We start from the raw sequence: 280444 nt of genomic DNA, 5'->3' as shown, positions 1-280444 counted from the left end.
TCAATTTTAGTTCTTACATTAAGTGAGTTGGGAGCCATGAGAGGAAGGATAATGACTTTGCCCCTAAACTGGTCCCTCTTTCATCTTTCAACCTGGTGATAGTTCCACCCTGCCTGAAGCCCTGTCTTTATCACCTCGTGAGTCTCACCTCCATCTGCCACCCCCTTCCACCTCCAGCTCCATCTCTTTTTCACCTCCCCACCTTTGTCTCATTTGGTGTTTCTAAGAAAGGTGGTTGTTGTTCAGTTGCTCAGTTGTGTCTGACTCTTTGTGACCCCATGAACTGCAGCACACCAGGCTTCCCTGTCCTTCACCATCTCCCAGAGTTTGCTCAAACTAGTGTCCATCGAGTCGGTGATGCCACCCAACCATCTCATCCTCTGTCGTCCCCTTCTCCTCCTGCCCTCAGTCTTTCCCAGCACCAGGGTCTTTTCCAATGAGTCTGCTCTTTGCATCAGGTGGCCAAAGTACTGGGGCTTCAGCTTCAGCATGAGTCCTTCCAATGAATATTCAGGGTTGATTTCCTTTAGGATTGACTGGTTTGATCTCCTTGCTGTCTAAGGAAAGGCAGGACACAACAAAGGAACACAAATACACAATCCCAATAGCACTCTAACATGTTAGAAGCAGCTAGTTAGGAAAGTATAAGAAACAGACTCATAGACATAGAAACAAACTTATGGAGGGAGTTTTCTGGAGGTCCAGTGCTTAAGACTCAGTGCTTTTACTGCTGTGCCCCAGATTCAGTCCTGGGTTGGGGAAATGAGATTCCACGAGCCATATGGTGCAGCCAATTAAAAAAAAATGGAGAGAAACAAATTTATGGTTACCAAAGGGAAATAGGGGTGAATGAATTAGGACTTTGAGTTTAGAAGACATATACCACACACACACACACACACACACTACATGCAAAGTAGATAAATAAGAAGGACTTACTATATAATACATGGAACTATATTCAATGCCATGTAATAACCTGTAATGGAAAAGAATCACTTTTCTGTCCATCTGAACTAATGCATGCATGCTCAGTCACTCAGTCATGTCCAACTCTTTGCAACCCCAAGGACTATATAGCCTGCGAGGCTCCTCTGTCCATGGGGTTTTCCAGGCAAGAATACTGGATTGGGTTGCCATTTTAAAATCAACTTCAATTTTAAAAAAAGACTGTCACTTTCAGAGGTTTATGGGGAATTAATTCACTATTTAAAAAAGTAATCTCTAAAGGGAAAGAATCAAGCACTTTTACATGAAAAGTGTAACCAAATGGAATTTAAGAGGAAGCATCTTCAGGGGAAGAAGTTTAGCTAATAAAGGAGGACAAAATGCAAAGAGGAAGATATCACTACTTTGCAACCTCCAACAAGTTTGTCATCAATTGCTGCTAACTTCATGGAAGGAGAGACAAGGAGTGTGAGCCTGATGCTGAAGGAACCAACAACACTCACTGTCAGGTCAAAGGCATTAAACCCTAGTCTAATCCTGGTTCTGGAAACAACTGCCAATTTGCATGAAAGATGAAGGGCAAAGGACCATGCCGGCGTGCACCATGAGGATGGGATCAGCACCACCTGGACCGTGGGAAATAGCCTGAGTTGTGCAACTGATTCATTTGTAATGGAGAAAATGGATGGAGGGGGAACCCATGAATTAAAAGAGACTTAGAAGACATATCATTTTCTTTTTTTGCGTGGGCAAGACTAAACCACAGTATCTAGAGATTCAAACTTGCATGATAAACTACTCAGAAATACCAGGCAGTGATTGTTACACAAGTCACAACAGTGGTTGCTTTTCAGAGTGAAGAAGCACTGTGACTGAGACACAGCCTGTTGGAAGGGCGTCTGGGGTTGCTGGTGGTATGCCCTTTGTGGACCTGGGTGGGGGTTAGAATGATGTCTGTCTTCCAGCTGAGTTTCCCAGATTCAGTGCTATCGACATTCAGGTCAGATAACCTTTGGTTGTATTGGATTGTCATGTACATCATAAGATGTTTAGCAGCATCCCTGGGCTCCACCCAGTAGAGGCCAAGAACAGCCCTCCCCCACTCCATCCTGACAGTCAGCAAGGGCTCCACTTAATGCTGAATGTTCCCCAGGGGGCATAATCACTCCTGGTTGAGAACTGTCGCTCAGGAGTGTCTTAAGTTATGCATCTATTTTGTATGCTTTCTTGGATCTGACTCTGTGTGTGCATGCATTTTATTTACTTTTTGCTTTTTATATTGGAGTATAGTTGATTTAGGGCTTCCCTAGTGGCTCAGATGGTAAAGACTTCGTCTGCAATGCAGGAGACTCAGGTTCAGTCCCTGAGTCGGGAAGATCCCCCAGAGAAGGAAATGGTTAACCACTCCAGTATTCTTGCCAGGAGAACTCCATGGACAGAGGAGCCTGGCAGTTCATGGGGTTACGAAGAGACATCACTGAGCGACTTTGAGAGAGAGAGCGCTACAGTTGATTTATAATGTGTTAGTTTCAGGTGTATAGCAGAATGATTCAGTTATACATGTATCTATTCTTTTTCAGATTCTTTTCCTGTACAGGTCATTACAGAATACTGAGGAGAGCTTCCTGTGCTATATAGTAGGTCCTTGTTGATCTGTTACTGTAGCCCACCAGGCTCCTCTGTCCACGGAATTTTTCCAGGCAAGAATATTAGAGCAGGTTGCCATATCCTACTCCAGAGGCTCTTCCTGTCCCAGGGATTGAACCTGAGTCACCTGCGTCTCCTGCATTGGCAGGTGGATTCTTTACCACTAGCGCCACCTGGGAAGCCCCATTTTATATACTGTAGTATGTGTATGTTAATCCTAAAATCCTAATTTATCCCTCCCCCCTTACCCCTCCCCCATAACCTTTCCCATTTGGTAATCATAGATTTGTTTTTGAAGTCTGTCAGTCTGTTTCTGTTTTGTAATATCTATCTATCTATCTGTCTATCTATCTATCTATCTATCTATCTATTCCAGTATAGTTTTTATGGGGGAAACAATAGTATTCTATGGCTTATCTGGAAGAAGAAAAAAGACAATGGAAACAGCCCAGGAATTTTGCAAAAAGTGGAGTATTAGATGTTAAAATATATTCTAAAGATACTGTAGTTAAAACAGAGTGGCACTGGGACAGACGGATGAATCTCTGAAATAAAGTAACCTACCTCCAATGGGCCCCATTTTAGCAGATTAAGTCTGAGCTGCTTCAGACATACCCTTCTGCCTGTCCGTCCAGCTCCCCTCCCACCAACATCATGACTTGGCCAAATTTCATCATATCACCCTTTGCATGTGCAGTTTCTCCTAGCTAGAGCACCTTTCCTTAAGTGTCATCCTTGCAGGCTGCCTACCCAGACACTCTAGGTCAATGATGTGCCCCCCTTTCTGTTCCCATAGACTCCAGCTCCCACCCCTCTAGCCCCTTCAGCATAAACCATAACTTGAAAGTCTATCTCCTCCTCTCAGGTTTGAGGCCCAGGATGGCAAGGACTATGTTCCCCTCAAGGACTTGCACAGTGCCTGGAACACTGTAGGTGCTCAATAAATGCTAAATTAATTGAGGAAAAGATCTGTAGGGTCACTTTAGATCATACTACATTCCAACTGGGTTACAGAGTTCAATGTAATGTGAAATCATTCTCTGAACAAACATTTATAAACTTTTTATTGAAGTATAGTTGATTTACAATTTTGTGTTAATTTCTGCTCTACAGCAAAATGACTCAGTTGTACGTATATATATATGCATTCTTTTTCATATTCTTTTCCATTATGGATGATCATAGGGTATTGAATATAGTGGGGGCTTCCCAGGTGGCGCTAGTGATAAGGACCCTGCCTGCTAACGTAGGAGACGCGGGTTCAATCCCTGAGTCGGGAAGATCCCCTGGAAGCGGGCATGGCAACCCACTCCAGTATTCTTGCCTGGAGAACCCCATGGACAGAGAAACCTGGAGGGCTATAGTTCATGGAGTCGCAAAAGAGTCCGACACTCAGTTGGACTGAAGTGACTTAGCACATTGAATATAGCTCCCTGTGCTATACAGTAGGATGTTGTTATCTTATTCTCTATATAATATTTCTCCCAACCCCTCCTTAGCAACCAACATCTGTTCTCTATGCCTGTGAGTCTTCAATCAACATTTATTAAGCGCCTACTGTGTGCTCGGGGCACTGGATAAAGCAGTAACCAAAATCAATCAATTCCCTGTCCTTATTGGGAGACAGATGGCAAACAAGTAAACAAATAAATAATATATGTATTTTTTCCAGATAGTGAAAGTAGCTATCCAGTCCATAACTGGAGAAGGTCCACGTTAGGTCTTTAGAGGACAGAAACACACAGTTTGAGCCCCCAAAGGTAGGAGAAGGTGGCCAAGTGAACAGGTGCAGGGAAGAACACCTCAGGAAGATGGAAGAGCATGCACAAAGACCCTGAGGTCGGAAAGATCCAGGGTGCGGATCCCTCACCCAGACACTGGGCAAGGAGCATCAGTCCTTCCAGCTTCCACCTAAGGGATCTTCCATATATACAAGTCCCACCGGGTAACTCTCCTACTTAGTCTTCCCATCGCTCCCCGTCCCCGGTGGATCGGATCCAAGCTCTTTCGCCCTGAGCCAGGCAGCACTTAGCTGCCGAGCCCCAACCCTGGACAGAACGCCCTCAAAGACCGTCACTCCAGGCTCCGCCCCTAGCCCCGCCCCCAAACCCTCGGCGCGGGCCAGCGCGGCCCACCCCGCCTCACCATTGGACAGCCCGGAGAGCATAGGACTCTGGTTGGCTGACCTGGTTGTCAGTTAGGGTCCAGGCCTTGAAAACCCGTCCCCGAACTTCGAGGGGGCGGGCTCGGGTGCGGGCGCGGCTGGGGCTGCGGCTTCAGGTAAAGCACCAGCTTTCTGGGCACTGATGGGGAATCTGGGGGGCGGGGATCAGGGGTACGCACCGGGACGGGGTGCTGAGCTTTCAGCCCCTCCGCGGGCTCAGCGCGCAGCGACGGGGAGGGCGCAGTGTTCTCTGCCTGGGACCCCTCCACTCCCACACTGGGAGCCCCAGGTGGGGAAGCGAGCAGAGTTGGGGCCCTCTGGATTCTTGAGGTCTCCTTTCTCCCTCCCTTCAGGAGCGAAGTGGGGCGGGGGGGTCGTTCGCCCCCTGTGCTCCCACGACTTCGGGATCCTTTCCCGGAGTCGCTCCGGGACAGCTTGGGGACCCGAGTCCATCCCCTCGCTCTGGACCTGAGTGTGTGTAGGGTGATTCGGAAACTGTGTTGGGGGGAGGGACGGATGGCCCCCGGGGCCGGCAGACAATGGGCAGCGGATGGAACCGCCCGGCAGCGTTTCCTGCAGGAAACTGCTCTGTCTCTGTGAGGCCGTCCTGAGGCGACATGGGGGTGACAGGGTGCTGACCTCAGTACCTCCCCCCTCGCACTATCATCAGCCTCCACTCCCACTTCAGGGGTCTGAGAGTCCCGCCTCAACATTAGGGGAGGTGCCTCCACCCAGAGCCTCAATCTGGGAAGACGTCCCCCTCTCCAAGACCGGGATCTGAACTGCCTTCCGCATTCCCCTACCCCTCAGGTTTTGCGATCGCAGCTCTGAGTCCCAAAATAATCCCTGGGGCGGGAGTGGGGGCGTGTGGCGTCGACTCTGAAGGCCTAATGAGGGGTCTCAGGCAGAGGATGTGGATCTAGCCGTGACAGCTCCTCGGGCAGGGAGCGGAGGACAGGGGAGAACAGTTGCACGCCCCCCGCCCCCGCTCTGGCGAGGGTACAACCCCTGGAGTCACCAGACTTTGGCCCTGCTCTTCCCATTAGGGACACACGCAGGAGACAGGCGGGAATGCAAGCTGGGAGGGCCGACCTCCTCTGGCTCTGTGCCCCTCCTGGTGAGTGGAGGGCTGTTTACAGAAAGCCATCAAGTGGAGTGGGCAATGCAGTGGGCGTGTGTGTTAGGTGGCTTCAGTCGTGTCTGACTCTTTGCCACCCTATGGACTGTAGCCCGCCAGGATCCTCTAGCAAGGGGATTCTCCAGGCAAGAATGCCACCCAGGTGGCAAAGCTGCTGGGTTCAAAAAGCTGCTTCTGTCCATGTACGACCTTGGCTGGGTCACTTCATCTCTGAGTCTCAGTTTCTCCATCTGCACAATGGGGAAGAGGGGAAAAGAATAATGCTAAGAATATCTACTTCAAAGGGCCTAGGAGGTTTTTTTTTTTTTTTTTTTTTTACTAAGTTAACACCCAAAAATTGCTTAGAATCGAGGCTACCCCTGTAGCAAATGCAAAGGATTTTGTTATATTGCTATTCACTCTTCCTGGGGCTGCTGATGCTGCTGCTTAGTCAGTTCAGTCGTGTCCGACTCAGTGCGACCCCATGGACTGTAACCCAGCAGGCTCCTTTGTCCACGGGCATTCTCCAGGAAAGAATACTGGAAAGGGCTGCCATGCCCTTCTCCAGGAGATATTCCCGACCCAGGGATCAAACCCAAGTCTTCTGCATTGCAGGTGGATTCTTTACCATCTGAGCCATCAGGAAAGCCCCTTCTTGGGGCATCCACCCATTTTTCAGGCCAACTTCTGGGTCTGGCTACTCCAGCTGGTTTGGGTCTTAGGAATGACCCAGAGCTGTTTTTTTGTTTGTTTGTTTTAATTCCCAGGGTCTCGGGTTTGGGTGTGGCCAGATCCCTGAAGGAAGGGGCTGATCCCACTGAGGTAGTTGGCCAGCTGTGTGTGAGGCTGGCCCAGACCTCTAAGCCCCAGTCCAGGTTTTTTCCATGACCCAGCTCTTCCCAGAGAGCTTCCTGAAAACAAGTCCTGAGAGGCACTGACTGTCCTCTGTGCTGCCCCGCTGGCCGGCCCCTTATAGCCAGTGTGAGGGACGGGAAACAGCTGCTTCAGGACGGTAAGTTCCCCACCACTCCCTCCTCCCTTGGGGAGTGAGGGTGGGGGAGATGTCAGGAACCCAGGTTGGACAGAGGTGGCGAGTGGGCCCGTCTCCCCAGTCGTGGAGCAAAATGAGTCAGGTGGTCCAACGGATGGCTGGTGGGTGTTAGGTATGCAGGTGGTCATCAGGAGTGCAGGAGACCTGAAGAGATGATGGGGAAATTTGCCAGGTGGTTAGTGCAGATGGGCAGTAGGTCAGGAAGAGTACAGATTGGGGCTTCCTGGCACCTGCTGGTGGAGGGCTGGGCAGACAAGAGTTCCCCAGAGGATGAGCAGAACCCAGTCTGAGGACATTTCCTATAGGTAATAGACTTAATGCTTTATGTCTTAGCTTCCCCATCTGGAAAAAGGGGAACCATCCTACCTTGCAGGTTTATACTGGGGGAGGTACATTAAATGAGACCAGGCACAGAGTCGGCACTCAATCCAAGCTGTTTACACGTCTCTGAGGGTTTTTCATGTGGGTTCTTCAAAGGCCCATCTTTCCTGCTCTGTGCTTTCTGAAACAAAGCACAGTAACTTTGATTGTGGACTCAATAACAAAGTTCTGGAAAAATCCCTGTTAAATATCACATTATTAGATGTGACCCAATCTTCAGTTTCTTTTTTGTATTTACTTATTTTTATTTGTTTGTTTTTGGCTGCGCTGGGTCTTTGTTGTTGCGGCTTTCTCTAGTTGTGGCAAACCCAGGCTGCTCTTCATTGCATCGCTGCAGTGCCCAGGCTTCCCATTGTGGTCGCTTCTCTTATTGTGGAGTGTGGGCTGTAGGCGTGTGGGCTTCAGTAGTTGCGGCACACAGGGCTTAGTTGCTCCACTGCATGTGGGATCTTTCCGGACCAGGGATCGAACTCATGTCCCCTGCATTGGCAGGTGGATTTTTAACCACTGGATCACCAGGGAAGCCCCTCCCTCAGTTTCTTAGAGCCTCCATCACATCACCTGAAGAGTCTCTCTCCCTTTAGCCCCAAACATAGCCACAGCTCTCACAATCTGGGTGCTTGTGGTTCCACTACAATTTCTCTCCAACTAAGGGCAGAGCCCTGTGGCACCCCAGTAGAGACATCACAAGGAGACGTTGCATCCTTGGTGCCTCTGATCCACAGCTCTTCATCATTCCTAAAGGATCTCACAAGTGACCCTGATGTAAATTTGGATATACAATTATATTTTGTTTGCACTCTAAGGAAAAAAAAAAGTAAGAATTCTGTTTTCTGTTTGTTTCTTTTCAGTATGCAGAATCTGACCAGATGAGTTTTTAATGAGCCCACGAAGGGCTTCCAACTCTTGACTTCCTCCTCTGAATGTTCACATTCCACCCCTTTGAGCGTCAGTTTCTAATTTCTTCCAGAGACTGACAGAAACCTCCTCAGGTCTGGAAAGCCCCGCCCCCAGATGCTCTGGTTCCCTTGTCACCATCCCCTCTTCTTTTGATGCCCTTCCCGCTGCCCAGCAGGCTAAGGAGGCCTGGCACTGGAGGGCCCCCACAGTCATTCATTCCAAACTTTCAAGGCCACTTGAGGGAGGAGGGAGGAGGGAGGAGAGGACCTGTGTGTGTGTGGTGGGGAGAGGGGGGAGGTTGGGGGATGGAGAGGAGCGCTTGGGTCTGTTTACTCATGCAGAGTCCAGATAGACCCCAGAGGCGCAGCCAGAGGGGCAAGTCCAGCCCTACCCACCCTCACCCCTCTGGGGGCCTTTTTCAGGGTGTGAAAAAGGTGGCAGCTACTCCGGGAAACATGGCCAAGTTTGCCCTGAATCAGAACCTGCCGGGTAAGTGTGCAAAATGGCATTTGTGTGTGTAGAGATCCACACCTGGCGCCCAGGTTCCCACACAGCCCTGCAGTTCCCTCCTCTGCAGAGTGGTCAGAGGGCCCTTTATAAAGGTGGATAATGTCCTGACCCTGCTTAAAATTTGCCTCTGGTGCCCTATTACAGGTGGAATAAAACTCCAGCTCCTCACGGTGGCCCAGAAGGTTCCTCACAGTCTGGCCCAAGTCCACCTCTTCTAGTCCTCTCCCACCTCCCTTCTTTCACTCTGCTCTGCACATCCTCACCTCCATCCCACTTTTACTCAGGTCTACCCTGCTCATTCCACCCCAGAGCCTTTGCACGCGCTGTTTTCTTTCAGGAACCTTCCGTCCCAGCTGCTTTCTCCTTCTCATTCAGGGCTCAACTTCTGAGTTCCGTCCGCAGGAAATCTGCTGGGACAGCCAGAGCCAAAGCCTGTCAGTTACTCTCTGTTTCATCTCGGAATTTTTATTTTTGCCCTAAGGACCTTTTTTGAACGTTTGCGTTTAATTATCTGTCTACTACAAGTGGGCAAGAATGCTTTTCTTGTTCATTGCTATGTCCTCAGTACCTAAAAGAGTGTTTGGTACACAGTAGGTGCTCAACACGTGAATGCACAACTTTTGGGGGTGCAGATAGGTGTTTAAACCTCTGTGTGCAACCGCAGGTGTGCAGGGTTTAGAGCAGGTGGCATCGTGAAAGCATGTCGTGGGGCGGTGGGGAGGTGCTCCTTTTGTTAGTCTCTCTGCGTCTCCCAGGCCTGACGTCACTCCATGCCCATGTCATGTCCGCAGACCTGGGCGGCCCTCGCCTGTGCCCCAGCGCGACTGGGGGCGCCCGCAGCCCGAGCTCGCCCTACTCAGTGGAGACCCCCTACGGCTTCCACCTGGACTTGGACTTCCTCAAGTATGTGGAGGAGCTGGAGCGTGGCCCCGCCGCCCGCCGCGCTGCGGGGCCCCAGCCCGCGCGCCGTCCCCGCGCGCCCCGGGCCGGCCTCGCAGGCGCGCGCAGCCCAGGCGCCTGGACCTCCAACGAGTCCCTGGCTAGTGACGACGGCGCAGCGCCGGGCGCACTCTCCCCCGGTGCGCCGTCCGCGCTGATGCTGCCGCCGCTCTCCCCGCGCGCACCCGTGCGCAACCCGCGCGTCGAGCGCACGCTCCTGGAGACCAGCCGGCGGTTGGAGCTAGCGCAAGCGCAAGAGGGCGCGCCCAGCCCGGCCCGCGCGGCCCCGCGCAGCCCGCGCGGGTCTGGCCACAGCAGCCCCGCCCCCAACCCGGCCCTGGCCTCGCCGGGCCCCGCGCAACTGCAGCTGGTGCGCGAGCAGATGGCCGCGGCGCTGCGGCGCCTGCGCGAGCTCGAGGAACAAGCGCGCGCGCTGCCCGAACTGCAAGAGCAGGTGCGCGCGCTGCGCGCCGAGAAGGCGCGGTTGCTGGCTGCGCGCCGGCAGCCGGAGTCCGACGGGGAGGCCGAGGCGCGCCCAGACAAGCTTGCTCAGCTGCGGCGGCTCACCGAGCGCCTGGCCACTTCTGAGCGCGGCGTTCGCGCCAGGGTCAGCCCCGGGGCTGACGGCTCGGACGGGTCGGCTTCTAGCCACAGCGAGGGTGCGCCGCCGGTCCTCGACCGGGCGCCCCAGACACGGGAGGCAGGCACCCAGATCGTGCCGGAGACCCAAAAGGTGGGAGTCCAGGCGGTGCCGGAGACACAGGAGACCGGCGTGGGGGCAACTCCTGAGACCCTCGAGGCGGAGGCGTGGGTGACGGAGGCTCTGCTGGGGCTGCCCGCGGCCGCCGAGCGCGAGCTGGAGCTGCTTCGCGCCAGCCTGGAGCATCAGCGCGGGGTGAGCGAGCTCCTGCGGGGCCGGCTGTGCGAGCTGGAGGAAGCCCGCGAGGCTGCTGAGGAGGCCGAGGCCGAGGCCGTGGCGTCCCGGCCCCAGCCGTGCGAGGCTACCACCCAGACCCCATGGGATTATGTGGAGAAGACCACGCAGACCGATGCTCCACTGGAGGCCCTGGCCCCGATGCCGGAGAACCCGCCCGGATCCACGGATGGGGATAGGGCCGTGGCACCCGCGGGTGAGTCCCCATCCCTCGCTGAGCCCTGGCTTGCTGGCCGCTGAATTCGAACTCAGTGCCCTCATCTGATCTCCGCCAGGCACCCTCAAATCCATCATGAAGAGGAAAGGTGGTACACCTGGTGGCCAAACCAGCCCCGGACCAAAGAGCCTGCAGTTTGTTGGGGTCCTCAATGGAGAGTGAGCACTTTTCCCTTCCCCATGGCAGCATCTGCTGGGACATAGACTGGAGTTTTGAATCCCAGCTCTACCCCTCGCTTGCAGCGTGGTCTTGGCAGGCCTCAGTGTCCACATCTGTAAAATGGGGGCAGCCACTTCCCACCTCGCAGGACACCAGACTGAGCCCACAGGGGAGGCTCAGCATCAGCCTCCCACTCTGCCCCCAGGTACGAGAGCTCATCCAGCGAGGGCGACAGCGAGGATGGCGCTGCCGAGCCCACGAGGAGCAGTTCCTCGGGCTCAGGCGACGACAGCGGCGCGGCATCCGACTCCGAGACCCCTGGCGCTCCCAGCGGCAAGGAGGACCGGGACACCGAGCCGGAGGCAGAGCCGGAGGCAGAGCAGGAACCTCAGCCGGGTGCCCAGGGGAGGTGAGCCGCGCGGGGGACACGGAATGGGGACGGCTGCTCTTTCCTCGTCTTCCCACTCTCCATCCCGACTCCTCCTGGAGCCTCTCCGTCTCCTAGGTGCGAGCTGAGCCCACGTTTGAGGGAAGCGTGTGCAGCGCTGCAGCGGCAGCTGAGCCGGCCCCGCGGGGTCCCCCGCGACAGTGTGAGTGAATAGAGAGCCCTTCAGAGTCAGAGGCCCGCCGGGGACCCCGTCTGACGCCCGCCTAGGGAAGAGCATCGCCTTGTTTAGAGTTAAGGGGGCCCCAAGTTCTGTCACCTCGCGCCAGGGCCCTCCATGGATACCAAAGTCTCCAAAGGGATCTCCGCCCCAGAACTGGGCTGATCTCTCTGATTTCCCCAGAAGGGTCCACCCCAAGCCCCAGCCCCATCCCGGACTCCCCCAAAACAAGCGCTCACCGTCTTCCTCCACTCCTGCTTCTCCCGAAGGCTCTTCTCGGGAAGAGGAGCATCCTTGCCCACTGGGGGCGTGTACCCACACTGACGCTACTCCATCCTCCAAAGGGGTGCTGCCCAACGAGTCCACGCCCCCCCCCCCCTCAAATACGGAGGGACCACCCTCCCCTGCCTGGCCTCCACACCTGCCCTGGACCCTCGCTGATGTCTCTCCCCTATCCTGGCAGGGTGCGGCGCGCCTGGTGGCGCAGGAGTGGTTTCGGGTGTCGAGCCAGCGGCGCTCTCAGGCGGAGCCCGTGGCCGGGGTGCTGGGCGCGGTGGCGCGCCTGGGGCGGGAGCTGCTGGAGCACGTGGTGAACCTGGCGGATGGCAACGGAAACACAGCCCTGCACTACAGCGTGTCCCATGGGAACCTGGCCATCGCGAGCTTGCTGCTGGATACGGGTCAGCATTGAGGAGGGGTGGGGAGGGCACTAGGGAATAGGGACCCATGGAAGGGGGAATCTGGGTAGTGCTGGGCTGGCACTACCATCCTGCACCTGCCAAGGATGCAGAGAAGGACTGGCATTCTCGCCTAAACTCTCACCTCCCATCATCTCAGATCACTGTCTCCTGTTGTCCGACTCCCACAATCCTTGGGCCTCATGGGACCATTAGCCATTGCTCCCATCCAGTTTCAGGGCACTGTCTCCTTGCTCACCCTCTGGCCTGTTATTAACTCCTCCTTCATGTACTCTTTCAGACTCCTCCTGCTGCCCTTCCCTCACTTCATCCTGCTTGCTTATCAGACTTCATTGAGGCACACAGTAGACCCTCTGGTGTTTGTTGAATGAATGAGCTTTCATGAATGGGAGCTCTGGGTGGGTGTGTGTAGGGAGTGGAGAGAATGATCAGTTTTACTTGATAAGTATCAAACAAAATTTCCCACAGAGGTAAGGGCCATGACAAGATAAAATCAGGGGAGGGAATCAAGAAATAGGGTAATCCTTTAGCTTAGGATCCTTCCTTAGCAAGGCCTCAGAGAAGGGAAAAGCAGGGGAGGATAGGTGGGGCGCCTGGCGGGCTGCAGCCCCGCCACTGTGGTTACTTTGAGCCCCTTCTGCACCTAACATCCTCCACCAGGGTCACAGAAGCTTGTGGGAGGAATGGACACCTAGACAGTAGGCCACACAACTGGGGGATGCCCTTAGTCCTGACTGAACCACCCCACCTTTTAAAAAATTTTATTTGCTTGTACCAGGTCTTGATTATCTCATGCAGGATCTTTGTTGTGGAATGCAAAATCTTAGTTGTAGCATGTGGGATCTAGTTCCCTGAATAGGGATGGAACCTCAGGCCCCCTGCATTGGCAGCACAGAATCTTAACCACTGTACCACCAAGGAAGCCCAGTGACTTAACCTTTTTACTTCTCAGCCCACTGTCTCACATCTCCTCTGACTAGGACATCTACTCCAATACCCTGATCCCTTCCTTTCCCCAAACCTCTCCCACCATTCATCTCCCCAAAGTGCACCTAGCCTTGAGCTTTCAGAATGGTGGGGTACACAAGCATTAAACACCCTGGGGAATGAGATCCAGAGGTAGGTGCTATTATGTGTGGGAGGGGGCCAAGATGGCAACAGAATTGACTCCAGAGGAAACGGAGCTGACATTTGTGTTCACCTGTCAAGGACAGGCAGCAACAACCAAGCTGTTTCCCAGGGCTGCTGTGACAACCAACCACAAAGTGCCACAACATGGGAGGTTTGGAACAAATTCATCGTGTTGCAGTTCAGGAAGCCATTAAGTTCACAGGACTGGTTCATTCTTAGGAGGTCCGAGTGACTGTTGTGTGCCTTTCTCCTAGTTTCTGATGGCAGCTTATCTCTGCCTTCAGCATCACATGGAGATCTCTGTGTCTGTTTCTTCTGAGGATACCAGTCATATGGAATTGTTCAGTTGCTCAGTTGTGTGATTCTTTGTGACCCCATGGATGGCAGCGTGCCAGGCTCCTCTGCCCTCCTCTATCTCCTGGAGTTTGCTCAAATTCATGTCTATAAGTGATGGGGCCAAATTCCTTTTGATCTGTTCTGGCTGCTGCGTGGAAACTGGAGTAAACTTGGGACACCACGGGGGCCCAGCTGACAGTTCTCTGGGGGAGCAACAATGGTGGCTTTGTGGGCAGTAGTCCTTTTATTGATGCTTTCCAACTAGTGTTGAAGCCTCTTGAGAGTCCCTTGGACTGCAAGGAGATCGAGTCAATCCTAAGGGAAATCAACCTTGAGTATTTATTGGAAGGACTAATACTGAAGCTGAAGCTCCAGTATTCTGGCCACCTGATGCGAAGAGCCGACTCATTGGAAAAGACCCTGACGCTGGGAAAGATTGAAGGTGGAAGAGGGCAACAGAGGATGAGATGGTTGGATGGCATCACCGATTCAATGGACATGAACTTGAGCAAACTCCAGAAAACAGTGGACAGGGAGGCATGGCATGCTGCAGTCAGACACGACTGAGTGAACAATGGGAGAGATTGCTCTAGGTACTGGGGGATACAGTGGTAGACAGAACCAAGTCTCCAAACCAGTTTGTAATAGGGAGGTGAGGAAACCCTTCAGTGAGATCGAAACACAACTCTGAAGGTAAGAGAAGGGCCACATGGCTCTTGGAGAGGGAAAAGCCTTGTAAGGCAGAGGAACAGTAAAATCATGCATGACCTTCAGTGACCAAGCTGGCTAAACAGATGGTGAACTTGATGCTTGGAGGGAAGTGAGTGGACCAAGAAGTGTCAGCTTCTTGAACTGAGCCCTCTTCTCTCTCCCAGGGGTCTGCAAGATTGACCACCAGAATCGAGCTGGCTACTCCGCCCCCATGTTGGCGGCACTCACCTCTGTGGGGCGAGAGGAGGACATGGCTGTGGTCCAGAGACTCTTCCACATGGGCAACGTTAACGCCAAGGCCAGCCAGGTGCATAGATGCCTCCTCCCTGGCTGAGTCCAGGGGGCACTTTCACTTTCCAAGCCAAGTGTCTGGGACCCTCCTCCCTTTTCTGCAGAGCCCACACCAGCCCTGTCCCCTTCTTTCCCTCTCCCCAGACGGGACAGACAGCCCTCATGCTGGCCATCAGCCACGGCCGTCAGGACATGGTAGCTGCCCTGCTGGCGTGCGGGGCGGACGTGAATGTGCAAGATGCAGACGGGGCCACGGCGCTCATGTGCGCCAGCGAGTATGGGCGCCTGGACACTGTGCGGTTGCTTCTGGCCCAGCCGGGCTGCGACCCTGCCCTCCTGGACAACGTGAGCCACCGGGGGGCTGGTGTGGGGTAGCGGTGCCTCGATTCAGGGACCTGACTGTCTCCATGATCCCTCAGGAGGGCACCAGTGCCCTGGCCATTGCCCTGGAGGCTGAGCAGGACGAGGTGGCCGCTCTGCTGCACTCCCACCTGAGCTCAGGCCAGCCTGGCCCGCAGGTGAGTGTGACCCCATCCTGCAATAAGGGAGTTTCCCAGCTGCACAGCTCAAGGAGATCAAGCGTGCCCCCAGGAAAGTGGATCTCTGTGCACCCGCCAGGGGAGCACCGGGTGGTGGGAACTGGGTCTGACGGTCAACCTTCAGAACACCCCAAGGGTTAGACACACTTTCACATGTAAAGTGAAGGTCATGAGGCTGAAGCCTCCAGGGGGGCTTGCCCTAAGGTCAGACAAGAGCTGTTAGACCTAGCTCAGACTATCATGTCTGTGGACTCCCATTACAGGCCCAGAGCAAAGGAATAAAAGCATCCTTTGGATTTAGTCCTCTTGCCTGGAGATCCGATAGACCAAAAAAAAGCCTGGCAGGCTACAGTCAATGGGGTTGCAGAGAGCTGAAGATGACTGAGGGAGCAAGCGACTAACACTTTCGCTTTGGAGTTAGGGAGCAGGGCAAGAGGATTCAGTCTGTCCCCGAGGGGGAGGGGCTTATACGCAACAGTTTCCTAATTAAACTTGCCCTGCCAGCCTCCCCTTCCTGCACTCTCTGGTACACGTGTGGGAAAAGAACCACAGAGGTCAAGTGCCTCTTCCAGGTCAGATGGGACAGAGGCTGGATTCAAATCCTGGCAGCCTGGCTCTGCTGTGCAAGGTGGAGACCTCCAGTGGCTTAAGCATCTCTGAATGTTAAGGGGGGCTGAAACCGAGTGTCCTGTCTGCAGGAGACTGACAGGACCCCCCCCCCCCCACCTCTCTCACCAGCTATCCCCCGATTCATCCACGGCCACGCCTGGTGAAGGAGGCTGCGGTGACAGTGGAGAGGACCCTCTGCCCCTGTGACTGGCCTAGCACACTGGACCCAGATGAGGGGTGGGGGGGTCCTGATCCCTGGGCAGAGGTCTGTGGCCAGAGGCTCAGCTTGAACTGCGAAGGGTGAGGATGCAACTGAGGGAGTGACACAGCCCCTAGTCTATCCACTCTTCCAGCCTTCTTCCCTAATAAAACCTTCCTAACTCATCTTGTCCTGTTTTGGAAGTGTACATAGACACATGGTTCTCCCTCCTCACAAAGAAAATGCCTTGTTGGGGAACACCCCCTACTTTCAGAGTACAGTGGGTCAGTGACCACCTGGGGGCCCCACAGAAGAATTTTGGAAATCTAATGACAACCCAGACAAAACCTCAAGTTTACATACGATGTAAACGCTTTATTAACAGCAGATAATCCTGGTGGGCCACGGCATCAACCCAGACATCCAGCACCCTGTAAACAAACCCAAGCGTTGAGATGCTGACAGGTGTCCCCACCCCAAACAGGCAAACTCCCTCCCCCATCTTGCTAACTTCAGCAGACCCCGACTAAGAACCCTTGATCCACGGTCTTCACGAAATCTCCCTACCCCCAGGCAAGGGTCTAACAAGGAGATGCCCTATTTCCCACTCCCTCTGTGCACTCACCAGTCACAAGTTCAGCGCAGCCTCCGAGCCTCTCGCTCTGACTCCAACAGGGTGAGCACGTCGCCCTCGCGCACGGGGCCTTTCACGTTTCGGATGATGGAGCGGCTCGTGTCGTCCATGAATTCTACGCGCACCTACGGGGCCCACAGGAGGGACGGGAAGTCAGAGTCGGTTGAGAATAGGGTCCGTGGGATAAGCGGCTGATGTCGATCTAGAGAACATTTCTGCCTAGAGACACTTAAAAGCGGCTGAGGCTGGGAAGGCATGAGTGGGATAGGAGACAAGCCGGAGAGGGGCCGAGGCGTGGAGAACAAAGCTCTCGAACGCCAGAAGATGCCACCAGGGGAGACAACGGGGGGTTGTGAGGGCATGGAGCCACAGTGGTCGTTGGCACAGCCTGAACCAGAACAACGAACTATGTCAGAACTCGGGGAATGAGATCGACAGAGCCCAGATGCGGTGGGCAGGGCCTTGGCTAAAGTTCCAACCCTCGACCCTCTGTAAGCTCTGGGAAATAGGGAACGTATTGGTTCCCAGATACCAGGGAACAAGTCCCAGCGCACAGAAATTATCTTCGAGATTCAGACTTTAGAAGCACCGCCGCAAACATCCCCCGCTCCCCGCCTCCCCGGCTCACCTGCGTGCACTGTCCCTGCGAACCGGTCCTGCCCAACACCTTGGTGACCTGGGGAAAGAAATTGGGATCAGATCTAGCCCACCCGGTTCCCTTACTCCCTCGTCCCTCATCTGGGTCCTCAAAACCATGCCTCAGCCTCACCCTGGCAAGCTTGATGGGCTGCACACGGCTCGTGTCCATGATGGCGGCGCGGCGGCGGTCGGGCGGAGAGGAGTCACGTGTTTCGGAGAGACTATTTATATGACTCCCTAGTCCCGCCCATTCCAGCTCTCGCGAGACCCTACGCCATGTTCCCAGCAGTCCCTGCAGTAGAAACGTCACCGGCGCCCTTCAGCGCCGGTGAAAAGATGGCGTCCGCTACCCGTTTCATCCAGCGGCTGCGGAACTGGGCATCCGGGGTGCGCGGGGCGGGGCGGGAAGGGACTGTGGATGCTGGAGGCCCTGTGCGCCCTGATCCGCTCCCACTACTCACCTCCTTCTTGCATCTCTGGGGCTGAGGCCATTAGTGCCGAGATTCCCCTAAGCAGGGAATTCTCCTCAGCCCGGAACCCCGAACTCATGACCCCTTCAACCCAGGACACCTTCCCCAGCCCTTGGCTGTGGTACCACTCAGGCATGGGGTCTCCCTAGGCCCGTACCTACTTAGCTTTGGGATCTTGTTCCAGCCCTCAGCTCCGCTGTTCACCTCCAGGGCCCGTATCCTGTCTTCAAAGACCCATCTCTCACCTTTCTCTTAATTTGTCCTGTGCGGGACTGTCCGTTAGCTGGTTTTCTCTTTGGGGATGCCCTGGGAACTGACCTCCATCCTTTCTCCCACAGCGAGACTTGCAGGCGAAACTGCAGCTGCGCTACCAGGAGATCTCCAAACGGTGAGCAAACCCCGCTCGCTGCCCAAACTCCAATCCTGCCCTCCGTCTATCAGAAAAAAAAACAAAACCCCTGTTCTTTTAGACCCCGAAACGCTGGGTCGAAATCCTGCCTTAGCTGGCTGCGAAGACAAAGGTCTGCGTTTCATCTTGCTGCACTGTCAGACATTGTGGTTCTTCTGGAACAACCAGATGGGGCGTGAATTCTGAGTGGGAATTTTCCGTGATTTGCAGCCTGCAGTGTGGTCCTGACAGTATTATCATCCCCAAGCTTTGTATGAAAATGTTTGAGACTCAGAGAAACTAAATCATTTGCTTAAAATTACTCAGAAGCCAGAAATTGACAGCCGGGATTTGAACACAGAAGCGTCTTTGGTTTCTAACTTGAGTCGGAAAATTAGTTGACATTTACAAGCCCGGGCTCTGTCCTCAGCCCTTGGGAATCACAGGGGAAGAGAAAAGTTCTCATTCCTTTCTTGGAGCTTATATCCGAGGGAGGAGGTAGAGACATAACATTCAGTTCAGTTCAGTTCAGTCGTGTCCAACTCTTTGCGACCCCATGAATCGCAGCATGCCAGGCCTCCCTGTCCATCACCAACTCCTGGAGTCTACCCAAACCCATGTCCATCGAGTCGGTGATGCCATCCAGCCGTCTCATCCTCTGTTGTCCCCTTCTCCTCCTGCCCCCAATCCTTCCCAGCATTAGGGTCTTTTCCAATGAGTCAGCTCTTCGCATGAGGTGGCCAAAGTATTGGAGTTTCAGCTTCAACATCAGTCCTTCCAATGAACACCCAGGACTGATCTCCTTTAGGATGGACTGGTTGGATCTCCTTGCAGTCCAAGGGACTCTGAAGAGTCTTCTCCAGCACTACAGTTCAAAAGCATCAATTCTTCGGCGCTCAGCTTTCTTCATCGTCCAACTCTCACATCCTTACATGACTACTGGAAAAACCATAGCCTTGACTAGACGGACCTTTGTTGGCAAAGTAATGTCTCTGCTTCTAAATATGCTTTCTAGGTTGGTCATAACTTTCCTTCCAAGGAGTAAGCGTCTTTTAATTTCATGGCTGCAGTCACGATCTGCAGTGATCTTGGAGCCCCCCAAAATAAAGTCTGACACTGTTTCCCCTGTTTCCCCATCTATTTCCCATGAAGTGATGGGACCAGATGCCATGATCTTAGTTTTCTGAATGTTGAGCTTTAAGCCAGGGAAATAAACACAGCAAGTAAAAGACACTGTCTTAGAATGCTCTGAAGAGAAAACAAAATGAACCAGATGGCGAGTGGCTACCTCAGGTTAAGTGATCAGGAAAGGTCTCAGGGATTGGCTTTGAAGTCAGCTGAAATGCCAAAGGATAATGATTAAAGCAACATTCCGGACAGAGGGAGCAGTAAGTGCCAAGGCTGTGCAGCCTGACAGAGCCAGACATAGGAGGAAGACTAGTGTGGCTGAAACACTTTGAAGAATGGGGAATAGTGGTATATATGTGTGTGTGTGTATGCTACAGGCAAAGGTAAGGCAGCCAGGGACTATTAGCAGGAAAGGAAGAACAATAGCATTAAAATAACCAAATCTATGTGAATATCTCTATGTTGTGACTGATTCCAGATATCAGAAGTTTTAAAGTACTTTTGCATCCTATGTAGTTGGTGGCTCAGTCGAGCAAACAGTTTTGTAAAATTTTCAACTTTTTTTAAGGACAGTGGCGCCCCCTGGTGATTCCTCTGGGCCTTTTCAGTTGGTCTCGGTTCTTCTTACTCTTTCTGTACTTGTTTTCTGGGGCTTCCCCGGTGGCACAACGGTAAAGAATCTGCCTGCCAGTGCAGAAGATGTAGGAGACTCAGGTTCAATTCTTGGGTCAGGAAGGTCCCCGGAGAAGGAAATGGTAACCTGCTCTAATATTCTTATCTGGAAAATTCCGTGGACAGAGGAGCCTGGTGGGCTGCAGTCCATGGGGTCCTGAAGAGTCAGACATGACTGAGCACACTGCTCCTGCTGGTTTTCTATAGATCCATGCCCAGCAGAGGGTCTTCTTTGCACTCTAGGGATTAGGCAGACTCTAACTTTAACACAGGATGTTGTTTCTTTTTTTTTTCTTTTAAATATTTATTTGGCTGCACCGGGTCTTTGTTGCGGCATGCAGGATCTTTGGTTGCAGAGTGTGGGATCTAGTTCTCGATCAGGGATTGAACCTGGGCCCCTGCATTGGGAGCAAGGCGTCTTAGCCACTGGACCACCAAGGAAGTCCTATAACATTAAGTTTTTAAACTTTGTTTTTTCTGTATTTTTTTCCCATAAAAATACATAACTATCATACATACATAACTATCACTTGTTTTAAGAAAAACTTAAATACTGGGGTTTTCAGAAAAAAGTTGGTAAAACCCCAGTGAATGAAAACCTGATCCTTTTATGATTTTTCTTTCTTTTCTGCCCTCCCTCTCGGCAACAGTTTCTAGGAAAGCTCATCTTTTGTTAGTGACTTTTGTTTTCTTGTTAACGTCTTTTGTTAGTGAGGTTAGCGATTCCTTTTCAGGCCTTAAACTTTGTATATTTCTTTAACCCAAATGAGGAAAGAGCTCTGTTCACCCTTCCTCAGGGCAGCAGCCACGAGGTGGCAGCAGAAACCTCAGGACAAATTGCTCTGAGTAATAAGCCCTGATCTCCTGGGCTTCCCTGGTGGCTCAGATGTTAAAGAATCTGCCTGCCATTCAGGAGACCCAGGTTTGGTTTTACCCACTTCAGTGTTTTGCCTGGAGAATTCCTTTCACTTCTGTAGAGTTCTTCAGAGAGCTTCTGAAAGAACTGGAAGCCCAGAGGTTCTACAGGCTGGCCCTTGGGGACCAGGCCCCTCAGAATGAGCTGAGTCTGGGGCTGTTGCCCTAGTGTTGGTTTGCTGACCATGCCTACTTGATAGGTAGCGGGCAGAGTCTTTTCATTTGCTGAGAACCTGCAGGTGGAAACGAGGCCTGCTGCCAAGCTCTGGCCAAGCTCAGGGGTGGGACACAGGCCTCCTCCATAAAAGGCTTCTCTATGCCTTCCACTTCTGGGGCAGATGTGGGACCGATGGTGGGGCAGACCCACGCCTCGCCTCCCAGCACCTTCACATCCAGTGCCGGGGCTTCCACAGCTTCTGGGTCCTGGTCCTTCCCCAGGCCTGTGCCACCAGCAGTGTATCAAGGGATGCCCCTGGCCCCCAGCACATCCCAGTGGCTGCCCATGCCAGGCCTTGTGACTGAGGTGATGGGCCCATGCTGCAACCCAGCCATGTGGAGAGAACAATTGTCACTTTGCTTCAGTGCCCATGTTTTTTCTTTTCAGAACTCAGCCTCCTCCCAAGCTCCCCGTGGGCCCCAGCCACAAACTCTCCAACAATTACTACTGTACTCGCGATGGCCGCCGGGAAGCCATGCCGCCCTCGATTGTCATGTCTTCACAGAAGGTGCTGGTGGCAGGCAAGCCCACAGAGAGGTGAGGAATCCTCAGTGCCCCTCCTGAGACCAGCCCTCTATCCTGCTTGTGCTTTTCAAGGTCCCAAGTCTGTCTAGCGTCAGCTGTGGCAGGAAATGTCCTACCGGGGGCCTTTCATCTGAGGAGCAAATGAATCCGCACCCAGCCTAGGGTGGGTTTCCTGCAAAGCAGAGGAAGCTTCATGGGGCCTTCAAGGACTTTGGAATAAGCCCAGGCATTGTTGTTTTTGTAATTTTATCTCCTTTTAGAGAGAATTCTGTAAACCTCAGGCCTCTCAAAACCCACTTTGGTCCTTGGCCTCAGGCAGTGTCTCTTAATTAAATAGGAGGAGTAGTGGTGTTTACTTCAGAGATTTCTGCTAGGACTGGATCCCACAGACCGGGTGGCTTATAAACAACAGAAAACTGGTTCTCATGGTTCTGGAAGCTAGAAAGTCCAAGTAAAAGGTCCCTGCAGCTTCAGTGTCTGGTGAGGACGCTTTCCTGGGTTCTAGATGGTATCTTTTTGCCATGTCCTCACATGGGGGAAGGGGTGAGGGGTCTGAAGTGTCTCTTATAAGGGCTCCACCTTCACAAGCTAGTCATCTGCCAAAGGCTCCACCTCCTAATGCCATCATACTGGGGTATAGGATTTCAACGTATGGATTTGTGTGGAAACAAACATTCTGTCTATAGCAGAGTTGTTATGAGGCTTAATTCACGTAATGAACTATTTGTAAGCTCTTAGAATGGAGTCAGTGGCACATCTGCCTCTTAATAATTCCACCAGTTAGACAGTGATGACCTCTGTTGGAGAAAAACAGGCCAGGTGCTCTGCGTAGGTCACACAGATTGTGGGCGGCAGAAGCGCAATTTCACAGCATTTTGTCCAGTCCCTCCCAGTGGTATCTGGGCTCTACAGCTGATTCACCTTGTGGTCCTGGACCAGTCTTTTGGCCTTCTTGAGCCTCAGCTGCTGCTTTTGTCAGATGGGGTTGGTGGACTGGCAGTGTGATGAGATTGGTAGGGTGATGCGGCCGGGCCTGCCAAGTGGGTTAGAACTCAGTGAATGAATGGCCCGTTTTGCGATCTTCAGATTCACCAGAGCCCAGGCCCAGACTGTGACAGGCTGCCCCACTCCCCCTCACCTCTTCCCCTGCCCCCAGGATGTGTGCATTTCCCAGGGAGGCTGCTTTCTACCTCTTCCACTTCCTTCAGGTGGAGGAAGGGAGGAGGGGAGGCCCTGGAGCCCCTGCTGATGGGTGGGCCCGCCTGCCAGCTGCTTCTGTCTTGCTTGCAGTGTGTGCAAACCCCAGGGGCTGAGTGGGGTGGGGGCAGGGTGGGTCCCTGCCTTGGGTCTGCTGGCACAGTGTCTCCTTAGGCCTTACCCTGGTCCAAAAGGTCTTATTTTTGATCACGTATTAACTCAGCTCGATTAGACTGTGGCTGGCCCTCGTCTCATTAGCGCTTCTTGCATATAGTGCCTGCCATGTAGCAGGTGCTCAGAATCCAAGGGAAGGAGTTGTTGGGGCCATGGGTCATCTGATTGCTTGGCCCTTCTGGAGCCAGTGTCCTGCCCTGGGGGGCCAGTGGGAACGGGTGCTGGAGGAAGAGTCCAGCATTTCACACTATTTCTGAGACCAGGAGCCAGGACAGGCTTACTGCTTGGGGGCAGAAAGTGGTCAGCTGACCCTTTGGGGGACCCCACTGGAGAGGCCTGTGCATTCTGAAACACCCTGCAATCTGGCCTCCACATCTCCGGTTTCAGCAGATATGTTGCTGCCTGGGCAGGGAGTGCTCCCTCAGCTTCCTCCCCACTGCTCTCTGGACATCTGGGGCTGACTCAAGTCTCTCTTCATTTTCCAGCTCAGCTGTAGCAGCCTCTGAGAAGAAGGCTGTGTCGCCGGCTCCTCCCATAAAGAGGTGGGAGCTGTCCCAGGATGAGCCTTACCTGTGACTTTGGCTGGGGGCGCCAGGCTGAGCCCTCAGGGCCACCGGAGTGCTTCTTCCTCCTTGGACTCCTTGATTCCGTCCGGGCAGAACGTGACCTAATTTATAAAAACTATATATTGTACTCCCAAGAATTGCTTCTGTTTTTATTTTTGAAAGGACATACAGGCTTACTTAGACTTCAGGGTGAAGTTGGTGCCAAATCTCTTTTTTTTTTTCTTTTCTGGCCACACCACACATCTTGTGGAATCTTAGTTTCCCTGACTAGAGGTTGCACCCAGACCCCAGCAGTGAAAACGCCAGGTTCTAACCACTGGACTGCCAGGGCATTCCTGGTGCGGTATCCTGAATCTCTGAACCCTGTGAGCATGCCGGGACAGAGCAGGAGAGTGGCTCTGGATTTCTAGGGTGACGTGCTGTCACTGGGCACAGAGATGTCACCGTCCCTTCCTTGAGGGCCTGGCTCCACCCCTCAGAGCAGTGGAATGGGTTCCAGGGTGTTGTAGGGGGCACTGACTATAAAGAATGGTGTGTGGGGGGCACAAAACCTGCTCACTTCCCTCTCCCGAGAGGTGACTCCCCCCAACCCCCTCCAGCCATCGCTAGTGTGGATGTCCACCAGAACCCTCCCACCGCGGCCCCCACCGTCCTAGACCAGCAGGGACCCCGGGGGACGGTGAGGTGGCTCACGAAGTTTCACCCAGGGCCCTTGTGGAAAGGCCTCACTGAGCCAGAAACCACTGCGCAGGCCTGGGGGTGCGGGGCGGAGTCAGCTCAGCAAAGGAAAGGGCTACTTCTCACAGGAATGACCAGGGGGTGAAAGCCGAAAAGGAAGTGACTTTCATCTGGTCACAGGCGCGAAGGGGGACCACACAGTGCCCTCCAGAGTGGCAGGGTGGTGACTGCCATGGAAGAACCCCCAAAACCTGTCAGGAGGTGAAGTCCCGCTGTGTGCCAGGAGAGTGCTGTGGCTGCCTTGCCCTCTGGAAGCTTGGAGCAAGAAGGGAAAAGGTCACAGTCAGAGGAGAAGGTATAAATGCTCCAAGAGTGAGTGGTACAAATGCTAAATGATTATCAGGAGGAGAAAACCCCTGGGAAGGCTTCCTGGAAGAGGTGGGATTCTGGTTGGAGCAAAGGGTGAAATTGAATAGAAAGATCAGGAGGGAGAAGACTGGGCAGAGTGTGCAGAGGTAATGAGGAGGTAACACCAGAGAGCTTCTAATGACCCTGGTGAGATGTGCTGTTGAAGGTTTCTGAATAAAGCTAATGACCCAGCCTCCTGCCAAGTGAGGTTGCAGTAAAAAGATGGTTATCAATGCGGATGATGAATCTATTGGCACCATGATCTTGAACTTCTCAGAATTGTGAGAAAACAAATTGTTGTTTGTAAGCCAAGAAGGAAAAACAACAACAAAAAAACCCGTGTTATAACCTAGACTTGAAATTTGGCAAGGGAATGCAGTAGGGAAGAGGTCTGAAATCTCGAGCTCATCCTGTGTGCCAGATATGTGTTGTGTGTGCAGGTCAGGAAGCAACAGAACTGGACATGGAACAACAGATTGGTTCCAAATTGGGAAAGGAGTACGTTAAGGCTGTATATTGACACTCTGCTTATTTAACTTATATGCAGAGTACATCATGAGAAACGCTGGGCTGGATGAAGCCCAAGCTGGAATCAAGATTGCTGGGAGAAATATCAATAACCTCAGATATGCAGGTGACACCACCCTTGTGGTAGAAAGTGAAGAGGAACTAAAGAGCCTCTTGATGAAAGTGAAAGAGGAGTGTGAAAAAGTTGGCTTAAAGCTCAACATTCAGAAAACTAAGATCATGGCATCCGGTCCCATCACTTCATGGCAAATAGATGGAGAAACAGTGGAAACAGTGGCAGACTTTATTTTTGGGGGCTCCAAAATCACTGCAGATGGTGACTGCAGCCATGAAATAAAAAGTCGTTTACTCCTTGGAAGGAAAGTTATGACCAACCTAGACAGCACATTAAAAAGCAGAGACATTACTTTGCCAACAAAGGTCCATCCAGTCAAGGCTATGGGTTTTTTCCATGCAAGAATACTGGAGTGGGTTGCTGTTCTCATCTCTAGGGGATCTACCCAACCCAGAGGGAGGTGGGTCCTTTACCACTAGCGCCACCTGGAGCCCCTGTGAGGTCATAGTGAAAGGACAGGTGTGGCGAGACCCAGAACTCTCAGGCTCCCTGGGAGCTGACCCTGAACCCAGCTGCTGAGGAGTCTGCCTCTAACACATTGTCAGCTGGGTAACCCACAGCTTCTTCAGCACTTCTCCCTGGATCCCAGATGCCAACCTCACCAGGATGCCAAGCCCCACAGGTGGTGCTGCGGGACACTTCCTTCTCCCCTCCCTCAGGCAGCCGTGTTTGCTGCCCTTCCCATCTGCCTTTGCATCACTGCATCTTTGTCTCTTACCCAATTTCTCCTGGGAATTGGAGATTATTCTGAACACACACACACACACACACACTCACATGGCTATAATCTCCAACTTTTTTTTTATAAGTCACCATTTTATATGACACATTAATTTTAATTTTTGTTTGTCCTGGGTCTTTGTTGCTAGGAGGGCTTCTCTCCAGTTGGGGGAGCAATCGCTCCTCTTGTGGAGCAAGGGCTCTAGAGCACAGGCTCAGTAGTTGTGGCGCATGGGATCTTCTCAGATCAGGGATGGAATCTGTGTCTCCTGAATTGGTAGGTGGATTCTTTACCATTAAGCCACCAGGAAAGCCCATCGCCAACGTTTTCAATGGTAAGCATGTCATCAACCTGCAGGTAGAGTCCGCGCTGTGAAAATCTGGACGCATTCGTGTTGCTTCACAGGAAACGTGCACAGCTGAGGACAGCGACTTGTCTGGGGGCCTGCTGTGCAGTAGTGCTGCTTCTCCTGAGGACAGAGCTGCGGATAAAACCTTTTATTGTCAAGAAGAAAACACAGCAGCTGGGGAGAAAACCTGTAAGTTTGTATTTTGTATGCCTAAGGGGTGTGCCTGAGAAGAGAAAGCCGAGGCTACTGTCGCTTGTTTTGCTTCCGAAGTAAAAGTATAAGACCCGCCCTGTGAAGTCTATGAGGATTAGGAGGTAGTGAGAACATCCTGGGGCTAGGGACAGAGGACCCAGGATGAACGTCAAGAACTGACATTTCGTTGATTTATCAGGCTCTGTTCCAGGCGTTGGGGATACAAGGAGCAACACAGCATTCCTGCCAAAGTACTTTAGTAAATATATAATAAGCTCGGGCGCATTAAAGAAGCAGAAGCAGGAAGGGGATGAGGCATTCCTAAAATAATTAGGCAGAACATTTGGTGCATGTAGAACGTTAAATATCGTAAGATGACAATACTTGTCAGTACCAGTTCATTTTATCTCCAGAGGTTTCTAATTTCAAATAGGACCCATACCTTTCAATATGCCTGTCACTGGGAAAAGAAGGGAAGACCCTGAAATCGGGGGCCCCCGGGTATTCAGACACTTACGGTACTCAAAGCCCGGGGCTGCCGCGGGATCTCTGGCCGTGGCCCCGCCCCCGGTGTGGGCCCCGCCCCCCGGGTATGTGCGCAGGCGTGCGCGAGAATAAGAGAGAGGCCGGGAGTGCGCGTGGACCCAGCCGGCGCGGGGCGGGGGTGGTACGATGAACGGTTGGGTGGCCGGGAGTCTAGCGCGGCGTGCTGCGGTCCTAGGCCTGGGGCTGCGGGTACTGCTCGGCTTCGGGCTGTGCCTGGAGACCGCCTCGACTCCGATCCAGACCTGGTCCTCGACCCAGGCCCCAGGTGAGTGAACTTGCTGCCCGCGAGCCTAATACCCCTGCAGTCTAGCTCCGCCCTCGCCCGCCAGCAGCGCCTCACCATTGGCTACGCCGCAAGTCTGTCCAGGACACTCCCCCGCACATGGTTCTAGGGGCGCCTAGCCCCTGAAAGAGCCTTCCCCAGGGGTGGACCCTGCGCCTGGGTTGCTGTGCCTGCCTTTAACTGCCCTGCTTCGGCCCTCTCACACCCGGCACCTGCTCTGCTTTGTCGTGCCCCATTGTCACCTCCAAGCTGCCCTTCACCCCAGCACAGGCAGGAAAGTTCTTTAGAGACTCTGGTTGTCCGACCTCCAGCCTTAACGCGGCTGGTCATCTGGAGCCTGCTGCCCATCTCCCGCCCTCTCAACCTCTGCACCTTCTTTCTCTGGCCTTAGAGAAAGAAAGATCTCCTCCCCTGGCACCCCAGGCCCTAGGACACGTTTGCCCGGGCCTCAGTAATGGTGGCCCTCTCAGAGGTTCCCAGAGGCGGTGGGGCAGGTTAGAATGACCTCTCTGTGCACACAGGTGCCCCTGACTTTCAGCTGTAGACTCAGATTCACACACCCGCGGGTCCTGTCTTATCTGGTTCCCCTTCTCACTCCTGCCTTTTCAAGCTAAGTGTTCCTCCTTCCTTCAGGGATCAAGACATTACCCAAGCTCAGGCTCTTTACACCCAAGCAGTCGCTTCCCTTCAGCACCCTGAGGTAGGGACTCCTAGCGTGGCCCCTTTCCCAGGTGGGGAAACAGGTTGGGAGGGGCAGTCACTGATCTCTCCAAAGGCCCGGTTGGCTCTGCTCTGCTGCCCACTCTATAGGACACACACACACACTCCCTGACTCCAGGGAGGGAGGTCAGAGGTTGCTATGGAGAGGGACAAGACTTGGGGAGGGAGCTGTAGGCTTTCGGATCCCCACGGCAGGGAAGGAAGTGGGTTCTAGGCCATTCCACAGAGCGCAGGGACTGTGGGGCCCACAGGTACATTGGCCTGGAGGCCAGCTGGCAGACCAGCTGGCTGTGGAGGATGGGGGCCTGGAGTGGAGCTTTACTCAGCCTTGCCCCTGTGAGCAGAGGTGGAAGGGGCAAGAGGACCAGAATCAAATGGAACGGAGCTAGGCTGGGGCCAAGCCAGGTATTTGCCACCCGCCCTGCTGCACCCAGGAGGAAGCCATAAGGGCCACTCCCTTCCTCGGTCCCTCAGACTCCAGTCTGCTGGCCCAGCTTCTAGGCCCTTCTGTGTCCCTCCTGCTCAGGATCCCGGAAGGCTTATATCTCAGCTGGACTCAGCCCAGACCGTTGTGTGAGCTGTGTCCATTTATCATCAGGCACGACCCTGGGTTTACAAGTCAAAAGGTCATGGCCTTGACCATCGCTAAGTGTCCACTTTACGTAGGTACCAGTTCAAGGGCCATTGTTCTAAGACGCTGGGCTTCAGGGGTCTCTGAGAGGGACCTGAGACCCCTCCCAGGAAATAAGCTGGAGACGTGAAGTCTGAGGAGGAAATCATGGAAGTGCAGAGAGGAGGGAGGAGAGGGAGTACTGGGCCTGGGAACGGCATGGGCAAGAGCTCTGAGGTGGAAATGGGCCAGGCCTCTTGCTGCAGCAGCATGGTGGCCAGGCCAGAGGGAGCTTAATGAAGAGGAGGAACGTGCGAGGAGGCAAGGTCCAGGAAGGGTTCAGGGCTGGTTAGGACTTGCCGGCCACACACAGGATGTAAGCTGTGAGAGGGTCAAGGGACCAAGGGATGGTTTTGAGCAAAGGGGAAGCACGGAGGGTTGCCTAATGGTGTGACTCTGAGAGGTCTCTGGTATCTGAGGGAGATGGGGTTGGGGAACCAGGGGAAGAGGTGGCACAGTCAGGATGGAGAAAGTGATCAGAAGTTCTGGGAGGAATTCAGTGGGTGGGTCAACAAGTCATGGTGACCAAGCAGGTCCTTTATCCAAGGCCTCAGTTTCCCCTTTGCTAAGTTGCTGTTGTTGAGTCACTCAGTCTTGTCCGACTCTTTGCAGCCTCATGGACTGCAGCATGCCAGGCTTCTCTGTTCATCATCTCTTGGAGTTTGCTCAAACTTGTGTCCATTGAATCAATGATGCCATTCAACCATCTCATCCTCTGTCATCTCCTTCTCCTCCTGCCCTCAGTCTTTCCCAGTATTAGGGTCTTTTCCATTGAGTTGGCTCTTCACATCAGGTGGCCAAAGGATTGAAGCTTCAGCTTCAGCATCAGTCCTTCCAATGAATATTCATGGTTGATTTCCTTTAGGATTGACTGGTTTGATCTCCTTGCTGCCCAAAGGACTCTCAAGATTCTTCTCCTTTGCTAAGGATAGCTGGGACATAACAGGCCCTGTTGACCCTGATGGTGGGCCTGAGCCAGGCTAGGTTCAGAGATGGCCCCTCCCCTAGTCTGTTTAACCACAAGCTTGGGGAGACCCTTGGGGAGACCATCTGGCCATTTGGAGCCTGGTAAAGACCCCAGGATCAGTGAGACCTGGGTCTGAACCCTGACTCTGCCACTAGCTTGTAGCCTCGGGCCTTTCCTCTCCTATGTGTCTCTGTAGAATGGGCATGGCTGTAGAATCTGACCAGTAGGGCTCTTGGTGAGGCTGTGAACTTCTGGGCTCCAAGCCCCCCACACAGTGCATCCTTAGCAAAGGTGGTGGCCACCAGTGTAGTTCCTGGGACCCGGCTTTCTCCTGGTGGTCGCAGCTTGTGACACTGTCCTCCTAGCTGAGGGTCCAGACCTCCCTCTTGTGTGCATCCCTCAGGCCCTAGCACAGGCTCGTGCCCGCCCACCAACTTCCAGTGCCGGAGCGATGGCCGCTGCGTGCCCCTTATCTGGCGTTGCGATGTTGACCAGGACTGCCTTGATGGCAGTGATGAAGAAGAGTGTGGTGAGTGGCCATGCCCTGGGGGTGGGGCTTTTCAGGGCCATGGGAGGAGGTGCTTGTGGAAGGGGTGTGGGTTTCAGGCCGGGAACTCTGGGGTGGGCAGGGCCTCGAGGGCAGGCTGGATCTTTGGGTTAAAAGATGGGTTTGCAGGGCAGCAAGTTAGTGGGGCCTTGGTTGGAAGGTGGTGCTAATAGAAGTAGGGGGCAGAGCCCTTGGGATGGGTGGACCTTATAGGGTCAGTCATTCTCAGGAAGGTGGGGCTCGCAGCTGGGTGGGTGGTGGGCAGTACCCGTGCTCACTTGGGTGGGTGTTTGGAACCTGACTCACCCTGTATCCCCAGGTACTGAGGTAGCCACTAGCAGCCACTCTCCTTGTGACGTCATGGGTGACTGCCCTGACCGCAGCAAGAATCTTCTCAACTGCGGGCCCCAGCCCTGCCCTGAAGGCGAGCTGTGCTGCACGCTGGACGGTCTGTGTATCCCAAGCACGTGGCTCTGTGATGGTCACCGGGACTGTTCCGACTACAGCGACGAGCTTGGCTGCGGTGTGTGCCTGTGGGGGCAGGGAGGCTTGGCCGGGACACCTGACACCTTCCAGCGTGTGACGAGGCTGTGAGCGTGCACATGTGTGTCTGCCCGAGCCCGCGTCCCCACGGGAATGCGGGAGGGCACTCGGGCTGCAGTGCTCACCAGCCTTGCTCACTCAGTCTGGGGCCGGAGGGTGAGCCCCAGGGTCCCCCACCCCGGGGCACCGGGACACCCGTTCATCCCTCCAGCCCCAGGGCTCCCTCCCCAGCTGCTGAATGCCTGGACTTGTTGCAGGAACCAAGACCCACCAGGAGGGGAGCGCCACGTCCATGGGGACGCCTGTGACCCTGGAGAGTGTCACTTATCCCAGGAATGCCACAGTCACCGCCGTCGAGGACCAGGACTCCGTTCAGTCTGGAAACCGAAGTGCCTATGGGATTATCGCAGCTGTAGGTAATATGAACCGCTCCGGCCCCCACGCCCATGCCCGCACCTGGAAGCTGCCCTGGAGAGCAGATATGCCACACACTCCCCTTTCCGGTGTGCTAGGAGCTGGGGGGGTGTGGGGGCCGCCGCCGCCCCTCACCCACGCCCCTCTCTCTTTCCCCGCAGCGGTGCTCAGTGTCAGTCTGGCTGCTGGCATCCTCTTCGTGTTGTCACGGCTCTGTGCCCAGGGATGCCTGGCCCCGCTGCGGCTGCTGGTGTCCGTGAAGCGGTCACTGCAGCCAGAGAGGAAGACCTCGGTGCTCTGAGCCGGCGCTCTCACCCCCATATCACACGTCCCCCGAGTGTGGCAGGTAGAGGAGACCCACACGTGGCTGCTACCACATCAGCCCCCAGACCTGGCTGCTTCTGTCCTCACAGCGCCAAGCACCCGTGCTCCTGCATATGTGACCCTGGAGGCTGGGGTTGCCCGGACCCTCCCCTGGACACGAGGAGCCTGGATGGGGAACATGCCGCAGCCGGAGCTGAGGGGCTGGCCCCGGATCACTCCTGGGGCAGCCCCCTTACTCAGATACTGTTGCTACCTCTGTTTGAGAGTGGTGATTAAAGCTAGTTCACATCCTCTGCCTGCCTTTGGGCCTCTGTCTCCCTCTGCCTGGGTGGCCTGGGGGCTCTGTGCAGCCCCTTCTCTGTGGGGGAGTGCCTGCCTATAGAGGGTGGGAATCAGGGACCCAGCCCTGGCAACCCACTTGGCCACTCTGCCTCCTGGAATCAGAACAGGGGACGGGTGGGGCTGGGAACAGTTTGCATTCCCAGAGAGGAGCAGATCTTGGGCAGTGCCTCCTGGAGTGCTGGCTGGGAGGGCCTCCATCCATTTTGGTTTCCTCTCTTTGAGACAGAAGCTGGATGTCCCCCACTTGGTCTCCACCTTGTTTAAAAATGTAGGTTTTATTATTATTCAGGCATGCTGAGGCCTGAAAAGACTGATACTGAAGCTAAAGCTTCAATCTTTTGGCCACCTGGCACGAAGAGCCAACTCACTGGAAAAGACACTGATGCTGGGAAAGACTGAGGGCAAAAGGAGAAGGAGGCAGCAGAGGATGAGATGGTCAGATAGCATCAGCGACTCAGTGGACATGAATTTGAGCAAGCTCTGAGAGATAGTGGAGGACAGGGAAGCCGTCACAGAGTTGGACACGACTGAGCACCTGAATGACAGGCGCAGCTGGGGTGTCGGCACTGACTTATAAATGTCTCAGCCTGTCAACAGCGAGGCTATCTGAGAACAGCACCTAGGGCACCCTCTGGGTCCCTGTTACAGCAAGACCCCGACAGATGCTCCCCAACCAGAGCCAGTGTGGTGGCTGGACCAGTGCAGGACACACTTCAGCAAAAACCATCTGGCTGCACTGTGCATGATGCAGAACTTCCCCGACAAGGAATCGAACACATGACCCCTGGACTAGAAGCGCAGAATCTTAACTACTGGACCACTGGGGAAGTCCTGGCCATCAAGGAACTTTGAGGGACTAGATTTGTCCTGCAGGTCCTGGAGGGTACACAGCAGGCCCCCCACTGAGAGAGATCAATGTGGAGAGGACTTCCCTGGTGGTCCAGTGGCTAGGAATCTGCCTGCCAGTATAGGGGACATGGGTTCGATCCAGGCTCTGGCAAGATTCCACATGCTTTGGTACAACTAAGCCCGGGCACTACAACTACTGAGCCCGTGTCCTAGAGCCTGTGCTCCACAACAAGATAAGCCACCGCAATGAGAAGCCCTCACATAGCAACTAGAGAGTAGCTCCCACTTGCTGCAACTAGAGAAAGCTGGCGTGCAGCAGTGAAGACACAAAGCAGCCAAATTAAATTAATGGAAGCACTGAAGCTGAAGCTCTAATCCTTTGGCCACCTGATGTGAAGAGCTGACTCACTGGAAAAGACCCTAATGCTAGGAAAGATTGAGGGCAGGAGGAGAAGGGGATGACAGAGGGCAAGATGGTTGGATGGCATCACCGACTCAATGGACACAAGTTTGAGCAAACTCTGGGAGATGATGAAGGACAGGGAAGCCTGGTGTGCTGCAGTCCGTGGGATTGCAAAGGGTTGGACACAACTGAGCAACTGAACAACAGCAACAAATAAAAAAAAATTTTTTAGAAAGATCCTTGGGGGAGAGAGAGAGGGAAAGCAGACCTAAGGCTCTGCCTTTATTAGGGTCTGAGGGTCAGGAGTCTCAAGTTCACTCTTGATTAGAACACAAGAGCTGGAATTAGCGTCCCAGAAGGAAATCAGGTGCTAACTGGTCACCTAAGTTATCAGTTACCCAGGTTCCCCAGGGTTTCTAGAATGGGCACCTTCATGGCTGCAGGTAGGTTGTATTGCTAGTAGCTGTGTTGTGCAGCTGGTGATGCGTTTGTTCACAATGTTCACGATGGACGTCAGCAATCAAAAGCTTAATGTCAGGGACCTCCAGTGGTTAAGACTCCAGGCTTCCAATGCAGGGGCATGGGTTCGATCCTTGGTCGGGGAACTAAGATCCTGCATGCTGAGTGGCGTGGCCAAAAGAGAAAAGCTTACCGTCAGGCAGTCACACTGCACTGGCCCTAGGGGTGAGCAGGGCAGGGGGATGGTGGCTCTGGGTTGGTTGGTATGCACATGAGAGGCACAAGTCACTGGTGACTTGTTAGTTATCTCCAATAACTCGCTTACTCCTTGAGGGACAGTCCGTTCCTGGGCAGTGAGGCCCCAGCTGCCAGGGTGTTGAGACTATAGAAAGGGGGAATTCCCTGACAGTCCAGTGGTTACAACTCTGAGCTTTCGTTGCCGGGGCTGTGGTTTCAAACCCTAGTCAGGGAACTAATCCCGCAGGCTGTGTGGTGCAGCCAAAAAAACAAAGAATACAGAAAGTGTGGTTAATATACCCTAGCTGCGGGGTGATGAGGACAGACTTCATCTGGTCCTCATTTTCATCTCCTAATGGGGTGGCCGGGGCCCTGGTAGCCTGGGGAATCACCCAGGTACCCACACAGTGTCTTGGGGCTCGGACATCCAGCAGGTGGAGAGCTGGCCCCTGATGACAAGTTGCTGGGAGAGCACAATTTCCTGGGAGTGTGAAAGTTCAGCTTTGGGACCCTGCTCCCATAGGAGATGGGTTGTTTTTGTTTGGTTTTGTCTGTGGGCAAAGGTTGGGGGATCTTAGTTCCCTGACCAGGGATTGAACCTGTGCCCTTAGCAGTGAAAGTGTGGAGTCTTAACCCCTAGACCACTGGGCAGTTGCCCATGGGATTTGAAGTCTGGGCTTCAGGCAGCATGTTGGGGGCTCAAGTTCTCTGTCGGGCAGCTGTGGGGGCTTGGTAGGTGGGCTGCAGCCAGGATAGGGGGCCTTGACCAACAGTGGAGCAGAGGGTGCCCAGCCTCCTGGGGTACAAGGCCTTCCCTTGGTGCCCGCTGGGCACCCCCAGCCCCCAAGCTGGGCCCAAGTTTCATGCTGCCGAAATGGAACACTGATGGGCTTCTGGTTGTCAGGAAGGAGTCATGCCAGAGAGTAGAATTTTCTTTTTTTTGAAGATTTTTTTTTTCCAACCTTCATTTTTGTTCAGGTGTGGCCAGCCAGAGTGGGCCATGGAGGCAGGTCAGGGGATGCAAGGCTGGTGTCAGCTGATGAAGTCTAAGGTCTGGATCTTCCTCGGGTGTCAGCTGGGTTTTCAGTGATCAGTGACACAAACCAGTCTGTACCCACTGGCCCCAAACTCCCAATGGTATATTCTCTCACCTGGCTGGTGTCTCTTTATTTTCCCATGAATGGTGGCTGCTGGCATCTCGGGGCTGGAGTGGCTGGATGTCACTGTGTCACTGGACAGCATCAATGTCATGTCTGGTGCACACATGGGTGGGGGTGCCTGGGACGGCTGGGCCTCTCCCTCTGCGTGGCTTCTCCAGTTGGCCCTTCTATGTGGTCACCCAAGGGGGATGACCGAAGTCCTTTTCTGACAACTCAGGGTTCCCCCAAAGTAGAGAGCCAAAGCCCCCAGACCTTCTAACACTCAGACCTAGACCTGGGCCAGCATCACTTCCTCCGTGTTCTGCTGATTCAGTGGAGTTTCAGGTCAGCCTAGATGTGTGTTGGGGGCAGAGGTGGAGACCCCACAAGGGCATGAACGCCAGGGAGGCTTGGTTCATCAGGGCCACCAAAGGAACAGAGGGCCGGGAATGGGCAGGCTGCGGTGGGTGACTCCTGGCCACCGGAGCCTGCTGAGTGACTGTGGGCAAGTGGCTTTGCTGTCCAAGGGCCAGCTTTGTCATTGGGACACTGGGGCAGCCGTGGTTACAAACACCTGTCTCGCATGAGCAGGCCGGGATTTCAGCAGCCTTTGTTCTCTTGAGCAGGGTCACGATGTGCTGGGCAACAAGCCCAGCGAGTCACTTTCAGGATATTCCAGGGAGGGTCCAGGTTGAAAAGGAAGGAGGGATGTTGAGGGCAGGCCCACAAGGAGGGAAACATGGTCAGTGGGCCTGGGTCCTGGCACTTGGGGAATTCTGATGGGCCTAAGAAGCGAAGGGATGGAGTGGGATGGAGGCTGCAGTGGTAGAGATAGAGAGGGGGTCCAGGGTGTGTGTGCGCATCTGTATATTTCTTTTCTTCGTTGAGGGAAACTCACAGAGCGTTAAATTAGCCATTAGCTATTTTAAAGTCTGGGCTTCTCTGGTGGCTCAGTGATAAAAGAATCTGTCTTGTCAATTCAGGAGACCCAGGTTTGACCCCTGGAGAAGGAAATGGCAACCCCCTCCACTGTTCTTGCCTGGGAAATTCCATGGACAGAGGATCCTGGCGGGCTACAGTGCATAGGGTCACAAAGAGTCAGACACAGCTTAGTGACTAGACAACAATTTTAAAGTCTACCATGCATTTAGTACACTTGCAGTGTTGTGTGACCCTCAGCTCTATCTAGCTGCGAAACATTTTTATCTCCCAAAAGGGAAACTCCCTCCCCATTTGGGGTCATTCCTTCCCCCATCCCCTAAGCCTAGGTACTCTAGAGCCCCCGCTCCACAATTAAGAGCCTTCTTGCTGCAACTAAGACTGATGCAATTAAAAAAAAAAAAAAAAAAGATATTTGTTGGGGACTTCCCTGGTGGTCCACTGGTAAGGATTCCATGCTTCCACTGCAGGGGGCTGGGGTAGGATCCTTGGTTGGGGAACTAAGATCCCAAAAGCCAAGCCCCCCCCCCCCCAAAAAAAAAGATAGCTGAATGGTATTACACAAGGTATTAGGCACTGTTCTAGGTGCACAGAATATAGCAATAAAGGAAAAGTGGGGAGGGTGTTTCTGATGATAATGGAGGGGGGACACTGTTACGGTGAATGGGCACTAAAGTGGGAGCCTGGAGGCGGTCATATTGGTCCAGGAAGGGCATCGTGGCGCTGGTGCAGGGTGGGACCATGCAGGTGGTGAGAAGTGATCGGATTCTCTATTTGTTTTGAGGGGAAAGTCGCTCTCCTGTGGCCGTGAGAAAGAGGAAGCAAGAGCGCCTCCAAGGTACCTGGGGTGAACTGCGGAAGGATGGAGCCCGCCATGCTGGGGAGGAAGAGGGGGAAGCGGGGGAGGAGGGAGGGGGACCCCTGGGAGTAGAGCTCTGGACCTGCAGGGCCACCACGTGGAGCGATCAGGAAGGCGCTCGGACTGTGGGTTGGAGAGATAAGTTTATTTGTCTCAGTGGGTGTCCCTGGATTGGAGAGGAGGAGGGAGTGTCCCCATAACTAGCAGTTTCTGGGGATGAGGAAGAATCAGGAAAGAAGGAGCGACGGTAGGAATGGGAAGAGGACGGAGTGAATCAAATAAAAGAGCACCATCTGGGTCCCAGGCTGCCACGCTTCCTGTAAAACCGGGAGAGAGGGAGATCTGGGGTTTAATACCGTGGAGGTCATTGGTGAAGGCAAAAGCAGTTCCACAGGTTGAAGATAAAGTAGGAAGGAGAAAGGGTGTGTGGGTGAGTTTTACTACAGTTTTTCTTGGGGTGAGGCAGAGTGGAGGCTGAGACTAGGGCAGAGGCTAGACAGGGGGGGCGCTCAGTCTTTTTTTTTTTTTTTGCCTTAAAGTGGAAGATGTCCAGGAGAACGGCTCTAATTGGGGGAGGGGAGCAAAAACAGAAGATAAGTGATGGTGGGGGTTACCGCAGAATTGGAACCCCGGTAAATTGCTGGTGGCAGTGTGAAGTGATGCAGCCACTGGGGAAGAGAGTTGGCGCTTTCTCAAAACTTAAACATGGAATTACCACATCACCAGAAATTCCCCTCCTAGGAATGTATCCCAAGTAACTGAAAACAGGTATTTAGGCAAATACGTGTACCTGCTTGTTCCTAGCAACGTTATTCACATTACTTAAAAGACGGGGACAATCCATGTGTCCCGCCGTGGATGAATGGACACATAGAATGTGGTCTGACCAGAATGGAATACTATCCAGTCATGACAACAAAGGAAGTTCTGACACATACTACAATGTGACTGAACCCTGAACACATACACAGAGCAAAAGGAACTAGAGGCAAAAAGTCAGGGTGTATGAGTCCATTAAGCCTGCGAAATGTCCAGAGTAGGTAAATGCACACAGACTGAAAGTAGATCAGGGGTTGCCAGGGGCTGGTGGGGAGCAGGTGAGGGGAAACAACTGCTTCCTAAGTAAGTGGTGGGATCCCCTGGTGGTTCGGTGGGTTAAGAGTCTGCCTCACAATGCAAAGGCCACCGGTTCAATCACTGCTCCGGGAAGATCCCACATGCTATACGGACAACTAAGCCTGTGCACCACAACGACTGAAGCCCGTGAGCCTACAGCCTGTGCTTCAAAGCAAGAGAAGCCACCTCAATGAGAAGCCCTTGCACCACAACGAAGAGTAGCCCCTGCTTGAGACAACTAGAGAAAACCCTCGAGCAGCAAGAAGACCCACCACAGTCAAAAAATAAATAAATAAAACTTTAAAATAAATAAGTGGTGGTAAAAAATATGTGAAAAACTTTGTACTTAGATCAGTTTTAGGTTCACAGGAAAATGAGGAAGGTAGGTACAGATACTTCCCCTATATTCCATGCCCCCACACATGCATAGCCTCCCCCATTATGAGTACCAGAGTGGTACCTTTCTTACAATCCATAAACCTACAGTGACATGTCATTATCACCCAAAATCTGTCGTTTGCCTTCGAGTTCATTCTTGGTTCTGTACATTCTATGGGTGTGGACAAATGTATAATGACATATAGGTCCATATAGTCGAAGCTATGGTATTTCCAGTAGTCATGTATGGGTGTAAGAGTTGAACCATAAAGAAGGCTGAGCACCAAAGGATTGACACTTTCGAACTGTGGCGCTGAAGAAGACTCTTGAGAGTCCCTGGGACAGCAAGGAGATCAAAGCAGTCAATCCTAAAGGAAATCAACCCTGAATATTCACTGGAAGGACTGATGCTGAAGCTGAAGTTCCAATACTTTGGCCACCTGATGCGAAGAGCCGACTCATTGGAAAAGACCCTGATATTGGGAAAGACTGAGGGCAGGAGGAGAAGGGGGTGACAGAGGATGAGATGGCTGGATGGCATCACCAACACAATGGACATGATTTTACGCAAACTCTGGGAAACAGTGAAGGACAGGGAAGCCTGGCGTGCTGCAGTCCATGGGTGGCAAAGACAAAACTTAGAGACTAAACAATAATGATGTGTATCCACCATTACAGCATCATACAGGGTATTTTCACTGCCCTAAAAATCCTCTGTGCTCCACCTATTCGTCTCTCCCTGCCCTCTGATTCCTGGAAACCACTGATCTTGTTACTGTCTCCATAGTTCTGCCTTTCCTCAAAATGCCATAGGGATCGAATCATGCAGTATGTAGCCTTTTCAGGTTGGCTTATTTCACTTAGTCATATGCATTTAAGTTTCCTCCATGTCTTTTCATGGCCCCGTAGCTCATTTCTTTTTAGCTCTGAATAACATTTTATTGTTTGGATGTACTACAGTTTATCCACTCACCTGCTGAAAGGTGTCTTGGTTGTGTCCAACTCTTGATAATTATGAATAAGGCTTATATAAATGGCTGTGTGCAGGTTTTAGTGTGTGCATAAGTTTTCAGCTGTGCTGGGTAAGTACCAAAGGAGTGCTATTGCTGGATCATATGGTAAGAGTATGTTTAGTTTTGTAAGAAATTGCCAAATTGCCTTCCAGAGTGACTGGACCATTTTGCATTCCACCAGCAATGAGCCAGAATTCCTGTTGCTCCAATCCCTCACCAGCATTGGTGTGGTCTGTTTTCTGGATTTTGGCCATTCTCATAGGTGTGTACTGGTTTCTTGTTGTCTTAATTTGCAATTCCCTGGTGATATATGTGGAGCATCTTTTTATGTGCTCATTTGCACTATGAACATGTTTGGAAGTCTGTGTTGGTGATAGCCGCACAGTTTTATGAATATACTAAATGCACTGAAGTTTCTCTTATTTTTAATAATTATTTATATTTTTTGGACGGGCATGGCTTTTCCCTAGTTGTGATGCACAGGGGCTACTTTCTAATTGTGGTGCTCTGGCTTCTTGCTGTGGTGGCTTCTCTTGTTGCAGAGCACCGGCTCTAGGGTGTGGGCTTCAGTAGTTGCAGCACGTGGGCCCGATAGTCGTGGCTCCTGGGCTCTAAGGCACAAGCTCAGTAGTTGTAGTCGGGCTTAGCTGCTCTGAGGCACATGGGATCTTCCCAGACCAGGGATCGAAACTGTGTCTCCTGCATTGGCAGGTGAATTCTTTACCTCTGAGCCACAAAGGAAGCCCCTGAAGTTTATTTTAAATGGTCAATTTTATGTTATGTCAATTTCATCTCAATAATAAAACAACAAGGTGAAAAATGAATCAGCATACTTGTATGCTGGTGGGAATAATCTAATGGAGAAGGAGGACTGATGGGGTGACTCCTTAAAGAGTCGGGTGGGAGCTGGTGGAGGTGGCCTGGATTTGTTGGATCAGGGCAAACTGTTTCCTCATAGAAGCAGGAAGGGGGGCTGGGCTGGTGCATGGTTCTGGATGCAGGTCGGCAGGCTGGCGGGGCGGGAGGTGGCGGCGATAGAAGTTTTTTCCCTACTGGTTTTTGTTTTCTCAGTGATGCTGTCTGTTCTGCCACAATGGTCGGTAAACAGGGGAATGATGTTGGTATAAAGAGGAAATGGCCGTGCATTCTAAGCTTGTTTTTTCAGCCCCTTGACGAACGCAGGAAGTCACCAGTAGGTGGCGCTCTCTGCGTGCGATTGACGTCCATCCAGCCATGCATTTCTTTTTGCCCACGTGCTTATTTTTCCGCTTCTAACCCGCGGGGCGTTTGTTCATTTGCCTTTGCCTGCATCCTTCCTCACTCTATTTTCCATCAAGCCACATTCACCTTTGGGTTTTTATCTTTATTAAAAATTCTTTTTTGTTGTTGATTTGGTTTTTCACCTTTGTATTTTTTCATTGTAGATTGTACGTAACACGAAATTTACCGTTTTAACCAGTGTAAATTCACAGTTCAGTGGCACTGAGTACATTCATCTTCTGCAACCATCACTATCATCCATCTCCAGAACTCCTTTCATCTTGCAAAACTGAAACTCTGTCCTCATTAAATACTAACTCCCCATTCCCCCTTCCCCAGCCCCTGGTAACCGTTTGTCTAACTTTCTGTCTGTATGAATTTGACTACTCTGGGGACCTCACTTTAATGGAGTCATACAGTGTTTATCCTTTTGTGACTGGTTCTTTCATTCAGCATAATGTCTTCAGGGTTCATCCATGTTGCAGCATATGTCAGAATTCCTGAATCACCTTATTTTATTTATAACTTATTTAACTTTTATTCATATTTATTTATTTGCCCCCTACAGTGGAAGCACAGTCTTAAACACAGGACCGCCAGAGAAGCCCTCTGAATTTTTTAAAAAGACGAGTTCCTATATTTCTTGATGCCTATTTGAAATGTAACAGTTAAAAATTCAACTTTTAAACTCTACTGGTGTTCCCCTTAATTTCCTTTCTGCTCTTGTTAGGGCTCTGTCTTCAGGCTTGCCAGGATGTTGAGCTGGCACCGCCCCCCCCACCCCCCACCCCTGCTTCCTGCATCAGTCCTAACCCTCTCAGGTCCCCAGATCCTGGAACACACACATGCTGCTGGGGCAAAAATAAGCATCTATGTTAGAAGCAAGTCTGTTTGCTGACAGAGATCAATTAGCCTTGGATTTCTGAGGCTGACTCCTCCATGTTCTTCTGGCCAAGTTGTCCTTGGCCATGATGTAATTTTCCTCCCCACACTGTGAGATTTGAATAGCAGTATTTTTAAAACGTTTTTATTGAAGTACAGTTGATTTACAATTTTGTGTTAGTTTCAGGGGTACAGCCAAGTGGTTCTTTTTGCCTTTTTTTTTTTTTCTCCAGATTCTTTTGGCTTAGTGGTTAAAAACCTTCCTGCCAATGTAGGAGCTGCAGGAGACTCTGGTTCAATCCCTGGGTGGGGAAGATTCCCCTGGAGAAGGAAATGGCAACCCACTCCAGTATTCTTGCCTGGGGAATCCCACGGACAGAGGAGCCTGGCGGGCTACAGTCCATGAGGTTGCAAAGAGTTGGACTTGGTTGCAAGACTTGGACAAGACTGAGTCACTGAACATGCATGCACACAATTACAAGGTATTGAGTATATTTCCCTTTGCTATACAGTAGGTCCTTGTTAGTTACCTATTTTATATATATGTATATGTTAATCCCAAATTCCTAATTTATCTCTTCTCCCTCCCTTTCTTCTTTGGTAACCATAAATTTGTTTTCTGTGTCTGTGAAGTCTATTTCTGTTTTGAAATAAGTCCATTTGTATCATTTTTTTTTTAGATTCCACATATAAATGATATCATGTGATATTTGGCTTTCTCTTTCTGATTTACTTTGCTTAGTGTGATAATCCCTAGGTCTATCCACGTTGCTGCAAATGACATTATTTCATTCTTTTTTAAAATAACTCAGTAATATTCCATTGTACTTATAATTTGTATGTATCACATCTTTTTTACCGATTCGTCTGTCAATGGACATTTAGGTTGCTTCCATATCTGTGGGTAGTATTTTATCTAAGATTTTTGCTTCTATGGACATCAATGAAAATTGGTGTGAATTTTCCTACCTTGCTCCATATTCTTATCTCTCTTCATTGAGGTGAAATTCACATGAACAAAATCAACCTTTTGAAAGCAAACAATTCAGGGACTAATTTAGGCCACTTTCAATGTTGAGCAACCATCACCTCTGTCTCGTTCCAAAACATTTCCGTTGTCCCAAAAGGAAACCCCTGTACTCATTAAACAGATGTCCCATTCCTTCTCCTCCCCTCCCCCTAGTAACCACCAATTTGCTTTGTCTCTGTAGATTTACCTATTCTGGATATTTCATATAAACAGAATTATACAATATGTAACCTTTTAAGTCTGGCTTCTTTCACTTACATACTGGGTTTTTGAGCTTCGTCCATGTTGTAGCCCTATTTGGTTATGGTTTGTAGTCTTTATCATCCTCTTAAAAGAAGTTGGGTATTCTACCCTACCTCTACTTTAAAATATTTTTTTATTTATTTAGTCTGGGCTGGGTCTCTGTTGCCGCACAAGCTTTCCCTAGTTGTGTTGAGTGAGGGGTATTCTCTAGTTGCGGCTCCCGGGCTTCTGTCTGCAGTGTCTTCTCTTGTTGCGGAACACGGACTCTAGCGCACTGGCTCAGCAGGTGTGGTGCCCGGGCTTTGTTGCTCCATGGCATCTGGGAACTTCCCAGACCAGGGATCGAACCCCTGTCCCCTGATGGCCAGGTAGATTCTTATCCACTCGACCACCAGGGAAGTCCTGCACCCCACTTTCTTCTTTTTTTAAAAAATCTTGGTATCAATTTGAATAAGATGGGAATTATGTGCTACTTGTAATGGTGATAAAACTTGATTGTAAAATCCTCTAGGTTTTGTGCTTTAAGGAGAGGTAGGTTTTTGTTTTCTACCATTATTCCAAGTTCATTAACATTTATGAGTCTAGTTAAGTGTACTGATTCTTCATGATACAATTTTTGCATTTTATATTTCCCCATGAATGAATTCATTTCATCTTGATTTTCAAATTTATCAGCATATAGTTTATATAGTTTTTAAAAATTGCCTTCACCCATTTTGCCTGTCCCATTCCCTCCCCTGTCTCTGGTACCTACCAATCTGTTCTTTGTATCTATGAGGTTGTTTTTGTTTGTTTGTTTTGTTTTGTTTTTTAAGATTCCACATATAAATGAGATCATACATTTGTCTTTCTCTCTCTGACTTATTTCATTTAGCATAATGCCTTTAAGATCCATCCATGTGGTTGCAAATGGCAGGATTTCCTTTTTGTGGCTGAATAATATTACATTGTATATATACCACATCTTCTTTATCCATTCATCTGTCAGTGGACACTTAAGATTGTTTCCATATGTTGGCTATTGTAAATAGTGTTGCTGTGAAAATGGGGGGCGATGCATTTATCTTTTTAAGACAGTGATTTTGTTTCCTTCAGATAAAAACCCATAAGTGGAGTTGCTAGATCAGATGATAATTGTATTTTGGTCACCTGATGTGAACAGCCTATTCATCAGAGAAGTCCCTGATGTTGGAAAAGATTGAGGGAAGAAGGAGAAGAGGGTGTCAGAGGATGAGATGGCTGGATGGCATCACCAATGCAATGGACATGAACTTGGGCAAACTTCAGGAGATGGTGAGGGACAGGGAGGCCTGGGGGTCACAAAGAGTCGGACACAACTGAGTGACTGAACAGCAGCAACAAATGGTATTGTATTTTTAAATTGGGGGAGAATCTCTGTAATGTTTTCCATCGTGGCTGCATCGATTATATTCCCACCACCAGTGCACTATGGTTCCCTTTTTCTCTACATCCTCACCAACATTTGTTATGTCTTGTCTTTTTGATACATAATTAGTCTTTCCGTATATATTTTAAAAACTCTCCTCATTTCCTTCTTGTTCATTCTCTTCAGGGGTTTATCTTATTAATGTTCCCAAAGAGTCAGAATTTTTATTCTTGCCATGTTTTGTTCCTTTGCCCTCTGTTTGGTTGATTTCTTTAATCTGTGTTAGTTCCTTATTTTCTCGTGTCATTCGGTTTTCTCAACTGTGCACTTCCCCATCTGGTGCCAGGTCACCTGTCTGGCTGAGTGCAGCCTCCCTCCCTGGCCAGGTGCTTGTTGTCCAGTCAGGAGGTCCTGGTCAAGCGGATGGGCTCTCAGTCCTGAATTGTGAATCTTGGGTCTGTACAGGTGAGGCCAAGTGGGGCCAGGCTTTGCAGGGCCAAGTGTGGGGGGAGGGAGGCTGGGGGCTTGAAGGCATAGGCAGTGGATGTCGCATCCCCCCCAGTTGAAGAGGAGGTGGGGCCAATCCAAGAAGTCTTCCTGGAGGAGTAACTCAGTTGGGAGGCTGAGTGGATGTGGGTCTTGAATGGTGAGCTTTCAGCACCTTGGAGAAGACTCGTGGGCCTTCCATATAGGCCCCCTATAAAGATGCACACACACATTCTCTGTAGAATAAAACATATTCTCTGTGGGGAAAGCACGCAACAAGCATTCGATAATATGCACAAGCCCACAGGACCCATGAGAATACACACGGAGGAACAAACATGAGCAAGTGCAGGATGTAAGCGGCAGTGAATGAAGATTACCAGAATTCCTAACTCATCCTGAGGGACTGGTGGGCCAAGGGCACCTGGCACTAGATGGACAGGAGAGCTTCAGGTCAGGCAAGATCCAGGAGTGCTGTATCATATCAGAGGTAGGCGAACAGAGGAAAGACCTGATGCCCTAATCTTGTTTCTCTCTGGGAGGGAGGCTGGAATTCTACCATCCCCTTTCAGGAAGCAGAGGTGCTCACTGCCTGGGTTGAGGTGGGTGAGGCAGAAGGTACTGGTGGGGTCTGCATGTCCAAGAGAAAGGGGAAGCCTACAGACACAGGAAGGAGGACTGGCTGGAGGCAGGGGAAAGCACTAGAAGCAGGATTCCTTGTTAGGGGACGGGCGGGGGGAGGGTGTCTGCATCTGTCTGCATCTGTCTGCATCTCCAGAAGCCCTGGATCCCTGTTTGCCAGCTGGCCCTGGGGGGTCCAGACTGGTCCTTCCCCTTTGTTGCTGCAGCTGCAACTCTGCTCCCATTCCTCAGTTTCCCCTTGGATGTCCCTGAATTCCCCTTAGTGGTCTAAGGGCTTTCTTCGGAGGCTCTTAGAGACCTCAGCTCCACCCAGCAGGCTCCACACAGTCTTGCCTTCCACTGATGAGCCACAACCTCTCCTGGGACACAGGAGGCCTGATTGAGTCCCCTGTTTGGGACATCATGGATTCACCTAGGACATGATAAGAGTGTGTGTCCAAAGAGAGCGGACTTCTGTTGATCAGGACGCAAAGTTACTCAAGACATAGAGCCTGAGGAATTCTTCCAGATTAGATGAAATTGAAAAAGATAATTGATGAGACAAAGGACAACTAAATGCATCATGTGACCCTGGGTTGCATCCTATATAGCATATGAGGGGGACAACTGGAAAACTCTGATGGTCTGTAGTTTGGATAATACTGTTGTATCAGTTGGACTTCCCTGGTGGCTCAGCAGTAAAGAATCCTCCTGCCAATGGAGAAGACGCAGGAGAGGCGGGTTTGGTCCCTGAATTAGGAAGATCCCCTGGAGCAGGAAATGGCAACCAACTCCAAGAGGAAAGTCAACTGAAGTCCTTTGCTCATCTTTAAAATGTTTGGTTATTGTTGAGTTGTGAGTGTTCTTTATACATGCTATGTACTAGACTCTTTTCAGGTATATGATTTGTGAATATTTTCTCCCATCCTGCTGGTTGTCTTTTTGCATGTCCCTTTTAAGTTGTATTTATTAACAATAGAATGAGTATCTGTCCGTACACCCCACCACTTCAAAAGCTACAACAGTGTTAGTCATTTAAATCTACCTGAATCCCATCCCCCTGCCTCCCAAGATCAAAAGCAACATGAATTTTCTGAATTTTGTGTTTGTTTTCTATTTATTACAGAAATAATTCTACTAACAGATGTCCACGCCTAAACCATACATCATTTTGTTTGCGTTGTTTCTGAACTTTATAGATCCTGAGTGGTTGTGCCAATTTATAACCCCCATGTGAGGTTATTTAAATAATTTTTTTAATTTTTAAAAATTAATTAATTTTTATTTTTGGCTGCGCTGGGTCTTTGTTGCTGCACGTGGACTTTCTGTAGTTGTGGCGAGCAGGGGCTACTCCTTCCTGAGGTGCCCGGGCTTCCCACTGCCGTGGCTTCTCTTGTTGCAGAGCACAGGCTCTAGGCGCTCCAGCTCAGAGCTTGTGGTGTGTGGGCTTAGCGGCCCTGCAGCATGTGTGATCTTTCCTGGACCCGGGATCAAACCCATGCCCCTGGCATTGGCAGGAAGATTTGTATCCAGTAGACCACCAGAGAAGGCCCTATATGTGAGGTTATTGATTCCCATCTTCTCCAACATTTGCTTTGGCCCATTTATTTTTGACAACTGAATGGGCCTGAAATTGTATCTCACCGTCTTGCTTTGCATTTCCCTGATTAACACTGGGATTTGAGTATGTCTTCACGTGCTTATTGGCTGTAAGTATCGCAACCCACTCCAGTATTCTTGCCTGGGAAATCCCATGGACAGATGAGCCTTGCGGGCTATAGTCCATGGGGTCACAAAGAGTTGGGCACGACTTAACGACTAGACAACAACAGCAAGATCTCTTCTGTAAATGCCCATTGTAGTTTTTGCTTCTGTTTTTTTTTTTTAGGTCACTTGTCCTTTTCTGACTGAGCTGTAGCTGTAGGAAAAACTGGATGTATCTTTGGGGATAAAGAGGTAAGGCATTTGCCCTTCTGTTAATTGCCAAAACCCCCAGGGTGTGTGTGGGTGGGGCATGGTCCAGGTCAGATCCTTTTTCCCTGCAAATCTCACCCACAGAGGGTGCCGTCACTGTTTTAGCTGGGACAGCAAGGAGAACCGGTATTCATCGTTGGTTTAATTTGCGCTTTGCTCAGATCAAGGGAGCCTGCACATCTTTTTGTCTCTTCCCAGGTTGTTCACATTTCTCCCGTGTGGACCACTGTGCATCTTTTCATCCCTCTGTCCTCCCCTCAGGACCTGATTCTTTCTCATCACATTTCCTCATTCACATTTCTGCGTGACAACCCTTCACAGCTCGTTATTCTTTTCCTTTTTCCCTGTTTCTCCTCTCCTCTCCTCTCCTGTTCTTCCCTCTAGGTCATCCATCTTCAGAGGCAGCATCCACCAAGCCCCTAGTCTTCTCTCCCTCCTCTTCTCTCTGTTCTCTCCAATGCCTCCTTTTCTCCTACCTCCCACACCGTCCCTTCTCTTTTCCTCTTTGTTCCTTCCCATGCCATCTCAGCTGTTCTTACTATTTTCCCTTCTCATCTTTCCAGTCCCTCTTTCTGGCATCTCTAACACCTGCCTCTTTTTTTTTTTTTTTTTTACTTTATTGATGTATAGTTGATTTACAAAGTTGTGTTAATTTCTGTTATATAGTAAGGTAATTTAGATATGTATATTTTTTCATATTCTTTTCCATTATGGTTTATCACAGGACATTAAATATAGTTCCCTGTGCTATACAGTAAGACCTTACTGTTGATCCATCCTCTATATAATAGTTTGCATCTACCAATCCCAAACTCCCAATATGTCCCTCCCCTGCCACCTTGAGTCTATTTGTTTCATAAACAGAAGTTCATTTAGGTCATATTTTAGATTCCACTTGTAAGTGACTCAGACAGTAAAGAATCTGCCTGCAATGCAGGAGACCCAAGCTGATCCCTGGGTCAGTCAGGAAGATCCCCTAGAGAAGGGAATGGCTACCCACTCCAGTATTCTTGCCTGGAGAATTCCAAGGACAGGGGAGCCTGGTGGGCTACAGTCCATGAGGTTGCAAAGAGTCAGACATGACTGAGTGGCTAACACTTTCACTTTTGTACTTTAGGTCTATCTAGATAACCTCTAGGTCTACCCAGGTTCCTACAAATGGCATTATCTCATTCCTTTTTATGGGTAATATTCCATTGTGTATATATACATCTTTTCTATCCATTTATCTGTGGACGGACACTCAGGTTGTTTCCATATCTTGCTACTGTAAACAGTACTGCTATAAACAGGGGCGCACGGATCTTTTTGAATTACTTTTGCCTAGATATATGCCCAGGATTGGGGTTGCTGGATCACATGACTCTCTTTTCTCTGCCCTCCTCTCCCCCGTCCTTGTCTCTCAGTGGACACAGAGCAGCAGCCTTTCTCCTCTTTGCCATCTCTTCCTACTCCCATCCTCTGCTTTGCTGAGAAGCACAGAAGGCAAGATCGGTTCCCCTACCCTTTTTCTTCTCCAACCCCTTCTCTGGTGTTCCCAGAAGGCAGCACTTTCTGGTCCTGCATGGAACCTTGTGGCTGTGATTTCTGGGGCACCAGGGTGGGGGTACCCTCCTGCATAGCTCGTAAGGAGATGCTGAATTCTCCCAGGTGGACCCTTGAGAAGGAAGCCTGCAGGAAGTCCCCCTCCCGCCCCCCCCACTATTTCACTGTCTCCAGGGAGGTCCTGGGGACCTGGAGGATGGCCTTGAGAGGGAGCTGCAGAACAGGCGTGAGTCTCCCCTCTGCCCATCTGCTCTGTCACCTTGGGCAAAGGACTCCACCTGTCTGAGCTCAGTACCTGCTCATCTGTATTCAGGGTCTGTGAGGAGCTAATGCAGGGCTGCCCTGGTGTGGGAGGAGATGGCTTGGCTCAGGCGCTGGCTGGGAGTCGGGGACTCACCCAAGGGGGTCCCTACGCACTGCTTGCAGTCTGGGTCCCCAAGGGGTGAGCATCTGTCTTGGGGTGGCATTGAAGGTCCCACTGGTGGGGTACGCAAGTCCGGGCTGCCTTGGGGCCTCTGGGGATGGATGAGGAGCTGTAAGGGGGACACAAGCTCTCAGGCAGAGAAGCTGGTTCCAGTCAATGTTTATTGGACCCCTTTCGGCCCGGGGCTCTTCACAGTTGCCAGGCTGCAGCCTGCAGGTGGCGCTGGCGGGCTGCAGCGTCCGTGTAGCGGCTCGCCGCCCCTCCTCCCTTCCCGCAGCTCCGTTGGTTGCTCAGAGAAGGCGGGAGGGTGGGTTGAAGGAAGGGGCTGGAGACTGATCATCAGCCCCACCCACCTGGGGCCCTCCCCGTCTCCACAAAGTCTGCCCGAGATCCCCCAGTCCAGCTGCCCCACAGATCGGAGCTGCCCGGCGCTGGGGCAGCCCCCTCGCGGCCAGTCCTCTGGCCGGCTACGTGTCTGGTGTGTGCCCGTTGGCCATGCGACCGGCTGCCCGGCTCCGAGGGCCGTCAGTGGGGGCTGCTCCGGGCCGCGGTGCCGCCCCGTTCTTCATCTGAGGACACTCCTCGGCCGCCTCCCCATCGCTGGAGTCTAACTCCTCCACGTCACTGCGAACATCCTTCTCCATCTGGGGAAGAGGAGGCAGGGAACTGGCTTGGCTGGGGCCCCAGGAAGGCATGCCGCTAGCCAGCACCACCCCGACCCTACCTGGTCTTTCATTCCTCTTTAAAAATTAATTAATTAATTAACTTTTTTTTGGCCCCAAGCACCGCACAGGGGATCTTAGTTCCCCCGACCAGAGGTTGAACCTGTGCCCCCTGCATTGGCAGCATGGAGTCTTAACCACCAGACTCCCTACCTGGCCTTTCTTTATGAAGCTGTAGATCATGCGGAGGATGAGGCAAGACCAGAACACATGCAGTAACTGTAGAACCACCAGAAGTATGTTCAAGAAGTAGTAGCCGAAGAAGGGGCCCAGGTTGGCAATGGACTCATAGTACGTGGTATAGAGGATCCTACGGGGTGGGTGGGAGGGAGAGGCAGGCCTTTACTGGCTGCTGTAGCACCCAGTCCTGGGAATCTCCTAACGTGCATGACCTTCCTTGCTCTAGAACCTTCTATGGCTCCCCATTACCCTTCTCCCACCAAAGAATAATGCCTGTGCTCTTCAGTTGGGCAGTTTAGTCATCCCCTCACCTGATTATATTAAACTCACAGAATGCACAAGCTGGCTGACTGGCTAGCCACAAGCATGAACCCCAAGGGGGCGCTTAGTGTCCCAGTAGCTGTCCTGGGTGGTCCTTTCACACCTTCTCAGGCTCCCGTCATTTCCCCCGCTGCCACCTCCACCCAGATCAGCTGTAGGGTCATCAGTGACCTGCCTTGATCAGAGAGCAGAGGCACCTGGCTGGCCCTGCCACCTGCTCTTTCCCCTTGAGCCTTCAGGGACCCACACTCCCAGGTCCCCACTTCATGACTGCTCCCTCTCCATCTCCTCTGCAGGCTCCCCTGACCTGCAACCCCAGAATTGGGCCTCTCTGTCAACACCTGGTCTCCGGTGACCCCATCCAGTCTCGTGGATGGAAACACTGAACATTTACCCCTCTCCCCAGGATCCCAGGCTAGTGTCCACCGCTTCCTCCACTTTTCGGTGGCTGTGGTGGTGACTGGGGGTGTTGCCAGCCCCTTAAACCCAGCACAGTCACAGCTAAGCTCCTGTTCTTCAAGCAGCAACTCTGACCCCATTCCCGTCTCATAACCCTTGAGTCATCTCCTTGAGCCCACACACTTCTCTCACCTGCCCTGGTCCTGCCCCATCATTGGCTACCTGGACCAGTGCTGTCATCTGGGCCTGGCCCTCAGCTTCAGCCCCAGCCTCCTACCAGCTATTCCCCCTGCAGCCGCCAGAGGGAGCATGTGAGAACTCACATCTGGTCCCTCCAGTCCTCTACTCAGGGCTCCCACCTGCCTCGGGATAAAGACCCAATTTCTCCCCAAAGCCCTGCATACTCTGTCCATCATGCTCTGCCTTCACTTCCTCCCTCTCTCCCTCTGCTTCCGCCACAGGGGTCTTCTATCTATTCTTCCAACATGCTGCACACGGTCCTGCCTCTATGAATGCTGTCAGTGAGGCCTTCTCCGACCACCTTAATTCCAACTCTCCACGCAGTTCCTATGCTCTTCCTGACTTTTCTTCTCTTTAGCACAATCACTGCTGCACATATTCTATAGCCGACTTGTTTGCCTATTATACTTCTGCATCCACCAGTGTCAGCTCCACAGGACCTTCCCACTGTTCCCTCTGCTGGTGTGAAAGAGGAGGGAGGTGGGAGGCTCAGCAAATTCCCAGGCAAAGACCTGACCAAATGGGGACCCGACCCGGTCTCCCAGTCCATGTTCCAGGCACCCGGGGCTGATGATGACTAAGCCCAATGCTCTGTTTGCCTACCTCTGGGCCTTTGCATAGGCTGTGTCCTGTGTTGGAAACCCCTTTCCCTGCCTCCTCCTAGAAGCCTCCAGGCCAACAACCCCAGTTCCCTGGATTGGGGAACCCAAGAACCGACGGTGAGGCAGACCCGTATCTCAGCCACCTCCACCCCCCACCCCCCACCGCGGAAGGGCTGACTCACTGGGTGGGGAAGAGCACAAGGCGAGTGTAGAAAAAAACCAGCGAGAAGATGATGAACAGAGTGTCGCACAGGCGCCGCCAGTGTGTGTAGTTGAACAATTTACTGGCCTGGGGAGGGCGGCAGAGAGAAATAGACGTGGGAAGGGCAGGGCCAAGAAATGGCGGGGCCTCCTCCCAGGGAAAAAGTGCCCCGGGGCTGGGCCAGGTGAGTTGGGGCAGGGTTTCATCTCTAGGAACTGCCTAGACAGGTGAAGTATGATCTGCAGGGGTGACGGGGTGGGGGCCTGACCTCTCTGGAGACTGCCAGGGAGTGGTGCCTCAGCTCCCTGAAGGCAGACATGGGGTGGGGCCCTCAGCTCCCTGCAGACAGTGGCTGGGACCTCAACCCCAGGGGCACGTGGGAGGGTGGGGGGTGGGTGGAAGCCAGAAGGGGTCAGGCTGGGCCCAGCCCACCTCCAGCAGGTAATCGGAGGAGTCATGCAGCAGCAGCACCAGGGAGCCGATGCGCATCAGATTCAAGCTATAGGAGAAGCTGATCAGGATGATGGTCACGAAGTGATGGATCACCTGCTCCTTGAAGTCCTGTGTGAGAGAGACGGTCACCGCCGGGATGACGCTGGGTGGCTGGAGCAGGCCCTCCCAGGGGGGTTGCTTGGAGGATGGGTACCATGCCACCTCCCTGAGGCGTCAAGGTTCTTGGAGTGTGGGATAAGGCCCCACCTGGAACTGGGTCATAATCATCCCAGGGCATCACTTCCCCATCCAGACTCTTGGCCTGACCTCACCTTGCGCTTGGTGTCAAAGGGCAGTGTCATCAGCAGAGAGATGTAGAAACTCAGCTCCAAGAGGTACCAGTGGTACAGGCCTGGCTTCATGGGCTGTGGCAGGGGTGCAAGGTTAGCTGTGGGGAGTGGAGGCGCCCACAGGGCATGGGGTATGGGGCAGGGCCCTCCCCATTTGCTCAAACCCCCCACACATGACTCCCAATGAGTGAGGAAGGCATGAGCTCCCTGTCCGTAGAGGTAACCAAGGCAGTGGTTTTGTGGTTTCCTGCTCCAAGTGTCCTGACTCCTGGCCCCTCTCTATTCCACAAGGGAGCCAAAAACTAGAGTGGGACTCAGAGGAGAATGATGGTAGGATGTCCAGCTTTGGCTCTCCTGCCTGTGACCACAGGAACTCTGACCATGCTGATCTTCCCACCAGCCTCCAAACACCCCCTGGCGCTCACCTGATGCGGGTAATTTTCCCAGCACGTGACCGGCGTCCACAGCCACGACTCCTGCAGGGACGGGGGGAGTCTGAGGATGTCCAAAGGTTAGCACCCAAAACTCCCACCCCAGGCCTGGGTCCTCCTCCCGGGCTCCTGGGTTCTCAACGTGCTGCTCACACTCAGGCTGGCTGTTTTGGGTCAACTACAGCTCTGCCCTCACTGTCGGGGGTGCGCAGGAGTGTGTGTGTGCTAAGTCACTTCAGTTGTGTCTAACCCTTTGTGACCCCATGGACTGTAACCCACCAGGCCCCTCTGTCCATGGCATTCTCCAGGCAAGAATACTGGAGTGGGTTGCCGTGCCCTCCTCCAGGGGATCTTCCTGGCCCAGGGATTGGACCCGCATCTCTTATGTCTCCTGCATTGGCAAGTAGGTTCTTACCATTGGTGCCACCTGGAAGGCCCTCTCACTGTACACCAGAGGTTTGTTATTCAGAATCCCCAGCCCCGACACACAGTAGGTCCTCAACAGGCCACCCATCAAGTGAACATTCACCATCACCTTGCCACATTCCTTCCGCCCTCCCTGTGCCTTTGCATGTTTCCCCATCTGCCCGAGCCCCACACACCCCTCCCCAATCCAATCTGGGCCCAGCACATAGTAGGCGCTTATGGGATACACGGCAGGTAAGCCATCAGGTACACTCACGTGATAAAGAACCATGGTTCCACTGATGAAGGAGCACAGATAGAAGGCAAACCTCCAGCTGCAGGTGGGGAGGGAACCCATGAAGCAGCTACCAAAGGAGCAGATCCCCCCTCACTGCACCCCCAGACACCCCCTCACCAGCCCCACCCTGGGCTTACCTGGCCTCACAGAACTTCTTGGTCAGGCAGGGCCGGTCCTGATTCCGGCGTCTCCGGAACCAGCACTGAGTCTGCCGCAGTGTGAGGCCACACTGGGTGGCCAGGAGGTTCATCTGGGACTGGAGAGCGGGTGATGAGGGCCAGGGTCACAGAGGTGGCCTCCCACCACTGTCCCAGGACAGTCAGAACCCAGCTCTGCATACCCCGTCTCCACGCCGTGGTCCTAAACCTCACCTGTGGGGTGGTCTACCTATGTTGATAGGGGAATAGGGGATTTCACAGGATGCTGTGTGCATACTCAGTCACTTCAGTCATGTCCGACTCTTTTGGGATTCTCCAGGCAGGAATACTGGAGTGGGTTGCCATTTCCTCCTCCAGGGAATCTTCCCAAACCCAGGGATTGAACCCAAGTCTCCTGCATTGGCAGGTGGATTTGTTACTGCTGGGCCATGGGGAAGTCCATAGGGTGGAACCCCCCAAAACAGGCCTTATAAAAACCCAGCCCTGGGACTTCCCTAGTGGTCTAACAGTTAAAAATCCGTCGGCCAACACAGGGAACACAGGTTCAGTCCCTGGTCCAGGAAGATTCCACATGCCTCAGGGCCACCAGACCCATTTGCCAAAAGCCCGAGTGCCCTAAAGCCCGTGTGCCCTAAAGCCCGTGCTCCACCATGAGAGAAGCCAAAACAACGAGATGCCTGCACACTGCAACTAGAGAGCAGCCCTCCCTCCACTCACCACAAGCAGAGAAAGCCTGTGCATAGCAACAAAAGAACCAGCGCAGCCAAGAATAAGAATAAAAACCAAAACCCAGTCCTGCTCACAGGCTGATGGGCCTTGGGATTCAGGGGTTGGGGGTGGGGGTTTTCTTGCACTCCTTCCAGAGCTACCCCCAGGGCACCCAAGCAGGCTGACGGGGATGGAGGAGAGGGTCAGGGATCTCACCTCTGTGGGTTTCCGCCCTTTCATTAAGAAGTACTTCTCCAGCGTGGCATTGGGCTTCGCTGGCCTCCTGGTCTGGTTCCGCACGCCCAGCCACCGGCTCAGGGGCAGGCCAACGAATCTGGGTGTGGAAGGAGACAAAGCTTGTCAGTCCAGGTGGGGAAATGGGGGTAATTGGGGCCAGGCTGCAGTTTGGGAGCCTGCAGTGGGTGGCCTGGCTGTTGCAATGGGTACAACCTAAGAAAGGCAGGTGGGGGGCTTCCTTGGTGGTCCAGTGGTTAGGACTCCACCTTCCAATGGTGGGGGCATAGGTTTGATCTCTGGTATGGGTACTAAGGTCTTACATGCCTCAGAGTATGGCCAAAAATTTTTTTTAAAAGGCAGTTGGATTGGTCTCCAGGATGTGAGATGATCAACTCTGGTGGTACCCAGGCACCTTTGGATGTGAGAGTTGGACTGTAAAGAAGGCTGAGCGTTGAAGAATTGATGCTTTGGAATCGCGGTGCTTGAGAAGATTCTTGAGAGTCCCATGGACAGCAAGGAGATCAAACCAGTCAATCCTAAAGGAATTCAATCCTGAATATTCATTGAAAGGACTGATGCTGAAGCTCCAATAGTTTGGCCACCTGATGTGAAGAGTTGAATCAATGGAAAAGACCCTGATGCGGGGAAAGATTGAAGGCAGAAGGAGAAGGGGGATGCAGAGGATGAGATGGATGGATGGCATCATCGACTCAATGGACATGAGTCTGAGCAAATTCCGGGACATAGTGAAGGACAGGGAAGCCTGGCATGCTGCAGTCCATGGGGTGGCAGAGTTGGATATGGCTTAGGGACTGAACAGCAGGCACCTTCACGCCATCCCAAGGCAGGGATGAGCAGCCCCTCACTGCCTGAGTTCTGATATGCGCTCCCCCCCACCGCCTGGCTGTGGGTCCCCCATAGGCAGGAGCAGGTCTGCTCCTTCTCAGGCCTCCTCCCTCCCAGCATCCCCTCCTCCCTCGTGGACATTTGGAGGAGCTGGGACCCTGGTGAGGCAATCACCACAGTGCCCACAAGGGGGCCTTCAAGACCAGGGTCAGGACCAAAGGGCATGTACACCATATCAATACCACCTTTCATTGGGGGAAACAGGTTTAGGGCAGCTCAACAAGGGACTCATTCCAGACTCACTCCTGCTGGGAGGCAGGGAGGGAGGAGGCAGGAATGCGACATGACTGCCATGGTTTTTTTTTGGCTGTGCCTCAGGTCATGCTGGATCCTAGTTCCCCAACAAGGGACGGAACCCCGGCCCTCTGCAGCTGAACCGTGGGCTCCTAAGCACTGGACCACTAGAGAGGTCCCATGACTGCCCTTTATTGAAAACTTACGATCTGCCAAAGCATGTGTCTAAGTCCACCTGTGTGCTGGCTCACTTAACCCTATTACTATTGTTCCCATTGTCCTGATAGGCAAACTGAGGCTGAGAAAGGCCAGAGGTCCACCCCAGGTGACGCAGCAAGTGAAAGGCAGGCCCAGGATCCACTTTCCCTTAATGGGGAAAACCTCTGCCTGTGTTTGACCCCAGAAAAGCTACTTCCAACCCCATTGCCCTTTAGAAAAGCAAGGGATATCTTTGGGAGGAGTTAACATGCCCATCTCAGCTGGAGCCCTTGGCTAAATAGGTGAGAAAACAGACCCAGCCTTCAAGGCCTGGCTGAATTGGGCCTCCCAAAATCCCTCAGGCAAAGGGGGATGACCTTATCCTAGATGACCTACCTGCTGTGTGACCTCAGGCAGGTCACTTAACCTCTCTGTGCCTCCATTTCCTCTTCTGTAAAATGGGGATAATAACAGTACCACTTCATCGGGTGGCCATGAGGGCTGAATTGCTCAGAGCAATTCACGCAAATTGCTCAGAGCAGGGGTGTCTGGTAAATATAATGTCAAAGAATGGGCCCTGGCTTCCCCATATCCTGTGTCCCGGCAGCCCTGACTCCAGGAAGCTCCTTGTGAGTGGGACAGGCAAGGTGTAGAAAGCCCAGGGGGTTGCAAAGAAGGCTGGGGACCTGGGACTGCCCTGGCAGTCCAGTGGCCGAGACTCCATGCTCCCAATGCAGGGGGCCCAGGTTCAATCCCTGGTCAGGGGACTAGATCCCACATGCCACAGCTAAAAGGTCCTGCATGCTGGAACTAAAGATACCACATCCCACAGCGAAGATCATAAATATTTTTTAGAAAAAGGTGGGGGATCTGAAATCACACGTGAGCTATGGAGGAAGGGGAGCGGGAGGGGCCCCTGGGCACCGAGGGGGAAACTGAGGGGGGCAAACCTTGTGGGGCTGGGCCGTGGGGGCCGGGCAGAGGTGGGAGCTGCGACCACAGCGCAAGTCAGGTAGTGGAGCGTGGCCCAGAGGGAAGGGACCCAGGAGACGGACAGCCAGGGAAAGAGGAAGAACTGCAGTCTGGGGCAGTGAATGGATTGCATGAGAAATAACTGAAAATCCATGGGTCTGAGAAACCAGGAGGGCACCAAGAACCTGGGCATTCGGCATACACTCAGGGACCAGGGGCCCGGCTGCAGGAGGTGAATGGAGGAGGGTCCCAAAGTGGGGGCTGGAGTACCTTAGCCCTTCCTTTGGCTACAAAGGAGATCAAAGGGAAGGTGTTGGAAGGAACAAGGAGGGAAGGGTGGTGGTGGGGGAGCGGGCGCTGGGGAGGCAGGAGAGGTACCCAAACAGGAAGGAAGGACGAGGGAGTGGGGGGTGGGAGTTCCTTCACTTACTGAATGGCCTCTGCAGACCCATCCCAGGTCAGGAAAGCAAGCAAGAGCATCCCCCCGCCATGGTCCCCACTTGTTTTCCGAGATGCTGGCATTCCCAGAAACCTGCAGCCCATGTCCTGGGCCTCTGAGACCCTCAGAATATGGGTGGCAGTAGCTGGGGTGGGGGGCAGGATGGAGCCAGAAGAGCACTTTGACTCAGAGCCAGGCTCCCTCCAGGGACACGTGACGATGCGATCCTGCAGATGGGAGAGCGCAGGGTGGGCGTCGCAGTCACTTACCTCTCGAAGGTGAAGCGAACGACCACCAGGGCCAGCGCCAGGGGCACAGCCATCAGCGTGTCCCGGGGGTGGGGGAAGACCAGGCCATCGCGGTCCTCCAGTTGAGCCCATGAGACGTTCGGGGGGAGCCAGAACCTCTCGTGCCACAGCCAGTCATTCAGGCTGGACCACATCCTGCGGACACAGGGTCCAGTAAGTGGACAGCTCGGCACACGGGACACGTTGAGTGGGAGGACCGGGCAACCTGGAGTTTGTTAGAGCCAGTGTGAAGGATAGACTTGGGCTATGTGTCCTCAGGCAAATGACCTGACCTCTCTGAATCTCAAGTTCATATGTAAAACTGGGAAGGCAATACCCACCTCGCAGCCCAGCTTCATCAGGTGCACAAAGTGCTTAGCCCGGTGACTGCTGACCCTTAAATGCAGCTCGTCATGGTAGTTATTATGCTGTACTTTATAGACATGAGAAAGGCAGCCAGGAGGGAGGGACTGATTAGGGTGATGACCTTGAGCTCTCGAGCAGCCGGGAAGGTTTTCTGTCATTGCAGGGAGGTTCCTCTGAAACAGCCCAAAGATGAAAGATTTAAGGAATCCACAATTCCCTCCCTGGCCATCCTTCCACGCATGGACTCTCCTTGAGTTGTGAATGTCAGCTGTCTCACTCACTTTCTCTTGGCCACGGCTGGGCAAGATTGCCTACAGTCTGACCGAGCTTGCTGCCAGATAATGGAACAATGGTCAGGGTGGGCCAGCTTTCCACCAAGAGCTGCTGGGGAGCTGCTGTGGGGCCCAGCTGTCCTGAGGAGCCCAAATAGCTTCTCTGGTTCCCAAGATTTAAAACAAGTGTCCAATCCCCATACTGGTCCCCACTTGAGAAGTCTGTTCATCCATCCATCCATCCATTCATCAGACCACCCATCCATCTACTCATCTGTTCAGTCCACCTATTCAACTATTCATCCATCCAGCCATATCATTTGCTTGCCCACCTGTACTTGTATGAGTTCATCCATCCATCCATTCACCCATCTACTTGTCCACCATCCCATCCATCCATCCACCTGTCCACACATCCATACCCACCTGTCTATCTACCTGTCTGTTCATCCGTCTACCCACCCACTGTCCATCTACTCATCTATCCATCCCTCCACCCACCTATTCATCTGTTCAGCTAGCCAGCCATGTGCCTGCCCACCTTTACATCTTTGCATCCAGCTATCTACCCATCCATCAACTCATCTATCATCTGTTCATCCACCCACCTGTTCACTCATCCATCCATTCATCCACCCATCTGTCTACCTACCTATCCACCCATCCATCCATGAGATGTTCTCTGAGTGGCTTATACATGCCAGAGCCTGAGGCTGGATGCTGGAGACACAGCAGGGAACAAAGCAGACACATTCCTGTCCCCATGAAGCTCACAGCCCAGCAGGGGGAAGCAGCCGGCCCCCAAGTAAATAGATTCATATATAAATGAGACAACACGTCGTGATGGGGCCTGGTAGAAACACGGTGACGTGATTTATCATGGAAAGTCTCTAAGGAAACACCATCTGAACTGAGACCTAGAGATGAGGAAGCCTTGGGAATGTGCAGAAGTGGGTAGTAGTGGTGGGAGGGGGCTGGGAGGGACTTTCCAGAGTGGCAGGTGCAAAGGCCCTGAGGCAGGACTGAGCAACACTGAGCAAGGGAGGACCAGCAAGGATTCCTTTGTGGCTGGAGCAGAGTGGGCAAGGGGAGAGAGTGGGAGGAGGTGAGGGCAGGAAGGGGGTGGGGGCAGGTCACGCAAGGTCTGCAGACTGTGAGGAGGAATCAGATGATTTCCTCCAACATCTTACAGAAAAGTCAAATTTACAGTGAGTGTCTATATACCCACCACTAGGCTCCACCATTCGTGTTTTGCTCTGTTGCTTTATAACACATCTGTCCATGCATCCACCCATCCCTCTATCCACCCACCAGTGCATTTCTGGGTGGACTTCAAAAAACAGCTGGGGGACCACAGCGTTGCTTCTTCCTCAGCCCAGGAGAACTTTTATCACCCCAAAGTCTATGACAGCAGAGAACCAACAAAAGAATCAGCTCCTCTTAATGTTGTTTTAATCTTAAGACAACATTCCCTGGTGGCTCAGATGTTAAAGAATCTGCCTGCAATGCAGGAGACCCAGGTTCAGACTATAGTGCTAGTGGTAAAGAATCCACCTACCAATACAGAAGATGCAAGAAACTTGGGTTCCATCCCTGAGCTGGGACGACCCCTTGGAGGAGGAAATGGCAACCCACTCCATATTTTTGCCTGGTAAATCCCATGAACAGAGGAACTGGCAGGCTTTGGGGTCCATGGGGTCACAGAAATTTGGACATGACTGAGCGACAAACACCTTACTTTTTTCAAGATTAAATAATATGATTTTTTAAAAAAGACTTATTCTCAAGATTTTATCTGCTGCTTCAGAGATTGTGATTTACCCTCCAATTTAATACATATTCTACTTTTATTACTACAATTTCTACAATGTTATTTTATATATGCACATACATATACGGGTGTATTTAAGACTTAGAGTTTATTTGGCTGGGACAACTAAGCTGGGAATCAGAATTTTTTTCTCAATTTGTTCTTTAAGTACCCCTTAGTAACTCATCTTTCCTATCTTGTTTCAGTAAGTGTTTTAGCTTTTAAAAAGTTATTATATTTAGAAATCTATTTATGGAATTTTCTCTTCCATTGCACTTATCTACATTTCCATCTTTACACCATTACCACGTCTTGATTTGCTGTCTTTTTATCTTACCTTTTAATGCTTTGGCATTTCTTTTCTAAATGTACTTTTATAACTATTTGTTAAATTGTAAAATCCTGTGATATTAGTATAAAATTGGTATACTATTAATAATAAAGTAATTTGCATTAAAAGCAAACAGAAAACCACAAAATAAGCAGCTTAGGGGGAGGAATAAATTAAGAGTTTGGGGTTAAAATGTACATACTACTATATATAAAAGTGATAACCAACAAGGACCTATTGAATAGCACAGGGAACTCTACTCAATTTCTTGTAGTAACCTGTAGTGGAAAAGAATCTAAAAAAGAATCGAGTGCATAACTGTGCTGTGTGTCTGAAACTAACACAACACTGAAGATCAACCACGTGCCCTGAGTCTTTGCGACCACGTGGACGGTAGCCTACCAGGCTCCCCCGCCCGGGGAATTTTCCAGTCAAGAATATTGGAGTGGGTTGCCATTTCCTCCTCCAGGGGATCCTTCCAGCTCAGGGACTGAACCCAAGTTTCTTGCATCTCCTGCACTGGCAGGTGGATTCTTTGCCATCACCACTAGTGCCATGCTTCAATAAATATTTTAAAAAACTAGCTGACGTCAAGTCACATCACCCTTAAATATTTCAGCATGCAGATCATTAACTAGAGTTCAATATTGACTTATGTGTTTTTTTTTCTTTGAAGGTAAAATTTACTAGAGCACAATGCATCAGCACTAAGTTCACAATTGCTGAGTTTTGACCAATACACGCACCTATGGAAACCAACCTCCAGCCACAAACATTCCCCTCCCTCCATCAGGTTCTCTCTCTCCCTCAGCCCCTTCTCAGTCAACCTCCATCTCCACCGGCCAAAGGGAACCTCTGCTCCAGTTTTTTCCCGCCCCCCACTGGGGGTTACTTTTGTCTGTTCCAGAGCTTCATATAAATGGAATCACAAACCCCATCTCTGTGTCGCCCTTCTTTCACTTGTGTCTGGCTTATTTCACTTGTATAATATTTTCAAGATTTACCTCTGTTGTTGCAAGTTCAGTAGCTTCAATTCTCAAATTGCTGGTACTAAATGAACAGTGAAAGTTGCTCACTCGTGTCCGACTCTTTGTGACCCCATGGACTGTTAGCCTGTCAGGCTCTTCGATCCATGGGATTCTCCAGGCAAGAATACTGGAGTGGGTTGCCATTCCCTTCTCCCAACCCAGGGATTGAACCCAGGGATCCCACATTGCAGGCACATTCTTTACCATCTGAGCTACCAGGGAAGCCCCACTAAATGAATATACCGCAGTTGGTTGTCATTCACTTGTTTTTTTAACTTTTACTTATTATTGATTAAATGTATTTGTTATATTTATTTTTTTGGCTACACTGGGTCTTTGTTGCTGCATGCGGGCTTTTCTCTAGTTGTGGCGACCCGGGGCTACTCTCTAACTGCAGTACACAGGCTTCTTATTGCAGTGGCTTCTCTTGTTGAGGAGCACGGGCTCTAGGGCCCGTGGGCTTCAGTAGATGTGGCCCATGGACTTAGTTGCTCCGAAGTATGTGGGATCCTCCCAGATCAGGGATCGAATCAACCACTGGACCACCAAGCAAGTCTATCATTCACTTGTTGGTGGGCATCTGAGATGCATTCAGTTTGGGGTAGTTAAAAGCAAAACTGTTCAGAACATTCACGTCCCAGTCTTGTGTGAATCGACGTCTTCCTGTCTCCTGGGTCTGTCTAGAGGAGTGGAATTACCTGGTCATACTTGGGCTTCGCTAGTGGTTCAGACTGTAAAGAATCTGCCTGCAATGCAGGAGATCTGGGTTTGAGCCCTGGGTCAGGAGGATCCCCTGGAAAAATGAATGGCAACCCACTCCAGTATTCTTGCCTGAATCCATGAGGTCGCAAAGTATCGGACAGGACAGAGTGACTGACACTTTCACTTTTCTACTTTCGCTGCATATTTTCCTTGATGAGCAACTACCAAACTGCATTCTGGAATGGCTGTACCATTTTCCACTTGATCTTGTGAAGTCTGGGAGTTTTATGGCCCTCAGTTTTATTTTGCGTGGGATGGCAAGGGCGGAGTGGGGGTGGGGGGGTGTGGATTCCCAGACAGGAAGTGGCTTTGGAGGCCAGAATAGGGGCCCACCCAGGAGAAGCTACTACATCCCCCGCCGCCCCAAGACCCACCAACTAGCAACCTTAATTCCACCTGCAAGCTCGGTCTCCCTTTGCCACAAGGGGTAGCATGTACCCCCAGGTTCCGGGATTAGGATGCAGATGTCGTTAAGGGGGGCATTATTTCTCCCCCCTCACATTGCCAGGTAAGAGGGGTTACTCTTAGGAGCAGGCAGGGATCAGAGGGGCCAAGAGAGGTTGCTGGGGGTTGGAATGTCCTGTCTCTTGATGCATGTGGTATTCTGGCTGAGAAAATGCAGTGAGCTGCGCTTTCATGCTGTGCGTCCCTCCTCTGTGCAGATTAAAATATCTGCCTTCAAAAACATCTAGGACCCATTGTTTTGGCTTCTCTTGTTATGGAGCATGGGCTTCAGTCATGGTGGGGCACCTGCCCAGTTGCCCTCTGGCACATGTAATCTCCCTGGATCAGGGGTTGAACTCGTGTCCCCTGCATTGGCAGGTGGATTCTTAAACCACTAGACCAGCAGGGAAACCCTGGTTTTAACTAGCAGTAATTTTTCGAAGTTCCGACTACCTGGTCTTTGTTGCAGACACTCCTATATATCCTGATTCCTGCCTCATCTCTTCAGAGCACTCCCTCAGAGCTATCTGAGAGGCTCTCTCTGGGCTTGAAGTCCTCAGAATGTCCACAGGGTAAAACATAATTTCCACTTTTAGGTTGTGCATTTTTTTTTTTTTCAGTAGACAGTGGATTTGGGAGGCAGGAGTTGGGTTTGGTGACAAGGGGGAGGGGCATGCCTTGGATGTCCCCAAGGCCACGGATTTGGCTGGAGCTCCTCCGGGGTTGGGGCAGGTAATGGATGAAATCCCCCAGGGAGGAAGTGTACATGAGCAGTCAGCCCAAAGACCATGGCAGAGGGCGTTCAAGTTCAGGCATCGGTGAAGTGATGAGCAGCAGCCACCGCCGCTGTACACTCTGGGGTGGGAGGGACACCAAGAGGCCCCAGCCTGACGGATGGGCCAAAGTGTCCAAAAAAAAAAAAAGGGAACAAAGAGTGCTGCTCACCATCCAGTTATACGAAGGGTTAAACCGCAACCTACAGGCAGGGCGCCCACAGGGGAATTCAGGATAGAAGAAAAACAGGATGAGGCATTCTGTGCTTTGGATAAAAAGGGTCCCTGGATAGTTCAGACTCATAGCCAGAAGAATTTCAATGACCTCAGATTCTTGCATCTTCCCAAACACAGAAAAGCACGGAAATGATTATCTTATCTGTTCTTTGTCACAGGCAGTCATATTTTCCCAAGGTGTGTGCTGGACTGCATGTATTTCTTACCTCCCAAAATTCATGTATATTCTGGCTCCTCCCTACCTCTTTTCGAGCTGTTTACTCCGAGCTACCAAGTGGCTGTCTCCAGAGCTGTTGTCCTCAGTGAAGACCCTGAGGTGGCGCGGTGGTAAAGAACCCCCTTGGCAATGCAGGAGACACAAGAGACACAGGTTTGATCCCTGGGTTGGGACGATCCCCTCGAAGAGGCAACCTACACCCCTATTCCTGGAAAATCCCTTGGACAGAGGAACCTGGCGGGCTACAGTCCATGGGGTTGCAAAGAGTCAGACATGACTGAGCGCACATATAAAGACTCTGAATAAAAAGTAAACTCACAGCTCTCCTATTGTGCAATTTTCCTTAAGACAGGTGTGTGACAGTGGTTAGTTTAGACCCACAAAGTTCAGGAGACCCAGACAGAACAGACGGATGGATGGGAGGATGGAGGGACTTCCGCCCAAGTGGTTGATGTCTATTAAAAAAGATAAATTAGGAGTTTGTGATTAACATATAACATATAACACTACTTCCCTGGTGGCCCAGACAGTAAAGAATCCACCTGCAATGCAGGAGACCGGGTTTGATCCCTGGATCAGAAAGATGCCCTGGAGAATGGCTACCCACTCCAGCATTCTTGCCTGGAGAATCCCATGGGCAGAGGAGCCTAGTGGGCTACAGTCCATGAGGTTGCAGAGAGTCAGACATGACTGAGCAACTATACACACAAATATGAAATTGATAAACAAGAAGGACCAGTTGTATACCACAAGGAATTGTATCAATATCTTGTAATAACCCAGAATGGAAAAGAATCTAAAAAAGAATATATATATATATATAAAAGAATTTAAGGAATTCTGAAAAAGTATTTATATATACATATATATGCATATTATATGTATATATATATATATATATATATATATATATATATATATATATATATATATTGCTTCCTGGGTAGCTCAGCTGGTAAAGAACCCATCTACAATGCAGGAGACCCCAGTTTGATTCCTGGGTCTGAAAGATCGCCCTGGAGAAGGGATAGGCTGCCCACTCCAGTATTCTTGGGCTTCCTTGGTGGCTCAGATGGTAAACGATCTCCCTGCAATGCAGGAGACTGGGTTTGATCCCTGGGTTGGAAGATCCCCTGGAGGAGGGCATGGCAACCCACTCCAGTATTCTTGCCTGGAGAATCCCACGGACAGAGGAGCCTGGAGGGCTATAGCCCATAGAGTCACAAAGAGTTGGACATGACTGAGCAACTAACCATATATATAAACTGAATCACTGTCCTATACACCTGAAACTAACACAACATTGTAAATTAACTACACTTCAATTTTAAAAAATGGTTAAAAAAAACACATTAAAAAAAAAAAACACATAAACAAACTCACTAACAGGAAAATTTGGCTTGATCCCATGCACCCACAGGGGCATGAGTGCACACGCCCAGCCTGGAATTTCTGGCCCCACCCCCACACAACCTCCCAGCAAGAGCTACATTCACGACAGGGTATCTATAGCCTTCTCAAGGGCCCTCCCACCTATCTGAACACCCCTCAGTACAGATGTAAGTGGGCTGGGCAGCCTGGGAAGGTCCACAGCCAGCTAGAGCTGGAGCCAGAACTCAGAAGTCCAGGCCCCCAGCCACATGTTCTTCCCCCACCCAAGATCTGAGTCCCTGCACCCATGGTGCTTGCATGTCATGATGAGCTTTGGGGACAAGTGAAAATGCACAAGAGCAATGGCATCCCATAATCCCAGGGCTCTGCCAACGTCCCCAGCTCAAAGCCCACTTTCACTGCCTGATATACTCTGCTCCCAGCACACACCCCAGCTTTTACGAATGCTGTCCTCTGCCTAGAATGACCATCTAATACTTATTGTCCCATGCTGAGTAATGAGAACACAAAATGGTGATGAAAACTAGTAAGGTCTCAGCCCTCACAGGCTAACGTACCTCTCCTATCTGTCTGGCAAACTCCTACACATCCTTCAAAACCCAGTTCAATTGCCACTTCCTCCTGGAGGCACCTCTCAATTGTCCCCACCTCAGATCCAGTTAAAGCACCCTCTGCCAGCCCTGCCTCATTCACTATGATGTTGGAAGCTGGCTAGACAGCCATTTTTCAGAGGGGGGTTGGAGAAGGAAGGAAGCATGACCAACCTCAAAGCCTAGTCTTCTCAGCTGAAGCAGGCATAGCCTTGTCTGGTCCCCAAGTCTGAAGGGGGAACAGAAATGCACTTTCCAAATCTCAGACCCTTCCAAAGGGGGCTGCCGACTGCAGAAGACTCACCCTTGGACCTCCTCAGTCAGTCAGTTCAGTTGCTTAGTCATGTCCAGCTCTTTGTGACCCCATGGACTGCAGCACGCTAGGCTTCCCTGTCCATCACCAACTCCCAGAGTTTACCCAAACTCATGTCCAGTGAGTTGGTGATGCCACCCAATCATCTCATCCACTGTCGTCCCCTTCTCCTGCCTTCAATCTTTTCCAGCATCAGAGTCTTTTCCAGTGAGTCAGTTCTTCACATCAGATTGCCAAAGTATAGGAGCTTCAGCATCAGTCCTTCCAATGAATATCCAGGATTGATTTCCATTAGGATTGACTGGTTTGATCTCCTTGCAGTCCAGGGACTCTCAAGAGTCTTCTCCAACACCACAGTTCAAAAGCATCAATTCTTCGGTGCTCAGCTTTCTTTGTGGTTCAATTCTTACATCCATACGCGACTACTGGAAAAACCCTTTCTCTAAACTGTGTCTGTCTATTCACTCACCCCCTTCACTCTCTTGATAAAGAAGAGACACTGAACTCTGAGAAGTCACCCACCTCCTTGCTCTGTGGTCAAGCAGGCCAGTGAGCCTGCATGTGGAACACATGGGCAGTGTCTGACATGAAGAAGGGGCTCAGGTATGGCTGTAACTAGGCATCAATGGCCTGCAAGACTCAAACATTTTTTCCACTCCCTCCTCCAACAGATGCCCTCCTCTGCAGGGGCAGGCGGGAACGAGGCTCTGGGTGGTACTCCTCCTCAACTTTCATTTTTTTCTCCTTTGGACTCCAGTTCCTCTGCTTGTTCCCTGTGGACCCTCTGCCTCTCTGGGCCTCAAGGTGCCCCATCTGAAAAATGGGTACAGCCAGATCTTCTGCTTTGCTGCACCACTGTACAGGTTCAGGAAGTTGGGTGGCTTGTAAGTGCTCCACGCTGGTCTTGCAATGGATTTGATTCCTCCAATTTACCTGCCATTGACCTCACTCACTACTTGTGTTTCAGTTGCCCCATCTGTAAAATGGCAATAACAATGCCCCCCCCCCAATGGGGGAGGGGTTGGGAATGATGCCTGGGATGGAGTGAGCTAAGTAAAAATGTAGTTATGTAGTTACTGTTAGCAGCTGGGTGGGGGAAAGCAGTCTGGGAAGGAGGGCACTGATCTGCGCAGGTTCTGAGCGGTTCTCCCAGGGACATCCTCCCATCCATGATCCTCCCCCGCCTGCCTCTGCAGCCTTCCCTTAAAGCTGTAGCCAATGAGTGAGCTCAGGATGGCTGCTGAGGGGTCATCTGGAGAATCACCAAGTGGGCAGCTGGTCAGGCCTAACCAGCCTGAGGTTTTATCCTCATCTCCCCTCCCACGCTCGGGTTCCTCCCCCTCCTCCCCAAGCTGGTCTCCCGGTCTGGACTGCTTCTCAAAGGCACTTTGGCCCCACTCCCAGCCCTGCCCCTGCCACCTGGGAGCCAGACTCTGATAATCCTTCTTAGTGCCTAAAAATATCCCCAGGTTGGGGGGGGCAAGTGGAAGAGAGTGATCAGGGCTTTGTGCTGACATGGGGAGGGGGAGGATGAGCAGAGCACCCCTGAACTCCCCCTCCCCAAAGGCCCTGGCACCACCCAGCAGAGCAGAGCTGTGCACACACATTTTATTTTAAATCTAGCTGGAAGTGCAGGGCTTGCCTGGGCTGTGCAGGGAAGAACAGACACACACACACATACTCACTCTCTGCCCCCACAGCCTTGCCTGCTTGGGGTCACCTGACTCCTTCGGCTAGAGGCCCAGGCAGGGAGCACGTGATGGGCTAAGAGGGGGTTATTTGTAGATAACACAGCCACCCCTGCACCCAGCCCCGGCTCCTCCACTCTGGCCTCTCTGAGCAGGGTCCCTGCAGAGTGCTCACGACCAGAGATGTAGCCAGGCCAGAAGATACCACCTTCAAGGACCCTAAGGGGGGCCCCAAGTCCAGGGCTCTGCCTCTCCCCTCCATGCTCTGGCCTTGTTGGTACACCCCCTCCCCCAACTCAATTCACTGCAATGGCTGCTTGGTGGGCTTCCAATTCACCAATCAACTGGTGATTGGTGAATGATTCACCAATCATTCCTCCTCCAGGGCCTGCATGTGCTGTGTCCAAAACTCACCAAGCTCGCTCCCATCTCAGGACCTCTGCATGTGCTATGACCAACTCACAAAGCTCATTTCTGCCTCAGGGCCTTTGCATATGCTTGCCCAACTCACCAAGTTCATTCCTGCCTCAGGACCTTTGCACATGCTGTTCTCCCAGGCAACCCTGGTCTATCTCTGTCTCACCATTCACATCTTGGTTCACTGTTACCTCCTTAGAGAATTCTTCTCAGATCACTACCGAAGAAGCCATCATATTATTCCATCTCCTTACCCAATTTTGTTTTTTTTTGTCATCCCAATTGAACTGTTTTCTTTCTTTCTTTTTTTTCAATGTTTACAATTATCTATTTCTTTACTTACTTTTGGCCATGCTGAGTCTCTGTTGCAGTTTGCAGGCTTCAGTAGTTACCCCATGGCACGTGGGATTTTCCTGGCCCAGGTATAGAACCCTGGTCCCTTGCATTGGAAGCACAGTCTTAGCCCATGTCCCCTGGAATCCCCAGCCCATTGGCCACCCCTCATCACCACAGCCTGCTTCTCCAGGTTCCCCGGCTGCACCTTCTCAGAATCACCCCTTGGCAACGCAACCCCCTACCACCGCCCCCTCCGCCTAATAAAGCAACCATCAGTGAGGGCTAGAGGGTTGATCTGCAGGTGCCTGAGGGCTGACTGTGGGACATCCACCCTCCTGGAATCTGTTCCCTCCCTCCTACAGCCTCAGGAATATCCCAGGTGCTACAGCCCCCAAGGGCGCCGCCCAGTGGCCCAAAGTCTTTACACAGGTGGTGTCTTTTTCCTAAAGTGCCCGCACCCCCTTCACTGGGCTCATTTGTACTAGTCTTTAAGACCTGGGTCAGATTGAATTCCCTACTTAAGAGGCCTTCTCTATCCTTCCCACCCTAAGGAGGCAGAGCTCCTTCCCTAGTCCCGCCCACCCCACCAGGGCCTTTCTTCAAAGCTTCTGTTCAGCCCTGGCTGGCTCCACTGAGCTTAGAGAGCCGAGCCTTCCCACCAGAGAGTGAGGGTCAGACCAGGAAGAGACCTGTGGGGTCTCCAGCATCGCCCAGTGTACGGGTGTGCTGGGGAGTTGGTTAGGGGAGTTTCAAGAAGGACCAAGGGAAGAGAGATCAGGTCTCTGGAAGTTTTAGTGGGCAGGTGAGCAGATCCAGCCCCAGAGGCAAGGCGGGCAGCAGGATCTGACTGTTACCTGCACAGGACTCAGACAGATCAAGCAAACGGATGGGCTTGTAAGGGGAGTGCTTGCTGAGTGCGTGCTCAGTCGTGTCCAACTCTTTGTGACCCCAGACTGTAGCCCTCCAGGCTCCTCTGTCCATGGGATTCTCCAGACAAGAATACTGGAGCAGGTTGCCATTTCCCTTTCCAGGGGATCTTCCCCACCCAGGGGTTGAACCTGCATCTCCTATGTCTCCTGCTCATGCAATTAGTTAAAAACAAAAACACACAACTCTGGGACTTCCTTGGAGGTCCAGACTCTGTGCTTCCATTGCAGAGAGCATTGATCCCTGGTCAGGGAACTAAGATCCCACATGCTATGTGACATAGCCAAAATTTTTTTAAAAAACCAAAAACATGACTACTGAGGGACATGCAAAAACTATGCATGATTAAAGTGTGTGATTCAAGGCATTTGACATATATATGTACTGACTGATGGAACCCATCACCTAGATCAAGATATCCATCACTATAGGCTTCCCAGGTGACTTAGTGGGAAAAAATCCACCTGTCAATGCAGAAGCTGTGGGCCCGATCCCTGGGTCAGGAAGATCCCCTGGAGGAGGAAATGGCAACCCACTCTAGTACGCTTTCCTGGAAATTTTCATAGCCAGAGGAGCCTGGTGGGCTACAGTCCATGGGATAGCAAAGAGCACACACACATATCCATCACTCCCCACATTTTTTTTGTGTCCCTTGGAGTTCCTACCTCTCTCCCTTCCAGTGAGAACTGGAAGCAACCTGGATGTCTAGTGCTGGGGATCAGAAATTTCCATCAGAAATTCAGGATTCAATACTATGAAATCTTACATAAGCATTTAAAAGGAGGAGGAAGATATGGTACAGACCAACCTGGAGGGCATGATGCCCAATGAAATAAGCCAATCTCAGAAAGACAGACAGTATCTGATTCCACTTATAGGAGGTCCTTAGTTAGAGGAGTCAGGTTTATAGAGACAGGAAGTAGAATGATGGGTGCCAGGGGCCGGAGTAGCTAGATGGGGAGTTAAGTGTTCAGTGGGAACAGTTTCTGTTTGGAAAATGAAAAAGTCACAGAGATGGGTTACATGACAATGTGAATACTGTACAAAATGGTCCAGATGATAATTTTTTTGCTATATGTGGTTTACCACAATTAAAATAATTTTTAATTAAGAAAATTATCAAATTGGGATGAAGAGAGGAGGAAAAGCTATGCTCATGGACTTGGTAGGATCACTGAGTTGAAAAAATGAAAGCAAAATACAGAGACACTACTGGACTGATATGTAATTCATGTAATGGAAAACAACCAAAAGAGTTTTGTCCTTGGTATTTATAACAGTGGAGTTAGCTGCATCAGACCAGCCCTCTCAGAGATAATAATGATAAACTCTGGGCTATATACTAAAAAACTGTTATACCTTGAAGCTTTGGTGTTACCACATTCTATATCCATTAGCCACATGTGCTCATTTAACTTCCAATTAATTAAAATTAAAATCTAAAATTCAGTTCCTCAGTTGTATTGTGAACATTTCTATACTTAATAGCCACATGTGGCTTGTGGCTACCATATTGGGCAGTGTAGGTATGGAACATTTCCATCATTGCAGAAAATTCTACTGGGCAGTAGGGCTCTAGAGAGTGAGTCTCTACCTACACTAAGGGAATGGCACGGGGTGAGTCTTCCATTTTTCACTGGAAATAGAAACTGGATTGAAAAATGATAAGACAGAATCCAAAGGGACCATAACAGTTCAACAATGGGGCAGAACATACAGGAAAGAAAAAAGCCAAAAAACAACAACAAAAAATTAGGTCCAAATTCTATCCAAAATTGCTGTGCAAGTCTCTTGCTAACCCTTGAACCATGTGCAGGGCAGACTCCAACCAGCCTGGCTAAAGCTAAAGGAAAATAAGATATAACCCTCCTCCCACCCCAGGGGAAAGAGACTTTGGATCTTGAGTTCAGACAGTTTAATTGCCTGTGAAAATTTTAAAAAGGGATGTGGGAAAGAATCAATGTTCTTCGGAGGAACACAGCAGAATACAGAGTGTCTACAACTTATCTTTCATAATGTCCAGAATACAACCCAAAATTATTTGACATGTGAAGAAACAGGAACACATGACCTATGCTCAAGAAAGAAGGAAATCACTGAAGACTGACCTTGAGGTGACCCAGATGTTGGAATGAGCAGATAAGGACTTTGAAGCAGCTATTATAAATATATTCAGGGATGTGAAGGAAAAAGGAAATGAGATGTGAAGGGATGTGAAGGGATGTGAAGGAAAAGCACCTCCTAGTGAATGAACAACAACAACAACAAAAAACCTCAGTAGGGAAGCAGAAATTATTTTTAAAAAATGCACCAACTGGAGATTCTAAAACTGAAAAATACAATATTTTGAATAAAAAGATTGACTGTGGACTCAGCCATAAAAAGAATGAAATTTTGCCATTTGCAAGAACATGGATGGACTTGGAGGGTATTATGCTTAGTGAAATAAGTCAGACAGAGAAAGACAAATACTGTATGATATCACTTATATGTGAAATCTAAAAAATAAAACAAGTTAGTGAATATAGCATGAACGAAACAGACCGACAAACTAGTGGTTACTGGTAGGAAGAGAGAAGGCAGAGGGGCAAGAGAAGGGTAGGAAATCAAGAGGTACAAGCTACTATATATAAAATAAATAAGCTACAAGGACATATTGTACAACACAGGGAACACAGTAAATATTTTATGATAACAACAAATGGAATACAGCCTTTATAAATTGTGAATCACTATACTGTGATTCATATAATATTGAAACATATAATATTGTACATCAACTATACCTTAAAAAATAAATAAATACAATATACATTGTACAAGAAGAAAAAGAAAGCATTATTTATCCAGAAAAAAAGCCAAAAAAAGTTTTTTGGTGTTTTTCCCCCCCAACCCCCAACTGTCGGCTTAATAGCAGATTGGAAATGGTAGAAAAGACAGCTGACTAATTTGGAGACTGATAATAGCAAATACTGAACAGAAGAAGAGAGAAGAAAAAACTAAAGACTGAATAAAAATGTGTATCTAGAAATGGACAGCGGTGGCTGCTTAATATTGTGAATGTACTTAATGCTACCTAGTCGTGCAATTAAAAATGGTTAAAACGGTAAAATGTTTAGCGTGCATGTATTTTACCACAATTTAAAAAAATATACAGAGTCTCAGTGACCTTGGGAGAACATCGAAAGATCCAACACAAGTGCAGTTGGAGTGCTCTAAAGGATATAGTCCACACTCCGGACAGATATTCTATCAGGAAGGTGGGGGAGCGGGGAAGCTGGTCCACTTATTTTGTGAGTCACTGATTTTTACAAGAAGTGTATTTCAAGGTGACTTAAATTTTTTTTTTAATTGCACAATACACCTAACACAAAATGTGCCATCCTAAATGCAGTTACTGTTCTCCTGTCACGGATGAACTGACTTATCTACCCAGGGCCACATAGCTGGTAACTGACCAGGCTGCATGTGAGCTCAGCTGCGTACCACCCGGTGTTCTAGATGGACATGCGCTCACGGAACCTCAGCCTCTGCATTCGTGGCAAACAGGACCTGCTGCCTTTATGCCTACGCTTCACCCCATGTACTCCGGGCTTTGCCTGGGTCATCAGTGACTACCCCCTGGCCCACGCCAGCCCCAGAGGTCAGTTTTCTTTCTGTAGATTCCTGACCTTCTGGTGGTGTGTGTTCTTGTTGTTCAGCTGTTAAGTCAGGTCCAGCCCTCTGAGACCCCATGGACTGCAGCACGCCAGGCTTCTCTGTCCTCCACTATCTCCTGGAGTTTGCTCAAATTCATGTCCATTGAGCCAGTGATGCTGTCTAACCATCTCATCCTCTGTCGTCCCTTTCTCCTGCTGCCCTCAATTTTTCCCAGCATCAGGGTCTTTTCCAATGAGTTGGCTCTTTGCATGAGGTGGCCGAAGTATTGGAGCTTCAGCTTCAGTCCTTCCAGTGAATACTCTGGACTGATTTCCTTTAGGATTAACTGGTTTGATCTCCTTGCTGTTCAAGGGACTCTCAAGAGTCTTCTCCAGCACCACAATTTGAAAGCATCAATTCTTCCTAGTGGTCTATCTGCCCCCTTTGTCTGTCTCTCTTTCCAAGAAACATGGCATCCTGGCTAATCTAATCCAAGCTGTTTTCTTCTCCTTTGACCCTAAATAAGGCCAGTCCTGAACCCTCTCACACCAGCTTTTCTCCCTGGGAAATCTCACCCCCATTATCTGTGAGCCTGTGCTTTGGTTTTCCAGATTCCCGCAGTTTCCAGGTTTCTCTCCCAATGCCAAAATGGTTAACGCAACAGTGCCTGGCTATGCCTTGCCCAGATGTAGATACAAGTCACCCTGACTCAAGTCACCCTGCACCACAAGTGTGCTTCTTGGTCAACATCCCACCATGTACCCAGTCTTTGGGGACAAGAATCTGAGAGTCATCTCAGACCCTTCCTCATCACCCCCCCCCCCCCCCACCCCCAGACACTCAGCTACTCCCCAGGTCCTGCAACTGCGTCTGTCTCTCCCGTAACAATCAAGCGAGTTCCTTCTCCGCTCAATCCCCACTACCGAGGACCCATCTCTGATTTCAATTCTCGTGGTTACCTCCACCTTGATCTCTCTGCCTCTGGTATTGCTTTTTTTTTTTTTTTAATGTTATCAATATTTATTTTTATTTATTTATTTGGTTGCACCAGGTCTCAGTTGCCACATGAGGGATCCAGTTCCCTGACCAGGGATCGAACCCTGACCCCCCTTCATTGGGAGCTCAGAATCGTAGTCACTGGACCACCAGGGAAGTCCCCTGCCCCAGGCTGCCTCCCCCATCCACGTTTCCCTCCCTGAAAGAGAAAAGCCATTACTGGAGAGGATGTGGAGAAAATGGAACCCTTGTACACTGTTGGTAGGAATGTAAATTGGTGCGGCCACTATGGAGAACAGTATGGAGGTTCCTTAGAAAATGTAAAATAGAGCTACCATATGATCCAGCAATCCCACTCCTGGGCATGTGCTCAGAAAATATGAAATCTTTAATTTGAAAAGATACACACACCCCAGTGTTCACAGCAGCACCATTTGCAAACAAGACATGGAAGCAACCTAAAAGTTCATCAGTAGAGGAGTGGATAAAGATGAAGTGGTACATATCAACAATGGACTATTACTCAGCCATAAAGAGAATGAAATAATGCCATTTGCAGTCCCATGGAGGGACCTTAGATATCATATTAAATTAAGACAGTCAAAGAAAAATACCATGTATCACTTACATGTGGACTCTAAAACAAGTATACAAATGAACTTATTCACAAAACAGAAACAGACTCCCAGACATAGAAAACAAATTTACAGTTCCCAAAGGGAAAAAGGGTGAGGGGATGAATCGATGAAGAGTTTGAGATTAGCAGATTCAAACTACTATATACAGATAAACAACAAGGACCGACTGTCTAGCACAGGGAACTGTATTCAATATCATGTAATAAATTATAATGGGAAAGGAAAAAAGACAGCCAGTGTCAGCATCATAAACAGACAGTGGCCATAAAACAAACACAATGTAAGCAGGATGACATTTGGTGCTGGCAGGTACTGAACTCTAGGAGCCTGCCAGCCCAGGTCTGAGCCCTCCCGGTTCAAGCATTCACGTGGAAGTTGGCAAGTGTCCCCTGGGCCTTAAAGACACAGCAGCAGCAACAGAAGCCTTGGGCCTCGATGTCCCCAGAAGCGGGGTGATTCTCCTGTGAATAGTCCTGGCACGCGTGGGCTGTCCTTGGGACCTCAGATGACCTGCATCAGGCGAAGCGCCCCAGAGATTAAAAAATTACAGAAATTAGATGGTATATGGGCTTCCCTGGTAGTTTGGTAGTTCAGACAGTGAAGAAATCCACCGGCAATGCGGGAGACCCACGTTCAATCCCTGGGTTGGGAAGATCCCCTGGAGAAGGAAATGGCCACCCACTCCAGTATTCTGGTCTGGAGAATCCCAAGGACAGAGGACCCTGGCAGTGTATTTGAATTGAACCCTTCTCAATTAGTAGATGTTGTTTCTAAAGCATTCAACAACAGGGAACAGAAGCAAGAAGTGAAACGGAAGCCTGCTTTTCTGGTAACAGCAAGTAACCTAAAGGAGGGCTTCCCGGGTAGCTCAGCGGTAAAGAATCCACCTGCCAATGCAGGCAACCCAGGTTTGATCCCTGGGTCAGGAAGATCCCCTGCAGGAGGAAATGGATACCCACTCCAGTATTCTTGCCTGGAGAATCCCATGGACAGAGGAGCCTGGAGGGCCACAGTCCATGGGGTCCCAGAGAGTTGGACACGACTGAGCATGCATGCATGAACACAGGCCTGCAGACCTGTCAGGGTCCCAGGGGAACCAAGGGTTGAGACAGAGGCAAACTGTGAGTGCGGAGAGAAAAACCAGCCTGGGCAGATCCACTCTTGCCAGGTGGCCCCAGGCTAGCAGTGCCTTCACTGATGCAGTCATCACCCCACTGCCTACCTATCCGCCCACCCAGGTAAGGGTGGGGAGCCAAGCATGGCTTGTGTGAGAAGACTCACCCTCTGGGTGGGTGGAGGTTCCAAAGCCAAGGGAAGGGTCCCCAGGGAGAGTCTGTGTGTGGGCCCTTTAAGACCCAGGCGTGTTTCTGCAACAAGAGTACTTCCTCTTCCCCACCCACCCCACAGCGGTCCCAAAGAGGCTCACTCTACAAGCCCTCCCGCACACTGGAGACTGGGGCTGCTGGGGGTGGGAGGCCAACCTTCCCTTCATGCCTGGGGTTGATCACCAAGGTCTATATGATCTGGCCCTGCCCTGGCCCCCTCTACCCTGCCGACCTCCTGCAGCCATGAGACTCCATGGTTCTCAGCCTGGAGTCCATGGCCATGATTCCTGAGGTCTGCTCAAATCTCAGAAACATGGCTGTAATGCAGTGTGTGTGTGCCAAGTCGCTCGATCGTATCTGACTCTTTGCGACCCCATGGACTGTAGCCCACCAGGCTCCTCTGTCCATTGGATTCTCCAGGCAAGAATACTGGAGTGGGTTGCCATGCGCTCCTAAAGAGTTCACCTGCCAATGCAGGAGACACGGGTTCGATCCCTGGTCCAGGAAGATCCCACATGCCGCGGAACAATTAGGCCTGTGCTCCACAACCACCGAGCCTGTGCTCTAGAGCCCCTGAGCCACAACCACTGAAGCCCGAGGGACCTTGAGCCCACGTTCCCCATCAAGGGGAGCCACCTCAATAAGAAGGCTGCGCACTGCAAGAAGAGTAGTCTCCGCTTGCTGCAGCTAGAGAAAAGCCTGTCCAACAGTGAAGACTCAGCACAGCCAGAAATAAATAAAATGATAACAACAACAACAACTAAGGACCGCCCTGAATGAAAGCCGTGGCTGCAAATATCACGTGAATTTGGTTGTGTAGAAAAGGTAACAGTTTCAACATTCAGAGTCACTACTTCTCCAGTGAGAACTACATCAGAGGAAGCAGGTACCTGAGTATAGCCTGCTATCTCCTTCAAGAATAGCCTTAAAATCTATAGTCCAGGGACTTCCCTGACAGTCCAGTGGTTAAGAACGTTGCCTTCCAATGCAGGGGTTGTGGGTTTCACCCTGGGTCAGGAAGCTAAGATCCCACCTGCCTCAAGGCCAAAAAAGCAAAATATAAAACAGGAACAGTATTGTAATAAATTCAATAAAGATTTTTAAAATGGTCCACCTCAAAATGAAATAAAACTCTAAAGATGACATACTGATCACATACATCCTAAAGGGTCATGACATTTGTCCTGAAGAATGGGTTATGAAAAAAATTTTTATCCTAAAATGAAAGATTCAAAACCTACAAAGAGGGGGGGAAATACACACACACACACACACACACACACACATATTACCTTTAAGAGAGACTTGGGCTACCAGAAGTAAAGTAGCCCCCCTCCCCTCATTCTTCACACATTTCTGAAAAATTCTAGGAATACACAGGAAAGTCCGAAGTGTCCCACCCCAGGGTCTAATTTGCCCCCAACTCCTTCCACTCTCTGGTCAGGCTCCCAGGAAGCTGTGGCTGGCGTCAGTGCCCAGTGTTTCTGTCATCTCCATTTTGCAGCTGGGGAAACCGAGGCACAGGGGAGGGGAGGGGTAGGAAGTGGAGAATTGGGATTCATTGAAATCTAAGCCTGTCTTCAGGGACTTCCCTGGTGGGTCAGTGGTTAAAAATTTGCCTTGCAATGCAACTGCAGATCTGTCCAGGCAGGCTTTTTTTCTCCAAAGTTCGCGATTTGCCTCTGTCTCAACCTTTGGCTCCTCTGGGACCCTGACAGGTCTGCAGGCCTGTGTTCATGCATGCATGCTCAGTCGTGTCCAACTCTTTGTGACCTCAGGGTTCGATCCCTGGTCAGGGAACTAAGGGCCCACATGCAGAGGGCAACTAAGTCCATGCACCACAACCACCGAGTCTCTGAAACTGGAGGGGTTTGGTGCACACTCGGCTGAATGGTGAGGGTGGGAAGCGTCAACAGGCGCAGCTGACCAGGTCCTTGTTCACAGGGGGTATGGGGCAGGACGCCAAATCATTTCTCCTACACCAGGAAAGGGAGTGACTGTGGGCTGGTGGAGGGGCCATCCTCAAAGTATACCTGCTTGGGTTTTTGCTGCTCGTCCTCAAGGCTCAGCAGGCCCCTGCCTGCCATCTCCTGTCACCTCCCGGTGAACATGCTGCCCCAACACCCAGCTCTGGGCTCTGTGTCCTCCTCCTCTTCCTCCCTGGCCCCCTTTCTCAGCCTCCATTAGCACCCTCCCCCTTGTTCCTTCCTTCCACTCCCTCCAGCCCTTCCAGGAAGCCTCCCAGGTCAGCAGAGCCCCCAGCAAGTGCAGAAGGAAGGGGAGAAGCTTTGTTGTTGTTCAGTCGCTCAGTTCTATCCGACTTTGCAACCCCATGGACTGCAGCATGCCAGGCTTCCCTGTGCCTCACTATCTTCCGGAGTGTGTTCAAACTCATGTCCATCGAGTCGGTGATGCCATCCAACCATCTCATCCTCTGTCGCCCCCTTCTCCTCTTGCCTTCAATCTTTCCCAGCATCAGCTTTGCCCACCAGGAAAGGGCTGGCCCTCTCTTCCTTCCTCCTGCCAGCCTCCTCTGCCTTTGGGGCACACTGTCCACTCCACAAAGGGAACAACACACCAAAGAAACTGCACAGCAGTGGGGCCCAGTAACCTCACTCCCCCTTGAGCAGGGACCCACCCAGGGTCTGCAACTGTTGGGCTGAGGGGCCCTAAGGACCCTCAGTCTTTTCATCTGACACTCTCCCCCCTGGCTCATGCTGCTCCAGCCACATGGGCCTCTTTGCTAAACCTCTTAACATGCCGGGCTGGGTCCTGCCTCAGAATCTTTGCACATGCTGGACCCTCTGCCCAAAATGCCCTTCCTCCAGATGTCTGCCTGGCTGGCTCCTTCTCATCCTTCAGGTTTCTCTTGCCCCCTTCCCAGAACATCAGCTCCACCAATGAGGTGGTGGTGGGGGTGTGTGGCAAAGAAGCTTCCTTTTATTCACTGTTAGTCCCCACTGCCTCCCAGCATGCATACTTCATCAACACTTACTGAATGAATCAATGACAGGCGGGGCGGGTGGGAACTGGGGACCAGCGCAAGGTAGAAAGGGATCCCGAGGGGCGGCTGGCAGGGGCTTAACCCCCTCCCCAGACATACTCATGGCCTGGAAACCATATTTGGGAATTTGGTTTGGGAAGCCTAGGAGGATGTGGGGAGAGGGGTGAGCTCCTGCTCTTCAGGGTAGAGACCTGGTGTGACAGAATCATGTTGACAAAGGTGTGCGTGCGTGTTACGCTGCTTCAGTCGCGTCCAACTCTTTCGACACTATGGGCCGTAGCCTGCCAGGCTCCTCTGTCCATGGGGATTCCCCAGGCAAGAATACTGGAGTGGGTTGCCAATCCCTTCTCTAGGGGATCTTCCCGACCCAGGGATCAAACCCTCACCTCCTGTGTCTCCTGCTTTGCAGGCGGATTCTTTACCGCTGAGCCACTGGGGAAGCCCAACTTCAAGTCTATCCAGGGTCCAGGCTCACTTCTCACTCATCCACACCTCCACCTGGTCCAGCCTCATCATGGTCTGGACCAGTGCAGTCTCTCTCATGCTGATTTCCTGACTCCTTGCCCCCAGCTTCTCCCATTTACCCAAGGTGACTCCCCTCCACATCTCTGTTCACTGGTCTCTCCCTTGAACTCTATTCTTTTAATTAAAAATTTGTATTTATTTACTTATTTTTGGCTGCGCTGGGTCTCTGCTGCTGTGCACAGGCTTCCTCTAGTTGTGGCATGTGGAGTTCTCATTGCAGCGGCTCCTCTTGTTGCGGACTTTATGGCACGCAGGCTTCAGTGGTCACAGCTCTAGAGTACGGGCTCCACTGTTGTGGTACATGGGGCTAGTTGCCCCACAGCGCATGGACTCCTCCCAGAACAGACATCGGGCCCACATCCCCCGAATTGGCAGGCAGACTCTTAACGACTGGACCTCCAAGAAAGTCCTGCCCATGAACTCTTGATAATCTTCAGCAACCAGGCCAGTGGTCACCTCCAACAAGAAGCCTGACTCCTGACCCCTCTCGAGGCTGAGTCAGGTCACTTCTCTGGGCTCCTCCCTCCTCCTCCCCCCTACCCCTCCAGGCATCCACTCTGCCTTGCCAGGTGGTTGTTATTACCAGATAGGCATTGCGCTCACCTCTGAGGTGACGACTGCTATTATTCCCAATTTTACAGGTGAAGAAATTGAACCAGAGGTGAAGTCACTAGCCTGAGAGCACTGCATTCAAACTGGCAGGATGAGCTCAGAGGCAGCTTCCAGCAGCCAGAGAGGGGACAGCCTGCAGTGCCCAGATAAGAGAGGAGCGTGCCCCCCAGCACCTGTCTTCCTGTGGGCATCCCAGGGGTGGTGGGAGGACTGGCCCGCTCCCCACAGCCAACTCCAATCATGACAGCAGTTCCTGTGCCCAGCGAGCACTTTGTGCTGGGCGCTGGGCCAACCAAACACTTTACATGCCTGACTCACTTGATCTGCCGACGCCTGTGGGTTCTGGAGGTGGATGCACTTATGAGTTCTTCCCATTTCTCAGAGCAAGAAATGGAGGCTCACCGGGCCCTGAACTCCCACCAGAGCTACAGCCCCTCCCCCTCACCCGAGGCATAAGGCTGCCCTTGGGATTGGCCAAACCCCTTTTTATTTCCTAGCTGAGGCTGCCTTTGATTGGAACATCATCCCCAGATACAGGTACCATGGACCCATTTTATAGATGGGCAAACTGAAGCCCAGAAAACTTTCTCTGGGGACTCAAGACCAGTGCAATGACCAAGGCTCCCTCCCAGCTGGAAATAGGTGAGCAGGGAGGCCGGGCAAGGAAGGTTCCAACTGCCTCCTCCCTGCAGCCTGGCTGGGGCCTCAGGGACCCAGGTATGCTCAGTGAGCTTCCGGGAACTCCCATCACCGCCAAGTTTATTCATAGCAGCTGCTCCTGGAAGGGGCTTCCCATGTGGCTCAGTGGTAAAGAATCCACCTGCCAATGCAGGACAATCCCTGGGTCGGGAAGATTCCATGGAGAAGGGAATGGCAACCCACTCCAGCATTCTTGCCTGGAAAATTCCATGAACAGAGGAACCTGGCAAGCTATGGTCCGTGGGGTGGCAGAGTCAGACACAACTGAGCACACATACATACAAGCTCCTGGAAGGGGGCTGAGTTGAGGCTGGGGACTCTGGGGGCTTCAAAGACACCGCTACACTCCAGAATTTCTATTTCAAGTGGCCCCATACAACAGATCCAGGCTGCCCCCTTGCACTCAGTCACCTTGGACCTGGCCTGGGTTCCCAGTGGTGTCTTCAGGACGTCCCCCCTCAAGTGGCATCTCAGGTTTTGCAAATCAGTCTGAGTCACAACAGCCTCACACCCCCTGACCTGTTTCTCCCTCGGTTTCCCCATCCTTCCACACTCCCAGCTGCCCACACCAGAAATCTCTTCCATGCACCTGTCTTCCCGCCCCACTTCTGAGCAGGCAGGGAATGCAGGCGAAGTCCCTCTGCCAAAGAAGAACCCCAAACCGCCCACTTTCCATCGCCCCCTTCCTGTCGGGTCCAAACCCACAGTCTCCTCCTCCCATCTCTTTTTGGGGAGCAGAGTAGCTGCTGGATCTTTGTAAGACACAGCTGGACCCGGTCACTCACTTTGTCCTAAGCCTCCGTGGTCCCCACAGACCTGAGAACGGAATCCACACACTGCTCAGTTATCTTCTTGGCCCGAGGCCAAGGTCTTCGCACCTCGATACCCGGCTCATCGAACTTGAGCCACGCTCGCCTCTTTTCAGCTCTGCAGACAAGCCAGTTTGGGCCCTGACTCATAATCTTTTGCTGTTTTCTGGGCCTAAAAACCCCTCGCTGGCTGATTCTCTCAGGCCTGGCTGACACCTTTTCCGAGAATTCCTCCGCGACCCTAGCCCATCTCCCAGAGGTGTGGCCTTCTGCGCACTGTGCATGGGCTGACATGATCCGTGTCTGTTTACGCGGGTCCTAGCAGTCTACGCGGCCGGGTTGCAGGCTCTGAGGTTAGGGCCCCGGCTGCATCCCCAGCAGGTACAGATTCTCTGGTGACCGACTGACAGACCCCCGCATCGCGCTCCTCGCGTTCATACATTCCGGACTCCCCACGATCCCCCCCCACCCCCGCCCCCGTCGTGTTAGGCTCGTCCCCACTCTCGCCCACCCGTTACGCAGCCGCCGCGTCCTCCTGCGCTCGCTGCGCCCCGGCTCTCGGGGGAGCGGGGCTCTCTCAGGGAGGCGGCCGGGGCCTGGGACCAGACGGGAAGCCCCGGGAGGCCGTCCCGGGCGAGGATGGGGGACAGCGGCTGTGTCTGAGGACCGCCGCGGACGCCATGGCCGTGGAGGCGGGGCCGGAGCTCGCTGCTAGGGTGGCGTTCCCGGCCGCGTTAGGATAGCTGGGGTCTCACTTACCTGGGGGGCGCAGGCGGCCGGGAGCACCAGGGGCCGGCAGTGGGGTGGGTGGCTGACAGCTCGCCTGCCGCAGATGCGGAGGAGGAGACGCGCGCAGCCGGCACCAGGCACCCGGACTCTGCTCCAGGCGCCGCCTCTGCGGGGGGCCGGGAAGCAGGCTTTGGGGGCAGCGCGGGCCGGGATCGGGGGGCGGGGCCTGGAGGGCGGGGCCGGGGCGGGGCCGGGCAGAAGCCTTCAAGGCTCGGGGTCCTAGCGGCGCTCGGGCCCCTCTTGCGACAAGGCCGCTTCCTAGACCCCCGCCCCGCATAAGGGACCCCGCCTCCAACCCCGCCCCGCGCCACGGGGCCCCGCCTCCAGTCCTGCCCGGCCCCGCCCCGCGGCGCTGTTTAGCCTGAACCCCGCCACGGGTTTCTTCGCTGTGCGGTAGCTCTTTCCTTTGAACCTACCTCCATCTGCTGTGCGCTCAGTCCGGCCCGCATTTCTCTTCCGTTCTCTGCAAGTCCTCTCCAGCGCCCTCCCGGGTCCTCTTTGCTGGCCTGGCTCTGACCCATCCGTGTATCTGCCGACACACTATCGCTCCTGGACCCGCCTGAGTGCACCGCTGGGTGCTGTGCAGAAGGCCCCCGACTCACCACCTCAGGCCTCGGAGGTCACCCCAGTGCCCCCAAGGTCTGGTGACCTGTCCCACCTCTCAGGCCGAGCTGGTCCAGTTTTTGGTTCATGGGACCAACTGCGGAGTTGGGAAGCCAAGGAACCCCCCTGCGGGCTGGGAGGCGTATAGGGCAGGTGGGCGAGTTTGTGGTTCAGTGGGGTGCAGAGATAGGCGGCGGAGCTGTGAAGATAAAGGCGGGGAGGTAGAACGGTGTTGGTGGTGGCGAAACCCCAGTTTCCCTCTTGTAGGGAGGAAGAAGGTGACCCCCTTCCCCCACCCCCCCGGCGCACAGGGGCTGGGAGCCAGGGCAAGCCGTGAATGCTGGGAATCCCGCGTCGCGCAGAGGTCGTTTGTAAGCACCTGGGCAGCATCTAAGAGACTTGCAGTCCAGCTGTCGCCAGTTGAAGGGAAGAGGGTTCCAGAACCACCGGCCAACCCCACAACGTCTAGGCAGGTGGCTCACCTTTGAACAATAAGTCTCTCCCTGTAGCAGACCCTGGGCGAGGTGGGTGAACCCCAGGTTATTTTGGCTGTGGGGCCCTAGGCAAGTTGCTTCACATCTTCTGAGATTGATTTCCACACACACAAAGGGGGAGGACAGCAGAGCCAACTGTAGCAAGTGTGGTTGAAGCTGTCCCACTCCATCCAGCTTGCCCGCATTTGCACCTTCTGTTCCCTCTGCTGCGCTGTCCCTTCTCTTCCCAAATGTGTGCATCCTTCTTCAGCTCTCAGTCTGGTCCTCAGAGCCCCCCTGCCCCCTCTGCCCCACCATCCACATTCACCCTTTTATTCTCTCCTCTTCCTCCAAGAGCTCCTTTGTTGTTTAGCTGCTCAGTCTTGTCCAACTCTTTTGTGACCCCATGAACTGTATGTAGCCCACCAGGCTCCTCTGTCCATGGGATGTTCCAGGCAAGAAAACTGAAGTGGGTTCCCATTTCCTTCTCTAAGGGATCTTCCCCACCCAGGGGTCAAACCCGTGTCTCCTGCATTGGCAGGCAGATTCTTTACTGCTGAGCTTCCAGGGAAGTCCAAGAGCTCCTTTGCACACAAGGAAAAGTCAAACAATAAAGACTCTTTTCTCAGCATCGTGAAAATTTTATTGTGCAGTCACTCAGTCATGTCCACGGTACCTTGCACCTGGGGGTGTGCAGAACATGAGAGCCATTTGGATTAATAGTGACACCAGAGACCTGGTAGGATGGGGGCAGTCCAGGCCCCAGAGGAGGAGCAGCAGGTTCCTAGAGGTGTAAAGGGTAGGTCCTCAAAAGAGGATTTGGGTGGGCTGGGGTCAGGGAGAGATTTCAGGTGGGAGGTACTTTCTGGGCAGAGGTGGGGAGGCTGGAGGAAGGGCTTCGCCTGGCAAAAAGAGATGCAGGCTGGAACTTCTGCACACAGGCCACTTCTCCACTACTCCCTGCCCTTCTGTGCCCAACCACTCCCCACTCCAGCTAGGAGCATGGACTGTTCCGGGCAGGCTTCCTGGAAGAGGTGACATCCGTAACCAGGGGGATTCAGCTGAATTAGGGTCCGATGGTGAGTGAGGAGAGGACAGGGCTGGACCAGTCACTAAAGGCCCTCCAGGGTTCTCTGGGGAGAGACACAGTCAGATTTGAAGTTAGACACAATCAGATTTAAAATGAGACAGAAGCAGGAGCAGCTGGGGTCTGATCTGGGAGTTGTAGACAGGCATGAAGAGAAGAACTCCAGAGGGATTTAGCAGTAAAATCTCCAGGGTATGGGGGAATCAGAGGAGGCCAGGTCCTGGGTGGTGAGAGTAGGCGGATGGAGTCATTTCTAAGTTGGTGGGTCCAATGTAGGGTGTCTGGGTGGTGGGAAGGGGGACCCTAGGGAGACTTGGGGAGCTCCTTGCCTCCTTCCTTCCACACTTTCACACCCTCTGTACTTGAGGGTGGGACAGGAAGGTAGGATTGGGGAGGCTCATAAGCCCTGATCCAGGTAATAAACTGAGGGCTTCTTTGTCCCTTCTGTGCCCCCACCCCCCAGTCCGATGGCTGGTCCCAGTGGCCTTTTCCAGACCCTGGGGTCATCATGGCCAGGTCTGGAGGCTGGACTCTAAATCCTGGACAATGAGCCCTGTGCTAGACAGAATATAAGGATGCCCGCACATGCTAACCCTAGGAACCTGTGAATATGTGACCTTACAAGGCAAAAGGGACTTTGCATGGCTGATTAAGTTAAGGATCTGGAGATGGGGGGATTATCCAACATCATCACAGGGTCCTCATTAGTATTCATTTTTTTGGCTGTACTGTGTGGCCTGTGGTGGTTATGGTTAGTCACTCAGTCGTGTCCGACTCTTTGCAACCCCAAGGACTGCAGCCCGCCAGGCATCTCTGTCCATGGGGATTCTCCAGGCAACAATACTGGGGTGGGTTGCCATGCCCTTCACCACTGTATGGCATATTGGATCTTATTTCCCCGAGCATGGATCAAACCTGCACCACCTACAGTGGAATCTCAGAGTCCCGAACACTGAAGAACCAACAGGGAATACCCACAAGGGTCCTTATAAGAGAGAGAGAGGAGAGTCAGAGAGAAAGAAATGGGAAGATGCTAACCTGTTGATTTTGAAGGTGGAGGATTAGCAGCCTCTAGAATTGGAAAAGGCCAGGAAACACATTTTCCCCTAGAACTTCCAAAAGGAATCCAGCCTTACTGACCCCTTGATTTTAGCCCAGTGAGACCCGTTTTTGGCTCCTACTTCCAGAACAGTCAGATAGTAAATGTGAATTGTTTTAAGCCACCAGATTTCTGATGATTTGTCTCTGTAGCAATAGGAGACTCAGACAGAGCCCCAACCTCCCATCCGGAGTCCTGCTTGCACTGTCAGACCCCCCTCTGATCCTGACACGATTTCAAAATCAGCACCCACAGCCCAGCCAGGGTCTGAGGACCCACCCAGGTCAGACCCACACCCCCTGCTATGTGCCCCCATCACCCATTCTTTTGGACTCTGTGCCCACTCTGGTGGTCTCAGGGGCTGCTGCTTCCTGGCCTGGTGGGGCAGGGACTGAAGTCCTAGGTGTCCGTCTGTCTGTCACTGCCTCTCTGTGCCCTGGAGGGTTCAGCTCATGACTCTTACTCCAGTCCCTCACACTGGACAGGTATCTGGTGTCCCAGGCCCTTGGCTGACTGTCCTCCCTGGCCCAGCCTTTGCCCATCAGGGTCTTCCCCTCACTGAGGGGCTTCTCTTTCTGATGACAGAGGCCCTCGGTTCAGACAGATCTGAGCCCACGTTCATGCTGTGTGACCTTAGGTGTATGACACGGCCTCTCTGAGTCCCGTGGAATCCTCTTCTATGGGATGGAAGATAATCAGGCTAGGTGGGGGGGGGGATCCTTAGAGGGACCACTCTCCCTGTGTGACCCCCCATTCCAAATGACTTGAGTCAAGGCTGGGGGAGGAGATAGGGTGGAGAGGATGGGAGAGAGGAGAGGACTTTGCACTGGCTCTTCCTCTGCTGAAATATTCTTCCTGCTTGTCCATGGGGTCTCCTTGGTTCCTTTTTTTCTTTTTAAGTTATTGGTGATTTCATTTATGTATTTACTTTTTTTGGCTATTGAGGGCAGGAGGAGAAGGGGGTGACAGAGGATGAGATGGTTGGATGGCATCACCGACTCAATGGACATGAGTTTGAGCAAATTCCAGGAGATGGTGAAGGACAGGGAAGCCTGGAGTGCTGCAGTCCATGGGGTTGCAAAGCTGGACATGACTGAGATACTGAACAACAAAATTTCGGCTGTGCTGGGTCTTTTCTAGTTGAGGGGAGTGAGGGCGAGGGCACGCGGGCCTCCGGAGTTGCTCTGCAAGGGGCTCAGCAGTTGCAGTTCCCCTGGCTCTGGAGCATAGGCTCAACAGTTGTTGCACGCAGCCTCAGTTGCATGTAGGATCCTCCCCCGAACCAGGGATCAAACTCGTGTCCCCTGCATTGGCAGGTGGATTCTTTACCACTGAGCCACCAGGGAAGCCCCCCCACACTTGATTCTTTAATCAAAGCCACCTTCTGCCACCTAGAACGGGGCCTGGCATACAGCAGTGCCTCATAAATGTTCATTAAGGGCAGACGGGATGAGGAGGGGCCAGACGAGAAATGGATTTTGTCCAGGAAAGACTTAGAAAGAGGGCTTGCTGGGTGTGTCTGGGTGTCTCTGTGTCCATCTGCATTTCTGTGTGTTTCTTTGTGTGTCTGGAATTGTGTCTGTCTGCCTGTCTGCGTGCATCTCTGGTTATTTGTCTGGGTGTGTCTCTAGGTGTGTGTGTGTCCGTCCGTGTGTCACTCTGTCTGTGGAGGTATCTGTGCATGTGTGCCTGAGTGTGGACAGACTGAAGCCTTGCTTTCCCCTGCTCAGGGGCTCTGGATCTCACGTTCTCCCCTGCCCCTCCACCAGAGCAGTGTCCAGCTCCTCTCTTATCCCGCTGCTTCCCCTCCTCCTCTCCCCACCCCAGCACCCTCCGGGCTCTGTACCTGTGTCCTCACCTGAGGACAAGGTAGGTACTCAGAGAGGGTTAATTGCTCAGTTGTGTCCAACTCTCTGTGAGCCCATGGACTGTAGCCTGCCAGGCTTCTCTGTCCATGTGATTTTCCAGGCAAGACTACTGGAGTGGGTTCCCATTTCCTTCTCCAGGGGATCTTCCCAACCCAGGGACGGAACCCAGGTCTTCCATATTGCAGGCAGGCAAGATAAAGATACTGTCTGAGCCACCAGGAAAGCCCCAGGTGCTCAGAGTACCTGGCTTCTCTCCGGCACCAGTCTGGCCCTTTCAGCTCCCAGGGCCCCACGCTCACTGGTTTGAGTTGCATGACCAGGTTGGTGCCAGGTGTGCCGAGAGCCTTACAGAGATGAGCCTGCGCGGTCCTGTCTATGAAGCAAGTGCATTGAAAGTTCCCATTTTGTTGCAGCAAGGGGGAACCCTTCCAAGGCCCAAAAGATGTTTTGCAAGACTGAAGACCCTTTTGACTTTACTTCCTCTCTGCCTCTCCCTCTGTATTCTGCCTCTTGACTTCAATTTCTCATTGCAGAGGTAGAACCCGTGCCACCTGCAATAGAAGCTCAGAGTCTTAATCTTTGGTCTGCCACAGAAGTCCCTGAATCTTCTTCTCTTTTTTTTTTTAGTGTAATACTTTTAAGAGTGCTTTTATATCAGTACAAAAATAAATCTCTTATTTTTTTTTTTTTTGGAAAGGAGGAGTGTTCTGGTTTATTATTATTATTATTTTGGCGATAGCTTTAGAGATATAATTTATGCACTATCCAGTTCCTCAATTTATAGTGTTCAAGTCAAGGGTTTTTAATAAAGCCACAGAGTTGGGCAGCTTTTGCCACTGTGTTCTTTAAAATATATATATATATATATATATATATATGTTTACTTGGCTGCACTGAATCTTAGTAAGGCATGTGGGATCTAGTTCCCTGGCCAGGGATTGAACTCAGCACCCCCATCCCCCACTCGTCCCAGCTACTAGACCACCAGGCAAGTCCCTTCCACAGTGTTCTTTTTGAGGAAACCAGTTCCCTATCCATGGGCAAGAAGGGTGCTTCTAATTTGAGCAGTGGTATAATGAGTAACCTGGTGCAGGGCTGAGGTTGAGTCAGGGTTAAATAGATCACCGCAAATTCCTAGAAGTAAAATTGCTAGTCAGGGCATGTGTGAGGATAGAATTTTGATAGCCATTGCCACAAGGTTCCCTGACCTCCACCATGGCAGCACTATCAGACTTTTCTAATCTGAGAGGTTAAAAAACCTTGTACTTATTTGCATCATTTTGGGTGAGGCTGAGCATTTTCTCCATTTTTAAAAGGTGGATCTTGCCCCCTCCCCTGCAAAGAAAGGGAACTTCCTGGCGGTTCTGTAATTAGGACACCCGCTCTCACCACCAAGGGCCTAGTTTAATCCCTGGTCAGGGGAATTAAAGTCCCACCAGCCCCACTTCTGAGGACCACCACCCTCCAATAAAAAAAGGTGGATTTCTATGTTCTTTTCCTGGAAAATTTTTCTTGTTTTAATTTTTTTTTGTTTGTTTTAAAGTTATAGAGGCTTTAAAAAATTTATGGTAAGATACTAGAAACTTTTTTAAATATTAAGGAGATTAACTATTCTTTGATAAGAGCTGCCATGTCCACACCCCCATCATAGCTTTAAAAATTCATTTTACCAAAGTATAGGTGATTTATGATGTGTTAATTTCAGCTGTACAGTAGTGATTCATCCTTTCATTCATATATATATATATATATATTCTTTTCCAATATAGTTTATCATAGGATAATAATATCAACCCTGAATATTCATTGGAAGGTCTGATGCTGAAGCTGAAGCTCCAATACTTTGGTCCCCTGATGTGAAGAGCTGACTGATTAGAAAAGACCCTGATGCAGGGAAAGATTGAGGGCAGGAGGAGGAGAAGGGGGTGTCAGAGGATGAGATGGTTGGATGGCATCACTGACTCAATGGACATGAGTTTGAGCAAACTCCAGGAGATAGTGGAGGACAGAGAAGCCTGGCGTGCTGCAGTCCTTGGGGTCATGAGGAGTTGGACACGACTGAGCGACTGAACAACAGGATGTTGAATACGGGTTCCTGTGCTACACGCAGGACTTTGTTGCTTATCCATCCTATATTTAATAGTTTGCATCTGCAAATCCCAAATTCCCACTCAACTCCTCCTCTACCCCACCCCCCTTGGCAACCACAAGGCTGTTCTCTATGTCTGTGAATCTGTTTTTTGTTTCATAGATAAGTTCATGTCATAATTTAGATTCCATAAATATAAGTGAAATCATATGGTATCTGTTGGGCTTCCCAGGTGGCTCAGTGGTAAAGAATCCACCTGCCAATGCAGGAGACCCAAGAGATACGGGTTCCCTGGGTTTGGGTCACAAAGACTTAGGGACTCAACAACAACACTGATTTGTCCGTGTCAGTTCTTAGCTGTGGCACACCAGATCTTCGTCCTGCAGAGTCTTAGCCACCTGAGCACCGGGAAGTCCCTCATCCGTCTTTTTGGATGCAGTTTTGGGAAGATCCCTAGAGCTGTCATCTCTGCCAGGAGGGTAGTTTTGAAATGTGGAGAAACATCAGAATTGTCACAATATGACAGCTGTTTACTACTAAATTGACAATGGAGGAAATAATTTGATACCCAAACCTCCAGGTTTTTGTTTTTTGTTTTTTTTTTCCCAGAAATGAGCTACACCCATGGAACATGACTTTCTCTGGGGAGCGTGGGGAGGGCAGAGGAATCAGTCCTCTGGTTGCAGGATATTATAAACAATCCACAAAGCAATGCTAGCACAATGCAATTCCACTGCAAAATGATATGAAAAGTCTTGCACCCTGGTGAGATTCCGCGCAGTAGAAGGAAGAGACTGTGGATGGAGAACAACAACGCTGATAAGTCATTGCCAAAGAAAGCCTTGCTGGTCAATCCAAGAAAGAACGGAGAAGGGGGGCCACTGGCAAAGGAAGGACTGGCTGCTCCAGGGAGAATGACTCAAAACACCGGAAGACAGACCCAGAGACCTGTGTGTAGTTTTTCTGAGGATGCAGTAACAAAGTATCACTAACTGGATGGCTTAAAGTCAGAAACTTGTTTTCTTCCAGTTGTGAAAGTTCAAAGTCCAGAATCAAGATGGTGGCAAGGCCATGCTACCTCCAAGGGCTCTAGGAAAGAATGTTTTTCCTGCCTCTTTCTAGCTTCTGGTGGCTGCAGACAGACCTAGGCTTGCAGGAGCATCCCTCCAGTTTCTGCCTGTCCTTACTTCTCTGTGTGTTTGTTTCTCTGTGTCCAGATTTCTCTTGTTTCTTTCTTTATTTGGCTGCATCAGATCTTTTTTGCAGCAGGTGGGCTCTCTAGTTGTGGCTCTTGGGCTGAGTTGTGCTGTGTTGTGTGGAATCTTAGTTCCCCAACCAGGGATCAATCCTGCAAATCCCCTGCATTGCAAGGCAGATTCTTAACTACTGGGCCACCAGAGAAGTCCATAAATTTCCCTTGTAAGGACACTGGTCATTGGATTTAGGGCCCATTCAACTCTTGTGTGGGAAATCCCATGGACAGAAGAGCCAGGCGGGCTACAGTCCACGGGGCTGCAAAGAGTCAGATATGACTGAGCAACTAGATACACACTACTCCAGGGTGACCTCATCTTACCTTGATGACATCTGCAAAGACTATTTCTGAATCAGGTTATATTGGCAGTAATGGAGGTTAGGGTTTCAGCCTATCTTTTGCTGGGGACACAATTCAATTCACAATAGCCAGCCCCCCCAGGTATTGTTTTGTTTTGTTATCCTTGTGTATGTCTATTTTCCCCCAAAATGACTTTTTCCAGAATGCTATTAACATATTACATTGTTGTCGTTCAGTCACTAAGCCGTGTTTGGCTCTTTGTGACCCCATGAGCTACAGCACACCAGGCTCCTCTGTCTTCTAATATTTCCTGGAGTTTGCTCAGATTCATTGAATTGGTGATGTTATCTAACCATCTCATCCTCTGCCTCCCCCTCTCCTTTTGCCTTCAATTTTTTATAGCATCAGGGTCTTTTCCAATGAATTGACTTTTCGAGTCAGGTGACCCAAGTATTGGAGCTTCAGCTTCAGCATCAGTTCTTCCAATGAATATTTAAGGCTGATTTCCCTTAGGATTGACTGGTTTGATCTCCTTTGCGGTCCAAGGGACTCTCAGGAGTCTTCTCCAGCACAACAATTCAAAAGCACCAACTCTTCAGAGCTCAGCCTTCTTTATGGTCCAACTCTCACATTCTTACATGACTAGTGGAATATTACATAGTGCGTGTGTTAGTTGCTGGGTCATGTCTGACTCTTTGCGACCCTATTGACTTTGGCCCACCAGGTCCCTCTGTCTGTGGAATTCTCCAGGCAAGAATACTGGAGAGGGTAGCCGTTCCTTTCTCCAGGGGATCTTTCCAACCCAGGGATCGAACCTGAGTTTCCTGCATTGTGGGCAGATTCTTTGCCATCTGAGCCACCAGGAATATTACACATAAACTATTAAATACGAATTTGTGAGCGAAATTTGTTGTTGTTCAGTCACTCAGTCACGTCTGACTCTTTGAGACCCCATGAAGTGCAGCACAGCAGGCTACCCTGTCCTTTACTATCTCCCAGAGTTTGCGAAAACTCATGTCCATTGAGTCGGTGATGCCATCCAACTGTCTCATCCTTTGTCGTCCCCTTCTCCTCTTGCCCTCAATCTTTCCCAGCATCAGGGTCTTTTCCAATGAGTCGGCTCTTTGCATCAGAGGCCAAAGGATTGGAGCTCCAGCTTCAGCTTCAGCATCAGTTCTTCCAATGAATATTCAGGGTTGATTTCCTTTAGGACTGACTGGTTTGATCTCCTTGCTGTCCAAGGGAGGATGCTTATGAAGGGAATGCTCCTTGCCAAAAGTCCAATGAATGTGTTTCAAGAATTAGTTGTAGTTTCAATTATAACCCACATCTTGTTCAGATGAATTCCTTGTCACAATTTGGACACTTTTTCAGAAAGTTACAGTTCCTTCCAATCAGCCCTTTTATTTCCGCCCTCTGGGGTTTTGGGGCCACTGTTAATTGGAGGGGCTTTTCTCTGGGACCTGTGATCCGAAGCTAATAAGAAGGCCCCCTGGTAATTCCAGGTCACTGCAGTGGGTGGGTGTGGGGGTGTGTGGGTGAGAATGGGATGTCCAGGACGTGGGTAGGAGGTCAGGATAACCTCCCCAAGGAGTGAATATCCCTCAGCTGAGGATTACGGTGGGCAGGGATGCAGGGGGCTGGGCCACAGGGGATTCCACTGAAACAAAAGCCCAGTGTGACCCAAGGGGGCTGCTGGAGGGGGCCTTGTCCTCTCAAGCCTGGGAGCCCTGGGGCTCAGACTCGGTGGAGCCACAACCAGTTTTTATAGGAGAGCATCAAGCTCTGATTAGCAATCTGGAGGGTCATGGGGCTCAGCGTGGGCGGTGCACCGGGAGAGCAGAGTGAAAGAGGCTTGTTTTCTGAGATGAGGGTGTCTGGAGACTCGAGGAAGGAGACGGGGGTGGGAGGGAGGTCACAGGGCAGGCCTTGACTGTGCATCTAGCTCAGCATCCCTCTCTGGCCAGGCGGCCACGTGGGTGTCCCTGAGTGGGTGGGGGGCGGTGGTGGTGGTGGGCACAGGGCCTGGGCAGGTTGGGAGGGAAGAGGCCAGATTGGATGGGAGAAGCCAGGCATGCGCTGGAGATTCAGTGTCTGAGCTGGAGGTGCAGGGTCCCTGGTGTCAGCCCAGGGGAGAGGCATGGGGTGGTAGGAGGTCATGGTGGCCAGCCTCTCTGAGGGGAGTGGGCAAGAGGAGGAGGATTCCCTCCCCCTCCCCGACCCCACCAAAGCTGCAAGGGGCCAGCTCAGCAAGCAGGCAGGGGAGGCTCACTCAGCCGCTTTGCTGAACTGTTGAGGCTGAAGGTCAAGAGTTGAAAGATCAATTCCAACCTTGAGCTTGACCTCCAGACCTTGCTGGGGCATGAGGAAAGAGAGGAGTGGGGAGGGGGAAATGGCCTTCACTGACCGTTTCTCAAAGGCAGGGCCTGCCCTCCGTTTCTCATCTATTAAAAATAACATCAACCAGAAACCCTTATGGGACATTAAGTGACAAACAGTATTTTAAATGCATTTATCAGATCCCTCAACAGCCCTGTGAGGTGGGTACTCTTACGCTTTTGCAAGTGAGGCGGCTGAGAAACAGAGAGGTTAGGGCACTGGCCCAAAGTCACACAGCCTGTGAATGGCTGAGCTGGGGCTGGAACCTGGGCAGTGTGTTCCTGCTCAGCCGGCAGTAAGCCAGTGACCATCCCTGTGCAAAGCTAGTGGCTCTGAGTGGAGCCTGCCTGGTATATAACCCAGTGGGAGATGGGCTGAGAGGTAGCAGATAGCAGGAGACAGGCTTGGCTGAGTCTCCCAGGGGTCTTCTGGGGAGCCAGACTGGGAATGTGACCTGATGGGTGGGGGACTGACCTAAATTTACCTCCCTGGAAACTTCCCCACCTCACCCCACTTCCCCTTTTGCTACCACTGGGGGAGGGGTGGTCTTTGTGCAAAGCCGGGGAATTTCTCAGTATCCTCCACCCCAACCCTGGAGTGTCCCAGAGGGGTGGGGCTTCCTTGGAGAAAAAGATTCTGAGGATTGGGTCTAGGCTTTCACATAGTACTCAATGCCTTCTGTTGTATTTTACAGACTCTGTGTGTGTGTGTGTGTGTGTGTGTGTGTGTGTGCGCGCGCGCGCGCTCGCGCCTTGACTAGAAGAAAAATAATCTCTGGGAGAATTCCCTGGTAGTCCAGTGGTTAGGACTCCAAGCTTCCACTGCAGTGGGCACAGGTTAGACTCCTGGGCAGGAGAGTAGAATCCTGCAAGCCAAGGCCAAAAAAAAAAAAAAAATCTTCTCTGGTCCAAAAGCCAGCTGGCCCCAGTTATGAGAGCTGGGGGAGGCTTCCGGAGCAAGGGCATCCTGGAGGGCAAGAGTGTGTCGGGGCAGTCAGGCAGAGGACAGTGGGTACAAAGACCCAGAGGTCTGAACCGTATGTTCTGTGTGGCTCGTTAACTTCATGGTGCAAGGAGCAGAGAGGCCAGGTGGATAGGACACTGCCAAAGAAGCAGTACTGGTGCCAAGAAAGTCCTTGAAGTCTTGGATCTAACCTTGGGGGAGGGCAATAGGGAGCCATGGTGGAGTTCAAAGCAGGGAGCGACATGGTCTCATAAATGTGTCCGAGGAACTTCCCTGGCTGCTGTCTGGAGGACAGGCTAGGGAGAAGGGAAAAGTGGGGCAGTCACCCAGTGCACAGTTGTTAAGGCCTGCAAAGGGCAGAGGAGTGGAAGGACGAGGGAAGATATTCAACTTTTAGAATCTTTTATTTCAATATAGCACATGTGCCAAAAAAAAAAAAAAATGCACAGGTCACAAAGGTATGTTGCAAAGTTTTCACACCGTGAACAAGCTTGTATAGCACCCTGATGGATCGAGGACAGAATGTCACCAATCCTCAGATGTCTTCACCGTACCTTCTTCTGTCAGTCCCCCCGTTGCACACACCGCTCCCCTTCAGGGTAACCCCTAACCTGACTTTGAGTAGTATAGCACCACTTTGCCTGTCATTCAGACTTTATATAAACGGAAGCAGACAGGTTGTTCTGCCTTCTTTCAGGCAGCGTTGGATTGGCAAGTTTTCTCCCCCTTGTTCTGGGTCATAACCCTTGTTCATTGTCATTGTTGTAGAGTTCCTAACTGACTGCTAACTTTTGCGGCTGAATACTTCTTGGGGTATCCCGTGCACTGTAGGATGCTGAAGAGCATCTCTGGCTTCTACCCATGAAATGATGGTAGCACATGTCCCAAGCTCTGACAGCCAAAAATGTCCCTGAAAGTGAAAGTTAGTGGCTCAGTCATGTCCAACTCTTTGCGACCCTATGGACTATAGCCCACCAGGCTCCTCTGTCCATGGAATTCTCCAGGCCAGAATACTGGAGTGGGTAGCTGTTCTCTTCTCCAGGGGATCTTCCCGACCCAGGGACCGAACCCAGGTCTCTCGCATTGCAGTCGGATTCTTTACTGTCTGAGTCACCAAGGAAGCTAAAAAATGTCCCTAGACATTCAGTTCCCTTAGGGGTAAACATCACCCCCAGTTTAAAATCACTACAGTATAGTATTCCATTTTGTGAAGTTACCACAATTTATTGAAACTTTTTTTTTTTTTTTACATTTAGACGGTTTCAAGTTTTGGGTTCTTACAAGCAGAGGTGTTAGGAACATTCTTGCAGGTTTTTCCAAGAGTGAAAGTCCCACGTTTCCTCTCGGTTTATTCCTAGTATAGGTGTTGATTAGGCTTTGTGGATCCTGCCAGTGTCCCAAAGTGGCTGGGTCATTTTACTCTTCTACCAGCAGCATAGAAGCCTCACTTGGTATGGTCTTTCTCATGTTAGCTGTTCTTGTAGGTGTCATGGCATTTTGGTTTAGCTTGCATTTCCCTGACGACTCATGATAACAAGCATCTTTTAATTTAGTGGCCATTTGGAGATTTCCTGTTGTGAAAACCTATTTTTCCCTATGCTGTTTCTGCCCTTTTCTTGTTGATTTGTAAGAGCTCTTTATATATGATGGCCATATGGTGGTATTAGGCCCCATTGGCCACCTCTATCACACTGATGTGCCTGGCTGCATTGACTATCAGGTTACATTCCACTCTGGCCATTGGACTCCAGTTGTTGCTGGAGAACTTAAAGTTCTTGCTTCATCATGAAATAGTTCAGAGATGAAGTGATAAGTAAGAAGTGGATTGATTTAGAAAGAAGCACATTTCACAGACAGAGTGTGGGCCATCTCAGAAACCAAGAAAGACAGCTTCAAAATATTATGTGGTTAGTTTTTTATGAGCTGGGTAATTTCATAAGCTAATGAGTGGGAGGATTATTCCAATTATTTGGGAGAAGGGGCAGTGATTTCCAGGAATTGGGCCACCACCCAGTTTTTGACCTCAGAACCATCATGGTGCTGGTGGGTGTGTCATTTAGATGCTAACATGTTACAATGAGTATATGATGAGGCTCAAGGTCTGTTGGAAGTCAGAGCTTCTGCTATCTTGGACCTAGTGGGTTCTAACCAGTTTTTGTCATGTCCTATGCCTCTGTCATTCTTTTAAAGGTTGTGCCCTGCCCCCTCCACTCCTATTTCACAGTGACTACTGACTAGAGTGGGGAGACAAGTGTGGGGAGACACACTTCAAAGAGGAAAGCACCTACAAAATCACTACACTGCCAGCAAGGACAACCACTTCCATAATCTGTATTTACTTAGGCAGGCAGAAATTTATCTGGAAGCAATACAGCTCAGTGTTTAATTTATATAAACATGATCACACTATTATCACAAACAGGTTTTTCATTTTTCACTCAACAGTATCTTTTTGAGATCCACATAGGTAGAGAAAGAGATGAATGAAGTTATTTGTTCCCTTTTCACACCTGTATAATATTCCATCACAGGACCATCCTCTTTTCCATTTCTCTACTACCCCACTGATGGACATTCCAGTGAATTCTAGCTTTTGACTCTTATGAACATCACTGCAACAAAGTCCTTATAACTGTCTCCTTAGTACTTGTCAGAAAGTTATTTCCCTTCAAAACCCACTCTTTACTTTTCTTGCTGCCTCCACAAGAAATGGTTCCATTCAGTGGCCATTTGGAGATAATCCTTTAGGAGGGGCCCATTTTCCCCTTGGGGTTCCTGCTTTTTTTTTTCTTGTTGATTTGTAGGAGCTCTTTGTATATGCTGGACCACAGGTTCTTTGTCAGCTATATTTCTGGGGCAGATATTTTGGAAGAAGTTTTGGGAGGCATTCAGGAGGTAAGGTCAACAGATCTAAGTGACTGACTGGAGGAAGGGAGAGGAAGGAGTGGAAAAAGGTGTGCTAATTTCTGACTAAGTGTCATGGTGACTGAGTGGAACTTTGGTGAGGTGGGATCATGGGAGGAGCCATAGGTGAAGAAGGTGCTGGTGGATCTGGAGAGTCATTAGATTTTGGCCTAGGGTCCCATGGACAAAGTGGGGCTCCGCAAAGAGGGACCCCTGGGTGGGCTGAGGACCTCAGAAATTATTTGTAAGACATGCTGCTTTGTGCATTTTTCTGACAATCTCTAGCTTGGAGCAGGTTCAGATGTAACACCTTGATTCAGAGCCCCAAACACAGCAGAGTTTTTGGGTCAACTGAGGACAGCTGAATATCGCAACAAGATTTTCCTTTTCTTGCATTAAAACCTTTAAAAATTATTATAAAGTAGGGTTGACTTTTTCCCTTTGTTATGCAGCTCTGTGCATTTGAATATGTGGATAAAAAAATCAACCCAGTACTCAAGATACAGAATGTTCCATCACTCAACAAAATTCCCTTGCAGTGTGCCTTTATAACCTCAACCTTCCCCTCTTCTCTGCTCCCCAGGCAACTGCTGATTTGTTCTCTGACACTAGAGTTTAGTCTTCCTGAGACTGTCATATAAATGAAATCACACAGTGTATAGCCTTTTGAGACTGGCTTCTTTCATTTAGCATAAGGGCAACAGAATTTAATTTAATTTATATACATATTTTATTGAAGTGTAATTGATTTACAACGTCATGTTAGTTTTAGGTGCACTGCAAAGTGGTTCAGTTTTATACATATATATTCTTTTTCAGACTCTTTTCCCTTATAGATTATTATAATATATTGAATATAGTTTCCAGGATTTTATTTTTTAAAATAGGCTTTATTTACTAAAGTAGTTGTAGCCTCACAACAAAACTGGATAGAGGGCGTCCCTGGTGGCTCAATAGTAGAGAATCCACCTGCCAATGCAGGAGACATGGGTTCCATCCCTGATGTGGGAAAATCCCACACGCCATGGAGCAACTAAGCAACTAAGCAACTACCCCAACACTGAGCCTGAACTCTAGAGCTCGGAGCCACAAGTGCCCTAGAGCCTGTGCTTCCCGACAGGAGAAGCCACCGCCACGAGACATCTGCGCACCACAACTAGAGAATATTCTCTGCTCGCCACATCTTGAGAAACACCTGAGCAGCAATGAAGACCCAGCACAGCCAAAAAATTTAATAGTAATGATATTAAAAACCTGAGCCGACAGTACAGGTAGTTGGGAATTCCCTGGTGGTCCAGTGGTTAAGACTCCATGCTCCCAATGCAGGGAGCCCAGGTTCAATTCCTGGTTGGGGAATTAAGATCCCACAAGCAGCCAAAAAAAAAAAAAAAAAAAAAAAATACAAGTGCTATATTAAGTTGTCTCAGTCATGTCTGACTCTTTGCGATATTATGGACCGTAGCCCACTAGGTTCCTCTGTCCATGGATTTCCCGGAAAAGAATACTGGAGTGGGTTGCCATTTCCTTCTCCAGGGGATCTTCTCAACCCTGGGTGGAACCCACATCTCTTGTGTCTCCTGCATTGGCAGGCCGGTTCTTTACCACTAGTGCCACCTGCAGTTCCCAAATACTTTCTGCCCCGCAACACACACAGCCCACCCTACTATTAGCGTGGCATCCATACACTGACCCATCATAACCATCCAAAGTCTGTAGTTGACGTTACAGTTCACTCTTGGGGTCGTTCATTCCATGGGTGCCAATGCGTAAAGACATGTAGCCACCAACACAGTACCATACAGAATCGTTCTGCTACCTTAAAATCCCCTGCACTCCTTTTATTCATCCTTCCTTACCCCTCAACCTCTGGTAACCACCTACCTTTTCACTCTTTCTATAGTTTTGCCTTTTCCATATCATAGAGTTGGAAGAGACTTTTTAGATCAGCTTCTTTCACTCTAAAGGTTCTTCCATGTCTTTTCATGATTTGGTAATTCATTTCTTTCTTTCATTTTTTTTAAGATGTGAATTTAAAAATTTTTGTTTTTTATTGGACTATAATTGCTTTACACGGTATGGAGGGTCCTTGAAAAACTAAAAATAGAACTACCACGTGCTGTGCTAAATCGACTTAGCACAGTCTTGTCCCACACTTCACGATGCTATGGACTGCAGCCCACCAGGTTCCCTCCATGGGTTTCTCCGGGCAAGAATACTAGAGTGGGTTGCCATTTCCTTCTCCAGGGGATCTTCTCAACCCAGGGATCAAACCCACATTTCTTATGTCTCCTGCATTGGCAGTCGGGTTCTTTACCACTAGCGCCACCTGGGAAGAGCTACCATATGAGCCAGTAGTCCCACTATTGGTCATATACCCTAAGAAAACCATAAATCAAAGTGAAACAGTGGCAGCAACTAAACCACCACCGCCACTACCCCGATGTTCTTTGCAGCGCTATTCCCAATAGCCAAGACATGGAGACAGCCTAAATGTCCAACAACAGATGAGTGGATAGAGAAGATGTAGTTCTTTTTTCTTTTTTAATGAAGAATATTATTTTATTGTCTGGATGTACCACAGTTTATTTATTCAGTCAATTACTGAAGGACATCCAGGTCGCTTCTATGTTTTGGCAGTTAGGAATAAACCTGCAAACATCTGTGCATGGGTTTTGTGTAGAAAGAACTTTCAACTCACTTGGGTGAATATCAAGGATGGTGACTGTTGGATTGTATGATAAGAATAAGTTTGGGGCTTCCCCGGTGGCTCAGTGGTAAAGAATATGCCTGCCAACCCAGGAGACACGGGTTTGATCCCTGGTCCAGGAAGATCCCACACGCCTTGGAGCAACTAAGCCTGGAGCAACTAAACCAGAACTATTGAGCCTGTGAGCTGCAAATACTGAAGCCTTCATGCCCTAGAAGCTGTGCTCCGCAACAAGAGAAACCACTGAAAGGTTGTTGCTGAACGATAAGACGCGGGATTCTTGGCCTCCGGAGGAGACGAATTCAATCCGGGGCCAGAGACGAGGCTGGATCGCTCAGAGCTTTTGTGTAATAAAGTTTTATTAAAGTATAGAGAAAGCTTCTGACATAGACATCAGAAGGGGGCAAAAGAGTACCCCCCTCCTAGTCTTTAGCTGTATGTTATATAGTCACTCACAGTCTGTTAATGAAATGAAAGGAATGTCATAAAATTTAGAATGGCATCAGATAATTCATCCCAGGCCATAAAACGATTGACTTGAATCTTTTAGAAGGGCAGAATACCAACAAATAGTTCCGTTTACATAGATTAGGAGAACAATACCTGAGGAAGTAAGTTAGGCCGTTTAGCAGAACCAACTTGAAGATTGAGTCTGGGGTTCATTAACATAGCTTAAGACCACATTTCCATACGAAAAAGGCATGTATTGGTTAACTCAAAGTTTGAGAGTGGTTAGCTTTAGGTGAGACCAGGTGTCATGGCAACACAGAATGTTAAGAGAAACCTCCTTTTAAATTTGTATAGAGAAGGAAAAACAGATCGCTGGTTTGTTTCTTCCTGCCGCTTAAGAGAGATAAAAATGTCTGGCACTTACAGCCTCTTTCCTCCATTTGGAGACCCCTGGCCTTCCTGCCTGTTACCCTCTCACCACCACAGTGAAAAGCTCAAGCACCGCAACTGGAGAGTAGCCCCTGGTCACCCCACCAGAGAGAAGCCCATGCAACAACAAAGACCCAGCACAGCCAAAACAAATAAAATTATTTTTAAAAAGAGTATGTTTAGTTTTATAAAAACCTGCCAGTCTCCCAAAGTGATTAAACCCTTTTGTCTTCCCACCAGCACTAAATGAGAATCCCTATTGCTTCATAGGCAATGGGATTTTTTTTTTTTTCTTCTTTTTGGCTATGCTGTGCCTCATGTGGGATCTTAGTTCCCCAACCAGGGATCAAACCCATGCCTTCTGCAGTGGAAGTGCAGAGTCTTAACCACTGAACCACCAGGGGACTCCTGGCAGTGGGATTTTAAAAAAAAATAATTAAATTGATTAATTTATTTTTTGGCTGAGCTGGGCCTTCATTCCTGAGAGGGCTTTTCTCTAGTTGTGGTGAGCAGGCCCGACTCTTTGCTGTGGTGCGCAGGCATCTTATTTCGGTGGCTTCTCTTTTGTGGAGCGTGGGCTCTAGGGCACACGAGTTTCGAGTTTCATTAGTTGCGGTTCTTGGACTCCAGGGCACAGGATCCATAGTTGTGGCGCATGGGCTTAGCTGCTCTGTGGCATGTGGGATCTTCCTAGACCGGGGATCGAACCCTTGTCTCCTGCATTGGCAGGTGGATTCTTCACCACTGAGCCACCTGGGAAGCCCCAGTGGGATCTTTAATCACAGAAAAATCTAGAAAAAAATATTGGGTTCTACCTGCATGTATGTTTTCCTTAGAATACTGTATATAAAAACACTTACTTGGTGGCTCAGATGGTAAAGAATCTGCCTGAAATGCAGGAGACCCAGGTTCAATCCCTGTGTCAGAAAGATCTCCTGGAGGAGGAAATGGCAACCCACGGCAACGAACTCTAGTATTCTTGCCTGGAGAGTCCCATGGACAGGGGAGCCTGGTGGGCTATAGTCCAGGGGATCGCAAAGAGCTGGACACAGCTGAGCGACTAACACACACACTTGTCATATTGTTAAAAAAAAAAAAAAAAACTATCTTTCTGTGTCATTAGAAAATCATTTCATGTACTTACAAAGCATTAAAAGCATTTTTAATGACTGTCTAGCCAATGTGATCATGTTATTATACCACAGTTTACTTAACCGAACACTGTAAGCTTTGGCTAAGTGAATATTATAATAATGCTGCCACGGGTGGGGACGAGATGGATTCAGAGTTTGGGGTTAGCAGATGCAAACTATTATACACAGAATGAATAAACAACAAGGTCCTACTGTATAGCACAGGAAACCATATTCAAAATCCTGTGATAAACCACAAGGAAAAGAAGATGAAAAAAGAATATGTATTTACATATATTTGAATCACTTTGCTGTATAGCAGAAGTTAACAGAGTGTTGTAAATCGATTATACTTCAAAAAAAAAATGTTAAAATAAAAATACTACCATGTGACTGAAAAGTGAAAGTGAAGTCCCTCAGTCGTGTCCGATTCTTTGAGACCCCATGGACTGTAGCCTACCAGGCACCTCCGTCCATGGAATTTTCCAGGCGAGAGTATTGGAATGGGTTGCCATTTCCTCCTCCAGGGGATCTTTGGGTGTGTGTAAATGTTTGCCTAGTTCTTGTATTTATTCAGGATGAATCTTTAGAAGTGGAAATACTGGCTTGAAAAAGACAAACATTTTATGATTCTTGGTGTGTGTGTGTGTGCTCAGTCAGCATTCAACTCTTTGTGACCCCATGGACTGTAGCTTGCCAGGCTCGTCTGTCCATGGGATTCTCCAGGCAAGAAGACTGGAGTGGGTTGTGATGCCCTACTCCCGGGGATCTTCCTGACCTAGGGATCAGACGTGCATCTCCTACATTGCAGGTGGATTCTTTACTCCTGAGCTGCCTGGGATTGGTACATGTTGCCAAATGCTCTCCAGAAGGCTGTCATTTATACTGAAAGCTGCAAGTTGGAGCAACATTCTGTAATTCTTCTAAAAAGTCATAGTTTTTAAACCCTCAGGATGAACGGCATCGGCGAATGAGAGAGACAGTGAGACAAAGCTCGGGGCTGAGTCTGAAGTTTATTTTTGCACGGCCCCTTTATACCCTTAACAACATCTTTGGGGGAAGTGCATATTGTTTACACACAGGTCATCTCAAAACATTACAGCAACTTGCCTTCAACAGAAACAGGATGTCACCCACATACTTTTCATTCACAAGAGTCTTTCTTATCATTTGGCCTTCAAGCCTGCTAACATTTTATGGCTTGCACCTGGTGTGACTTAAGCAACTTCAGTGGCCGACCCTGTTTTTCTTGTAATTAATCTATTTTCTTTCTAATAGGCGTCATCTCTATGGGAACTAGATAGGATTACATTTTTATAGAACAGAAATGCGAAGGACTGCAAAAACAGCAGATATGGCACAAAACAGGCTCTTAGTCTAAAAGTTAACTACCTGCAAGAAGTCGCCAGCTAATCTCTATCTAAAGTATTTTCTATTAGGCACATTTGTGGCTGTTATATTTGTGGAGCTTTTCTCACCCCACGGAGGGACCTGTGCTTAATAGTTTCTCTTGTTAGCGTACTGTGCTTAGGATGTTTAGAACAGTCATGAGCATTTTGTGCAATGAGAGCACACATTTATCAAACAAGTCAGAATGCCAGCAAAAGGGTTTGAATTGAAGCATTTCTTTCATCCCTGGCCCCTTCATAGGGTACCAGCATCCAGGAGATTTATTAATTAGGGTTTTAAGTTGGTCTTCATTCAGTGAAAGAGGAGCAGGAGAGCTCTCCGCAGGCAACACAAGAATCCGCAGCAGGGCAAACAAGAACAACAGCAGAAAAAGGGGGGAGGATACAGGGTGGGGTAGAGGCCGAGGCCAACCTGGAGGGTCCCTTGTATCCTGAACGGCCTTGAGTGTCAGGTTTTTTCCTTGTGACCTCGTCATGGGTGGGGTCCCGGACGGCCTTGCCTGCCCGGTATTTTCTTCATGACCTCGTCACGGGCGGGACCCCCCATAACAGCTCCCGGCAGTGGACCACCAGGAAATTTCCTGTGTTAACTCTTACATGGTCCTGCCTCCTCTTCAGTATGCCAATATCCTGGAAAGGTAGCATTCTTACCTCGATTCAACTCGAGGTGTGGCAAAGAGCATCAGGCAGCCGCAGGAGGATACCCTGCTCCCCCTTTTCTCCACCCTTACTGGAAATGGAGGCTTTGCAGGGAAACTGAGGCAGACTGGGTCGTGGTCAATGCTCGCAGACAGCTTCTGAAAGGAATCCAGAACTTTTCTGGGCAGAGGGAAATATCAGATCCCACAGGGCAAGCACCTGCTAGTGTTAGTCACTCAGTCGTATCCGACTCTTTGTGATCCCTTGGTCGATAGCCTGTCAAGCTCCTCTGTCCATGGGATGTCCCAGGCAAGAATACTGGAGTGAGTTGCCATTTCCTCCTTCAGGGATTCTTCCCGACTCAGGGATTGAATCTAGGTCTCCTGAATTGCAGGCAAATTCTTTACTGACTGAACCACTAGAGAAGCCCAAGCACCTGTGATGCAGGGGGCAATTGCTGAAGCACCCACCCCTGTAGGGACCCTGGTGTCAGATGAATTCACTCAAGTCCATGTTCCCACTTCCTGTGACCTCTACCTGCTAATCTTCCACAGGGCCCTCATTTTTCTGTCCCTTTTATCCTCACAACAGCTTTGCCTAAGCCCCTGAACAGGAAGCAGCAAACCCTGTTGAAACCGTGTAACTCAGATTAGGACCTGAACCCTTGGTCTTTTAACTGAGATCACACACCAGGACTTAATAAAGCTCGGGTTCTTGATGTCTCATCCCAGAAAGAATTCAGCGAGAGACAAAGTGATGGGTAAGAAGTGGATTTATTTAGAGAGAAATACACCCCACAGAGGGCTTCCCTGCTGGCTTGGATGGTAAAGACTCTGCCTGGTCAGGGAAATAGATCCCATATGCCACAACTAAGAGTGCCTGCTTCGACTAAGATTCTGAGTGCCCCCACTAAGACCTGGCACAGAGTAGGTGATCACACATCAGTAACTTATACCAGAACATTCCAATGCTTTCCTGAAAAAAAATCCCGCCCCTCAAATAACAGGATACTATTTATGTATTTATGTATATAATAGGGGCTTCCCTGGTGGCTCAGATGGTAAAGAATCCATCTGCGATGCAGGAGACCTGGGTTTGATCTCTGGGTCGGGAAGATCTCCTGGAGGAGGAAATGGCTACCCACTCCAGTATTCTTGCCTGGATAATATATAATATATTAATAAATAATGTATTATTTACATTATAATAGGCTATGTTAATTATAATAACATATTAAACGTATTCAAATGTTATGCTAAGTCGCTTGAATCACGTCCAACTCGGCACGACTCTGTGGACTGTAGCCCACCAGGCTCCTCTGTCCATGGGATTCTCCAGGCAAGAATACTGGAGTGGGTTGCCATGCCCTCCTCCAGGGGATCTTCCTGAACCAAGGAATCAAACTTGTGTCTCCTGTGTCTCCTGCATTGGCAGGCAGGTTATTTACCACTAGTGCCACATGTGAAGCCCCAATAACAAAAAATACTTGAGGGAAAATAAGGTTGAGGGCAGAACACCAAAACCCGCACCACTTAGTCCCCAGAGCACTAATAAAGCCAGCAGTCATCCCGATTTAATCCCTACCCCAGATAAACCTCTCCTGCCTTCTGCGCCGTCTCTGGCCTCAAACTCTGGGCACCACCTCTTCCTTTGAGATGAAAGCATTTGCTCCTAAGAGAGGTCACTTTTAACCTAGTTCAAATCTAATCCAGCCTGTGGATGTCTTCATTAACTTATTGCTTCAGACTATAAAATGTCTTTGGAGTATCTTCACCTGAACTTGAAACTTCCCAGGCAAAAGAAAAAAAGCTGTAGAGATTTTGAAGCCCTAAACCATCCACAGAGCCCAGGAACAAAATGCAACCATGAATAAAAATTTTAAAGTGAAAAGAAAGAAAGAATTGTAGGGTTAAAACAACAACAACAATAACCATGAAATGCCATCATGGAACTCAACATAAAAGCTAGTCGTAAAACCTAGCTATAGAACCCAACACAAAACCCAGCCACAAAATTCAACCATGGAACCCAGTCACTAACCCCACTATAGCATGAAACCATAAAACCCAGCCACAGAATTCAGCCATGGAATATAGTCACAAACCTCTAGGCATGGAACCCAGCCGCAAAACCCCAGTATAGCTTGAAGCCACAGAACCCAGCCGTAAAACCCAATCACAGAAACCAACATGGAACCCAGCGACAAAACTCAGGCATGGAACCTAGTGTTGCCTATCCTGAAGAGAGCCATTTTTGTAGCTTCCATTTTTCCTTTTTAAATAAGGTTTTCCTATCAGCTATACGGGGCTTCCCTAGTGGCTCAGAGGGTAAAGCATCTGCCTGCAATGCAGAAGACCTGGGTTCGATCCCTGGGTCGGGAAGATCCCCTGGAGAAGGAAATGGCAACCCACTCTAGTATTCTTGTCTGGAGAATCCCATGGATAGAGGAGCCTGGCAGGCTACAGTCCACGGGGTCACAAAGAGTTGGAAACGACTGAGCGACTTCACTTCACTCACTACTTATCAGCTATACCCCAATACAAAATGTTTTTGGTGTTTAAAAAAATACAAAAATTAAAAATAAATAAAGTTTTTCTAATTTACATTATTAAGATTTTCTTTTTAATGATAAAGAGTGCTAGGGAAAAAAACGTGTGAACAAACGCTTCTGGGTTACCCCAACATCCACCCTCTCTCCATCAATTTCAACCACGTGACTTACAAAAAGGAAGTTTAAGTTGTAGCACAGTAAGAAGTAGCTATGGAATTTGTCAGTAGAGACTGGAATGCCCAGGACGGGGCTGCAGAACTTTGTTTCAGCCTGGACGATGCAGCCCAATTCTGCGTGAAAGAGAGAGAGAGAGCCGTTGGTGATTCTTTTGCTTCCCATCAATGTACACTTAAACCAAATTTCTTCCATGTTTTGCCATCTGTAAAATGCGGTTCAGTGGAGAAGGAAATGGCAACCCGCTCCAACATTCTCGTCTGGGAAATACTATGGACAAAGGAGCCTGGTGGGCGCCCGTCCATTTGTCCATGGGGTCACCAAGGGTCGGAGACGACTTAGCTAAACAACAACAAGCAATTATTTTGGCTTTTCTAACTTTCCAAATTCTTTCCTCCTCTCTCTTGTAATTTGTTTCTGCACTCGTTTTCCTTGATCTCAATTCTGACCTAGCTTATCTTTCCTTTTTTATTTTTTCTCTTCTGGTTAATTAACATGTGATTAGTACCAAGATAGCGAAGAAGACATTTTTTGAGAAGCTAAGAGGGTGGAAAGACTGCTCATTTCTTCCTGAATCTATCATTCTACATTTAATTTGTCAGGGTTATTGTTTATTTTCAAGCTTCTTTCTCTACCTATATTTACCATTATCATACCACAAACAGAGAGGAATTAAATGAACATCATGGGTGCATCTGGTTCAGAAAATGCTTGAAGTTAGAGGTTTGGTGTTTGTGCCCACTCAGCAGAATTAATTTGCTTGATTGTGTATTTTTTAAGTCAGGGACTATGTCTTGATCATTTTGTTTAGTGCCTAGCATGTTTTCATGTATATCCAGGCACTTTAAATAAATGTTTCATGTAAACAAAAAAATTCAACTCAAGACCAGTTTTCCATTAGAGATGGATGGTGACGATCACACAATAATGTGAATGTACTTAATGCTGCTGAAATGTATACTTTAAAACAATGCCCTGCTCCGTGCTTTAGGGCCAGCTCTGTCCCTGGTAACATCTGTCAATATTGACCAATATCAACATACAGCAAGGCTTCAGTGGAGGTGTTGTTGCCTGAAGCTGCCCAGGTCTGGCTACGGCTGGGGTAGATTTTCAAGATACCTGGGTTTATGCAACTTGCTGGCACCCAAAACACAGAGGCTCGCCACTCCAAAGAAGCCTCAGTGTCTGGCAGCTGGGAACAGAGTAAAAAAAAGGCAGATAGAGAGTGTCAAGTTAGCTGGTCACAGGATAGACCCGGGGGTAGAGGCTCAGACTGGAAAGAGAGAAGTTTTGCCTGCAAGGGCCCCTTGCTCACTCCTGCTCTCCCCTCATCATTTCCCAGGCAGATGACAGAGCACTCTTGCTGGGAAACCAACCCCAAACTCCAAACCACAGGTACAGGTAGGCAGGGCAGGGGCTGCAGCGTGGTCCCCAGAGATCAGAAAAAGCATCGGCTTTGCACACCCACAAGCTAGAAAGAGATGGGAATACCAGACCACCTGAGCTGCCTCTTAAGAAACATGTATGCAGGTCAGGAAGCAACAGTTAGAATTGGACATGGAACAACAGACTGGTTCCAAATAGGAAAAGGAATACGTCAAGGCTGTATATTGACACTCTGCTTATTTAACTTATATGCAGAGTACATCATGAGAAACGCTGGGCTGGAAGAAGGACAAGCTGGAATCAAGATTGCTGGAAGAAATATCAATAACCTCAGATATGCAGGTGTCACCACACTTACGGCAGAAAGTGAAGAAGAACTAAAGAGCCTCTTGATGAAAGTGAAAGAGGAGAGTGAAAAAGTTGGCTTAAAGTTCAACATTCAGAAAACTAAGATCATGGCATCTGGCCCCATCACCTCATGGGAAATAGATGGGGAAACAGTGGAAACAGTGGCTGACTATTTTTGGGGGCTCCAAAATCAATGCAGATGGTGAATGCAGCCATGAAATTAAAAGACACTTACTCCTTGGAAGGAAAGTTATGACCAACCTAGACAGCATATTAAAGCAGAGACATTACTTTGCCAACAGAGGTCCATCTAGTCCAGGCTATTGTTTTTCCAGTGGTCATGTATGGATGTGAGAGTTGGACTATAAAGAAAGCTGAGCGCCGAAGAATTGATGCTTTTGAACTGTGGTGTTGGAGAAGATTCTTGAGAGTCCCTTGGACTGCAAGGAGATCCAACCAGTCCATCCTAAAGGAGATCAGTCCTGAGTGTTCATTGGAAGGACTGATGTTGAAGCTGAAACTCGAGTACTTTGGCCACCTGATGCAAAGAGCTGACTCATTTGATAAGACCCTGATGCTGGGAAAGATTGAAGGCAGGGGGAGAAGGGGACAACAGAGGATGAGATGGTTGGATGGCATAACTGACTCAATGGACATGAGTTTGGGTACATTCTGGGAGTTGTTGATGGACAGAGAGGCTTGGCGTACTACAGTCCATGGGGTCGCAAAGAGTAGGACACAACTGAGTGACTGAACTGAACTGAACTGAACCTAGACCTTCTTGGAGTCAGCTGAAGTTGAGACCTAGTAGCGATGGATGAACTTGATTATAATTTGTTACAATGTGGCTAAGCTTCCCCATGGAAGACCCACCCCCCACAACCCCACCAGGACACAGGTTGTCTTTGTGAAGATTGCAAAAAATAAAAATAAAAAACCCTGCGCCCTCCAAGAGGAAAGAGGGCTGTGAGGTTGCAGGGCAGAGTGCAAGTCCCAGTTCTGTCAGGGGATTATTCAAGTTCTTTGAAACACAAAGTTTGCTCTTTCGCAAGATGGCCTGACAGTAACACTGGTTGTGTGGGGCTGTTGTGGCAATATTGTGATTGGATAATATACGTCAAGAAAAAAGACAGTACTTGGCACAGGGAAAACACTTTCTGACTCTTAACTGTTACTTCAGGATTGTTGTTGGTCTGTGATGTCCCACACTCAAATGTGATCTTGAGTCCCTTTGGGGACGCTGGGAGGCTGGGATTAATATTATTATTTGCATTTTCCAGAGGGGAGATCAGGAGTCATGGAGATTCCGGACTCCCCTGGTGGTCCAGTGGCTAAGACTCCGAGCTCCCGATACAGGGGGCCCGGATTCCTTCCCTGGTCAGGGAGCTAGATCCTACACGCCGCAGCTAAGAGTTCACGTGTCTCGGGGAGGATCCCGCCTACCACAACTAAAGATCATGTACGTCTCCACAAAGACAGATCTGTGTACCACAGCGAAGATCCAGTGCAGCCAAATCAGTAGATAAAAGTAAATGCTAATACATAAATAAAGAAAAGTGTCATGGAGATTGAATCTGAGAGCCTAGAGCTATAGAGAGATGGGCAGGGATTGTAACTCACGCATTACCCCAGAGGTCTTCCACTTGACCTCCATCAAAGCCCCAGACATGGAGGGGACGCCAGGCCTCCAGCCCATGAATGGCACAAGAAGGGCAGAGTTCACTGGAGCAGATTCCCCAGCCATGGCTAAGCTCCCTAATTCCAGCAATAGTTCTTTGCTTTTCTCTGGGTTCTGGGAAGACCGTTTCTTGTGTCCCGGCACCCGGCAGGGCAAGCCACTTTCCAATCCCACCAGCCCCATCCTTCCTGTCTGGGGCTGCAGACAGACTGTCTCCAGGGCCTGGGGTGTTCTCATGGCCATCCTGGCAGCTGCATGTGGATTTTTCCATTAATTTTTCTCCCCAGAATGGTGTTTTAAGACCCTGATGCTGGGAAAGGTTGAGGGCAGAAGAAGAGGGTGACAGAGGATGAGATGGTTGGACGGCGTCACCGATTCAGTGGACAGGATCTTAGGCAAACTCGGGAGATGGTGAGGGGCAGGGAGGCCTGGCATGCTGTAGTCCATGGGGTCACAAAAAGCCGGACACGACTTGGCAACTAAACAACAATACTTCTAACTCTGTTTCCTCCACTTGCTTTTTCTTACAACAGCCCCTCCCAACTTCCCCTTCGCCTCTATAAAAGATTTTCCTCTCCTTCGTTTTAATGGATTTGCATGTGGTTCATCATAGTTGCAGATCCTGAATTGCAATTCTTAGCTGCTCTTAAATAAATCCATTCTGCTAGTAAAATAACCGGCTATTTTATTGTTTTAGGTTAACAGCTTCTATTATGGTGGTTTAGTCACAAAGTTGTATCCAACTCTTTGCCACCTCATGGTCTATAGCCTGCCAGGCTCCTCTGTCCGTGGGATTCTCCAGACAAGAATTCTGGAGTGGGTTGTCATTTCCTTCCCCAGGGAATTGTCCTGACCCAGGGATCAAACCCACATCTCCTGCATTGCAGGTGGATTCTTTGCCATTGAGCCACCTGGGAACCTCCCCCCCCCAGTCCTTTCTCTGTTGGGTGCCAGGAAAGCCAAAGGTGCTCTTCTCCACCTCCTGCTCCCCCACACAGGAGACTGGGAGTATTCTCTGGAAAAACCCAATGGTTTCAGAGAAAAGACCTATAGAGACTGACGTTTGGGGGAGACCTCTGGGAAAGTTTGCCTTCAGTGAAACTCCTCACTGACACCAACCCCCTCCACCATGTCAGCCCTGAAACCTCACATTCAAATATAAGATTTAAGGAAACCTCCAAAACAAAAGGTAGAGACCAGAATAAACACAGGAAAAATAAACAGACTCAGGAAAATAAAGCTATTGAAAGAGGAAAAAAAAAAAGTAACACAACCCCACTGAATTACTATCCTCAGAGAAATAGCAGAAGATATACTGATTAGATCAATAATAGCAAACTGCTGCTCTAAAAATAAAAAAGAGGAGCAACCCAGTTCATTGCATAATCATTTTGCCTGGCAGGGATTTGAATGGGTCTAGGATCCATTGCGGGCTTCCCAGGTGGTGCTTGTAGTCAAGAACCCACCTGTTAAAGCAGGAGACGAGGGTTCGATCCCTGGGCCAGGAAGTTCCCTTGGAGGAGGGCATGGCAACCCACTCCACTACTCTTGCCTGGAGAATCCCATGGACAGAGGAACCTGGCAGGCTATAATACATAGTAATGAAAAGAGTCAGCTATGACTGAAGTGACTTAACTCATGTACACACACAAACACACGCACACACAGTTCATTGCTAGGGGAGCAGATGAATGGTGAAACTTGGGGATGTATGGCCAGAAGTCCTGTGAGCAGCTGGAGGTAACAGACATACCTCTCACAAAGCAACATGGATAAACCTTTCTAATAAAGTGTCTCATAACAGCCAAAAAGTGGAAACATCTGATGAATAGATAACAAAAAGATAATAAAAAATCCTTCCACGCAATGAAATATTATCCAGCCAAGCAATGTTGATACACAGTACAACATGGATGACTGGGAGGGCATTATGGTGAGTAAAAAAAAGCCAAATAACGAAGTTCACATGTTGCATGATTCCATTTACATGACTGCCTACGCAGGCAAATCCACAGAGACAGAGGTAGAGTTGAGGTTGCCTGGGGCAATGAGAAGAGGGGATGAGAGGTGACTGCCAAGGGGTATGAGGTTTCTTTAGGGGGTAATAAAAGTGTTCTGAAATTGGATTGTGTGCATTTTATGGTAGGTGAGTTAAACTTTAAGGGAAAAAATGCAGATTCTGATTCAAATATACATAATATGCCATTTTATTTGAAATAAAATGCCAATAGAGAAGGGAAGAAATGAGAGAGAAAGGAGAAAGAGAGAGAGAGAACAGCATCATTTGGGCATATGGGAAACACAGGTGCAGAGCAAAATATACAGCTTGCAGAATCAGAATCAAACAAAAAGATACACACTAAACTGTCTAGGATGAGTATTGTTCTAGAATGGAAGGGATCAAGGAAATAAAAGAAAGACGAGAACAAAGACCCACCCATAACCTCTCTCATAACCCCACCCCTATTCCACATTCCTCTGTCATCTTCTTGGCCCCAAACAGACCAGCAGCCGCAAAAGACAATGACTTGAATGACAGAGGAAGACAAAAGTGAGCTGATAAACTATTCAGAAACAGTGAAAAGAACATTTTACATAAAAATCCCTGAGATATATAAAACTGATCTTGGAGAAATGCTCAGACCCCAATTTTCCGGTTGTCAAAAAAAAAAAAAAAGGGAATTGCCTGGCAGTCTGGTGGTTAGGACTCAGTGCTTTCCCTGCCATAGCCTGAGCTTGGTCTCTGGTGGGGGAGCTAAGATCGGCCAAAACAAAAAAAAGAGAAAAAAAAAGTGAAGGAATTGTGTTGACAAATTAGACTGAGAACAAAAAAAATCAGGAAGAAAGAAATTACTGTTTTGTTTTTTTGGCCACGTTGCCAGGCATGTGGGATCTTTGTTCACTGACCAGGGATCAAACTTACACCTGAATCAGAAGCATGGAGTCTTAGCCACTAGACCCCCCAGGAAGTCCCTGGGAAGCGGATATTAGGAAGATGGAATAGATAGAAAGGAAAAATGGAAATGAATCAAATGAAGGGAAGGTCAAATAGGGTGAGGAAGGAAGTGGATTCTCTAAAAACCAGTGAAATAGAACCTCTTACCAGACTGATTAATTTATAAATCAGAGCAAGGGGAAAAATAAACACCATTAGGGACCTTGGAATCGATAAAGTGTCAGCATAGATGTAAACAGTCAAATAAGGGAATTGTACATGCCGCCCAGGCAATTTTCTGGAAAACCTAGAGGAAATCAATGATTTCTGAGAAAAATGCACAGTCTGATCACTGACCCAAGGGGAACGTCTGGTTAGGTCAATGACTATAAAAGATATTCAGTTCAGTTCAGTTCAGTTGCTCAAATAAAAGATATTAGAAAGGTGATTAAAGAACTATATTGGGAAAGTTTCTCTAAATAATGGTAATCACAATCCAAATTATTAAAACCATTCCATAGAAAAATACAGAAAAGTCACACAATGCATCTATGACTGCATTTTATGAATTCAAGACTTCAATTCCAAAGCTGAATAATGACAGGACAGAAATATACAGACCAACCTCATCTAAGCACATAGAAAAAAAATTTTTAATGTTATCAAATATTGTCATGTGTCCAAAACAGAAGTTTTCTGACACAGCTTTATTTAGAAAATTCCAGAGTTACAATAAAAAGCACTCTATCAGATTAAATAAAAACCACAAGATCATATTAATATGTACTATTGATAAAATTAAGCAGACTTTTTTTAGTGAAAGTGAAGTAAAATTTTTAAAAAAGAGAAAGGAATTGTTTAAATATAAAAGTAATTACTCTAAGATAAATAGTAAATATTATACTATATTTAGTGTACATGATACTGTATTTAAAAAAATCATAAAATCTAGGGAATTCCCTGGCAGTCCAGTGGTTAGGACTCAGCGCTTTCACTGCTGAGGGCCTGGGATCAATCCCTGGTTGGGGAACTAAGATCTCACAAGCTTCGAGGCATGGCCAACAAAAAGGAAAGGAAAAAAATCATAAAATCTCGTTAAAAGAGACATAGCAAAATCTGAAGTAGTGGAAAGGCATACATTTCTCTGATGGGTTGATGCCGGGGTCCAGCCTCGGCAGGATCCAGGGGGTACCCTCAGGATGAACGGCGTCGGCGACAGAGAGAGAAGACACATGAGACCAGCCTTGATAGGGCCAAGTCTGTGTTTTACTTTTTGACAACAGGTTTTATACCATTTCTCAGAACGTTTTCAAGGTACAAGATGCTTACTCATGCTTACACAGGATTAGTATTACATTATTTTGTTTTTTAGGAAAAGCAGGATGTTTTTTGCTTTCTAATTCTATAGCAATTCTTAGCACATGATCTTCTGGCCTTGGGGCTATTAACATTTTATGCAGGTCAAGTGAATGTAAACCTGTTTTCCGTTTTTATGGTGACCTTAACTGAAAGGTAGCAGTCTCATAGGGCAATAGTACAGAGTAGAATTATATCCTTGTTAATACAAAAATTAATCCTTCTGCAAAAGTTGTCAGTTGCGTTTATCTAAGAAGTTTACCCCAAACTGACTCTGCGACTTTGGTGAGGCAGCTTCTGTCTAGCACTCTTGGCTGACAATTAACAACCATCTCATTGTTACCACACTAGGGCTAAGTTCTTATTTCTCTAGATCTTTAACTATATTAACAATGGTTTCTATAACACAACCTTAGCACATTAAAAGCAAAAACACAGCAAGAAAAACACAGCAAGCAAAACACAGCAAGCAAATGTCAACCCAATAACCACCTATAGAGTAATTTTTCTTATATTTTCTAATAGGACTCCTTCACCCCTCAAAAAGGCTCTATGTCTATTAGGGCTTTTATATAATCAGGTTCTTTATGCTATTTTATGATTAGGATATTATAAGCAATCATGCATATTAGTACCAAGAGCATAAATGCATTTGGCTAACAAACTACCAGCAAAGGAGTTTAAATTAAAACACTCCTTTCACCCTGGATAATCTCATAAAATACCACCACCTGGGAAACTTATTGATTAATGTTCTAAATTGATTCTTATTTGGGAAGAGATCGGGGAAGGCCTTCTGCCTGTGTCATAGAAATTAGGGAGTAGTCTATTGAAGCAAGCATCAGAAAGACAGATATCATCTTTAAGGTGAGCGCCGGGGGCAGCTTCGAAATCCCTGAAAACCTGATCCGCCTTGCCTGCCAGGTTTTCTCCCTCATGACCTTGTCATGGGTGGGATCTCGTGTGTTGGCTCCTGGCAGGTTGACATTGATGAAGTACATTATCCAAAATTATAAATTTAATACAATTACATTCAGCATTCCAGTGGGGAAGGCATAATTATTTTTCCTCAATTGGATAAAAATCATATGGAGGACTAGCCAAGACAAATGTTAAAAATGAGTGGGGGATGATTCAATTGAAGTTAAAATAGTTAAATAGATGTGTAAGAAAAAAATCATAAAAATCCAGAAAGATATCCCAGAATACATGAAAAGTTGGCATTTTATCTCTTTTCTTTTCAAATATTCTTTTATTGATGTAAAAATTCACAAAATATAAAATTAACCACTTCAAAGTATATAATTCAATGACCATTTACTACACTGACTATATTAAGCAACCACCACCTCTCTCTAGTTTCAAAACATTTTCATCATTCTAAAAGAAAACTCTGTATCCGTTAATCATTTAGGCTTTATTCCCCTTTCCCCTCAAGTTTGGGTAACCACCAATTTCCTTTATGTCTCTATGTTATTGTTGTTAGTCCATAAGTTGCAACCAACTCTTTTGCAACCCCATGGACTGTAGCCCACCAGGCTCCTCTATCCATGGGATTTCTCAGGCAAGAATACTGGAGTGGATTGTCATATCCTCCTCCAGGGGATCTTCCTACCTAGGGACGGAATCCACATCTCTTATGTCTCCTGGGTTGGAGACAGGTTCTTTACCAATAGCATCACCCGGGAAGCCCAATAAGTACTACACAGAAAAATAAATTCAAGTCCCCAAATCAGATGAAAAGATGTTCAGATGGGCTGTGGGTGAGAACATGCAAATTGAGATAATGGTGAGATGCCACTTCTTCAAACTGACACAAATTTTAAAAAGTTGTAACACACACTGCTGGTGAAGCTGTGGGGGAAAGTGTTCTCAGGCATGGCTGATAGAACTGTGCTATTTTGCTCTGGCAACATCTATTTTTGATGTAAATCCTTTTTCAGAGGCTACTGCATTTTGCAATATTTTATTCCAGTCTACAACTTATCTTTTCATTGTCTTGAAAGTGAAAGTGAAAGTGAAGTTGCTCAGTCGTGTCCGACTATTCCGACCCCATGGACTGTAGCCCACTAGGCTCCTCCGTCCATGGGATTCTCCAGGCAAGAGTACTGGAGTGGGTTGCCATTTCCTTCTCCAGGGGATCTTCCCGACCCAGGGATCGAACCCAGGTCTCCCGCACTGCGGGCAGACGCTTTAACCTCTACTGAACTTCAACATCAGATTTTTTCTTTCATGGATTATGCTTTTGATGCTGTATCTAAAAATCCATTGCCAAACCAACGTTCACCTAGGTCTGTTTCCTTGTTTTCTTCTAGGAGTTTTTTAGTTTCGTGTTTTACATCCAGGTGTATGATTCTACATGTGGGGGACAAGGAGTAAAATACACATAATATGCAATGTATCACTTTAACCATTTTTTAGTATACAATTCAGTGGTATTCACTGCATTCACAATGTTGTACAATCATACCACTATTTCTGGAACTTTTTATCATCCCAAACAGAAACCATACCCATTAAATGATAACTTCCTATACGGCCTTCCTCCAGCATCTGATAACCTCTGACTTTCTGTCTCTACCGATTTGCATCTTCAAGGTAACTCATTACAATGCATTTTGAGTTCATTTTTGTAAAAGGTGTAAGGTTTGTGTCTAGATTCTTCTTCTTCCTTTTTTTTTTTTTTTTTGCATATGGACAGTCTAGCACCATCTGTTGAAAAACCTATCCTGGGATTTCTCTGCTGGTCCAGTGGTTAAAATGCCACACTCCCGATGCAAGGGACCCAGGTTAGATTCCTGGTCAGGGAACTAGATCTCATGTGCTGAAATGAAGACCTGCTGCAGTCAAACATTTTTTTAAAAAAGAGAAGGCTGCCCTTTCTCCATTGAATTGCCTGTGTTCCTTTCTCAAAGATCAATTGACTACATTTGTGTGAGCCTGTTTCTGGGCTTTCTATTCTGTTTACACTGATTTATGTGTCTATTCTGTTGCCAGTTCTATGCTGTCTTGACTACTGTAGTTTTATACAAAGTCTTGATATTAGGTAGTCTCAGCCCTCCAATTTTGTTCTTCTTCAATGTTGTGCTGGCTCCTGTGGGTCTTTGCTTTTTCATAGAGATTTTAGAGTCAGTTCATTGATATCTACAGCCTGATAAACTCCATTAAAAATACATAAGCCCTTCAACCAGCAATCTCATTCCTAGAAATCTTTCCTTTAGAAATAAATCATCAGCACATATGGGCATAGGTAGGGCTTCCCTGGTAGCTCAGCTGATAAAGAATTTGCCTGCAATTTTCCTCATCTGCAAGGAGACCCCAGTTTGATTCCTGGGTCAGGAAGATCCCCTGGAGAAGGGAAAGGCTGCCCACTCCAGTATTCTTGGGCTTTTCTGGTGGCTCAGTCAGTAAAGAACTCGCCCGCAATGCGGGAGACCTGGGTTCGACCCCTGGGTTGGGAAGATACTCTGGAGAAGGGAATGGCTACCCACTCCAGTATCCTTGCCTGGAGAATTTCATGGATAGAAGAGCCTGGCCGGCTATAGTCCATGGGGTTGCAAAGAGTCAGAGATGACTGAGCGACTTTCACTTACGGGCATAGATATAAAAATATTTATTAGGGACTTCCCTGGAGGTCCAGTGGTTGAGTCCATGCTCCCACTGCAGGGGACTTGGGTTCAATCCCTGGTCAGGGAAATAAGATCCTGCATGCTGTGAGGTCAGAAAAAAGAAAAAAAACTAATATTGTAGGGTTTATTTTCTTTTTGCTAGTGGAGGGAATAAAACCTGTGAGCCAAGGGAAAACTACTTCATGGGAATGTGGTTGAATAAATTATGGTTCATCCACACCATAGGAGGTTATCAAACAAGTCGGAAGAGCGAATTAGGACCTCAGCAGGTAGTCTGGGCAGTTCCCATAAGATACCTTGAATACAAAAATGTATCTAATATGATTCTATATTTATGAAACAGTAACCTTTACTCTCTACTTTTGGTCTATTTATTTATGTGTTATGTACTCTTAGTCAATGAGTAAGAATAACCTGGTGGGAAACACTGTAAGATGGTTACCTTGAAGGATGACCAGTATAAGAGAAAATAAGAAAAAAAAGAGAGGGTAGTTTGCCCCCAGCAACTGTTGAAAACAGTAAGTCTTCTCTCTAAGACAGTTTCGTCCAACAGAAATATAAATATGACCCATGTATGTCACCACATTACAAAAAAGTGAAAAAGAAAACAAACAAAATTTAATAATTTATTTAGCCCATGTGCCCCAAATATCAACACGTCACATGTATATATATATATATATATACACACACACACACACACACACACACACATCAACATGCCATTGATATATATATATATGTATGTGTATGTATTTAACATATAGGACTTCCCAGGTGCGCTAGGGGTAAAGAACCCACCTGCAAACGCAGGAGGCAAGAAAGGGGAGTTCGATCCCTGGGTGGGGAAGATCTGGAGGAGGGCATGGCAAGCCACCGCAGTATTCTTCCTTGGAGAATCCCATGGGCAGAGGAGCCTGGTGGGCTACAGTCCATGGGGTCACAGAGTTGGACGCGACTGAAGCGACTTGGCACAAAAGTGCACATACATATTTAATATATATAGGGCTTCCCAGGTGGCGCAGTGGAAAAGAATCCGCCTGCCAATGCAGGAGACGCAAGAGACACGGGTTTGATTCCTGGGTCAGAGGGATCCTCTGGAGTAGGAAATGGCAACCTGCTCCAGTATTCTTGCTTGGAAAACTCCATGGACAGAGGAGCCTGGCAGACTACAGTCCATGGGGTTGCAGAGTCAGACACAACTTAGATACTGCGCGCGCGCACACACACACACACACACACACTCACGCGTACACACACACACACACACTCACGCGTTTTAATTTGGCTGCACCACTCGGCTAACAGGATAGCAGGATCTTCTTTCCTCGACCAGGGATTGAACTCACATCTGGCAGTGAAAGCTCCGAGTTCTAATCACTGGACTGCCAGGAAATTTCCATGTCATTGATACTTTAAAAAGCATCAGTCAGGCAAGTGACATTCTTTTTGTCTTATGAAGTCTTCAGAATCCAGTGTGTATTTTACACTTAAATCTCTATTCAAACTGGTCACATTTCAAGAACTCCACAGTTTTCTGCGGCCAGTGGCCACCATCTCCAGCGCAGCGCTGAAGACAATCTCTAGGAAGACTTGAGTGCCCCCTAGTGGCGGGCTCAATTAACTCTACCCTTCCCGGCAATTTGGTCCAAACTCAAAAACAGATCCCTGCGTAGAACCCTTGATGTCTCCCTGCTGCCACCACATCATATCCATACCCCCAGGTCGAGCTTTCCAGGCCCCTCTCAATCTGGGTCCAGCTTATCCCTCTCCACAGGCAATTTCCACTCTTTCCCGCTAGCCTCACTGGACTTGCCCGCCATTCACTCATCCACTGATTGATTCACTGAATGTTCATCAAAAACCCAGGGGTTACCCTGGCTCGTGGGTATCTTCTGAGAGTCAGTGGTGTTTGAGCTTCCAGCACCAACAGTCTGCACTTAACCAACTGCCTCCTTGGGCATCAGTCTTCGAGTTTGATCTTGGACTTCACACCTTCCTAGTAAGATTATTGATTGATTGCAAGTGTACTCAGTCACTCAGTCATGTCTGCCAGGCTCCTCTGTCCGTGGAATTTTTCAGGCCAGAATATGGGAGTGGGTTGTCATTTCCTCCTCCAGGGGATCTTCCTCATCTGGGATTGAATCCATGTCTCTTGTATCTCCCGCACTGGCAGGTGGATTCTTTGCCAGTGGTGCCACCTGGGAAGCCTGGGTAGGAATATTGGGGGAACTCAGTGTGATAACAAAGGTAAAGCTCCTTGCACACAATGGGTGCTTAATAGATGTTGACTGAATTAGTGCCATCCTCCACGCTTGGGGAGCAAGAAACTGCAAGCAGAGATTCCAACAGCAGCTGGGGGTGGGGTGGATGGGACAGGCGAGGCAAACACCAGAGCCCCAGAGAGATGGGTGCAGATGGCAGGGCTGGGAGTGGGTACCAGGTCCTCCCTCTCCCACAGGACTAACCCATACCTGGCCCAGTGGCCCCAGTCTTTGCAGAACCCACTTACAATCACCCCTTGCATAAAAGCTGCCAATGGCTCCCTGCTGATTTTTTAAAAATATTTGCAAAAATTTAAAACTTATTTTTAATTAAAAATTGTATTATTTTTAATTTTATTATTTATTTATTTGGCTGCATCAGGTCTTAGTTGAGGCATGTAGGACCTAGTTCCCCAAGCGGGTATTGATCCTAGAGCTCCCGCATTGGGAGCATGGAGTCCTAGCCACTGGACTACCAAGGAAGTCCCTAAAATATTTTAAAAATTGTTTTGGGGCTTCCCTGGTGGTCTAGTGATTAAAAATCCACCTGCCAATTCAGGGGACATGGGTTAGATCGCTCATCCCAGAAAAATTCCACATGCGAGAGACAAGTAAGCCCAAGCACCACAACTAGAGAGTAGCTCTTGCTTGCTGCAACTAGAGAAAGCTCTCTCTCCCAGAAACAAAGACCCAGCACAGCCAAAAATAAAATAAACAGATAAATAAATTAAAATTTTAAAAATCATTTAATGATTTATTTGGCTGCACCAGGTCTTAGTTGCAGGATCCAGGATCTTTGTTGCAAAATATAGGCTCTTTGGTTGAGGCATGTGGGATCTGGTTCCCTGACAAGGGATGGAACCCGGGCCCCCTGCGTTGGGAGTATGGAGTCTTAGCCACTGGGCCACCAGGGGAGTCCCTCCCAGATGATTTTAAACAGCAAGAAAATCCCCATAGATTGCCGTTGCCTCACTTCTCACTCATCTGTTCCCTGTGCTCCAGTCATGCAACTCACAAGGGCCTTTGCACAGGCTGTTCCCTACCATTTGGGATGCTCCTCTGTCCCCTTCCCTCAGTTTTAATTCCTTATCTGGCCAGTCTCTGTCTTGGATAAGCCTCCCCTGACCTCCAGCCTAAGTCAGGCCCCTGGGGCATCAGTTCCTCCTTTCCCCAAGACTAACCCCTACCAGAATGTGAGTGGTTATCTTTGCTTTGTTTGCCACTGTTTTCCCCCCTCACCCAGAAGGATGCCTGATATATAGCAGGCACTCAATAAATGCTAGAGTGAATAATATCCCCCAGACTCTGATACAAACAGCAGGAGGGCAGGGTCTGAGGCTGTTTCTGCTTCCTTCCTGTTCCCCGTGCCTAGTATACAGTAGGCAGTTAATAAATGGGTGACACTAGTGGTAAAGAACACGCCTGCCAATGCAGGAGATGCAAGAGATGCAGGTTCCATCCCTGGGTTGGGAAGAGCCTTTGGAGGAGGGCGTGGCAACCCACTCTGGTATTCTTGTCTGGGAAATTCCATGGACAGAGCAGCCTGGTGGGCTACAGTCCATAGGGTCACACAGAGTCAGACACTACTGAAGCGACTTAGCTTGCACAGAAATGGAGGATGCCCTCAGGCCTGGGTCACCGGGGACCTATGTCTTGGACCACCACATGGACACTGTACATTACTATCAGCTTGATCCTACTTGATTTTCCCAGGAAAATGACCAACAGAGAGATTTTCCTTCCCATTTTGAAGATGAGGGAAGCAAAGTCCAGAGATTGAGAGGTTGGGCTCCATATGTTGTTCATGCCTCTGGAGCTGATGTTTCTTCTCCATCGGGAAAACTCACCGTGGCAGGCTGCATAGAGTGTCCCAAGGATGCTCACATTCTAATTGCCAGGGCCTGTCAAAGATGGGAACATCTTTGCAGACGCAGTTAAGTTGAGGATATGGAGATGGGAGGATGCTCCTGCATTACTAGTGGAATCACAAGGGTCCTTAAAAGAGGGAGGCAGGAGGGTCAGAGATAGAGAGATTAAAGGATGCTACATGGCTGGCTTTGAAGATGGAGGAAGGGGCCACGGTCCAGGGGATGCAGGTGGCTTCCAAAAGATGGAAAAGGCCAGGGAATGGACTCTCTCCATAGTCTCCGGAAGGATCACAGTCCTGAGGGTGACTTGATGTCAGCCCAGTGAAAGCCATTTTGAATTCTGATCTCCAGAACGGATAGAAAACTGGTGTATTTTTCAAACCACAAAGTTTGTGATAACTTGTTACTATGGCCATAGGAAACTCATATACCCTGCGACCTGAGGGAAAGTTTCCAGCAGATCAGCAGGCAGAAGGCATCTGATGGATGTAGCAAGACTGTTGCCTCAAGTCCAAAGTTCTGTGTTTCGGACACAACCAGCCCTGTTGCTCCAGTTGTCTGTCTCCCAGTGGCCAGGTCTGCCCTCCCCCATGACAGACAGAGGACCGTCTGTCTGTCCTCTTCTGTCCTGTCACCTTCAGCAACATCAGAGGTGCAGGAAATGCAAGACTTGTGAAGTGAAATGGCAGCCAGAGATCGTTTGTCCTACAGCTGCTTCAACATCCAGACTTCTCTCCATCAAGAGAGAAAATGAAAACCAAGAAAACAAAATGAACATGATGTCATGTTTCTGGAGCTGCCCTGGGGAACAGTGATGGTTGTGGAATCAGACTCACCCAGCCCCACCCGTCCAAAGACAGAGGCTGAAGGTAGGGAAGGAATTCTGCTTGGGTGAGCTCAGCGATGAGACTGCAGCCTCCGCATTAAAAAAAAAAAAAAATTGTAAAATGCAGATAATGTAAGATTTACCATCCTATTAGCAGATGCAAACTATCATATAGAGAAGAGATAAACAACAAGGTCTTCCTGTATAGCACAAGGAACTATATTTAATGTCCTGTGGTAAACCATCACGGAAAAGAATATGAAAAAGAATGTATACATATGTGTAACTGAATCACTTTGCTGTAGAGCAGAAATTAACACAACATTGTAAATCAACTGTATTTCAATCAAATACATTTTGAAAATTACCATCCCAATGATTATTTAAATTCTTAAATTTTTTTCCCACTTTATTGAGGAATAATTGACAGATAGAATTGTATTGGTTTGAAGTGGACAGTGTGGGGCTTCCATGGTGGTTCAGTGGTGAAGGATCTGCCTGCCCACATGGGAGACGTGGGTTTGATCCCTGACCCTGGACGATCCCCCATGCTGCGGAACAACGAAACCTGTGCCTCACAACTACCGAGCCTGTGCTCTAGACCCCGGGAGCTGCCCGCATGCTGTAGCTACTGAACCTGCACATCCTGGAGCCTGGCTCTGCAACAAGAGGAGCCACCGCAGAGAGAGGCCTGAGTTCCACAACTAGAGAGTCGTCTCCACTCTCCACAACGAGAGAAAAAAGACTGCACAGCAACGAAGACCCAGCACAGCCAAGGATAAAATAAACTTTAAAATAAAACTGTATATAAAAAAATGGACAGCAATGAAAAATATCTTTTAGAGTGGACAGTGTAATGATGTGATGTACATATACATCGTGCAATAACTGCTTAAGCATTTTAAATGTGCAGTTAACTGCTATTAAGCACGTTCACATTGCTGGGCAACCATCCCATCATCCATCTCTGGTACTGTCTCATCTTCCCAAACTGAAGCTTTGTCCCCATGAAACACTGACTCCCCATCCCCTCCCCCAGCCCCTGGACCCACCGTCTACTTCCTGTCTCTGTGGATATGACTCCTCTGGGGACCTCCTGTGAGTGGGATCAGACAGTGTTTATCTTTTGTATCTGGCTCTTTTTACTGAGCATCATGTCCTCAAGGTTCACCATGTTGTAGCAGATTTCAGAATCTCCTCCCTTTTAAAGGCTGAATAATGTTCCACCAAATGGAGCTAAAGAGGGTGGGAGAAAAAGGAACCCTCCTACACTGTGGGTGAGAATGTAAATTGGAACAGCCACTGTGGAGAACAGTATGGAGTTTCAGTTAAAAAATTAAAGCTAGACCTACCGTATGATCCAGCAATCCCACTCCTGGGTACATATTCTGACAAAACCCTAATTCAAAATGCTACATGCACCCTAATGTTCATTGCAGCACTATTTATAATAGCCAAGACATGGAAGCAACCTAAATGTCCTCTGACAGATGATTGGATTAATAAGATGTGGTACATACAGACAACAGAATACTACTCAGCCATAAAAAGAATGAAATAAAGCCATCAGGAGCAACATGGATGGACCTAAGTGAAGTAAGCCAGACAGTAAGAGAAATATTGTATGACATTACTTATATGCAGAATCTAAAAAATAAGATACAAATGAATTTATTTACAAACTAGAGATAGATTTGCAGACATAGAAAATAGACTTATGGTTAACCAAAGGGGAAAGCAGGAGAGGGATATAAATTAGGAGTTTGGGATTAACATATACACACTACTATATATAAAATAGATAACCAATAGGAACCTACTATATAGCACAGGGAATGATACTCAAGGAATAACCTATAATGGAAGAGAATGTAGAAAAGAATGTACATTTGTGTATATATGTATATATATATATATATATAACTGAATCACTGTGCTATACACAAAACTAGCACGACATTGTAAGTTAACTATATTTCAATAAAATTTTTGAAAGATTGTATATATATACATGTAACAGTACCCCTGGAACTAACACAATAATGTAAACAAACTGTACTTCAATTCAGTGTTATGTGGCAGCTGGGATGGGAGGGGAGTTTGGGGAGACTGGATACATGTATACTTAAGTCTAGTCCCTTCTCTGTTCCCCTAAACAGTCACAACATTGTTAATCGGCTACACCCCAATACAAAATAAGACGTTTTTTTTATAAAGTAAATAAATAAATTCAAGAGTGTTCCCTGGTGGTCCAGTGGCTAAGATTCCGCGCTTCTAATTCAGGGGGCCCAGCTTCCATCCCTGGTCAGGGAACTAGATTCCACACGCTGCAACTAAAGATCCCGTGTGCTGCAATTAAGGCTCAGCGAAGCCAAACAAATAAAGTAAAAATAAATTCTAGGTAAGTTTAAAAAAATAAAAAATAAATTTTATCCCAGACCTCCAAATAAATAAAAAGCAATAAAAATGATAATCACTAAGAGGTACTTCTTGGTTTACAAGTAAAACAAATGTTTACAGAGAGGAAAAAAGCAAGGACGGAACAATGCATATAAGGGCCAGCATTTGTGTTCATTGTTGAAGAACAAAGAATATATGCATACGTATCAAAGACAGGGGTTTCTGCTGTCTCCCTCTGCCCAGCAGACTGAGGTTTGTGGCTTTGTGATTCAAATCTGCCTGTGCTCTTTAGGGCTCTGGGGACGGGGTGAGTGACTAGGGGATTTTGTGCCTCCATTTACCTATCTGTATAATGGGGACAGAAGAGCCTGCCTCAGGAGTCTATTGTGAGAATGTGTAGAGGGGGATGTCATTCCTGCAGAGCCAGATGGGGAAGCCGTCTGGGTCCAGCTGTTCTCTCGGCCCCTCCTAGCCTGCGCCTGACCTTCTCGGGGCCTTCCCAGGGAACTCCAGAACGCGCCACTCCCCCCGCCACCCCGCCCCAAGCCTGCCTCATTCCCAGGCATCCAGCCAAATTCCCTGGCCATGTGCTCCATCCTCCCTAAGCCCAGCTGCTTCCGGTGCTCAGACAAAGAGAGCTCTGTCCCCAGACTACCAGGCCACCCCGCTCGGCACAGACGGCAGCCCCCCCCTCTGCCATGTGGCTGTCCCCAGCCCCGGCCCTGCGCTCCTGGGCACACGCTGCCAACCCTGTGTCCCTCCTTCCCTTCGACTCACGTTACCGGCATCTGCGAGTCTTCTAGGCCTGGACATCCACAGTTGAGTTCTGTCTGCAAGAGGGCAGTCCAGGACAGTACCGATAGTCATGGGGTGGTGGTGGGGGGTGATGTGGGGAGAAAGAAGAGAGCTGGAATGACTCAGACATTGCACCGTGACCCTCCAAGATGACGACAGTGTGGGGTGCTCAGCGGAGCATGAATGCTGTGACCATGTGACAGGGACAGGAGACGATGAACAGGAGCAGGGGGTGACGAGGCAGCGTGACAGCAACAGGTGACAGCGTAAGAGGGAAATACCCTAGGGACTGGTGAGACGGTGGATGGGCGGCCGTTTTACGGTGATAAGGGACACCAAGGAGAGTGATGCGGTGAGAGATGACAGCGTTAAGATACTGCCGTGGTGGGGACTTCACTGGTGGTCCAGTGGTTCAGACCACACACTTCCAGTGCAGGAGACACGGGTTCAATCCCATGTCGGGGAACTAAGACCCCACATGCGGCGCGGCATGGCCAGAACGAAAAGACTGCTTCAGTGACGACAGTGACAGCATCAAGGGAGACAGGGGGCAGGACCAGTGACAAGATAGAGGCAACACAGCATATAGGACCTTTGCTGTCTCCTTGGTCAGAGGACTAAGATGAGCTTTCCCTGGGTCTGGGACATGCCCCCTTCACGAGGCAGATCGAAAGACAAAGTTTCAAGACACTGGATCTCCATTCTCTCAGGCCCCTTGCTGCAAGGTGGGGGTATAAGCAACCCCCGCCACAGTCCTCCAGCCAAGTGACTTTGGCCCCAACTTTGACGGATGCTGGTGTCAAAAGTGGGACCCCCTTGAAGGATGGGGGAAAGGATAGTTAGGGAGTTTGAGATAGGCATGTACACACTGCTATATTCAAAATGGATAACCAGGACTTCCCTGGTGGCTAAGACTCTGCTCTCCCAATGCAGGGGGCCAGGTTCAAGCCCCAGTCAGGGAACTAGATCCCACATGCTGCAATAGAGATCAGAAAGCCTGTGTGCCACAACTAAGACCCAGTGCAGCCAAATAAATACATATTTTTTAAAAATTTTTTAAAGGAAAAAATAAAATGGATAACCAACAAGGACTTACTCTATAGCACAAGGAGCTGGTGGCACTAGTGGTAAAGAACCCACCTGCCAGGAGACATAAGAGATGCGGGTTCAATTCCTGGGTCAGGAAGATCCCCTAGAGAAGGAAATGGCAACCCACTCCAGTATTCTTGCCTGGAGAATCCCTTAGGACAGAGGAGTATGGCGGACTACAGTCCATAGGGTTGCAAAGAGTCAGACATGACTGAACCAACTTAGCATACATGCACAGGGAACTCTGCTCAACATCATGTGGCAGCCTGGATGCGACGGGAGAATGGATACATGTATATGTGTGGCTGCGTCCTTTTACTGTCCGCCTGAAACTATCATGACATTGTTCATTGGCTATACTCCAAATAAAGTAAAAAAAAAATTTTTTTTAATTAAGTGGGCTCCCCTGGGTTCTGTTTTGCTGAGGGTGGCTTCAGTTTGGTTTCCAGAGTCCAGGATCGCCAAGCACCATCTGAGCCAGAGCAGAGAAGGAATGGATGGTGTTTCAGTAGGACCAGATCTCTGGGTGGTTTGGGGGTGCCTCTGCTGGCTCCAGGACCCCCAAGCTTGGGTCTTCAGCCTCTCCAGAGATCCTGTACTCCACCAAGTACCCTTTCTGCCAAGACTGATTTCTGTGGCTTGCCCTTTAAGAATCCTGACACTCTGGGCGATGGTGTTTGTGGGTGACAATGTCATGGCAATAAGGGAAAGGTGTAACGGTGACAGGAGGCCACACGAATGTCCCAGGCAGGGCAGCAAACCAGAAAACAGCAAGGTGTCGCCTGGATGGGAGACAAGGAGGTGACGGCAGAGGGGGACGCTGATGGGTCACCTCGTAATAGGAATCTGGCAGTCATTCAGTGTCGATGGGGAAACTGTGTGACCTGCTCTGCCCTTGTGGCAGCATTGGGGGTGGCATTGGCAAGCTTGGGGGGAGAGTGAGAGCGTCCACGTGCCTTCATGACAGTGTAATGTAATGAGTGACCCCGTCGGTAAGGGGCAGGCATGCAACAGACTCAGGCAGTGGAAGGCAAGATGGCACACCAGTAGGGAGGACGATCCAACGGCAGGAACACTCCCTGCTGTCACGGTTGCTTCCACGAGTCATTAAGACTTCCAGCAGCCCCACATCACCTCTGTCTCACCACGTCTGACGGATTGCTCCTCGCCTGGTTTCCAGAGAGCAGATGGGGAGAGTTTTTTTAACTTATTTATTTTTTATTGCGCTGAGTCTTTGTTGCTCCGAGCAGGCTTTCTCTAGTTGTGGCGAGCGGGGGCTACCCTTCAGCTGTGGTGTTCAGGCTTCTCATTGCTGTGACCTTCTCGCGTGGCAGAGCTCTAGGCACGCGGGCTTCAGGACGTGAGGTGCACGGGCTTAGTTGCTCCGCAGCGTGCAGGATCTTCCTAGACCAGGGGTCGAACCTGTGTCCCCTGCCACGGCAGGCAGATTCTTATCTACTGCGCTGACAGGGAAGTCCAGGTAGGGAAAATTCTAGAAGGAATGGCTGCCTGATGTACCAGCCTTCCATGGGGCTCAGCCATGGAGGTATTGGTCGTGCGTGTCCCCGATGTGGGACTGCCCCTCCCCACCTTCCACACGTAGGCTAGGCTGTTTCTGGGGCAGCAGGAACCTAGCCCAGTGTCCGTGTAAGACACATCTGGTGGCTGAAGAACAGACCAGGGTGGACCTTGGCAAAGGAGCCTCAGAAAGGGAGACAAAGGTGTTCCATGAGAGTTGACTCATCCACGGCAGACCCTGACGCTTCCCACACTGGAATCCCACACTTCTGTCAACTTGATCTTGGCGTTCCTTCCCTAGCCACTCTCCCCACACCCTACCACCCCTCCTGACTCTCCTCACAGGCCCTGGGAACTCTGTTTCCTCAGCCAGGATGTCCTCAATCTTGTCCCCAAAGTTTCCCTCTGCCTCATGCTCCTCGATGCTGGGAAAGATTGAAGGCAAGAGCAGAAGGGGGAGACAGAGGATAAGATGGTTGGATGGCATTACCAACTCAATGGACATGATTTTGAGCAAATTCTGGGAGATGGTGAAGGACAGGGAAGATTGGAGTGCTGCAGTCCATGTGGTCGCAAAGAGTCAGACATGACTTAGCAACTCAACAACAATTGAGCCTTCAAGACTCCCATTCCCAGGCAGAATGCTTCTTTCTTTCCCGCCCTCCTAGAGTCCTTCTCTCTGGCCCAAGAGTATCACAGAGTCGGGTCTGTCTCTTGGGACCCACATTGGGAGATTATAGAGTTCTCTCTCTCGTAGAAATTTTTGATGAAATGAGATTATGTATGGGACTTCTCTGGTGGTCCAGTGATTAAGAATTTGCCTTTGAATGCAGGGGACTTGGGTTCCATCCCTGATCAGGGAACTAAGATCCCACATGCTTTGGAGCAACTAAGCCCTCATGGCCCGCAACTAGAGTCTATGCATTGCAAAGAAAGATCCTACATGAGGCAATGAAGATCCTGAGTGCCCCAACTAAGACCTGATGTAGCCAAATAAATAAATAAATAATGTGTATGAAACTCTTAACATCATGCCTAGCCCATAAGCACCTGCTAAATATTACCTCAAATGGTTATTTGCTATTTATTTTTTACATTTCAGAAGTGCTATGATGGAGGCACAATCAGCATAATCAGCTTCGGGAATTCAATAGAGTAAACGAATTATTTCGGCATGGCAGGGGATTTTTGAACTGGGCTTTGCCAGATGCATAGGAGTTTGTTGAGGGGACTAACAGCCTCAGGTCCAACAGCTTCTGAGTAATCTCCATACCAAGGATCACAGGTGGTGTCTGTTCTCAGAGGTGGGAAAGCGGTGGGGAAAGCTAGAAATTTTTGTTTGGGATCTGAATTCCGGCTAGGGAGCAGAAATTCTGAAATTCAACTTCTGTGACAGCGGGAGAAGCTGAGGCTCAGAAGGGCTAGACCTTTGGGCTCTTTAAACTCTTCGTTTTGAGAATCAGATAAAAAATTTAAAAAAAAAAGCGGACCTCCTTCCCAGAAAACGCATCTCTGGCCAGCGTTTTGCCTACATTGTTAGGGTCTTCCGGAGCTTAGTCTAGTTAAGAATCCAGGCTCCAGGCAGCCAGGTAAGATTCCCCAGTCACCCTTGGAATTCTCCAGGCTCGAGGGAGAAGGCGGCGGCTCGGGGAGAACACAGAAAAGAGCCTCCAGGTGAGTCCTGGGACCTTTCAGGCCTGGATCTCTTCCAGGCCACACCAAATCGCAGCCTCATCTTAGGGCCACCACCAGCTCAATTTCTACCCCAAAACGCGGTCCCCACAGCCTCCCCGCGCCCCGTCTCAGCCCGTGCCTCGGGTCTGTACTCCCGCCCCACCCCATTTCTTCAGCCCCTCGGAGTTTCACCCGGAGCCCCAAGCCTTCCCCCAGCTCCAGCCCCTCCCCGAGGCCCGAGATCTGAGCCCCCGGCCCCCCGCCCCGGGAGCTTCAGAGGTGCAAACGTGCCCTCCCCCAACTCCTCCCGCCCTCGACCCCCCCACCCCCCGCCCCGCGAGTGGCAGCTCTGGGCTGGGAACTCAGCGGGGTCGGCCTCTCGGTTTCGCGATCCCGCCCCGGGCCCCCGGCGCCGCGCCGAGCGGGCCCTCCGACGCCGAGCCCAGCGCGTCCGCTTGTCCCGCCTGCCTCCACGCGCGCCGCCTGGCAGGTAAGGGACGCGCGGGGCCAGGGGCGGGCGGAGGAACCGGAGAGCAGCGGGTGGGGGGAGGCCGAGGCAGGAGGAGGGGGCCAGGGCGACGGAGGGGGAGGGGATTCCTTTGTTTGCAGCCGGCGGCCCGGGCCCCAGCCCCCTCCCCTCCCCGCGCTCCTCTCGGCGCCAGAGTTTGGGCGCGGGGACCCGGAGGCGCCGGAGGGGCTCGGTCCCGGGTGCGGGCGCGGCCAGACCCAGACCCGCAGGTGAGGGCGGGGCCGAGCGTGGTGGCGGCTCCCGGGCCTGTGTCCCGGGCCCTGCCGGGTGGAGAACGCGGCCCGCGGGCTCGGCGGGCGCGCGCACCCTCCCCGCTAACCCCACGCCTCGTTCGCGGACCCTGGGATTCCTCGCTTTCCGCCCCTCCGGTTACCCCCACCCCTCTGCCGCCTCGTGGAGCGCGCGCTGTCCCCGCTCATTCATTCCATAAGCTCCTCGGCGCGGTTCTCAGACGCAAAGTTGAGGGGTGAAGGAGGGAGCTGGGTCAGGCCACGCCGGAGATGGAGGTCCCCCGGGCCCCGAGGCTGCGTAGGGAAGGCGTCCTCCGAGCGCAAAACAGCCTGGAAGGCTTGGAAGCCAGGAGAACGTGCCCTTGACTAGTGGGGCCGATTTTCTCGCTTCCCCGCCAGAGGTGACAAAGGTCTTTTCCGAGGACCTGAAGACCACCTGGTCAAACTCTCATGGCCCAGAGAGGGGCAGCCACCAGCCCAAGGGCACACAGCACATTTCCCATCCATTCTGCACCCAGACCCAATTCCTTTCCTCTCTAGTGCGCAAAGCTGGACTTGAAAGGGGCCCCGAGATGGCCACTTGGTCTGCCTTCTCTTCCCCAAGGGCCCAGCTCCCGTCGCCCTAGCCTTTGTCCAGTCCTCTCCCTGCCTGGAGTGACTACGTCCCCATTGCCTCCCTCCCATCCTTCCAGGTTCTGAGAGAACCAGGCGCCTCCTGGAGTGTAGGGTCCCCTTGATTTTCTTCCCCTCTCTCTCCTCTGCCTGGGCTTCAGCTCCCACTCAGCCCCTTACTAAATGTGTGATGGCCTCAGTTTGCTCCTCTGTGAAGTGGGCACAATAGCTGTCCCTTCCCTGCTGGACGGAGAGGTGTTCTCGCCAGCGGGAAGTTCCAGTCTGTGCCCCAAAGCTCCTGCAGTCTTCTTTGGATGCCTGGCCCAGCCTCCTCAACTGCGTGCTTCCTCTGGGGCCCTTACAAGCCCTCCTGCATGCTGGCATCCATCCATCCACTTCTGTCCTTGTTCCTCCCACTTAGAACCCTACAAGGGCTCTCCACTGCCCTGACCTACAAGTGGGAGCTCCAGCACACAGGTATGCGCTCCTGAAACACCGCGGCGGCCACCCACCCCTTCCCCTCCACTCAAAGGTCCACAGGTCTAATTGCCTTCGCCCCCAGGGTGCTGTCTCTGCCTTGACACCCTCCTCTGGCTGACTCCATCTTTGAGACGTCACACCTCCTCCAGGAAGCCTCCCCTGACTGTTCACCTGCTTGAAGGTTGGGGTTGGATGCCTCCCTGGGCCCCCAGCAGCCCCCAGTTTCTCCATCCTGGCCACCTTCCCACCGCTCCTGGTTCTCCTGGGTACCCAAGGGCTTCTTGCTGAGGTTGACTCCGCCTCCTCTCCACAGCCTCCGAGGGAGGGACGAGGGACGGATCATGATTTTGGAGGGTCCATGCTTGACAAGGAGAGGACCCAGCCCCCTCACCGTGGCCCGGGGCCCTCTGGCTCGACTCCTGCTGGCCTGGACAGCCCTGTTGTGCGTGGCGGGTGTCCAGGGCCGTTGGGATGGGGCTGTGCAGCCTGCCGGTCTTGGAAGTGTGCGCAGGCGTGGCAGCCCTGGCTTCTTGCAAGGGTGTGTGGTACCCGGGATGCTGAGAGGCCCCTGGGATCTGGGCTGGGCCTGGGCTGGGCCGTCCTGCTGGGTGGGAGAACGAGGCCCAGGGGACGTCCAGCCGGGCAGGGGCTCACCTGCCTCTCCTGCTCTCCTGAAGGCCTAACGTGTGCGGCTCCCGCTTTCATGCCTACTGCTGTCCTGGCTGGAGGACGCTGCCGGGTGGGAACCAGTGTGTCGTGCGTGAGTGCCGCTGCCTTCTAGGGGGCTGGGGGTGGTGTGGAGTTAAGCCATGAAATTGGCCCTTGCCTCTGTCCTCAGGCTCCCAGGCCACCCAGTCATGTTTCTTTGCCTTACAGCTTCCCTGTGTCTGTCTGCTTGTCAGTCTGTCTGTCTGTCTTGGTCTTTCTCTAAGTCCCTGTCTCTGTCTCTTTCTCTGTCTTTTTCTCTGTGTCTCTTTTCATTTCTCCACCCGCACCCCATTCTAGTGGGTCTGGAATCTGACTCTGTTCGCAAGAGACCTTCCCTCTCACTGCCCCCCACCCCAGCACAACAGCCAGCACACCAGTACCCTCCGGCTTCTGTCCTTACTGCTCAGTGGTTCAGGCCCAAAGAACACCTCTGTCTCCCCGTGGCTGCAGCAGAGCTTCAGTCCTCCGGGCCCGCGGGGGGTGGGGATGGCAGAAGATCCTGGCCTTGACCGCTGCCTGCTGCTCTCCAGCCATCTGTAGGCACGCCTGTGGCCAGGGCTTCTGTTCCCGACCCAACCTCTGTGCCTGCGCTGATGGGAAGCTGGCCCCCAGCTGCGGGGTGAGCCGAGGTGAGCAGGAAATGATCCCCCACCCCAGGGGCGGGAAGAGAAGGTGAGCGGCTTCCAGAAGGCTCTGGCAGTTTCCAGGCTGGTTTTGCTGAAGGACCAGAGCCAGGCTGGACACTTCTGGTCCCAGAGCCTTGAGCAGGGCTTTCCTGTGTGTGCCCTGCTCCCCGCCCACAGGGTCAGGGTGCAGTGTGAGCTGTATGAACGGGGGCAGCTGTCGAGGGGAATCTTGTCTGTGCCAGAGGGGCTACACGGGCACCGTGTGTGGGCAACGTGAGTACCCCCCATGCACACCTGGGCTTGGGACCCCAGAGGTCAGGTCTCTGCTGTCGTCTGCCCACTGCCCACCAGTCCTTCTTCTGGGACCAGGATTGGAGGGGACACACTCATTGTTACAATCTTATCCCTCGGTCTGGGCTGGCTTGTGGGGATTCCTGTGTGAAGAAAGGCTCACTTGGGCCTCAGCTCCCTCTACTGTTGGGGAACCTCAGGCCACCCCCCCTCCCTTCCTCCACAGCTGTCTGTGACCACGGCTGCCACAACGGGGGCCGCTGCATTGGGCCAAACCACTGTGCCTGTGTGTACGGCTTCATGGGGCCTCAGTGTGAGAGAGGTACCAAGCTGAGCATGGGGAAGGGGTCAGCAGGGAAGGGGCACTTCCTGAGACATGGTTGGACCCCTGGAGGGTCCAGTAGACCTCCTCTCTGCTGTCCTTGCTGCACAGAAGGGCAGAGAAACTGTCTGCTCCCGGGGAGGAAATCAGGGAGGGCTTCCTGTAGGAAGGGGTAAGTTGGAGTTCAGGAGATAGACAAGCCCCCACATGCTGCACCCCCACTGTCAAAGTGACCCCAAAGGCTGAGGTGGGAGGAGTCACCTGTTGGGAGGCTGTCACCGAGGCAAAGACAGTGGTTGCAATGAGAAGTTGGATGCCGGGCGGCAGGGGATGGAGATAGTGATGAACCTAGGTCTGCTCTGAAAACTGAGGGACAGGTGGGTACAGGGAAAGGCAAGATGCTCAGGCTCAGAGTTGGCTGAGGAACCTGTGGGTCACCAAGAAGGCAGCTGGATACCCAGGTCTGGGGCTGCCACATCTATGGGGCCTGAAGCCTCTTGGATGGTTGAGGTTCTTGGGGAAGAAAAGAGGGGGTGATTTAAGGATCCACCAAAGAAATGGAGCTTAGCCACCAGCAAGTGGGAAGGAGAAGGTGAAAAGGTGTGCATGGCGATGGGGATGCCCTGGCCGGCAAACCACCAGAGTGCCTTGCTTGGCCAAGGAGCCCAGGAAGGCAAAGACGGGAAGGGCCCTAGGACTGACCCCAGCGTGGGGGCTGCTGCTGAGGCCTGTCTGTGACTGGAGCCAGTTTGGGGAGGGTAAAGCCACAAATCAGAAGCTGGAGGGGCTATGGGTTGCCTGGGTTCCAGAGTGGGCTTTGGGAAACTGGATTTGGCAAGAAAACAGAGTTGGAATTTGGGCTGACAGAGGGGGAGCAGTCGGGGTGGCTGAGGGAAAGGGAAGGTTAGTGGGGAGGGTGAGAGAGGAGGGGCCTGGTGTGGGGGCTGGGAGGTGGGGGCCCCAGAGAGAGGCAGGGCTGGGTGCTCAGCAAGAATGAGTGGGGATTCCAGGGTCCTGGGAGGCTGAGGTGAGAGTCTGGAAACCCTGTTTTGCTTAGGGAAGTCAGGACTGTGTTGGAGCTCCTCTCCATACGGGCCTGGGGGCTGGCTTTGGCGTCTCCTTCTGGGAGGGGCTTCCCTTGGTCCAATGCCAGCCCCTTGATTGGAGCCATCTGGAGCATGGAGCCAGGAAGTCACATCTGGGCCCATGCCCGGCGGTGGGGGGACTGATGAGACCACCTTCGGCTGGGCGGGGGTTCAGCAATGAAGAATTGTGAGTTCAGAGCATTTGGTGGATGCTGGGTCCCTCCCGGAGTCTGGGAGATTCGGCAGAGCCTGAGGTTGCTCAGGGATGGGACCAGCTCTGCAGCAGGGCGTCCATGGGTCCCTGCCCAAGCCTGCAGGGAGGGTGGGCCTGGGGGAGGGGGGGGGGTCTCCAGACATGCTCTGGGCTCTGTAGGCTTGGAGGTCCTGGCTTCTGTTGGAGGTTGGTTGGACATTGCTCTGGAGAGAAAGGGTTTTGAAAGGTGAATAGGAGTTCATCAGGTAAGGGAAGGCAACAGTATGAGTAGAGGCTTGGGGTCAGGAGAAAAAAAACAAAACCTGGTGTGTTGGTGTAGGGAGGCTGGGAAGGTGGCCACAACAGTAGTCCAGGCGAGAGAAGTAGAGGCCTGTGCTGGGCCTGCTGGGATGGAAATGCAGAAGGTGATGGGGTGGGGGGCAGCCTGAGGCCAGCTGCCACATCCATCTGCCCTGCAGACTACCGGACAGGGCCCTGCTTTGGCCGAGTGGGCCCCGAGGGGTGCCAGCACCAGCTGACAGGCCTCCTCTGCACCAAGGCGCTCTGCTGTGCCACTGTGGGCCGGGCCTGGGGCTTCCCATGTGAGCTCTGCCCAGCTCAGCCACACCCCTGCCGCCGGGGCTTCATCCCCAATATTAACACGGGGGCCTGCCAAGGTAAGTAGAGAGGGCCAGCGCGTGAGGACAGAGGTCCTGGGAACCAGGGCTGAGTGGGAGCCCTTGGCAGCTTTGGTTTCCTCCTCTGACGGGCCTCTCATCCTCTTGCAGATGTGGATGAGTGCCAGGCTGTGCCAGGCCTGTGCCAGGGGGGCAGCTGTGTCAACACTGTGGGTTCCTTTGAGTGCCGCTGCCCCACTGGACACCGGCTCAGTGAGAACAGCGCCAAGTGTGAAGGTGGGTGACGGGGAGAGGTTCAAGGTGGGACCCCCTCTCTGCTGTGCTCTGAGTAGCTCAGTTTCCCCCTGCAGGGGGGAGGAGGAGGTGGGATAGGGCTGGTGGGGGCTCCTGCCTGGCGCTGACCCAGCATCGATCTGCATAGACGTGGATGAATGTCTCAGTGTGCCAGGCCTCTGCTCCGGCGGTGACTGCACCAACACAGTCGGGAGCTACGTGTGCACCTGTCCCCGTGGTTATGCCAGCAGCCTGGACGGCACTCGCTGCCTAGGTGAGCCAGGGCTCAGGGTAGGATGGGGGCTGAGTGGGCAGAGGCCAGGTAGGAGACAGACCCCTTGGCTCATCTGTCTCTGCAACCTTCTGGCCCTAGGGCTTCTCTAGCCTTTCGATTTCTATGTCCTTCTGTGTTTTTTGTACCCTGGTTTCCATCCCCTCAGAAATTCTGGCTGCTTATACTTTGGTCTTTATGCTCTCTTGACCCCAGTCTGCAAGCCCCTTTAGCCCCATCTCTAAGGCCTTTAGCTCTCTGGTCTCTTATCTTGGTCTCCTGGCTTCAGTGCATTCCCCCTCCCCCATTCCCCTCTACCTCTAGGACTCTGTCCTTCTGGCTTACTGGCTGGTTGTCATTCTTGCCTTCCTGGCCTCTGTTGCTATACCCCCCTCTGCCCCTCTAGCCCCCATCTCTATGCCCCTCTGCCCCCTCTAGCCCCTCTAGCCCCTATCTCTATGCCCCTCTGGTTCTCTATCCTCCATCCTCCATCTTTATGACCTTCTGCCCCTCTAGCCCCCATCTCTATGCCCTTCTGCCCCCTCTAGCCCCTCTAGCCCCTATCTCTATGCCCCTCTGGTTCTCTGTCGTCCATCCTCCATCTTTATGACCTTCTGCCCATTGGCCTAACTGGCCCCAGTCTCTGTATCCCTCTTTCCACTCCTGAAGACTTTTTAAAGTACCCATCTTCCCCCACACCCCATGTTTGAGATAAACTGAGGCCCTGAGAGGGGAGGTTTGCTTGAGCCAAATCCACATGTAGACGAGACAGTTACCCACACCCAGCTCCCCGGAGCCCTCACTCTGCCGCCACGAAGGTGGAGTCCTCTGGTCCATGCCTCTCCCTGGATACCCACCCTCCTGTAACCCCCACACCCCACCTGGCTGCGGCAGGGGGATCCTTGGGCTCTCTCCGTATCCTGCTGTCTTGATAAGCTGCTCGTTAGACTTTAGAGGTGGCTGATAGGGCTAGTCAGAAACACGTGTGATGGGGTATGGGCGGAGCCTGGGTTTGGTGAGGCAAGGTGGGCTTGGCAGGTCTCCAGCGCCACCTGGGCCCCTCAGGCTGGATCGCTACCAGGCAGGACCGAGAATGTGTTTGGTGTCCGGCCAGTGTGCCGTGGCCGCTGCCAGACCTATTTATTCCTCCACCTCTCGGGGCCATCTTGGCTGGCATGGTGACTAGCTCTGGGCACGTCCCCTGGACTGTGGGGCCTATCCCAGCTACTAAATAGCAGAGCCTAGATTTGAATCAAGGTCAAGTGTCCTCTGAAAATGGGCTTGCAATTCAGTCCTGTGTTCCGGGTGACCCAGGGCAAGTTCCTTAACCTCTCTGCTTAGCCTCAGCTGTGAAGTACTGGCAGTACTTACCCATTTTTCTGTTCACTGACCCAGTCATGTCTGACTCTCTGCGGCCCCACGGACTGCAGCACACCAGGCTTCCCTGTCCTTCAGTATCTCCTGGAGTTTGCTTAGATTCATGTCCATTGAGTTAGTGATGCCATCCAACCATCTCATCCCCTGCCACCCCCTTCTCCTCCTGCCCTCAATCTTTCCCAGCATCAGGGTCTTTTCAAATGAGTCATCTCTTTGCTTCAGGAGGCCAAAGTACTGGAGCTTCAGCATCAGTCCTTCCAATGAATATTCAGGGCTGATTTCCTTTAGGATGGACTGGCTTGATCTCCTTGCAGTCCAAGGAACTCTCCAGAGTCTTCTCCAGCAGCACACCTCAAAAGTATATGGAGAGGGTTAAATACTATGGAGTGATTCACCCAGGGGTGGAAGTACGGGGTACTAAGTGCACATTCAGAAACACAGGGGAGCAGAGAAGTTGGGTTTGTAACCACGTAGCAGAGCCTGATCACAGTAGGTGCTTAAGAAGCAAAGGCAACATCATTTTTATTAAAATTCTTGCATTTTGTCGTGTCCTCCCTACTAGAGAGGCAGCTGCTTGGTCAGATCCCCTGGGGTGCAGGAACCTGGCTTCCCATCCCAGCCTCACTCTCCAGCAGCTGTGTGACCTTGAACACGTCTGATGACTTCTTCTTGCCTGGGCAGGCACAGCCCTGTTAGAATGCCAGGGGTGATGCTGGAGTTGAAGAGCCCTGACTCACAGCTGGGGAACCCGGGGGTGCACCTGGGGAACCCTCCCGCCCCCGCCACCAGGTGCATGGGGGTGTGTCTGGGGAGGTAGAAATGCTAGTTGTTTTCTCAGCCTTGAGCAGCTCAGGGGTGGCTACAAGGGCCCTCCTGGCTGATGGAGGGGTTTTTCCACTGTGGGCCACTGGCTAACATTTGTGGGTTTTCAAACCTAAAAATATGCTCTTTTAGAGCATATCTGAGAAATCTGATCACCGAATAAAGTCATCAGACTTGAGGTCACAGTGGAAGTGTGTCCGTGGTTTTCGTAGCTGGGGAGCCTCTGCCTCAGTCTCCCCAGGGGCTGCAGCTATCAGTCTGCCAGTCTGCTCCCCTGTTGTTCAGTCGCTCAGTTGTGTCTGGTTCTTTGAGACCTGATGGGCTGCAGCATGCCAGGCTTCCCTGTCCTTCACTATCTCCCAGAGTTTGCTCAAACTCATGTCTGTTGAGTCGGTGATGCCATCCAATCATCTCATCCTCTGTCGCCCCCTTCTGCTCCTACCCTCAACCTTTCCCAGCATCAGGGTCTTTTCCAGTTGAGTCAGTTCTTCGAATCAGGTGGCCAAAGTGTTGGAGCTTCAGCTTCAGCATCAGTCCTTTCAATGAATATTCAGCACTGATTTCCTTTACGATTGACTGGTTTGATCTCCTTGCAGTCCAAGGGACTCTCAAGAGTCTTCTCTAACACCACAGTTCAAAAACATCAATTCTTTGGCATTCAGCCTTCTTTGTGGTCCAGCTGTCACATTTATATGACTTCTGGAAAAACCATAGCCTTGACTGGATGGACCTTTGTTGGCAAAGTAATGTCTCTGCTTTTTAATATGCTATCGAGGTTGGTCATAGCTTTTCTTCCAAGGAGCAAGCATCTTTTAATTTCATGGCTGCAGTCACCATCTGCAGTGATTTTGGAGCCCAAGAAAATAAAGTCTCTCACTGTTTTCATTGTTTCCCATCTATTTGCCATGAAGTGATGGGACCAGATGCCATGATCTTAGTTCTCTGAATGTTAAGTCTTAAGCCAGCTTTTTCACTCTCCTCTTTCACTTTCATCAAGAGGCTCTTTACTTCCTCTTCACTTTCTGCCATAAGGGTGGTATCATCTGCATATCTGAGGTTATTGATATTTCTCCTGGCAATCTTGATTCCAGCTTGTGCTTCATCCAGCCTTGCATTTCACATTATGTACTCTGCATATAATTTAAATAAGCAGTGACAATATACAGCCTTGACATACTCCTTTCCCAGTTTGGAACCAGTCTGTTGTTCCATGTCTGGTTCTAACTGTTGCTATTTGATTTGCATATAGGTTTCTCTGGAGGCAGGTAAGGTGGTCTGGTATTCCCATCTCTTGAAGAATTTGCCACAGTTTGTTGTGATCCACACAGTCAAAGGCTTTGGTGTAGTCAATGAAGCAGAAGTAGATGTTTTTCTGGAATTCTCTTGCTTTTTCTATGATCCAACTCTGTCTAGGTTCATCATAGCTTTTGCTCCCCTGGTCCCTCTTCAAATTAAAAGCCTCTTGGGTTTCTGCAGAATGTCCAGGGCTGGTAAGCGAGGCCACCCAGCTACAGATCCCAGCATCTCTGTTTGAGAATCCAGCTTGACTTCCCATCGAGGCAACCCCTTGATCCTGGGGTCTTCCTCAATGTGGTTGAATATCCCAGGGAGCTTACTAACAATGCCAACATTTGGTATGGGACACTTTTGCTTGGCACGAGCCCAAACCTCCTTCTCTGGGGTAATTTGGAAATCTTGGTTTATTACCTCTTGGTTTAAACTTGGTTTAATCCTCTCAGCGAGGATTGGCCACATGCCAGATAGAGTGCCCTCTGCAACACTCTTCTGATGTGAGCGCTCTGAGCACCTCTGGTCCATGGATGGTGAAACTGAGGCGCAGAGAGGCAAGGAGGTCTGTCCTGAAGATGGTGCTGGTGGAGCTGGGATGTGAAGTCTGGTAACTGGTCCTCAGGGTTTCCCAGGTGACTCAGCAGTAAAGAATCTGCCTGCCTGCCAGTGCAGGAGATGCAGGTTCAATCCCTGACTGGGAAGATCCCCTGAAGGAGGGAATGGCTAGCACTCCAGTATTGTAGCCCGAAGAATCCCAGGGATAGAGGAGCCTGGTGGGCTACAGTCCATGGGGTCGCAGAAGAGTCAGACATGACTGAACAGTGACTGAGCACACATGAATGGTCCTCCCCACTCCTCCCACCCTGCCCCCTGCTGCAGACCACCGTGCTGGCACTTGCTTCTCAGTGCTGATCGCAGGCCGCTGTGCGGGAGACCTCGCGGGCCACTACACCCACAGGCAGTGCTGCTGTGACAAGGGCAGGTGCTGGGCGGCTGGCCTGGCCCCTGAGCTGTGTCCTCCACGGGGCTCTGGTGAGTGGCTGGGGGTGCCTCCAGCCTTGCTCTACCCCAGAGCTTGGCCTGGGGGTTGGGGACCCGGGGGTACAACCGAGGCTTAACTTCCAATCCCACTCCCTTGCAGATGAGTCCCAGCGACTGTGTGCCCCGGGGCTCCCGCTCCTGCCCTCCTATCCGGGCCCCTTCCCCAGCCTCCCCGGCTTCAGATCCAGTGGCAGTGTGGGTCCTGGCCCAGGGCTGGCACGGCATAGCCCCCACGGCTCCAATGGTCGTGGGGTTCCCAGCCTGGGCCTTGGAGATGCCAGCATTGGTGAGGATTTGGGAGGAGGGGTCCATGACCCCTCCGGTGGAAACGGGGATCCAGGCCTCAGGGTCTGGACTGGGCTTTGGATTGGGGGTCATGGCCTGGGCAGTGGGGATGGGAGTACTGACAGTGGTCTGGGGGTGGGGGCAGATTGGAGATCCCAGCCTCCAAGGCTAAGTTTGAGCTTTGGGTGAGGGTCTAGGGCTGGAATTGGAGAAGGAAATGGCAACCCACTGCAGTATTCTCGCCTGGAGAATCCCTTGGACAGAGGAACCTGGTGGGCTACAGTCCAGGGGGTCGCTCAGAGTCAGAGATGACTGAAGTGACTTGGCACGCACACTAGGGCTGAAATGGGGGTCCGGGGTCTCAGGCAAGTGGAGGGTCTGAATTTAGGGCAGGACGCTGGGCTATAGTGGGAGAGCCTGGCCATAAGGGGTGGAGCCCCAGCCTCTGAGTGTGTGTCTGAACCCAGAGGCGAGGCCCAGACCCAGGGGCCCAGCCCTCGGTCAGGCACCTGCCCCTTTCCGTCGGCCCCACACACAGGCACAGCCACACTAAACCAGACCATCGACATCTGCCGACACTTCACCAACCTGTGTCTCAACGGCCGCTGCCTGCCCACCTCTTCCAGCTACCGCTGCGAGTGTAACGTGGGCTACATGCAGGACGTCCGGGGGGGAGTGCATTGGTGAGCGGTGGCTGGGCTGGGGGTGGGGGCGCACCCTGCCAGACTCGGGCTCAGCGTCCTCCGCCCGCAGATGTGGACGAATGTGCCAGCAGCCCCTGCCGCCACGGAGACTGCATCAACGCCCCCGGCTCCTACCGCTGTCGGTGTCATGAGGGTTTTCAGGCGACACTCACCAAGCAGGCGTGCCTGGGTATGGCCGTCCCTTAGAAGTGGGGGTGCCAGGGGGTCTGGCTGGTGGAGCCTGCATCTCTGACCCGAATTGGAGTCTGGGGGGGGGGGGCTGGGAGGACACCTGCTGACCGCCTGCCTGCCTTGCCCCCCCACCCCCCAGACATAGACGAATGCATCGCCAGCAGTGGCCTCTGCCATCACGGCCGCTGTGTGAACACGGAGGGCAGCTTCCAGTGTGTCTGCAACGCAGGCTTTGAGCTCAGCCCTGATGGCAAGAACTGTGTGGGTGAGTTGAGGGTGGGCGGGTGGGGAGGGGGCTTCTGGGCCCCAGTAGCTGCCTTTTAGTGCCTCCTTACCTCTTCTTAAAAAAGAAAAATATTTATTAATTTATTTGGCTGCACCAGATCTTAGTTGTGGCATGCAGGATCTTTAGTTGTGGCATTCGAACTCTTAGTTGAGGCATGTGGGATCAGTTCTCTGACCAGGGATCAAACCCAGGACCTCTGCATTGGGAGTTTGGAATCTTAGCCATGGGACCACCGAGGGAGTCCCTACCTTGCTTCTCGCATCTTGCCACTCCTGCTCCATCACTCCATCCTTTCTTTGGATGGATCCTCTGCTTCCCTTCCTGAGGCCAGCCAGCCCATCTGAGAGCCTTCTTGTGGTCTGTCCACTCTCTACCCATGCCTTCATTCTCCCAGTCACTCTGTGACTCCCAGGAAGAGGCCTCTGGGGTAAGACTGTGCTGTCTGCTTCTGCCCCTGACACAGCCCTTCATCTGCTCCAGGAGAGGTGGGTCAGGACCATGGAGAGCTCCTTGGTCTCAGCTTCCCTGTGGGATATAGGGGGTGACAACTAAACTCCCCACAGCTTGCGGGGGCTGCTAGGGACCCCCTTTGTCCTCTTCTGTCACCCTGTCTGAGACCTGCCTTAATCTTCTCTCACTGGGAAGGATTTTTGTCCTTTCTGTATTCATTCTTTTTTTTTTTTAGTTTTTTTATTGAAGGATAATTGCTTTACAGAATTTTGTTGTTTTATTTTTTTTGCAGAGTGTTTACTTTTTATTATTAGATAGATTTAGAACGTTGATTATCACATTAGCTATTTTCTTAGCATTAACGTGAAGTACAGTAATTTATTTCCATGCATAAATCATTCTTTTTATTTATACTGTTTTTTATTAGCTAGATATCACCTACTGAAGTTAATTTTTATTTATTTATTTACTTTTGGCTGTGCTGGGTCTTCATCGCTGGGCACAGGCTTTCTCTAGTTGCGGTGAGCGGGGGCTGCTCTCCTTGCTCCACAGGGGCTTCTCATTTCAGTGGTTTCTCCTGTGCTCTCCGTGGAGCACAGGCTCTAGGACGCACAGGCGTCTGTAGTTGCAGCACACGGGCTCAGGAGTCATGGCTCCAGGCTCCAGAGCGCAGGCTCAGCAGTTGTGCATGGGTTTAGTTGCTCTGCGGCACATGGGATCTTCCTGGACCAGGAATTGAACCTGTGTCTCCTGCATTGGCAGGCAGATTCTTCACCACTGAGCCATCAGGGAAACCCTGTACTGAAATTAATTTTGATTAATCCTAATGATTAATTCACTGTTTCACATTTTACCATCAGGTCTTTAATGTTGCCTTCAGATCTCTGCATAGTCTATAACCAGTAAGAGATGATGAAATCATTAGTTTGGCCTTTTTAATTTTTTTCTCTTGGTACATATAAATTTTTTAATTGATTTTTTAAATGAAAGTATAGGTGATTTACAGTGTTGTGTTAATTTCAGATGTACAGCAGAGTTTCAGATTCTTTTTCTTTATAGGTTATAAAACACTGAGCATAGTTGCTTGTGCATTCATTCATTTTTAAAAACCCTTTTAGCATCTTTATAGATATATAATTCTCATACCATAAAAGTAGCCTTTTAAAGTGTACATTTCAATGGCTTTTAGTACAAGCATAACCACAGTCTAAGTTTAGAACCTCTTTATCACCTCCTCTGCATTAGCAGTCATTCCAGAATCATCTATCTTCCCTTCCCTCCCCCCCACCCCTCAGCAGTAGACTCGTCTACTTTCTGTCCCCATGGCTTTGCCTGTTCTGGGCATTTTGTATAAATGGAATCACGCACTCTATGGCCTTTTGTGACTGGCTTCTTTCACTGATGCATCACATTTTCAAGATCTGTCCATGTGTCAGACTGTCATTCCTTTTTATTGTCAAATGCCATTCCATTATATGAGCAGACAACATTTTGTTTCTACCAGCATCAGTTGCTGGCTCTTCGGGTTGTTTCCACTTTTGCTGTTATGGATAATGCCGCTGTGGAAATTCACATACACATTTAGGTGTGGACCTTTTATGTATTCATTATGTTTTTTTCCCTCCCTATCTCCATTCCTCCCTCCCTCCCTTTCTTCCTTCTTCTTGCTTCAATCCTTTTTTATTCAACACTGTACTTTGGTAAACAAATCATTTCTGCACTGCACCGACTGCCTTCTTTTAAATTAAACTATTTTTAAAGAAAGGTTTCTGGAAAAAAATATTTATTTATTTGGCTGCATCAGGTCTAAGTTGTGTTGCATGGGATTTTCCTTGTAGCATGTGGGATCTTTTGATGCCGCAGGCAGGCTCTTGGCTCTGGTGCATGGGCTTCTCTCTAGTTGTGGCTCCAGAGCACGCAGGCTCAGTGGTTGTGGCACTCCAGCTTGGTTGCCCCACCGCAAGTGGGGTCTGAGTTCCCTGACCAGGGGTCTAACCAGAGTCCCTGCATTAGAAGGTGGATTCTTAACCACTGGACCACCAGGGAAGTCCCGAGACTATTTTTTTGTTAGCTGATGGTTTTTGCCCTTTCCTTTTTAAATGCAGCTGTGATTCACACAAGATAAATTTAAACATTTAAAAGTGAAAATCTCAGTAATTCCCAATGTTGCGCAACCACCTCTCTTTCTTTCTTTCTTTTTTTTTTTTGCAGGAAGATAAACATAGCATTTTTAAAGGTTTTTAAAAATAACATTTATTTAAAAAAATAAAAAAATAAAAATAACATTTATTTCTTAAAAGTTAACACTTGCATAATAGGAAACCAAAAAACACAAGCAAAAAACTAAAGTCATCCATTAACACAAGCAGTTTACTGTTTGATGTGTCCTTCTAGGTCTCATTTGTGTATTTACACAACTAAGCATCCATTTTTATGTAATAAAGATCATACAGTTATGTATTAATAATAAATATCATGATGTGTGCAACAGCATTTTTAAGTGAACAATTTGGTGGCATTTAGGATATTTCCAGTGTCATGCAACCACCATCTCATTTTTCAATTCTTTTTTGCATTTTTAAGAATTATGGCACAATTACACAGTGTAAAATTGACCAGTTTAACCCTTTTTTTCCATGACAGTTTATTATAAATACTGAATATGTTCCCTGTGCTATACAATAGGACCTTGTTTATCTATTTTATGTATAGTAGTTTGTATCTTACCCTTTTTAAGGGGACAAGTTGGTGGCATTTTTGTTCATGCGTAATTTCATGCAACCACTACCTCATTTTTTCAATTTTTTTTTGCATTTTTTTTATCTTGGCGAAATATACATAACTTTTTAATTTTTTTGGATGCTCTAGATTTTCATTGCTGCTCACAGGCTTTCTCTAGTTGCGGTGCATGAGCTTCTCATTACAGAGCATAGGCTTTAGGCACTCAGGCTTCAATAGTTATGGCACATGTGCTTGGTTGCCCCTTGGCACATGGGATCTTGGACCAGCGATAGAACCTGAGTTCCCTGCATTGGCAGGTGGATTCTTTACCACTGAGCCACCAGGGAAGTCCCTACATAACATGTTTATCATCTTAACCATTTTTAAACGAACAGTTTGGAAGCATTTAGTGAGATATTGTGCAGCCACCACCTGACTTATTTAAAGGACTTTGAACAACTATTCATGGAGCACCTGTGTGTGCCAGGATGGAAGATGCAGATATGAGCTAGTGGTCCCAGTTGGCCCCAGGGGAGTTCACAGTCCTGCAACCTAATACCCATGCCAAACTAGTCTCTGACAGCCACGTCTCATCCTATCAGGCTCCCACAGGCACGGGAGCTGCCCCTGGAAACATGAGGGCCGGGCTGGTCTCCCTGGCAGGACTGGCCCAATGAAAGAGTGGGTGCCAGGACCCTGTTGGGACCCCGCCTCTCCTGGTGTCCCCAGACCACAACGAGTGTGCAACCAGCACCATGTGTGCCAACGGAGTGTGCCTGAACGAGGACGGGAGCTTCACGTGTCTCTGCAAACCCGGCTTCCTGCTGGCACCCGGTGGCCGCCACTGTGTGGGTGAGAAACTGCAGGCTGGACCACAGGGGAACCCATGGGGATGGGGAAGAAGAGGCGAGGGGAGGTGGCAAGGGCGGGTGTGGCATGGGGATGGGGTGGCTGGGACCTGTCGCAGTCTCCCCCCACAACCCCTGCAGACATCGATGAGTGCCAGACGCCGGGCATCTGCATGAACGGTCACTGCACCAACACCGAGGGCTCCTTCCACTGCCGCTGCCTCGGGGGGCTTGCGGTGGGCGCCGACGGCCGAGTGTGCGTGGACACCCACGTGCGCAGCACGTGCTACGGGCCCCTCGACCAGGGCTCCTGTGCCCGCCCCTTCCCCGGTGCCTTCACCAAATCCGAGTGCTGCTGTGCAAGCCCGGCCCATGGGTTTGGGGAGCCCTGCCAGCCGTGTCCCCCCAAGAACTCTGGTAAGGGCTTCAGCTGCCCCGCCCCCATGAATGTTCCATGGCCCCCATGGCTCCCATGGGGTGGGGTGGATGTCTCTCCCCCAAGAAGAGACAGAGGAAAACTGTTCTTCCCACTGGAGCAGGCATCTTAGTCCCAGACCCTTGCCCAGCCCCAAGGGGCCACGTCTTGGGCATGGCTTGGCTTCAGCAATGGCCAATGACCGCCCCTCTCTCCCTGTTCCTGCCACCGCAGCTGAGTTCCAGGCCCTATGCAGCAGCGGTCTTGGCATCACCACGGATGGCAGAGGTGAGCGGGGTGGGGCTGGGACCAAGGGTCAGGGACATGGTTGGCAACCTGGCCAGGTCACTGGGTTCCAGAAAGTATCACAGGCTGGCGGGGGTGGGGGTCATTCTCCCATAGCTCTGGAGGCTAAATGTCCCAGATCAAAGTGTGAGCAGGGGTGACCCCTTCGGAGGCTGTGAGAAAGAGTCTGTCTCACACCTCTCTCAGCTTCTGGCACTTAGCTGTTAATCCTTGCCTGGTCGAAGCATCTCCCTGATCTCTGCCTTCATCCTTTTTTTTTTTTTTTTTTAAATTTACAATGGTTCTGGTGTACAACAAAGTGATTCAGACACTATATATATATGATACATATACTTTTCAGTATATATATATATACACACACACAGTTTTCAGATTTTTTGCCCTTATAGGTTATTATAAAATACTGAGTTTAAATCTCGTGCTATACAGTAGGCCCTTGTCTGTTTTCTGTTTTATATAGGGTAGTGTATATATGTTAGGGACTTCTTCCCAGGTGGCTCAGTGGTAAGGAATCAGTGCAGGAGTCATAGCAGATGTGGGTTTGATCCCTGCGTTGGGAAGATCCCCTGGAGCAAGGCATGGCAACCCACTCCAGTACTCGTGCCTGGAGAATCCCAAGGACAGAGGAGCCTGGAGGGCTACAGTCCATGGGGTCGCAGAGTCAGACACTGCTGAGCACACATGTAGGCACGTATATATGTTAATCCCAAACTCGTCTGCCTTCCTCTTGACACAGGGCTCACCCTGTGTGTCTGCACCCAGACCTCCACTCTTATAAGGATACAATCATATTAGAATGGACTGTATGTCCATCTCCAAATAAAGTCACGTGCTGAGGTGATCCTGGGGATGAGGACTCCCACCTATGACACCATCCCTTCCTGTTATAGCCTTCCTGCCTGAGCAACAAATAAAAGGATTTAGGATACAGCCAGGTTTCCCATCCCCCACTGGGCCATGGGGGCAGGACAGATGTCCAGCGCCCCTCCCTCAGTTAAAGGGACAGATTCTGGAGCCAAATGCCTGGGTTTAAATCCCAGCCAGCATTCTTTTTTTTTTTTTTTTTTTCCTTTTTTGACATATGTGGCTGCCTATTTCCCCCTGCCCCTTTGTGCCATGAGGCTTAGGGGATCTCAGTTCCCCAACCAGGAATTGAACCCAGGCCATGGCAGTGAAAGTACTGATTCCTAACCGCTAGACCACCAGGGAACTCTCCAGGCCCTACTGTTTACTGATTGAATACTGATCAAGTTACTTCCCATCTCTGTGCCTCTTTTTCTGTAAAGTGGATATACTAGTAGGTCCCATTTCAGGGATGTTGTGAGGACCAAATGAGTTAATATACTCGGTACAAAACGGTAAGCATCTTATAACATTAGTGATTATGATCGCACTTTAAAAGAAATTATGTTGCTGATGTAATAATGTCTGTTCCATGAGTTCCACACCTGTTCCCCCAGGTGCCATTTGGCAATGTCTGGACAAATATTGGGGACGGTGCTCTTGGCATCTCATGGGTAGACGCTGGGGATGTTATTCAACATTGCATGGGTTCCCCGCCCCCCTCCGACTCCACAAAGCAAAGAGTGATCCAGCTCCAAATATCCACAGTGCTGAGAAACCCTGGTTTCCAGGGAAAGGAGGCAGGGTCTAGGTTGGAGCTCTGGCCCCGGAGGACCTGGCTTCTGGAGCCTCCAGGGAGCTGGGGCAGCTGCTGATGCCGTCTTCCTGCTGCAGACATCAATGAATGTGCCCTCGACCCTGACGTCTGTGCCAACGGCATGTGTGAGAACCTGCGGGGCAGCTACCGCTGCGTCTGCAACCTGGGCTACGAGGCAGTCGCGGATGGCAGGGAGTGCACTGGTGAGTGTGCCGGGTGAGTGGACGGGTGGAGGGGGTGTCACCCCCACTGCACACCCCTCACTCTGCTCTCCGGCCCCATCCCCGCCCTGCAGATGTGGACGAGTGCGCCCTCAACAGCCTCCTGTGTGACAACGGGCGGTGCCGGAACAGCCCGGGCAGCTATAGCTGCTCCTGCCCCCAGGGCTTCAGCTTCCGGCCAGACACGGAGACCTGTGAAGGTACAGGGTCCTGGGGGCACGCAGACACGTGCACACATAAGTACTTATGCACACTGCATGCTCTGGGCACACACATGCTGCCAGACGCATGCATACCTGCATTCACCCGCACAGACATGCTCAAAGGCATACAAATATTCACACTCAGTCTCACAGTTACACTCTTAGGTACACACTCACACATAACCACATTCACACTTATTCTCACTGATGCAAAGAGCTGACTCGTTGGAAAATACCCTGATGCTAGGAAAGATTGAGGGCCTGAAGAGGAAAGGGCAACACAGGATGAGATGATTGGATGGCATCACTGACTCAATGGACATGAGTCTGAGCAAACTCCAGGAGATGGTGAAGGACAGGGAAGCCTGGCATGCTGCAGTCCATGGGCCCACAAGGAGTTGGACATGACTAAGTGACTGAACAATTCTCACTCTTTACACATATGCTCATAACCAGAGTTACACCCTCAAAAGCACACCCTTATGCAGACACTCTGACATTCACACACTTGATGATCACTTGATTACACACACCAGTACTCACACAAAACAGATTTACACACCCATATTCACACTCATAGTCACAGTCCCACACATCATACACTCTCATGTGCACACTCTCAAAGACACGTGTGTCCACATTTTTACCCCTCGCACACTTAGGCTCACAGCCACACACACACACACACACACTTATATGTGCAGATACCACATACCCACACAGTTGTGCATTCACACACTTATATATACTCACACACAGGAGTATGTGCCCACCCGCCCTCACACACACTTGGTTGCAATGACCTTGTTCATTACAGACCCCTGGGCACTCACAGACACCTGCAGGAGCGCGCGCACACACAAACAAACACAAACACACACACAGTTAAGCGCAAGCCTCCGGCGGACTGCCCCCGCCCCCCCAAACCAGGTCTCCCCCGCTCTGGGTTTTCCTCCCGCCTCTCACCGTCGGCCTCTCTTGTGCCATGACTGACCCTCGCAGGGCCGCCGTTCCCCACCGTGCCTGCCCCTGTACACTTTCACCCGTGCGGGCTCTCGGGATCCTGCGTGTCGGCGTGCACACGCAGGTGCACTGCGCAATTTAAGGCAAACACGCTCCTCTGCGCCTGCCCAGTCCGTTCCCGCGCCTTCTGGCCGCCTGCGCCCCCTGCCGTTGGACTTTGGCAGCGGCGGAGGGGAGGGGCATCAGGTCGCGTGCGGCTCCAGTTCCTGCAGCTCAGGGACCTGATGGGGGTCGGGGGCGGGTTGTTTTTGTAGACATCAACGAGTGCCTGTCCAACCCGTGTGTGAATGGCGTGTGCCGCAACCTGGCCGGCTCCTATGCCTGCGAGTGCGCCCCCGGCAGCCGCCTTGGACCTTCTGGCACCGTGTGCCTAGGTGAGAGGCCCCGCGGAGCAGCCGGGACGCAGACGCCCGCCCAGGGGAAGTCTGGGTCTCCGCGGGTTAGTGTGCAGGTGTGGGCCTGCCAGATGAGCCCACCGGCCTCTCCCCACAGACAGCACCAAAGGCACCTGCTGGCTGAAGATCCAGGATGGCCGCTGCGAGGCCAACCTGCACGGGGCCACCCTGCGTTCCGAGTGCTGCGCCACGCTCGGCGCGGCCTGGGGGAGCCCCTGCGAACGCTGTGACATGGGTAATGCCCTGGGGGCCGGCTCTGGGGGCTCTCTGGCCATTGAGAGAACCGTGGGGGTGCCAGGTCCCCTGGATCCGGGTGGAGAATGACTCCTCTCCCCAATCACAGACCCCGCCTGTGCCCGAGGCTTCGCCCGCGTGAAGGGGCTCAGCTGCGAAGGTAACTCCCAACCCTGTGCCCTTCACCGCCACTCCCCCACCACCACCACCAAGAGCAGGCAAGTGTCATGGTGGCTGCCTAAGGCCCTCTCTGAAGTCATTGGAGATCTCCCTCCTTGGTATCCGGGTCTTCCCTGCAATCCCCCAGCCCAGGAGGCTGGCACTGCCTCTTCCCACCTCCCCAAGAACCACGTGGTATCCTGAGCCCTTAGGGAGCCAGCTCTCTGGGAGCCTCCACCTCTCACTTCTCCTTGCTTTCTGCTGCCTAGATGTGAATGAGTGTGAGGTCTTCCCTGGCGTCTGTCCCAATGGGCGCTGCATCAACACCGCGGGCTCCTTCCGCTGCGAGTGTTCAGAGGGCATGATACTGGACACCTCCGGCCGGCTGTGCATAGGTGAGTGTGGGCCTGCAGGGTCCGGTGTAGGGCCTGCCTCCACTCCCAACAGCCCTTCCTAGGGACAGGTGGGGTCTTGGGGGTCCTCTTGGACTCTGCCCACCACCTTGCTCATGTGTCTCCAAAGACATTTGTTTTTTGGAGGGGTTGGATCCACTTAATCAACGACCCTTCTAATGAAGCTCATTGCAAATGGTACAATCTTGTGAAATGTTACCTGCCACCTTGGTATATTCTTTCTTGCTACCAAAGAAGGTTTACAGGAGGTGGATTTGAGCACGAGACACCTACCTCTATCATGAATGGTAATTCATGCCCGCAACCCTTCCCCAGGGTCCAGGGCTCAAACCCTTACCCTGAATGGCTTGCCCTCAGGCTCAAAGGCTCTGAGATATTTCCCCCCCTTCAAGGAGCGCTTCTTGCTTTACACCATCAACATCTTGAATAGGACATTTCTTGTGCAAAAGCATCCACCAGCCAGCAGGTAGGGCTCTGCATTCTATCAGTTTTTCCTCCCATAGTAACATTAACCCATTAGTGGCCTCCTCAGTGGCACCATGGAGCCTGGTCAACAGAAGGCAGACGGGCCCTGATGACTCTTTTCAACTTTGATTTCCTTCTAAACTGAGCTTCAGGTGTGCATCAGGTCTTCTTGCTGATCCCAGAATGTGACCAAGGAAAGAAAGTAGCCAAGTAAAGAAAAAATAAAAACATTGCTGAATTCACAGCCAGGTGAAATGCTGTCTGAGCAGCCCTGGACCAAGGCATTGGGTACCCAGAACTTAAGATGGGTCCCGGTGTGTCATGGCACTTCTGTTTATCTTTATTTTTTCTAAAGATTCTGTAACAGGGTCTCATTCTCAAATGGATCCACTTAAACATGTGTTCCTTTTGCAAGGAGTGAAAAATTGTCCTAGTCTAGGGATCAGCCAGTTGTTTCTGCAAAGGGCCAGAGAGTAAATATTTTCAGCTTTAGGGGCCTCACAATCTGTTGCAGCTACTCAGCTCTACTGTGTAGGACAGAAATAAATGAATGTAACTGTATATCAATAAAACTTTATTTACAGAAACGGGCAACTGGCACCCTGGACCGTAGTTAACCAACCCCAGTCTTAGACCATCGTGTCTGGTATTGAGGAAGCCTTATCCATTGCCAGATTATTCTAAGGAGGTTTTACAAATTAAACACACACACTATGGAGCCAGGTGGCCTGGTTTGAATCTCTCTCTACCTCTTACTGTGTGGCCTCAGGCCAGCTATCTAACCCATCTCTGCCTCAGTTTTCTTGCCTGTAAAATGGGCATGATGATAACCATTTTCCTCTTGGTGTTATTTTAAAGACTACATGGGTTGATGAGCTTAGAACAGTGCCCAGCACATAGCAAGCAGCTAGCAGTGCAAGTTATTATTAAAATGTAACTTTGGGGGACTGCCCTGGTGGCCTAGTGGTTAAGACTTTGTGTTCCAATCCAGGGGGTACAGGTTCCTTCCCTGGTCCGGGAGCTAAGACCCCCCATTCCTCTCGGCCAAAAAGCCAAAACATGGAACAGAAGCAATATTGTAACAAATTCAATAAAGACTTTAAAAATGGTCCACATCAAAAAAAAATCTTTAAAAAATTTTTGTTTTAAAAAAATGTAACTGTTGGGTTATACCCTTATTCCAGTGTAACTGTTGGGAATTCCCTGTGGTTCAGTGGTTAAGACTCAGCTGTTTTTACTGCCGGTGCCCTGGGTTTGATCCCTGGTCAGGGAACTAAGATCCCACAAGCCCTGAAGTGTGGGGAAAAAAAAGTCACTTGGAGGACATGGAGTGTCAGCTGAGGAATTCAGTCTCCGCACTGGGGAGGAAGTTTCGGATGACATTGCCTGTCCTGGCAGCGAGTGTGGCAGGGGCGGGACCGGTGACCACCCCTCCTTGCAGACATGCGCCTGGAGCTTTGTTTCCTGCGTTGGGAGGAGGACGAGTGTGGGGCTGCCCTGCTGGGCAAGTACCGGATGGACGTCTGCTGCTGCACCCTGGGGGCCGCGTGGGGCACCGCATGCGAGGCGTGCCCTGAGCCCGAGTCCCCGGCTTTCACCAGCCTGTGTCCCCGGGGGCTGGGCTTTGCCAGCCGGGACTTCCTGTCAGGCCGTCCTTTCTATAAAGGTGCGTTTGGGTTTGGGGAGCCAGAGGCTCCCCAAGAGGGCAGAGGGCAGAGCGTGGGCAGAGGCCTGGAGGTGGGAAGCAGATTTAGGAGAGACCAGATATCTGTGATCAGAGGGGTGAACGCTCAGGAGGCAGGGGACTCGGGGACATGGAGCAGTGTGATGTTTTGTACTGCAGTAGCGTGATGTTTGTACTGTTTTGTGATGTTTTGTACTCCCATGCTGCAGATGTGAACGAGTGCAAAGCCTTCCCTGGGCTGTGTGCCCACGGCACCTGCCGCAACACCGTGGGCAGCTTCCGTTGCTCCTGTGCGGGAGGCTTCGCCCTGGATGCCCAGGAAAGGAACTGCACAGGTACGTACCTGCCTCTGCCTCAGGTGCCTGCAGGGACGGGGGGCCACAAACTAGAGGCACCTAAAAGGCAAGAACTGGCCTTGTTCTGCCTGCCTGCCTGCTATGTGACCCAGGGCAGCTCAATACCCTTTCTGGGCCTCCAGGATCCTGGCTATAAAAGGAGGGGCTGGCAAAAGGTGGCACTAGTGGTAAAGAACCCTCCTGCTAATGCAGGAGACATAAGAGACATGAGTTCGATCCCTGAGCCAGGAAGATCCCCTGGAGAAGGGCATGGCAACCTACTCCATTATTCTCACCTGGAGAATCCCATGGACAGAGGAGTCTGGCGGGCTACGGTCCATAGGATTGGAAAGAGTCAGACATGAATGAAGCAACTTGGCATGGCAAAAGTGACCTCCAGCAACTTCCCTGGTAGTCCTTTGGCTAAGACTCCGTGCTTCCAATGCACGGGGCCTGGGTTTGATCCCTGGTCAGGGAACTAGATCCCACATACCTCAACTGAAAGGTCCTGCATGCCTCAACTAAGACCCAATGCAGCAAGTACGTAAATTGATTAAAAGAAAAGTGACCTCCAGGGGCCTGTGGGCTGGAAGGAAATTCCCTGCTCTCATCTGGGGGTGCAGTCACAGCACCTCCATTTCCCTGGCTCTGTTCGGCGCCTTGGGGCTCCCCTGCGGCCTTGAGTGTCTGCAGACATGGAGGCCTGGCCCACGTCCACTGTCTCCACAGACATCGACGAGTGCCGCATCTCCCCTGACCTCTGTGGCCAGGGCACCTGTGTCAACACCCCAGGCAGCTTCGAGTGCAAGTGTCTCCACGGCTACGAGAGTGGCTTCATGCTGATGAAGAGCTGCATGGGTAGGCAGCCACCCCAGGGCAGGGTGGTGCCCGCGGGTCTCAGGGCTGAGCCGGGGAGTGGGGTGGGGGGACATTGCTGTGCCGGATGTGGGTGGAGGGGGCAGGAGTGGAGAGAAGCCATGACCCAGCTGGGACACGGCAGGTGTGGGTATCGTCCCCGAAGACTGCCAGACACTGGGTCTGGCATTCAGATGAGAAGCATGGGGACCAAGATTTGGGCAGGTTCTCTCAGGGTGGGGGTAGCATGAGAAGAGGAGAGGGCCCTGGAAAGAGGAGCCTCTTCCCTTTTCATTTTTCTCATTCATTCAGTGAATGTTTCACATGCATCTACTCGGGGGAACTATGGAGAACTCGGATACAGGGGGCCATTTCCTTGGAGCTCAGGCCCTAGTAGGATAAAACAAATCCCTAGACAAACAGAAAATAAAGAGCCACTGTCAGAAGCACTTGAAAGGGCTATATGGTACAGTGTGAGCTGAGAACCCTAGGGATGTATCCCATTCTGTGGGGCCAAGAGAGCGGGAGTAATTGTGGTGAAGAAGGGCTGAAGAGTTGTGTGGAGAAAGGACAGTGTGTGCAAAGGCCCTGGGGTGGATGTGAGGGATGGAAGGAGCTGCTGTGGAGAGGAGGGAAGGTGGAAAGGGGGAACAGTGTGTGCAAAGGCTCTGGGGTGGGCCTGAGGGGTGGAAGAAGCTGTTGTGGGGAGGGGGGAAGGCGAAGGGGGAAACAGTGTGTGCAAAGGCCCTGAGGTTGACATGAGGGATGGGAGGAAGCCCCTGAGGCTGGAGTGGGAGGAAGGGGCTGAGATGAGTAGTGAGGCCCCTGGTTCTGTGAACTAATGCCCGGTGGGGCAGGGTCTGGCCTTCCCCCGTCTCTTCTGGGGTGGGGAGGAGGCCCCTCAGGGCCTCCTTTAGCTCCAGGAATGTCAGCCTATGTCCCTGAAAACTCTGAGAATTCCAGCTTCCCTCCCATTCTGACTCCCCTGGCTCATCCACACCCCAGGACTCCAGACCCTCTCGGCCTCAGCCAGGGCGACAGGGTTGGGGGATGGGGGCAACAGCGGGGAGCTTCCATGAGCCCCATCACACCAACCTGGGTCAGCATCTCACACCTCCTCTCTCTCTCCACACGCCCAGATGTGGATGAGTGTGCCCGGGATCCGCTGCTGTGCCGGGGAGGCACCTGTAGGAACACAGATGGGAGCTATGAGTGCCAGTGTCCCCCGGGACATGCGCTGGCAGCCGAGGGCACTGCCTGCGAAGGTGAGTGTGGCTCGCAAGAGGGAGAGGGTGTGTGTTTGTGCATCTCCCTGAGTGCATACTTGTGTATTTGTGTGCATGCGTCAGGTATTGGGAGAGCACACTTGTGTGTCTTTCTGTGTGAAAATGGAAAATCGAGCCTGTGAGTGTGGGTCAGTGTGGACCCATGTGAAGTCTCACTTGTGTGGTTGTGAGATGGAAGGAGTGTGTACTTGTGTGTCTGTGTGAGCATGCAGGTGTGTTTCTGGGAATGCGTCTGTCCAAGAGTGAGTGTGTACCAGTGTTTGTGTGAGTCTGTGAGTGTGTGTCTACACAAGGATGATTGTTCTTAGGTAAGGCGATGGGAGCGGTTATTTGTGTGTCTACATAAGCTTGTGAGAGAGTGTGTGTCTAAGTGTGGGCATGTGTTTGCACACAGGTGGGTGTGTTTGGGGAGGGGGCTGTGTGCATATAGGTATGTCTGTTGAGCGTGTGTTTGTATGTGTGTACACAGGGGTTGGGGCTTTCCCAGTGGCTCAGCGGTTAAGAATCTGCCTGCAGTACAGGAGACAGAGGAGATGCAGGTTTGCTCCCTGGGTCGTGAAGATCCCGTGGAGGAGGGCATGGCAACCCACTCCAGTATTCTTGCCTGGAGAATCCCATGGACAGAGGATCCTGGTGGGCTGCAGTCCGTGGGGTTGCAAAGAGTCAGACACGACTGAAGTGACTTAGTACACATGCTCACAAAGGTTGTCGTGTCTACCTGAGTGGAAAAGAAAATGTGACACAAGGACAGATCCAATGTAATGCAAGGTGTGCAGATGTGTTTATGAGTGGGTGTGAGGCGTGTTTGTGAGTCTGAGTGTGCGTCTGGCTGTGCAGATGTGTGTCTCCTGAGGGTGATTGTGTTTGCATGCAAAGGAGCGTTAGGGTGTGCTGCTGTGTGAGCTGTGTGCCTGTGGCTGTGCGGATCAGGTTGTGGGTCTGTCTGCTGAGGGGGAGTGTGTATCAAGGGTGTGTTTTTGGTGTCTTGTGAGTGTGCAGCTGGGGGGATGTGTGGATCGGGGTGAGGTGCGCATTTGTACTGCGCTTCCCCAGTGGCTCAGCGGTAGAGAATCCGCCTGCAATGCAGGAGACATAAGAGACACAAGTTCAATCTCTGGGTCAGGAAGATCCCCTAGAGGAGGGCATGGCAACCCACTCCAGTATTTTTGCCTGGAGAATCCCATGGACAGCGGAGTCTGGAGGGCTGTAGTCCATGGGGTCGAAAAGAGTCAAATAGGACTGAAACAACTTCACGCACGTGTTTGTACCAGGGTGAGATGTAGACTCACACCCATGGGGGGCCATAGATGCAAGAGTGTGAGTGCATTACTGTGCATGCATGTGTCCCAGGGGCTGGGCACAGGCCCATCCTCTCCTGGGGCCCCTCTACCACGTGCTGCCCTTACCAGCCACCTGTTTCCCCCGCAGATGTGGACGAGTGCTCCCTGAGTGACGGCCTGTGTCCGCACGGCCAGTGTGTCAACGTCATCGGTGCCTTCCAGTGCTCCTGCCATGCGGGCTTCCAGAGCACGCCTGACCGCCAAGGCTGCGTGGGTGAGACCGCGCCCGCCCCCAGCCCCAGCGTCGGCCCCCACCGCCACTGCAGTCTCTCCTGGCCTCAGTCTGAAACCCTGCCCCTGCCCTTGACCACCCCCGCCGCACCCCGCTACAGTCAGCCCCCTGCTTGAAGTGCCTCCGCCAGGTCCTCACCTCGCCCAGCCTCCCGCTTCCACCTTGCCCCGCCTCCCATCACGTCCTACCTCCTGCCACACCCTCACTAAGCCCCGCCTCCCACCTTGCCACACTCCTGCCACGCCCCCACCTCGCCCTACGTCACCCTGCCTCCTGCCACGCCCCCACATTGCCCCGCCTCCTGCCTTGTCACGCCTCCGTCACGCCCCCCACCTCACCTTGCCTTACTTCCGGCGGTGCCCCCTACCTCTCCCTGCCTCCTGCAGATGTGGACGAATGCCGCACCAGGAACGGTGGTTGCCATGTCCACTGTGTTAACACCAAGGGCAGCTACCAGTGCGGCTGCGGACCTGGCTACTCTCTGATGCCCGATGGGAGGGCGTGTGAAGGTGGGTGGGTGCGGCCCCCTCCCTCTGGCCTGGGATGTGGGAACCCACCTGGCCCGGTCCAAATGAAGCCAGCCACACCCTAGCCAGGCCACTGACCCCGCAGACGTGTCCCTGGGGTTCCCCCTCTGTCCCTTCCCACCTGGAGTCCGACCCCTACCCTGGTCCCCCAGATGTGGACGAATGTGAGCAGAATCCGGACATCTGTGACGGGGGCCAGTGCACCAACATGCCAGGGGGTCACCGCTGCCTCTGCTATGACGGCTTTGTGGCCACGCTGGACATGAGGATGTGTGTAGGTGAGGAGCTGGGACTACATACAGGTGGAGGAGGCAGCTTCACTTCACCCACCAGGCCTTCCACAAGGAGACAGGTGGGCGACACAGACACTAGTCCCGTTCCCGGAACACGCGGGCAGGGGAGATGCAGGTTTGTTCCTGGTGGTCTGCTCCTGGCCACCTGCACCCCGAGGCCCTGCACCGAGACCTGCGGGATCTTCTTCACAGCAGCAGAGGCTCCCCGAGCCTTGTTCTTTAGAATACACTTATTAAACACCCACTGTGTACCCAGCGCATACAGCCGGGTGCGTGCCCGGCTTTGGGTGTCACCTTATAAGATCACCATAGGCCAGGGGCTTTGTGCAGAGGAAGGTGTGTGAGATACAAAGGCGCTGTGTTCTCTGAGCCCTGCTTCGGGACCTTGTCTCTGTCGTCTCTGCCAGGGTCACTGTCGTCTTCTGGTGGGGGCTGGTTGGCACAGGCCCTGGGGAGCAGATGTGGATTGGTGACCCCATTAGGGCAGAGCTGGGGCCAGAGTACAAGGATGTAAGAAATGGAGCCCTCCCAGGGAGGTGTGTCCAGCTCAGGGCAGCTTAGGCATTCCAGATCTCAGGAATCTTAGGAAACACTGAACAAAAGGGGCTTGGGACCAAGATAAGTAGAAAATGCTGCCTCCTCCATCCCTTCGTGCAGATCCACATTGGCAATAAAGGCTCTGAAAAGGCCTTCAGGCCTTAGCTTTAGCTTAGCATCCTCTTAATGTATTGGTGTAAAATCTTTTTGGGAATGTATGTCCGATGTGTTCCATGGAATATGAACTATAGAATGTTGACTGAGTTCTCGCAGCTGCCCAGGGGTGGAATAGGGGGAGCTCTGCCCAGAAGTAGAATTAGGAGAGCTCCCTACCCTTGAAGATGGGCAAAAAGAACCTGGACACAGGGGACCCAAGTGGCAGGGCACGCAGCCATGCTGCTGTACCCCACCCTCACCTGCTTCTCCTGTCACCCCCTAGACGTGGACGAGTGTGACCTGAACCCCCGCATCTGCCTCCATGGGGTCTGCGAGAACACCAGGGGCTCCTTTGTCTGCCACTGCCAGCTGGGTTACGTCGTCAGGAAGGGGGCCGTGGGCTGCTCCGGTGAGCTGGTGGTCAGTGGAGCAGACGCAGGGGGTGCCCCGAGGGACCAGCTCAGGGTCTGTGGGGTCCACCCCATCCCTTGGGGCAGAGCAAGGCCAGACCTCATTCTTACACGTTTCCACTGGTGGGCCCTCGCGTTGAAGCAAAAATAGGATCTGATCACGTGCCCATGGGGCTCCCTTGACAGCTCTGCGGGGGGGCACTCTGGATCCCTCAGCAACCACAGCAGTTCCCAAGGCGTGCAAGCCTGATGCTTTTAAGTGTCACAGCAATGAACATTCAAACATGTCAGTCATTCATGACCACAGACCTGGTGCCTCAGAACCACAGATGTCTCCTCTCTATAGAACAGATCTGGAGGGCAGAGTCTGAGATCATGGTGTCAGAAGGGTTGGTTCCTTCTCAGGGGCCCAGAGGGAGAACTGGCCCATTCCTCTCTCCTCACCTCTGGTGTTGGCCACGATCCTTGAACGCATCACTCCAGTCTCCATGTCTGTCATCACGGGGTGTTCTTCTCTCTGCGTCCGAATTTCCCTCTTCTTATGAGATCACCGGTCATTGCATTTAGGACCCCCTGTGATCCAGAAGGACCTCATTTTAATTTGGTTACATTTACAAAGACCTGCTTTCCAAAAAAGGTCACATCCAGAGGTTCTGAGAGTCAGGACTGAAACTTGCTTTCTTGGGGCGGAGAACACAATTCTATTTGCCATCATTATGTAGTTATTTCAATGCATACTAGAAGCAAACATTAGGAAACAGAGCATCCAAACCATGATTTCGTAGAGATTGTTGTTACACGTTTTTCTTCTAAAGTACATTCGTGTAAGTAAAGATGGGAGACAGCGTAAAGAAACTTTTAGCGAGGGCTTCCCTGGTGGTCTAGTGGCTAAGACTATGTCCTGGCTCCCAGTGCAGGGGACCCAGATTCAATCCCTGGTCAGGGAACTAGATCCCACATGCTGCAACTAAGAGTTCGCATGCCACAACTAAAACCTGGTGCAGTCAAATAAAACATTTTTTCTTACAAAGGAAAAGCTTGCAGGGAATGGTAGCTCACTTAGGTGGTTTATGAACATTGCAGAGATGATAAGGCTGATGCAAAATTGGCTGAGGGTTAGACACACTGGTTTAGAAGGAAATCCTGCTTTAGAGGGAGAGTGTATTCATTAAGACCGAGACTTTTTTTTTTTTTTGGCTGTGCCATGTTAGTTCCCCAACCAGGGATTGAACCCAAGCCCTTCAGTGAAAGCCAGGAATCCTAATCAAGGACAGTTCCTCTTATTGTCTACCCTGAGTCTCTCACGCTGCCATTTCAGACCATTTCTGGGGCATGCTGGGAGTCATGCCCTGTTGGGTTTGGGGGTTTTCCTTTTGGGCTCTGGGTGAGGGTGGAAGCTCCTGCAGTGGTGAAGGGGCATTTCTGGGCCCAGTCCTACCCTAGGGAAGGTCTTTTCTCCTGCTCCTGCCCTGAGTCTCCCTACTCTGTACCTGAAGGCCTGTTTCTACTAGGCCCAGGCCTCTTAGGGGGTCCTCTGTCCTCCACCCCATCTCCTGGCCCTGCCCTCCTATGCCTGGATCCCTCTTCTCTCAGATGTAGATGAATGTCAGCTTGGGGGACACAGCTGTGACAGTCATGCCTTCTGCCTCAACACCCCTGGGAGTTTCAGCTGCAGCTGCCAGCCAGGCTGGGTTGGGGATGGCTTTGAATGCCGTGGTAAGTGTCTGGGGGCCAGAGGTCCGGGCAGAGAAGTGGAGGTGGGTGGGGTGAGTGGACAGGCTACAGCCGGGCAGAGGTGGCTGGGCTCAGGCATGTTCATGGGGGAGGGTCAGTGTTGGGATTTGGAGGGTCTGCCTCCCCACAGCCCCCCATCGCACACACCTGGGGGACCCTGGGTTCCGTCTCCTGCAGACCTGGATGAATGCGCCTCCGAGGAGCATGGGTGCAGCCCGAGAGCTGACTGCCTCAACGCCCCTGGCTCCTACCACTGTGCCTGCCGCCTGGGCTTCTCTGGGGATGGCTTCTTCTGTGAAGGTGAGGTCGGGGCATGGGATGGGAGGGCTGGAGGGGTCCAGAAAGGACAGCCAAGGACCGATCCACTCACTGCTCTGTGGATGCCAGAAAGGATGTACCTTTAGCCCTTGGGGCCAGAGGCCAGGCCCTGAGTCCCTTAAGGGCAGTCTTCTCCACTGGACTCCAAATGCATAGGGTTTACTGGGTATGGGAACAGGAATACTTGCTTTCTGTTGGCCCTCCACCCCAGATTGTGAGCGACCATGTCCCCTGTCCTCTCCCTGGCCCTGACTCAATCACCTGCCCAGTGAGTCGGGGTCTGAGTCCCCCCAGGCTACTTGCCAACTCCCTGGAACTCCAGGTGACAGTGAAGGGTTCAAGTGATCAGGGCCGCCTGCCCCCACCATGTGGGTCCTCACCGGCTGACCACCAGCCCCCCGCCTCTGACTCCCCTTAGACAGGGACGAGTGTGCAGAGAACGTGACCCTTTGCGAGAACGGGCAGTGTCTCAATGTCCCCGGCGGGTACCGCTGCGAGTGCGAGATGGGCTTCAGCCCCACCGAGGACCAGCATGCCTGCCAGGGTGAGGTCTGGGGCGGCCGGGGTGCGGGCAGAGCAGGGGGTCCCTGGAGTCGCTGGCGCGTGCTGGGGACAGCTGGAGCGAGATGCTGGCCAGGCTGTGCTCACCTGGGCTCCGCTCCTCCTCAGATGTGGATGAGTGTGTCCTCGGGAACATTTGTGTGTTCGGGAGCTGTGAGAACCTGCCGGGGATGTTCCGCTGTATCTGCGATGAGGGCTATGAGCTGGACCGCAGTGGTGGCAACTGCACAGGTGTGAGGTCCACAGGGTTTGGGGTGGCAGGCTCGTTCCATCAATTCCCTCAGATCTCTTCTCACATGTCCTCTACAGAGTGGAGGGAGTCCTTGTCTGACCCCATCTCCAATAGTGCCCCTCCCCATTAACCTTCATCATCATCATCATTTATCATCCCCCAAATAAATGCAGTGAATCAGGGAGACTTCGCTGGCAGTCCAGTCATTAAGATTCCGCGCTTCCACTGCAGGGGACACAAGTTCTGTCCCTGGTTGGGGAACTAAGATCTCGCATCCTGCATGCCATGCAACCAAAAGAAAAAAAGGATGTTGTAAATCAATGAAGTCGAGCTCCCTCCACCGCAACCATCAAAATGGTCTCCCACCTGTCTATCCCAAGTGGGGTTCAGCAGACTTTTTCAATGAAGGGCCAGCCAGTAAATATTTTCAGTTTTCGGCCATACAGTCTTTGCCCTGTAGCTTGGAAACAGACATAGGTGATAAGTGAATGAAAGGCTGTGCTTGTGTACCAGTAAAATTTTATTTACACAAACAGATAGGGGGCTGGATTTGACCCACAAGTTGTAGTCTGCCAGCCCCAGGCTTGAAACATGTCCTCAATATCGGTTTTTGTATGTTAGCTCGTGAACTCTGCTGGCAAAGGCAAACCTCCAGGCCAAGTAGAAAAGAGCAGGGGAAGGCAGGGGCTTGCCTGGGACAGGCTACTGTCCCATCAGGCTTTCTTCCCAGGGGCCTTGTCCCTAAGACCGGCCCCCAGCAGCCAGGTATTCGACTCCCCAGGAAAAAGGCAGGAGGGAAGTGAGTTGAGAGGGGAGGATCCCTGCTGATGGTGCCCCCACCCCACAGATGTGAATGAGTGTGCAGATCCTGTGAACTGCATCAACGGCCTGTGTGTCAACACCCCCGGCCGCTACCTCTGCAACTGCCCCCAGGATTTTGAGCTGAATCCCAGCGGCGTGGGCTGCGTGGGTAAGTACTCACTCTGCTACAGGTGGGGTTCTGGGGTCCATGCACTGGATGGGGTCATGCTGTGTCACCCACATCCACCTGCTCCTGACAGACAGGCCCTTGGCCAGAGCAGTCAGCCCTGTCTTTTGAGATACAGCCTTTGGGCTCTAGACTGACAGATGCTCAGACTCACACGTGCACACAGACATATGCACACACAGACATACATAGAGTAATACACAGTTACACATACAAAGAGGTGCACATACACACACACAGACACACACACCCTATTTCTCCCCCACCACTTGCCAACCACCCCTTTCTGCCTGTTTAGATACCCGGGTCGGGAACTGTTTCCTGGACACACAGGATCGAGGGGACGGTGGCATTTCCTGCAGTGCGGAGATCGGGGTTGGCGTCACCCGGGCGTCCTGCTGTTGCTCCCTGGGTCGGGCTTGGGGCAACCCCTGTGAGCTGTGCCCGCCGGCCAACACCAGTGAGTCCCTGAGTGGAGTGGGGGCAGGAGAAGACAGAGCCCTAGCCCTGGTCCCGGCTCCCTCGAGGCTTAGGGGGTCATCTCTGCTAAGGGAGAGACACTGGGAACCAGAGAGGGAGAAGGACTCACCCTGGGTCACATAGCATATTCTCAGCAGTTCGTCGTCTCGACCTCTCCCCAAAGTCTCCTCTGCCATTCTCCCTGCAAATTCTTTGTATGTTTACATTTACTTGCCCGCTCAGTCAATCAACAAACACTGAGAATTCCTAGGGCATGGGAACCTAGAGAAGGATGAAATACAGCCACTGCACGCTGCCCCCCACCCATAAACCAACAGTCCCTGGACTGTTAAGAGAGGAACTATTCTAAGAGTCTGTTTGAGACATAGTGATGGCCAAAGAGGAAGCCATGGAGAGGAAGGGGGTAAGGGAAGGCTTCCCAGGAGAGGGACTTGAATGAGGTTTTGAAGAATGAGTAGGAGTTTTCCAGGCAGCATAGAGGGAAGGGTGTGTGGTGCAGTGGGAACAGCATGTGCAAAGTCCTCAGGTGTGGAGCAGGGAGGCATGTATCTACTTATTCCAGGGCATATGTGTGTGTGTGAATGTACATGCAGGCTCTTCCTTTCATGGGGGAAACTTGTGGTCACATTAGAGTCTTGTTTTGGATCACAAGAATCCTTCCTCCCTATCCCCAACTACCACCACAAGATCCGTCTGCTCACATGTTGAATGTGAACAAGTGTTTACACACACACACACACAGACACCAGATCCTCCATGATTGTACCAATGTTTCTAGGTCCCAGAGGCTGAGGAGGTTAAGGGATGTAGTTTCTATGGTAACAGGATGCCAGGCCCATTCTTGAACCCTTTTTAGGGGACCTCCCCTCCCGTGCTTCCCCTGAGCTTTGCCCAAATGCCTCACCCCACGGCCCCTCACAAGAGTTTCTTTCCCTTGCAGCTGAGTACAGAACCTTGTGCCCAGGGGGTGAGGGCTTCCGGCCTAATTCCATCACTGTCATCCTGGAAGGTGAGTTCCTGGTAGACTATCCATCCATGTACCCACTGATTGACCTTCCTCTCATCTCCCATCACCAAGGAGCAGAGTTGGGCAACTTTGGGGTGGGGGACAGGTCCTCTCAGCTCTTCTACCTGTTGGTTTGTTGATTCATCCTTCTATCCAATCCCCATCTACCTATCCATCCATCCCCCATTTACCCATCCATATATCCTTCCCCATCCATCCATCCACCCTTTCGTCTTTCCTTCCTTCCATCCATTCATCCATATATACATACATATAAGTACGTTTATCCATCCACTCATCTACAATCCATCCATTCATCATCTACTTACCTACCCACCCACCCATCCAGCCAGTCATTCTTTTTTCCATCCATTGACCCATTTGCTTATTAGACCCATTCTCTGCTTTTCATATCCACTTGTCTACCCATTTATACATCTATCCTCCCATATCCATCCATCTACACATCCATGCATCCATCTACTCATTCTTCCTTTCATTTATTCATCCACCTACTCACCCACTTATTCATTCACACTCATGTTCTTGTCCATTGACATTGTTTATTCACTCATCCACTACTTTTCATCTCCATCCACCCACTTACCCACCCATCCATCCATCTATTCTATCCAAAGTGGATAATGAGATTGGAGAATTCCATCAAGAGGGAGCTTTCTGATGGATAGATGGATGGATGAGAGGATGGACTATCCAATGAAGGGAAAGAGGATGAATTCAGGACATTGACCCAGGAGAGTCTGTGTACACCCTCTAAATATCCAACAGCTCTTGGGTGTCCTTAAAGAAGCAGGAGGGCCCAGGGGAAGGCATGGGTGTCCCCCAAGTACTCCGCTTGGGTGTAGCTTCCAAGCACAGCTTCCTCACTTCCTGACAGACATTGACGAATGCCAGGAGCTGCCAGGGCTGTGCCAGGGGGGCAACTGTGTCAACACCTTCGGTAGCTTCCAGTGCGAGTGCCCACCCGGCTACCACCTCAATGAGGATACCCGCATCTGTGAGGGTGAGCTTGAGCCCTCTCCTCCCTGCCTGCATTTCTGTCCAGCCTCACCTCCTCTTCAGGGCCTGGGGGGCTCACATGCCCCACTCCAGAGTCTGCTCACTTGCCTTGCTGCCCAGGGCCCACTGGAAGGGCTGCGACAGCCTCCTTGGGCCCAATCTACCCTCTGCTCCACTGCTTCTTCCCCATCTCCCCGTTGCCTGACCTCCAGCCTCCTTCCCACTCAGAAATGATCTGGCTTTATCGCAGCAGCCATGCCCTTCCTCTGGGCAAAAGCTGACCAAGGCCGAGAGCTAAGAGGGGAAGGAAAAAGACACCAAAAGAGCGGTCACACCTTTCCTTTAAGCATCCCCTTCACTTGTCTCTTACGGTCCTCTCTTGCATCTTAGCAACAACCGACAGTTAACTGGTATCTGTGATCGTGTGTCACCGCGGAGCTGAGCATTTGCCATTCATTCATTTACCAAAACAGCCTCATGGGGGAGATGTTCCTATTATGACCCCATTTTTCAGATTCAGAAACTAAGGGAGTTAATTAAGTCACTTGAGTGGTGAAAGTAAAAGTGTTATTCAGTCATGTCCAACTCAGCAACTATAGCCCACCAGGCTCCTCTGTTCATGGGATTCTCCAGGCAAGAATACTGGAATGGGTTACTATTCCCTTCTCCAGGGGATCTTCCTGACCCAGGGATCAAACCCAGTCTCCTGCATTGTAGGTGGATTCTTTACTGTCTGAGCCACAAAACCAGCTAGTAAGTGATAGAAACTGGGTCCCAGCCCAGCCATTCTGATCCTTGAGCCTGAGCTGTTTTGATATAGTGTATCAAATTCTTCCTTCCTTCATCCATCCATCTGTCTACCAACCCATTCCCTTTTTTCTTTTCAGCAATATTAACTGAGCACCTGCATGCAACCAGACACCAGCATCAGCAGGCAAGGACAGCGGATTGTCCACTCTGAGCAGCACTCTTTAGTTGTTATTCAGTCGCTCTGTCATGCCCAGCTCTTTGCAACCCCATGGACTGTAGCACGCCAGGCTCCCCCTGTCCTTCACTATCTCCCAGAGTTTGCTCAAACTCATGTCCATTGAGTCAATGATGCCATCCATCCATCTCTTCCTCTGTTGCCCCCTTCTCCTCCTGCCCTCAGTTTTTCCCAGCATCAGGGTCTTTTGCAGTGAGTCAGCTCTTTGCATCATGTGGCCAAAGTATTGGAGCTTCAACTTCAGCATCAGTCCTTCTAATGAATATTCAGGGTTGATTTCCTTTAGGATTGACTGGTTTGGTCTCCTTGCTGCCCGAGGGATGCTTAAGAGTTTTCTCATGCTTTAGAGACTCAAGGAAATGGTAAAGGCTGGGAGAGATCTAAGCTCGAAAGCCCCTGTGTGTGTGTAGGTGGGAGCTGGCAAACCAGAATCAGAACCCAAAATGCTTGAAAAATATTTCATGCCTGCTTCCACTATCCCGTAGACTATCAAAAGAAAAAGGGAAAACTTCTGTCATCAAATATGGCTGCTGCTGCTAAATCGCTTCAGTCATGTCCGACTCTGTGTGACCCCATAGACGGCAGCCCACCAGGCTCCCCCGTCCCTGGGATGCTCCAGGCAAGAACACTGGAGTGGGTTGCCATTTCCTTCTCCAATGCATGAAAGTGAAAAGTGAAAGTGAAGTCGCTCAGTTGTGTCCGACTCTTCGCGACTCCATGGACTGCAGCCTACCAGGCTCCTCGGTCCATGGGATTTTCCAGGCAAGAGTACTGGAGTGGGGTGCCATTGCCTTCTCCTCAAATATGGCAGTGTGCTGCAGTTATTGACTGTCACAGGGCAGGAAGATTTCAACCTGGGTGTTGACCTTGGCTGTGGAGCCTTGCAGGGTCAGTCTGTGCCCTTGAGGGCTGCAGTCTGGCAGTACTTTCCAGCTTTCAGGCTCAAGGGCCCGCTACTCTGAAGCCCCCAGCCCTCTCCACTTAGTTTAATGCTCTGCTGTTGCCATCTTGAAATTCTTCATATACTTTAAACAAGGGTTTTCATGTGCGCTGGGCAAATTCTATAACCAGTCCTTGTCGAAAATTTTATCTTAACTCCTAGAATCACTAAGTCACATGGCGATTCTGTGTTTGACTTTTTTGAGGAACTGCCAAACTGTTTTTCATAGCAGCTGCACCATTTTGCATTTTCACCAGCAACATACAAGGGTTCCAGTTTCTCCACATTTGTTATCAACACTTGCTATTTTCCATCATTTAAAGTAATATTATCCTAGTGGGTGTGAGGTGGTATCTCATGATTTTGGTTTGTGTTTCCCTAATGCCTAATGAGGTTGAGTACCTTTTCATGTGCTTATTGGCCGTTTACCTTCTTTGGAAAAAATGTCCTTTCAGGTCTTTTGCCCGTTTAAGAATTGGGTTGTTTGTCTTTTTGTTGTTGAGTTGTAAGAGTTCTTTATATATGCTGGACAAGACTCCCATCACCTATGTGATTTGCAAAGAGTTTCTCCCATTCTGTGGGTTGTCTTTTACTTTCTTGAGAGTGTCATTGATGCACAATAGGTTTGAATTTTGATGAAATCCAGCTTATCTGGGGTTTTTTTGTTTCCTTTTTGGTTTGTGCTTTTGGTGTCATATCTAAGAATTTATTGCTAAATACAAGGTCTTTAAGATTTACCTCTGTTTTCTTTCAAGGGTTTTATGTGTTAGCTCCCCTATTTAAGTCTTCTATGTACTTTGAGTTAATTTTTAGGTATGGTGCAAGGTAGGATCCAACTTCATTCTTTTGCATGTGGATGTCTAATCATCCCAGCACCATTTGTTGAAAAGTCTCTTTTTTCTCCATTGAATAGTATTGTTGAAAATCAATTGACTATAGATGTCTGGGTTTATTTCTGTACTCTAAATTATATTCCAGTGATTTATATGTCTATCCTTATACCAGTACCACACTCTTTTGATTACTTCAGCATTGTAAGTAGGTTTAGAAATGGGGAAGTCTGACTTCTCCAACTTTTTTTTTCTTTTCTTAAGATTGTTTTGGCTGTTTGGGGTCTCCTACAATTCCATATGAGCTTTAGGATCATTTTTTCCATTTCTGCCCAAAGAAGAGAAGTCATTGGGATTTTGATGGGAATTACATTGAATCTATAAATCACTTTGGGGAGTATTGCCATTTTAACAATAAAGAGTCTTTTAATTCATGTCCACAGGCTATCTTTTCATTTATTTAGGTCTTATTAATTTTTCTGAGGAGCATCTTATAGTTTTCTGTGTACAAGTCTTTCACTTCTTGGGCTGCACTTATTCTTAAGTATTTTATCTTTTGGATGCTAAATGGAATTATTTCCTTAATTTCACTTTTAATTACTTTTTGATAGTGTGCAGAAATACAACTGAAATTTGTCAATGTTTTGTTGATCTTGTATTCTGTAGTTGTGCTGACCTCATTTATAGTTCTAATAGTTTTCATTCTGTGGATTCTTTAGTATATCCTATATGTCAAGTTCCCTGGTTTTTTAAGTTTTTGACTGGGTCCAGATTTCCTCAAAAGTTAATTTTGTCAGTTTTTGCCCAACTCCGTAGTTGTTTTTTGTGGAGGAATAGAACTCAAACATTTCCTACTCTGCCATTTTTGGAAATGTCGCTCCTAGTGAAATAAATCACCACTCGTTTTTGTGTAGCCCATTAAGAATGCTTTTTAAATTTTTAAAAATTATTGGAAAAAAATCAGAAGAATAAAAATATTTTGAGCCACATGAAAATGACATGAAACTCACATTTCAGTGGCCATAAATCAAGTTTTATTAGAGCATAGCATGCTAATTTGTTTACTCATTGTCTATGACTCATTGTCTATGGCTGCCTACACGCTCCCACGGCAGTGTGAAAAGCTCATCAGAGACCATTGTTGCCTGACAATACAAAAAAAAAGCCCAGGTGGCTTAGGAGTAAAGAATCTGCCTGCAGTGCAGGAGACAGAAGAGACATGGGTTTGATCCCTGGGTTGGGAAGATCCCCTGGAGAAGGAAAGGCAACCCACTCCAGTATTCTTGCCTGGAGAATCCCATGGACAGAGGAGCCTGGTGGGCTACATTCCATGGGGTCACAAAAGGATCAGACACGACTAAGCGACTGAGCAGCAATTTGCTTTGCAGAAAAAGTTTGCTGCCTCTGGACTAGGGGGTTGATCTGATTGAGAATCAACTTTTTTCTTTCAAGAATATTTTATTCGAAAGACTCTTGCTTCCTATTGCATCACACTGGGAAGCATGGGATTGCCCCACTCTTGGTGATAATATTTGTAAGCTCAGGTCATATTTTTTCTTAATAGAGCAGGGATCATAATAAACTGTTTTCCCCACCTAACACCATGCCGTGTCTTTCCACATCACTAAGGTATCTGCATTTGAAGCTAATCTTGAAACTAGACTCAAACATGTAGTAAAGTGTTTCTGGCAGACCTGGGGTGGGGAGTTATCCAGATGATTCCTGGATACAGACAGTTCCTCCCTCCCTTGCAGACATCGACGAATGCTCTGCACACTCAGGCATCTGTGGCGCTGGTACCTGCTACAACACTCTGGGGAACTACACTTGTGTCTGCCCTATGGAATACCTGCAAGTCAACGGTGGCAATAACTGCATGGGTATGAAGTGTGATGATGAGAGAGACCAGTGGTTGTGAAAAAAGTACTAGCCTATGGGAGGGGCTTCTGGAAGTCTCCAGTCCTTGAAAGAGTGTGGAGAGGCATGTTTGTTGGAGGAGAGATGAAGGGTGAGTGTATTTGAAATGCTGCTATGCAGCAGTGAACAAGGCTGCAGGGCTCAGGGGCCCAGGGCTGCCATGAATGGTTGTCCAGGTTGTGCACTGCCCAAGCAAGGTTAACATGTGCATGGCTCTCTCCTGTGTGTTGCCTCAGAGAAGTCAAGCCAGTAGTTTCAAATGGATTTGTGAATGGACTTCTGCCTCTCTGGCTGTCTTCCTCTGGTGTCTCTTACCTACATCCTTCTCCCCAACCCAACTGCAGACATGAGGAAGAGCGTCTGCTTCCGGCATTACAACAGCACGTGTCGGAATGAGCTGGCCTTTAACGTGACCCGGAAGATGTGCTGCTGTTCCTATAATATCGGCCAGGCCTGGAATAGACCCTGTGAGGCCTGCCCGACCCCCGCCAGTCGTGAGTGCCCCTCCCCTGCCTTCTTTGCAGTCTGGCCCTTTTTAGTGCTGTATTTAAGGCAGCCTGCTGCACTTAGGACTCCTGGATGAGTCTGTTGTTTTGATTAGAGCCAAAGAGTTGAAATTCCATCCCGATCAGTGTATGGGGAAAATCAATATATCCTTATTTTGCAGACTTGTGGAATTCAGCGAGGCTTTCATCTGGGATAAAGGACCTTGAAGACTCACAGATTATCTGGGGGTGGAGGGGTGTCAGTGAATGCATGGGGCAAAGAGCGAAAAACAGAAGTGGTCAGAGACACCAGGGCCCCATGAGCTGGGAAGGTAGTGAGCTCATAGAAGCTCTGGAAAGGATTACAGAAATGTCAGTTGGGTCGAAGAAGGGTGTTCCAGGCAGGGGACAGCAGGAGAAAAACCCTAAAAGCAGTGGGGATGAGCTCTATTAGAAAAATCTATCAGCCAGCCGGGCATCCGAAAGAGCTGCAGGAATGGAGTGGCGACCGGAGGGGGCAGCCAAAGATTACAGGTGTATTGTTCAGTCTCTCAATCACGTCTGACTCTTTGCTACCCCATAAACTGCAGTGCGCCAGCCTCCCTGTCCTCCACTATCTCCCAGAGTTTGCCCAAACTCGTCCATTGAGTCAGTGATGCCATCCAACCATCTCATCCTCTGTTGCCCCCTTCTCCTCTTGACCTCAATCTTTCCCAGCATCAGGGTCTTTTCCAGTGAGTTGGCTTTTCGCCTCAGGTGGCCAAAGTATTGGAGCTTCAGCATCAGTCATCCCAATGAATATTCAGGGTTGATTTCCTTTAGGATTGACTGGTTTGACAAGCGTATTAGTGCTATGGAATGAACGCTTGTGTTCCCCATCCCAAATTTCATATGTTGAAGCCCTAACCCCCAGTGTAATAATAGTGTTTGGAGGTGGTGCCTTTGGGAGTTAATTAGGTCATGTGGATGGAGCCCTCTAAATGTGATTAGTGCCCTTATAAGAAGAGACATAAGAGTTGCTCTGTGTTCGCTATGTGAAGACACAGCAGGAAGACAGACAGGAAGACTTCTCACCAGACACCAGATCTGCCGGTGCCTTGACCTTCAACTTTGCAGCCTGCAGAATTATGAGAAGTAAATGTTTGTTATTGAAGCCACCCTGTCTATGGTATTTCCTTATAGCAGCCTGAACTGAGATAATGAGTTCCCTAGGGTTGTGGCAACAAATACCACAGACTTGATGGCTTTAAAAAAAGAAATATGGGGGACTTCCCTGGCAGTCTAGTGGTTAAAACTCCATGCTCCTAATGCAGGAGTAGTGGGTTCGAGCCCTGATCTGGAAACTAAGATCCCACATCCTGCCCATTGTGGCCAAAACCAGCCAACCAAACAAACAGAATTCTTTCTTGCCTTGTCCACCCTCTGGTGGTCCACCCTTCTGATGGTGTTGCTTGGCTTGTGCCTGCATCATCCCTGTCTCTGCCTTCAGCTCACATGACCTCTCCTCGTGTCTCCACCCGTCTCTCCTTTTCTTATAAGGACACCAGTCATTGCACTGTGTGTGTGTGTGCCTAGTCACTCAGTTGTGTCTGACTCTTTGAGACCCCATGGACCGTAGCCTGCCAAGCTCCTCTGTCCATGGGATTCTCCAGTCAAGAACACTGGAATGGGCAGCCACTCCCTTTTCCAGGGGGTCTTCCTGACCCAGGGATTGAACCCACATCTCCTGCATTGCAGGCAGATTCTTTACCATCTGAGCCATCAGGGAAGCCCAGTCATTGCATTAGGGCTACACTGATCTAGAATCACCTCAACTTGATTAAATCTGCAAAGATCCTATTTCCAAAAAAGGTCCCAGAAAGTCTGGGTAGACAGGAACTTTGGGGGTGGGAGGGTCATTGTTCAACCCAGCACAATGGAGTGGGGAGGGGTCATTATTGGGTGTCTCTGGGTGCCAGACCCTGTTCTGTGTTCTAGAAAATAAGAATGTGGTAGACCCAAACTGTGCAGTCTGGGAGGAAACTGCAGATGGCCAAGTCTGGTCATGAGATCGTCAAGATAGATCAAATGTCACTCACAGATTATGTTCTGGGACTTGGGTACCTGCCTGAATTGTGTGCACCTGAATCTGAGCTGCAGGTCAAATATTGATGAGGCAGAAGTCCATACTAGGCTCAGTGGCCATCATGTTCTCATCATGATGCAGAAGCAGAAGAGTGAGTGAGGGGCAAGGCAGGGACCTGGGGAAAGGGAGCACCAACCTAATGCCTGATGATGTCTGTCAGGTGGGTCCAGGGACACCCACCCTTCTGGGGACTGAGGTCAGGTAAGCAGAATCTTGGTGTCAGCAGTGGGATATAATTAGAGTGTGAGTTGCCCAGGGGACTTCCCAGCTGGCTCAGTGGTAAAGAATCCACCTGCCAATGCAGGAGACACGGGATCAATCCCTAGATTGGAAAGATCCCATGGAGGAGGAAATGGCAACCCAGTCCAGTATTCTCGTCTGGGAAAACCCATTGACAGAGGAGCCTGGTGAGCTGCAGTTCAGGAGAATGCAGAGTTGGATGTGACTTAGTGACTCAACAACAACAACGACGACTTGCCCAAGGGAGCCAAAGGATAGTATCATCCTCTGTCCATGGCCAGAGTGATGAGCTGCCCTGGGTCCTCAAGGCTGAAGCAGACTGTGCTAGGGAACAGCAAAGGGAACAGTATGTGCAAAGTTGTGGTAGCGTAACAGAGCAGGAATATCCAGATGTGTCATGAAGTCAGGGTAACAGGAGGGCAGGAGTTCCTGTTGGCAGAAAGGTGGGGCTGGGGAAGAGAGGAAGGTCTGGAGGTCCAGACTGTAGAGTCTGCATTTTATGGTGAGGATGGTGGGGCGTGGCTGGTGGCTCTCACAGAGAGGAGAGATGTGCCTTTGTGTTGGAAGATCACACAGCACAGGGGCCTGTAACCTTCCCGGCGCTGGTCAGGGTGGAGGGAGTTATCAGAGGCCAGGTGAGCACCAGGCTGCAGGGATAGACCAGGTGATCAGAGACAAGAGGAGGGGTCCTCCTAGCACGGCTGCAGCCCCAGCCCCCACTCCCTTGTTTTCCTTTGCACAGTGGATTACCAGATCCTGTGTGGGAACCAGGTTCCCGGGTTTGTCATCGACATCCACACAGGGAAGCCCCTTGGTGAGTGACCTCCATGCCCCCTTCTCCCCCCACCACTGCCTGGAGCCCCTGGTCACTCTGTGCCCCGAGCCCTGCCCCCTCTTTTCCCCTCCCCCACAACTCTTTCCCTCCATCCTCCTCTACCCTACACCCTTGCTCTTCCGTCTCCCTGGGCCAGGAATCCTGCCCCTCAATCCTGCTCCTTTTTTTCTTTGAGCAGAGAGCAGTTTTAGTAAATAGTTCCTCATTTTTAAAAATTCTGCTAAAATACCCATAACAGAAAATTGGCCGTTTTTACCATTTTTAAATGTCCAATCCGTAACATTAAATACATTCACACCATTGTGCAACCATCCCCATCATCCATCTCCAGAACTTTGTCATCTTCCCCTACTGAAAGTCTGTTCCCATGAAACACTGACTCCCCACCCCTTCCCCCAGCTCCTGGGAACCCCCCTTCTACCTTTGAACTGTGGTAGAGGTCTGTGGTAGAGGTCCACAATTTAAGGAGAACTGTGGTCTCCGTAAATTTCCCCTCACAGAAACAGAATCAGACATTACTTGTCCTTTTTGCTTGCTGTTGTTCAGTTGCTAAGTCGTGTCCGACTCTTTGCGACCCCATGGACTGCAGCACGCCAGACTTCCCTGTCCTCCGCTATCTCCTGGAGTTTGCTCAAACTCATGTCCATTGAGTTGGTGATACCATCCAACCACCTCATCTTCTGTTGCCCCCATCTCCTCCTGCCTTCAATCTTTCCCAGCATTAGAGTATTTTCCAATGAGTCGGCTCTGTGCATCAGGTGGCCAAAGTATTGCAGCTTCAGCTTCAGCATTAGCCCTTCCATTGAATATTCAGGGTTGATTCCCTTCAGGATTTCCTTTAGGATGGACTGGTTGGATCTCCTTGCAGTCCAAGAGACTCTCAAGAGTCTTCTCCAACACCACAGTTCAAACACATCAATTCTTCGGCGCTCAGTTTTCTTTATAGTCCAACTCTCACATCCGTACATGACTACTGGAAAAACCATAGCTTTGACTAGATGGACCTTTGTTGACAAAGTAACGTCTCTGCTTTTTAATATGCCGTCTCATAGCTTTTCTTCCAAGGAGGAAGCGTCTTAATTTCATGGCTGCAGTCACCATCTGCAGTGATTTTGGAGCCCAAGAAAATAAAGTCTGTCACTGTTTCCATTGTTTTCCCATCTATTTGCCATGAAAATCAGTCCTGAATATTCATTGGAAGGACTGATGCTGAAGCTGAAACTCCAATACTTTGGCCACCTGATTCGAAGAACTGACTCATTGGAAAAGACCCTGATGCTGGGAAAGATTGAAGGCAGGAGGGGAAGGGGACGACAGAGGATGAGCTGGTTGGATGGCATCACTGACTCAATGGACATGAGTTTGAGTAAGCTCCAGGAGTTGGTGATGGACAGGGAAGCCTGACGTGCTGCAGTCCATGGGGTCGCAAAGAGTCAGACACAACTCAGCTACTGAACTGAACTGAACTTCCTTCAGGATTGACTGGTTTAATCTCCTTGCAATTCACAGGACTCTCAAGAGTCCTTTTATTATATATCTGGCTTATTTCACTCAGCATAATGTCCCCAAGATTTACCCATGTTGCAGCATGGATCAGAGTTAAATGAGGTCTTGTACAATGTAAGTTAAATGAGATCTTGTACTTGAATGCCAAATTTCAGCTGTGCGGTATTTAATTGATAAACCTATTTTCAGTTGTCTTCATCCCATGGATGTAGTCTCCTTATTTCTTTTTTTAAAAAATTAATTAAGTAATTAATTTAGCTGCCCTGGGTCTTAGTTGTGGCATGCAGGATCTTCGATCTTTGTTGCAACGTGCGAGATCCATTCCCTGACCAGGGATGGAACCCTGGCCCCTGCATTGGGAGCTTGGAGTCTTAGCCCCTGGACCACCAGGGAAGTCGCTGTCCTTACTTTCAACAATTGGAACACAGCAGATGAGATCTGATTCCCCTCCAGCCACCCCTTCAAATCTCAGGATCCTTCCCCCTCTCCCAAGGGTCCAAGGTCATAATCAGTCCCCCGTGGGTGGACACTTAGGCTGATTCCAGGTTCTTCTTTATAAACAACAGCTTTCTTGAGATATAACTCGTGCTTTATGCCTGGAGTACTTCTTTCTAGTGCCTTCTTCATGCATTTAAACACATATTGAGGTTCCCCCCCGTTGAAAATGTAGGGCTTTGTTTTCTGGGAGTTGGACATAAATCCTATGCTTTCCCACGTATTGTCTGTAGGACAATAAAAAAAAAAACTTGCTTTTTTCCCCCCAGAAAAGAGTCGTGAAGAAACGGCCAGTGCTACTACACACAGCACTGCTCCCTTCTATGTCCTGCTTTGTAGTATTCCAAGTGCGGTCACATCCCAGGTCATAAGTCAGTTCCCCGCAGATGGACACTTAGGCAGATTCCAGGATCTCATATAAATAAAACAGTAGCTCTCCTGAGATATAATTCACACACCATACACTTCACCCATCAAAAGTGCACAGTTCAGGGGCTCCCTTGGTGGTCTAGGGGTTAAGGTTCTGTCCTTTCACTGTAAGGGGCATGGGTTTGATCCCTAGTCTAGGAAATTCCTCATGCCATGAGGTGTGGTCAAAGAAAAAAAGAAAAAGTGCACAGTTCAGTGGGTTTTCATACATTCACAGAGTTGTGCTCCACCACTTCAATTCAAGTTTAGAGCATTCCTTCACATAAAAAGAAACTCCGTCCGTATAAACAGTCATTCCTCATTCTCTGTTCCCCCAGCCCCCTGGCAACCACTAGTCTGCTTTCTGTCTCTTTGGATGTGTCTGTTCTGGACATTTCATATAAATGGTATCATACGGTGTTTGTTCTTTTGGGACTGGCTTCTCTCATTAAGCTTCATGTTTTTAAGGTTCAGCCATATTGTAGCGAGTGTCAGTGCTTCACCCCTTTTTCAGGCGGAATGGTATTCTCTTCTATGAAAAGACATTTTTTATCTTTTTTTAATTAGAGGATAATTACTTTACAATATTGTGGTGGTAAAATAGATTGCCACATTAATAGATGGGTTTTTTTGACCATGTGGCATGCAGGCTCTTCCCTGACCAGGGATCGAACCTGTGTCCCCTGCAGTGGGAGAGGCCACATTTTGTCATCCATTCCTCCTTTGATGTTTCTGGTTTCTTGCTAAACATCATCGCAGGTCCTCTCATGCAACTTCCTAATGACACATGGGGCTGCTTCATTCCAGAGACCCCAGAATAGCAGGCTTGCACACACACACACACACACACATACACACACACACACAAATGTGCTGGGTCACAGCCAATGTGCATTTTTGTTGAGAAAGATGCCCTCTCCCCTTCTGCCTTCCCTCTCACATCCTGATTTCTTTCCGCTGTCAGCAGTTCTAGGTTAGCCATGGCAGAATTTTTCAACTAAAGGCTGACTTGTGGACACACAAGTTCTCCCCGGTGGCACGATCTCTTAGGTCAGGGTCCCCAGACGATGCCAGGGGCTGGGCTGCCCTGACAGCTGGTGACCTCCCCAGACATCGACGAGTGCGGGGAGATCCCCGCCATCTGTGCCAGCGGCATCTGCATCAACCAGATCGGGAGCTTCCGCTGCGAGTGCCCTGCGGGCTTCAGCTACAACAGCCTGCTGCTGGTCTGCGAAGGTGCCGCCGCCCCCCTACCCCCACCCCGGGTGGGATCCTGGTCCTTCTCCCACCCTGTGCTCTCCGGGCAAGTCATTTAAATTCCACGAATCTCAGTTTCCCCCTCTGCCTATGGGGCTAACGCCTTTCTGAGGGGCTCCATCCCACGTCATCCCCCTCCATGTGGTTCTAGCTGCTTCTGGAAAAACCAGGGGGAGGGGGCTGGATTTAGGGTTTGATTCTGCAGGAAAGATTTTCTTTCACTCCCCCCACCTGGCTGGCTGTACTCCCCAGACGTGGATGAGTGCACCAGCGGGGAGAACCCCTGCCAGCAGAATGCCGACTGCATCAACATCGCTGGCAGCTACCGCTGCAAGTGTGCCCAAGGGTACAAGCTGTCGCCAGGCGGGGCTTGTGTGGGTAAGTGGGGACACAGTCGGGAGGTGCGGGAGTAGGACAAAGCCAGACTCTGCCTCCTGCTGGGACTTGGGTAGGGCATGGGCCTGTCCAGACTTTGCTCCTCGGCTGTAGTTTTTTCTTTTTTTTTTTGGCCATGTCACTTTAAATGAGGGACTTTAGTTCTCGGACCAGCGATCAAACCCGCGCCCCCCGCAGTGGAAGCACACAGTCCTAATCGCTGGAGTTGCCACCTTGGCTGTACTTTGGGGTGGGGGTGCCGAGGGCATCTGTTAACGGGAGAGTCGAGAGGATGAAACGGGAGGTGAAGTGTCTCCCCTGGGGCAACAGCTCACAGGGGGAACTTCCTGCAAGGGTCGGGCTCCCCAGCTGCAGCATGTGACGGCCCAGGACATGCTGTGTGTGGGAGCCCTGGGGACACTGTGCTGCCTGCCCTTCCTCAGGACGGAACGAGTGTCGAGAGATCCCGAATGCCTGTAGCCACGGCGACTGCATGGACACAGTGGACAGCTACATGTGTCTGTGTCACCGTGGCTTCCGGGCCTCAGCAGACCAGACCCTGTGCATGGGTAAGAGTGCCCGCCTGCTCCCGCCTCAATGGCCAGGCCATGAGGAGGTCGTGGGTTTACACCTCCCCTGGGGTGGGGCTGGTGCTTCTGCTCATCCTGGTTCACTGACTCACAAGTTTGAGTCCTGGCCCCTGACACCCGGGTTGAATAACTTACTCATCTCCCTGCACCTCAGTTTTCTCATCTGTAAAATGGGGATAGTAAATAGCATCAGGGATATATTTCCCATCCATGTGGGCAGGGCTGGGTACCAGAGAAGGGGGCTGGGTCCAGTCAGGCCCTCAGTCCCCAAGCTGCCTGTTGCCCTGGGTGAGCTGGCCAGAGGTCGGGGGCTTTGCTCTGGCAGATGTCGACGAGTGTGACCGGCAGCCGTGTGGGAATGGGACCTGCAAGAACATTGTCGGCTCCTACAACTGCCTCTGCTTCCCCGGTTTTGTGGCAACACACAACGGAGATTGCGTGGGTAAGCCGCCCAGCCTCAGTGCACCCTCACTGAAAAGCTGATCCTTGGCTTGAGAGGCACCACCTCTCTGAAATAAAGGATCTCAACCTGGGGATGCCTCCAGTAAACGACCTCAGGAGATTGAAAAGTAGTTAACCACAAGTTCTCCAAACGCCTGCAGTTGTCAGGTGCCAGGGGTCCCTTCCCAGAGCTTACACTCAGGTTGATAAGAAGGAGATGGCCAATACAGAGAGGAAGGTGAACAGTGAAGGCAAGACGCTGGTAATTTAGTACAGTGGTTGAAAGTGTAGATTACAAGTTCAAGTGGTATGAGTTCAAATCCCAGCTTTGCCATCTGCCAGCTGTGTGACCCTAGGCAAGTCACTTAACCTCTCTGCGCTTTACTTTCCTCCTCTGTAAAAAGGAGATTAATAGAAATAGTAGTACCTACCTATCTTAATATCAGAGCAAATTGACTTCTGGACAAAGAATATTACCAGAAATAGTCAGTGTATGTATTGTAAGGAGTCAGTTCTCTCAGAAGACATAACAATCATAAATGCTTATGCAGCTAATAATGAGCTTCAAAAGGTAGGAAGTAAAAATTGACAGAACTAAAAATGAAATAGACAAACTCACAGTTATGGTTAGAGACCTCAACTCTCCTCCCTCAGTAATAGAGGGAAAAGTAGAAGATCAGTAAGAATATAAAACACCTCAACAGTACGATGAACCACCTAGACCCAAATTATATTTTTGGAACATTCCAGAATATACATTATTCTTAAGTGTACATGAACATTCACCAGGAAAGATCATATTCTGGGCCATAAAACAAACAGTTTTTTTTTTTTTTAATTGAGGTTACACAAGGTAGGTTCTCAGAATGTAAGGGAATTAAACTATTGTAGTAATCAGTCACAAAAAGATCTCCAGAAAATCCCTAAATATGTGGAAATTAAGCAATGTACTCCTAAAGAACCCATAGATAAAAGAAGGAATCATAAGAAAAATTAGAAAACATTTTGAATTAAATGAAAATAAAATACAACATAAAATTTGTGGGATGCAACTAAGGCAGGACCTATAGGCAAATTCATAGCATTACAATGCTCATATTAGAAAATACTGGTGTCTGCTTCATAGGATAGTTGGAGAGTTAATATACAACTGGCATGTAAGTGCTCAATAAATTGAAGTCACAGCCATCAAGTCAATTTTTTGAATAGAAGTGCAAGGGAGGCTCAGAGCCTTAGGCTCTGTGGGTAACCCTGCTGGCCCATCTTCCCTCTGCAGACATGGATGAGTGCACCACCATGGTGGGGCAGGTGTGCCGATTTGGCCAGTGCCTCAACACGGCTGGCTCCTTCCACTGCCTCTGCAAGGATGGCTTTGAGCTCACAAGTGATGGGAAGAACTGCATAGGTGAGTCTCACCATGGTGTGTGTGTGTGTTAGCCACTCAAGTCATGTCTGACTCTTTGTGGCCCCATAGACGGTAGCCTGCTAGGCTCCTCTGTATGGAATTCTCCAGGCAAGAATACAGGAGTGGATTCCCATTCCTTCACCATGGTGCTGGAAGCCATCTCAGCCAGCCCCTGCTCCAAGCTAACCTGCAGTTGGTACTTTTGAGGGGGCACGGCTCCATTTCATAACCATACATTTATTTTAAGGTATAAAAAGAGAGAACCAGCACATCACACCCACATTTTCACCAGGTTTGTGGTTTAGAGAATGACTGTCTTGAAAATCCAAGTTTTATGATGTATAGAATAATAGAGGAGCTGCGTGGATGATGTGGAAAGCATGAAAGGGGTCTGAAAGTGGCTTGAGATTAGGAACTTCACTCCCCCTTCCCCTGGACAACACCTGGCTCCACTTATAACCCCCACCAGGACCCAGAATACTCTTCTCCAGATGTCTTTGTTTTCCCAAGGCTCAGCCCTTCCTCTGGGTCCAGGAGGGCTTGTCTGGGGGCCTTTGGCCATTAAGCTGTGACCATAGGTGCTGGTCTCAGTCCCGGGTGAGTCCCTGCCCCCCAGCTAGTGCTGAGACCCCTCCTCCTCCTCTCCACAGACACCAACGAGTGTCTCAGCCTTCCGGGAACCTGCCTGCCAGGCACTTGCCAGAACCTCGAGGGCTCCTTCCGCTGCATTTGTCCCCCCGGCTTCCAGGTGCAGAGCGACCATTGTGTCGGTGAGTATCTGGCCTCACCTCCCAGCTCTGGGGCCAGGGGGTGGGCACCTCTGGGCCTCTATTCCTCCATCTGTAAAATGGGAATGCCAGCTGGACTGGTGGTGAGTGAAAAGACACATTTAGGGGACTTCCTTGGTAGTCCAGTTGTATAGACTCCTCGCTTCCAACTCGGGGGACATGGGTTCGAACCCTGGTCAGGGAGCTAGGATCTCACATGCCTGTGGTGCAGCCAAAAATTAAAAAATAAAACCGAATCACTCACACACGCAAGATGCCCTTAGCACAGTGCTCAATGCAGCTCTATACACTTTTATTGTTATTAAGATGCTCTCTTGGCTCAGGGCTTTCTCTCTCTGGGGCCCCCAGGCTTCCTCATGAATCCCATGAAGTGGGCATGGGTGTGGGTCTCACTGGCCCAAACGTGGAATTCCTCAGTCGATGACTGGTGGTCGAGGACTGGTCTGACCTGAGCTCCAGTATTATTCCACACCTGGGTGACTTGTATATTCCATGCCTGGAGCAGTCTGGCCTGACCACCACTCATTCACTTGGATTAGGCTTGTGTGACCTGGGCTAACCTGGGCCAGTCTGGCCTGAGCAGATGGACTAGTCTAGTATAATGTGAGCTAACTCCATCCACCGTAGGCTAATGTTACCCAGTCTTGGTTGATGGTGGTTTAGTCACTCAGGCATGTCTGACTCTTTTCAAACCCATGAACTGTAGCTCCCTTGTCCATGGGATTTCCCATGGGATTTCCCATGGGATTTCCCACGGTAACCCAGTAGGTTACCATTCCCTTCTCCAGGGGACCAGTCTTGGTTAGCTCTGTACACATTTAGTCTCTAATGATGAACTTTTCCTGACCATGACCTCCACCCTGGAGACACCTTCTATGAAAGACACACACACACACACTGCCTGCCTGGTGCTCTGGCCCATCCTGAGCCCTGGGGACCCCGCCCCGCAACAGTCCCTGCATCCTCCCGGGCTGGACCCCCACCCCATCTGCCCCTCCCAGCGGCTGACGCTGCCCCACCAGTGGAGGGCCTGCTGCATCCCCCCCTCACTTCGTGTCCCTGCCCCTCCAGACATCGACGAGTGCTCCGAAGAGCCCAACCTGTGCCTTTTTGGCTCCTGTACCAACAGCGCCGGAAGCTTTGATTGCCTCTGCCCACCTGACTTTGTCCTGTCTGACAACGGGCACCGTTGCTTTGGTGAGTCTGGAGCCAGGGAGCACCCGGGATGAGGGAAGAGGAGGGAGGTGGGGCGGGGGAAGAGCTACATCACCCAGAAAGGGGACCTGCAGTTTCTTGTGTGGGTCTCCAGGAGCCTTGTCCGGTGTGAAGCTGTCTCTTCTCTCCCGGGTTAGGGCAACTCACCCAGTATTTGTCATTCTGGGAGCCAGTGGTGAGCCAAACCCCTCCGTCTGTCTGTAGAGCCGTATCGTGTCAGTGAAGGCTCAGGCTAGGAATGGGCGTCAGTAATGAGAATGTGGGGTCTGAAGTCTGGGGTCCTCTGGCTCTTTGGAATGAGCTGCTTTGCCTCTCCAAGAAGGGGATTCTGACCCAAGAATTACATGGCTAGGTTGCCCATTCTGCCACAGCTGTGAATGCGGGGTGTTGCTGGAAAGGATTCTCAGATTCTCAGCAAAAGCCCCAGGACTGACCCTCATTGGCCCAGGGTGGGTCACGTGTTCGTTCCTGAACCAATCACCACGGCGTGATCCTGAACTGTTCTGATTGGCTGCTGGTAGGGTCAGGCCCACCCCATTCACAAGAACTGGGGGTGGCTGGCGCTTCTAGCAGTTTCTCTGGGGAATCACCCCCACAGACACACGGCAGAGTTTCTGCTTCACCCATTTCGAGGCCGGAAAGTGCTCAGTACCCAAAGCTTTCAACACCACCAAGGCCCGGTGCTGTTGTAGCCAGAGGCCTGGCGAGGGCTGGAATGACCCCTGCGAGCTGTGTCCCCAAGAAGGCAGTGGTGAGGGCCCCCCGCCCGGTCTCCCCTGGTCCTTCCTGCCTGCCCCCTCCGTGCGCCCCGCCCCTCCCCTGTCTGCTGTCCTTCCATTCTTCCTCCAGCCTTCCCCACACACAAGGGGATGCCGGAGAGTGCACCCGGCCACAGACCCTCACCTCCCTTCCCCTCTTGCTGTCCAGTCGCCTTTCAGGAGCTGTGTCCCTTTGGCCACGGGGCAGTCCCAGGCCCAGATGACTCCAGGGAAGGTGAGCTTCTCACCCACGTGCTGAGACCCCCCGAGGCCACCGCAGCCTCCTGCATTCCTGCCCAGCCCTGTCTGAGCTCTGCCCTGGTTCCCCAGTCTCAGGTTCCCTCTTTGACCCATGGGTGGCCCTGGACAACCCCCCACTTCCTTGAAGGGAAGGAAGAGACCCTGATTGTGGCCAGGGCGTGACAGAGGACTGCAACCCCTGCCGCTTGCAGATGTAAACGAGTGTGCGGAGACCCCTGGCGTCTGCACTAATGGCCTTTGCGTCAACACCGATGGCTCATTCCGCTGCGAGTGTCCCTTTGGTTACAGCCTGGACTTCACGGGTGTCAGCTGCGTGGGTGAGGGACTAGCCCACCCCAGCTTGCTTCCCAGGAAAGGAAGGAGCTGGGGAGGGCACATGCCACCCAAGGGAACACCCTGCCTCTCAGCCACTATCACTTTGTCCACCCACCTGTCCATCTCACCAAAGTTTACTCCCTCATTCACTTATTCATTTACTCATTCACTCATTCATTCATGCATTTGCAGAGTTATTCATTTACTCACTCTTTCACCTATTCACTTATTCATTTATTCACACATTCTCACACTTATTCATTCATTTACTCGCTCATTCATTTACTTACTCTCTTGCTCATTCATTCACTAGCTTACTTGCTCATTCATTTACTTCCTCGTTTACTCATTCACCTATTTTTAAAGCTTTTATTATTTGTTTTTAATATTTATTTAATTGGCTGCATCAAGTCTTAGTTGCAGCACGCGGGATCTTAGTTATGGTGTGTGAACTCTTCGTTGCAGCATGCGGGATCTTTAGTTTTAGCATGTGAACTCAGTTGCAGCATGTGGGATCTAGTTCCCTGACCAGGCATGGAACCCTGGTCTCCTGCATTGGGAGCACAGAATCTTAGCCACCAGGCCACCAGGAAGTCCCTCATTCACATATTCACTTATTCACTTACCGCATGCCTCTGCCCTGAGTCCAGCCCTCAAGGTGCAGCAGATCTAGCCCTGTCCAGTCTGTAGACACTCAGCAGGAGGCAGACAGGATCATGTCAAGGGTGGGGGCTCCCTGAAGGCCCTGACCACTCCCTTACCTCCCCACTGCAGACACAGATGAGTGCTCCATCGGGCACCCCTGTGGGGAAGGTACCTGCACCAATGTCATAGGAGGCTTCGAATGTGCCTGTGCAGATGGCTTCGAACCTGGTCCCATGATGACCTGCGAGGGTAAGTCTCGGCCTGCCCAGACCCGGGGCTGTGAAACAGAGGCTGAGGGAGGGCTGACCTGAGAAAGGGAGAGGAGGTCCTGCAGGCCGACCCCACCCACCCAGCACCTCCACTGGCCTTTCCAGACATTGATGAGTGCTCCCTGAACCCCCTGCTCTGCGCCTTCCGCTGCCACAACACCAAGGGCTCCTACATGTGCACCTGCCCAGTCGGCTATGCGTTACGAGAGGATGGGGCCATGTGCCGAGGTAGGACCCACACAGGCAGGCGGTGGATGGACAAGGCGCTGGGGCTGTCCATACCTTGGTCCCAAAAGAAAATGAAGACATAAGAGCTGTGCCTCCAAGAGTGGGAATGAGTACTAAGTCATAAAGTGACGGGAGAGCTGAGACATGTGAGGGTGCAATGGGTGCTCTTTTGTGAGGGATGGTTCTGCTTTTATTTTTATGAAATGGGAGCATCTCCTCAGTCTAACAACAGGACTGTGGCTCTGGAGGCCTCTCTGGTGGTGACTGGACATGCTCTGAATGGGCTAGCACAGTGGGGACAGTGACTGTTCCCTTCTCCCCCTGGGGACATGTGGAAATGTCTGGAGACACTTTTTATTGTCACAGTTGAGTAGAGGTAGGGGTTGCTACAGGCATCAAGTGGCCAAGGTTGCTGTTCAGTATCCTCCACTGGACAGAATGGCCTCCCATCACAAAGAATTTTTGAGTCCCAAATGTCCATAGTGTAGAGGGTAGAAACCCTGGCCTGGGACTTGGTCCCTCAAGGGCTGTTTCAGGGTCAGCGTTCCAGGGACCATGGTGAAGGTCACACAGATTCAGAGACCCTGAGGTGGGCAGGGGATGCAGGTGTTTGGGGCAGTCCTGACCATCCCCTCCCACTTGACTTCCCAGGAAGTCTGGGACAGGTGGGGGAGGAACGGGCACTCGGCAGTGCTTCCGGGACCTCCCTCTCTGGGAGGCCACTGAAGGGTGGGAGAGTCCAGATTTTCACAGCCTGGAGTTGAGCCATGAGCACCATCGATCCATGGTCGCCCACAGATGTGGACGAGTGTGCAGACGGTGAGCAAGACTGCCACGCCTGGGGCATGCTGTGCAAGAACCTCATTGGCACCTTCGCCTGCATCTGCCCCCCAGGCATGAGGCCCCAGCCGGGCTCCGGGGAGGGCTGCACAGGTACAGAAGGGCTTCCCCACCCCATCCCACCATAGACAGGAGAGTTCAAAGCCAGAGGGCACGCGGGCAGGCGGACATGGACCCTGGAGGTGGAGGGCAGACATGGGCCCTGGAGGTGGAGGCCAGCTTGGGGGACCCTGGCCTCCCTGCCTCCCCGCCGGCCTGCCTTATCCCTCCTGCCTCAGATGATGATGAATGCCGTGCCCAGCCCAGCCCCTGTGCCAACGGCCACTGCGTCAACACCGTGGGCAGCTTCCACTGCGACTGTGACGAGGGCTACCAGCCCAGCCCCAGCCTCACCGAGTGCCAGGGTGAGTGTGACAAAGCCCCAGTGTGGCACCCCCACCTGGGAGCTCACCGAGGCGGGGACAGGGTCGGAGCGACCGAGGGGGTACCCAGCCAGTCCAGACACATGTGTTCATCACACGCCCCCAGCTTCCCTTCACCCCTTCAGTCACCACCCCCCGAAAGGTGAGAACATGTCCCTGCTACCCTGTCCATCATCACACCCAGGAAGAGGCCCTCCCCAAGTTCACCACTTCATGGGGCTAAACCTGGAGGGCACCCCAGTGGTACCAGGTGTCCGGGTGACTTATCTGTCCTGGTCCCCAGTGTCCTTGTCGCCTTCTCTCTCCACACTCTCTGCTCCTGGAGCACAATTGCCACCCCTCAGTTTCAGGCCAAGCGTGTGTATCCAGCTGCCTCCTGCACCACCCCAGCCTCCACGACCCCCAGATGCAGCTCACCCTAGAACAAGTTCAGTACCTGCTCCCCGAACCCCATCTCAGCGATGCCCTGCTTCCCACCCAGACCCCCAAGCCAGCCTCCCCAAGTAATCGGATGACCCCCTCCTCACCTCCGTGGACATCACCTCTCTGCTCTGGCCCCACTGTCTGTCCTGGAGGCCACGACCTTTTGCCTCTATGCTACCCCTTGACCATCCATTCTCCCTGCGGCCAGAGAGATGCTGCCCTTTGACCTCAGGAAGCCGCCCATATCTGCAGACCAGAGGGTACCCCTCGGATTTGGAGTCTAGGTTCTGCCACAGTCCAGCCACAGCCGCCAGAGGGCGTTTCACAGCGCTAGGCCAGGGCGAGAAGGGGGCGGGCAGACTTCCCTGGTGGTCTCCTGGTTAAGACTCCACGCTTCCACTGCAGGGAGCTAAGGTTTGATCCCTGGTCGGGGAAGTAAGATCTTCCATGCTGCGTAATGCACCCAAAGCGGGGTGGGGGGGAACAACATAGTGCTAGGCGACCGCAGTTTAGAAGCCGCCACCCAGTGGACATGTGCAGTCGTGTAGGAGATGCTGGAACCTCCTCGTGGATTCTCAGCATCGCGGATGCCCTTGGGGAAGGGGAACCTGGATGAGTGGCTTGTTCCTCCCGCCCGTCATCTCCACCTGTTCTCCCCAGACATCCGGCAGGGGCCCTGCTTCTCTGAGGTGCCGCAGGCCACGTGCCAGACTCAGTCTAGCAGGGGCGAGGCCGTCACCAGGGCCGAGTGCTGCTGCGGGGGCGGCCGCGGCTGGGGCCCCGGCTGCGAGCACTGTCCGCTGCCCGGCACGTCCGCCCACCGGAAGTTGTGCCCCCACGGCTCGGGCTACACTGCCGACGGCCGAGGTGGGTAGTGTTCACTATCGTGTGCCTGTGCTGCGGCCGTGTTAGTGTGTGTGAACCAGTGTGCATGCATCTCTGTGCCGGCGGGTGGGTGGAACAGTGTGAACCACAGCCCATTCGTCGCTCTGGGGGTGTGTGTGCGTGAACTTGGGTGGATGGGTGAGCAAGTGTGTGAACCAAACTGTGTGTGTATGTATGTGTGTGTGTCGTTTGTTTTGGGTTTGTTCTTAGAGTGTGAGAGCGTGTGAGCTGGTGTGCATCTCCTATGAGTGCAAGCTGGATGAACATGTGAGCTGGTGTGTTGTGTGTGCGAGCTTGTTAGCATGTGTGTGTGTGTGTGCTGGTGAGGGTGGGGGCTGGGTGGGGAGTTCACACCAGAAAGTGGATGAGAAGGAGTGAGCTGGTTCAGGATTCGGGTAAGCATCTGTGAGGATGGGCATGTGTGTGAGCCAGTGTGCGTGTCTGACCTAGAGGAACCCATGAATGTGTGTCCTTGTGATTCTGTAGAAGCGTCTGAGCCGGTGACTGGCATGTCCGTCTCAGCTTCCATGTATGTGTCTGGGGTGTCCTGATGAGGTGTTGCTGGTGAGGCTGTGTGTCCCCCACCCTGAGGGTTCTCAGCGTCCAGTAGGAGGAGCTTCATAAGCCTGAGTGTGGGGATCACAGGGGCTGGCTCCCCAGCTCTGGGGTGCAGGGCGGGGGAAGCAAGGGCTGGCCTTACCTCCCAGGAGAGTGCTGGTGGACCCGAGGGAGGTGGTGTGTCCTGGTGAACGAGGTGGGTAGCCCCAGCCAAGCCCTGCTTGTCCCCAGATGTGGATGAGTGCCGTGTGCTCCCTCACCTGTGCCCTCACGGTGAATGCATCAATAGCCTTGGCTCCTTCCGTTGCCACTGCCAGGCCGGGTACGCACCTGACACCACTGCCACAGCCTGCCTAGGTGAGCCCCCCGCCCCTCCCCTTTGCCTCTCCTTACGGCACCTGGTACACACTTCCATGAGAAAACCAAGTCCAGAAAGCAAAGTGGCTTTCTTTCCTCCACCCCACCCTGTTTGGGCTGCTTTCCTCCTGTTATTTGCATCCTTAGGTGCATCCTAAGATTTTCAATTACATTGTGTAGCAGGGGTTCATCTAAATCAGGGTCAGCAATCTCCTGCCCAAAGGCTGAATCCAGCCCTCGGCTTGTTTTGTTAATAAAGTTTTATTGTCACACAGCGGTGCCTGTCTGTCTCCTCACCCTCTGTGGCTGTTTTTCCTGCTACAAAGGCAGAGTTGAGTAGTTGGAATTAAGACCACAAAGCCAAATATATTTACTCTCTGGCTTTTTGCAGAAAAAAAAAAAAAGCCAGTTCCTTGGGTAAGCCCACAGATTCTGGTTGTCTAGGGTCTGGGAAAGAGGCCTCAACTGGGCCTGGGTGGAGACCTCTGCCCCTGAGCCCCCAGGAATGTCTGTCTGACCCTCCTGAGCGCTGTGTCCCCTCTAGACGTGGATGAGTGCAGCCAGGCCCCCACGCCATGTCCCTTCCTCTGCAAGAACACCGAGGGCAGCTTCCTGTGCGCCTGCCCCCGTGGCTACCTGCTGGAGGAGAACGGCAGGGTCTGCCGAGGTGACATCCCCCTTCCCACACCCACGCCCCGTGGGGCTCTGTCCCTGTCCTCCCCAGGGGCTCCCCCTCCACTGCATGGGGTCAGCTTCTGTCTCCAGGGCGTCTCCCCTGGGAAGCCCCCAGCCCTGGCAGGCCCTGCCCTGAGCCCACCGGGACCCTCTGTGTCACAGACCTGGATGAGTGCTCCTCCAGGCAGCACAACTGCCAGTTTTTCTGCGTCAACACCATCGGTGGCTTCACCTGCCGCTGTCCCCCTGGCTTCACCCAGCGCCACCAGGCCTGCTTTGGTGAGTCCCCTCAGCCCTCCTTGGCAGCATGACCCCAACCTTCACCAGATAAGAAGCAAAGGCAGTGTGGGCCAGATGTCAGGGACACAGGGGTGATCAAAGTCCTTGTTCTGTCGCTGTTTACATCCTGGTGGTGTCTTGGACCTGTCTTCTTCCTCACCCAAGGGACCTAGGAGGCCACCCTCAGGAGTCTCTCTGACCTTGGCCCAGGACACCTACCCTCACCTCTGACCTGCTGAGTCTATCCCTTAGGGCTTCTCCAGGGTGCTCCTAAAAGCCAAGGGGCTTATACAGTCCACACCCGTCACTTTTTAGTGTCTTGTGACCTGGGAGAACCAGATCTCCCCCAAGGGCCGAGCCCAGTCACAGGTGGCTTTGTTTGGGCTCCCATGATCTCAGCTAACAGATACTAAACTAGGCAGTGCTCTAGACCAGAAATCAGCAGACTCCAGCCACCAGCTCAAGCCCAGCCCCCTGCTTGCTTTTGTCAATAAAGTTTTATTGGCACAAAAGCCATGCCCATTCATTTACATATGGTCTGTGGCTGCTTTTGCTACAACAGCAAAGCCTAGTAGTTGCAACAGGGTAAATGATATTTCCTATCTGGTCCTTTACAGAAGCAGTTTGCTTCATCTTGTTCTAGACCCCGAGGGTACAGGACATGATTCAGTTATACATAGGGGGGTTAAGTCACTAAGTTGTGTCCAACTCTTTTGTGACCTCATGGATTATAGCCCACCAAGCTCCTCTGTCCATAGAACTTCCAAAAAAAAAAAAAAGAACTTCCCAGGCAAGAGTACTAGGGTGGGTTGCCATTTCCTTCTGCTGTTTCTGTCCCAACCCAGGGGTTGAACCTGCATCTCCTGCATTGGCAGGTGGATTCCTTACCACTGAGCCAGCACATGTGCAGCATATGTGTCCGTATACACATATCTATTCTTTTTCATATTCTTTTCCCATGTAGGTTATTACAGAATACTAGTAGAGTTCCTGGTGAATATTTAGTAGGTCCTTGTTGGTTATCTATTTTATATATAGTAGTGTGTGTATATTAATCCCAAACTCCTACTAATTCATCCCTCCCCCTCGCCTTTTCCTCTTTGGTAACCATAAATTTTTTTTACTGTGTCTGTGAGTCTGTTTCTGTTTTATAAATAAATTCCTATACATCATCTTTTTAGATTTCATATATAAGTGATATCATATGATACTTGTGTTTCTCAGTCTGACTTACTTCACCTAGTATGACAATCTCTAGGTCCAACCGTGTTACTGCAAACAGCATTATTTCATTCATTGTAGTGTTACTAACCACAGTCACCATGCTGTACACTACATCCCATGACTTATTTATTTTTAACTGGAAATTTGTACCTATGACCCCCTTAATGCCTTTCACTCACCCCCCCAAAACCCCTCTCTAACAACCACGAATTTGTTCTCTGTCTATGAGCTTGGCTTTCTTATTTTGTTTTTAGATTCCATATATAAGTGGGATCATATGGCATTTGTCTTTTTCTGTCCAACTGATTTCGTCTTAGCAAGATACTCTCAAGGTCAACCAACCATGTTGTCATAAACAGCAGGATCTCCTTTTTTATAGCTGAATAATATTCCATTGTACGTATGTAACACATTTTTCTTTTTTCATCTGTCTTTGGACACTTAGGTTGTTTCAGGTCTTGGCTATTCTGAATAATGCTGCAGTGATCATGGGGCTGTGGATATCTTTTCGAGTTAGTGTTTTCATTTTCTTTGGATAAACACACCCATAAGAGGAGTCACTAGGAGGCCTGCAATTTTAAAACAGAATTAATGACAAGCCTCACTGAAAGAGGAAATTTGAGCAAAGGTTTGAAGGAGATGAACCATGTGCATATCTGGTAAAGGAGTGAGCATTTCCAGCCATGAAATGACAGGTATTCCCCTTTTTCCGTTGTTGTTCAGTCACTTTCCCTCCTTCCTGAGGTGAGCACGTTTAATGTGGCATCTGTGTGTGGGCAGCTGTACACATGTGCACACGAAGGCTTAGAAGACCCAATTCCTCCTGTACCCAGGAGAGCTTTTAGGTTCCCACAGGGATGTTCCTGGTGTCGAGAATCTTCATACTCGATGAAGAAGATGTGTGCTATATATATATACACACACACACACACATATATATATATATAGTGGAATACTGCTCAGCCATAAAAAAGAATGAAATAATGCCATTTGCAGCAACATGAATGGACCTAGAGATTGTCATGCTAAGTGAAGTCAGACAGAGAAAGACATATACTATATCATATCACTTAACATGCAGAATCTAAAATATGGCACAAGTGAATCTATCTACAAAATAGAAACAGGCTCTCAAACATAGAGAACAGATTCGTGGTTCCCAAGGAGGATGAGGTGGGGGAGAGATTGATGGGGAGTTTGGGATTAGCAAATGCAAGTTTAGTACAGAGAGTAGATAGACATCAAGGTCCTACTGTATAGCACGCTGCTGCTGCTGCTGCTAAATCGCTTCAGTCGTGTCCGACCCTGTGCGACCCCATAGACGGCAGCCCACCAGGCTCTGCCATCCCTGGGATTCTCCAGGCAAGAACACTGGAGTGGGCTGCCATTTCCTTCTCCAATGCATGAAAGTGAAAAGTGAAAGTGAAGTCGCTCAGTCGTGTCCGACTCTTCGTGACCCCATTGCAGCCCACCAGGCTTCTCTGCCCATGGGATTTTCCAGGCAAGAGTACTGGAGTGGGTTGCCATGGCCTTCTCTGCCTGTATAGCATAGGGTATTCAATATCCTATAATAAGCCACAATGGAAAAGAATATGAAAAAAATATATGTATATATATAACTGAATTACTTTGCTATATACAAGAAGCCAACACAGCATTGTAAATTAACTTCATTTGAATAAGATAAATTTTAAAAAATTAAAAAGTAAGGACTTTCCTGGCAGTCCAGTGCTTCAGACTCTGTGCTTCCACCACATGAGGTATGGGTTCAGTCTTTGATTGAGGAACTTAAGATTCCACATGCTGTGTGGTGTGGCCAAAACAAATATTTTTTTAATTAAAAAAACTTTTTTGAATAATAAAAGAATCTCCAAACTCAAGGAAGCCCAGATTAGGATTCCCCTAAGAAATGTGTGGCTCATTCTGCACGATCCTAGTCCCAGTGCACTTTACCATTGTGGGTCATGACCACCATGGCAATGTCGCCTGGTAACCAGGTTGTCTTGGCTCAGGCTGCCATGACAAAGTATCATAGACTGGGTGGCTTTAAAAACAGACACTTATTGCTGGCTCTGGAAGCTGGAAATCTGAGATTAAGGTCAGGTTGTGGTGAGGCTCTCTTCCTGGCTTGCAAACAGCTGCCTTCCTCGCGTTGGGGAGAAAGAACAGAAGTAATCTCTCTGATGTCTCTTACAAGGGCACCAATCCCATCGTGAGGGCACCGATCCCCACCCTCATGAACTTATCTAACCCTAATCACCACACAAAGGTCTTGCCTTCTAATACCATCACTTTGGGGTTAGGGTTTCAACATGGGGATTTGGTGGTAGTGGTGGAGGTGGATGGGAGCCCACACACAGTCAGTCCATGACTCTGGCTGATATCCCACAATTGTCAGGTTTCCATGAGGACAGGGTGCAGTGGTTACCCCAGGTCATTTTCCCAGAGAAGGAAAAGGGTCTTTGTTAATTTTATGTTGAGCACTGTCCCAGTGCTTCATGTGATTAGGTTAATTTAATTCTCATAAACACAATGAGGTAGATATTATCATCTCTACACTACAGCTGGTGAAACTGAGGCACAGAGAGGGTAAGCCAGTTGCCCTAAGTCACGCAGCGTTTAGGTGGTAGAGAGTCAAACGAAGTCCTATTTCTGTGTGATCTCAAATGTTTGTGACGTTTCTGTGAAGTGGGCAGTGTTCTGGACCTCCTTTCACAGTGGGGGAAACTGAGGCCTCGGAGAGGTTAAAGTGTGTCTGGAACAGCTGATCAGGTGGTGGGCCTGGCATCATGGTGCCCCTACCACCAGGTGGCCCTGCCTGTCCTCTGCAGACAATGACGAGTGCTTGGCCCAGCCTGGCCCATGTGGTACCCGGGGGCGCTGCCACAATGCCCCAGGCAGCTTCAGCTGTGAGTGCTATCAAGGCTTCACCCTGGACAGCTCCGGTCATGGCTGCAAAGGTAGAGCTGGGCTTGGAAGTGAGGTCTAGACCTCAGGGGTGGCCCTGGGCGCTGCCTGGCCAGCCTCTTGTCCTCTTTCTCCATCTCACAGACGTGGATGAATGCAGTGGGCCTCATCGCTGCAAGCATGGCTGTCAGAACGAGCTGGGGGGCTATCGCTGCAGCTGCCCCCAGGGCTTCACCCCACACTCCCAGTGGAGCCAGTGTGTAGGTGAGTGGGGGGGGCCTGGGAGGAAGCTGACCCCCAATCAGAATCTGTCCAAACTTGGTGACTGGGAACCACTCCAAGGGCAGGATGCTGTGATAAGCAAGACTACCTAAAGGTCCAATGGGCTGGTCTAGAAGTTAGTTGAGTTCCCTGCTGCTGCGGAGGCTAGGGAGTCAGGGGTCTGCAGAGCCAGTGTGGCAGAGTGGTGGTCATTTCTCAGGGAGTGGTAGTCTAGATTGAGCGGAGAGTCTGAGATGTGCCTAGGATCACTGAGAAAGTGTGCTGGGATTGATTAGTGATGTCTGCCATGAATGTGGCAATGGGAATAAGTATGTGTATGCTACATCTTTTGTCATACCTGTTGCAGATGCCCTGAGTTTGAGGGACTAGTCTTCTGCCTTCTCTCCGGCCTTCCTCGCTGCACAGTGTTCTTTGCTGCTCCTGATGACAGCCTCATCCTCAGCTCTCCTCTTCTTTCTCCCCTGCAGTCTAGTCTTCGCATTCTACCCACATGGGAACCACTCTCCTGCGACCTCTCCATCACCTTTCCTTGGCCTTTGCCTTCCGCCGCCTCTGCTCTGGGTATCACTGTCTGCCCCTCCCGGACTCTCCATCTACTGTGACTCGGCTTTCTCTCTGCCACTGCCTCCAGCGCTGCCTTCTCTCTGGCCCCTCCTCCTGCCCCTCCTGGTGGGTCCTAGGCCAAGTTCTCCATCTTTTGCCCTGTCTCATGTGTTTGTTGTCCCCTGGGAGCCCACAGGTCATCGCCTTGTTGGCCAGTCCCTGTTTCCCAGCCTGTCTCCTGCTCTGCGTACTTACTTATTCATTCCTTTGGCAATGGTTTGCCCAGGACCTGCCTCATTCAGGCCCGGTGGATGCAGAAGTGAGCTGAGATCAGACTTCATTGCTGACCACTCGTTGTCCAGTCTCGAGGGGGAGACAGGGATCGATTACGCCAGTGGTTCTCAACCAGGTGCCATTTTGAAGTGTCTTGGAGATACTTTTGATGGTCACAACTGGGCGCTGGGTGCTCCTGGCTTTTAGTGGGTGGACAGCCCCCCAAAACAGAATGAAATGGTCTCAAACTACAGTAGTGCCAATGGGAGAAATTTTGTTCCAAGAACATCCCACCATTTAGGAATTCCTGGGAAGTTTTTTGTTTTCCAGGTTTTTTCTTTTCTTCCCCCCCCCCCCGCCCCCGCCCCGGCCACACTGCACAGCATGTGGGATCTTAGTTCCCCAACCAGGGATCACACCCATGCCTCTGTAGTGGAAGCATAGAGTCTTAACCACCGGTCCACCAGGAAGTCCCTAGGATTCCTGGGAAGTTTGGAGAAATGCTTCAAAGGAGAATCACGGGATCCGGGGTGGGGAGGTGAAGTATAGGGGCCGACAGACCTAGTCCAAGGACTCACAGGGAGTTTGATGGAGGTTTGTTTTCTTAATAGCTTTATTTATTTATTTATGGCTGTGATGGGTCTTCATTGCTGTGCGGGCTTTTCTCTAGTTGCAGTGAGTGGGTTCTCGTTTCAGTGGCTTCTCTTGTTGCAGAGCATGGGCTCTAAGGCCTGCAGGCCTCAGTACTTGCAGCGCATGGGCTCAGTAGTCGTGGCACACGGGCTTAGTGGGTCAGCCATATATGGGATCTTCCTGGATCAGGGATCGAACCTGTATCCCCTGCATTGGCAGGCAAATTCTTTACCACTGACCCACCAGGGAAGCCCCCGATGGAGGTTTTGACATTGGTCTTGGCCTTGAAGAAGGAGTTGCTTCATGGGGACAGGAGCAATGCAGGCGGAGGGCTCAGGAGATCCGAAGGTGGCCTCCCTGCCCCGCACCTCCCACCCTCTCTCCCCCTCCCCATCCACAGATGAGAACGAGTGTGTCCTGTCACCCTCAGCCTGCGGCAGTGCCTCCTGCCACAACACGCTGGGCGGCTTCCGCTGCGTCTGCCCCTCGGGCTTTGACTTTGACCAGGCCCTCAGGGGCTGCCAGGACGTGGACGAGTGTGCGGCTCGGAGGGGCCCCTGCAGCTACAGCTGTGCCAACACCCCCGGTGGCTTCCTGTGCGGCTGCCCTCGAGGCTACTTCCGGGCTGGGCAAGGGTGAGGGGCTTGAGTGGAGTGAACCCAGAGCCCCCCATGCCCTGGGAGTGCACACACACTCACGGGCCCACATGCAGGCATGTATATACCTGTACGCTGAGAAGCGGTGTGGAGGCCCAACACCACCTGTGGATGTGCACACACAAGCTCACACCCACTGTAGTGTGTCATTGACCTGTACACCTTCATGTGCTCAGTGCTAATATACCCGAGTGTGCACGGGGCTCACACCTATGCCAACATGCCTGGGTACCCTTGTGCATGCCTGTATCCTCGTGTGCACATGTGTGCAAGCCCATGTTGACAGGGTGCATGCAGGTTCACACCCACACCCACGTAAGTCAAGGTCTGCACACACACATGTAGGTGCACGCAAAGTCTCACTGGCACACTCACCTTTGTCCCCATGGGCAGTGTGGCTCCAAGTGGAGTGTAGGCCAGTGGGGTGGCTGGGGAGGTCCCACCAGCCTGACTCACGCGACCCCTGTCCTGGCCTAGGCACTGTGTCTCTGGCCTGGGCTTCAGCCCGGGACCCCAGGATGCCCCAGATGAGGGGGAGCCGCTCTCGCCCGAAGCCTGCTACGAATGCAAGATCAACGGCCAGCCCTCTCGTGACCGGCCACGGCGCAGTGCCCGTAGGGACCACCAGGTGCCAGGGGGGGTGCACTGGGCGTGGGGAGCAGCCAGGGGATGGGCAGAGATGAGGAGCACACTCTCTAGGTCACAGCTATCCCCCGTGTCATGGTGCCTGCCTACATCTTCCTGTACTTTCTCAGCCCGAGGATTCCCCTTGGGAGCTCTCTGGGGGACACAGGCCCCCCAAACACCCCAACTTGCTCCCAGTGACAAGTCAGACCCCTCTCACACAGACCTTGGGTGTGATGCCTCCTGGGGATCCTTTCCATGGCACTTGGAGGCAGGAGAGATACCTTGAGCTCCCACACCTGCCTATGCCCTGGGACTTGTCACCTGCCACCTGGCTGGGACAGCCCCCTCTCAGAGTCCCTCTGGGTTTAAGCACCAGTAACCCTCAAAACAGCCAGCTTAACCCCTTCTTCCCTCCCCCTCCTTCAGACCCTCTGCCTCTGCACCTCTTTCCAGTATCCATGATGCTCCTGGAACTATGCCCAGGCCTCCTGAACTCTCCTTGTCTCTGGAAATTGCAAGGGTCTCTCCCCCCTCCCCACTACACTCTCAAGAACAGCAGAGCAGTTCTGCAGTTTAGCCCCTTTGTCCCCTGGGGCCACTCCCGCCATGGCCCTGACCCCACCAGCTTGTGTGGGGAGGATGTTTTTGTCAAAGATTCAGCTTGCTTGTCCTTCAGCTCAACAGTCCCTGAGGCCACGTCTGGCCAGTCTTGCCACCATCCCCTCTAAGGCATCTGAAAGCTAAGCATTTGTTGAGCACCTGCTGGATACATGTGCTGCTCTAAGCACTTCTTTTGCTTTTCTTTTCCTTCTAGTTGTTGTTTTCCCCTTTCTGGGAAAAACCATGTGGGTATATTGCCTTTGTTGCCATTATTTTTGTAAGCTTCACAGGGATAAGGCCCAGTGTCTCAGGTTTGCCACTGTTTCACCAGTCCTTGAAACTCAGTAAGAGTGACTGGAGTGGTTGTCAGGGCTCCTAGCATGGACCCAAGCAGATCTAGGCAGAAGCAGGCTGGGTCTTGTGGTTTTGCTTGCAATACCCATGGACTGCCAGCAGGTGTCACTAAGAGTGCATGTCTAGCGGCATTACTGGTGAAGGGCTAAATCTCTGGAACTGAAAGGCAGGGGAAGGGGGGGCACGGACAGAAATAGCTTTCACTTTCAGGCAACAGCAAAACACCCCCATCAGCATGTAAATTAGGCAGAACAAACAGCTCTGCCCAGAGCAAAGGAGACGAAAACACAGATAACCTCCTGTGGGATTGGATGCATCACCCAGCCAGGGTCAGCCTGCCATTGAGGTTTGCTGGCTTATTCAGGGGTCCTGTCTGGCTGCCAGGGCCAGGAAGCATTCAGAAGAGCTCAGATAAAGAGGGTTTTGTCATCTGCACACAGCAGGGCTCTCAGAGAGCCCAGATGCAGGAAGTGCGGCGGGCCTCCGGAACTGGAGCGATACTGGGCAGCTCCTCTGTCTGGCTCCTCTGTGCTTCTGTCACTGTGTGTCTGGGGCTGGCTCTTGCTGCAATGCCCATGGTCGTAACTCTAGCCACCCCAGACCACCTTTGAGTGACCTTAGCGTTTTGGGGCCTGATGCCGTCTGACTGCCTCCTGGTCTGGGTTGCTGTTCAGTTGTCAAATCGTATCTGACTCTCTGTAACCCCATGAACTGCACCATGCCGGGCTTCCCTGTCCTTCACTATCTCCCGGAGTTTGCTCAAACTCATGTCCATTGAGTCAGTGATGCCATCCAACTATCATCCTCTGTTGTACTCTTCTTCTTTTGCCCTCAATATTTCCCAGCATCAGAGTCTTTCCCAATGAGTCGGCTCTTCACATCAGGTGGCCAAAGTATTGGAGCTTCAGCTTCAGCATCACTTCTTCCAATGAGTATTCATGGGTTGATTTCCCTTAGGATTGACTGGTTTGATCTCCTTGCAGTCCAAGGGACTCTCAAGAGTCTTTTCCATCACCACAGTTGGAAAGCATCAATTCTTTGGTCTGGGTATCTGACGGGGAATCCTCTATTTCTTCCATCCAGACTGGCAGGGATCCAAGTAGGGTCCCTCGGTCAAAACAAGGGGTCTGAAGTCAGCCTGGCTCCCCCTCTTTGCTTTCCACTTGGGAACCAGTCTTCACCTTCACCCTCTGTCTACAGCCCAAGCTGACCATTGGCCTTGTGGGTGGAGGGCTAGACAGGAGTCAAGGGCATTGAGTGGTCCCTTTTTTACTCCACTTTAGAGACTGGCTGAAAGTCTCCTCTTGGCCCCGTGCCTCCCCCCATACCCCGGCATTCTGATTTCTCCAAGCCCCTTCCATCATCCACCTGGTCTTTCTCCCCAGGCGAGCCTGGCCAGCCTTGACACGGAGGCTCCACTGACCTTGGGACTGAACCTCTCCTGTCTGGGCCAGGCCCAGCACATCCTAGAGCTGAGGCCAGCACTGGAGAGTCTGGGGGGCCGCATCCGCTACGTCATTGCCCGCGGCAACCAACGAGGCTTCTTCCGCATGCATCACCTTCATGGTCTCAGCTCCCTGCAGCTGGGACGCCGGAAGCCAGGGCCTGGCACCTACCAGTTGGAGGTTGTGAGTGTGGCCGAGCCCTGGGGCACCCAGCCAGAGGGGCGGCCGGGGGGCCGAGCCCTGCGGCTGAAGGTGCAGTTGCAGCTACTGTAATCCGGGGGTTCCCACACCTCCCACCTGGCCCCAGGCACCCCCTGCAGCCTGATTTTCAGACTCACCACCTGGGCACTGCCCCACTCCTGCCTCCTTCCACAGGGTTTTGGGGAAACTGATGTCACTCTGTTTGCTATGACCCACCCCCCCACCGGGAGACCCTAGTGACAAGCCCTGGACTCAGTGGGCCCCAGGGTCCCCCTGTGGTCCTCCTCTCCAGAGGTGGGAGATTTGGAAGGCGGGAGGGTTCGATCCCCTGCAGCAATGGCCAAACAGGTGGAACCCCAAAACTCAGGAAGAGTGAAGTGCTATCCTCTGACCTCAAGCGAGCCCGGCCTCTACCCGAGGGACCCCAACACTGTTTTCTGGAGACAGCTGGCAGCCGCAGCTGTCTGCCCCCTCCACTTCTACAGCCAGGGTCCAGGAGGGCCCTGGGTTTCACTGTATCTGGACAATCTCAGGCTGACACTTCTGCACTTCAGGGGGTTGGGAGGCCATGGGAATGGGTGGCTGGAGTGGGCCTAAGGCTCGTCTCTCCCAGCAGAAGAGCACGCGGGGCCCCAGCTCAGTCACTGATGTGCAACCATGCTCATCATTCCCACGGGGAGCTGAGCTAAGGTTCTGAGGATACTTTCATATCAGAAGCAGAGACAATAAAGTTATTTTGGGTTAAGCACGTCCTTTGGCAAGTTCTGGCAGTAAAGGCTGTTCTAGGCAGGGCCAGGCAGGGCTTACGAGGAAGGGACCAGGAGGACAGCAGCTTTGGGAAGCATGAGCTTCTGCCCCGGGTTCTGAGGAGGAAGGGTGTAGGTGAGATGGGTGAAGACCAACCCGGCATCTTGGGGCATCATCCGAGGGTGCAGGTAGGTTGTGCCAACTTCAGACCTGGGAGTTCTGGCACAAAGTCAGGCTGCAGTGCTAACCACGGGTTCCCTCGAGGGTTTACCATCACTGATAATAATGATTCATGAGCCCAGACGACATACTATACCAGGCACCATTCTAAGTATTTTACAATTACTGACCCATTCGGTCTTTCTTACTGAGTCCAAGCTCGCACACTGCTCACTGCACGACAGGTCGATAAATCGGGAGATGAGATGTTGGGGCAAAGAACAGCGACTTTATTCAGAGAGCCAACAAACTGAGAAGATGGTGGACTTGTGCCCCAAAGGAAAGTCTTGCCTGAGTTGAATCAAGGCTTCTTTTATACTAAAAGGGGAGGGTGTGAAGTTAAACCAATTTCCTGGTTCTGGTCAGCCTCCAGAGGGGAGGGGATGTGTTAATTTCTTCCTTCCTGCAGTCGTTCACAGGTGGGCCTGGCCTGGATGCCTCCTGTAAGCTAATCAAAGGTGTTTTAGCTTTGTGCTCATTACCTGGGAAGCAGGGTTCCCAGAGATGGGCCATTATGTATAATTTAAGCTTATAGGCAACATCCCTTTAGTGATTAACTTGAAATAGGATACAAAAGTTTCTTCCCTGTTACATATATAAACCTGTGGAATAAGTACTGTTACTCTCATCCCCATTTTACAGATAGGAAAACTGAGGCTGAGAGTGATTGAGCAACCTGACCAAGGCAACACCAAGGTACAAATAGAAGAACCGAGTTCAAAGTCAGGGAACCATGCCAGGTTGGGCTGGATCTACTGAATTTGATGGCCAAGCTCAATGGACTCATCGTGTTAAGGTTAAGCTTGTGCGGGTGCTTTGATGTGTAACAAATGATAGCATATTTAGTTCCCATGAACTTGTATGAGGCAGGCAGTGTTACCACCTCCGTTTTACAGAAGGGAAACCAAGGCTTCAGAAGTTGTGGAACCTGCTCCGGGCACCCACAGAGTGTAGTGGGACCAGGACATTCCGCCGAGTCTGCACCCTGGCCCCCGACCACTTATTGTCCTCTAGGGATGGTACATTTGGGTCTCATCTGGAACATTCTCTGTCATGGTGGAAACGGAGGCTGCACAGTTGGGTGGCTCGAGCCTGGGTGAGATTTCCAGGGCCCCGGTGTGTGGCTCTGCCTTCCCCTGGAGAGTAGTCACTAGTGCCTGGCTACAAGGCTCTGTACTTATTCCGGTCCTGGCCCACCTGACTTGTCAGGAGCCTCTGGGTCCCATCAGAGCTTGCAGAGAACCTCTCTGTCCATCACCCAGTCTCACTACAGCCCAGGGGTCTGGGCAGAGCAAGCATGGTGACCCCAGTGGTGAGAAACGAAGAAAGGGTGATCTGCTCAAGGCCGCCACTGGGAAGCACAAGGCGGGACTCATACAGAGCCTCAGCCACTCAAACCAGTGCTTGGCCCTCCCAGCCTAAGAGCATAGATCCTGTGGTCCGAGGGCATCATGTGGGTTTCAACACAGGCTGGAGGTTCACACCCCATAATGAAAGGTGATGGAGACAAGCATGGCGTCCCATCTTTGGTTTATTTAAAAGTTTTGGAAGCACGTCCTGGGAGAGAACTGAAGCTCTGCAGGGACCCAGAGGGATGCAGGTAGGTGTGTCCCTGCAGGCAGGTTCTTTCCGAGAATGGTTACCCAGGCAGGCGTGACTGGTGCCTGGAGCAGGCGCAGGGCTTGAAGTAACAGGGCTCCCTGGTTCCAGTTGCTGGAGGGGCAGGAGGTGGCAGGGGTGACAGGGAGAGGCCGGGCACAGCCTCAGGTACAGGGGTTGAGATTTGCCCAGGAGGACAGAGGGGCTGGGGCAGCCAAGGCCGCAGAGTGATGGCTGTGGCAGAGAGAGGCCCGGCCCACCTCGTGTGGGCAGATCCTGGAGTGGTGTGGGCTCACGGTCCTGCCGGAGGGATCAGAGGGGTTGGCAGGTGAGGAGGACTGGAGTGGAGTGAGGTGGGGGGGGCCCTGCAGCTTTTGGTTCACATACCTGGCATTTCATTACCCTGCCGAAGCCCCTCTGGACAGGGGCAGGGTGATGATCAGCCCCCTAGGACCCGCCCATGTGAATCTATGAGGCTGATCAGAGAGCCCTCATTCCTCTGCAGCAGTGATGGGGCGGAGTTGGGGTGGGAGGGAGGCCCGAGGAGAGGGGTGGTCACGTGACCGAGAGTCGACCTGGATTAGCAGTTGACAGGAGGGAAGTTTTCCTCTTGCTGTTTCTGGTGGAGACCCTGAACCTCGACAATGGAAGTGTTGAGGTTCCAGAGCTCGATTTCCTCACCCCAGAGTGAGGGACTGTCAGAAGGCAAGAGAAATAGAAAAAGAGTGCCGCCTATACCTTTTGAGCACCTGGATCCACCCCAACCTGAGGCCTCATGTTGGCTGGTTATTTGAGCCGTGAGTTTCCTGTTTTCTTGAATTTACCATCTCTAGCTATTGAAAGTGTCTTGACTTAAAACGCTGCACATTCCTTCAGCCTCCCACTCACCCGCCCCTGCCTCTCCCTGGGGTGGAGGTAGCTGTCAGGGACTTGGTTGTCGTCCCCTCCTTCGAGGGTTGAGAAGTTCAGGGGCCGCAGCTGGGAGGATGGACTTCTTAGATGCTGGCCTGGGGTCTCACCCACCTTGGAAGTTTCTCCGAGTGCCGTGATGCTTCTCCAGGTGCTTTGACTGGCTCTTTTTCCGGGCATCCAAAATCTTCATCCCAGCCACAACCCACCTGGCCCCTGGCCTCCCGCACACCATCTTGTTTTTCTGAGGTAAGAAGAATCTGCAGGGATGGGGATGCCCAGGTGAGGATGTAAGTGGAGAGGAAAGCTGTGTGACGGCCTCCACCAATTCCCCCGCCGATTCCCCCGCGGTCCCACTCACATCACAGCAGGTAGGTTGCAGCTCCCGCTCACATCCTGGCGATGGTAACTCTGGGCATGCCGCAGCACGGACAGCCTGGCCCGCGGGTGGTAGGCCAAGCAGCAGTCCTCAAAGGCACCTGCGACCACACAGCCGCCCACAGGCTCAAGTCTGAGCATGTACGGCCGCGCATGCACTCTGCCGGGCCGTCCACAGACATGGCACCTACGCGCATGTGCGGCTAGGTATGCCCGCAGAGACACCCCCACTGAGGTGTGTAGCCGCGCATGCGCTCTGCAGGGATGCCCACAGAAGTGGTTATCCACGCGCACACACTGCAACCCTTCTAGGCACTGTGGAGGCCCAGGGACAGCGCAGACAGTGAGGTAGCCACTGGGCTCATCTCGGGCCCTTGACAAGGACAGCTGGCAGGAGTCAGAGAGGGCCCTGCAGGCCCCAGCTGGGAAGGGTCCAAGACCACGAAATAAATTGACCAACGCCATTTCCACTCCTGCTCCGGTGCAGAGGGCAAGGAGTGGGTGCAATGGCCTGAGAAGGGGAAGGGGCCTGGTTTGAGGTGGAGGTGCTGGTGCCGGAAGTATCAGGGAGGATGAGAGGGTGGGATGAGCAGAGGATGAACTAATATGGAAACAGTGCTGGGCCTTCAACGTCTTCTGGGGTCCATCCCTCTGACAATCCCTGCCTCCAGGGGCCACATCTTACTTCTGGGAGGGGCTTGGGAGGACTTGAAGGCTCCCTCCATCCCCACCTTGACCCAGAAAGCAAGGAACAGTGGAGTCAGATGGACCGTGTTGCAGTGCCAGGCAGGAAGCTTCCTGGGGTTGGGGGCAACTATGCCCCCAAGATCAAAGGGCCCAGGTTGGGCCTGGCTCCTGAAATGGGCCTTTTATTAGAGGACAATGAGAAGAAGGCCCAGCCCCATCCTGGGCAAAGGCTAAGGTCTGCTGGGGCAGGGCTAAGGGCCTCTCAGACCTAATGAGGGGCAGGTGGGGCAGGTGGGTGGGGCCATGGGGCTTCCACCTGGCCAGGGGTTCTGCTTGGCCACCTGCTGGGGCTCAGCTGCCTCCTCAGGCCCACGGGGATGGAGAAAACAGTGGCAGAGCTGAGGGAACACTGGGGGGGCATCCGGAATGACCTTTGGTCCCCAATATCCACAAGTGCCTAATCTCCGGAGAGGAGGAGAGAAATTCGTTAATAGCAGTAATGGTTATCATAGTAGCTGCCAGGCACTGGGCCAGGAGTATCCAATTGAATCCTCACGTCCCATCTCTGCAGTGGGAATTTGGAACCCCACTTTGCAGATGAAAAAACTGGGGGTCATAAAGGCCAGACCACACAGGTAGCCTGGGTGGGGGAAGCCAAGATGGAGACCCATTTTCATTGGGCTCCCAGGCTCTGATCTCAACGCCCCCTCCCCTAGGGGCTTTGCAGGCTCAGGTCACTGCAATGTGTCCTGGGCGGGAAGCAGCCATGCTGCCATCTGCTCCCCATAGTTTCTGGACTGGCTGGAGTTTGGAGGGATGCCTTGGGTCATGGACTGTGGGGGAGGCACCCAGGGGCTCTGGAAGGAGAGGCTGAGGACCATCACCCCCCAGGAGCTTGCACAAATGCTGGGAGTTTTTGCATGGCTGCTGGGGGAGCTGTCCATCAGAGAATGGATTCAGTGCTGATGGGCTCAGGGGAGGTTTCTGGAGGAGGGGAGAAGCATATTGGTAGCGGGAGGCACAGGAAAGATGGGGAGAGGGGACTCCAGAGGTGGGGGTAGGGATGAACTGAGTCAGTACCTTGAGCATGGACAGTGGGAGCCCAGGCAACCACGAAGCAGCCCACCAGGCAGACCAGGAGCCACGGATTCATAGTGCAAGCTGGTCCTCCCCCTCTGACACCTACCTAGAGGATTAGCTGGGGAGAACAGGTGGGTGGATGATGAGGACCCAAGAGGGACAGCGGCAGGTACCGGGAGCACCCCCATCTCAAGCCAGGGCCCCCTGCATGGGAGGCAGGTGGCATGGGATGGGGACAAGTGCTGCAGGGACCTGCTGCTGGTTTCGGGAAGGACTCACCAAAGCCTATGGGGTCCCTGGAGCTGGTGCCTGCTGGAGTGGACCTGAGCTCTCCTGCCTGCCAGGCCAGCAGGCTTCACCCTTTATAGATGGAACCCCACCCTGCCGCTCCGCCCTCCCTCCTCCTCCCTCACTCCACCTCCTGGCTTCTCCCTCCAGCCCTGCCCTCCTCTCTTCTCCCCAGTTTTTCTAGCTCTTCTCTCCAATGTCAGGATGCACTTGGCGGAAGTTGGGAGCCCGGAGTAAAAGGATCTGAATCAAAGAGCTGGGCAGGAAACAACGATACCTTCAACTAACTGCTTGGATGGGGGTGAGAGGTGGATGGGTGCAGGTGGACAGACCCAGCCTTGACCTTAGCCAGCCCCCTTGAAGGTTCACCTTCTCCCCCTCCAGGCCCCTCAGCCAGCACCCTGGCTTTCTCCCTGAAGGGCCTTTTCTCCTCCTCCTCCTGGCTCCTTTCTTGCTGCACCTCAAGGTGGACCCTGGCTTCCCACAGGCAGGACTCAGGCTGCCTAGAGCAGGGGAGAGCCTTCATCTCTTCTCCCTACTCCCCAGACACCTGTGCCCATGGGGCCTTGACTTCATCCCATTTTTCTATTCTTCCATACAGTAGGGTGACTTATTGTGTCACAGAGAAGCCTTGTTTTTTGAGAACAGGCAAACCCACAGAAACAGAAAGTAAAATCAGCTGTCACTATAGGCTGGGAGGAGGGGAGAATGGGGATGAGGGTGAAAGGAACGGTATAGATTTCTTTTTGCTCTGAAATTAGATGGTGGTGGTGGTGGAGGGACTCTGTGAATATAGTAAACAGCATGGAATGGTACACTTTCAATGGGTAATGTCTCATGCAAAAAAAAAAAAAAACAAAAACGATATTAAGAAAAGAGTTTTATTTGAGCCAGACTGAGGGCTAGCCCAGAAGCCTGCTTTCCAGGTTACTCTGTGAAACTGCTCCAAAGAAGCAGGGTTTTCAGCACAGTTTTGTATCTTGTCAGAACAAAGAATGTTAAACAATTCAGGGAGACATTTCTTCAAGGTCTCAGAACAGACCAGCTCGTTTGAGGCAAGTCAGTATGACCTTGGCACCTGTGAAGCGAGTCTTATTATCAGAGGACCAGCGCTGGCATCCCAGGAAGGACTTTAACCTTTATTTTGGACATGGACATCCTTGACTTCTGGCTAGTGTCCTCTTCTTTAATAATTAAAGCAGATGTACAATGTAGGTTGATAGGCCACAAACAGGCTTTTTTAGCTAGCATCAAATTTAAGTTAACAGGGGACCTCCCTGGTGGTCCAGTGGTTAAACCTCCATGCTCTCAATGCAGGGGACCTGGGGTTGGATCCTTGGTGAGGAATCTCAGATCCCCTCAAGCTGAGAGCCATGGCCTAAAAATAAGAATAATAATAATAAAATTCAAGTTAACTCATGTATTAGCCACAATGGCTTCCCTGTCTCTGTCTCTGTCTCTCTCTGTCTCTGTCTGTCTGTCTGTCTGTCTCTCTCTCTCTTTCTCTCTCTCTCTCTCTCTATATATATATATATATATATATATTTCTTTAACAGTGCAATATATGCAACTTAAATTTTCCCGAATATTATCTTGCGAATAAGGATCACAATAATGTTCTGGTTTGGGGAGAAAAGCGAGAGCTCCAGGTAACCACGCCAGCAGGCACCCACCTAGAAGGAGTTTCTTTTTTTCTAGGGTCAGCGTGGTCCAGCTGGAACAGAGGGGTGAGGGTGGGGGCCGTGGGGGTGGAGGAGCAGCAGGTAGCGGGGAAGGGGACGCTGCAGAAACCTCACAGCGGTAACCTCACGTCTGTAACTTTTTATAGTTGACTTCCTTAGCTGTAGACCATTCCGGGCATTTATGACATTCTCTACCCCTTTCTCATCTCTCCAGCTCCACCAGGATACCCTGGCGGGCGGGCCCTCACCCTCTCCCACTCCCTCTCCCTGGGCCCGGTCGCGTGGCTAAATGGGTGAGGCTTGGCGCAGGGGCCGGGCCTTGATGAAAGACACTGAGCGCCGGGGCGGAGCTTTCTGACGGGCTGAGACCAGGGCGGTGCTTACGGACTCACCGGCCCGAGCCCAGCGGTCCTGCGCCGGTGGTAGCCGCTCCTGGAGTAGGTGAGGCTGGTCCAGGACGCGGTTCCGCGTGGCTGCGGGCTTGGGGACGCGGCGTGGCGGGCCGGGACCAGCCTCCCCGCTAAGGCCCACCGTCCCTGCCTGCCCGGTCGGCGGGCAGCGGCCAAGACGTGGCGTTACCCAGTAGTGGCGGAGGTCCCCGGTGAGCAAGCCCACCTCCCCGCCGCTCACAGTTAGTCCCACCAGCAGCTTTAAAAGGGAGCAAGGGCTCTGAGGAACCAGCACGCAGGGCAGGCAGGGGTTTTTGCACTCAAGTGTCTGAGCGGCGGACAAGATGCTTCAGGACTAAGGGCCCTGGGTGGAGACCTGGAGTTCGGAGGACTGCAGTTGCTGATTGTGGGGCCAGACCTCCACGGTCAGGGCTCAGCTGAGAAAGCGGAGGCCTGTGTTCCCGCAGCTCCTGGAGGTGGTCAGGGTCAACTGTCTCCAGGGAGGGGACCCTCTTCTCCGCATGTGTGAACACAGCGCAGAGGACAAAGCCGCCTCCTGCTCCCCAGCCCCGAGCTCTGAGCATGAGGCCGTTGTGGGTCACCACCAGCCTGCAGCTGAGCCAAATTCAGGGACTGACCACACCCCAGGGCCCGCAGGGCAGGATGCAATGCAGGGTGAGGGGAAGGGGGCAGCGGCACAGCTCAGCGCACCTCTGGGATGGCCATACTGCAGAATGGGGCAGTCAGGTGGCTGGGTGAGGGGAAATACCAACCACTGCCTTTGGAGTGAGCTCCTCTGGGGGGTTCTGGGTACCTGGCTCGCTCTCATTTCTCTGCTGGAGGACCTCCCAGGTGCTCATAACAGTTGACAAATATTACAGAGAAGGAGACAGGGTCTGAGAGGCCCTTTTTCACCCTTTTTATTTTTTATCCTTTGGCCAGGAAAACCCGACTTTTATTTCTTAAATACTGTGAAGAAAGGGGGACATCTCCTAATGGGGGAAGGCCACTGAGCAGAGACCTGGGGCTCATCAGGAAGGATCCTGGGTGGTGGGCCTCCTGCAGTTGCTCTTGCATCACACCTCCACCTCTAACACCCCATGCTGCCTACCGCCCTCCTGAGCCTCTGGTACCTCCAGGTCCTGGTTCAGGTGGCCTCTGAGAGAAGCCACTGGGATGCCATCCCCACCCCACCCCCCACCATCCTGACTCCACACACCAGACCCTGGGTATCCTGTCTGCCAGGCCTGGGCTCCTGTTGTACCCAGCTGCCTCTCACTCTGGTCCAGATGCACAGTGGTTGCTAGGCAACTGGAGGAAGGAAGGAAAAGTGCAATTTTTTTTTTTTTTAAGGATGGCTTGCAAGCCTCTGGCCTGACTTTCAGGGACTTAGTTCCCTGTGTGACCCATTTTACTGTGTTCCCCATGTGGTTGGCCTGCCTCCTGCAAAGTCAGATTTGAAAGGCTTCCCTCCCCAGACTGACCAGCTGCCTGTGTTCCAGGGGACCTGCGCAGGGAACTCAGGCTACCACCACTGGTCGTGGCCTCAGTCCTTGTGTTTCTCCTGCACCTACTGAACATGCAGGGGCTGGGCCAGCTGGGGCAGGGGTGATGTGGAAAGGGAGGGCGGTGGGTCCTGAGGAGAGTGTCCCATAGGGGTATGAGTCCCTCTTTGAAGATGCTGGGGCTTCCCTGATAGCTCAGTTGGTAAAGAAACTGCCTGCAATGCAGGAGACCCCAGTTCGATTCCTGGGTCAGGAAGATCCGCTGGGGAAGGGATAGGCTACCTACTCCAGTATTCTTGGGCTTCCCTTGTGGCTCAGCTGGTAAAGAATCCACCTGCAATGCTGGGGACCTGGGTTCGATCCCTGGGTTGGAAAGATCGCTTGGAGAAGGGAAAGGCTACCCACTCCAGTATTCTGGCCTGGAGAATTCCATGGGGTTGCAGAGTTGAATACAAATGAGCAATTTTCACTTTGAGGATGCTGAGCTCCACTCAGCCCTTCCACACAGTTATCTGGGCACCTGTTATATACCAACCACATTCCCAGGGGTGACTGGAATAAGCAAGCAGATGTCTCCTAGCCAGGAAAGGCGATGGCAATGTCACTGATCCTCATTAAACACCTGTTTGGGGCCATTTGTTATTCATTCAACAAACACCTACTGTATGCCAGGCACTAGGTTGGGTGCCCTGGGTAAGCAGTGCAGAGCAGACAGGTAGCAAGTTATGAAGCAAGATCCTTGGAGACAAGCATCACTGTTTCAAATCTGGAGGTGGCAGGAAGATGCTGGGGGTGGGTTGGGCTCCTCTAAAGAGAGTGGCTTGAGGTGACAGAAAATGCTGTGGGATTAATATTTATCCCCGCTGGACAGGGGAAAAAACAATCATCTGAGGTCCAGCGAGGTTAAGTTACCTGACTAAGTAAGTGGCAGCCAGATTCCAAGTTGAGGTCTGACTTCATTACACATATACTTTTTGGGAACTATATTATGCATGTCTTTTTTTTTTTTTTTTAGTTATGTATTTTGTTTAACCCTATCTATCCAAGATAATGGGCTTCTCTGGTGGCTCAGTGGTAAAGAATCCACCTGCCAATGCAGGAGACGCAGGTTTGATCTCTGGGTTGGAAAGATCCCCTGGAGGAGGAAATGGCAACCCACTCCAGTATTCCTGCCTGGGGAAATCCCATGGACAGAAGGAGCCTGGCGGGCTACAGTTCATGGGGTTGCAAAAGAGACATGACTTAGCGACTAAACAACAACAACAAGCCAAGATAATATCATTTCAACATGCAATCAAAAAAATGATTTATGAGATATTTTCCCTTTTTTGCATAATGTGTTCAAAACATGGCTTATTGAAAAATTTCAGTACACTTCAAGTGCTGAATAGCCACATGTGGCTGGTGTCTGTCTTATTGGACACTGCATTTCCAGCCACAGATCACAGTCAATTCAAAATTTTACATTGCTTCTCTTCTTTCATTTTCTATTGATATTTTTTTAAAGGGCAGTTTAATTTTCAAAGCAAAATTGAAGAGAAGGTACAGAGATTTCCCATACATCCCCTGCCCCACATTATCAACAGCCTACATCTCAGAGGTGTGTTTGTTACTGGCAATGAACCTACAATGACCACTACCATCCTACCATCACCATCATCCAAAGTCCAGAGTCTGCATTCGGGTTCACGCCTGCTGTTGTACATTCCATGTGCTCAGTCACTCCAGTCGTGTCCGACTCTGCGGCCTCATGGACTGTAGCCCACCAGGCTCCTCTGTCCACGGGATTTTCCAGGCAAGGATAGTAGAATGGGTTGCCATGCCCTTCTCCAGGGGATCTTCCCAACCAAAGGATCAAACTTGCATCTCCTGCATTGGCAGGTGGATTCTTTACCACAACCGCCACCTGGGAAGCCCTTGTACATTCTACATGTTTGGACAAAATGTATAATGACATATCCACCATTATGGTGTTATACAGAATATTTCACTGCTTTAAAAACCCTCTAGGCTCCCAGCATGTCTCTTTTATTCTGATGTTTTGACAGCTAGGGACTTGCTGATCCTGAAGGTACTACCTCTCCTAGGGCTAGCAGATTCCCAGAGATAGTAAATGGCTTCCTTTCAAAGGCACCTTTCATATGCAAACCAGCCAGTCCACAGCTCATATCCTAACCCCCTCCTCTATCAGGTTCCCACACTCAGGGTCACTATTCTCCAGCCCGGGTCACCCCAGGGCCTGCTGAAATGATTCAAACTAGCTAGTCCTAAGCCTGCTTACCCAGCCTCATTCAACCCTTCCCAGGGAAGGACTGGGAATAAGGGGGACTTCCCTGGTGGTTCAGTAGTTAAGAATCTGTCTGCCAATGTCGGGGACACGGGTTCCGTCCCTAGTCTGGGAAGATCCGACATGTTGAGCAGCAACTAAGCCCACATGTTACAACTACTGAGCCTGTGCTCTAGAGCCCGTGAGTGGTAATTACTGAAGCCGGTGTGCCTAGGGCTCATGCTCTGTACAAGAGAAGCCACAGCAATGAGAAGCCTGTGCACTGCAACGAGGAGTAGCCCCTGCTTGCTGCAACTAAAGAAAGCCCGTGCATGGCATCAAAGACCCAGCACAACCAAAAGCTGATTAATTACTATTTTAAAAAATTATGATAGAGAAGACAGTTTGCTGCTCATAGATCCCAAGAGGAGGCATAACACACCATGCGGGGAAACTTGGGGAAGCACCAGGGTCAGTAGGGAGACAGAAGGAGCAAGGAGAAAGCAGGGCACGAGCCTTTCTTGTGGCTTCCCTGGGGAAGGCCAAGCCAGGCAGGGTAAGAGATTTGGGGCTGGCCAGTTTGAACACTCTTGGCTGGCCCCAGGGGCGGAGAGGCTCTCCCTGGTTGTCTGGTATACCTCTCCCTGGGGGAACTAAGGAAGGGGGATTTTGCTTCCCAGGAGTGTGAGAGCCTGACAACAGAGTTGGCTGGAGTCTGAGCTCTGGATTGGTTGCCCTGCATCTGAAAGGCTCGCTCCCAGTTACCTGCTCTCTCTAGGGATTGCTCTAAGGGCAGTCTGTCCCAGATCAGCAAGGCTGGCAGATGTTAAAACATTATAAGACCCAGAAAATAAAACCCATGATGAGAATGCTCATCACCTCTCTGCTCTCATCACCTGTCATCCCCTCTTGCCTGTTTCACAGTCACTCCTTTTTGGCAGTGGATGAATGCCAAGGACGGCCTTCAAGTCCCTCTGGTGTCTCTCACTCTCCTGCCTCACTGCCCCCCATCACCTCCCACTCTTGGACTCCTGCCCTGGCTCCCACTGAAGCCTAACAGTGGCCCCTTGCCACCCCTCCCCTAAGACTGTCACCTCCTTTGGCTTCAGAGACACAACCCATTTTGTGTCGATCGTCATCGCTGTGTCAAGAGCGTTTTCCCAAGTTTTCGGCCCTGGTCCCTTTTGGAGAGGGCTGAGGCCACACAAACACTGTATTGGGATTGCTGACAGAGACTTCGATGTGCCTCAAAGATCATATGTCTGTTTGGCTGTGAACTTCTGCAACTCAAGACTCACTTTCCCTTTGAAGTAAGTAAGTTCAGTCGTTTAGTCGTGTCAGACTCTTTGCGACCCCATAGACTGCAACACGCCAGGCTTCCCTGTCCATCACCACCTCCAGGAGCTTACTCAAAATCATGTCCATTGAGTCTGTGATGCCATCCAACAATCTCATCCTCTGTTGTCCCCTTCTCCTCCTGCCTTAAATCTTTCCCAGCATCAGGGTCTTTTCCAGTGAGTTGGTTCTTCAAATCAGGTGGCCAAAGGATTGGAGTTTCAGCTTCAGCATCAGTCCTTCCAATGAATATTCAGGACTGATTTCCTCTAGGATTGACTGGTTGGATCTCCTTGCTGTCCAAGGGACTCTCAAGAGTCTTCTCCAACACCACAGTTCAAAAGCATCAATTTTTCAGCACTCAGCTTTCTTTATGGTCCAACTCTCACATCCATACATGACTACTGGAAAAAAAACCATAGCTTTGACTAGATAGACCTTTGTCAGCAAAGTAAACAGTGGCCTCTTGACCTTTGTCTTTGCTTTTTAATATGTTGCCTAGGTTTGTCATAACTTTTCTTGCAAGGAGCAAGCATCTTTTAATTTCATGGCTGCAGTCACCATCTGCAGTGATTTTGGAGCCCAGGAAAATAGTCTGTCACTGTTTCCATTTTTCCCCCATCTATTTGCCATGAAGTAATGGGATCAGATGCCATGATCTTCGTTTTTTGAGTGTCAAGTTTTAAGCCAGCTTTTTCACTCTTCTCTTTCACTTTCATCAAGAGGCTCTTTAGTTCTTCTTTGCTTTCTGCCATAAGGGTGGTGTCATCTGCATATCTGAGATTATTGATGTTTCTCCTGGCAATCTTGATTACAGCTTGTGCTTCATCCAGCCCAGCATTTTGCATGATATACTCTGCACATAAGTTAAATAAGCAGTGTGACAATATACAGCCTTGAAGTACTCCTTTCCCAATTTGGAACCAGTGGGTTGTTCCATGTCCAGTTCTATCTGTTGCTTCTTGACCTGCATACAGATTTCTCAGGAGGCAGGTCAGGTGGTCTGGTATTCCCATCTCTTTAAGAACTTTTCAGTTTGTTGTGATCCACACAATCAAAGACTTTGGCATAGTCAATAAAGCAGAAGTACATGTTTTTCTGGAACTCTTGCTTTGTCTATGATCCAGCGGATGTTGGCAACTACCTCTGCCTTTTCTAAATCCAGCTTGAACATCTGGAAGTTCTCGGTTCATGTACTGTTGTTAGCCAGGCTTGGAGAATTTCGAGCATTACTTTGCTAGCAACATCCGATGGATGATCAAAAAAGCGAGAGAGTTCCAGAAAAACATCTACTTCTGCTTTATTGACTATGCCAAAGTCTTTGATTGTGTGGATCACAACAAACTGTGAAAAATTCTTAAAGAGATGACCAGACCACCTGACCTGCCTCCTGAGAAATCTGTATGCAGGTCAAGAAGCAACAGTTAGAACTGGACATGGAACAACAAATTGGTTCTGAATCAGGAAAGGAGTACATCAAGGATGTATATTGTCACACTGCTTATTTAACTTATATGCAGAGTACATCATGAGAAATGCTGGACTGGATGAAGCACAAGCTGTAATCAAGATTGCCAGGAAAAATATCAATAATCTCAGATATGCAGATGACACCACACTTATGGCAGAAAGCGAAAAAGAACTAAAGAGCCTCTTGATGAAAGTGATAGAAAAGAGTGAAAAAGTTGGCTTAAAACTCAACATTCAAAAAACTAAGATCATGGCATCTGGTCCTGTCACTTCATGGTAAATAGATGGGGAAACAATGGAAACAGTGACAGACTTTATTTTTTTGGGCTCCAAAGTCACTGCAGATGGTGAATGCAGCCATGAGATTAAAAGATGCTTGCTCCTTGGAAGAAAAGTTATGATCAACCTAGACAGCACATTAAAAAGCAGAGACATTACTTTGCCAACAAAGTTCCATCTAGTCAAAGCTTTGGTTTCTCCAGTAGTCATGTATGGATGTGAGATTTGGACCATAAAGAAAGCTGAATGCCGAAGAATTGATGCTTTTGAAATGTGGTGTTGGAGAAGACTCTTAAGAGTCCCTTGGACTGCAAGGAGATCCAACCAGTCCATCCTAAAGGAAATTAGTCCTGAATTGTCATTGGAAGGACTGATGCTGAAGCTGAAACTCCAATCCTTTGGCCACCTGATTCGAAGAACCAACTCACTGGAAAAGACCGTGATGCTGGGAAAGATTTAAGGCAGGAGGAGAAGGGGACAACAGAGGATGAGATTGTTGTATGGCATCACAGACTCAATGGACATGATTTTGAGTAAGCTCCTGGAGGTGGTGATGGACAGGGAAGCCTGGCGTACTGAAGTCCATGGGGTTGCAAAGAGTCGGACACAACTGAGCAACCTAACTGAACTGAACTTGCTAGTGTGTGAGATGAGTGCAATTTTGTGGTAGTTTGAACATTCTTTGGCATTGCCTTTCTCTGGATTGGAATGAAAACTGACCTTTTCCAGTCCGGTGGCCATTGCTGAGTTTTCCAAATTTGCTGGCATATTGAGTGCAGCACTTTAATAGCATCGTGTTTTAGGAAGTGAAATAGCTCAGCTGGAATTCCATCACCTCTACTAGCTTTGTTTGTGGTGATGATACTTAAGGCCCACTTGACTTCACATTCCAGAATGTCTGGCTCTAGGTGTGATCACACCATCATGATTATCTGAGCCATTAAGATCTTTTTTGTATAGCCCTTCTGTGTATTCTTGCCACCTCTTCTTAATATCTTCTGCTTCTGGAAGGTCCATACTGTTTCCCTTTGAGGATGGCTGTAAAAATCAGAAAAGTCTTCTCCTAGCGAGAAGGGAAAAGAATTGGCCAAGGACATATTGGAGAACATGGGAAGCCTTTCAAAGTCAGCTATGAGAAGCAAAGATTGTGACTTTGGGGGCTTTATGTGCATAACTTTCTTAATTTGCAGAGAAAAACTGGTCATTGTGTCTGTTTCTCCATCCCAGTGTTCTAAGCCTGAGAAGGTCTGGTCCACCCTAGCCTTGACTCCCAGTATTCCCCTAAGTCACAGCGGGGGTGGAAGTCCTGGAATCAAGGTGTTAACAGGGCAGTTCCTTCTGGAAGGCTCTCATGAAGAATCAGTTTCCAGGCCTTTTCCAAGTTTCTCACAGCTACCAGCATCCCTTGGCTTGTGGCCCCTTCCTCCATCTTCAAACCCAGCAGTGTGGCCTCTTCTAACCTGTCTCTGACCTCTGTTTCTGTCATCACATCTTCTCTGACCTGCACCCTCCTGCCTCCCTTTCATAAGAACCCCTGTGATTAACGCTGGCCCATCCTGATAGTGCAGGATCACCTCTCATGTCCAGAGCCTCAACTTGACCAACCTGAGAGTCCCCCTGCTGTGCAGTATCATGTATCCCCAGGTTCTGGGCATCAGGACATGACATCCTGGGGGAAGGGAATTCTGTTGCCTCCCATAGCACTCATGGGGGGCAAACTCCTAAGGGAGGGCAGGGAACACTCCTCAGGGGAAGTGATGTGCAGACTTGAGGCAGGAGACGGATGGGCCCCAGGCTGAGCAGCCAGAGTTTGTCCCTGGTGGACTGAAACTCCAGAATAGCAGAAGCAAGAGAGAAGCTGGGCCCTGTCCAAATAAAAGACCACACATTCCTCATTTTCAAAATCAAGGAGACCTTCCCAACTATGCATGCGCAGAATGGCTCCTTGGATGTCAAAAGAGAGAGGGCACCACTTCGTAGTAAGTGATGTCAGCCTACCCATAGGCCTCTTTGCTGGAATCCATCTTGGCTAAGAGATGTGCACGCACACACGGGAGGACACTGAGATCACCCAATACGGGCTCAGAACCAGACAAAGCAAGATGACTGGCCAGAGGAAACCCAGAAGAATGCCCTACAAAAGTGATTCAAATTAGCACAAGGGCGTGAGTCTCTCTCCAAGCCCACCCGTGTGTGTATTCACATGTATCCCTTTTTCCTCCTAATAAGCACTTCACTTGTTTCACTACTTTCTGTCTCTATGTGAAAATTCGTTTCTGCACCGCTGATCGGCAGGGTCTTGTCACCGGCCACTGGTCCTTGGTGGTCTGGTGGCTAGGATTCAGTGTTCTCATTGCTGAGCCAGACTTCATCCTCTGGCTGGGAACTGAAATCCTGCTTCAAGCTGCTGCAGGCTGAGGTCACCCAAGATCAGGCTCAGTTCTGGAAGGCGGCAGGAAGGGAGGGTGGGTGGGGGAACAGAGAACAACAGGCAGAGGGAACCAGACACATAAAACAGCAGGCTCCCTGAATACCTGACCCAGATGTGACCTGAGGGCCCTTAACCTGAGCACAGAAAGCCAGTGGAGAGGCCACCTGCCCAAGTCTGGACAGAGAAGATCTTGTCACAGTTGTGGGCGGGGGGCAGCTGAGGAGGCAGAGATGCTGCTACAGATCCTACAAGGCATGGTCCTCTCCACCAGGAAGACTCCTCTGGCCCCAGTGTCAGGGAGGAGCCCTGCTGTGGCCACTTTCTGGTCCTGTCTGTCCAGACCCAGAGGAGCTTCTCCCCTTCTCCCCCCATGGAGGGTTTCTATTCAGTAACCTTTAGCCTGTCTACCCCTGCCTCACCTTTCTAGGGAAAAGCAGTTTCTGGTTCCTCCTGACCCTTGGCCCGCCCTGGATCAGAAGCCCATGTGAGGGTTGAACACTCCTACCTCTGGAATGTGAGGCCCGGTGAGTGAGAGGGACACAGAGCTGGGGAGCAGCGCTTCCTCCCCACCCCCCCTCACTCCCCACCCTCCAGCCAGCCCCGATCTGCTCAGGCCTTTGGTCCCTGCTGCACCGGGAAGGGCAGGGAGGCGGGCAGTGTGCTGAGGATGCTGGATCGGTCACCGGATGGGGAATAAGCCAGTTCACCCACAGGACAGTGGACAGGAGGTGATGGGGCTTTTGACAGAAGGAGGGGTGAGTTGGGGCTGGGGTGCCCCCTCCAGCTCCTTATTGCCACCCCCTCACCCCGCTGTGCTCAGGTTGGTAACATCCCTTAACTATGGGCCCCTGGAGTCTGACAGGTCCTCCTTGGGTCAGGGCAGGAGTGGGTGCCCATCTCACACACTGAGGAGAGGACCCCAGTTTGGGTGGCCTGATTGGGGGGGATGGGGACAGGGTGGGCTCTGCCAAGACATGGTAAGCCTGGGCTGGTGTCTTACTGCCGTGGGCCCTTGAGAGGTTGACTGCTGGTTCACTAGGTCAGCAGAACTTTGACACCTACTGGGTGCTGGAGATGAGGGGGGGCGGCAGGGCTTGCGTTTGCTGACTGCTTGTGGCTCAGCTGGTAAAGAATCCATTTGCAATGTGGGAGACCTGCGTTTGATCCCTGGGTTGGGAAGATCCCCTAGAGAAGGGAAAGGCTACCCACTCCAGTATTCTGGCCTGGAGAATTCCATGGACTGTATAGTCCACAGGGTCGCAAAGAGTTGGACGTGACTGAGTGACTCTCACTTTCACTTAACCAGACCGTGTGCTGGAACAGGCCTAGTGATTGCGCTTGTGGGGGAAAGGACCAGAGGTTGCAGGGGCAGAGGGCTGCGGGGACGAGGGTAAAAAAAGGTGCAGTGCATCAGCACGACGGCTCGGAGAAGCGGAGGCGGGGGTGGCGAGCGCGTGTTCAGGGGGACTTCCTAGGGGGAGTCCAGGAAAATCCCTACTCCTGGGGGGAAGCAGGGGCTGGTCTGGGGAGATGAACCAGCCCCCCCATCCCCGCCCCACTGACCAGCCTCTGAGGCTGGACTCCTGAGACCTGGCTTCTCATCTTCCCCCTGGAGCTCCAGGTCTGCTCTATCCACCAGAAAATAGGGAGCCCATACCCCAGAATTCCCATGACCTGTGGAAGACGGGGCAGTGTCGGTGTGTGATGGGGGTCATCCGAGCTCCCCGCTCACACCCAGGGTGGATAAGGCAGAATCACATGCTCCCCAGGCTGAACTCTGTCCTCCCTAAAATCCGTATGTTGAAGCCTTTACCTAAATCTTTGGTTTTAGGACCTTTAAAGAGGTTTTGGAGTTAATTACGAGGTTGTGAGGGTGGGCCCTAATCCAGTTTGACTGGTGTCTTTTTATGGTGGGGAAATTAGGGACACAGAAGGAAGGCCACATTGAGGATGCAGGGAGAAGACGGCCATCTGCAAGCTAAGGAGAGAGGCCTCAGAATGAAGCCAACCTTGACCTTGGACTTCCTGCCTCCAGGACTGAGGAAGTGAGTTTCTGTTGCTTAAGCCCTGGCCTGTGCTTTGTTTTGGCAGCCCCAGTGAACTCACACTCGCAGGGCGCCCTTGAGGAAGGCAACAGCCCATCACTGGGTGCCTGGGGATGGGGTGGGAACAAGGTGAACATGGGCCCTGTTTCCTCCCTCTCCCATGTGAACCTGAAGCCATCACTTCGGTATTTATTTATTTTTATTTATTTGGCCACACCAGGTCTTAGTTGCAGCATGCGGGATCTCCGATCTTTGTTGCAGCATGAGAACTCAGTCGTGGCATGTGGGAATCTAGTTCCCTAACTAAGGATTGAACCTGGGCCCTGCATTGTAAGCATGGAGTCTTAGCCACTGGACACCACAGAAGTGCCAATATTTTTTTTTATTTTATTTTTTAATTAAAAAAGTTTCTTTTGGCATGTGGGATCCAAGTTCCTGGACCAAAGATCGAACCTGTGTACCCTGCATAGCAAGCACAAAGCCTTAACCACTGGGCTGCCAGGGAAGTCCCTGAAGCCCTCACTTTAACCATACCACTGAGGATGCCCACTCCCCTCCATGCTCAAGCATCTTAAGCCGCTGGACCCTGGCTGGATGGAGGGATAAAAGTAACACCCCAAAGATGCCACAGTGAACCCACAACCCCCCACCGCAGCTGGGCACTCCTTCCCCAGAGTGATCCATGCAAATCATCTCCCCAGCCCCTCCCTTCTCCCCAGCTCCCACCCTGCTCTCATCTGCATTCTGCTCAGTCCATCTAACAGGACCCAACTCAGAGGCTTATGATGAGGATGAAACTGCCTCCGCACAGGGCTTGGCCCACACTCAGGAGGCGCGCTTACTCCACGTGGTTGCAGGCCTCCTGCCCGGTTCTAGAGCAGTTCCCAAGCCAGCCGCCAACACTGGGCATTCAGATCACTGCCAACCTTTTACTCTTTAAAGGCTGTAAGAACAGCCCTTCCACTGGGGGCTCAGGACACTTGTCGGTGGTTTAACCACAGGGTCAGACCATGAACCTTGTAAGATGCTGGGGAAGTAGCTTCTGAAGGTTTTGTAATTTTCTGGTAACCCCAGCTACCACCCCGAGGAGCCAGTGTCCAGGTCCAGGCAGCACTAGAATGGTCTTCGCCTTAACCAGCCCTCACCCAAGGGCTGTTCTGAGGTTTGTCGACTCTTTCTTCCCTGGTGAACCGTTTCTGATCTTTGCTCCTTGAGTTCTTATCGATTTGTGTGAACTTTTAATAGCTGATAACACACCTGGCTTGTTCCCCTGGTACAACTCACTCTTAACCATGCATGATCAGAGGTTAGCCTGTGTGGAGGGCTCCCAGAGATGCTGCTGGCAGTGCTTTTGAACTTTTCATCTGGGGAGCTGGGTGGTTTGAGGGTTTCCTGCTACATGGAATGTGGGAGTTACAGGGTGGGGCAGAGGCCCGTAATGGGCTCACCCTTGGGACCCTTGCCCCTGCACATTGGGGCAGGTGGGAGGCACCTTGGCAAACCCAAGGGGCCCTGCCTGCTTCCCATGGGATGCTGGACGAGGAGCAGGGCTGGAGAATGGTCACAGCTAACTAAGCACCTGCCAGTGACTGATAGGCATGAAGTCTCCATCACATTTACAAAGAAAAGATTGAGGAAAACAGTCTGATGGTTTCTCATAAAGTTACTCTGTCAGCCAGCCACTCTAGTCCTAGATATCTACCCAAGAGAAATGATAACATACATCCCATCAGAAACTAGTCTACAAATGTTCACAGCAGCATGATTCACTGAAGCCACAAGGTAGAAACAGCCCCCAAAATGTCCATCAATGGATGAATGGATCAACATGTGGTCCAGCCACACACCATGGAATATCATTCAGCCCTGAAAATGAATGAGGCACTAAATCACGCTACAACAGAAACAAGCTTTGAAGACCTGATGTTCAGACACAAAAGGCCACATATTGTATGAGTCTATTCATATAAAGTGATCAGAACAGGCAAATTCATGCAGTCAGAAAGTGGACTAGTGGTTGCCAGGGGCTGGGGGAGGGACTGCAAAAGGACATGAATGAATGATGTTAGTCACTCAGTTGTGTCCAACTCTTTACAACCCCACGGACTATAGCCCGCCAGACTCTCTGTCCATGGGACTCTCCAGGCAAGAATACTGGAGTGGGCTGCCATTTCCTCCTCCAGGGGATCTTCCTGACCCAGGGATCAAACTCAGATCTCCTGCACTACAGGTATACGCCACTGTCTGAGCCACCCGGGAAGCCCAAAGGGCATGGGGGTTCCTTTAAAAAAATTAATTTTTTATTTGGCTGCACCAGATCTTAGTTGTGGCGTGTAGGATCTTTAGTTGCAGCATGTGGAAATCTCGTTCCCTGACCAGGGATCAAACCCTGGGCCTGCTGCATTGGGAGCTTGGAGTCTTAGCTACTGGACCACCAGGGAAGTCCTGGGGTTCCTTTCTTGAGTGATGAAAATGTGCTGGAATAAGGTGGTGGTGAGGTTTGTGCAACTTTGTGGATATACTGGAAACTACTGAATTTCTGTTTAATTTTTTTTTAAAGAAGTACTGCAAAAAGCCCAACAGATACATGTAAAACATGTAGAGACAGGTCAAGGAGAACCCGTATGGCATGAAAAATAACAGCTGGATTTAAAGGAAAATAGAAATCTTAAAAATGAAAAAAAGTGACATAGTGGCTACTTCCCGGTCACTGGCAGGAATGAGGTGGGTGAAGTGACAGGAGAAGTGAAAGTGATCACTGTCAATAGTGACCCTCGGAATTGGAGTCACAGGGCCTGTTCTAACCTTTGATACGATGGGAGATAAAATGCCACTGCTGCTCTTGCTGGAAGAACGCCCAGTGGAAGAGGCATGGGTCAGATCTAGAAAGGCAGAAAGGTAATTCTGGGAACCAGCACTCACCAAGCTCACTCAGGTCACTGACCCATGTGATCTCGCGCCGTGGTGTGTGGGGAGCTTGCCTTTCAGATGAGCAGGGGACTCCTCCCTTCCTGTTCTCCCAGGCATTGAGCATAGAATCTCCTTTGTGGGCCTGTGCCAGGGTGGTCGCCCTGGGCCTCAGCTGCCCTGCTCAATGTGTGTCCTCGAGGTGGCAATGTCCTTCGTCTTTTACAAATAAACAGAGGCTCGGGAGGTTACCCCATGGCAGTTCCTGGATGTAAGCTCTGTGCCCGCTCCAGGTCAGGTTCTCTGGGTCAGAAATGTGTACGAGCAGGAAGCACGGGGGACCCACACCCAGAAGGAACCCCTGGCTACCCATTCCTCCAACTCTGGAGTAATCAGGGCCATGAACTCCAATGGGGTTGCCCACTGAAAACAAACTCAACCGTCCACAGAGAAGTCGATATAGCTTCCTGGTTTTTTCCATCACTCACTGACTCAGCACTAGTAATGGAATCAGACCGAAGTTTGGCCCCCAAAGAGCTCCAGTGCTGTAAGGCTCTTTAGGTGTGACCGGGCTGCCAGGCTTCTATCCTCAGGATGGGTGATCCGCTTTGATGCCTCAGCTCTGTTTGGGGGCTGACCAGTGAATGGCTGCCCTGACAACAAAACCTATTACTTTTCTTTTTTGTCTGAGCTATGAGACAAGTGGGATCTTAGTTCTATGACCGGGGATGAAAACTGTGCCCACTGCACTGGAAGCACGGAGTCTCAACCACTGGACCACCAGGGAAGTCCCTAAACTCACTTCTATGTCCCCAAAATAGCCCCCACCCACACTGTGAGCCCTGAAAGTGGTCCAGGTGTTACGGCTTCCCCATTGCTGTGCCTAATAACTGGGCTACCGCCTTGCCCACACCTGACTGTCTCCAAGTCCTGGTGATCCCACTTCTAAGACACTAGGAATCCTCCTCTCCACATCCTGCCCTACACCTGCTCCCTCAGCTCTCCCCAGGGCTGTCTTCATAGCCCCCACCCACTCTTTTGAACCACCCCCTCTTTTGAAGTATGCATTCCACGATTGCTTCTGGGGCCCTTCCTTCTAACAAATCAGCAAAGAATCACTTTAAGTGTCTCATTTAAACTGCTCTTTGGCTAGGGACTTCTCTGGTGGTCCAGCGGTTAAAACACCACACTTCTACTGCAGGAGGCACAGGTTTGACCCCTGCTCTGGGAGCTAAGATCCCACATGCTTTGTGGCCAGAAAACCAAATCATAAAACAGAAGCAATACTGTAACAAGTTTAATAAAGACTTTTAAAAAACTGGTCCACATCAAAAACTACATATATTTAAAAAAAAAATAAAAAATTCTCTCTGGCTGAAAGATTCTTTCAGCTGCCCATTGCTTATGGCAGGAGCACCGGGGCCCTGTGACTGCTCTATTAAGTTACCACAACCTTGGTGGCTTAAAGCAAGGCACATTTATTATTCGACAGTCCTGGCAGTCACAAGTCCAAAGTCAGTCTTATCGGGCTAAGATCAAGGCACTGGCAGGGCTGCCGTCCTGGAAGTTGGAGGAGAGAATCAGTTTTCTGGCCACTAGAGGCCGTCCGCATTCCGTGGCTCGTGGCCACCTCCTCCAACCTCAGAGACATCAATGGCATCACTGTCCTCTCTTTGTAGTGTCACATCTTCTCTGTCCCTCCTGCCTCCCTCTCATAAGAATCTCTGTGATGATGTTGGTCTCATACAGATAACCCACGATTGCCTGCCCATCTCCAGATCCTCAACTTAATCCCATCTGCAGAGTCCCTTCTCCTAGGTAAGGGGACATCTTCACAGGGTCGTAGAGACCACTGGTATTCTGCCCACCACAGCAAGACCAGCCTACTTTTTCTGAAAAGGGCCCTGCAGTAAATCTTTTAGGCTTTGTGGGCCATCTGGTCTCTATTGCCAAGACTGCACAATTTTCAGAGCTCAATGCAAGATAAAAATATGGGGCTCCTTCATTCACAAGGTTAAGAATTTCAGATCAGTGACGGCAGAAGTGCAGAGCCCCCCCTCCCCAATCTGAGCAAGTCTGTGTCTGCTCCTGCAACCTGAAAGTGGCCATGGGCCACACACAGATGACGGGCGTGGGCATGGGACCAGCAAACGTGATGGATGCTGAAGTTGCACTTTCCCATGTCACAAAATGTTATTCTTTTGGTTTTTTTCCAACCATTTAGAAATGTAAGATTTCCCATGCTTCCAATGCAGGGGACACAGGTTCCCTGGTTGGGGAACTAAGATCCCACGTGCCCTGTGGTGCAGCCAAAAAATTAAATAAGATAAGTAAAATAAAAATGTAAACATCATTTGTAGCTCACAGGCTGTGTAAAAAAAAGGTGTGGGTGGAATTAGGCTGCAGTCAGCTGGCTCCTCATCTGCAGGATGAAATCCCAACTTCTCTGCCTGACTCTCTAGGGCCCTTGACAGCCAGAGACAGACACCCTGACAGTCCTATCTCGTCATCTTCTTTCCTTGAGACACCTACTGCTTCCTGAACTCTCCTCACGGGCAAAGCTGCACCTGTGCTCCAGCTGGTCCACGTGTGGAAGCCCCATCTCCCCCTCCTCTGGCTGGCAGACCCTGGCTCCTGCTGCCCTCCGGCCCAGCGCTGCCCTCAGGAAAGGCAGAGCTCTGGGCCTGGCCCTTGTCACACTGGCTGGGCTTGCTGTCTACATGTCCTCTTCTTTCTTGCAGCAGCAAGGTCCTCATGAGCAGGAACCCAAACGGAGTCATCCTAATCACATGGACCCTGGGAGCATGTGCTTCGAGGCACAATAAGAACAATCAGGAATTTCAGTGGCTGGAATGTACTCTAACCCTGACCCCTAAGAACCAAAACTATGCTTCTTACTAAAAAACAAAACAAAGAATTCCTATCTCAGGATCAGATCAGGGAAATAAAGATCTCTGAGATCAGGCAGGCTGGACTCAAATGCCTGTCCTTACTAGACATGTGCACCTGGACAAGTCACCTCCCTTGCGCTTAGGACAGGGTCTCAGCTTGCCATGGCCAGTCAAGCCCTGTGTGTCGTGCCCCTTTCAATCCCATGAGTCACTGGCCTTTCCTCAGTGCGTCACGCTCCTGTGGACCTCAGGGCCTTTGTGCTTGCTGCTCCTGCTCCCCTTCGCCTGGTGACTCACCCTACTGACTGGGCAAGCCTCCCCTGGCTGCCCCCGGGTGAAGTCAGGTCCGCCTGTTACACGCTTCGCTGCCACTCTGGACCTCTGCAGGTTGAAATTATTTTTGTGTCATTTCTTCTTACAATTAATAAGCACTTGATACCAGGTTCTACTTCAGAGATTCTGAAAGTGAGTGATTTCATTTCATTCTCACGGTGCCCTCATAAAGTATCGTAAGCATCCCACTTCGTGGAAGGGGAGGCTGAAGTTCAGAGAAATTAAACAACTCGCCTGAGGTTGCACAGCGATTGAGTGTCAGAGCTCCCCTCCTAAGCCTGTCCTCGCAGGCTGACTCTGAGCTCTGTGAGGGTGGATGCACATCGGGTCGTTGTACGCATCCCCAGGGCTGAGTGCCCAGACCCACTGAATCACAGGTGACTGCAAAGCACTGACGACCTAAAAGAAACAGCATCGCATTAGCAACATGCACTCCTAGTGTTCAGATCTTGGTTTCTAATACCATTCTCTAATCAGAGGAACCAACTCGGAGAAATGGCTGCTTCTAAGATTGGGATCAGGAAATACACATGAGAAGAACCTGCAGCATCTTGCAGTGCTAGAAAGTAAGGAAGTCCCCCAGAAAAATCAAACAAGCAAAAAAAAAACAACCCACCAAAACACATTGATAGGAGTGTGTCAAAAACCAAAGGTGGGCTTCCCTGGTGGTCCAGTGGAAAAGAATCTGGCTGCCAATGCAGGAGACATGGGTTGGACCCCTGGTTTGGGAAGATCCCAAATGCCAAGGAGCAGCTAAGCCTCTAGAGCCTCAACTATTAAGCCCTAAGTACTGAAGGTCGCACACCCTAGAGCCTGTGCTCCAGGACAAGAGAAGTCACTGCAATGAGAAGTCTGTGTGTTGCAACTAGAGAAAAGCCTGCAATGAAGACCCAACACAGCCAAAAATAAATAAATTAAAAACAAAACAAAGCAGCCAACGGAAAGGGCTCCCAGTGGCCAATGCTGGAGCAATTTGAGCAACAAAATAAAGTAGTATTGGGTTATAATCCAGAGTATAAATAAATACTCAGGAAGCTATACTGATCTAATTAAATGACTGGATAAACTAATAAACAGGGGGAGAAGAGGTAAGCCTTTCATGCAGAAGGATTCCAAGTAATTTATGTAGATATCCACCCTTAAGGAGAACACACATGTCCACTCTCTATGTGGGCTGCATATAGTGACTTCCTTCCAAAGGAAAAGGGGAAAAGTGACTTTACAGTGGAGAAACCTGACAAATACTAAGTCAACCAGGTGATGAAGGCCAATATCAACATGCATAAAGTTGATAGTACATATCCTTTTTTAAAAAAAGAATTCTCTTACTTTCTTTTATTTTGGCCTCACTGCTCCACCTGTGGGATTTTAGTTCCCTGACCAGGGATCAAACCCAGGCCCCCTGAATTGGGGGAACAGTGTCCTAACCACTGGACCACCAAGGAAGTCCCCAATTGTATGTATCCTTGACATGGCATGATGGAAATGGCCCTTTATCTCTTTGGTCTTCCTCCCTCAAACCCATCATTCCAGGATTACCACAAGAAATATACCAGACAAATGCCAATAGAGGAGTATCCTACCAAATATTTGACCAGGTCTCTCAGAACAATTAAGATTATCAACATCAAGCAAAGTCGGAGAACCTGCCAAAGCTAAAAGGAGACTAAAGAGACAGGACAACTAAGAGACTGGATCTTAAAAGTTCTCATCACAAGAGGGAAAAAATCTAACTGTGGTGATGGATGTTAATCTTTAACCATCTTATTATGGTGATCATTATGTAATATACACATGCATCAAATCATTATGCTGTATACCCCAAAACCAATGCAATGTTATATATCAATTATCTATCTCTTTTTAGAGAGAGAAGATAACTAAGTGTAATGTGGTATCCTAGATGAGATTCTGGAAGACAAAAAGGACATTAGGTAAAAACAAAGGAAATCAAAACATGAACTAGGTTTGACAAGAATGTATCAGTCATGGTTCATTAAGTATAACAAATGTATCCTACTAATGAAAGATGTTACAAATATGGGAAACTGGATGTGGGTAAAAAGGTAACTCTGTTTTCTGTGCAATATTTCTGTAAATCTAAAATTCTTCTAAAAAGTAAAGTCAAAAAAAAAGTAAAGTCTACGAATGATAGCAATGATAAAGCATAGATGAATGATCACAATACTTCATTAATCATCATGGTGACAATGACTATAGCTCTCTTCTTACATTGCTATTGTGAGCACTCCGTAGGACCAACATAAAGCATTTAGCATGAGTTATAGCTCAATTCCGGAGAAGGCAATGGCACCCCACTCCAGTACTCTTGCCTGGAAAATCCCACGGACAGAGGAGCCTGGTAGGCTGCAGTCCATGGGGTTGTTAAGAGTCAGACACGACTGAGCGACTTCACTTTCACTTTTCACTTTCATGGACTGGAGAAGGAAATGGCAACCCACTCCAGTGTTCTTGCCTGGAGAATCCCAGGGATGGGGTCGCACAGAGTCGGACATGACTGAAGCGACTTAGCAGTGGCAGCAGCAGCAGCATAGCTCAATTCAGAGCACTGCACTTGTCACCATTCTACGAAATCTATGCCATCCACTATGGAAGCCATGAGCTCTACATGACAAAATTTAAATTAAGTAAAAATTAAATCAGTGGAGTTCTTGTGGCAAGAAAACTGGAGTGGTTTGTCATTCCCTCCTCGTTTTGTCAGAACTTTCCACTATGACCCATCCATTTTGGGTGGCCCTGCACAGCATAGCTCAAAGCTTTATTGAGTTAATGCAAGCCCCTTGACCACAACAAAGCTACAATCCACGAAGCTCCAATACTTTGGCCACCTGATGTGAAGAGCAGATTTCACTGGAAAAGACTCTGATGCTAGGAAAGATTAAAGGCAAAAGGAGAAGGGCGTGGCAGAGGACGAGATGGTTAGATAATTATCACTGACTCAATGGACATAAGTTTGAGCAAACTCCAGAAGATAGTGACGGACAAGGAAGAGTGGTGTGCTGCAGTCACAGGGGTTGCAAAGAGTCGGACACAACTTAGCAGCTGAACAACAACAACAACAAAAATTAAGTTCATTAAATGCTCAGTTCTTTAGTGCTACCAGCTACATGTCAAGGGCCCAGGAGCCACATAGAGCTCGTGGCTATTAAATTTGGCAGTATTGATTAAAAAAAAAAAATGCCCATGAGCACAGAGTGTTCTGTCGGACAACACTGCACAAAACAATAAACGGCATGATTGTTTGTTCAGTGTTCTTGACTCCTTCGGGTCCTTCTGCAAATCTTACCTTCTCAACCTTCCTGACAGCCCTCTTTCAAACTGCAACCCCCACCCCCACCCCACATACCCCATGCCCAATTTACTTTTCAGTCTTACCACTTGCTGTGGAATCCACTTAATTTCTTTCCTGACTACCCATCTAGTACTATGTGGTTCAATGCTGTAGTCGTTGGTAACCACGGCTCTTGAGCCCTTGAAACACAGCCAGTCCAACTCCAGGTGTGCTCTGAGTGTAAAAGACATACAAAATTTCAAAGGCATATAGAGAAAAGAAAAAAAAAAAGAACATAAAAATATCTCATACATTTTTACATTGGCTACAGGCTGAAACAGCATTTTGGACATAAATTGGGTTAAATAAGATCCGTTATTAAAATTAACATCACCTGTTTCTTTCTTTCTTTTTTTTTTTAACATGGGTACTAGAAATTTTAAATTATGCATATGGCTAACATTTGTGGTTGCCTTAAATTTCTCATGGGCTTCCCTGGTGGCTCAGACGGTAAAGAATCTGCGTGCCATGCAGGAGACCCCGGTTCGATCCCCCGAAGAAAAGAAATGGTAAGCCACTGCAGCATTTTTGCCTGGAGAATCCCCATGGGCGGAGGAGACTGGAGGGCTACAGTCCATGAGGTCACAGAGTCAGACAAGACTGAGCAACTAACACTACATTTCTCATGGACAGCGTCAGTCTAGAATGTCAGCCAAATAGAGGCAGGTATTTTCACCTGTTCGCTGACGATACAGTGATCGGCACATAGTAGGCGGTCAATTAAATTTTAATGAACGGACGTTAGGCTGAGCCTCTGGGCACCCGTTAGCTCTAATAATCAACACAGATGGAACACTGACCACGTCCCCAGGTCCGCCTCCTCACTACACCAGATAAGGAAACTGAGTCCGGGCGAGGTGACGTAACCCCAACCCAACGGCACGTAGTGCGGAAACGTCGGGGCCAGGATTCGAACCCCAGTTCTGTCACCGCAGCCCAGGCGCGCTGACCGTTCCTACCTTGCAGATTGGTGACGGCGGCCAAGGCGGCGGCGGGATAAACAGGCGCGAGACACACACCATGCCCAGGGCAAGGGGAGCGGCTCTTCGGCCGCTGCCTCCCGTCGGCCTCCGTGGGCCAGGCCACAGATGGCCCCCTCCGCGGCCATCGCTGGCCACCCGCGTCTCTGCCTGCCGCCGAGCTCTTCGCAGGCGGCGCCAGCCGGAAGTCCCGCCCCCGCCGCGCGCCCCGGGGCGCCGCGACAGCAACGCGGGCCAATGAGAAGCGCGCCGTGGCGGACGCCGGCCAATGGGCGCGCGCGCCGGGGGGGCGTGTCCGGGCCGCGGGCCGGAGCGGGTCGTGCGCGCTGAGGAGGAGCCGCCGCCGCCGTCGCCGTCGCCGCCGCTACCGCCACCGCTACCGAGGCCGAGCGGAGCCGTTAGCGCCGCGCCGCCGCCGCCCGCTTGCCCCGGAGCAGCCCCGGGCCCACCCGCCCGCGTCCAGGTGAGGCGGGGGCCTTCGACGGCGCCCGACGGGGTAGGCCGCGGCAGGCCTGAGCTCGCCTGGCCGGGCCGCGGGCGCTCGCGGGCCTGCACCGGCCGAGGCCCAGGCCGCGCCGGGCCGGGAGGGGACGCGCGCGGGCCTCGGCGAGCGGGCGGGGGCCGGCCGGTGTGGGCGCCGGCGACAGGCCCCGGGCCGGATTCCTCGGCTGCCGCGAGGGCCGAGGTAGGGGGTCGCGGCGTGGGCACGCGCCTGGCGGCCGGGCTCCGCGGCCGGCTCCGGGTAGCCTTGCAAGCCGGGTATCCGGGGGCGGGAGAGCGGAGCCAGAGGCAAGGGAGTGGAGTGAGCGCCCTCAGCTCTCGGAGGTCACGGCCCCCGGGCTCGCTCCCCCGGGAAATCCTACTCAATCTTTTGTAGCGGTTGTCAGAGGACCGCGGTGGATCTGAGGTCCTCTTAGAAGTGTATAAACCCTTCGGGTATGTATGAGAACCCTAGAGGAAGAAAGAAAAATATTTTTTGAATACCGTCTCTAACAAAACAGTTTTTGGGGTGTGGGACGTCTGGATTTGTAAATTGTGTGTGTGTTGAAAACACAAACTGCACGCAATTGAACAATGGGGGATGGATGCTCTTCCTTTTCCGGCGTCCTCTGCTGCTAGGCATATTAAAAATGGGTTCTGATACCCACTGTGTGCAGGGCAGGTGGAGAAGAACTTTTGCAGATGTCGCCCCTGGAGGAACAGAACCCCCCCTCACAGAGAGTATTCATGGGCGATCTGAATAGCCACGGCTCCAAAAGTGGGACGTTGGGGAGGCGGAATTTCTCAAAAAGCGTTTCTCAACCTTGGCACTACTGATTTTGGGTCTGATCATTCTGGGTTTGGGTGGGGGAGGGGCTGTCCCTGGCCTCTACCCACTTAGATGCCAGCAGCATCTTATTCCTCCAGTTGTGAAGATCAAAAATATCTTCAGAGATTCCCGGAAGTATCACACACATACTCACACGTGTGAGAATCACCCCTGGACTAAAAGAATGATCTTCCACTAGAAGTACCCCTAGCCCCATCTCTGATTCCTTAAAATCCAGAGTTCCCAAGTCGTTGGACAAACTGTACTGTGGGAGCCCTAATTTGCTTATCTGTAGAATGGGATGGATGAGACGATTGCTGTGCAGATTTAAGGATTTGGGAAGCCCTAGCATTCAGCATGACCTGTGCCTGAGGAGACACTGAATATATAATGTTATAAATAGTCCACCATATTTAGTGAGGATTTACTATGTGCTATCCACGGATGGACATTGATCTGCAGCCCTTGAGGTGGGTGCTGTCTGTTGTGATTTCCGTTTTAGGAACAAAGAAACCCAGGCTTCAGTAGGTCGCTTAGTGAGACCAGTCTCACACAGGAAAGTGGCTAATGGCAGGATTTGAACTCAGGCACTCTGATTCAGAGTTCTTACTTTTAACAGCTGAGTTTTACCACTCTTATAATCCCAGCATCTGGGGGACCTGAAGAGACGTTCCATTCACGTATCACTGAGCATCTTCTGTGTGCAGAGCTTTGTGCTAGGATCTGTTATAAAATTGTTTGACTTAAAGACCCATGAAGAAAGCAAGATATATGAACATCTCAAAAAGTGGAACTAAATCATATTTATGTTGAAGAGGCAGAGTTTTGGATTGGCTGTGTTGAGTGTGAAGTCATGGGGCAGCAAGTGGAAAATGAGAGGTTTATGAAAGTACCATCTTCCTAAGGCCCTGCTTTTGTCTCACTCCGGCCTCCCATCTCTATCACCTTTCCACACTCCAGCAAGATCTGATTATGTTAATATTTCCAATCAGGAGTCTTTGGGTGGAAAATAAATTAATTTTTAAACCTTTTTAGGTGGCTTAAAAGCTTAAGTCGGGGATCCTTTGCACATTCTAACCCCCACCCTTCCTTTCTGATTTCACCTGCACATAGGCCCCAAACTCCGACCCTCACTGCCTGTTGCCCCCACTTTCTGGAATGCTGTTCTCCTCCACCTGGAGATCTCTTCCTCATACTGTGTGGCCCAGGTCGAAGCTCACTTACCATATGAAGCCTCCCCAGACTGCTGCTCTTTCTCCCCCCTCACCAGTCAACTGTTCCCTCACTCCTGTCCCCATCTCATTCAATGGAATCAGATTCATGCTGAATGGTGAAAGAAGTGTAGTCGCCTCCTTTCGCCTCTAGGTGGCAGTAGCCAAGCGGCAAGGCCGACCTGAGTCCGGGGAAGAGCAGAGGAAACCAGCCTATGGGAGGGAAGTTAGTTTTGCTTCCCTCTGTTAGCTGACTCTCTGCGCTCGGCTTCTGAGTCCCAGGCCCTGTTCTAGGCTCTGGGGAGGCACTGGTGATTGCAGTGAATGCACAGATTGTTTCAGCCCACTCCGTTGAGCGTGGTAATTATGGTTAAATGCCTGCTGATGTGGAAACACAGAAAAGGAAACTGTTTAACCTAGCCCTGGTGGGCAAAGGTAATCACTGTCCTGGAGGAGGTGAAACAGGAGGGGAGGGGTTATCCAGGCCTAGACTGTGGGGAAGGGCTTGGTAGGATGCAAGAACCATACCAGCCAAGGCATGGAGGTGGGGATGTCTTGGTTTGTTCAGAGACCCACACGGGGTCTGGTAGTTCAGAGGCAAGAAAGGTGAAGTGTGTGGTGGTAAGAGGACTCTGATAGCTGGTGTGCAGAGGGAAAGGGTGTTGTCCTGCAGGCCAGGCCGAGGGGGGCTGTCTGACAGTTTCATTCCACAAAGCGAAGGGGTCAGGTCTGCACATAGGACAAACAGCCGGAGGAGAATATTGCTGAAAGCCAGCAAACCACTTCGGAGGTGATGACTTTCCTGTAAATCAGAAAGGTCACAGATATGACCCAGGGCTGTGGTGGTCTGGAAATAGGGGGTGGGTGTGAGACCCGGTTATCGGGTAAAGGACACAGGGCTCAGTGGGTGTTTAGCTGTGCGATGTGAGATAACATTGGGCAGTGATTCTGCGCCCTGCCTGAGTGCCCAGTAGGTGGATAACGGTCACTCAGAGAAACAGAGAAGACATGAGAAGGAGCAGTTTAGCGTGTAGACATAGACAAAATAGCACATCATGTGAGTAAGATACGTGTTCCTTCTGTGGATATACAGACCGGAAGTGGGGAGGTGGCAGAAGGTAGCGTCCTGTCTGGCCGTATGGATGGGACTCGCTCATCTGCTCACTGTCCTTCCTCACTTGACCCAGAGCCTCGTGGGCACTGGCCAAGTCAGTGGGCACAGTTTTATAGACTGAACACGTGAAACCTTACTGTTGGCTCATTGTTGTGGGACACAGGGAGGAGTGGGAGAAATTACCTCCTCAAGGAATTTACAACCTGAACTGGGGAGAAAAGACATAGATGTGTGAGATTAAAGTAATGATAGGAGGAAGCCATGGATAGTGACAGCCTGGAGAGCTTTGAAAGAAATGATTTTTCCTTACTTGGGGTTTGTTCTTGATGAAAGAGGCGGTATCCAAACTGGTCATTGTCATCAGAGAGGCGTGGGCAGCTATTTCCAGGTGCCACCAGCAGTGTGAGTAAGAGAAAAGGTGAATGCAGAGAAGTCCAGAACCCTGAGGGGACCGGTTTGGGCAGGCAGAGGGTCAAGAAGGTGGACTTGGACATGAATCTAGAGAAGTATGCCAGGATCAGGTGGTACAGGGTTTCTCAACACAGTCAAGAAGTGAGTTTGGAAAAGCACTTTTCTTTTATTCCTTTTTCTTCCCCCAGATATTTATTTGTTTATTTGGCTGTGTCAGGTCTTACTTGCATCATGTGGGATCTTTAGTTGTGGCCTGTGAACTCTTTGTTGTGGCATTTGGGATTTAGTTCCCTGACAGGGATTGAACCTGCGCCTTCTGCATTGGAAGCTTGGAGTCAGCCACTGGGCCACCAGGGAAGCCCTGAGAGTAAGGACAGACAGACCAATCAAGAGACTTTGGTAGGACAGAGATGGCCCAGCACTCACCTGAGGGTCGGGACTGGGACTACTGTTTTGTCTTCTACACCCACTGCCTTGCTCGTGCCGGCATGTGATTGCACTCTATGTGTGCTGGGGGAAAGAAGGGTTAGAAGGGAGCTCAGAGGTGACTGGATCCCGCCACCTGTCAGGAAGACACTTGTGCCAGAGGAAAGACTTACAGGGGAGGGAACAGCGCAGAGCAGCCCAATGGCAAGACCGATGTCACCACGGACAGAAATCAGGAGACAGAGGAACAGGAGTGAACTGGGGGGAGAAGGCCTAACGATGCTTGGTGTGAAATAATCACGTGGCAGGAGACTGGATAGGAGTCAGTCTGCCCAGAAGGTGACAGGGACCTGAACAGGGACAATGGTAGAGAGATGGGGGGAGAGTGAGGCATCTCAGATGCAAAACCAGCAGAAACTGGTGCTCACTTAGGTTTGGGGGATGGGAGAGGTGGTCTGAGGGACAAGTGTGTGTGGGCGCCACCAGATGAAGTGATTCAGGAGGAGGGGAAGGTTTGAAGAGGGGGGCAAGAACAGAAGGAGGCGTGAGGACGCTTGCACCGCAGGTGGGGAGGGCGGGGAGACATGTGCTCACCTTGACTTTGTTGGTAAAGTCAGAGCGAGAAGACGAGACTTGAATGAGATTCATGTTGCTGGTGAACAGAGGAGGAGACCCGCCAATTCGTCTCAGGATATGTGTGTCATTGATGCGTGACTGACCACGGACTACCACCGATCTCTCCTGTGTCCCATGGGTGCTTGTGATCCCTGGCTGCTGGAATGCACCGTGGCTTCCATGGAACTCAGGCCCATTAGAAATGGCCTCAAAAGTGCAGATCATTTCCAGGGCCCCAAGTGGAAAGGGTCAGTGTGTTCCTTAGTAGGCGCTCACCACGTGTCAGGAGCTGTGCTGAGAGCTGAAGCAGGGGGTGACACCTCCGTTTGCAGACAGGCAGGTGGAAGCTCCGGGAAAGGAAGTGATGTCCCTGACATAGTTCATATGATGAGCAGTAAGGTTAGTGTTGGAGCTCAGGTCTGTTAAAGCCCGTGGGTTTTTCCTCCTGGGCCAGGTTGCTCTGCAGTTCCATGTGAGAGCCCTGGAGGGGCCTTGACCAACTGGAACTCCTAGCAGGGCTGTGGGTGTGATCCAGTCCCCTCAGGGTCAATGGAGCGCTCTGGCTGGGCTGGACACCCAGCTGCACCCACTTTGCCTCTCCCCTGGGCTGCTCAGACTGGCAGGCATGGACTTGTTATGACTTAGCTGTCCCTGTTGGACAGCTTTCCTCACCGTGGGCTGTGGGATGGGACAAGGATGGAAACCGAGTTGATCTGAGTGAGCCCCACCTCGTGTAGTGGTTATAATTGGGTCAGGTAGTGCCGTCATTTTTTTTTTTCTGGCACCACAGCATTCCCTGGGTGACCTTACACTCCTCAGACTTTCACCTTGAAGAACTCAGGACTTTGCATCTGAAAAGGACAGCAGAAATAATTGAGTCCAGGCCCTGTCGTGTGATGTGTGAGGTGTCAGGGTTGAGCCCCAGGATATATTTGACTTGTTCTACTTTTGTTCTGGCCCAAGTATAAAAGCCTGTCCTGTAACTATAAACCAAGACAGATTCTCATAGGTGCCTGATAGAAACTGATCTTGCTGCTTTGCGTATGTACCACCTATGTACGCTTTTATATCATATATATATACACACATATGCACATATGTATAGGGTATCTCTCCCTTATATACATAGTAGGTATACTACTGATGTGAGCAACATCTCTGAAGTCACATGGCCAGAACTTTGGAAAATAGCTCAGTAGGGCTGAAAACCCTCAGAGATTGTCCCAATGGGACTTCTCCATCACACATCCGTGACCAGAAACATTTCCAAATCAGCAGGGATCACTTTGCTAAACTAAGTTCCTTGTTTTGCTCCCTGCAGTTGACTTTGGTTCCATGGGTTGGGCTGGGATGGGATGATGCTAAAAAGGTAGGATACTAAATGTATTAAATAGATTGTCGATTCAATTTCCAGCCACCCTTCTTTAACATAAAATAATGCAGCAAATACATATGATTCCCAGTGTGCCTGTACCCCTCTCTGTGTGTGCCTGGTATGTTTGCCAGATACCCCTGGGGACCCTTGGCAACAGTGATGTAGCCTTGACCCTCAAAGCTTTCACTGATGTGGGTGAAAAGCAAATATGAGTCAGAGTGATTTGTGCAACAGTGAAGGTTCACACCAGCAGTGTGCAGGTGCTGAGAACGAGAGCGACTGAGCATCCTGGGAGATTCTTTAAAGAAAAATGAAGAGGTGATGGAGAGGGAGGGCTGTCCCTGCTAAGGGAGCAGCTGAAACAAAAGCGCAGGAAGATGAAGGTCCACGGCATGCTGGGGACGACCAAGTGAAGCGAGAAGGGGGGACGAGCAGGGGCCATTGCAGCAGTCCTGGCATTTTATCCTTGGAAGACTGCTCCGCAGCGACAGCTTGATGGTTGGCCCTGCCACTGATTAACAAGGTGACGACTGCCCCTGGGCACAGCCGTGTAACCTCTGAGCCTCAGCAGGTGGTGACTCTGCTGTCAGGGAGAACCGGTGGGGGCAGGAAGCGGGGGAGCTGGCTTGGTGGGGCTGAGGGATGACTTGGAGATGTCCACAGGTCTGCCACTCATGGGACGTTGAGTAACAGGAGGCAGGGTCTGGCGAGTGAGAGATGACTGGAGTCATCGATTGTCAGGCAGACACCAAGACCAGCTTGTGGTTGGTGCTTCCGGGGACAGATACGCAGATTTGGAAAGATCAGGGGAAGGGACGTGAACTGCAGGGTGGCGCCGAAGCACCAAGAAACTGCTCTTGGGGTTCAGTTCTTCAGCAGTGCCAGTTGACTAAGAATGGGGCCCACAGGGGGCTGCTCAGCCTTGACTGGGCATGTCAGGAAGAGCCAGCATGCCAAGGACAGGGCTGTCATGCAGAAGCTTCATGCTTTCAATCTTTAAAAAAATTAAAAAAAAAAAATTTTTTTTTGGCTGCACCATGGCACGGCATATGGGGAGTTCCCTGCCCAGGGCTTAAACCCATGCCCCCTGCAGTGGACGGGCAGAATCTTAACCACTGGACCACCAGGAAAGTCCCTAAAATTTATTTTTTAATCCAGTTTTTGGTGTAGAGTTGAGTTTTGACAAATGAATGTGACCACCACCATGATCATGATATTGGAAAATTTTATCACCTGGGAAACAAAAGTATTTCCTCATGTTCTCCTTGTGAAGTCTACCCTTCCCCCACTCCTTGCGCCTGGCAACCACTGATTTATCTGTAGCCTCTGGAAAAGCTTTTTCCTTTTCCAGAATGGAATCATGCAGCAGCCTTTGAGTCTGCTTTCAGTCACTCAGCAAAATGTATGTGAGACTCTTACGAATTGCGTGAATAGTAATACCTTTTTAATCGCTGAATAGTATTCCATCGTGTGGTGTACTATAGTTTATCCACTGGAGGTTCAAGGGACATTTGGATTGTTCCAGTTTTTAGCAATTATGAAGAAGGCTGCTCTGCATGTAAATCAATGATGTTATTACACACCCTCACACCCTACACGGAAATAAACTCATGCTGGATTAAAGACTTAATATAAGACATGACACCATAAAAACTCGTAGAAGAAAACATAAAGCATTCTTTGACATAAATTATACCATTTTTTTCTTAGTTCAGTCTCCCAGGCAATAGAAATAAAAGCAAAAATAAACAAGTGAAATCTAATCAAACGTATAAGCTTTTGCACAGCAAAGGAAACCATAAACAAAATGAAAAGACAACCTACAGCCTGGGAGAAAATATTTGCAAATGGTGCAACTGACAAGGGCTTACTTTCCAAAATATACAAACAGCTCATACAACTTGAGAAAAACAACCCAATCAAAAAATGGGCAGAAGACCTAAATAGACTTTTCTCCAAAGAAGACAGGTGGCCAATAAGTACATGAAAAGATGCTCAACATTGCTATTAGAGAAACGCAAAACAAAACCATAGCAAGGTATCACTTCACACTAGTCAGAATGGCCATCATCAAAAAGTCTACAAATAATAAATGCTGGAGAGAGTGTGGAGAAAAAGAAACCTCCTTACACTGCTGGTGGGAATGTAAATGGGTGCAGTCACTATGGAGAACAGTATGGAAGTTCCTCAGAAAAACTAAAAATAGAGCTACCATATGATCCAGCAATTCCACTCCTGGGCATATATCCAAACAAAACTCTAACTCAGAAAGATACATGCACCCCTATGTTCATAACAACACTATTCACAATAGCAAGACATGGAAACAGCTTAAATGCCCTTAAACAGAGGAATGGATATAGAAGATGTGGTACGTATACACAATGGCATACTACTCAGCCATGAAAAAAAAAAATGAAATAATGCCATTTGTGGCAACATGGATGGACCTGGAGATTATCACATTAAGTGAAGTAAGTCAGAAAGAAAAAGACAAATGCCATATGAGATGTCACTTATATGTGGAATCTAAAGTATGGCACAAGTTAACTTGTGTACAAGACAGAAACTGACTCGGACGCAGAGAACATACGTGTGGTTGCCAAGGGGGAGCAGAGGGATAGCAGATGCAAACTATTATGTAGGATGGATAAACAACAAGGTCCTACTGTTTAGCATAGGGAACTATATTCCATATCCCATAATAAACCAAAATGGAAAAGATTATGAAAAAATAAACACATAAAAAATAAAAACTAAATGTTTTAAAAAATGAATAAAGCTATTCACATTATTGCATAGGTTTTTATATAAACAAAAGTTTTTATTTTCCATGTGTGAGTACTAGCAATAGGGTTGCTGGGTCATATGGTAAGTTTATGTTTAATTATAAGAAGCTGCCAAGCTGTTGTCCACAGTGGCTTTAACATTTTTATATTGCCACCAGCAATACATGAGAGCTCTAGTTTTTCCACCACCTCACCAGAACTCAGTGTGGTCTGTTGTTGTTGTTTGCTTGTTTTAGACCTCCTGTATGCCTAGATGGCTAACAGTGTTTTGATGTGGTTTGTCTGTCTTTTGGTCGTGCGGGATCTTAGTTCTCCGACCAAGATTGAACCTAGGCCCTTGGCAATGAAAGTGTGCAGTCCTAACCACTGGGCTGCCAGGGAATTCCCCTGATTGTGGTTTTAATTTGTGTTTTCCTGATAACTGATAATGTTGAGCATCTTTTCATCTGTTTGTTTGCCATCCATATATCTTCTTTGGCTTGGTATCTGTTCACATTGTTTGCCATTTTAAAAATTGAGTTGTTTGTTTTCTTACTGTTAAGTTTCAAAGGTTTTTCTTTTTTCTTTTTTTTTAAAGGTTTTTCTTTAAAAAAAAGTTCTGGATACAAGACCTTTCTCAGACACATGATTTGCAAATATAATCTTCTGGATTATAATTTTCCTAGCAGTGTCTTTTGCAAGAGCAAAAGTTTTCAATTTTGATGATATCCAGTTTATCAATTTTCTTTTAAATGGATTTGGATTCCTGCATGGTATCTAAGAAATCTTTGCTTCACCCAGTGTCACAAAGATTTTCTCCAAGAAATTTTTCTATTTTTATATTTTAGAACAGAGGTCGGCACACTTTTTCTGTAAAGAGCCAGATGGTAAATATTTTCAGCTTTTTGGACCATATGGTCTCTGTCACAGCTACTCAACTCTGTCACTGGAGTGCAAAAACAGCCATAGACAGAACATAAACAAATGAGAGTAGCTGTGTGCCAATAAAACTTTATTTATAAAAACAGGCTGTGGTCTGAACAAATTTGGCCCATGGGCCATGGTTTGCCAACCACTGATTTGGAAAGCAAACTTTTTGCCAGGCATTGAGGACAGCCCACTCTGGTAATTACTGCTCAGTTTATTATCTGTGAAATCGGTGTGAGAGAAAAGGCAGGAGAGTAAAACAAGAGTGAAGAGAGAGGGGGATAAAGGAAGAAAGGGGGAAGGAGGAAGAAAAAGATTTGAATCACATTTTGAGCAAACTTCAGCATGCATTTTAATTCTTTAGTTAATCCTTGTACTTTGGCTCAGGCTTCAGCCAGTGTTTTTGTTTGTTTCTGAGCTAGTGATTTTAAAATCTCATGGCCACAGACAGTTTTAACAGGTTTGTGGAGTTTTTCCTGATCAAATCTGTTAATGCCATGCTTTTTACTGAAAATGGTATTTATTTAACCATCTCCCATTAATACATATTAATGTTTTGTTTTGTTTGGCTGAGAGGCATGTGGGATCTTAGTTCCCTAATCAGGGATCAAACCTGGGTCCCCTGCGGAGTTTTAACCACTGGACCTCCAGGGAAGTCTCTAATACATATTTAGATTATATCCAGTGTTTTACCAGCCTTGGGGTCAGCATGTTCCTTGCACATATTTCCCTGCACTTACGTGATTATTTCTGTAGAGCAGTTTTCTGCAGTTCTAAGTCAGAGGGTAACATTCACATTCAACATTTTGATAGGCTTGCCATGTTGTCTTTCCAAAAGGCTGCACTTTGCACACGCATATCGGTGGAGTGTGAGGGTGTTTAAGAAAAAGTGGGGGAGGGGTATTTTTTTTCTCCACTTATCCTTACACTGGGTTTTATCCATCCCGGATTGTAGTCCCTCTGACTGACACAAAGTAGCATCTCCTTTTATTTTGCATTTTCCTCATTGTTTGTGAACTTGAGCCTCTTTTCATGCCTTACTGGCTGTTTAACTGCCAGCATCTATTAGTTTCAGCTCATATTCTTGGTTCATTTCTCTGTTAGTGATATGTTGGCTTTTTTCGTATTAATTTGTAGATGCCTTGAATCAATTTTTTCTCAGTGTCAGCAGTACTGACACTTAGGTTAGATAATTCCTGGTTGTGAGAGCTGTCTTGTCCTGTGCCTTATGGAGTGTTTAGCAGCATCCCTGGCCTCTAACCACTAGGTGCCAGTGGCAGAAGGCTCTTCCATCCTGATAGCCAGCAGTGCCCCCAGATACTGCCCAGTGTCCCACGGAGGAGGGGGCAAAATCACCCAAGGTGAGAACCCAGCTCTAAGTGAGATAATAAGGAGCTGGCACTTTCTCCCTGTCAGCCTGCTGCTTGCCTGTGATGTCTTTGCCGTCCAGGAGTTTCTAACCTTGTGAAGTCTCCCTTTCCAATCTTTTCTTTTATGACTCTTGATGCTAAACTGCTTTTTAAAGAGCAGGAAGCATAGACCATTTTCAAAAAATAAATACTAGGAGACTGGACTGATTTTGCATGTTGTGTATGGTCTGAAGCAAGTGAGAGCTGGAAGGTAGAGAAGACCTGAATGTCTCCCCCAGGAAACTCAGAACCAGACCTGATTCCTCTCTCTGTGTTGGTATGGGGCAGGCGGGAAATCCTGTGCAGGAGATGCGCGCTGGTTTTTATATAATCGCTGGCAAGACTAATTTTAGAGGAGGCGAAATGCTCTAGACACTGGGCACTGGATTTTGAAGCATAAAGTCAGAACTGGGCAGTAAGAATCTGGAGAAAGGGTTGGGCTGCCCTGGAGACCTCCCGACTAGTGGGCAGCAGGGCCTTTTTCTCAGTGATGACTTTCAGCTCCATAGAGATACCTGCTTCTTTAGAGCCAAGGACACGGGACTTTACAGCAGTGCCTGTGAGCAAAACCTCAAGTGAGTGGTGCTTCCAGAAAAGCAGTCTTGAGCTGACTTTCCTCCAAAGCCATCACTGTGCCCTGCTGGTGTTGCTGAAAGTCAGGATTTCTGTAGGCAGCTTAAGGTGTCAGAGCCTGCCAGCTTTGGAGACAAAGGTCCCCGAACTGGTAGAGAAATCGTAACCTCTTTCCTAGCTCAGTCACTCTGTCTTGGGAGGAAAGCAGTGCAGAGGCCCTCTGCCTGCTGGCCGGAGGACAGACGGGGCGTCTGGGTGGCCTGCCCCGGCGCTTGTCACAGGCTCCTGCATGTACAGCTACATCAGTAATGCACATGGAGACCGGACAAAGCAATCCAAGATCTTTGGAGTGTTCTCAAAACACCCCAAACACTTTTCCCAGAGGCTCTATTCGTGGTACTGGAATTGTTTGAGGGTTTGCTTCTTTAAAGCCCTCTTATTAAGTGGAAATGGTTAAACTTGGACTTGTTCTGGTTTTGTTTCAGTAGACTTTATTTTTAGAGCAGTTTTAGGTTTGTAGAAAGATTGTGACAAGAGTCCAGAGTGAATTCCCCTATACCCTTCCACAGGCACAGTTTCCCTCCCCTATTACTAAATCTTGCCTTAGTGTGATATTTTGTTGTAATAGGTGAACCCATGTTGTTACCTAACTAAAGCCCAGGGTTTGCCTTAGAGTTCACTCTTTAAAAATCTTATTTGTTTATTTTTGGTTGTGCTGGGTCTTCATCGCTGCATGTGGACTTTCTCTAGTTGCAGTGAACAGGGGCTGCTCTTCATTGCAGTGCATGGGCTTCTCATTGCAGTGGCTTCTCTTGTTGCAGAGAACAGGCTCTAGGCCCACGGGCTTCAGTAGTTGCAGCTCATGGGCTCTAGAGAGTGGGCTCAGTAGTTGTGGTACACAGGCTTAGTTGCTCCACAGCGTGTGGGATCTTCCTAGACCAGGGATCAAACCCATGTCCCCTGCATTGGCAGGCAAATTCTTATCCACAGTGCCACCAGAGAAGTCCTAGACGTCAGTCTTCACTTTAAACGTTCTGTGGGTTTGGTCAAATGTATGGTGACATGTATCCACCCATTATACCCTCATACAGGATAGCGTCGCTACCCTAAAAACCCCTGGGCCCCATTCCCCTTTCCCTGAAACTCCTGATCTTGCGGTCTCTCTAGTTTTGCCTTTTCCACAATGTCACATACTGGAGACCCTCTAGTATGTGGCCTTTCAAGCGCCTCCATTCAGCAGTGTGCATGTAAGGCTCCTCCGTGTTTTTGTGGCTTCCTGGCTCCTGTCTTCTTGGCACTGAATAACCTTCCATTGTGTGTGTGTTACCAGATGACTGGCGTGTGTTTCTCCATTCGCTTACTGAAGGGCATCTTGGCTGCCTGCAGTCTGGGGGCGGTTATGAATAAAGCTGCTATAAACATCCACATGCGGGTTTTTGCGTGGACATAAGTTGAACTCGTAACATTGAAAAGAAAAATGTCTTAAGTGCAAACACAGTCATGAGCGTTGCCTTGATACCCTACAGTGGGAACGTTTGGAATTTACTTCATTTTTTCTCCCCCTGCAGATTTTTTTTAAAAAATACAATGTCTAATGGTTATGAAGACCACATGGCCGAAGACTGCAGGGACGACATCGGGAGAACAAATCTGATCGTCAACTACCTCCCTCAGAACATGACCCAGGATGAGCTACGAAGTCTGTTCAGCAGTATTGGTGAAGTGGAATCTGCAAAACTTATTCGGGATAAGGTGGCAGGTAAAGAAACAGAGCCATTTTTGTGTGTGTTGGGCGGGGAGATGATATGTGGGGCCATCCCACCAAGCCCTGCTTCTTAGCCAGGAAGTTTCATTTTTATCTCAACTCTGTTTTGCTCCCACCCTGGTGTAAGATTGGCTGTAGGTTCCCAAAGGAGGAAAAATCCATCCTGAGATGGAGAATATATACAAAATAAGACAGTGGGAGTGAGGGAAGATGAGGAGACAGGAAGGAAAACCCAGGATGCTGTGAGAGCTGGAAGGGGCATGGTCCCAGCTGTAGAGGGACCCTAGCCAGTGTCCTGCCTGGGGCAGGCCCAGCCCCTCTTCTCAGGCAGTGCTTAAAAGGTCAGACCCGCAGAGCACTGAGTCAGTCCCATATGGACAGCCCTTCGTTAGATTTGGGCCACCCTGACTGTCTGTTCTCGTGCTGTCAACTTGAACATCTGAAACTGAGCTTGAACTCTCATGGGGGCTGGGGCAGGGGAGCAGAGGATCACGGGTGGGCCGTGGGTTTGGCAGGCAGGCAGGCGCAAAGCTCCAGCCTCCCACAGCGCCTCGGTGTCCACATCCACGAAGTGGGGTGGTGGCGCCTGCCTTCCTCATGATGCTGCCTACCTCCTAAGGGTTTGCAGAAGGCCGGTACCTGGTAAGGCCCTCCGTGAGGAGGCCTCCGTTCTGAGAGCGAGGTTGCAAGAGTCCTAGGGAGAAATGTGAAGAGACCTGGGGCTGTGACGCACTCCCTTTCTTTCCTCCCCAGGGAGGTGCCTTCTGGGAGCCCTCCTCTGCCTCCCCGCCCCCCCATCTCTGCCAGCTCTTCTGGGGAGCCCTCCTCTGCCTCCCCGCCCCCTCCCCGCCCCTCCCCCCCCCATCTCTGCCAGCTCTTCTGGGAACCCTCCTCTGCCTCCCCGCCCCCCCCATCTCTGCCAGCTCTTCTGGGGAGCCCTCCTCTGCCTCCCCGCCCCCCCCATCTCTGCCCAGCTCTTCTGGGGAGCCCTCCTCTGCCCCCCCCGCCCCCCCATCTCTGCCAGCTCTTCTGGGAGCCCTCCTCTGCCTCCCCGCCCCCCCCCCCCATCTCTGCCCAGCTCTTCTGAGGGGCGGCCAGTCCTCTCAGCAGTGCTCTGGCTCCCACCCTGGCTCGTAAAATCTTGGTTCCCTACACTGAAAAATAATTTCAAGGTCAAGAGTCATGTTTATTATGGAAATATATTGGGTTGGCCAAAGAGTTCATTCGAGTTTCTTTGTAGTATCGTATGGAAAAACCCGAACTTTTTGGCCAACCCAAGATTTAAGTTTACATTAGAGTAATACTATTGAACCCCATGTACCCATTGTCCTGTTTCAGTAACTCTCAGCATCTGCCAGTAACTCTTAAGATGCCTGTCCCCAAGGTGAGTCTCATAGAGGCTGGCTGACCATAGTACAGGGAGTTAGTTCATCAGAGGAGGATTTTGGTTTTTCATTTTTAAAACATGGTTTTGTTTTGTTTTTATTTGATTGTTTATTTGGCTGCACTGGGTCTTAGTTGCAGCATGTGAGATCTCAGTTCCCTGACCAGGGATTGAATCCGGGCCGCTGCACTGGGAGCCTGGAGTCTCAGCCAGTGGGTCAGCAAAGTCCCAGAGAGGGGACTTTGAACTCAAAGTCCTTTAACGACCCTCCCAATTCTGAGAGTCTGCAGTTTATTACATATCTTCAAAATAGGGGCTTTAGATAATACACAAAATTGAACAGTGTTGGAATGTTCTAGAAATTCCTCTCTCTCTCCAGTTCCAGAAGACCATCCTGAATAAGAATTCTTTTTCAGAGAGGTTTTGAAATTCTTCTGCACAGCTACTGAGTCTTGCTTTTCTTCTCTTGTGTTCTGGCAGAAGGAAATTTTCAGTCCCGGCAATATTCCTGACGACTCTATCTTTTGGCTTGTTGCGTTTTTCAAAGGCATTAGAGCTGTGTAAATAGGAACACCTAGATTTGGCGAGATGAGTCCGGAGAGAACTGGTTTTCTCTGGTGAGAGAGAACCAGTGAAATCACCACAGGCATGATTTGGAAATTATTTCAGTTCAGAAATAAAGATTTTCTGCTCTCTGGGCAACTTTGAGTGTAATGCATCGGGAGTGGTGGAGTAGATGAGCCTGGGTTGACATTTCAGCTCTGCATCTCAGATCTTATAGTTCTTCATTTAAAAAATACATATATATATATATATTTGTTTATTTATTTATTATTTGGTTGCTTCAGGTCTTAGTTGCAGTATGTGGGATCTAGTTCCCTGACCAGGGATTGAACCTGGGCCTACTGCATTAGGAGCGCAGAGTCTTAGCCCCTGGACCAGGAAAGTCCCTGCTACTGTTGTTGTTTAGTCTCTCAGTCGTGTGGACTCTTTGCAACCCCATGGACTGTAGCCCGCCAGGCTCCTCTGTCCATGGGATTTTCCAGGCAAAATACTAGAGTGGGTTGCCATTTCCTTCTTCAGGGGATCTAACCGACCCAGGGACTGAACCTGAGTCTCCTGCATTGGCAGGCAGATTCTTTACCGCTGAGCCACCTGGGAAACCGCAGTCCTTGCTAGTAGTTCTTTAAATTGAATGAACTTTTATAGAAGACTTACCTCGTTCACTTTTCTCCTCTTGCCACCAGTGTGTGATCACTTCTTCAAGGCTGGTTCTGGCCCAGGGCCTCACCTCTCACTCCATGTTGTCCTTTACTGCGTTCCTCTGGTGAAGCCCTTGACCTGGTTACCTTTCTCAGTCTGCTTTCTCCCAGCCTGGCTCAGGTACCCACCCCAGCAAGACTCTTGCATCGTGGCGGACAGGCACCTTGTCCAATCAGACCTCAGCCGAGCTTGCAACAGGGACATCCTCATGCCCCACATTAGCCATTTCAGCACATATTCTCCTCTCAGGCGCTGATTCCTCTCGCATAATAGCCATTTCACCTCTGTCCTAGATCCCTTCCCTTCTTAGCATGCAAAGAACCTCAAGTTATGCAAGTACCTACTTTTCTGGGTCTTTCCAGGATCTGCCACCAGCATTCAAACACACTCCAGTCCCTGCTGTCTTTAAGAGTCCTTGCTCGATGCCCGGACCCCCTCTAGCTCAGGACTTTTCCACTTGACATTTGAAACTGGGTAACTCTTGAGGGAGGGCCATCCTGTATGTTGCTTCCCTGGCCTCTGCCCTGTAGATGCTGGGGGCACCTTCTAAGTTGTGAAAACCAAAAGAGGTCTCCAGAAGTGCAGAATAGCCCCTAGGTGAGAAGCTCCTCTGGCTGACGTCCACCCTCTGCTGTTCATGGAGCTGTCTCCTCTGTCTCTTCCTTATGGAAGGAAACTTCCTCTTCCCTCAGATTCATGAGCCTGGCTTTCTGCTACCTCTGAGGCTCCCCCCTTTCTGTCTCTCTTGCACCTCTTCCCAGCTGTTAACCTATGCAGTCCTTGACTTATTGCTTAGCCTCCTCTTCTTCCTAGGCCGACACTAGGGTGAGTGGATGCACCTCTAAGCTTAGCCTGACATTCAGCTGTGCCACCTCTCTTGCAACCAGAAATGCTCCCAAGCTCCAAGGCCTTCAGCCTCTCAGTGTTTCCCAGACTGACCTTGAGTCTCCCACAAGCCAACTGCTTGTTTCCCAGGTTTCCATCTTAGCAGATGGCACCACTGTCCACTCAGGGGCTCCAGTCAGAAATCCAGGCATGACCTTTGACCTGTGTCCCTGAATGTTTCTGTCCCTTTTCTGCCATCCCTCCTGCCACCACCTTAGAGCAGGCCACATTGTCTTCTGCCTGCCCTACTGCTTTAGGCTCTCAACTGGCCTTCCGTGCTCCCTCCAGACCATCTTCCTAACTGTAGCACCGTAACCTGTAGCTTCCTAACCTCTAGCACCCTAACTGTAGCTTCCTAACCTCTAGCACTTCCTAACTGTAGCACCCTAACTGTAGCTTCCTAACCTCTAGCACCCCTAATGTGTCCTGTCACTCACCTGGGCCCCATTTGCTCTGGGATGTCTTTCCTGGCCTGATCTAGTCGACGATAGAGGCTCCTCTGGGTCCCCGTGGCAATCAGCCAGCATGGGTTTCCACAGGCCCTGAACTTGGAACTTGCTTGTCCAGTAGGTCCTTATGGTTCTCAGAGGCAGGGACCCTCTGGTATCCCCAGATGTGACATAATCAGTTTTTGTGGAGTGAATGAATGAGTGGGCCTGGGGCTGGGGGAGAATGCAGATCGGCACGGACAGTCATTCATTCAGCAAGCCTTGTATGAGTGCCAACCGGGGGCCAGGCACTGGTGGTGGGAGGCAGTGGGACAAGATGGTGACTGGATGTGGGGATGTTCAGTGTGCTGGCCTCGAGATACAGACTGTTTCTGACCAGCTGGGCCCCACTGGTTTTGTTGCTGCCTGTTCCATCCACAGTCACTACCTGGCCTTACTGTGCAGCCTGCTCTGCTCTCTGTCCTGGTGTCTAAGCCTGTCTGCAGATGTCACGTGGCCCACAGGGCACCATTACCAGTCTGCTCCCTCCTGGACCGTGTCATACTGGTCACTGGTCCATAGCCTTTAGCCTCCTCACTCAGCTTCTGTCTCATTGGCTTGCACTTCTGGTCAGGATAAAGCCCACACCCCAGCCTGCGTTCCCAAGTCTTCTTGAGACCCTTCACCCCTAGCCACTGCACCCCACACTCACCCTCCTCTTGGGCTGGATGTACTGCTTGTCATCTCCCAGACACACCCTCCTGTCACGCTCCTGTGACTTCACCAGTACTGCTCCCTCCGCAAAGATACCCTTCCACACCCATCCAGCTGACCACTTTTTTTCTTAATACAAATCACCTCTCTCCTTATAGAAAAAAAGTTTAACACGAGACAAGCAGGAAGAAAAGTTTAAATTACTGTAATTCCACCAGTGTTAGCTTTTTGGCTTATGTCCATCCATAGTTTTTTCTTTACATATTTATGGTTGTGAGCAGTCATGTGCTTTTACAAAAATGGGCTTGCATCTCCCAAGCTATCTCTTCCTCCTCCATCTGTGAACATCTCTTCCTGTCACTGGACTTAAGCTGTTTCGTGGTCACAGGGGTTACAGGCTATTCTGAGTTTATGACAGGTTGTAACTGCTTTTCCATAGCTACAAGCCCCACTGAGGTTAATACCCTGGCACAAGTCTTGGCTCACCAGTTATTACTGTAGGCAGTCTTCCTAGAAGTGAACCCACAGAGGGGAGAATGGGTACTATCTAGAAGCTGTTGACCCACATTGCCAGCTGGCCCTCTAGGGGCTTTCCGGTTCACATGCCCTCTGCTTGGCCCTGGCATCCTTGAGGCCGAGCAGGGTTTCTCACCTCTTCTCTTAAGTGAAAAATGACATCTGAGTGTGGTGACAGTCTGCATTTCTTGTGAAGTGTACCTGTTCCGGCTGTTTATACTCTTCTTTTATATAAGAACTCTTTTTGTCCTTTGCTCATCTTCTTTCCTTTGGGGACATTTGCTGTTTCTTATTTATTGCCTAATTAGTTCGTTCATTCCCCTCCCCAGGACACAGTCTCTCCCTCAGTGATGTCGTCCCTTGAGCCCCTGTGGGCCTTTAGAGAAAGGACTCGACTGCACCCCAGCCTCACGTTGCAAAGGAGTGCCCTGTCCACGGGGCACTCGTCTTCCTCAACTGGGCACCCCAGGTCAGCACGAGGAACACTGAGGGGTTAAAACATGACGTCTGGCTGCTCTGGTCTGCGGAAGCAAGGTGATATGCCATGGAATCGTCTCATAGTCTTAACCCTTGTCTAAAAAAAGAGAGGAAGACATTTGGAAACATGAAGGTCCTGGCCCAGGGGTCGCCCAGCCTGGCATGTGAGTGCTCTGCATGGAGACGGCGTTGCTTTCTCCAGGGCAGTGGCTCTCGGCCAGGCCCTGAGCATTAGCAGTACCTGGGGACCAGGAGAAACACGTCTGAGGCCCCACCCAGATCCACCAAGTCAGCCAGATGGGGTGTTTGAGCCTTTCTGGAGGGGGCAATGCTGGTACTGGGCAGAGTCAGAGCCCCAGATGAGGGGTGCTGGCCTCACACACCCCTCCACTAGGCCCAGGGTTTATTCATCCTCCGTCCCATCCTTCTTTCCCTCCTCTCGTGCCTTTCCCCTTTCCACTAGACTCCACCCTGGGCCCTGGTGGCCCCAACCCTGACTCAGGCAGGCTTCAGCAGCCTGTGCAGGATCCGTGCCCTGACCACACTCGCCCCAGAGTACCCCCACTCGCCCACCAGACCTCAGCCCCCTTGTTCAGGGTTGGTCTTCCATCGCCCCTCAAGGGGTGCCGCTGACCTGCCTTCAAGGCACTGACTCCAGTGGCCTCCTGGCCTCTAGGTTACTGGAAAGTCATCTGTAAGGAGCTTGGAAGTGGGGATCCCCACCCTGCCCCACATCCTGGATTCTGGACTGAGGAGCACCCTAGGGAGCTGCGTCATTTCCCCAGGTGGCTGGCGGACCCTGTTAGAGAAACGGTAACTTGGGAAGTGAGGGCCTTCCCCCAGTCGTCTGCTCTGAGCACAGCCTCTCAAGTCTGGCTCTTCTGCATAACTGGCCTGCTCCCTTCATGCACTGCCAGCGGCAGTTCTCAACCTGGGCTCGGCAGCAGCGTCCTTGAGGGGCTTTACAAACCACCAAAGCGGTCCCCGCTCCTGCCTCCCCACCCCCCTGTCATGTCCTCGGTCCAGGATGTGGCCTGAGATGGTTTGTAGCAGCTGTCCTGCTCATTCTAACAAGCGGCCGGAGTTGAGAGCAGTGGGGTTATGGTGAAGGAAAGCGTGGATGGAGGTGGGCGTTCACCACTGTTAACACTTTAGTCTCTGGCCTTACCCAGTGGGCAGAACCATGGGCTCCCCTTCATTCCTCATCCACCTCCCTCTTGGAGCACACAGGTACCCACCAGAGGAGAGCAGACTAGGGGACAGAGCCAGTCCCAGCCCGGGAGTGCTGGTGCCTTAGGGACCTTGGCCAGCAGCGCTCCCTCCCCATCAGCCCATCGGCAAGTCCGCTTGCTGGCTCTCCCTCCTGCCCACCCCTGCCCTGCTAGGGTCCTCATCTCACACCTGGTCTGGCTCACGGGTTCCTGTGGTCTCTGCACTGGCCTCAGCCCTGCTGCTGCTGTGGTCCACCCAGCGGCCACCTCCAGGCCAGGCCCTTAGCTCATTGTGTTCAGCCGCCGGCCGCCTTTTGTTTCCTGGAGCACTCCAGAGTCTTCTGTGCCACAGAAGCTTGGTGCTTGCTCTTCTGCCAGAGTGCTCGCCTCCAGCCACCCCGAGGGCTTGCTTCTCACGTCCCCTCCTCAAGGGACACTCTTGACCACCTGTCACCCCTGGGCCCACCCTGTCCATCCTCTCCCTCCACCATGGAGGGTCCCCTGTTAGCACCTGAGTGTAGCTTTGTCTGTCAGCTTCTTGCTCCTTTGTTGCCTGACTCGCTCAGTGGGATGTGAATTTCATTATGGCAGGAGCTGTCCTTGGTGATGATCGTTAAACCCCTGGCCAGCCTGGCACGCAGCTCGACACACAGTGGGTGTTCAGTTAGTACACATGGGCTTGTTGAGGAAGAGTGGAGGGGGGCAGGGTGGAGAAGGAGCCAGTGGCCATTGTCAAAGTGTGTGACTTCCTAGGTGACATTATTGGCTGTGGCCACTTGGTGGTCAAGGAGGTCACCCAGGAAGTGTGGATGACAGAGACAAGGGCCAAAGGTAGAGCCTTATGGGCCATCTTGACGGAGTGGGCAGAGGATGAGGAGCCTGGGGAGGGTCAGTTGGCGTTGCAGTCACGTTCTGGAGGAGGTGGCACCTCGGGTGGGTTGGCAGTGCCCAGTGCCACTGAGGGCTTCCAGAGCTGTGTCCTAAAACTCTCTGTGGCACAGCCTGAGGGCCAGTTGGTGTTGGTATGGCAGCCAAGGTGGAAGGGCAGGGAGGGATCAGCATCTGAGGGTGGGGGGGCCCTGTCCAGACGCCAGGAGGAACCAGCTGCAGCAGAAGGCGCAGGAACACGGCCTGGCACCAGAAGAGCCAGGAGCCAAGGGTACAGGTGGCCCAGCCTTGGGATTGGCCTTGTGGGAGGGGCAAGAACATGAGACGACAGAGAAAAGCGAAAAAGATGGCCCGGACAGAGCAGGAGAGAGTGGCCCTTGCAGAATCGCCAGTAGTTTGTGTAGCTTCTCTGCCCTGAAGCGGGGAGGGCGTGACTCCACAGAGCACTCACAGTGTCAGGCTGCACACGGAGAGACTGGTGAGACCGGGGTCAAGGCCAGCATCAACCAGGAGAGCCCTGTGGACAGCATGCACCCCAGAACGATGGCATGAGAAGGGCTCTTCACTCTGCGGCCTTCTCCTGAAAGCCCATTGTAACCCCATTCTGACCACAGGAAAATTTCCGACAAACCCAGGCTGATGGAGAGTCTGCAAAATTTCTGGACCAGTCCTCATAGCTGTCAAGGTCATCTAAAACAGGGAAGGTGTGAGAAACTGTCCCTGCCAAGAAGAGCCTAAGGAGAATTGGCAGCTCAGTGTCATGGGGGACCTTGGATGGTGTCCTGGGACAGAAAAGGACATTAGAGGAAAATTCAGGCGGTCTGGCTCAGATGTGGACATCGGTACCAATTCACTAATGTAACAAATATACCATCCGAAGATGAGATGTTACTGATAGGAAAAGTGCGTGTGGGGTGTGTGGGAATGCTGCATGATCTTTGTAACTCTTCTTTAAATCTAAAAAATAAAGTATTTTAGTTTGTTTATTTCCAGGTGACAGCAGTGGGTCAGGCTCTCCCCAGGTCTCATTAATGGCAAAACGAGCCTGGGTTCAGCTGGTGAAGTGGGCAGAGCCAGCTCATCTGCTCTGCGGATCTCTGCCTTCTGGTGGCTCACGCCTTGTGTTTTAATCATCCAGTGGGCATGTGTGTGTACAGGACTTGGGGAGAGCAGTCGTCTCTCACGCTCACCCACTGTCTCTGCTGAGAGCAGTGGCCGATGCACGGGGTGTGCCTGCTGACGTGGCGCGGGGAGGGGTAAGATGTGGGCTTAGTGGCCGTTGTCGTCTCCAGGCTGCCTCCTGCTCCTCCGTTGGGAAGGCGTGCGGTTCCTTCCACTCTGACCGTCACCCATTGCTTCTCTCAGGGTCTCCTAGAGGCCCACAGCACCCCCCCCCCCCGCCATGCCGGGCCCCTCCTGCGCATCCAGTTGGTGGTCACCTCACCATTCTCAGTGGTTACCTGAGAGGGAGTGCGACACCCTGCCTGTAACGCTGGATTTCTTTGGGAAGAACTGAGGCTTGCGCTGGCCTTGTGGTGCCCCTGGGCATTGGCTGATGATGCCGTCACCGTAGGAGGTGCTGCCAAGGGGGACTCTGGTGGCCAGGCTGCCCTCAGCGCTGGTTGTCCCTGTACTCCCTCCTCCCCAGCTGGACTTTCAGTTCAGGAAACTGAAGGGAACCGACACTGGAGGGCGCCAGAGCCCAGCAGACCTTCCCACTCCAGCACAGCAGGGCGGAAAACAGCCTGGACACTGACGTCTGGTCATCGGCAGGTTCTCCCCACCCGCCTGTCCTGTCTGCTGCCGTGACTGTCCTCCTCCCCACCCCGCATCCCAGGTCCCCCCCACTGGGGGCTGCACAGAGCAGCCAGCACCAGTGGAACAGATCCTTGGCCCTGTTTTGGTGATGAGCTCCCTGGGATGCTCGATTACAAAAGTCACATTTTATTGGTTGGTTCTTTGCAGAAAATGTGCAAGTTTGCCAAGGTGGTGTCACAAATAAACCATCAGTATAGACTATAACCGTTGACCTCTAACCCCTCCTTTCCAGAAGCCTTGGCTCTTAGCTCTTGTGTCTTCTCGGTCATCTTCTCTCTGGTCTTGTCCTTTTGAGCCCAGCCAAATGCAGCCCTGTCCATCCTCCCCATCTCTTTCTCCCCTCCTTTCTCCCCTACCCCTCGCTGGCTGGCTGGCTCCCAGCGGCTCACTGATGTGCACATGTTCTCCACACAGGACACAGCTTGGGCTATGGCTTTGTGAACTACGTGACTGCCAAGGATGCAGAGAGAGCGATAAACACACTGAATGGCCTGCGGCTCCAGTCAAAAACCATTAAGGTAAAGAGCTGCGATCACCGTCTCATTGGTTCCTGGCTACATAGATGTCTGTGCTGAGCCCTGGCCTTAGTGAAAGACTCAACCTTTTATCTCCCCGTCACTGTCTTGGCACCATTAGCACAGTTGCCCCTCAGAGCCTGGGCACTTCCAGGGCATCTCCTATTGGCTTATGTGAGACCCGTATCCGGTGGTGACTGTCCCAGCCCTTGTGCCTCTGGCTCCTCAGCCCCACCTGCAAAGGGAGGATCCCTGGAAAGGACTGGCACGGGGACCGCCCCTCCCCGGCCCCGGTGTCCCTGGCATGTTGGCTCACAGCAACCTCCTGGTGCAAAGACCTCCCCGCCAGTCTCCCCTGCTGGCCCAGCACTACTGTCCTCCTGCCGAGCGGGTGTTGGGCCAGGACCACGTTCCCACTTGCACCTGGTTATTGTTGCGGCCGCGGCAGCACTGTCCTTCCGCCCCCTGCCCAGGCTCCCCTTCCTGCCCCGTTCCAGCAGTTATGGTCCTCTTCTTACCAGTGCACTCAGCAGTCCCTGGGCAGACGTGTAGGAGTTGCCCACTGTGGGCCACTCAGTGAACAAAACCATTCCCACGCCCTTGTAGGGCAGGCTGGCTCTCTGTGAGGTGCACACAGATGTTAAACAAATATGATACCAGGTGTGGCCGAGGTAGGTGTCACGAGGTGTCCTGGGGGCGTTGCGTCCTGTGGGGGGCTTCTGGATGACTTGAGGTACCTTGAGGGAAGGGAGAGAGCCGTGCAGCACGATGGGGTGGCCTGGGCAGTCAGTAGCGTCATTCCCTAATCAGGGGCTGAGGTGGGTTCCTGGGATGAGTTGGCGAGTCCACCAGGCCTCACAGGACAGACCGCCCCACCTTCGTGCTCCTCTCAACTGCCATCACTGACCATGTCCTCCTTTTCTCAGTCTCACCCCTCCCCACCCCCAGGTGTTTGTCATCAGGCTCTGTCCACCTCTGGACCAGCTTTGGGTTTCCTGACCTTCGCTCCATGTCCAGCCCTGCCGTAGGACATGCCCCCTCTCCCCACTCCACAAGGGACCCTGGCCGGGCTTCCTGCAGTAGTAGCTCCTCCTGTGCTGTGCCCACTGGCCCTCACCCACAGACCTGGTGAGGCGCTCATGCTGAGACAGGCATCCACCAGAGTCTCCAGAGCATCTCCCTCAACCCGAAGCCCTGGAACAAGGTTGCCCTATTGAACCTCTGCATCTTCCAGATCCTCAGGTAGCTCGAGGGGCCAGAAGTCTGAGTGCCCTCTGAGGGCCGTGAGCTGTGTGAGCGGGTCTGCCCCATGCCCCTCCCAGTGCCTGGCAGTCACTGGATCTTGGGTGGTTCTCGGCTTATAGAAGCACCACCCCAGTCTCTGCCTTCATCTTCACATGGCGTTCCCCCTGTGTGCATATCTGTGTCCAGATGTCTCCTTTTTATAAGGACCCCCCATCATTTATCTGGGGCCATCTTACTCTGCTCTGAACTTATCATCATGAATTGCATCTTTCATGATCCTATTTCTAATGAGGTCACACTCTGAAGTCCTGGGGTCAGGACTCCCAACGGGAATTTGTGGGAGGACGTAATTCAGAAGTCTTGGGTTCTTCAAAAACCTCTCACAGGAGGGTTTCCCAAGAACAGGACAGTGGACCTGGCAGAGGCAAGGGAACAGGTGGCGTGGGAGCTTAGGAGAGAGGGTTCTGGGCAGAGTGGTGCGGATCCGGATGGGCGTGCCTGCCGTGGGTAGGCAGGCTCTCTGCCGCTGTCTTCTTGGGTTCTGATTTGACTCTGAGCTTGACAGTGGCTGGAGAGGACAGGAAGCTGCAGTAGTCATCAGGGTCACTGGAGACACCAAGGCTGGAAGGAACCGAAGTGCACTTGGCTCTGAAAGCACTTCCTCCCCCAGGCTTTATTAGGAGGTGATCGTAACCACAGTCAGCGCCTGCCGCCACAGCACTCCCCTGGCACTGGTCTGGGAGTGTTCTTTCCCACAGTGTCCTTCACCAAAAGCTGAGGGCAGGCCCCAAATGCAGCCTGTTCCAGACAGATCTGCGAAGGGCCAGGCAGGACATCCTGGGGGACAACTCCCTGCTGGCCTGGCCCAACCGCGGGAAAGCACAGGACGCCCTGAGTCCCAGCTCCTACCTTCAGCCATCCTGCCTGAAACCTGACACCTCTCACTGGGGCCTTTGGTAAAACCAGACGAAACAGTTGGAGTGACTCCCTCTGTCAGGAGTTTGAGCGGGGTGTTCTGTGGGGCTGGTTCATGTAGACCCAGAAAGTTAAGGTGCAGACGTAAGAGTGGGGCCAATATCATTCTTGGAAGTTGAGAAGCATGGCCACGGCCACCTGGTGGTCTCTTTCTCTGAGGGCAGTGCTGCTTCTGCCCCAGGTCTTGCCCTAGAGTGTCGCCAAAGTGCCTCAGGCCTGGCTGCAGCGCAGGGACACATCCAGGGAATGTTGTCACTGCTGTTCCACTCTCCCCTCAGGTGGAGCTGGGCTCTGACCACACCCCAGTTTCTCCTTTCACCCGCTATCTCTCCTTCTGGGCTGTGTCCTGCTTTCCAGGCAAAGGCAGTGTCTGTTGTCTCCTTTTCTGGAATATTCCAGATGTGCCTCAAATGTGTGAGAGTCAGCGTGTGAACAAAGGGATGTGTGTGGGGGTGTGGTCTCAGCATGTAGACCTGCACCCCTGCCCTTCCTGGCAGGCCTGAGTGTTGTGGTGGGAACACATCTATCGTTTGTGCCCTTGTGCTGCCCAGTGACACCTGAGAGGTCATGTCCGCTACTATGTTATGTATCGTCTCAGTTTTTTGACCCCCAGGGAAGACGTTCTGCTCAGGTCTAACTGCTCCCCCTTCCAGAGCACATGGTTCTCTGCTTCTTCTTCCTCCTTTGTCCCCCAGCCTCCTGACTTGGTTCTGACTCCCTCAGGTGTGGGGTGTGACTAGAGTCCTGTCCCCTCTGCCGAGGGTGGAAGGGCTTTGTCCCAGGGGCTCCTTCCCTGCAGAGGTCTGGCCTTGGCCCCATCCCTCTGTGGCCCACAGGATCTACCCTGCTCTCACCCCAAACTGGAAACACTAAAGACATTTCCTTGCCCCCAGCCTCACACGTAGACACCATTTTATCTAAACTGCAAAGTTCCTGTTAGTCTTTCTTCAGTTTTGCAAAACAGAAGCCCCAAAAAGCATGGGGTCATTTAATATTGAGCACTCACATGTGTTTCCCCACACACGGGGCCCCATCTGGACTCCATGTCGAGCTGGCCTGTTGCCTGATGGGTGTCACACTTACAGAGCACCCAGCTCTCTCCCCCGCCATTCTCTGGGCTGCTCCCAGGTAGGACGATGTCCTCTTCCAGCCCTGCTCTTTGTCCAGAGAGGCCTGAGGCCAAGGTAGGGGGATGGGCAGCCAGGTTGGTCCCTGCCCTGCCCCACACCAGCCATGGACCCCCAGACTCTCGACTATGAAATAGGAGTGACATCGGCATCATCATGTCACATGAGGGTCCCTGCCTGGCCCGAGGAGGGCTGCCAGCACGGACTGCCACAGGTGACCTTCTTCCACAGGGTTGACTTTCCCTCACCTGAAGGTGTAACACCGTCCCTGGATGCCTTGGCCACACACCTTCCCTAACGCTAGCAAGCGGTTTTGTTTTCAAGGTGTCATATGCACGCCCAAGCTCCGAAGTCATCAAAGACGCCAACTTGTACATCAGCGGGCTCCCGAGGAACATGACCCAGAAGGACGTAGAGGACATGTTCTCTCGGTTTGGGCGGATCATCAACTCGCGAGTCCTTGTGGATCAGACCACAGGTACGGTGCCTGGCCTGGGACACAGTGCACTTTCTTCCAGGCAGGGCTCGAGTCTCCTTGGGAAGGCAGATGACTGTCCTTAGTTACTCCAGCCATGAGGACAGAATCACAGTGAGAAGACGTTGGCTTTTGCTTAATGAGGCCAGGAAGTTGGGGGGGTGGGGGGCGTTACGTGACATAAAAGCCACCCCGACATGAAAGGTGAGGTGCGGCCAGGCTTTTACAGTGAAAACGCCAAGAGATCCTGGCACTGTTCACTGGCACCCCCTGTCCGAGCCTGGACTTGAACGTTGCTCTTACTGCAGGCAGCAGGGTGCAGGGTCAGACAGTCTCTACTCCAGGTCCAGAGTCCCCACCTGTCATTGTCCCAGAGCTCTGCGGAGTCATTCTTGAGTCTCCACGACTCAATGACCCCCACCCCAGTAGCACATTCAAAGCTCGAAGGCTGTCCTGGCCACTTCACTACCCCCTCTTGGGTCAGCTGAGCTCAGGACACAAGCAGCTCAGGCTCTGGGCTCTGCACATAGCACTCAGGCCCACCGAACTGAGCACCACAGGCCCAGAAGCTGCCCCTCAAGGTGGCCACCTGCCCCACCAGCCTTGGGCCTGGATCGGGCCGGCCACACACTCGGGTCTGTCAGGGAAGCAGTGAGCTTGGGACATCCAATGTTAGGGCCCTTCAGCTCTGTTCTCTGCAGGAGTGGGAATTTGCTAACCAACTAGAAAGTAAAATCGCTGCTCCCAGAGCTCAGTGAAACTGGTAGACTTGTCTGGTCGGTTTTCCTGTTCTTCCAGCACTGAGCGTACTCCCCGCCTCCGTGGCTGAGGTAGTCAAGCACGCACTGGTAGCTGGGCTGCAGCAGCTGTGGCTCCGGGGTGGCCTCCCCGGGAGGCTGGAAACAGACGCAGAGCAGGCAGGGAGGCTGTCCCGGCTTGTGGCAGACGAGCGGGGTGCATGTTTTCCCATATCCTCCCTGAACTGTGTGCTCTGTAGCCCGCAGCCTTGTCCCCCACTCTCCCTCGTCCTGTCTCAGCTGGGCACGGGCTGGGGCCCAGCTTGGAGAGGAGCAGACAGCTTGACTCCTCCAGGGCCCCGAGGAGGAGCAGGGGCTCCTGGAGTGCAGTCCCCAGGTGCAGGTCGCTGGCAGCTCTGGGTACCCCCCCAGGCTGGCACTGACACCCACTCTGCTATAGGGACATGGACTTCACCCACCTGGCCTCCTTTCTGCCCCTGGCTCTGGGCCGGGATGGGCGTGAGGTGACGATGCCATGTGCTTGGTATAAACCCTTGGTCTGCGCCAGGCTAGTTCCTGTGGTCCCTGAAGGCACCTCCCTTACCTTCAAGTACCAGTCGATCAAGTGACCCCACGCCTCCATTTACCCTCCTGCGCAGGAGCGTCTGAGTGGGCTGTCAGGGGACCTGGAGCGGGCAGTGATGGTGGCCTGCATCCCGCCTCCATGGCCCTGCTTTCGCCAGTCCTGTGTGGACTGCTGGCCTCTGCTCATCTCGGTCCAGCCCAGCGCTGCTGAGAAGGGCCCGGCTCCCACTCTGGAGTCCACGCACCTTGAGAGCACCTCCCCCACCCCTGGGCCACAGAGCCTGGGCTTTTGTCCCCAAAATCCTGAGGATGGTCACTCCTGCAGGCAGTTCACGCACCCGTTTGCTGGAGATTTTGCTCTCTTTCCCTTTGCAAGGCTGCTGTCTCCTAGAGTTTGGGAGACTCTCAGGCCTCCCCACCAGCTTCTGCCACTTCAGTGTGGGCCCCCACCCCACACCCCTGACTGTCTTTAGGAGCTTTGTGAGAAGAGGGTGCAGGAGCCGTGAGGGGCCCCCAGGGGCTCCTCTCCACAGCCCTCCCCTCGCCGGGGTGTGACACTAGAGAGGAGAAAGGCGAGCCCGTGGGACTGTGGGCTCCCCCCCCGCCCCGCTCTGGAGGATCCTGCTGCTCAGCGCACCTCTGCTGGGACCCGATGGAGCCCAGCAGCCAGGCCAAGAATGGCACAGAGAGCACGTCTGCATGTCAGGTTTGCTTTCATGTGGCATATGTTTTAAAGAAACAGAGAAGTACTCAAAAAACCTTAACCTGTAATTTAAAAAAAAAAATGGCCTGAGTAATTAAAAAGAAAAAAAACCAGATGGTCTGGTTAATTAAAAAAAAAATCAAAAAAAGAAAAACCATAATTTCCTGAGCTGACAAGTTTTTTTTTTTAAATTTCTTTGCTTCTTTATGCATTGTAATTATGACCTTTATAGTTGGCTCATCTAGAGATGGTGCCATTTATTGGTCTCTGCTCTTAATCCTAAAAACACTAGAGGAAAAAAAAATCATCTTTAAAATGTATATTTTCATCCAAGCATTGAGTTTATATTCCCTCACTTATGTAACTTTCTTTCTTTTACTTGGGTTTTCTTGCTTTCACTTGGGCAGTTTTCATTTGATAGTCATTTTAGAAAACCAGACAGGGAAGCCACACTTGCACACACACACTGTCTCTGCTTGATTGCAAGGTCTTCATGAATAGAGTGAGATTGTCCCCTGCAGGCAGCTTTCTGTGGGAGCCAGCCAGCCAGCCGCAGCTTCCAGTGAGATTTGCCTGTGGTTAGATCTCGTTCGGGTTCCCATCTGTCTAAGCCGTCGTTCGTGTCGTTTAAGAGTAAATAAAGAGTGTATGCCAAGTACATGTTTTCAGGTGTTCCTTCTGAACTGAAATTTTAAACTGGGCTCAGGCTCTAGACTGCGCCTGGCACATGTGAATCTCTGGATCTGGTCTCACTGACTCAGTGAGCATCTCTGGCTGTGTCCATTTAAAGTTCATACTTACATAGTCAAGGAGCCATGGTGGGGGCAGCCTTGAGACTGCCAGGGGCCACTGTGTGGCCTCCCAGGGTGCTGTGCTGGGGGCATTTCCCGGTTGGAAAGTTGGGGTGTGTGCTTTAGGACTTGGCATTCACAGTATGTTACGGTTGTGGCAGAAGAACCCCTGCCCGAAGGCCCCTGACTACGTCTGTTTGTTTACATGGGGCCCACGGTGTCCCTTCCCAGTCAGGACAGAGCGTGGGATTCTATTAACAGGCCCCAAAGGGGCACTTCTGGCAGTAGAACTTGTCATTGGCGCCCCTGCCTGGTATGCCTGAGTCCCCCACACCTCTCCTCGGCCCCCACCCTGGGCCCATCCTGGGGACTATCGATGACACCCTGTGGGACATGGGAGCCTTGCTTAGCCGGTGGCCCGGGGCCGTGGGCTCTTCTGCTCTGATAACTGTCGTTCACCACCTGGTTAAGGCCTCGGGACAGCCTGTGACTGGCAGTGGAGAGGGAGAACTTCCAGGGTAGGGCTGTCTGCCACAACCTCCTCTCCAGGGTGCTCCTCAGACACCCTCAGCTGTCACCTCCACACTGTGACCACTACCCTTGACCCCAGGAGAAAGAGCTGGTTGTCTCCATGGCTCCACATTCCTTCACCCCAGCCCCACCTCATTCCTCCACTTCTTTAAGGGACTGGTCCCTGTCATTCCTCGCAGGCCCAGAATGTAGGCAGAAGGAGGATAGAAGGTGACTGAGCCCACTCCCACCTGGTTTGTTCAGGTCTCACCCTCATGCCAGGCTGACCCGGCTCCGCCTTCAGCAGTTGGGCCTGGGACTCAGGCAGCCACGTTCTTGTTCTTTCAAGGGCTGAGGCAGCAGCAGAATCAGGGGCTTGCCTTCCAGAGGCTCTGTCCAGGGAGGCAAGGTAGCTGAAGGCAATGGTGATCGTACCCGAGGCAGGGAGTCTGTGGGTGGGTGTCAGCACCATTGAGGGCCCTCAGAATCAAGAGAGGCCAGAGTCTTCTCAGAAAACTTAGGCTGTCCAAGAGGTGCGTGAGGTGTTTATGGCAGGAAAGAGCCCCCAGGGTGCAGCTGGGTTACTCAGACTCCATGCCCTTCCGGGACTCAGGAGGCTGAGTCAGGCACTGAGCGAACAGGGATTGGATCAGGCCAGCTGGGAAGGTGACCTGTGAAGGCCTGGCATGGGCATGAGGCCGGATGGCCGGGCAGGCCATGGGAGGGAGCACCCTGGGGCAAGGGAGAGTTCCTTATTGTCCGCCCAGCCCTCAGCATGCCATGCACTGGCACCATGGCGGGCACCTGGCCTCCACAGTGATGGAGGACAAAACATGGCTTCCTTTTAAAAAAGAGGTCTGGGGCATCTCTCTGGGATGTTGTGCCAAAGTGTCTTATTGCACTGAGACTATGCATTGTTGCTTCAACTCAGAAGAAAGTTTGAAACCTTAATCTTTTATTAGTCATTGTTTGTTTTAATTTGTTCATGTTTCCATATATAGGTTTAATTTTTGTTTCTCTCATTAGCCAAGCATCCAGTTTAAACCACAGTAGGCTGACTGACTTGACTTTTGCTTTTCAGTTTTAAAACTCCTTGCATTTTTTTCCCCCTAACTCCATTTTTGTTGGTTTGTTAAAAAGGTTTGTCCAGAGGGGTTGCGTTTATCCGGTTTGACAAACGGTCGGAGGCAGAAGAGGCAATTACCAGTTTCAATGGTCATAAACCCCCAGGTTCCTCTGAGCCCATTACAGTGAAGTTCGCAGCCAATCCCAACCAGAACAAAAACGTGGCGCTGCTCTCCCAGCTGTACCACTCGCCAGCTAGACGGTTCGGAGGCCCCGTCCACCACCAGGCGCAGAGATTCAGGTGGGTCAGGAGGGTGCGCTCTTCCCACCATGGCCACACGTGCCACATCCAGCTGCTCGCAGCCTGCTGGGCAGGCACTCCCGGGCTGCGGGCTGATCATGTCCTGTCTCTGTGTCCCCTGCCCGCCTCAGAGGGTTATCTGTGTGGAGCCATGTGTTTCCATCTGAGTATGTCTTTAACGGGAGTAAATAAGTTGGCACAGCTGCATCTAGCTCCCAGCTCCTGGCGCTGCAGCCTGCAGTTCCTCAGGACAGGCGAGTGGACCACAATATGGAAGAGCATCGTGTATCTGGGGAGGAAGATGTAGCCTGAGCTCACTGGAGGGCTGGTCTCCTTCCACAGTTTTAAACAGGTTTTAGACTTTTGATGAGCAGCCCGAGGGCAAACCTTTCTTGTCCACCTCCTTGTGGAGTCATTTGGTGTCTAAATATTACTAATTCTGCTTTTTAAAAGCCCCGTCCTAGAGGCGAACTGTTTACCTGCCTTCCTTAGCCTTTCCACATAAAACAGTTCTAGTTGCCAGTATGTAGTAGAGCAGAAACGAGTAGAGCTGGTGACTTGGACTCTGAAATCAGCTGTATTACTACCTCATGGACAACAGAGAGGCCCACAAGCTGGCCTGCCTTCGTTGGCTTTTCAGGTTTAAAGGCAAAGCTGGGGAAGTGTGTTTGGACAGAAGTGAGCTTGATCCAGTTTGAAAGTCAGATAGCGCAATCAGCCTCACTGCTGATCTGGTGGAGGGTGTAGATAGATGGCCAAGTTCAGGGAGTTACCTGTGAACTCTGGAAAACCAGAGAGCTCGGGGGAGAAGAGAAAGGGAGACGCGAGTGCAGGAGGGGCCAGGCAGGAGAGTGACCATGACCTCCAGGGACAGACAGAAGGAAGGGCAGAGGGGGAAGGTAAGAATAAGAGGGAGGAAGACCCAGAAGAGGAGAGAGTTTGCAGAAGGGCCCCAGATCTAGGATAGGATGGGTCCGTTTGCCTCTGTACATCAGAGGTAAGGATGGGGGCAGTTCATGGGAATTGAGATGAAGTCAGCTCTCAGTAGCAGGAGACTCTCAGGGGTGAATGAGAGTGAACTGCAGTGTCGCCGGGACAGCGGTCAATCCTGTACAGCCTCGGGTCACTTTCAGTTTCATGAACATGTCAAGGTTTAGTGAACCACTGTCATAACTTGGGTCCACGTCCTACAAAAGGTAGAGGAGACGAGGTTCATTTAACAGTCAGCCTCTTCCCAGTTCTCACTGAAAAGCAGCTCACACAGGCCCTCGGGGGCCCTTCCCCACCCCCGTTTCAGTGATCCTGTGGTCTCACCACTAACAAGTCGTTTAACCAACTCAGACATTTGGTGCGGCTGTTTAACGTCATTCCCGCAAATTCGAAATCACGGCCCACAGCATGCCTTGATTCTTCATCATTGATCACCGTTCTGTCAGTGGGCTGCACCCCAGGGGGCTGGTCACTCTTCTCCAAAGTCTGTCAAGGGAGTGAATTTGTTCAGTGGCACTCGAAGGCACCCCGCTCACCCCTGAGTCAGACCAACACCTCAAGCCTGATCGTGTTTTGGAGCAGGTAGTCCTTCTCCAGTTGCATTGTGGGGCTTCAGAGATGCTCTGTCATGCTCAAGTGTTCTTAAACTGGTCCTCTGACAGTTAACTTTTGTGTTTGTGAAACATCTCGAGGGCCACGTGGCTTCAGGAGCAATTTTGTCATCTTCCTTCATTGTTAACTGCCATGGCCATGATTTGTAGGCTTACGTTTATGTGACTAAAAGTGTTTCTTTAGAAAAGGGGCCCCAGGGACTTCCCTGGAAATCCAGTGGCTAAGACTGCCTTCCAAGGCAGGGGCAATGGATTCGATTCTCTGTCAGGGGACCAAAGTCCCACATGTTATGGGGTGCAGCCAAAAAGTTTTTTTAGAAACTGAGTGGTCCCACAGTTTTGGTAAAGCTTGGTGGACTTGCAGTCCGTAGCCCTGGCCCTTCTGGGGTGTTATGAGCCAGCAATGGAAGGTTGTCCAGAGCTGTGCCCTGCTGCAGTGGCCCTTCATGGGTGTGTACTGTATGCAGACACTGCTTGGCTGTGAACCCTCGGAGAGGGAAGGTCCTGACGAGGTGGGGGGTACAAAATTCAGAGAAAGAGAAGAAGATTCAGCCCTCCCCCACCCCTGGCAAACACACATATATACACAGACATATAGGATAAGGAAGGGTTTCCCCAGGGGGAGCTGGGAGTGTAACAGCACCCAGGAGGACGTGGAGAAGCTCCTGTCATTTAAAATGTGGGAAGTACCGGTGTGACTAAACAGGACCCGCCTCTTCCCCCACCCCACAGTGGGAGGGGTGGAGGGAGCGGCTGGTCAGAGGCCACTACAGGCCCCCTCGACGGGGGAAGCAGGTTGAGGCTCTGACCCCCTCCGGACAGCCAGTGTCTCTCCTCAGAGCCCATTCCCTATGGAGCAGGGAGCCTGTGCCCTCCCTCTGACACTATATTGACTTCCGCTCAGTGGAAAGCTCTGACGGTGCCCGAGGTGGGGGTGCCAGCCCAAGCGCCCCCATGGGCCACGTGCCCACGCGCGGGCCCACCCCGACCCTGACCTGAACGCTGTGCTCTCTGTTTGCTAGGTTCTCCCCCATGGGTGTAGATCACATGAGTGGGCTTTCTGGTGTCAATGTCCCGGGCAACGCTTCTTCGGGCTGGTGCATCTTCATCTACAACCTGGGCCAGGATGCCGATGAGGGGATCCTCTGGCAGATGTTCGGCCCGTTTGGCGCCGTTACCAATGTGAAAGTGATTCGCGACTTCAACACCAACAAGTGCAAAGGCTTTGGCTTTGTGACCATGACAAACTATGAAGAAGCCGCCATGGCCATAGCAAGTCTGAATGGCTACCGCCTGGGGGACAAAATCTTACAGGTTTCCTTCAAAACCAACAAGTCCCACAAATAACTCGCTTACGCTTTTTTTTTTTTTTGTACGGAATAGATAATTAAGAGTGAAGAAGTTGAAACTTTTTTGTTAGTGTACAACTCATTTTGCGCCAATTTTCACAAGTGTTTGTCTTAGTCTAAATGAGAAGTGAAAAGGTTTTTATACTCTTGGGATGCAGCCGACATGTTCAAATGTTTGAAATCCCACAATGTTAGACCAATTTTAAGTTTCTTAAGTTATTTCCTTTAAAATATATATTAAACAGAAATCTAAATAGACTGCATTGACTAACCAGTCCCTCGGGATGGTGGTGAAACTGAAGCATGCTTTAACTTCCGAGACTGTCTAACACGCGTTTCATTCAATGTCTCCACAAACTGGATAGAAACCAACAAGCAAACAGAAATGATGTTTTAGTTTTAGTTCCTAAAGATGTTAGACAGATGCTGAGTGCGTGTTTTTCTCAACCGCTTCCACATTTTAAGCGATTTCTGCTTCGGTTGACAGGAAATTGCTTTCCCAAGCAGGTCCCATTGCCACCTGCTGCTCACCCAGCCAAGGGGCCCCGGCTGTGGCAGTGGGCCAGTCTGCCGTGGGCCACCAGCGGGAGGGGGACCGCACGCCGGGCCGGGCCAGGCCCTGCGGAGGACACGAGGGGTCTCCTACGCCCAGGCACCAATGGGAACGGACCAAAGAGTTTCAGGGGAACTCCAGTATATTCCAGAGTCAGATCTCAGCTGCAGGCACGCCTCAAGATGCCTTGCTCCTCCGACCCCCGAATTCCTGTCCACACGTTGCATGCGCAGTGCCCCCACAACAGCGGATTCTGTCGACCCTGTCTTCGCTCCAGTTTCCGAGCGCATTGACCACAGCTCCAATGCGTCAGATAGCTCTATTTTTTAACGACACAGAAACATTTGAGCATTGTATTTCTCGCATCCCTTCTCGTGAGCGCTAGGCTTTTTTCTATTTTAGTCAGGTTTTGTTTTGAAACTTTGCTCTCCTATGAACACTCAACAGAAAAGTACTTACTTCCTGACAGTTACCTATTAACAAAAAACAAACAGCAACAACAAAAAACACCCTTTGATTTGTAGTTTTAAAGATTAACCCTCAAAGTTCTCTTCATAACTGCCTTGACGTTTTGGGTTGTTCTGTTAATTTTCTTTTGCTTTTTTGTGTTTTTTGTTTGTTTTTACTTTTGCATTTAAGACCATTAAATTTGATTTTGTTTTGCTCGAATTTTGTTTTGTTTTTTATTTTACCTTTTCTTTCTTTTTGGCTAGGTAAGGTACAGACAGCCCAGCATTCAGGGAGGATTCATAAAATCTTAAGCAACAAATCTACTTGCCTCAAGACAAAGCATTTACGGATCTGTGATGTTAGGATTGTGCCCTCAAGGTGGTGTTTTTTTCCAGACGGGGAGTGGGCAGGGAGAGTCCAAGAGAGGGCCTGAGAGGGAAACAGGCAGGGCCCCAGTCTCCAGGCAACTCCTCAGGAGCATGATGTGATTTTTTTTTATAAATAACCAGTGTATGAGAGAATCAAAACCACCATAACTTAGTACCAGCGGTTTTTAACCTTGACACGAGAGACTAATAAAGCATGTGAATGATAGGCTGTTTTTTAGTTATCGATATCATGGAATCGCGGCATTATTTATTTATTTATTTATTTAAGTGGAAGTCATTGGGCTGTAGGCACAGCCTTCCGCAGAGTGGTTCAGTGTTCTGAAACCTCCCTCCCCCCCTCCCCCCGCCCTCGACCATTTGAGGCTGCCTGTCCCCCCATCCCTTCCCTCATGCTTTACTGAGGGGCTGCCAGCCGCTTACCTGAGCCTTCCCAGTTTACCACACGGCCCTCTTCTTACCCCACAGAGGGCCAAGTTCATCCCTTGAGGCCTTGTCTCACAAGTTGGCCAAGTGCCACGGAGGGCCTCCTCCCTCCCATAGAATCTTCTAGATTCTAAGTCCAAGCCAGCTTACGTGCCTCCTCCCGGATCCAAGGCCCATTTGCCTGGATTTGACACAAAGAGGGTCCCCACTGTGTGTACCCCAGACCACTCCGCACCCCAGGCCCAGGATGCTCTCCTAGAAAAATACACCATGCAAGTCGTGCCAGCCTTGGGCTAACATCTTCTCAGAGAAGGTGAGGTTCCCCGTCCTCAGAGTGACCCTTAGATCTCCTCGCTGACACACATTCCTGCCAGCCCACGCTGGCATGCAGTTTCCTATGAGAATTCTGTCAGAGGCCTACACTGCGGAGTGACAGGCTCACAGCCAGCACCGTAGCCCACCCCCTCGTCCCCTCTGTTTTATTGGGATCACATTGGTTTTCCTGGTGGTAGCACACATGAGATGGAAACATGAAGCACATATGGACCTCTACGAGTTGCCCAAAGTATCTCAGTAAATTTCTCATTTTACGTGGTCCCCACTCTAAACAGCCTTCTGGCTAAAAACCCTCATGTGTTTCTTTGGGAGTTTTAATTTGCGAGTATGCAGGAGAATACTGCCTTTGACATGTTCTACTTCCAAAAAGTAATCGTCACTGCCACGGAAGTCCCAGATGCTGGCCCCGTGTCCGAAAATTTCATTACATCTGTAAGCTTGTTTGCAAAAGGAAGACCGCATTTTTTTTTTTCAAGTCACAATCCGAAAGAAACCATGTTTTTTAAAAAAAATTTTTTTAACCTAGATCAGTCATATTTGTATCTTGTGAAATGAATGCTCTCCTTTTCTTTGAGAATTTTGATGAAAAAGAGTTGAGGATAGATGATGTTAATTTATGAAAACTTTGGTTTGGCACATAAATACCAAAGAGACTGACTGAATTCTCTCTTGGCCTGTGTGACTGGCCCTCCTGGCTGTTCACTCAGCAGCTGCACCTCTGTGCCCCTGGTTCCAGTCAAGTAATCCACTCTACCCCTCAGCTCTGCCTTTCCTTAGCTTTTCAATGTAATACGCCAAGCTGTGGTTTTCTGGGCTGGCTGTGCCTCTGGTCACACATCCCGTGACTGCAACACCCTCCCCCACCGCCCCCCTCTTGCCAGAATAGCCAAAGGCTGGGCTTTCTCAGCCGGCGGCACCTTCCTTGTTCCCCCAAGGTGAGTCTTTCCCTCGCCAAGGGCAGCTGCCTTAAACTCCGAGAGTCTGCGCTTGGCGTTAGTGCTGGAAACCCACCTTCCAGGCTCTGAACCTCGCTGCTGTAGGGAGCCGGTCCTTGTGAGCTGGCAGCTGTGGCGGGGAAGCCCTGCTGGATCAGACAGACATGAGAAGCCCAAGACAGCCATTGGCAATAACTTACCCCGGTTGACCTCCAGACTAGGGCTGTGGAGTGACCCCAGTCTGCCATTGGCCTTGAAAATCAGAGTTCATGTCCCCCTGGCTGTCCCATTTCACTGTCCCATGTCCATCCCTGCCTGACCCAACTTCCCTGTGCTTTCCACAGCCATCCTGGGCTGGATCACAGAGAATGAGACCAAGCCACCAAGGGCCTCTCTTCCCACCCCACGACCCTCACCCCAGCCCTCCTCCATCTGAAATCCCTCCTGTCTTCCCAGGACCCACGGTACCTCCTGGGACCTGAGGCAGCTCCTCAGGAAACACCTGCTGCTCATCAGATTCCCAGGCCCGGCCCTCACCCTGAGTCCCAAGAGCCCTCAGCTGAGTGGCAGCGGGAACTGACGCTTTCTTGCAATGGCCGTAGGACCCCCAGCAGGGTTCACATTTCCATGCCTTTTGACTTCGCCTCTGAGTTATTAACGATTGTATTTTTCCACAACCTTTTGGTGACAGGAGTTCAGTTTTCTGCTTGGTCGTTAAATAAATAACTCCTCGTAAGTCCCCGTGAGGACTGAAGTTAGGCTGACCGGTGGTCCGCAGCGACCCGGGAGGACTGTGTTTCACTTCTGCCAGGAGAGAAGGCTTGTCCGTTGGTCGGGGCCATGTCTTTACTGTGTAATGTTCCTATTATAGTGACTTGCTCTGGGCCGGTGGGGGGCACTTTCCCAAGTGGTTCCCACGTTGTACAGTAGATGGGTAGACCTTTTGTATATTAGTATGTTTTAAGTTATTGGTTTGTTTTATATAAAGTAATTTATTTTTCAGGTACCATTTTTCATTTTAACTTTGTTTTTACATGGGTTTGTTTTCAATAAAGTGTGACACTGCTGTCCAAAAGCCAACAATAAAATGAATCCCATTGTGTTCTTTGGAGATTGCTTATGTAACTAGCTTTTTTTTTTCTTTTTTCTTTTTTTCTTTCTTTTTTTTTGATTTTCAGGGGAAAAAAGTCCTCCTCAGTTTTCCATCCCCCCCAGTTTGCCTTTTTATCCTTGTGAATAAATGTTCTTTAGTGTTTTAGGAGGAAAAAGCAAACCTAGATTTTGATAATCCAGAAGACTTCAGATTAATAAAGAAGCTTTGAAAGAAGACCATTTTTCAAAATTTTAGTGAAGTGAATATTTTTTGTCAATGGCTTTCTCAAAGAGAATGAAACTTTTGCACCATTTTCAGAGTTTTTATAGAGATGCCAAATTGATATATTTACATGTAATGAAAACATGAAAAAGTTTTATTAAACAATTGTTCATAGCTGTGTAGACATTTTAATTCAGTTTCCAAAGCTCTCAGAGTGTATTTTTGGAGTACGGAGTGCTCACGGTGTGGGGCCTTACGATTCCAAAACAACGCGATTGTCCGAATACGTAGTCCTTCCCGCAGGTGTCAGGTTTGTGTTAATCTCTGTATGTTAACTATGACTGGAATTCTGTGATATTTTGGTAATAAATGAAGTGGGATCGTGGAGACGTGGTGGTGTGGGGGTGACGGTGTGTGCCTTGTAAAGCAGCCATCGCCGAGTGAACTGCCAGCGATGGCTGCCGGCGACTCCCTGCTTCCTAGGTCAGGGGAGGCTGCCCTTCAGCAGGCTCTGTGCTCGGGCAGGCAGGGAGCCCTCGGGACAGCCAGCCCAAGGGATGACGCTAGGATGTATCCTGTGCCCAGCTCCCCTGCCACACACCACCCTCTGCCTAGATGCCACCCCCCCGTCCCCCCCCCCACACGAGTCAGCTCCCTCCCCTTGGAGACCTAGAGACCTCTCCCTTCAGGCCCAAAGGTTCCTGGGCCCCCTGTCTTGTCCCTGAGTATTGCCTGTCCATCTGAGCCTCTGGCCATTCCGAATGTCTTCTGACTCTGATGCCCTCTGGGGAGGGCAGGTGAGTTCCAACTCCCCCAGAGGCAGGATGGTGTGTCAGGGGCTCAGGCTCGCATCCTGACTCCAGGCTGTCCTCCGTAGGCAAGTCCCTGACTCTCCTCCCCCAGCTTCAGCATCCTCAGCTGTGAAATGGGGTCCACAGGATCCTCGTGGAAAGGAAAACAAATCAAGTAGGTACTGCAGTCACCACAGCCGCTCTGAATCCAGGGGCGAGGCTGGGGTGGGCAGAGCGCGCAGCCCCCACCCCCGGCTCCCCCGTGCCCAGTGGGCTCAGCTAGAAGCCTCGCATACTTCGCCACCAGACACTCACGGGGCCTCTTCTGAAGTCGCTGGGTTTCCTTTTGTGAGTGTGTGTGTGTGTCTTATGGTTCTGCATTGAGCTCCCTCAGAATGCCCAGCCTGTGTCCCTCCCCGGTAGGGGCAGGTCGGCGCCACCTGGGGAAGGGGGCCGGGCTCTGGCTGGAGGTGACTCTAGGGGTATCCCTGGGATGTCCTGGGGCCTCCAGGCAGCTCCTGGGGTATCACTCTGCCCCAAAGGGGCGGGGTCTGGGTGTCAGTCTTTCCTGGCCAATTGCAGACCTTGGTGTGCACCCCCTTCCCCAAGGGGTCTTATAAAGCAAGTTCGAGGACTTTGCAGGCACTCTGCTGGTCAGTGGTTAGGACGCTGCAAGTTCACTGCAGGGGCCATGGGTTTGATCCCTGGTGGGGGAACTAAGATCCCACATGCCACTCCTTTGGTGCAGCCAAAGGAGTGGGGGGAAGGCAGACTCTGCTTCGGCAGTTCTGATGCCCACGTAGAAGCAAGAGAGGCACCGTAAGTGGGGGTGTGCTGTAACAAAGCCCCTCTGCCCCCAGCTCCATGTCGTGCCCGGGACGACCTCTAGCACCTCCCCTGACCCCAGAATTCAGAGCTGAGAGGCTGGGACCAAGTTCGAAGTTGAGGGGGGGGGCTCCTGCCCGGGGCCGGTGGGTGGGGGCTGTCTTCACGGTTCCGTTCAAGGTTAAGGCTCTGAGGACCTAATGCCTGCATCCCTTCGTCCCTGTGTCTCGTTTGTTTCACCTCCATGCTTTCCTAGCTCATTTGGAAAGGATTTTCAGAAGAGGAGAGAAAACCATGGACAACAATGCTGTCCTGGAGAACCTAGTGATCGGAGTCTGTCACTGGATACTGATGTCCTGGAGTCTAGTGATAGGACGGACCAAGTTGTGCCCTGAGGGCGTTTTTCACTGCAGAATGGGAGGCAGTGGGGCAGCAACACTGGCCCCTTGCCCTCTGCCCCAGCCTGGAGCCCACTCAGAGCAGGACAGGTCAGGGTGGTGTGGAGCTGTGAGCCCTGAGCTCTGGGAAGCCACACAGAAGTCCCGCAGCAAATTCAAGCCGGCCCCGGAGCACGTCTCCCCAGTGAACACCTTGCTTTCCCCACCCAGGGCTCCAAAAGAACGGACCGAAGACCCCCACCGTCCTGTGTGTAGGTGGTGCCGAGTGCTGGGGCAAGGGGTGTACCTCAGGGAGGTAGGAGGTGGTAGTGGACATGCTATCTATTAGCTGTTGGCATGCTGTTCACCTTAGAGTCCTTCACGGAACCTTGAGGAAGTTGTTGGTGTTGTCCCCATACTCCTTTAAAGGTGATCCCCTGAATCTCAGCCGATTGGGAAAACAGACACCATTCAGTGCTGGTGACCTTTTTTCCCCACCAGTTTGATAACAGAGCATCCTGGGTTTAGACCACCCATTACCTCTGTGCATCTGAGTTGTCCGTCTTGGGGTTCAGCTGGGATGGGAAGTTGGGGATGCAGAGGGGACACAAGGCCTCCCGCAGGCAGGACATTCTGCCTGTGTAACCACACGGGGGTGGGAAGGGGCTCAGGTACCCATGGGCGCATGCCGGGGCCTGGACCCAACCCCCAGCTCTCCTGGGGATCTTTCAAGTCACCCTAGACAGTTGAGGGAGGGAATTCCCACATGGTGAGCACACAGCCAGCCCCTCTGCACCTGGACCTCCAGGAACAGTGTCCCTCTGAGATCCCGAGGGCTCCTAACTTCCACCAAATGGGACAGAATTTGCAGAGCCTCTGGTTCAGAAAAGTACCAAGAACTTCAAAGTCGCTGACCTCAGAACATTAAACTGAGAATAGTGGGACTCTCAGTGTGGGGTCCTGTGTGGGCATGGGTCCATGGCCCAACACCCTTTCTGTTTAGGAGCTTTCTGGTTAACTTTGGCCTTCCTGTAGACTCTGGAACCTCAAAATTCACCTTTGCCTTTGTTCCAAGGACCAGCTTCTGTCCCATTGGTTTTCTCAAAGTTGAAAGATTTGGGGACTTCCCTCGTGGTCCAGTGGTTAAGATTCTGCGCTTACAAGGCAAGGGGCATGGATTCCACCCCTGGTCGGGAGACTAAGATCCCACATGCTGCACAGCCAAAATAAATCAATTTTTTAAAAGTTGAAGGATTTGGTTGAGTTCTAGAAGAAACTGCAGCTCAAAGAGCCTCGGGGTGGGTGTCAGGGAGAGGGGCCAGGGCTCGAGGCAGGCCACTGGAGGGCCCTTTCCTGTTGGAGGGACCCTGGACAGGAGGTGGGGGTGGGCAGAGGGCAGGGGATCTGGTTTGGTGGCACACACATGAACCCCCTCCTCTCTCTGGCCAGTGAAGCCTCATGGCGAGCTCTGGTGAGTTAACCATGTGAACCACTCACCGCCCGACCCACACCAAGCAGCCGATCCCTGGGAGCACCAAGAGTCGGAGCAGAGCGAGTCCCCAGAAGCAGTCTGCAGTGGTAGAGCTCCAGGGCCCCTCAGGAGAGACTCCAGGGACTCCAAAACTAAAACCAGTTCTGACTTTAAATAAATACATGTGAGCTTTCTCTTTCCTCCATGTCAATAAAGTCAGACCCAGTGCAGCTAAATAAATATTTTTTAGAAAGAAAGGGATGTGTCCAAGACAAAGGTTTCAAAGTGATTTGCAGAGACGGAAGGAGGGCAACTGACCATGGAGGAGTCAGGGCCCCAGACCCACAGAAAAACCAAAGTATAAACCTTAAATATGCTTTTTCAAAAGGCTTGGATTTTTTGCCTTTTTTTTTTTTCTTTTTTTGCTAATTTCTTAAAATCTGAAAACATTCCTCTCATCTGCTTTCATGACCAAAGAAGAACATTATAATGTATTAAGTTACTTTTAAACCCTTTTGGCTACATGAAGATACAACCTTGTAAACGTTTACAATTTAAGATGTGATGTGTGTAAAGCACCCACTTCCTGGATTTCTCCCTTTGCAGCCACTTTGAGTACCCTGCTCCATGCCCAGTGCAGATTAGAGCCTTAAAAAGCCAGACATCAGGGAATTCCCTGGCAGTCCAGTGATTAAGACTCCGTGCTTCCAGTGCAGGGGGCTTGGGTTCGATCCCTGGTCGGGGAACTAGATTCCACACGCCACAACTAAGACCTGGCATGTGTGGGTTAGTTGTTAAGTCATGTCCGACCCTTGCGACCCCATGGACTATGTAGCCCATCAGGCTCCTCTGTCCATGGGATTCTCTAGGCAAGAATATTGGAGTGGGTTGCTGTTTCCTTCTCCAGGGGATCTTTCCCATGCAGAAATCGAACCTGGGTCTCCTGCATTGCAGGCAGATTCTTTACCGACTGAGCTACATAGCCAAATAAATAAATAAGCCAGGCATCAAGGCATCAGGGAATTGCCAGCTGGTCCAGGGTTTAGGACTCAGCACTTTGACTGCCTGGGCCCTCGGGTCTGCTTCCTGGTCAGGGAACTAAGATCCTGTAAGTTGTGCCTGTGGGGGGCGGAGGGGAGGGTGGAAAAAGAAGCCAGGCATCAGGAAGGTGTGGGCTGCACGTCCAGGGTGACAATGGAGGAAGCCGCCTGGGACGGGGGAGGCCAAGCCCAGCCATCCCCGAGCGCCCATAGGCAGGCTGATTCATAGGGGCCTGGGTTCTCCCTACCCGCTCTGTGTGTGCCTCTCAGAGGAAGGGCTGCCCCTCTCCACGTGTATGCCTGTCTCGCTGAATCCGTTCACATCACTTCCCCTCTGTGCACATCTGACTCTGTGTCCAAACCTCCGCTTTTTATAAGGACACGAGTCCTACTGGATCAGGGCCCACGATGATGACCACATATTAACTTGATCGCCTCTCGAAAGACCCTACCTTCAAAGAAGGTCACATTCTGAGGTCCTGGGAGTTAGGATTTCAACATGCCTTTTGGGGGGACAATTCAACCCATGAAAGACCTTTCAAAACCTGTCCTGGTGGTCCAGTGGCTAAGACGCCATGCTCCCAATGCAGGGGGACCGTGTTCAATCCCTGGTCAGGGAACTAAATCCCACGTGCGTCAACTAAGAGTTCAGATGCTGCAACTAAAGACCCAGAGTGCCACAACTAAGAGCCAACACAGCCGAAAAAATAAACAAATATATATATTTTTAAATGTGTCACTGAGTCTTTTCTGAGTTCTTCCCCAAAGCAGTGCAGGGTAGGGGATTGGGGGTGGTTAGTCGACTGCCGCTGCTGAGTTTCCTTCTGGGACTTCCATGGAAGAGGGGACTGAGTAAGCTGGAAGGATTCCTCCTGCTGGATTCAGTGTGACAGGGGCTAGCAGGATGAGCTATGTAATTTGGGGGCCTAGTGTAGCATGAAAATGCAGAGCCCCTTCTTTAAAAATCATTCAAAATTTCAGATACACAAAATGTAGTATATCCGCAAAATGGAACATTATTCATCTTTTAAAAGGAAGGAAATTCTAACACATGCTACAACACAGATGAGCCATGGTAAGTGAAATAACCCCGTCACAAAAGGACGAACATGGTAAGATTCCATTTTCGTGAGAGCCCTGGAGAAGTCAAGTCCATGGAGACAAAGCAGGATGGTGGGGGCCAGGGGCTCGGGGAGGGGATGGGGAGTCAGTGTTTAGTGCGGCCAGAGTTTCAACTGAAGATGAAGAAGTCCAGGCGATGGATGGTGGGGATGGTTGTAGGACAGTGTGAAAGTACTTAATGCTGCTGAGCTGTGCACTCTTTTAAGTGATGAGTTTTATGTTATGTGTATTTTACCACACTTAAAGTTTTTAAAAAATGTATTAGGAATTTCAAGATGACAGGACTTCCCTGGTGGTTCAGTAAGACTTTGCCTTCCAATGCACAGGGTACAGGTTTGATCCCTGATCGGGGAGCTAAGATTCCACAGGCCTTGTGGCCAAAAAAACTGAAAAATAAAACAGAAATTAAAAAAAAAAGACACAATATAGAAAATTCAATAAAGACTTTAAAAATGGTCCACACACAAAAGATCTTTAAAAAAAAGTGGGGGGGGGGTAGTTACGTCCCTGGTGGTCTAGATGTTAAGATCTGTCTGCGAATGCAGGGGGACACGGGTTCGACCCCTGGTCCAGAAACTAAGAGCTCACATGCCGCTGGACAACTAAGCCCACACACCACAACTACTGAGCCCGAATGCAGCAGCTACTGAAACCCACACACCCTAGAGCCCCTGCTCCATAACAAGAGAAACCACAGCAATGAGAAGCCTGCGCACCGCAACTAGAGAGTAGCCCCCACTTGCTGCAACTAGAGAAAGCCTGCACATAGCAATGAAGTCCTAGAACAGCCAAAAATAAAGTTATTAAAAAAAAAAGAATTTCAAGATGGCAACCGCAAAGAATGAAACAGCATGTGCTACCCCATGGATCAGATGTTGCCCCAGCTGGATGCCTACATCTTGCACCACCTGCAGCCAGCAGGCCTCCCAGTGCAGCCAGGACTCCCTCGCTCCCCGTGCCCAGGAGAAACCTGCTCACGGCTGGTGTTCTCATCACCTGGGGGATTACAGTCCAGGTCTCTGAAAACTCACAGCGCGCCTTTGCTGGCAGACATAATTGGTACAATGAAAAGCAAGCTGGGTGGTGACCAGCTCCTAAGGGCAGAATTCTGGTTTCCCTCCTGACAAGGTCTGGGTGTTGCAGGCAGATGTCTTGCCCTTTCTGGGGTCCCAACCCAAGGACCCCAAGGAGGGGTTTCCCTGCTGTGGTCACATGGAAAAGGGAGCAGGTCAGCCCCACCTCTGAGCCAGGACAAAGTTTGCTCCTCTCCTCCCATCACTTACTCCAAATCCCCCCTTTCCCATGCTTCCACAGCTGAGTTAGGGGTTCCCACTGGACTCCTGGCCCTGAGGCAGAGAGTAGTAGGACCTGGGCCACTGATGCATCTGTGCCCACAGCTTGCTTATCTCAATATCCTTCCAACCATTCTTATATTCAATCCACGCATATTCACCAGGTCAAACATTGCAGGACCATCCACACATGAGCAAAAAACACAATGTAGTTCATCCATATGATGGAATATTGTTGTTGTTCTTCAGTTGCTCAGTCATGTCCAGCTCTTTGCGACCCCATGGACTACAGCACACCAGGCTCCTCTGTCCTCCACTATCGCCTGGACTTTGCTCACATTCGTGTCCATTAAGTGGGTGATGCAATCAAACCACTTTTGGTGGTTTTGAAGAGATCAAATCTCTTCTCTGCCACCCCCCTTCTCTTTTTGCCTTAGTCTTTCCCAGAATTCAGCCGTAAAAGGGAACGAAGCTCTGACACACCTGAGACAACGTGGATGAACCCAGAGAACATGATGCTCAGAGAAAGAAGCCAGATACAAAAGGCCACATAGTGTGTGATTCCATTGATAAGAAATGCCCAGAATAGGCAGGTCCACAGAAAGTAGGTCAGTTACTGCCAGGGACCTGGGGGTGCAGTGGGAATGAGACCTACTGCTCACTGGGCACAGGGTTTTCTCTTGGGGTGAAGAAAATGTTTTGGAGCTAGATGGAGGTGGTGGTTGCCGCAACCTTGTGAATATAGGAAAATCCACTGAATTGTTCAATTTAAAAATGAAGAATTTTCTGGGAATTCCTAGCCGTCCAATGGTTAGGACTCTGTTTTCATTGCCAAGGGCATGGGTTCCATCCCTGGTGGGGAAACTAAGGCCCCACAAGCCATGCAGCATGGCAAATAAAACAGAGTAAGACAAAATAAAACTAAAATAAGGCAAAATAGAATAACAAAGGCTCAGCGGATAAAGAATACACCTGCAATGTAAGAGACACAGGAGACACAGGTTCAATCTCCGGGTCAGGAAGATACCATGGAGAAGGAAATGGCAACCCACCCCAGTATTCTTGCCTGAAAAATCCCGTGAACAGAAGAGCCTCACGGGCTACAGTCCATGGTGTCATAGAGTTGGACGTGACTGAGCATGTGAGCATCTTTTCATGTGACCATTGCCCATCTGTATGTCATCTTTGGAAGCCTCTGTTTATTCTTAACAGGTAATGGTCACCATTCAAAGCATGAAATGTCCAAAGATGACTGAATGAAAACTCCCCCTCTCTGCTTTCCTTGCCACCAGGCTTTCCTCTCTTGAGCTGCCTGTGTGTGCGTGCACTTTCAAATCAACTATATGTCGATGTTGTATTTTAAATAGGTGGGTAGCGAAGCCACCAGGTCTGTGTTTTAAACCCACCAAAATGCTGAGAGGGGAGTGTTTTACTGCTTGTAGAGTGTCCTGCATTTCAGAAACTGTAAGCTTATTTAACAAGTGTTTTCAGATTCATCCATGCTGTAGCATGTATCAGAACTTCATTCCTCTTGAAAGCTGAATAATATTCCAGTATATGGATGGACCACATTGTGTTTATCCATTCACCTGTTGGTAGACACTTGCTTCCACCTTTGCGTGAAGATGACTAATGCTGCTATGAACATGGGTCTGCAAATACTTCTTTGGTTCCACTGGTTTTTTTTTTTTTTTTTTTTTGGTCTCTTCCATTTTTCCCTCTCCACCACCCCTTCCTGGATTATGGTAACAAAAGAGGGATTGATAATGGTACTTAAGACTGAAGAGACAGACCTTAGCATGATAAGGCCTAAAAAATATGCCAAAATCACCCCATTGTGACTTTCATCAGTCCCACACAATTTTGCCTTCATAGGTTCCATCCCCCATGGAAAAAGGAAAAAAAATTATATTTTACAACACTGTTGGCATAAAGATGACTGAAATTCCAGTTAGATTATCTATTTTTTCTTCTTATTTTAAAAGAAAGCAAAACATTTGCAAAGAGCCCCCAGGTATGGTAGGCCCTAGTCACCTAAGAGGAAGGTCACCCCTTCTAAGAGGTCAGGCCTGGTTCTTTTTTCTTTTTCCCTTTTGTTTACCTCAGAAGTGTATTGGGTTTTGGGTGGGAGTGGTTGTGTTTTTGTTTGTTTTTGTCCACACGGCATGCAGGATCTTAGTACCCTGACCAGGGATGGAACCCATGCCCCCTGCAGTGGGAGCATGGAGTCTTAACTGCTGGACCATCTTGGAAGTCCCAGGGAAGTCCCAGGGACCATTTGAGCAGTCCCAGTTCTCGTTCTTTGAAAGGTCTGATTGCCTTATAAGCTCTGCATCTGCTACCTGACTGTCCCACCCACAGTCTACATGGAATCTGATTGGCACAAATAATCATGAGAAGAGAGATGAGCTTCCAAAGAGAGAGGATGAAGGACCCTCAGGACCACTGGAGATGCTAGAAGCCCCTCTGGATCAACCACCTGCTGAGGGTCCTGCCCAGCACTGCCAAAGGCACCGCCCTGCATTGTGCCTGGAAGCTGACAGCCAGGTGTGCCCCCTCCCCCCCACCTGCACCATAAAAGACAGGTTTCCGTGACCCGGAGTCCTGAGCGCCCTCACCCCTGGCTTTTCCACAGGTCCATCTGCCGGTCCCCTCATTCGGGATGCTGAGGTCTTCTAGCGGCCACAGTGGCCTCGGGAGCCTTCCACAAAACAGAGTGATCAGATGGCTCAGAGGGCACCCCGTCACGCCCTCTTTAAAACTCCCCAGTGCAAAAACAAAACAAAACAAAACAAAAAACTCCCCAGTGCTCCTACTTAGGCAACCCTCGTGATCTGGTCCCCACCTATCCCCTCCAGCCAGGCTCTCCTGCTTCCCCTGACATTTCCATGATCTGTCTCCAACCCCTGCTGGCACTGTCCCCACAGCAAGCTTTCCCGTCTAGTTGCTCCTTTATTTATTTATCTTTTTTTGGTTGCGCCCGGTCCTTGTTGCGGCACTCAGGATCACTAGTTGCAGCATCTGAACTCTTAGTTGTGGCATGTGGCATCTAGTTCCCTGACCAGAGATCAAACCAGGCCCCCCTGCATTGGGAGTATGGAGTCTTAGCCTCTGGACCCCCAGGGAAGTCTCTAACTGCCCTTTATGGCTTCTTTTACAGGCCTTCGACTTCCGCAACCTGGCCCTTGAGTGGATCAATTTCTGGAGGCCTTTGCTTACTTGATAGAAACAGAATGCTAGTGCCAGCTTCACAGATTTTAAGGATTCAAATCCTACCTTACCAACAGCCCTTGCTTTTCACATCACCCAGCCTGGCCATGGCTGTTGGGTGGGGGTCTACACTGTGACCTGGGCCAGAGGCTTGGCCCTAACTCTCCAGCTAGATTCTCTTTGTTGACGTGGTTGATATGGGCCGCTTCCTCCCTGCCTGCGAGCTGTGGGTGCCTGACTGTAGAAGAAGACTAATGATAGCATCCGCCTTGGGGGCTTGTGGGCTGGCGCTAAATAAG

At 50.8% G+C, this 280444-nt stretch overlaps 8 protein-coding genes and 2 long non-coding RNA genes across 15 annotated transcripts; 6 read left to right on the top strand and 4 right to left on the bottom strand.

Annotated features, from left to right (window-relative positions):
* The first annotated feature begins 4821 nt into the window (after positions 1–4821).
* Positions 4822–16271, top strand: KANK3 (KN motif and ankyrin repeat domains 3). 3 transcript variants are annotated; one of them, XM_043911727.1, is made up of 13 exons: positions 4834–4875; positions 6644–6888; positions 8160–8300; positions 8631–8697; positions 9510–10787; positions 10867–10966; positions 11173–11376; positions 11473–11557; positions 12036–12252; positions 14613–14755; positions 14884–15084; positions 15159–15257; positions 16017–16271. In XM_043911727.1, exons 4-13 carry the CDS (start codon positions 8664–8666, stop codon positions 16092–16094), a joined length of 2439 nt encoding a protein of 812 aa, XP_043767662.1. In that variant the 5' UTR covers positions 4834–4875; positions 6644–6888; positions 8160–8300; positions 8631–8663; the 3' UTR covers positions 16095–16271. The 3 variants fall into 3 exon arrangements, with proteins under 3 accessions (XP_043767663.1, XP_043767662.1, XP_043767661.1); XM_043911728.1 differs by lacking the exon at positions 6644–6888 and having other exon boundaries at positions 4822–4875; XM_043911726.1 differs by lacking the exons at positions 4834–4875; positions 6644–6888 and adding an exon at positions 5811–5876.
* Positions 16272–16435: 164 nt separating this feature from the next.
* Positions 16436–17601, bottom strand: RPS28 (ribosomal protein S28). Its single transcript, XM_043911731.1, has 4 exons — positions 17490–17601; positions 17349–17396; positions 16712–16845; positions 16436–16517 (listed from the first exon to the last, which is right to left on the bottom strand). The coding sequence occupies exons 1-3, from the start codon at positions 17526–17528 to the stop codon at positions 16723–16725; spliced, it is 210 nt and encodes a 69-aa protein (XP_043767666.1). The 5' UTR covers positions 17529–17601; the 3' UTR covers positions 16436–16517; positions 16712–16722.
* A 17-nt stretch (positions 17602–17618) lies between these two features.
* Positions 17619–23745, top strand: NDUFA7 (NADH:ubiquinone oxidoreductase subunit A7). Its single transcript, XM_043911730.1, has 4 exons — positions 17619–17746; positions 18168–18217; positions 21537–21686; positions 23531–23745. The coding sequence occupies exons 1-4, from the start codon at positions 17636–17638 to the stop codon at positions 23619–23621; spliced, it is 402 nt and encodes a 133-aa protein (XP_043767665.1). The 5' UTR covers positions 17619–17635; the 3' UTR covers positions 23622–23745.
* A 3456-nt stretch (positions 23746–27201) lies between these two features.
* CD320 (CD320 molecule) lies at positions 27202–31909 on the top strand. Its single transcript, XM_043911729.1, has 5 exons — positions 27202–27413; positions 30192–30317; positions 30655–30858; positions 31136–31294; positions 31454–31909. Exons 1-5 carry the CDS (start codon positions 27275–27277, stop codon positions 31591–31593), a joined length of 768 nt encoding a protein of 255 aa, XP_043767664.1. The 5' UTR covers positions 27202–27274; the 3' UTR covers positions 31594–31909.
* Positions 31910–49345: 17436 nt separating this feature from the next.
* Positions 49346–83145, bottom strand: CERS4 (ceramide synthase 4). Of its 3 annotated transcripts, XM_043911725.1 has the most exons (12): positions 82833–83145; positions 58265–58462; positions 57906–58079; positions 54867–54984; positions 53922–54040; positions 53764–53821; positions 53076–53126; positions 52633–52725; positions 52301–52429; positions 51849–51955; positions 50078–50234; positions 49346–49846 (listed from the first exon to the last, which is right to left on the bottom strand). In XM_043911725.1, the coding sequence occupies exons 3-12, from the start codon at positions 58076–58078 to the stop codon at positions 49670–49672; spliced, it is 1182 nt and encodes a 393-aa protein (XP_043767660.1). In that variant the 5' UTR covers position 58079; positions 58265–58462; positions 82833–83145; the 3' UTR covers positions 49346–49669. The 3 variants fall into 3 exon arrangements, with proteins under 3 accessions (XP_043767660.1, XP_043767658.1, XP_043767657.1); XM_043911723.1 differs by lacking the exon at positions 58265–58462 and having other exon boundaries at positions 82833–83144; XM_043911722.1 differs by lacking the exons at positions 58265–58462; positions 82833–83145 and adding an exon at positions 80097–80421.
* Positions 83146–133095: 49950 nt separating this feature from the next.
* Positions 133096–201124, top strand: FBN3 (fibrillin 3). Its single transcript, XM_043911721.1, is given in 66 exon segments — positions 133096–133172; positions 133305–133529; positions 133669–133751; positions 134230–134328; positions 134503–134598; positions 134843–134938; positions 136696–136893; positions 137005–137130; positions 137276–137401; positions 141767–141919; positions 142029–142214; positions 142752–142882; positions 142884–142896; positions 142967–143086; positions 143228–143353; positions 147275–147397; positions 147535–147810; positions 148043–148096; positions 149852–149977; positions 150070–150195; positions 151476–151595; positions 151714–151851; positions 151960–152010; positions 152279–152404; positions 154329–154553; positions 154781–154906; positions 155636–155764; positions 156901–157026; positions 158476–158601; positions 159006–159128; positions 159299–159424; positions 160416–160541; positions 162136–162258; positions 162454–162576; positions 163013–163138; positions 163264–163386; positions 164235–164357; positions 164674–164835; positions 165796–165864; positions 166760–166885; positions 171391–171516; positions 171898–172047; positions 175146–175217; positions 178758–178883; positions 179157–179282; positions 179723–179848; positions 180195–180311; positions 181587–181715; positions 182366–182485; positions 183575–183700; positions 184317–184469; positions 184646–184711; positions 184929–185054; positions 185827–185946; positions 186072–186194; positions 186993–187127; positions 187313–187438; positions 188540–188746; positions 189554–189679; positions 190224–190346; positions 190517–190633; positions 194689–194817; positions 194909–195028; positions 196896–197130; positions 197629–197779; positions 200118–201124. Coding segments are annotated over 65 exon segments (8580 nt in total). The 5' UTR covers positions 133096–133172; positions 133305–133332; the 3' UTR covers positions 200451–201124.
* A 444-nt stretch (positions 201125–201568) lies between these two features.
* On the bottom strand, positions 201569–206368 carry CCL25 (C-C motif chemokine ligand 25). 2 transcript variants are annotated; one of them, XM_043911719.1, is made up of 6 exons: positions 206277–206368; positions 205998–206115; positions 204214–204331; positions 203967–204112; positions 203519–203638; positions 202859–203243 (listed from the first exon to the last, which is right to left on the bottom strand). In XM_043911719.1, exons 2-6 carry the CDS (start codon positions 206068–206070, stop codon positions 203236–203238), a joined length of 465 nt encoding a protein of 154 aa, XP_043767654.1. In that variant the 5' UTR covers positions 206071–206115; positions 206277–206368; the 3' UTR covers positions 202859–203235. The 2 variants fall into 2 exon arrangements, with proteins under 2 accessions (XP_043767655.1, XP_043767654.1); XM_043911720.1 differs by lacking the exons at positions 202859–203243; positions 203519–203638 and adding an exon at positions 201569–201785.
* A 1035-nt stretch (positions 206369–207403) lies between these two features.
* LOC122699580 lies at positions 207404–230310 on the bottom strand. Its single transcript, XR_006342639.1, has 3 exons — positions 230130–230310; positions 229215–229344; positions 207404–207663 (listed from the first exon to the last, which is right to left on the bottom strand). It is a non-coding gene; the product is annotated as an uncharacterized LOC122699580 (long non-coding RNA).
* On the top strand, positions 208436–219681 carry LOC122699581. Its single transcript, XR_006342640.1, has 3 exons — positions 208436–208568; positions 218070–218166; positions 219566–219681. It is a non-coding gene; the product is annotated as an uncharacterized LOC122699581 (long non-coding RNA).
* Positions 230311–230451: 141 nt separating the features above from the next.
* Positions 230452–266838, top strand: ELAVL1 (ELAV like RNA binding protein 1). The gene is made up of 6 exons (XM_043911718.1): positions 230452–230613; positions 243857–244047; positions 254052–254155; positions 257824–257977; positions 262441–262666; positions 265290–266838. Exons 2-6 carry the CDS (start codon positions 243876–243878, stop codon positions 265612–265614), a joined length of 981 nt encoding a protein of 326 aa, XP_043767653.1. The 5' UTR covers positions 230452–230613; positions 243857–243875; the 3' UTR covers positions 265615–266838.
* Positions 266839–280444: the final 13606 nt, after the last annotated feature.

This window comes from Cervus elaphus, chromosome 9 (genome assembly GCF_910594005.1).
Source record: "Cervus elaphus chromosome 9, mCerEla1.1, whole genome shotgun sequence".
In the NCBI taxonomy this organism is placed as follows: Eukaryota; Metazoa; Chordata; class Mammalia; order Artiodactyla; family Cervidae; genus Cervus; species Cervus elaphus.
The sequence above is the reverse complement of the archived record's forward strand: the minus strand, read 5'-3'. Positions and strand labels throughout refer to the sequence as shown.

What these genes read in the sequence shown, in the direction of transcription:
- KANK3 (XM_043911728.1), top strand. Translation starts at nt 8,664, where the DNA reads ATGGCCAAGTTTGCCCTGAATCAGAACCTGCCGG. An exon ending in GCGGGGTCCCCCGCGACAGT is followed by an intron (nt 11,558 to 12,035) that starts GTGAGTGAATAG and finishes CTATCCTGGCAG; the next exon opens with GGTGCGGCGCGCCTGGTGGC. An exon ending in ACCCTGCCCTCCTGGACAAC is followed by an intron (nt 15,085 to 15,158) that starts GTGAGCCACCGG and finishes ATGATCCCTCAG; the next exon opens with GAGGGCACCAGTGCCCTGGC.
- RPS28 (XM_043911731.1), bottom strand. Translation starts at nt 17,528, where the DNA reads ATGGACACGAGCCGTGTGCAGCCCATCAAGCTTGCCAGG. An exon ending in AGCCCATCAAGCTTGCCAGG is followed by an intron (nt 17,397 to 17,489) that starts GTGAGGCTGAGG and finishes TTCTTTCCCCAG; the next exon opens with GTCACCAAGGTGTTGGGCAG. An exon ending in CGCAGGGACAGTGCACGCAG is followed by an intron (nt 16,846 to 17,348) that starts GTGAGCCGGGGA and finishes TGGGCCCCGTAG; the next exon opens with GTGCGCGTAGAATTCATGGA.
- NDUFA7 (XM_043911730.1), top strand. Translation starts at nt 17,636, where the DNA reads ATGTTCCCAGCAGTCCCTGCAGTAGAAACGTCACCGGCGCCCTTCAGC. An exon ending in TACCAGGAGATCTCCAAACG is followed by an intron (nt 18,218 to 21,536) that starts GTGAGCAAACCC and finishes TTTTCTTTTCAG; the next exon opens with AACTCAGCCTCCTCCCAAGC. An exon ending in GCAGGCAAGCCCACAGAGAG is followed by an intron (nt 21,687 to 23,530) that starts GTGAGGAATCCT and finishes TTCATTTTCCAG; the next exon opens with CTCAGCTGTAGCAGCCTCTG.
- CD320 (XM_043911729.1), top strand. Translation starts at nt 27,275, where the DNA reads ATGAACGGTTGGGTGGCCGGGAGTCTAGCGCGGCGTGCTGCGGTCCTA. An exon ending in GTCCTCGACCCAGGCCCCAG is followed by an intron (nt 27,414 to 30,191) that starts GTGAGTGAACTT and finishes TGCATCCCTCAG; the next exon opens with GCCCTAGCACAGGCTCGTGC. An exon ending in CAGCGACGAGCTTGGCTGCG is followed by an intron (nt 30,859 to 31,135) that starts GTGTGTGCCTGT and finishes GACTTGTTGCAG; the next exon opens with GAACCAAGACCCACCAGGAG.
- CERS4 (XM_043911722.1), bottom strand. Translation starts at nt 80,155, where the DNA reads ATGCCACAACTAGAGGAAGCCTGTGCACAGCAGCAGAGACCCAGCGCA. An exon ending in AAGGGCGGAAACCCACAGAG is followed by an intron (nt 54,041 to 54,866) that starts GTGAGATCCCTG and finishes CCCGCTCTCCAG; the next exon opens with TCCCAGATGAACCTCCTGGC. An exon ending in GAACCATGGTTCTTTATCAC is followed by an intron (nt 53,127 to 53,763) that starts GTGAGTGTACCT and finishes CCGTCCCTGCAG; the next exon opens with GAGTCGTGGCTGTGGACGCC.
- CCL25 (XM_043911719.1), bottom strand. Translation starts at nt 206,070, where the DNA reads ATGAATCCGTGGCTCCTGGTCTGCCTGGTGGGCTGCTTCGTGGTTGCC. An exon ending in TGCAACCTACCTGCTGTGAT is followed by an intron (nt 204,113 to 204,213) that starts GTGAGTGGGACC and finishes CCATCCCTGCAG; the next exon opens with ATTCTTCTTACCTCAGAAAA. An exon ending in CACTCGGAGAAACTTCCAAG is followed by an intron (nt 203,639 to 203,966) that starts GTGGGTGAGACC and finishes GCCTTCTGACAG; the next exon opens with TCCCTCACTCTGGGGTGAGG.
- ELAVL1 (XM_043911718.1), top strand. Translation starts at nt 243,876, where the DNA reads ATGTCTAATGGTTATGAAGACCACATGGCCGAAGACTGCAGGGACGAC. An exon ending in TATTCGGGATAAGGTGGCAG is followed by an intron (nt 244,048 to 254,051) that starts GTAAAGAAACAG and finishes TTCTCCACACAG; the next exon opens with GACACAGCTTGGGCTATGGC. An exon ending in CACCAGGCGCAGAGATTCAG is followed by an intron (nt 262,667 to 265,289) that starts GTGGGTCAGGAG and finishes TCTGTTTGCTAG; the next exon opens with GTTCTCCCCCATGGGTGTAG.